Genomic DNA, 288358 nt, shown 5'->3' with positions numbered 1-288358 from the left:
TTCTGATCAAACAGATCACACCCACGTGCACATGAGACACACACCCGTATCAGATTATGTGTGTGTGTCAGTAGTAATTTGTGAAGCTTTGATGCACAGATGGTCGTGTTGTCTACACCTGCCCTCCACTGGGACCGCTGCGAGTCTGTTTGTGTGGGAGATGTGTCAGTCTACGACACTTAAAAGGGACCTGTCAGGATTCCTCCCTGAGCCATCTCCATCCTTTTTTCATGTTAGCTCTTTCATTATCTCTGCCTCGCATTCCTCTCACTTGACCTTCATCTGCTTTCCATTCTGTCTATTCTACCCTCCATGTTTTCATCGTCTTCATCCCTCTTCCATCTCTGGGTGGGTTTCCATCAGACATTAAGCGCAAAGCTTTATTGAAATTTAGAAAAAACACAATTTCTCATTTACTTTGTTTCCATTCAATCCGACTTATGTGAATAAACACAAACCGACTCACGCAACAAGTCATTCAAAACGGATGAAGCCGTTTTGGGAAATGCTGGTTGGTGATTTTCCAGAGGAGCTGTGGATCCAACAATTCCACATGACATGCTCAACCTTTGGATGAGCTGTGGGACCTCTGGTGGCGCCCACTGTGCAGCACCCAAGACCGCCACTTCCTACCAAGAAGAGCCTCGCCATCCGGTTGTTGGTCACGTGACTCATCGAATTTAAAAAGTGTTTCCACTGCAGTTTAGCCTAATTTCAATTTCAACACTCCTCGCCTCTTCCAAAACTTTTTTGAGAAATGCAAGTTTTTTTGAAATTTTCGTGTTTCCATTGGGCAAATTTATCATCACAATTTGCACAGTTTCATAGTCAGCTAGTGTTGCATCCATCTTGTCATCCTGACTGTTTGTGAACTTCCATCATGCAGCTGAACTGATGGCTGCCTCAAGTCCAGATGCCCTGACTCCCTTCAACACCTGAGTGACTGAGAAACTTCATCCACATCACTTCATTTAACTAAAAAAACCTGTTCTGTTTATAAAAGATGGATCAATACGGATTCAAATGTACCCATTTGCAGAAATGTTCTTCAGAGACTCTAACGTTTTAATAAAACATTTAGCTGTTTTGACAATGAGAGACATTAGTGAACTTGATGCTGATAAACATTTTCTTTTTTAGAAGCTACAATTATATTTTTAAATTTTACAAATGTAAATAATATAAATCAGTCATCCAGTCTTTTATCTTTTTTTTTTACATCATTCAAAGGTTTATTAGTTTTTATAATTGTAAAGTTAAATATCTTTTGATTCTTTGGTTTCCATTTTTTTTTAAACACAAAATAAAATAATAAAATAAACAGGATATAAAGGAAGGTGATAAAGTGTTTTAAAAAGGAGAAAAATCGTGTTTATTCCCATGCACGCCCAGTGTCACTATATTTTATGCACACATATTTCCAATTAAATGTGTAATAATTACTCACATGCCACAAACTATTATGAAAATATTTCAAATAATCAAAGAACTAAAAAAAAAACATGGTCAAAAACTCATTAGGCATCTCTTCTTCTAATTTATACCTTTCCAAAATTTGTAGCTTGTATTTTTATTTTAATTGAATAAATTTTTTTCTCATTTTGATCCCGTCCTCCATGTTATTCCACAACCCAACCCCACAGTCAGAAATGCACATTTGATGGAATGAGTACAAAAATGTGAAAAAAGTTCAAACCATTTAACAGACTGCTGAGCTTCTCCTTTATTTTGAAACAGCATACCATTACGGTACATTTCTTCATAATAAATATTTTTGCATGAAAACATATGTCTTTGCACACTAACAAACACATACGTGTCGTTTCAAACATGAGCCTCGCTGAGAGGAAATCAATAGGTGGTGCAATGTGTCTCTTCATGTGAGAAAATATGTTTTCCTGTTTGTGTGAGAAACAAAACAGAAACATTCCTGTTTGTCAGCCAAAGGTGTGGACGCTGAGTGAGAAAGGGAGGTAAAACTGAAAAGAGGAGTGAAAAGGAAGAAGAATGAAAACAATCTCAGGATTTTGGAATTCCTGCTTTTCATATTTGAGTCTATTATTTATGTAAATTATTATTTGCTCAAAGAAATGTTTCTCTTACTTGTAAAACTAAATGATATCAAAATGATTATAAGTTATTCCAAATAATAAATGACAGTAAATTCTTGAAATCTAATCAGAGGAATTTACAAGTTGCTTGGGTAAAAGCAACTTATATGAGATACAGTTGCAGTGCTTAACATTGAGATCAATAAATTAACTTTCAATAAACTTGTAATAAATTTTCACCATTTTATTACAGCAAAAGACGTATTGATTTTCAGATGCTGTTTTTTCTAAGTCATACTCTTAAAAAAAGTTTTCCGGTACAATATCAATAGAATAGAATAGATCAAATTTATCCCACAAAGGTGGCATTCACAGATACGTATCGTATCGCCAGACTCTTGCCATTACACACCCTTAGTTCAAACGCTGCTGGCGGGGCAGTTGCAATGCCAAAGTATTCGGACGGGCCATAAGCGCGTCCTGGAAGCCACGCCTCTGTCAGTCTGAACCAGGGCAGTTGTGGCTACATCAGTAGTTACCATCACCAAGTATGAAGGAATAATGGACACATTGTGTGTGTCCATTATTAATTTCAACCCTAACCCTAACCCTAACCCTAACCCATTGTTCATTCAATTCATTACATTATTATTATTATTGAGCAGGCAGAAGGGGAATCAAACCGTCAACTTTCTGAGCAGAGTATGAGGGCTCTGTTTTAGTGCAACGACAGTTTCTGGCAAACTGATCAGGTTGCTCCTGCTGTCTGTTGCCCAGTCAGTCTTAGCACCGTCACAAACAGATCAGTGCGACACATTTTATTTATCATACGTGAAGCAGCTGCTTTGCATCTGCATTTACACCTCTGAAACGCAGGTGCTAACTGGCACAACTTTACACAAAAACAGCCACTGTCAGTGTATTTTTGGAGAAGACGCTGATCAAACAAAAGCCAAGAAAGAGACAGCGCCTTTTTCTACACATGTACTTCAGAATGGCAGGGGCAAACAGACAGTTGCATATCCAGTGTCTAGCAGTTTCTGGAAGAGTTAAGTGTCAGCATGGAACCAATAATATTATTTAAAGCTCTTGTCTTGCATTGTTTCAAGATGGCGCATAGGTGCTCTCCGCTCCCCATTCAGTGCTTCTTTTTTTTTATACTTTTTTCATGTTTGATTTCTTCTATATTCATTTTTGTGTGCTGCTAAATCCCATCACACTCGCCAGAAGATTTTGGATATTGGCAAACGACATCAATCCGAGCAACTTGCACCACAAGCACAGCATTCCAAGCTACATAGCGACACTCTGTGACTGTTTGCCTGCTGCCTGCCCCGACCCTCGCCTGGACTTTGACCATCCTGTCTCTCCTCTGATGCTCTCATGCCTGTTATCGACCCCTGCCTGCCTGACCCTGATTTCGCTGTGTGGACTTTTAGCTGAGCTAATAAACCTGCTGCACTTGAATCCAGCCGTCTGCCTGTTCTTGTGACACTACCAGGAAAGAGGCCTGGAAGAAGACCGAAGAGGAGGCTCACTGATGGTGGTTGGTGTGATGCAGCGGATAAAGATAGATGAAGACAGATGTTGTGGTGAACCCGAAAGGGGGAGGCGGAAATACAAGGATAAAGAAAACTACAGGGTCAATAAAAATATCAAGCTTAAAGCAGCACCTAAATAAAATGGACTCGACCAATTTTACCTTCAGACAAGGAGTCAAAAACAATCAAACTCATTGCTAACCTGATCAACCCCCCTTACAATGTGCTGGTAAGCTGTGTGGAGTTCAGTGTATTGCTCAACGACACTTTGACAGACTCCTTTCTTCTCTTTTTGTCATTGCCATTTTTTTCTATTTCCTGATTTGGCTCATTTCAGATAAAACATGGTAAACTCAGACGTCTCTCTGGTGGCCTTTAGAACTTTTAATCTTATTAATTTATTTTTACACGATATAACATAACATTGTTAAATTTTACTGACAAAAGTAGGCTAGACTTTTTTGAAAACTCACAAATGCTGAAATTGTGCATCAACCTACGGTGGCAGGAACTTTTAGAGTGAAATAAAAAGTGATGAGTGCCAGAGATGCTCTTATGGAATGTGCACGAAAATACCTAAAGTTTAGCATTTGCTATGCGGGCTCAGTTTTCATGCGGTTGTTTTCTGTCAAATGGTTAAAGTGCTGTTGTAGTTACATGGTGTTGCTGGGAATAATTATAACATGCGGCACTGGCTTGTGATTGCTGCAGAATGCTTACTGCTGCATCAGTAATTAACCTTTCAACTGTGAGTCTTGTTTAAATATACAGTCCAGCACTAAAGCTGCACACTTTGCTCATAAAGCAGACTGGGTAATGGGCTTTTTGGCATGAGAGTGGTCACTAAGTAGGGTGGGTTTGAGCATCAGAGGAACAGACTGGGCAGAAGTTTATGCTATGGCAAACTCATATGAGAGGCTTTTCTTCATAATATGTGACAACATATGCCAACATAAAAAGGACAAAATAACTCTATTCCCCAAAATAGGAACGTTTTTGGTTTAGTTCAATTTTACCACCTAGAGCTAAATTTTACAACCTTAGCGAGAAATATTTATCCAAAAAAAGTTGGCCCATAGAGAGACATTCTTAAGGTCAACATGAACAGTGTTTGTCCTGCCTGTTGAGATTTAAAGATTTAGTCGAACAGCAAACTTTTTAGGCATGCCTAAAGGTAAAAATAGAGAAGTGCTGTGCAGAGAGTTTATAAAAGTTACTTTTTTTAATAACAGAAGAGGAAAATCCCAGCTGGAAATATGATTTTAGGTTCCATGTTGCTCGCTCTGCTTTTAAGTAATCAGGTTTTTCTTTTGTCAGGGTAAAATTTTGGAATTCTCTGAAAAGTTTTACTAGTAAACTTATATTTAACACAATTTTTGTCAAAAACAAACTTGAGAAATATGAGTGTTCGTGAAGGGTGCGATGCAATATGGGAGCAGAAATAAAACTGACGTTTTTGTTCTTTTCACTGCTGCTTTTCTGTGATGATGTGTGGACTTCTGTGTATTTATTAAAAAGCAGCTTCATAGATTGTCAGATGAACGAACCACACAAAAGTCATGGTTCTCTTCTTTTGGTCTTTTTTTAGGCAAAAACGTATGAAACATGCATCAATTGGGAACAGTACGACAGCATGGCAGGGAAGAAACCTTCAGTGCAGCACCTTGGAAGCCGCACAACAAAAAAGGAGGGCTGCTTCTTGAAAAAGTCCTCCTTTATAGGCTCCACCCCTTCACCAAACCAACCCAGTTACTAATCAACATATCCTAAGAAACAATCACATTCAAATGCATTTAACTTGGAAAAAAAAATGTCTCCCAATTAACATTTTCTAAACAAAAGCTAAACAGTACCTAAAAAATAAAACAATTTTACAGTTCCCTGACCCTGTAGTGTGTGTGTGTGTGTTTGCGTTAGTTTTTTCTTTACCATCTTGACTGTCCTTATCAGTGGTGTCCTGGACTCATCTGAGCGATGGATGATGGAGGAGATCCTTCCGCCGGGAGCTTTATTATAGACATAATAAAATCATTTCTTGTTGCCTGAAAGTTCCCTTTGCACTAAAACCTAGAAGCATAACTTTATTTCTTGCATTTAAGTGTATTTGTTACTTTTTGTCTAACAAGCAGACCAAATAAAGGTAGAAAGACTGTGGGTGGGCACATGTCCATGTAGAAATTGGGGATTACCTTTTGACGGCTCACTAATTCTGCAAGGACATTTTAGGTGGGAGCACAGTCAACTTGATTGCTTAGCAAGCGGGCAGTGGCGATGAAAATCCGTCAGAATCCGACATACATTTGGGTGGAGTGTTTGTACTTAATTAGCTTTAGCACCTTTTTGAAAAACAATTTCAGAACTTGTGAGTTTCTGGCTGCTGTCCTGTCCGTTCCAGTCCACAAACTAGCTCTGACTTCTCATCCACAAAGCACACAAATGGCTCATTTTTAATCACTGACTTTTGAGATGGCCTGAGACGAGTACAATGCTCTGGTAGTCCGTAGTATGTTGTGACTGTTGTATTTGTTTTCCCCTTTTAAATGCTTGTGCAGCACTTCACAGTCACATGTTTATCATGAGATTTGAATTGACTCTAGCCACTTTTCTGCCTCTTGTGGTGTGGATTGATGAGACCATGGAGTCTGTGTCAGCATATTTACCCTTCAGACAAGACCTCTTCTTCTTTGACTCCATTTTTTTTTCTTCCTCTTTGTCTTCCTGTCTTTTCCTCTTCAGTCCTCTCACTGGGGTGTTGTCCTGGGTGCTGGTAAACAGCTGTGAAGGATCAGATTCTGAAGCTAAAGTGGTTCAGAGAATCTCACTTTTTTTCTTCGGTTCATCCAATTTCCAAGCCTGTTTAATCCCTTCCGGGGTTATGGGGAAGCTGAAGCCTACCCCAACACCTGTAGGATGAAGGTGGGGTACATCCTGGATGGTTTGCTTGTCCAACAAAGGAGCTCACTGAGACATACAATCACACACACTCATAGGTACAGTTTAAAGTCATCAATTATGTGTGTGTGTGTTTTTGCTGTGGGAATAAGCTGGTTCCTGGATAAACCCAAACATGAATTGGAAGATCATGGAAGAGTGGAAACAGTGCGTGTTGGTGAAATAAACCTTATTTAAACCTCAACTACGATGGAGTCATGAATCTGCCCCCCGTCTGGCCATCAGCGGGAACTATCTCCAGAGTACTAACACTTCCTGGTTCTCCACACTGCACTTCCCATCAGCCCCTGCTGTCACTCCCAGGAGCTCCACAGCTGTTTCCATTAAGTAATCCTTCCCTGCAGTCTTTTGACAGAGGAAGTCTTGTTTGCGACTCTGGCCTACAATTCAGAGAATTCTTCCACCATCTGCCTGATCCTCGTCTCTCGAATGTCTCTGAAAAACGTCTGCAAATGAGATTTGAGGTAATAATTTTGCTAAATGGAAACACGACAATTTTGAATTCGCATTTATCAAAACTGTTTTCTTGCACTTGGAGGAGGAGGTTTTTGAGGACTCCCAAAATTCACATATTTTGCAAAGCTGCAATGGAAATACTTTTTTTCAAATTAAATGAGTCTCGTAACCACAGCTAGCCAGTTTGGAGATGGCACTGCCAATGAGCTTCTTGGTAGGAAGGGGCGGCGCCACCAGAGGTCCCACAGCGTCACACAGATCATCCAAAGTTGAGCGTGTCATGTGGAATTGTTGGATCCACAGCTCCTCTGGAAAATCACCAACCACCATTTCCCAAAACAGCTTCAACCGTAGCCCCACCTACATGTAAGGAGCTCGCCGCTCCACGGCCTGAAGAAAATGCTGATGTCTTCTTTTATAGATGATGATGAGCGCTAGTGCTGTGGCAGAAATGTCAATGGATCTGCTGTCAATCAAAGTTTTGATGACATCCGTTGCCATGTTTCTGAATGACTTATCGCGTTTGTTGTTTAGTGTTTATTCGCATGATTAGGATTTAATGGAAACAGTGTGATCGTAAAATTGTGTTTTTTCGACTTTTCTAGAATGTTGATAAAGTTTGGAAACACAGCTACTACATCTATTCTGTAGTCAAGCTTCTCTTAAAAACAAATTAACAGCAGAAATCAAATGTTTTGTCTAGATACGTAATCCAAAAGAAAACCCAAGAAATCCAGAGTTCATGTCAGAACACATCAACACAACGGTGTACAGCAGACTGGGAAGGCTGCAGATCATAAAAGACTCCAAAAAGATAAAACTAGCAATTCTTTTGAAAGTGAGGCTGACTGATGCAAATGGAAAAGCTGGAAGCAGGATACAGAGGCAGTATGAGTATGTTAGGGAATGTTAGAGTATGTTAATTCCATGCGACAATCCATGTGCGTCTTCCAGTCATAATGCAGATTTAACCTCAAAAAAAGATGTACAAACTGAGGTAGGGGGACTAAACTCTGGCAATGAAGGACAAATGCAAATGGTGAAGGTTCTTTGGTTTTATTTGGTTTTTGCTCATGTTCTGAGTTGCCGTCAGTCTCACTGCTTCCAGGTTCATCATGATCCACAGCTTTCGTCATTTTAGTTAATTGCCCTCAGCGTATTTAAGTGTCTGGTTTTCCGTTCTTCCTTGTCAGGTCATCTGCTCTGTTGGGTCACCGTTTTGTTGCTTTCAGTTTGCTTACTAAATGTTTTTTTTCTGTCACCAAGCCTGTCTCCTGCATTCTGGGTCCTCCACCACCAGCTCCTGACACAAATGTCCAAACTAAAAGGTCGTAATTTGATTTGATAAAGGAAGAATCCTTCCGTAATTCTTTTTTATTTAAACGTGGAACACAACGTGCATTGAAGCAATAATCTCCCAGCAGTAGGTGAACCTGATAACGGCTGACAGTGGAGCGGTGTTCTCGTGCAGTGTGGATGTGATTTGTCAGTAGTCTTGCAGTGCAGCTACATGCACGCAGTAACACCTGTGATGGTGAAACCTTGGCAGGGATTGCTGGGCCTGTTTGTTTAATTGCCAATTTGAGGCTTTACTCAGCCATCTCTGCTAACAGACTTTGTTGCGATGCCAAAGGTTCAGCACGTCTTAAATCACTCAGACAGTCCAACTGTGACAGTGTGTTCTGTGATGTTTAATTAGGAATAATAGTTTCTAATATTCCTCCACTCAGAACCTGTCTCCTGTTCAGTCGGGGGAGTTGGGTTTAGTGTAAGGGGGGGGGGGGGGGGGATACCGAAAGAAATAACGCACACGTAATGTCAGGTTGTTGCCTCCCTGGGGTTTTTAATTTTTAAATAAGATAAAAGAACGTTAGAGCCAAGGAATTTCTGACTAATGAATCATTTAAAGCTATCTCTGAGGGAATCACTAATTAAAACAAGGCTCTCAGTCCTAATATTTAAACTCACAAATTATGTCTAAAGAGAAAATATTTTAGGAGGACTCCTGGGGGCATTTGGATTTTAAATTTACATTTAGTTCTGGATTTAAGCCTCAGTGTCAAACCTGAGGGAGAAAAACCATTTAACAGGCCAGTCCACACCCAGCGAGCGTGGACGCTTCAATAAAATTTGGTTTTAGTTCATTTCAAACATAATAAAACAAAAGTGAAAGGCCTACAGCTACGTTCACATCAAACGTGATTCATGTTTTAATTTCAGTCACTGCACAGACGGGATCCGAGGTTCTGTGGCGGGTTTGGGGTGTCAGGTGTGGCGGTCTGGCACCATTGAGTTTTGGGTGTCGCTCGCCATGTTTCCAGAGTTCAAATATCTGATTTTTGTCAAAGAATTTGTGTCGCCTCAACCAGTCAGGGACTCAGCTGTGGCCTGTGATGTGTTGATAATGTCATCAGTTGGTGGAGTCCAAAACCAACATGGAGGAGTGACTTTAGTTTGTTTGAAAGATTTTTCAACCCTGAAGAGGTCATCCGTCAATGAAAACGCTTTGAGGTTGATAAGTCAAGTAAACCAATTCAACAAAAATCTTTGATCCACATTTACGACCAAAATCAGAGTTTACTGAGCTGCTGAGTCTGGAAACTCTCCTTGCTGTACAGGATGGTAACATGGATCAACCGGAGCTCCTCACTTTTCATCATTAGTTGAAGCAAACCAGCTTTTTTTGTTTTTTTGGCGTTGTGGCCAAACCCATTGAGAGTCATGGTTATGATAAATTCCTCAAGATCTCAGTAGTAAAGCATTTCTCAACATTTTTTTTAAATATTATCTTTCAGAAAAATTCCAATCTCTCTACTAGCTATTCATTAACAACTGAATTAATGATTGTTGAAGATTTACTTTTGTGGTTTTTCTTGGTAGTGTTATTGAGGTCATCTTGTAATTCCTTTTGAATCTGTCAGATTATTTATGGACGTTTCCTCTGTAGTTAGTGTCTCCCTGTTTATTCAGATTAACCTCTGCGTTTTAAGGTTACTGTAATCAACCCTTGTGCTATCTTAGATGACCCCCCCCTTCCATTGACGTGTTCTCCCTACCATGACAAAGGTGGATAAAGGTGGAAAGATTTCATGTAATCCATGGACACCAGTGAAGATCACAAATCATTGAAGAAAAAAGGTTCAGAGCACTGTCTAGTGCAGAGGTGGGCACTGAGGGCCGCATTCCTGCATGTTTTCCAGCATACCCTGCTCTGGCATGTTCTAATTGGCTGGACACACCTGAACCAGGTAATCAGCCATGAGTAGGGCAAGACTATCTGGAAATCATGCAGACACACCGGCCCTCGAGGCCTGGAATTGTTCACCCCTGGTCTAGTGGGTCTAGATGACCCAACTCCCAACGGTAAAGTGCCTAGGATAGCACAAGGGTTACAAGGGCAGCTGTGGTGCAGAGGTAGAGCGGTTAACCTCTGCACCTTCCTATGTGAGAAAGTGTGTAGGGGCAAGACACTGAACCCCGCATTGCCTGTGGTGGTAACAGGTTGGTGTTTGGCGGTAGTGCCATCATCGGTCCGTCAGGGGTAGGGGTGCAGGGGTAAATGGGACTGACTGTGAAGCCCTTTGGGCCTTCAAGGATGGTAGAAAGGCATATGAGTATACAGTATTTTACCCTTTTTTCACAATAGCAATAACATTATTATTGTTTCTGAAAAACACAGTACTGCAAAAAAAGGTTTAGTAAACACATCACAACTATTGAGAAAAACAGGCTGAAAATCAAATTTCATGGAAACATTTAAGGGTAGGAGTGGTAAAGATGTGTGAAATGTTACCATTTCTACTTCCATGCTGTTCCAGTTAAAACTCCTTAAGCTCTTTTTTTTATTAATAGACAAGAACAAATGTTTGCCAGTGTTGTGCAGGAGGTGGCAGCGGGCTTGTCTGTGCTTGTGGGGGGAACTAAAAACAGCATTTGTTGATAACAGCAGCAGAGCTGGATCACATTAAAATGCTCTGATTCCAGGATTCTCTTATTGGGTCACTGAGGGCTTTTGTTCAGCGAATGGGAGCGAGCGTTCACATATTTGCAAAAAAACAAACTAACCAAATAACACATGCTCACAGCAACGGTCTGCTGTCTGAAAAACAACCGTGAAATAATATCCGAGATGTTTTGTGCTGAGATGTTCGTTTAGGAAAAGTAGGTCACGCACACACACACACACACACACACACACACACACACACACACACACACACACACACACACACACACACACACACACACACACACACACACACACACACACACACACTGATTAACCTGACATGTTTTAAACAGACAATCAACTTCATTCTTCACAGTAATGTGTAAGAACTAAAACAAAAGACAGGTGCTACATGTCCAATTAAACCCCGAAAAAACAAGGTCAGGATAAGAGATTATGGGATGGGCAGGTTGAACTGCTGGTGTAGGACCTAAAATGCAGAAGACCAGGCATGGTGGCACAAACTAAAACATTTAATTAATAAAGTCAAACATGACAAAACCATGGGAGAAACAAAAAGGGCTGACAAAGCAGCGCGGATGATCTGACAAGGTCAAACTGAAAACCAGACACTTAAATGGAATGAGGGTAATTGGCAGAAATGAAAACAGCTGATAGGGGAACACAACTTAAAACATGACCAAAACCAAGAACACAACGGAAAAAGCCAAACTAAAGCAAAGAAAGCTCACAGTACCCCCTCCCCAAAAGGGCAGATCCCAGATGCCCAAACACCTAAAAAGGGGACCTGGAGAAACAAAACAAAAACAGTTGGGGCTCTTGCAGGCAGATGTATGTGAGGGGTAAATGAGAACCCCTCCGAGGAACGAGCATGAAGAGGAGCAGCACAGACGACTCTCCCCAGGGACAGGAAACATGACGGGGAGCAGCCCCGGTGACCCTTTTCCAGAACAGGAAACACAGCCAAAGGGGACCAATGGCGACCCCCTCGGGTACAGCGAACATGAAGTGTGGCCCCAGCAACCCTCCTCAGGAACAGACACGAAGAGGAGCGGCCCCAGCAAACTTAAAAGCCAATTGAAAAACCAAACTAAAGCACAGAGTCCTCACAATAATTCATTTAAATATAAATCAAGAAGGTCAGATTATTATCAGGTATATAACAATGTTTTTTAGTGCAGTGAATATTTTAAAAAGCTCTTTAATTTCTGTCAGAGTTGCTCCTCTTCACTCCTGCTAAAAAGATGAACGATGAACGCGAAAGTTCTACTTTTTTAATCACTTTTTTTTCTTTACAAAAACTAGTTACCTGTATAACAGTTTTTGCCTTATCTGAATTTAAATGGAGTGATCTTGATATTTCTAACACAAACTTGTTTTGCATGTGTGTGAAGGAAACCTCTAAGCGAAGCAGCATTCAGTGCTTGGCCGTTCTTCAGCCATCAATAACAATCTGTATCTTTGAAAAAATGTGAAATAATCAGGAAAAGATAGTTGGCCAGGAAATATTTTGCAGTCAACCCTGACTGACTCAATTACAATGGGAGAGTACGTAATAATTATGTCAAAGTTTGCTGGAGCTTTTTAAAAAACTACAGGTAATAATGCTTTCTGATGATAATAAACAAGTACTATACATGTGTTACTTGACACTTAATCTTTACTTAATAAATGATCTGCACTTGGACTGACAAATATTAATACCTTTAAAATGATGGTAAGAACCAGATTATGGAAACTATGTAAAGAAATCCTAGTAGGGGTTAGATGATATAAATTGGCTTCTTCCCAATCCGTTTAAAGGAATGAATCAAACTCTATTTGAAAATCATTACATCTACAAGACATTCAATTTAATGATTTAACGATTGACACACTGAATCCATTAAATTAATGGATTCAGTGTGTCATTTGTGTATTGTCATGTCTATTTATGATTGACAGTCAAAGTTGACATCATTTACTTTGAGTTTATTTATTTTCTCATTTCTAATCAACTGATAAATGCATGTGTAAAAACAATTTGACGTATCTATGTATTTTTTATTTTAGTGTCTTTTTCCCTTTTTTATTACTAAATTGCTCAAAAACAGACCATATTAATCAATCAAATTACATTTTTGTTGTCATATAGAAATATTTTCTGTCATGGCTGCACTGTGGTGTAGTGGTTCGCACTCCTGCCTCACAGTGAGAAGGCTGTGGTTCAAATCCTGGCTGGGTGTGGAGTTTGCATGTTCTTGTGAATGCCAGAGATTTGCATCAGTTTTGTATCTGACACAAAACCAGATCAGTTATCCCTTCATCTTCAGCGGATGAAGGGTTTCTGGAGCCAACCCAGATACTGTTGAGTAAAGGTGTGTGCGTTGGTGAATGGGACTGATGATTGTATGTCAATATGGACATACGTGGGTTTTTATTACCTGCTGTACTGTTGGATCCTAGGGAGCAGATGATCCGGAAAAATGGATTCATGTTTCATTTCTGATAAAGTCCCATTGAATGGTCTTAACTGAAACTGTGCTTGAGTGACGACGATCAGGTGTGACAGGTTGGAACACTCATAAGTGTGAACTCTTTGGAAACTCAAATAAAAAAAGGTTTTTCATTTAGTTCTTCTTTTTTAACTTTACAAGGATGTTGTTCTACCAAAGTTGAGTTTTGCCACAGATATTGTGTAGTCAGACCTCCAAAACACACAAAGTAGATGCAAAAGCAAAAAGCATTAAACTGAAAACAGGGACACCTTCAGAAAGCTGCACAGCAATAGAAAGTAGCTGCTGTTTCCAATTAATTAATGGTGTTTTTGGTGATTTTTTTCTTTTTTTTTAGTTACCGAAGCCTAATATAAGGTTCACAAACCATCTGTTTTTCATTCCTTGCCCAAAGGTCCCATCCTGGGACTGGCACAATGCCCAAACGCATCCATCCATCCATTCATCCATCCATCCATACACATCCTTATATTCCCATCTTCTCTGTGCCTGATTGCGTCCTTTTTTCATTCCCGGTCCCTTGTCTTCTTCTCTCGTCCCATCTTTCATTTCACACACCTCTCCTACATCTGCCTTTACCTCCCTTCTCTGTTTCTCTTCCATCACCCATCCATGCTCTTTCCTAACTCCCTCTCCATTTTCCCCCTAACATCTCTTCTTTTCGTCATTTTCATTCATCTTCATCTTTGTTTGCTCATCCTCTTCTTTTCCTCTAACGTTTTCCAGTCTTGTCTTCCCTTCTTTCCTCCTCAGATTTACACAATGAACCCTTTGTCTTTTTCTTCACCCTTGCTCCCTTTGTCTTTCCTTCCTCTTTTTCATGATTATGTCATTCCTTTTTTTCTTTTTTCAACTCTAAATCATTTGCTTCCCATATTCCTCGTGCAGCATTTGATACCCAACCTTTCTTCCTTCATTCCTGCTCTGGTCCTCTTCACGCTTTCCTCACCTCTCCTCCTCCTCCTCTCCCTCACTGCACTCTGAAGCCTCTCCCAACCTTTATGCATATTCATAAACCTGCAAATATTCCCATCCAACAGTGCTTAATCCCTCCCTGGATGAAGACATGTGTGTTTTTTCCCTTAACCCTTCACACACACACACACACACACACACGCACACACACACATCTCCTCTTCCTCCTCCTCCCAAACATCTAGCAGCTGGCCGACAGATGGGGCCCGCAGCCAAAAAAGCAGCAGCGGCAGCACCACAAAAATAAAAATTTACAAGACGCCAGTGGAATTTATTTAAGGGCAGAGGAGAAAAAAAATGTGTGTGTGTGTGTGTATGTTGGGGGGGGGTTATTTATTTGGGGGGGCGGATTTGGACCTCCTTGAATCTCCTGCTCTTGTGCTTCATACAGCCTCCCTCTATGCTTCACTGCTTTCTCCTTTTGGTAAAAACAGGTCGTAAGCCGTCCGTCTGTCCAGTCGGACACCGACCGTCAAATGACAGAAATGATTCTGTCATGATTCCGTCCCTCCACCCCGTGGCTGAGGCTCAGTGATGCAATCGGAGTGTAGACACACGGGCAAATGGACAGTGACGAAATCAAGTCAAACCGCTCACTTGCGTTTCCAGAATTCTGCAGAAAAAACAAGCGTCTTCAGATTACAGTCAGCTCTTTGTTGCTGCAGGTTTTGATGACCCCTAGTGAGTACATTTGGATGCTGGATCTGCTGCAAACTACGCCTGGTGCATGACCTGTTGGCCCTGCGCATGCACCTGTAGCACTCAGATGTGCAGCTCAAGCACAACAACTAAAAACAGACTTTGATCAACTCAAAGACAGTGTTTGCAAGAGAGTAGCAGCGATATTTGGTTCACAAAATGTAAATTATTTGGCATCAGGTATTAGTAAAACACATTTATCATGCAGCAAATTATCTCTTTACAATTTTTACAAGTTTTTGTTTAATTTTGTACTTTATTAGCCACTTCTACTACTGCTACTTCTGCACTTTATTTCATCTTTTAAATCCAAATCAAATGTTGGTTTTAGCTGTTTTAGCGTTCATTTTTATTTATTTTTTATATTTTTTTAACATCTTACTCATATTTTTTTTATTTTTAGTTATTTACCGAACTCACTTATGACAAAGTAAATATCTTAAAAAAGAGGAAAAATGTCTGATTATTTCGTAGTTGTTTTCATGTCTTTTGTTTTGTGAAGCTTCAGATTAAAAATTCTGGTTGAAAAATGTACTTTTTTCCCCTCTCGGCAGCTTTTGAACCTCCTATAATGGCAACTGGACGTGGACAGACGAGGATAAAAACAAGGACAAAGGGGAGGCAAAGAGCATGGCAAAAAAGAGAGAAGGCAGAAGATGGAGAGGATCAGGGGAGAGAAGGAGAGACAATTGTGTTAATCCAGCGATGGAAGAGAAAACTAAAAATATCAGAGGAGACTGGAAGGAGACCTGTCCCCAGGGGGCACTGTTTGTCCTTGCAGCAGAACTAAAACACAGTGAGGATAACAGGAAAACATCAGTGATAAGCAGTGATTTTGCTCTAACAGTGAGTTTGTTTCCTGTTGTCAGACCGTCAACACTCTGGGTGAAATGTCACGATCTAACTTTCATTTCATCTGACGTTGGCATCGATGACATCACAGGAAAGTCAAATCACATCTTTACGTCAAAACACGAGTGTTGAGAAACACTATTGTTATGCCGGACGATGAGAACTTTTCTTCGGGAGACATGTCCAATACTGAATGAACAAACATGTTTTCTTATTTTTACTGCTCTTTTTGGGTTTTACAAACCTTTCTGGCTCTAATCCAATTTCATATCTGCAAAGGAAAGGAGCCATGTGTGTAAAAAAGTTTTACAGTAGTTTATTTTACCAATGGATAAAACATAACAACAGAACTCTTTTCACTTCAAGACTATTCCGGTTTAGTCAAACTGGTTTAAAGCCACTTATTTTTGTTAACTAGTGCAACATTAACAACAACAACAAAAACCTTCATTCCAGACTAAATACTAAGGGAGCTTAAGCATTAGGTATTGTCATTTTCAGTGCACAGGTTTGAACAAAAACAAAAGTAGGGTGAATAAAACTTCTATTCCAGCATAACGGCACACATTGAACTGATTTTTGTTCCTTCCCAGGTTCAGTTAAGCCCTTAAACCAACACTGCAAACCTTATTGACCCACTCGTCTTCACTTTCACTTATGGGTGTATGCTTTTCTTTTTCAATGACATTCCAGCTCACCAGTAATAAATCCAAAGCCTGCATCCTAAATGATGATGCACCCACTACCGTGCTTCATACGTTGTCACTCTCTGTTCTGCTTCCACTTTCCTGAAGGGAATGTTTTTGAAAGCAGCAGAACTTATGACACACTGTTTTTAACAAGGCCTCTTCTACACTCTTTGAAAGACATTTTTCAAAAACAAAGTCCGAGAAACACTTTGTGGAGTTAATTTTGTTTATACTCTTTTGTTGTTGATTCGGGAAAATTAACACCAAGAAAGTTTTTCTGAGTGAGCAGAGTTTCCAACAACTGCTACCTTATGGAGCTCTAGCCCTGCACACAATGATTTTCTGGTTTAAATCGATAATTACATTTGATTAGGATTGTTGTTTACAAAATTAGCTTATACATTTTTTGTTCCTCTCTCTCTCTTCTCGAGCCGTTGAGTGTCTACATGTGTGTTCGGGTATATCTAGATGGGTGTGTACATGCATGTACCATAATTGTATTCATTTATAACTTCAGGCTTCATACATGGTTTAAATAAATAAAAGCAAAAAGAAAAGTCAGTGTGATTGGTGTTTTAAAAGTTTGGTTCTGAAAGGGTCAGATGAGAATTTTTAAAAATCCCTCTCTCTTTTCCCAGCAATCGGTGTAATTTTCCCTATGTTCATTACATGTGACCACATGACTTCAGTTAGCCAATTAGGTCTTTCCATGAATTGACAAATGTTGGAAGGTTGCAGGGAAGCGCTCAGAGTGCAGCAACCAGTCCGGTGATATACTTGGTGCCAGCTTTGTGTTCACTCACTGGTTCCGAGTACAGATAAGGAGCAACACAAAGGCCTAAACCTGCTAACCAAATCCGAGCCAAAAGGTTTACATTCTTAAGCGAAAGCCTCAGAGACCCACCTGGCCGGTTAGAAGTTCCTGAACAATTCCCCTTCCATCCACAGACGCGTTCTCCTTAAGCCAGAGCAGCGGAGGCTTTCCCGCCTCTCGGGGAGGCCCACTTTAGCTCCTGGTGCTGGACAGTGGTGTTGTGGTTAGCACTCGTGGTTCATTGTGAGAAGACCCTGGTTCAAATCCCAGCCGGGTTCTTTCTGTGTTGGGTTTGCATGTTCTCCTTGTGGAGGAGTTGCTGGAGGGGGTCTGCATCCAGTAGGCTGGCAGCAGGGCAATCGTAACAATGTCCCATCATATAGATCTCCTCCATCAACTTCTGCATGCCTCCACTTCTGCAAACATCGGGAAAATGAGAAAAGTAGTTGGATGAAGTTTACCTCGATCCATTATCGTTCATTATCTGTATCGGTCCGTTGTGGTGAAGAGAGAGCTGGGCAAAAAAGCAAAGCCCTCAATTTACCGTACTGGCATGACCATACTCACCTATGGTCATGAGCTATGAGTCATTACCGAAAGAACGAGATCCTGAAAACAAGCGGCTGAAATGAGTTTCCTCCGTAGGGTGGCTGGGCACTCCCTTAGAGATAGGGTGAGAAGATCGGTCACCCGCAGAGAGCTTGGAGTAGAACCGCTTCTCCTCCACACTGAAAGGAGTCAGCTGAGGTGGCCCAGGCATCTAGTACGGATGCCTCCTGGACGCCTCCCTTGGAAGGTGCTCTGGGCATGTCCCACTGGGCGGAGGCCCCGGGGAAGACCCAGGAGACGCTGGAGAGATTATGTCTGTCGGCTGGCCTGAGAACCCCTCGGGGTCCCCCCAGAGGAGCTGGAGGAAGTGGCTGGGGAGAGGGAAGTCTGGGCATGTCTGCTTAGACTGCTGCCCCCGCGACCCATTCCCGGATAAGCGGAGGAAGATGGATGGATGGCATTATTGTTCATCCTCTGACGTGTGGTATGGCGACTTACGCCAAACACCTCCGCTATTTCCTTGATGTTGAGGCCAAGCAAACAAATATCTTTCAATCGCATGGAGGTGATGTTGATGACTGGCCGTCCCCTTCAATGGGCGACGGTGTCCAGTTGCTGAAGGATTGAGAGCAAGTTGCCCACGACAACTTTGTCCGCATTGGTGTCTGTGACCGCAGAGTGTTCAGCCAAGCTCTCTAAGGCCGCCTTTACACTGCATGGTTCAAGTGACCCAATTCCGATCTTTTCCTCTCATGTGGCACAGATCGGATATGACCGGTGAATGTGTAAGCAGGACAAAAGCGCATGGATTCCGTTTTTCTCAGATCGGATACAGGCCTCTCTCATATGTGGAAATAAATCGGAAACAAATCGGATACATGCATTTGCGTGTGCCATGTAAGCAGACAAATCGGATATTCCCCAGTAAATGCTAGTCGTACGTCAGTGACGTCAACTCAGGACACCACCAACTCAGATCACATGACTTATTAAGGTGCTTTTGTGCTGATTTTGCTGTCAGCGTGTTACCTTTCAGCCTCAGGCTTCAGACCGTAGGTGGAAACCGCTGTTATGTCCGGTCCGGACCCCGAGGAAATCTCCCGTGTGTTTCTGACTATGGTCAGAAAAGAGAAGTCATCGCGCAGGAAAGGTTCAACACTTGGATCAAACTGTTCGGACAGCACAACGTCTGCAAACACTTCCTCATTCAAAACTCAGAGAGTGCATATAAGACGGCCGAGCAGCCCTCCTTTTTCCTCTCCCCTCAGGAGCGCCCAAGGCAACGCCTCCTTCCGTCGCCGACTTGCCTCCATGACAACCGCAATCACAAACATCCGAAAGAGGTCCGCGGAAGGCGGAAATGCTGCTACGTATTCCCCTCAGAACGTCTATGTTTGATAGTTTCAGCAATGTATAGTGTAAATGCAAAAATCAGATACGGGTCACTTTTAAAAGATGATGTAAGCGGGTCGTCAAAAAAATCGGATATAGTCAGAAAATCGGATATGAGCATTAAGACCTGCAGTGTAAAGGAGGCCTAAAAGCTGCTCAACTCTGTCACAGGCATCACACTCTGAAACTGTACGTAAGTCCAACTTGGATACTAATCCCAGCAGGAGCTGTGCACAGGTGTTTCAGCATGTTTGCCGGTAGGGCCAACAACGCACAAGAAGAGTGAGCACCGACGTCATCGCCCCGCCTCCCCCCTGGAAATGATTTATGCAACAGTTTTTGGATGTGAAATGAAAATGCAATTCCCTCTTTGCAATATCGCTTTAATTATGTCACAGAATGAGCGTTGTTGAAGAAGAAAAAGAAAACTCATTTTGGAGGATTGATGCAGTTACATCGTGAAAATGAAAAAGCATTTCTGTTAATCTATTTTAATTGTCAAATTAGATATTTTAAATTGAATTTTGGTACACATTTACTGGAGAACTTTTTTAAGTTTTCATTTTATTTCTGAGTCAACGAACGCAACTTTATGGTGAAAATGAAAAAGCATTTCTGGTATTGACTTTTATTTTGAAAAATGAGACATATGCTTCCATAGGAATCTGGATCTAAACTGTAAGACTGGGTAGCTCCAGCATTGCTCGTCATTTTTGTTGCACCGCTAGTGTTAGGTTAGTGGGGGTGAGGGGCTGTAAGCTAGCAGGAGAGCGTAAACAGAAAGCAGAAAGTTGCTACAGCGCCAGTGAATTTTTGAGGAACTCCTGCCGCTCTGCAGAAACTATGTCCTCGAAAACGACACAGGTTTTTGGATTGTGGCTAAAACTGCATAGTTATACTTAAAGACCACTGGGAACACTTTGAAAATTGATCAGAAGATGATCATAGTGGGACTTTCAAGATGACAGAAATGGAAAGTGGAGGCTCGGTCAGGCAGAAGCATGATTACACAGAAGCAGCATTTTTAGGAAGAAAGTACTTTTTGACATAAATTATTTCCTATGGGGATGCAGTGTTCTAGATTACAATACAGAAAACTGAATTCTTTTGTTTGTAGGTTGTAGGTTTGTAATTTAGATAACAAAAGGTGATAGTTCCACTGTAATAAAACTGTTCCAGTAATCATGGCTGCAGTTGAGATCTTATCCTTGGACTGATTTACCCAAACAGCTACTAAGACAAAACATCTTTGAACCAAAACAACAAACCTTTGTGTGTATAATGTGCTGTATCAGTTCCAATGTTTATTCACTCGATAAAGGCGAAAAAAGAAGTTGAACATTCATTAAATTTCATGAATTAGCTGGGATAGACTCCAGCAAACCCCTGACCCTGAAATGAAGCAAGTGGGTGTAGAAAATATGAATGGATGGATTGAATCAAGATACAAATAATGAAAGTTCCTCATTCCTTTGGATGCTGTAATGTGTTATCATTCTTATGGTGTCAATTTAGTTCCTAATGTATTGCGCATCAAAACCATAAAACTGCGAATCAAAACCCTAAATTTGCCAATCAATATGCATAAATTGAGAACCAAAACCCATAATTTGCAACCAAAAGATAGAACCCAAGGCACAATCATATTTCCCAGGTGCCCATTTGTTTTCTCACCATTCTGAAATCTTCTTTTTGAGTTCACTTTTATTTTGAAATTGTCTTTTTGAGCTGCGCTTTTATTTTTTGCGGATGCTATTCTAAAACCTGTCATGTCAGCGACACGTCACATCTTTTTTCACTACCAGTTACCGAGGGAGTTCATCTGACTGTGCTGGCGTTCTCCGGTTACATAGAGAACACGTTTGATCATTTATTAAATCTAATAAAAGATACGAAAAACTGGTTTCTGGTTCGCCATGACTGCCTCTGCAATTGGTACGATTGTGGCGCTCTGATACGGAGGACGTTGACGTAAGACGTCGGGGACGTCGCGCCTCCCGTCCCCTTGACTGACGTGTCACTGATTTGACAGGTAATAGAATCCCAACCGCAAAAAATAAAAGCACAATTTCGATATGTGAGAAAACAAATGGGCACCTGAGAAATATGACAGCGCTTTGTGTTCTATCTTTTGGTTGCAAATTATGGGTTTTGGTTCTCAATTTATGCATTTTGATTGGCGGATTTAGGGTTTTTATGCGCGGTTTTGCTGTTTTGATGCACAATAAATTAGGCACTGAATGGACACCATACGTTCTGTCCATCACTTTGCTTGAGTGAAGATCCCAGTCTTCAGTCACAAAGCAGTTCCGCCAAAAAAGTGTTAGAGTAGCTGAGCTGCAGCCCGACTCTGTGCTGCAGACTAAATGCGTCCAGTGAGATCAGGTGTGTTTATTTTGCAGACCTTTTCATCCCTTCCCCCTGCTGCCCACCTGCGCTGCACCTGACGTCAACACCCCTCACACACACACTTGTGCTCAGCATAAAAAAAAAACGTGCAAGCTAACAAGCATGCACATAAAATCATGAACAAATGCACATAAAAGCCACAAGCTACACTGTGCAGTGCACCGTCATCATCTCTGTCTCCCATTTGAATTCTTTTCAAAGCAGTTACACCTTCAAAGAGGCATTTGTGGGGACTAAAAACCAACCTTGTGGTCCACATGCACACACATCCACAGAAACACACGCACACACCATTTTTGTCCCCATCTGGTCACCATTCGGCAGGATATGGGCTCTCTCTGTTGTTGTTTGTTGGAGCGAACACACTCACAGCCTCCATCTCTGTCTTGTAAAGGTTCACTTCATTGCCAGTGATCTTCTGATGGAAGACATGTGAAATACCAGGAATATTCTGGGAATCGAAAAGCGATTATTATTATCCTGTCCGTGTTAGTTCATATCAAATACTTCAGCAGTCATTTCTAAACACAACTCATCATCTCCACAAATAACTAAAGGTAGTTTAAAACCCAACATGAACTGCAGTCAGTTAATACATGGAGGAAAATAATTTAGATTTTAAAAAGACTTGTACCTTAAGTCCAAATGAGACGTATGGGGGGTTGGCTCGCAGGGGTACTGCTGGTTTTTGAGTTGTCTAGGTCCGTAGAGGGTCGTAAAGAGGAGCAGCCACATCTTAAGACGAGCACAGGTATGTGTTGCAGTCTAGAGACTCGGCCAATGAAAGTGAAGTATTTGTAAGAATAATGGAAGTTCCACACTCTTGTGACGTACGGGTGATGTTGTTGTATGTTGCCCGTATACTCCAGTCATTAGTAAGGTACAAATACCGGCCCCTTGCTGACAATGAGCAAATGCTGCACACACGTGATATGCAAGTGTCTGTAGGAGATCTGCAGCATATCCACACAAACTGCACTCAGTGTAATTTCCTAATTTCTAACGGTCTTACCCTTATGCTGCGTTCACACCTGCCGTGTGTTGAAGAACATGGTTTCATGATCGCGCATTCAGCTGGTGGTGTTCACATTAGACATGCAGGGAGTGGCATGAGGGGGATTCCTCTACTTTTGTTTTTTCTACTAGGGCCAGGCTTTTTGTTTTCACAGCTTTGTCACTACAAATGTCCGTCTTGGTGTCATATTAATCCGGCTGGGCACAAAAGGCAATTATTAATTTCTCCTTCGTCCCTGATCAGTCGTAGTTCAGCGCTTTCGTGTCTCAGCAGCCAAGAAGTCCAACCGGTTGAACTTCTAATAACGTAATGAATGTCCGTTCTGTATCTAGAACCTGCAACCAAACTTGAAGACTTATATAGCAGCGTGTGAAGGCGAGCGTTCTGGACTTGAAAGCCCCAAATTTGGTTCTACGTGCGTTTGCATAGACTTTTTGTTGAGAGTGGGCGCTTAAGCGCGAGCTGACGCAGCCAGTGTGAACGCAGCTGTACGTGTTGATAAAGTGTTTACTTCGACCTGTCATTTTTACCTTATGGACTCACTGAGCAGCCTACGGTCTTAAAAATCTCGTGCGGGCCTCATACAGATTTGCCCATTTTTCGCTGGAGACACCCTATTTCCACCCATAAGGGCAGTTGAGACAAAGGTTTTAGTTTGTAAAGTGGTGGATTTCTTGCAGCAATAATTGAAGAAAGTTTAGAATTAGGTGTTTGGAGAAGCTTAAAGTAGCTGCTGGGTCTTTGCTTCCATCTTTCAGCAGTGCTGGGAGCCCCTGAGGAAATTTCAGCCAAAGGACATTTCTCTGAGTATGTTTATTCAAATTTATAGCTTAAGACGTCCAAGATTCAGAAACTGTGTCGACGCCCAGGAAACAGAAGTTAGTTAAACAAGAAAGAAGTTCAAGCAGGGTTTAGGCGGCCATCAATACTGCACCAAACTGTTGAGACACTCTGGCAGTGATGTCTGGCTCATCCGGCTTTTGGATCCTCAGGCCGATGACTGAATGAGAGCCAGGTGCGTCCAGTGGGGGAGGAGCCTGACAGGGTCAAGAAGCAGACCTTATAAACAGAGTCGCATGAGCTGCCTTCCATTTATGGGAGCTTTTTTGATCTGAGCTCCACGTACCTCTGTGATGCATGCATTGTAGAACCTGCAGTCATAACACTGAAAATGGGATCACAAGCTGTGACAAAACTGACTTACTGAGAAGAACTGGTGTTTTATAACAATCTTTGTCTCTAGTTGACTAAAATTAATTGTAAGTCATGGTTGTGATGCCAAAAATCCATCAATCACGTAGTCAAATTAAAAGCTGGAAAACAGAAGCTGTTTCTATTCAGACTCAGTTCTGTAAAACAACTTTTGTCCTTTTCATTTTTTTTTCTCAAAAAGGAATTAAACTCTTTGTACAGCACACCCATGGGTATTTTACCTAAAAAAATTAAAAAAAGATTCATTCAAGAGTTGCTGTGTGGGTTAATGTGTGCTTACTTTGGTGCATTGGATTTGTGTGTGTCTGTGTGTGTGTGTGTGGGGGGGGGGTGCACGTGGGTGTGCATGTGGGTGTGTGTATATGCCAGAGGCCTAAAATAAGCAAGTTTTTTTTTCTGTTCCCCAGCAGCCACCTGTGGTTTGCGCTGTTGAGTACAGGCTTGTGCTGTGTGTGTGTGTGTGAGTGTGTGTGTGCAACAGTGTGAGTTCGTACTTGTCTCACTGAGTGGTTTAGTATGTTTCGTGCCCCCTCCTTTCTTAAGATGGAGAGTGGCTGGTCTTCCAGTTGTCCAGATGTTCTTACAAACTGAGCTGTTCCACATGTTGACTCCAAACCAAACCAGTGCAAATGGAGATTTCCCAGAATACACCATGCATCTGAGCAAAACCAAAAACGTGTGAAGAAGACAGTTGTAGAAGCATGCTTTCCAACATTGCTCTGCCAGTTGTATCTTTCGAAGCAGTGATATACATAGTTAATTAACAAGTTCTTCTAACTGAGTTGAATGATGTGCAGCATGCAAAAACATGTATGTTTTAGTCCAATCCGCCACAAACATACAACACGGTTAAACAAATAAGATGTGCCGGTTCTAATGCTGACGTCAGTACTGCGGTTGAACCCAACCACTGTGGCTGCAGGTCCTTTTAATATGGACCAAGCTCCCGTCCCAACACACCCACGGCCTGTAATTTTACTGCGGGTCTCTCCGACAGACCAACTTGGCGATGAACTGAGCTGACAGGTGGATAAATGTGCACCAACGATAACATTTTAAGACTCTTTTCCATTCAGAGGTACTGTTTGGAAAAACTGAGCTTCACATAAATGACAGAATCTGTACCATCGAGGAACTGAATGTAACAGAAATGTAGTATTCAGTAAGTCCCCCACCCTCCCCCTTTAGTTAGTTTCATAGTTCATACAAAAACAGTAATATTGAATACTAAATACACCCAGCATTTTACATTATGCTGGGTGGCAGTTCACAATATCAAATGTTTTATGGTCCAAATCTGTGGATGTTGCAGTGAAAACATGACATCCTGAAAGACTGGAATTTGAAGAGTGTGCACACACAAAAACATCTGCTGGAATACCAAACCGCCTACTGCCCACAGACGGATCCTTGTGCACTCACATAGTGTGTTCCACAGAGAAAGGAAGAACAAGTCCAGCTGTAAAGGGAAATCTAAAATAAAACCTGATTTGTGAGGAATCAAAAACAACTCTGGAATATATGGAATGGATAGTTTTAATGAAGTTTTATGCAGTAGAGAACCACAAAGAGAAGGCAGAATATGAAGCCGGAACAGAAACTCACAACCAGAATGTTTTTATGTCCCTGATGATCACATACCTAAAGTTTCTAAAATTAGTTTTAAAATGTGTATGAAATTTTGGAAGAGATTTTGATTTAAACCTAAATACAAAAGTTGTTGTGTTACTGTATTTTTCATCTTGCCTAAAAAATCCTTTTTGTCCTGCAGAAATGACTGATTCACTGTCACAAATTCAACTCAAGAGAGAAACTATGGGACAAATCTGAATACAGGGACAACGGATAAAACTAATTCTGGCTGATTGGAGCTAAGAATGAAAAGTTGTATTTTCACATGTAGCCACTGAGATTGTAAGACCTCCATCAGTCCATCCGCCCATCCGTCCATCCACCTACCCATCCATCCATCCATCCATCCATCCAACCGTCCGTCCGTCCGTCCGTCCGTCCGTCAATCCATCCATCCATCCGTCCATCCATCCATCCGTCCAGCCATCCATTCGTCCATCCACCTACCCATCAATCCATCGATCGATCCATCCATCTGTCCGTCCATCCATCCATCCATCCATCCATCCATCCATCCATCCATCCATCCATCCACCTACCCATCGATCCATCGATCCATCGATCCATCCATCCGTCCGTCCATCCACCTACTCATCGATCCATCGATCCATCTATCCATCCATCATCCATCCATCCATCCATCCATCCATCCATCCATCCATCCATCCATCCATCCATCCGTCCATCCATCCATCCATTTGTCCATCCACCTACCCATCGATCCACCCATCCATCCATCCATCCGTCCGTCCATCCACCTACCCATCGATCCATACATCCATCCATCCATCCATCCGTCCATCCATCCATCCGTCCATCCACCTACCCATCGATCCATCGATCCATCCATCCATCCATCGAACCGTCCATCCATCCATCCATCCGTCCATCCATCCATCCATCCATCCATCCCTCCATCCATCCATCCGTCCATCCATCCATTCGTTCATCCGCCTACCCATCGATCCATCGATCCATCATCCATCCATCCATCCATCCATTCGTCCATCCATCCATCCGTCCATCCATCCATCCGTCCATCCATCCATTGGTCCATCCACCTACCCATCGATCCATCCATCCATCCGTCCATCCATCTATTCGTCCATCCACCTACCCATCGATCCATCGATCCATCCGTCCATCTATCCTTCCATCCATCCATCCATCCGTCCATCCACCTACCCATCCATCCATCCATCCATCGATCCATCGATCCATCCATCCATCCATCCATGCATCCATCCATCCGTCCATCCATCCATTCGTCCATCCACCTACCCATCGATCCATCCATCCATCGATCCATCCATCCATCCATCCATCCATCCATCCATCCATCCATCCATTCATCCATCCGTCCATCCACCTACCCATCCATCCATCCATCCATCCATCCATCCATCCATCTATCCGTCCATGCACCTACCCATCCATCCATCGATCCATCCATCCATCCATCCATCCATCCATCCATCCATCTATCCGTCCATCCACCTACCCATCCATCCATCCATCATCCATCCATCCATTCGTCCGTTCACCTACCCATCGATCCATCGATCCATCATCCATCCATCCATCCATCCATCCATCCGTCCAACCACCTACCCATCCATCCATCCATCCATCCATCCGTCCATCCACCTACCCATCCATCCATCCATCCATCCATCCATCCATCCATCCATCCATCCATCCATCCGTCCATCCGTCCATCCGTCCATCCACCTACCCATCCATCCATCCGTCCATCCGTCCATCCACCTACCCATCCATCCATCCATCCATCCATCCGTCCATCCACCTACCCATCCATCCATCCATCCATCCATCCATCCATCCGTCCATCCACCTACCCATCCATCCATCCATCCGTCCATCCATCCATCCATCCATCCATCCATCCATCCATCCATCCATCCATCCATCCGTCCGTCCATCCATCCATCCGTCCATCCATCCATCCATCCATCCATCCATCCATCCGTCCATCCACCTACCCATCCATCCATCCATCCATCCATCCATCCATCCATCCACCTACCCAGCCATCTATCCATCCATCCATCCGTCCATCCACCTACCCATCGATCCATCCATCGATCCATCCATCGATCCATCCATCCATCCATCCATCCATCCATCCATCCATCCGTCCATCCATCCATTCGTCCATCCACCTACCCATCGATCCATCCATCCATCCGTCCGACCATCCACCTACCCATCGATCCATCATCCATCCATCCATCCATCCATCCATCCATCCATCCATCCATCCATCCGTCCGTCCATCCACCTACCCATCGATCCATCCATCCATCGATCCATCCATCCATCCATCCATCCACCTACCCATCGATCCATCGATCCATCTATCCATCCGTCCGTCCATCCACCTACCCATCGATCCATCCATCCATCCGTCCGTCCATCCACCTACCCATCGATCCATCCATCCATCCATCCATCCATCCATCCATCCATCCATCCATCCACCTACCCATCGATCCATCAATCCATCGATCCATCCGTCCGTCCATCCATCCATCCGTCCGTCCATCCACCTACCCATCGATCCATCCATCCATCCATCCGCCCATCCGTCCATCCACCTACCCATCCATCCATCCATCCATCCATCCGTCCATCCACCTACCCATCCATCCATCCATCCATCCATCCATCCATCCGTCCATCCACCTACCCATCCATCCATCCATCCGTCCATCCATCCATCCATCCATCCATCCATCCATCCATCCGTCCGTCCATCCATCCATCCGTCCATCCATCCATCCATCCATCCATCCATCCATCCGTCCATCCACCTACCCATCCATCCATCCATCCATCCGTCCATCCACCTACCCAGCCATCTATCCATCCATCCATCCGTCCATCCACCTACCCATCGATCCATCAATCCATCCGTCCGTCCATCCACCTACCCATCGATCCATCATCCATCCATCCATCCATCCATCCACCTACCCATCCATCCATCCATCCATCCATCCATCCGTCCATCCACCTACCCATCCATCCATCCATCCATTCGTCCATCCATCCATTCGTCCATCCACCTACCCATCGATCCATCCGTCCATCCATCCATCCATCCACCTACCCATCGATCCATCGATCCATCCATCCATCTGTCCAGCCATCCACCTACCCATCCATCCATCCATCCATCCATCCATCCATCCGTCCATCCATCCATTCGTCCATCCTCCTACCCATCGATCCATGGATCCATCCATCCGTCCGTCCATCCACCTACCCATCGATCCATCGATCCATCCATCCATCCATCCATCCATCCATCCATCCATCCATCCATCCATCCATCCATCCATCCATCCATCCATCCATCCACCTACCCATCGATCCATCGATCCATCTATCCATCCGTCCGTCCATCCACCTACTCATCCATCCATCCATCCATCCATCCACCTACCCATCGATCCATCAATCCATCGATCCATCCGTCCGTCCATCCGTCCGTCCATCCGTCCGTCCATCCACCTACCCATCGATCCATCGATCAAACCATCCATCCGTCCATCCATCCATCCATCCGTCCATCCATCCATCCATTTGTCCATCCACCTACCCACCTACCCATCCATCCATCCATCCATCCATCCATCCATCCATCCATCCATCCATCCGTCCATCCACCTACCCATCCATCCATCCATCCATCCATCCATCCGTCCATCCACCTACCCATCCATCCATCCATCCATCCATCCATTCATCCATCCGTCCATCCACCTACCCATCCATCCATCCATCTATCCGTCCATCCACCTACCCATCCATCCATCGATCCATCCATCCATCCATCTATCCGTCCATCCACCTACCCATCCATCCATCCATCCATCCATTCGTCCATCCACCTACCCATCGATCCATCGATCCATCATCCATCCATCCATCCATCCATCCATCCCTCCGTCCATCCACCTACCCATCCATCCATCCATCCATCCATCCGTCCATCCATCCATCCATCCATCCATCCATCCATCCATCCATCCATCCATCCATCCATCCGTCCATCCACCTACCCATCCATCCATCCATCCATCCATCCGTCCATCCGTCCATCCACCTACCCATCCATCCATCCATCCATCCACCTACCCATCCATCCATCCATCCATCCATCCATCCATCCATCCATCCATCCGTCCATCCACCTACCCATCCATCCATCCATCCATCCATCCGTCCATCCATCCATCCATCCGTCCATCGAACCGTCCATCCATCCATCCGTCCGTCCATCCATCCATCCATCCATCCATCCATCCATCCATCCATCCATCCACCTACCCATCCATCCATCCATCCATCCGTCCATCCACCTACCCATCCATCCATCCATCCATCCATCCGTCCATCCACCTACCCATCCATCCATCCATCCATCCATCCATCCATCCACCTACCCATCCATCCATCCATCCATTCGTCCATCCATCCATCCATTCGTCCATCCACCTACCCATCGATCCATCCGTCCATCCATCCATCCATCCATCCACCCATCCATCCATTTGTCCAGCCATCCATTTGTCCATCCACCTAGGCAAGGCAAGGCAAGGCAAGTTTATTTGTATAGCACAATTCGTACACAAAGTAATTCAAGGTGCTTCACAAAACAGAAAAATGCATTAAAATCACAATACATCATAGAAATAATCAACATAAAATTTATTTTAAAAGAAAAGGAAGAAAAAAAAAAAGATTTAAAAAGAAAGGAAGGAAAGAAAGGTGCAGATAGGACCTTTCAGTCATATACACGGCTAAACAGAAATGTTTTAAGTCTAGATTTAAACATGAACACAGAAGAGGCCTGTCTTACGCCTTCAGGGAGGCTGTTCCAGATTTTAGCTGCAGAATATTGAAACGCTGATTCCCCTTGTTTAGTTCTGACTCTGGGAATCAACATGAGGCCGGTCCCTGAGGTCCTCAGAGTACGAGATGGTTCATATGGCACTAACATGTCAGAGATGTACTTTGGTGCGTGGCCATGGAGAGACTTGTACACAAGCAGAGCTGCTTTGAAGTCTATTCTTTGAGGTACAGGGAGCCAGTGCAAGGACCTGAGCACAGGACTAATGTGATCATTCTTCCTGGTTTTGGTCAGGACTCGAGCAGCAGCATTCTGGATGTACTGAAGCTGTTTTACACCTCGTTTTGAGAGGCCGGTGAGCAGGCCGTTACAGTAGTCTAACCTACTGGAGACAAATGCATGGATAAGTATCTCCAGGTCTCGCTTTGAGATTATGTTTTTGATTTTGGCAATGTTTTTCAGGTGGTAAAATACCGCTGATGTTACTGACTTGATATGGCTGTTAAAGTTCAGGTCAGAGTCCATGATTACCCCTAGATTTCTGACTTGATTTGAGGGTTTAAGAGACAGAGAATGAAGGTAGCTGCTGACAACTTCTCTTTGTTTCTGTGGGCCAAAAACAATAACTTCGGTCTTGTCTGAGTTTAGCTGGAGAAAGTTGTTCTGCATCCACGCGCTGATCTGTTGGAGGCAGTGGTTGAGAGAATCCACCGGCCCATATTCACCTGTTGTCAGTGACACATAGATCTGAGTATCATCTGCATAGTTGTGATAAGATATGTTATTACTGCGTATTAACTGCCCTAGTGGCAGCATGTAGAGGTTGAACAGAAGGGGTCCCAGGATCGATCCCTGGGGCACACCACAATTCAAGCCCATGTAGTCTGAGACACAACTCCCAATTTCAACAAAATATTTCCTGTCTTCTAGATAAGACTTGAGCCAACTTAGGGCAGATCCAGAGATGCCAACCCAGTCTTGGAGTCTGTGCAAAAGGATCCCATGATCAACAGTATCAAAGGCAGCGCTCAGGTCTAGCAGGATTAAGACAGAGACTTTTCCATCATCAGTGTTCAGGCGGATGTCGTTGGTTACCTTGATAAGAGCAGTTTCTGTGCTATGATGGGGTCTAAAACCTGACTGGAAAACATCAAACGAATTGTTTAATAAGAGAAAGTCAGTGAGCTGTTGGTAGACAACTTTTTCAAGGACTTTTCCTAAAAATGGCAGATTAGAGATAGGTCTGTAATTATTCAGTACAGTGGGATCAAGACCGCTCTTTTTCAGGAGGGGTTTAATGACTGCAGTTTTTAAGGCCTCTGGAAATATTCCAGATTGAAGAGACATGTTAACTATTTGAGTAATTGATGGCAACACGCTGTTCAAGACAGACTTTAGAAATCTAGTGGGTAACACATCAAGGCAGCATGTAGACGAGCTCAGACGGGTGATGGTCTCTTGGACAGTTTGGTCAGTGACAGGTATAAAGTGAGTCAGCTTAGAGTGAGTAGGTGGCCGTTCGATAGTTATATGTGTTGTGGAGTTGATGGCTTTTTTAATGCCCTGAACCTTGTCATTGAAAAATACAGCAAACTCATTACATTAGGTGTACAAACCAATTCTATTGGTAGCTGGGTTGGAGGGTTAGTTAATCTGTTAACTGTTGTGAACAGGATACGAGAGTTGCTGCTGCAACTTCCAATTATTTCAGAGAAGTACCTTTCCCTTGTTCTGCATAAGATCTGGTTATAAGCGTAAAACTCCGCCTTATATATTCCATAATGAACCTGGAGTTTTGACTTGCGCCACTTTCGCTCGGCTCTGCGGCACTGTTGTTTCTGTGCCCTGACTAGATCATCATTCCTCCAGGGAGCTTTCTGTCTATGTTTTCTCAATTGAACTTTCATAGGGGCAATGGCATCCAGAACATTCAAGATGCTAGAAGTAACAGAATTCAGCATTTCATCAACATTGGCACCAGAGACGTTTTCAGGGTTTATCATTTCTACAAACTGTGCCCTAGTGCTCTCATTTATTTGTCTCCTTTGGACAACTGCAGGGCCAGGCGGTGGTTTGGGAGCAACAGACAGGTCAAAGAATACACAGAAATGATCAGAGAGGGCGACATCAACCACACTGACATTGTAAATAGTAACCCCCCTTGTGATGAGCAGGTCCAGAGTGTGCCCTCTGCTGTGGGTGGGGCAACTCACATGCTGAATTAGACCAAAGGTTTCAAGGACAGCATTGAGCTCTTTTGCATTTCTGTCATTGACATTATCAACATGAACATTAAAATCACCTGTAATGACTAGACCATCAAAGTCTGTGCACACAACTGAGAGCATTTCAGTGAAATCATCAATAAAACTTTGGCTGTGCTGAGGAGGTTTGTACATGACTATGCAGAGTAAGGGAGGAGTTTGTTTTAACTCAATCTTAAAGGACACATACTCAAATGATGAAAACACACCAAATGATAGTCTGCGGGTTGCAATATTATCTCTAAACAGTGCAGAAACGCCTCCACCCTTTTAATTTTCTCCTATTTCCGATTCATGTTTGTAGTTGGGGGGAGTTGATTCGACTAGAACTATGTTTCCTGTGTTTTTGTCAAGCCATGTTTCAGTTAAAAACATAAAATCAAGATTAAAAGAAGAGATAAGATTATTGATTAAAAATGATTTGTTGCATAAAGATCTGACATTGAGTGCAGCAAGTTTGAGATTAGTTTCCTTGGGACTGGTCAAAACCTTCTTGCAAGGGATATCAACTAGATTTCTTTGATTGGACAGTCTAACTGCCCTTTTTTGCATTCTACGTGGTGCAACTACAGGTATAGCACCAGAAGGAAGCTGTTCATCACAGGGCCCCAGTTTGACATAACCTTTCCTAGGACACTGGGGACCCGTTTCATCCTAGCTCCGGGGAATAGCACGTCTAGAGGCGCGCAGGAGAGGTTGAGTTGAGGGTAGTTTGGGTGATGGACCGGGAGGAGTGGGAGCTGGACGGGATTTGGGTGAACGACGGAGGGGGCGTGTTGGAGGGGGTTTGGATGAAGGCCGTGTTGGAGGGACTTTGGGTGAAGGATGAGGAGGGGGCGCTGGAGGGGTAGGAGAGCACCTACCCATCGATCCATCGATCGATCCATCCATCTGTCCGTCCATCCACCTACCCACCCATCCATCCATCCATCCATCCATCCATCCATCCATCCATCCATCCATCCGTCCATCCATCCATTCGTCCATCCACCTACCCATCGATCCATCGATCCATCCATCCGTCCGTCCATCCACCTACCCATCGATCCATCGATCCATCCATCCATCCATCCATCCATCCATCCATCCATCCACCTACCCATCGATCCATCCATCCATCTATCCATCCGTCCGTCCATCCACCTACTCATCGATCCATCCATCCATCCATCAATCCATCGATCCATCCGTCCGTCCATCCGTCCGTCCATCCACCTACCCATCGATCCATCGATCCATCGATCCATCCGTCCATCCATCCATCCATCCGTCCATCCATCCATCCATTTGTCCATCCACCTACCCACCTACCCATCCATCCATCCATCCATCCGTCCATCCGTCCATCCACCTACCCATCCATCCATCCATCCATCCATCCATCCATCCATCCATCCATCCGTCCATCCACCTACCCATCCATCCATCCATCCATCCATCCGTCCATCCACCTACCCATCCATCCGTCCATCCATCCATCCATCCATCCATCCATCCATCCATCCATCCATCCATCCATCCGTCCATCCACCTACCCATCCATCCATCCATCCATCCGTCCATCCACTTACCCATCCATCCATCCATCCATCCATCTACTGAACCTGCTTAATCCTCTGGGATCATTAGGTTGCTGGAGCCTATCCGAGTGAATGCCGGGTGGGGCGGGGTACACCCTGGACAGATCGTTGCAGGGTAATTCTGTGCCACATGTAGGTTCTTCAGATTCGGTGTTCAACTTGGTCTTTATTCTATTCAATACCTTCCTGCAACTTTTTGTTTCTAAAAGTGAGAAGTGGCAAAATCTGCTTTGACTTGAAACCGCCATTGGATTGATGCTACACAGACGCCGTCGGACGTCCTGGGAAGATTTAGGGTTCTCATTTTTGTCTCCAACCAATCATAGTCTAGCTTTAAAGATCTTGTAACATTTCTTTTTGATTTGCAGAAACCAAGTTCTTGTGATTTGTGGAGAATCTCAAATTCATGGGTTTTGGGTGGTGTCCAGCATTCCAGATAAGGATCCCGCAGATAAGTGAGTTTTAACCATAACCCAGAAGGGGAACCCGATATCAACTCCATAATGACTGCTGGCCTTTTTTTTTTAAATCAAACACTCACCTACCGCTGACGTCTCAACCTTTCAACACAGAACCAGAGAGCATGCATTTGGTCCAGGTGTGCAGCAGCTAAGGTCTGCCTCACTGCATACAGCATTTGACCCAAGGGACCTGGGAATATTTCTGCTAAGCTCTACGGTGCTTTAAATCAGGAGTGACACAAAAGCCCCTTTAGAGTTTTCTTTTCTTACTGATACTTCAATTTTTTTGTTCCTACAAAAACTGCTGGCATTACACAAATTCATCTTAGAGGATTTTGAAAACCATGAAAAAGTAAATAGAGCAATAATTAATGATGAAATTTTACTAAACATTTTTGCTGCTTAATGTTTAATTCGGACTTCACTGTCCTCGAATGAGTGGTTTGTGGCCTTCAGGTGGAGGTGCACTGCAGACTCAGGTCCACTTGGGTTGGCTCTGCGATGTTGGTAAAGCCGCTTGTGTAGAGTTTGTTTGGTTTCTCCTATGTACTGTTCATTGCAGTGGATATAGTACACAACATTACTCTGTTTGTAGCTAGGAATTTTGTCCTTTGGATGAACCAGTTGTTGTCTGAGAGTATTAACAGGTTTGAGATGAACTGGGATGTTATGTTGTCTGAAAATCCTTTTTAGTTTTTCAGACAGGCCTGAGATATAAGGAATTAAAAAACTGTTCCTTTTAGGCTGTTGTTCCTTCTTGTCTTGTCTCTTTTTGCTTCAACATTTTTCAGGGCTCATGTACACAGTTCAGTTCTAATCTGATTTTTGATCCAATCAAAGACATTTTGCACATGGAACCACTGTCAGTGCAATTTTTCAAGCCTTCTTGTATTTTTAATGATCATAGCTAACAAAGAGGACAGGACCCAAAAGAGTGCTGTCTCCAACCATATTGACATAAAACGGACCGGCAGGAAAAGTGTAAACCAGCAACCAGTTATCCCTGTCAAGCCAGCCTGAAATTCCAATCAGGAGTTTGGGGGAACATCCCACGGACCGTTTAAGGCTAGAGTCAGTGCATCAAGAGCCACAACACGGACCAATAATTGAAACGTATTACAGATGGACCTGTGTGTCATTTTTGAAACAAGAAGAGAGCAATCTAAGCTAAAGACCTGAACTTTCACCCAAAAGTCTCCGTGGAACTGAGCAGCAGACTCGTTTGTCAAAACCTGAAGCTAACACCCCAATTTCTGAGAAAGCCTCTCTTTATGGCTCTTAACAGTTTTCACTAAGATGAACAGTATGAACAATTATTCTCAAACAACAACAACATAAAATAAAGAATTCCTCGGTAGAGATCCCATTATCACAACTTATCATTGTGCAGTCTGCAGGTTTCTGTATCCACTCCTCCTCCTCCCCTCCTGACTTACTCCTTCTTTCTCACCCTCCTTCTTCATCAGAGGTGAAAATGTACCCAGGGGAGTCGCTCTGTCTCCCTCTCTGCTGCTCCCCTCCTCTCATCTTCACACCTTCTTCATCACTTCTGCCAAGTTCCTTAAAGGTGTACTGCAGTTCACACTTGCTGCTGGAAATGATAACGAGCTTAAAAGTGAATATTATCGCCTGTGCAAATTGTTTTATTTTCAGGTACAGATACTAACAAGGTTTGAGAACATTTGTTTGCTCAGATTTCCTCAGATGGAGCAGATCCAATTCTGCATTTCATGGATTAAAGGTAATAATAATCATAAAGATTTATTTTTATCTAAAAAAATATTGAAAACTAATTTGTACAGAAGGTTTTTTTTTTTTCATTTCACCACTGTGTGCTAACATTCACTGTTTCTAACCTTCATTTAGTGCAACAATGCAACACTTGTATATATCTAGTAAGTCATGATGGGTAAACATAACACGTCTCTTAATAAACAAATGTTATGACAATGAAGGAAGTTTCACGTGACATACAGTATGTAAGTGTTTAAACTCATAAACGTTTCTATGTAAGTTATTAACTTGACTCTTTACAATACCTTGCTTTAGTGTTTCAATTTTACTTTAAAAAAAAAAGAGATTAACGTTTCAACAAACTTCTTAATTATTGCAGGAAACTGAATAATTGGGGAGTTATTTGTCCTGCGTTTTGGTACAGTGTTGAACGTGTGTGTATTGTTGCAGTCATACATATGTCACATATGTTGCACATGTAAGACATAAAGCGCCGACACCTTCTTCTTCCCTTTCTCAGTGTGTGACAGAGAGAGCTCTGTGAACACACACCTCACACACTGCAACTGCGTGGACCTAATTACCATGTTTTGTTCTCACCTGAAAAGGAAAGTGTGAGAAAAGTACATGCATCTCTTTTAAAATAGAGTTTCTATAATCTATACTTTATGATGCTATGCTACTGATTATCGACCGTTTGTGTTGCTAATACGTTCCTAGGACGATGTGACATTCTTTTGCTTGCTTTTTGTCTGATGGTGTTTCATTCATGTGTGTTCTTCTTAAAAGAAGATGCTTCCCACCTGGTTTCAGGATTCGGAAAAGATCTTTTTAAGGGGCATCCTCCTGCTCTTGTTCTTCACAAATGTGGACAATACGAGCTGCAGCTTTCAGAAAACTAAAGATTCATTGAAAAGAACCTCAAAAGTTCCCATCAAATCATTTTGCAGAACTTTAACAAACAACAATGACAACGCTGTGAGTTAAAAGGTGTTATCCAAGCAGAGGTCTTCCTCAGCAGACGCAATTTAAAAGACATACAGCCAAATTAAATTCCCAAACCCATCATCTTTTTTTTCATCTATTCTCAAAGTCTTTTAATTGCGATCATAATGATTTCAGAGAAAATCAATAAAACTGTGTTTTTTTCTGGGACATAGTTTCTGCAGGGCGGCAGGAGTTCACCAGAAAAACACCTCTGAGTTGTGGGCGGGACCGTTTGCGCCGAAGTAAGCCTCTGCTGATATCCCATCATCCCTTTGTTTATGCTCTCTGTTACAGCCCCTGACAAAAATGGTCTGATCTTACCTTGAATGGGCTCAAATGCTGAACAAGACACAGCCATCATCTTTTATAGAACAAGGTCAAATTCTGCGTGACACCGGTGGGACTTCTCATTTTTATTAGAAATATTCTGGCAATAAAAAATATTGTTTACAATAATAAGTAATGGAAGAAACAGGCTCCTCGTTGTGCTTCTGAAACTTTTATTACTTTTTATCAGCTGATGAAATTTGTCATCTGGAAGTGAATTTCAATCCTATAAGCAAGACTCGTGATTGCCAAATAATTCCAACATGCAAGTTTGTTTTCATTTAGAACATCATAGTCCAAATGAAACCTGAATGACCTGGACATCAGTCATATTCCTGGCCGGGTTTAGAGTTTCTGATGGAAGTCACAGCGCTGCATCCTTTTGGGGGCACATGGCCTCTGTCTAAATTCCCGCCCTAACCCCTAACTACTAAAAAATCAGTTAGTGCGGCATGATGTGGAGCCCTGAATTGTAAAAGCAATTCGGACACCATGCTCGCTATTTTTTTTTAATGGAATGTATGACGTCATCGATTTCACAAAGTTAAATCTAATTGATATGAGCGTTTTGTGGCGATTATTTAGGAGTCCACTGTCTTCTGAAGATAAAAGCGTTAATGGTTTATTAAAAAAAATACACTTAAACACATTCTTTTGGCAAAAATTGTTCTGACGCAATGCATTGTGGTCTATATTTACCGATTCAGTGAGCATTGATGCATGCTGGTTATTTGCAGGGACTTCTGGGAAACTTCTAGGGCACTGGATTTTGGGATTGTAGATTCGGACAGCACTACAAAATGGCGAACTCCCTACACTACTTAGTAGTAGTGTAGGGAGTGGAGAGTAGGGAGTAGGGAAGGAATTCGGACTCAACCATGGGGTTCAATCTCATCGTTGTTTTTGTCAATGATCTGCATCACTTTATGATCAACTTGATGCAAAACTCAAAAATGTTACAGTTGAGTGCTCGACTGGTGCTGTTTTTCAAAGGAATAATGAATTCAAAATTATAATTTCCATCTTAACTCGATGAACAGTGTTATTTACATTTCTTAAAGGTATGCACAGCTGTGCCACCGTGGTGATGAATGTTTTGATAAAACTGAGTAAAAGCACAGAATCCGCTAATTATAAGAAACTTGGGGTCCAAATAAAAGAAAAAAAAATTAATGGGAAGAAAACTCATGTGTCTTTTGAGAAAAAAATGGTCTGTTTTTGTGTGTGTGTGTTTGTGTGTCCGTGTGTGTGTGTGTGTTTCCATGTGCACTCCCAGGCTGCGGCAGGTTGAGGAAATCTGTATTCCATTAACTGGTTTAGCTCAAACCCAGCCCTCCTCTCACCCTGTTTTTGCTGAACTGATGCTCACAACCTGCCGCAAAGCCACATCTGGTTGTTCAAAGGCCCCAATGTGAGTGTGTGTGTGTGTGTGTGTGTGTAGGTATTTTCCCAGCAGCTGCCTGCAATCTCTGCAAAGTGCTTTACTGTGTCTCCTGTACACACCAGCTCACACAAATACACATTATTAAACCATTAGTTGGTGTGAAACAAGGTTTTTTTCTTCTGCCTTGGAGCAGTGTGTGCATTTACAGTATGTGTGTGCAGACGTGAGTGTATTATGGGCAGCAGAGAAGGAATGCACATGTGAACCTATAAAGTAAAAGGTTAATGAGAACCAGACCTTTGCTGTTCATGGTGCATTTTTGGGATAAAATGGCATGTTTTCTTTTTCTTTTTTGAAGCAGGCTTTTAAAACCCACAGAACATAACTACTTGGCTTTTTCCATTTAGCTAATTTGGTCCAAAATGTGAGCACAAGCTGCTATCGTCCCATGTGGTCAAAGGGCTTTGATTTCCCCACTGTTCCTCTGATCTCTTTATATGTCAAACCCTTCACTTTTTTTAAGTCTGTAGTGGATTTTTATGCAGCCAGTCACCTTAGGAGTTCCCGTTTTATTTGCTGAGTATGGTCAAGGTTGAGTCTCATTTGTCAATTTATCAACATAAATGACTGCAGAATTGTGATCAAATCCATAGCAGCATCTCGCTGTTATCAGACCACAGAGTCAGCAGTCTAAGCTCAGATGCCCAGAACCTCCCTGTCAAAAGAAACATCCTCCGGTTCGGCCAGAGGAACCTCAAGGTGCTCCCCGGCCAGCCGAGAGGTCCTCCACCATGCCCCGGGTCCTCCAGAGGCTTATCCTGCCGGGACATGCCTAGAAATATTACAACACAGGAAAAGCCAAAGCAAACATTGCCTGTTGACATTTGTACACCATTTCTCATAAAAAATAGGAAATTATATATATTTAGGCTACATTTGCAGTGTGTTCCACTATATGACTTCTTTTGGAGGGTTGTAATGCTCTTCCCTTATGCCTCATGCTTTCCAGAAAATGTGAGTCTACTTTTCAATCGGATCTGTTTTAACGAGCCATGAGGTAAATTGGAATTTACTAAAGCGTTTCACCAGGAGGTTTGTGCAGGTTTTTACTTGATGAATGTGTCAAATTAGATTTCCCACAGTTAGAATTAGTGGCCCAAAGGAGTTTAAAGACTAGACTCGGATGTTTTAGGCAAAATAAAGGAAACATGAAAAAATTATCTGAACATTTTCTGGTAATTTTTCAGTCATGCGACTTGACTTCAGTCAGTTGATTTGAAAAATAAAGTTATCCTCTAACTTTCTAATAACTAATGACTTCACTTGGATTATAGAGCCTTTTGACTTGAAACACTTCATTTTTTGTACTGCAAAGCTTAATGATTGTGAAGTTGGTTAATAGGCTGATCGTCTGGCAGCAGCCAGACTGGAATGAGGTGCAGAATCAGCGTACAGGGAACACCTGTGGTGAGCAGAGTGTGTTCTCTGCATGAACAGATTGACATTTTGTGTGACAGACCTCCACTGACTGTTACTCCACTTTACTTGATAGAGGGACCCTATGCCTATTGAGGGGGGGCCACAACTCTATCATTAAGAGTGCACCAACCCCTTAGGCCAGGGGTGTCCAAATCCAGGCCTCAAGGGCCGGCAACCTGCTGGTTTTCCAGAAACCCTGCCTCATCTGCTGTTGATTACCTGGATCAGGTGTGTTTAGCCAATTAGGAGCTTCGACGGCAGGTTGATTGGAAAAACATATAGGACACCGGCCCTTGAGGCCTGGAATTGGACACCCCTGCCTTAGACCTTCATCTGCAGGTTTGGAAGTGACTGCATGGACATGGTAAGTCTCAAGAGGTTCTTTCAGGGATTTCTGAGAATTTCTATATGATATACGTTGTGTCTGTTATAGAAAAGGAGGGTCCTTGACACCGTTTGAGTTTAGCTGTCTTGGTGTTTGTCAAGTCTTGAGTTCAGATTATGTTGTTTTAGCAGACAACAGAGAGAAATTCTTTGTAATGTTGGTTTCATTTGGTAGGTTTGCTCACCTGAACTTTGATCCACATCAAACCGATGAATGCTGGTCTTCAAACTAACTCTGGAGAAAATATATTCAGCATAAATAAAAACATTATTAATCCTCAACAGGAAATTAGAAGTTTGTAACTCCTTTCCTCTGGTTGTACAGAGTATCATGGTGGGTGGATGGAGCTGTGGACAGAAAGGATCTTCTGATGATTTCAAGAAGCTACTAGCTAACGATACTTTTGTATCGTAATAATGTTTGTCATGATGGTTTTCAGTTTAAAAATCATTTTTTCTTTGGATCCCGTCACCCTGTGGACTGACAGTGTTCAGTCTCTTCGGATGTGTATTCCTTTATACATTAAACTGTAAGAGGAGTTGAAGGAGCCAGAAACTGTTAGTCTTATTGGAGATGATGGATCAGCACCTTCAAGAAGTTGAGGTGTGACATGGAAGGTGGGAGAACAGGAGGTCGAGATGCAAAACTGAACCGGTTGAATAAAATGTTACATTTAGTTGGACATTCTAGACTTCCATTTGATTCGTCCATCTTCTGCTAAAAACCTGTCATCTCTTTCATCCCTGACTTTGACATTGATTGTTCTTCTGTCTTTTGGGTGTGGTATGGCACAGGTGCTCGTCGATAAACCTTAAGAGACTAACTGGTTTTCCTCTTTTAGTTTTTATTTCTCTGGAGAAGGTTGTTTCAGGTAATACTGACTCTGATTGAGCATTTGTTGGAACTGTCTGTTGCCAGGCGGTTTAGTCTACTTACTTCCTATCGCAGAGTTTAAAAAACCAAAAATAAAAAAAAGTGATGGAAGTTTTTGTTATTTTTAAATCGTAGCCTTGACAAAATGTCAAACTGTTGTTTATTAAAGACACTTCCACCTGTTGAGATAACCAGCCCTTTTTGGGACAGTGTTGCATAATGAATAATGTTGTGTCTCTGTGTGTGAGTGTTTTTGCGCAAGCTAAGTTCATGCTGACAGCAAGACAGAACAGTCTGGAACTGGATGAAATGATGTGTATTATTTCACAGGTCTCAGCATGTGTGGCCTTTTGTCTGCTCTGTCCTTGGACCCCCTTGTGGTGTTGCACTATGTCATGGTGAACATGTTGCTCTCAGTCTTCCTTTCTGTCAAAGAGCCACGAGGGGAACCAGGGTTGATTGAGACAAATCTCAAAATAACTTTTAAGAGTGTATGTTGACCCTTTGATTGACATGTAAAGCAAATATTAAGATCATTTCCAATAATATACTAAAGATGTTTTTCTAAGTTGTTGCAAAGGTTTACAAAATATAGAAACCAACTTTGACTTTCAACTCAAAAATCAATGAAAAATCATAAATGCTTCATACTTCCCTTCTACAAAATACTGGCATGTGATAGGCTACACAAATAAAGATTTGTTTAGTAGATTTATAGACCTTTATGATAGTTTGGGTAATAAAGATGGAAAAACCTGCAATGAAATTGTAACCTTACATTCATGAATAGAAGTTTAGGACAGAACAGAAGCCCCTATCCTGGCAGCACAGGAACCTCTAGAACCCTGAGCACCAGAGCGATAGAGGCTCAGATCTACCAAACCAGACAAGACCCAAGGTGTAGATCTACCACACCAGACAAGACCCAAGGTGTAGATCTACCACACCAGACAAGACCCAAGGTGTAGATCTACCACACCAGACAAGACCCAAGGTGTAGATCTACCACACCAGACAAGACCCAAGGTGCAGATCTACCACACCAGACAAGACCCAAGGTGTAGATCTACCACACCAGACAAGACCCAAGGTGTAGATCTACCACACCAGACAAGACCCAAGGTGTAGATCTACCACACCAGACAAGATCCAAGGTGTAGATCTACCACACCAGACAAGACCCAAGGTGTAGATCTACCACACCAGACAGGACCCAAGGTGTAGGCTGTGCAAAGAGGCGCCTGAAACAAACCAGCACATAACTGCAGGGTGTAAGATGCTGGCAGGTAAAGCATACATGGAGCGCCACAGGCAAGTGGCTGGAATAATATACAGGAACATGTGTGCAGAATATGAACTGGAAACCCCAAGGTCAAAATGGGAAACACCTCCGAAGGTGGTAGAGAATGAGAGAGCAAAGATCCTGTGGGACTTCCAGATCCAGACTGATAGGATGGTAATGGAGAACCAACCAGACATTGTAGTGGTGGATAAAGAACAGAGGAAAGCCGTTGTGGATGTGGCAGTGCCAAGCGATGAGAACATACGGAGGAAGGAATATGAGAAACTGGAGAAATAGCAGGGACTCAGAGAAGAGCTTTCCCTCTTTCCAAATCCCCTCCGGGGGAATGGGAGTGATTCCCTATTCTGTACTTGGCTGTGGACCTTACCTCTAGCTCGTTTCTGTACCCCATCTCTTACACTTGGTTGTGGACGATGCCTCTGGCTCATCTCACGCCCCCAGTCGTCCACAAATCCATCTGGATGAAGCTCATCTGCTGGACTATTCAAACATGTAGTTGTAGCGTTAGATAAGCTAATTCTTCTCTAAGGCTACATTTACACCGCAGGCTGAAACGACCCAATTCCGATTTTTTTTTGCCCCTATGCGACCTGTATCTGATCTTTTCATGACAGTCTGAACGACAGAGATCCGATCTTTTCAAATGCGACCCAGGCCACTTGGGTATGTGGTCCTGAATCCGATACGTATCCGATCTTTTGAAATGCGACCTCTTTCTGAACGGCCAGGCCACATGTATCTGACCCGTGCGTCATCGATACGCTACAAGCTTCATAACTCTGCATTGAAGTAGGCGGGAACGAGAACATAAACATCAACCATGGCGGAGGATGCTGCTGAGACCAGTCAGTGGAAGGGAAGCGAGGTCACCGATTGGACTAATATTTGGGGTGACAGCTCTATGCAGGCAAAACTCGAGGGCTCTTATAGCAACTGGGCGGTTTTTGAAAAAAATTCCAGCGAAAAGGCCGAGCGTGGTGTTGAACCTCCCCCGTGATGACTTTTTCCCCTTTCCGACCGTGGTCAGAAGCGCGGGGGACAGAAGGCAGATCCTCCTTCGGGGTTCACTTCCCCTTTCGGACCCTCAGATTCTCCAGAGCGGGTAAATAAAGAGTCCATAGCATTTATTCTGGGGGAAGCTTTCTTTTATTACCGTCCTCCTTCCTCTGTAACACATAACATGAATGTGCGCCCCCACTGCCCACTTCATTCCCTCCTACGCTGCACGCGCTCTCTCCTCTCTCTTACACACGCGTGCGCGGCCCCAGCACATACACATCCCCATTCCACAACAGTGGGTACAGACTGGCTCCAATGCCTTCTTAAAATGAGAAGATTGTATTTGTGCTGGCTCCTTCTTGAAAATGAATTTAGTAATGCAAAAAGAGCTCCACTTTGACAACATTGTTGTTGACATCCATTGTTAACGTTAACCACTTCCGCAAACAACGAGTGACGTCCTTCACCGTTGAGTACTATTCTGCCCATGCGGGTCAATTCTGGGTCATTTCACGGTCACACAGGAGATCACAAAAATTCGCATTTAATTGGACTTGCAAAAAAATCTGATTTTTTTTCAAAAAATCGGAATTGAGCATTAAGCCCTGCAGTGTGAACGTAGCCTAAGAGTTCTGGTATGTCACCTCAGGGGAGGATCCCTCCTTCATGTGGGCACCCCTGAGATTTCTTCTTTTTGCCCGGAATCTGGTTTTGTTGGGAGTTTTTCTTTACCGCGAAAGAGGGTCAAAGGGCAAGGATGCCCAGTTTAGTTTAGTCTGTTGTTCTTCATGATTCATGTTTATTACACAATTACCGGTATGAAGCCCATTGAGATGACTATTCTTGTAAATATTGGGCTTTAGAAATCAAATTGAATTAATTGGAATTGAATTGAACTGAAGAAAGCCTGGAAAGTGAAGGTGACAGTGGTGCCTGTGGTAATAGGAGCACTCAGGGCAGTAACCCGGGGCAGCTGGAGGAGTGGCTACAACAGATACTTGAAAAGACCTCAGACCACTCAGGCCAGAAAAGCTCAGTACTAGGAACAGCTAAGATACTGCAGGACCCTCAAGCTCCCAGGCCTCTGGTAGAGGACCCCAGCTTGGAGAAGAAACCACCTGTGGGGGTTAGGGGAGAGTTTGAAATACATATAAACTATTTCCAATTACTAAATAAAAAGTTTTTTCTGCTATCTGGTGTCTTGAAAAAAGGATGCTAAACATGACAGAAATCTCTGGTCTTAAAATGTCTCTAGTGATGTGTGGAGATGAAAATGGTGACACAGTGGTCCGAATGTTATATCCAGTGGCATATGTTAAAAATGTAAAAATAAGTCAGTGTTTAATGTTTAAAGCTGATAAGCCACAACTTACACTGGATTAGTTGGTTGTTCAGTTTCAAAGGCTGCTCTGATTAGTAATTGTACATTCGTTAAAACTGAATAGTGATCCCTGCAGATCAAAGGTTTTATGTTTCGCTCTTAAAAACATGATAGTATTGCAAGTAATAGTTTGTGAATCAAATTTTATGATATCTGTGTAATGAGGCTATATCATCCCTCAGTAAAGAATCGTTTCTTAAGGTGTACTGCAAGGTAATCTATCAAAAGTGAGACAGTATACTTGAAGTTTATTCCTATCTTTATATCGTAAACTTAAAATTTTTCAATTTAATCTGAAGAAGTGTTCAGTTAGTTTACTTCCTAAGCTTCACATCTATGTGTAGACCTTCTATGGTCTACAGTAGACCCGTTTTACTCATACTCCAGTATACTTGATAAAATAACTCAAAATGTGCCACTTTTTGCAAAGGGAGGCTGTTTTAAAGTTATCTAACCTTAATCTTGAATAGTCCAGTCATTTTGTTTCCATTGATCCAAACTCTTGGATCCAACAGAAACAAATTCTCTGTTTTATTTGGCTCGGATGGTCCTCCGCTCCTTTGACATGGATCTTTGGGTTTTCAGGTGGAGGCTTCGGTCAACATATATAAAAAAATATCATATATAATGTAAGTCATTCGCTATGTAAAAAAATAGCTTCACTGGATGGCATCACCAAGCATCAGAGCAGGCTCTGACTATTTGGGTTCCCCAGGCAGGAATATTGTTTGAACAATTTATTAGCATATTGTAAAACTAAACTTTTATGGCCTCCATGTGTGAACAAATGTACAAAATGTTCCAGATAAAATTGGCATAATGAGCTGCATGTGTAAGTGATGTGAAATTGTGATTAAGTTAGTAAAAATTGGACAAAATGTTTCTTTTTTATATTTGACTATATAACATGCACAGCTGCAGACAGAATTTACATGTTCAACGTAACGTGACTTTGTTGCTGAAAGGCTTTATTACCATATCAAGGTTTCAGAGTAAATTGTTGAGTTATATGACAATATAGTATCAACACTTACATTATTTAGCAATGTATCCTTACTGTGACTTGTGTAACTCTTAATGGAAACAGAGGAAACGCCAAAGACGGTTTGTTATTTAAAAAATGCACAGCCTCCTATTTTCTTCTCATCTCTCTTGTCTTTTTTCTGTAAAGTGTGTTGAGAGTCTATAGATTTTATGATGTCAGCAGTACAAGTGTGACAGAATGGTGGCTTTCATCCACTACAACTACAGGGAGGGACCCCAATCAGTCATCAAATCCTCAGGATCACCTTCTCCTTCAGTGCAGGGACCGGTTTGAAACCAGATCAATCAGGCCTATTTTAAGAGGGAACACAATGGGGTTGTAAACTTTAAGCTTACTTTTGTTTTCTTTATTGTAACAATTCCACCCCCGCCCAGCACAGTCTTTGCTGGAGTTATAATGCTGTTTTCATTCAAGTTAGGTCAATGTACAGACGCGTTCTGAGGTCTTGCGGTGCGACTTAGCCATTGGTTGACACCCTATCAGGGACTCATCTTTGTGAATGTGACGTTTTTAGTAACTCGATCAAAGGATAGAAAAATGTATCCAACATGGCTGCTCAATGTGGGGATTTTCGTCCCTTAACTTCTATACATTTTCTTGACCTGCTGGGACCGTGGGGTTGCCAGAGACTGTCCCGGTTATTGTTGGGGAAGGCGGGATACACCCTGGACAGGTCGCATGCCTGTTGCAGGACCCATGGAGCTGCAGCAATCCAGCTTGCTACGACGGCGGTGGCGCTCGCTAGCTCCAGCTCCATGGGCTCTGTGTCAGGCTGGCGACCTGTCCGGGGTGTGTATGCTGGCCCGCAGGCGGTTGGCTGCCTGCCAGATGGAGTGGCCTTGATTGCGCCAGCTTCTAAGGTTTATCTAGTTTTCATCAGGACAAAATAAAAAGTTTTACTTTTATTTTTCTTGGCCACAGACAGACCAAAGTAACGTTTAAAATGGCCGTCCATTAACTGCAGAGCTCCTGCACCATGCTACGAGTATCTATGAAGGCTCTGGTGAACCCAGACAAGGCGACGTGCTTGCCGGCGCCTCTGTAGAGCTCTCCAAAAAATATAAGCCAAAGCTACTTGCTTAACATTATCCATAGCAACGGATGAAGTCCAGAAAAACGTTGCCGGTTGCTTCACGGCCCGGGCGTCGAGGAATCAAGGACAGGTGTCGAGCATTAAAAGAAAGGCAGCAGAATAATAATAATAATAAATTTTATTTATAAGGCGCCTTTCTGGGCACTCAAGGTCGCCGCACAGCATGTATACAGTATAAAATACAATAAACAGTTAAAACAACAACAACAATTTAAATAAATACACAATTAAATAAAATGTAGATAAAAACATGAAAAGGTCACTGTTAAAGTGCCATTTGGAAAAGATGAGTTTTTAGCTTTGATTTGAAATGTGGGAGTGTGTCAGTGTTGCGGAGGTCGGGGGGGGTGAGTTCCAAAGCCGGGGAGCAGAGCAACTGAACGCCCGGCTCCCCATGGTGACAAGACGGGCGGAAGGGACAGAAAACTGGATAGAGGAATAGGAGCGGAGGGAGCGAGCAGGAATGGAGATACGAAGGAGCTCAGAGAGAAATGGAGGTGCAAGATTGTGAAAGGCTTACACAAAATGTAAGAAGCAAATTTGACGTGGTGTGAATGCAGCATAAAACACCCTGCATCTCACAGAGCCAGCTCGTGTTGCCTCACAGTTCTACTGTCTTTATTTTCTCATTTATAAAGCTGTCTTTCAATAATATCAGAAACAACCCCTCTGAGCAATGCTGAGAAACTGGTCATGTGTTGTCAAGATGTACTTCTCTAACAAAGAGTTAGGTGAGATATTTCTCCAATTTCCAGCATTCAAGATTAAAAACAAACTCTGGCAAATAATACAAATGTTTTTTTGTTGTTGTTTTTTTCCCCAAAAACATCTTTCTGACTTTACAACCAAGGATTACTACTTGCTCCAGGTCCAAGACAACACTTTCTTTTGAAGAAGCCTGTAGTTGAGCTTTGTCACCCTGAGCCATACCTCTAGATTCACAGTTGTGGTGTTGAGGTTAAAACTCCAGGGATCACAGACATCTTTGCTCACTGATCAGCTTTCTCGGCTGATCTCTATAATAAAGTTTATTCCGTGCAGTTTCTGATTCATTTCTTCCTTGCTGTCTTGCTGTTGTGTTGCTAGTCCAAACTAGGGTCAAAGGGGCCCCGCCCCTCAGACAGAATCATGGCAAGCACCTGGTGGCCAGACTCACACCTCAAAAACAGGAGTCTGGCTTGCAGAGCCAGCTGTGGCAGAAAAGTTTATTTGCAGAGCTGGTGGAGACAGAATACTGAGTTCAGCCATCGCCTTGGACCTCAAGAGTACAACCACTATATCACAAGGAGGCAGCTGAAGTGAAGTGGGCAAGAATGCCACCCAGATGTCTGGATCCATAAACGTACAGCATGACATCTAGGGTTTCTAGACTGTCAGCAGGTTTCTTGTCCTTTCTCCCTTCAGATATCTTCATATGTCCTCCGTCATCAAAAAAATGCCACAAGAACATGATATATACACCAAATCGGAATGGGTCTTTAAATAAATTCATGGCTGGATATTTGAAAACCGATGCAGTTCATCCCAACATCTGCAGCTGAGGGGTTTTGCTCTTTTCGTGTTGCCTCTCAGGATGGCACAGCTTCACGATGGCAGCCGGGCTAAATCAAGCAGTGACTGCTCATCGGTGTCTGTGTGTCGACTTTTTTTCAAAAGGCACCCGCAAGATAGGAGTGGTCTCCACCAAACTGCTCCCATCTCCCATCTTCCTCTCTCTTTTCCCCTCTTTCTGTTTTCTTGGTCCCTCTCTCCCCCTGTTGCCGAAGCTTACTCTCTTTCCAAGATTATGTCTTTATTTCTCCACTTTCCCCTCCTCTTTGCTCCTTATTTGCTGACTCGGCACTGCTGTCATCTCTTAAACCCCTCAACACACACACAGCCCCCTCATGCTTGCAAACACACACACACACACACACACACACACACACAGCCCCCTCAACACTGCATTTAGGCACAATAGTTATATTCAAATGTGCTCCCTCACGGCTTCTTAGAGGCGACCACGTCCAGTCAGCAGAAGCTGGAGTTGAACACGGCAACCTACATATAAGGTTAATAAATCAAGAGCGGGTAAAAATAAACAACTCTTATTTTTGTTAAAGATCATTGTTTTTAAGCCATTATTGTTTGGACTCAGTAGAGAGAGAAGGACCCGAGATAAATGTTGGCAAACAATTTTGTATTTTACTAAAAATTAGGATTAAAACATATATTTATTTAAGAATAAAGAATAGTGACCAATAGTATTTTTTCAGAAAACAAATATACACTGAGTGAATACAAGACACAAAGTTGTCTTTTTAAGGCAACACCTCGCCCTGAAAAGCAATGTAAAATTAAAAAAAACGGGAATATTTTCCCTTCAAATTATCTTACATTTTCTGTTAAAATATATCTCCCCTCTCAGATTGAAACTTTTGCCTCTCATTATTGATCATTATCCATGTTTAAATCGACAAATAATCTCTGATACCATCTGTTTGATACCGAATAGCTAAATGAAACCTGAGTGAGATGGGCACAGTGGAGTTTTCTCCACCCACTTTGTCAGGAAAAAGCTGATTGGGCAGGACAAAGTCCATCAATACTAAAAAGTAAAACAAGCAATATTTTACCATCCAATAGTTTGCACAGTTGTCACAAATAGAAAATAATCCAAAACCAGTGTCAGGTTCTGGCCCCTCCCACCTGCTGATTTACTCATTATAGCTTTCACCTGTTGGTTGCCATGAGTACTTAAGGACTGCCCCCCCCCAGCTTCTCACTGCCAATAAGTAACCCACTACTATTGAAAACTAGCTCTGCTCTGTAATCAGTTCATCGGCTGTCTAGTTCTGGTGTTTCAGCCTTGATATGTCCTTGGTTCTACGGCTCTCGTCTCATTCCTGTCTGGCTCCTCGTCTGCTCACCTCATCTGGATTCGACCTCACCTGTCTTCACGGCTCCTCGGTTTTGACCTCTCACCCTATTGGTGTCTCCCCCTCGCTGAATGCCTCCCCGGTTTTGGCCTTCCCCCGTCTTCACGCTCCCTGGCTGCACCCGTTGGATGCGTGTCGACCTGCGCCTCCTTTCCATCATGTTTCAAGTCAGACACGTCATTCACTCAGAAAACCCCTCCAGTAGACTTAGCCCACGTGAGAACTCACAACAAAGACTTTTCCCTCCTTTTCGGCAAATACATTAAAAGCCATCTCCTTCCCAGAGTGATTGCTGCTGCCACCTGTCTGGCAGGAGGGCGTACTACAACTGAGTTAATAAACTTTGTATCCTCCAGTTTCTGAGTGCCTGCTTTCTGGGTCCACCAGTCGCTCGTTAACCCTGATAACTAGGGCTGGGTTGATAGAATTCTTCAATCGATCCAAGCTTAATTAAAGTGGAGATCAATTTTTTATGCCTTTCCTGTTCTGGTGACCTAACCCAAAACAGCAACAAAAGCCAAAGTGCACTAGCTTGATGCTAATGTATAATTGAATTTCCCTTTGAACGGCTAATGCTCACGCTCAAATCAAAACGATCCAGGCTCTGGTGAATCGAATTGGATCCATTCTAGAAATTATTGGTGATGCCCAGCCCTATCCAGAACATGTTTAAAATCAGTTTAAACATGGGCCTATTTTTGCTGTACAAATCCAACCTTTTTAGGCTGCAGGTAATGAAAGTTGCAGCCTTTTTCATACCTGCCTCCGGGGGTCTGTTGAAGAACTACAACGTCTTTTTTTCTCATTTCAGATCAAGTTCAGAAGTGGAAGGTGAGTATAACACATCACACATGTACGGTACATATGCAACCTGTACCCCACCTTCACCCAATATTAGCCATGTTAGGGTTTGGGAACCCAATGACCCCAAAAGGGAAATAGCGATTTGAGACGATGGATGGATGGATGAATGGATGGATGGATGGATGGATGGATGGATGGATGGATGGATGGATGGATGCAGTGACGTGCGGTGAGGTTAATGGCTGGTGAGGCACTGACGTCATCAGTCAGATTTACAAACATATGAACCATACTGAGTAACTTATTCAGCATTTGATTGACAACAGTTAACGTGTTTTGTTTAAAATATCATTTCAATGTGTTTTTTTTTCATATGCAAACTGCAGCATAGAAAAAAGCACAAACCTTATTATCGTCTTACCTTTACTTGTAAATAAAGTCCATACGCCGCTCCTTCTGAAGAAAATGACCTGCCGCTTGCTATCACTTCTTCTAGTATTTTTTAGCGTCATAATCTCAGGGCTCACCGGCGCCCCCTAACATGAGGCACGAGAACTGCTGGCCTCACCCAGCGGCTTTTTCGCCGGCGTTTAGCGCTCAGCACAAGAAACACGTCCCTCACATACAGTTATTCATAAAAACAAACACTGTACATCATATACATCTGCTAAATTATGTAAACTCAGCTCATATAGTACAAGTGATTGAACCGACATACAGAGAGACAGCAGTACCGTCTGACTGCATGGGTATTGTGCAATCCAAGGTGAGGCTCAGCGGGCTGGTGCCTCATCGCACGTCACTTAGTATCTGAACGACAAATGCGGAAATTCAGCAATTTTGAAAAGAAAAAACACCCAAAAATGGTAAATTTAAATGGAAAATGACTGCAAAGCAAAAACTGATTAAATATAATAATTGAATTTATTTTTTCTCTTTTCTTCCCTCTTTTCTTCCCCTGACTGCACGTCACTGGATGGATGATAGATGGATAGATGGATAGATGGATGGATGGATGGATGGATGGATGGACATACATAAATATCACATAAAAAATGTTCCCTCTCTAAGTTGCAGAAAGAATTGTGTAAAGTTGCATGCTTTATATTTTTATTTTTTACAGTGCAGACCTTTGTTTTATATACAAAACTTTTTCTATGAAGGTTTGAACTTTTAGTCTTTAAACAAGAGAGAAAAGTGTAAAAGTGTTCACCTATAGTGGGCAATCTTTAGAACATAAACCCCCCAAGATAAACGAGGGAAGCCTGTACATCACAGGAACTTCTTTCCTTCTTTTTTCAAGTATTTGTTTGACACATCTGTTACATTTTTCATTTATTGTTGTTTTTCTAAATCATTCCATGTTGCACAACACTCAATGTGTTTAATTAGTCGCTAGTTTTTTTCAAAGCAGCGTTATAGTCCTGATACTTTCATTCTCATGAGCCTAATGTCATAATAAACCAGTAAGGGCTCAAAACACCTACAACGCTCCAGCGACACTGTTGAAGGAAAATCTGCTGCGCAAGATATTTTCTTGACCCTGATCTCGGGTTCTAGAGAACTCACCCTTTTTCATAGTTTTAGCTCATGTATGAAGAACATTTCTGAGGAATGTTCACCAATGTTGTCACCTGTTGCGGAATAGGCAGTTGCAGTGGATGAGTCACAGCTTTGTGGTCCTATGTTCAAATGTCTCACAATAATCTTTCTTTCTTTTATTTTTTTTTACAAAAGTGTTCAGAAAAGTCTTTGCACATGTCTTGCACCTCTCTAAACCTCTTCACTTCTTTTTGACGTGTTCCAAAACAGTTTTCTATAAATCTGGAAAAAAAATTTAAAAAAGGTTGAAGTACTCAAAGGTTAATTTTCAAACAAATATTCAATTCAGACGTAACAAAACACAGGACTGACGGTATTTAAAGAAACAAATCATGTGAAAAAGTGTCTTCCCTGAAACAGACTGGATGAATCCCGCCTTCGCCCAAAAGCCAAAGCTGATGACAGCCAGACAGCCCGGCGAGCTCATCTAACGACACGAGCGTCAGCTTTTTAAGTCCACAGCTATGTCTGTATAAATGCAATACATGATGACAAGATTCAGAGGTATTCTGTGCCTGTATGCTCTGGATCTGAGTCAGAACCAGGAACATACAGGAGGCTTGGAAATAGTTGATTCATTTAGAAATTTAATCCAACGTCAAAAAATGATGTTTTCACTTTCAGCAGTCCTACATGCGTTTGGAAGAATTCATGCAACGCATGGAGCTGCACTTACTTTATAAATAAACCCATAGCTCCTCAGCCCCAAATCCATGCTGGAGACACCTGTGTAAACCCCTGCTAACATCTGCAAGGCCCCCGCCCTCCCCCCCCCCCCCCCCCCCCCCCCCGCCGTCACCCTCCACCACCACCAAGTAAAAAAAACCAAGACCAGTTCTGTGTCTCACACACACTCTTCTGCACACACACACACATATATGACATCCACACCAAGACTCTTACAGACCAGGAATTATGAAGGAGGAAGTTAGAAAGCGTGAGATATGGCACCTGCTGAGTTTCTCCAAATGAAAATAGTCACAGCTTGTCTTAATGATTGGGACTTTCACCTGAGTGAGCAGATGGGGAAGGGGGGTGCCTCGCTGCAGTCAGATAAGTTTAGCCAAATTCAAAAGCTCAGATGCCTCTGAAGCATTTGTTGAACATAGAATCCTCTTTTTCCTGTGAAACCTTCAGATCAGGTGATCTGCAGCAAGTTTCAGGACCACAGACGAGGTTTTGCAGTTTTCTGGTCTGAAGGTTTCAGGTGTGATGAAGATGTTTGACTTTAGGGAAGAGCTTCTTCCACTACAAGGTAAGTACCCTTTAAGAAAGCCATATAACTGGACTCTACATCGTTCAGATGCACAGATGCGACGGCCGTTGTTACGTCAGCAATGAGCTGCGATTCCTTCAGATGCATGAGATGAAAACGAAGAATGACGGCCCATTTGGGAAAGCTGAAGAAGAGCCAGTGATGATAATGACATTTCTTTAGGACGAACATATCACACCTGCAATAATAAAAGAGTAATTGGACTTAGAGGTAAATATGCAAACACCAATTTTCATTTTCAGTACTTCTGGATTGGTTCTGCCTGAGTTTCACACAAACTGTTAGGAAAGTATGATCCAAAGTTTGTCTTCATTTTATGGCCCCATGACACAAACATCAACCAACTCTCACAAGCGTGACATACTGGATTAAGCACACAGTTATGTGTCAAAACACCCCAAACATTATTTCCTCCTTCCAAACATTGGTCAAAAATGGGGAGTTGCCATGTCCTTGTTTCGCATTCTGGATCCCCCCCGTCAGCATATTCTGATTTTTACTTTGAATCCATTCAGTCTTTTTACCTCCTGGCACATCGATGTTTCAAACTGAGAAACTTTGGAACTGTATTTGAAAAGTTCTTAGTGTCTACAGTCCGCTGCAGATGCTGGTCACTCAGCCCTCGTCCCGAAGCCATAGCAGCTTCATTCATGTCTGCAGCCGTGAGCAGGGGAAAACATGTAGGATTTAACTCCATTGAAATGATTTATTTGTCCTAAATACTCACACAATTTCAGTCAAAACATTTTTTTTACAAGGCAATTTTTTAAGAGTGTAAATAAAACCACTGCGCCTCCTAATTTGGTAGCTTAGCTCTAAAGGCCTGTTCACACCGGGACGAATTTCGCCGGCGATTTTCGCCGACGTTTAACGCCTCGTGACTAAACAAAGGGCACCAATGTGAGTGTGCACACCGACGCGAAAAAACGCCACGCGCCAAAGCGTCAAAAAAAAAAACGCCTCGGGTTCGTTTTTTTTTTTCGACGCGTCGCGTCGAAATCTATTCGACCAATGAGAATGGCGCTTTTGCACACGTGTCTGGAACTTCTGAAGTTACAGTAAAACACAACTTGGGGGCGCTCAAACACAAAACTGACTTGCTGAGCACACATACCAGCGAAGAAAATAGACGCCAAATAGCGTCTACACAGCCGCGAAGCAATAATGACGGACATTCTTAAATATCCCCGAACCAAGCACCAGTTGGAGCTACTGGTGCTTGAAATATTCATGTTTTCTTTGTTTGATTCTGACAAGCGCGTAAATACTTGCTCTCTTCTTCTGAGTGAAAAGCGACTTTAAGAATCGTAAAGTTGCGCAGCGCCACCTTGTGTACAGGAGTATTTCTGTTTACATTAAGCGCCATCTAATGTCAGGGAATGAAATTGCATGTTCGCTCGGCTCATCGTCAGCGAAAATCGCCTGGGTGTGAACACAAAAGACGTGGCGAAAAACGCTGGCGAATAACGCCTGGCGAATATTCGTCCCGGTGTGTACGAAGCTTGTAGTTGGCGTTATAAGCCTGCGATGATTATCAAAGGCAGCAAACACCATGTCACATCCATTGTGTGCATCTTAAGGCTCTTCTCAGTCTCTAATAACATTTTCATGGGTGACTAAAACAGCTGTTTCACTTTAACACAACTTGAAGCAACAAACACATTGGACACATGTTCAAGAATTCACTAAAAGTAGAAGTTGTTCACACTGGTTGAACATAGAGGGGCTTCTCCTTCTTTTTCTACTGTCTACCAGCACATGTCCACCACCTACAACTGGAAGAGGCCCGGTGCAAAATGTTGAAGCGGTGCAAATTTCACAAATCTTGCTCCTGGCTTTTTCTTTCACAGCTCTATTCCGATATGACAGAGAATTTTGGCCAGACTCAAACTGCAGTAATTGATTTCTCTGATCAATTTTCAAATGGTTGGTGCTTCTGTGGATTAAAAAAGACAGCATCTATCGGTCACTACCAAATCCGAGTCCCTGATTAGTCAAAGTCAAACCTGGTTTTACTTTCAACGCAGGTTCAATGGCTGCGTGTTTTTTTACGTGTAGCCCAAAAATGGTTGTCAGACCTGTAAAGCTAGGCGAGAGACAAATGAAACGCGCGTTTCCATGCATTGCAAAGACTTTTCATTGGAAGTGGCCATGTAAACCCGCATTGCTGAGGCCGGTGGGAACGCAGCTTTAAGGTCAGTGTTTCAGTCTTGAGATGTTACTGAGGTGTTCAAATTCTCAGCAACAAGTAAGGCAGGCGTCAGCAGGGAAACTGTAACTTTTCAATGTACCGCACTAGTTTGAATGATTAGGCAAACAACAGCAGGTATCATGTTTTCCTGCTTCATTTAAGCTTAATGCCCCCCCAAAAAGATTTTAATTTAAAAAAGAAGCAAAGAAAATCACTGCTTTTTGTTTTTTTACCCAGGGTACCTTTCAGTCATGTTGAAAGGAGTTGTGACACAGGTTTGTCACCATAATCTTGTGCCTTTTTTGCGATAAATAAAGCAAATGTACACAACTGATGATTAGAGAACAAGCATGTTGCTCCTCTGTAATGGACGGTCTGGCTGTTACACAGAGGGCACTCAGTGAGTTCAGCTGGAAGAGGAGGAGGAGGATATAGGAATGTTCCAGAGTGCTGATAATGGGTACAGATTACACACACACACACACACACACACACACACACAAAACAAACTTGAGCCAAAACTTGTCCTCTCCAAAAGCGCCCCCTCTTTTAGACATACTCCTATGCACAGACAAACATGCACGCACACATTCACAGGGATCCGGGTGGAATCAAAGGGTATTAGCTGTGTGGTGTTCAGTTCCCCCGGTCTTTTCCCAGCATTCTCCACAGCTGCACGATTACACAGGTGTTTGGCAAAAACACACTGTTATAGAGCGCAGAGGGGCTGCGCGCGTGCACCTCAGTGTGTCCGTGAGCACGTTTGCAGGAAAAAATGAATATGCATGTGTGGTTGTTGGCTGTTGCGTGCTTGCTTGCACAGCTTTGCTGTAGGTTTGTGCGCTGGGGTTTCTGAATACGAGCATGTTTGAATATTTTCAGGCATTGGCTCTTCAGTTCTCTGATGAATCCCCGTTTTTTGCCTTCACATTTGTGTATTTAGTATTTCCAGAAGCACAACACAGTGTTACCCGGATGATGATCTAGTAAAGCTGTTTGTTGATCACATGTGTTTTCTGAAGTGTATGTTTCTTTGTCTTTCACTGTAGTGTTAGTGAGTGGAAACCAAAGCAGCTCGGTGGAGTTTCAGTCTGGAGGCTCCATGTTTTCAACCTCTTTGCTGAAGGTAGTCCTGAACCTGAACTCATGTTGGGGCTTGCTGTCTTGCTGACCAAACACACACAAACCAGAATGCTGCGTGAGTCATTTTGGTTCACGATACCTCCCTCTTAACAAGTCAAGTCACCAACCATGAAGTCTCCTCCTCCATGTGTCCATTTCTATTTTTAGGTGGACCTGACAGTTTTTTTTAATTTTCTTTTTTAAACCTTCAGCAGTTTAGCCAAACCATTTTCATTAGATGTGAGCTGCACACATTTGTGTTGACACTCTGTACATGCTTTCTGTTTTGGGCCAGCCTTCGGGAAACAAAACGGCTTTGTGGACAAATGCCAGGAGATCATCCGACCCGCTCATCTGGCATCAACAAAAACACAGTGTTCAAAGCGAAAACCTTTTTGTTCTCCATTCCAGCGCTCAGTTTGGTCAGCCTGACCATGTCAATGTGCCTAAAGACATAAGGATGCAGTGCTAGCCTTCAATAAAGTCATCATAAAAATACCCAAAACATACAAGCAAAAACCTTACCTTTTGGGTTGAAAATACGTCCCTGTTTTACTGGAGCTCAGTTAGTTTCTTTTCCTTGTCTCTGTTTGCTTCCTTTTGGCTCTCAGACCTGAGGTCTCTCACATGTGTGTTCACATGCAGTGCACATGCAGATGCACATTAGCTGTGTTTCAAACACTTGATGAATCTGTCGTCTCGTTTCATGTGAAATTTTTAAAATGTGTGCACAGCGAATGAAAATATTCCTTAACATGTATGTAATCACTTACTAATGCAAGATGTATTCACGTTTTCTCTTCTTAGGCTATCGTCCAAAGCTTCACTCAACTTTAAGCCAGTTCTAAAAATATCTGTAGACTTTTTCTTTTGTGTGAGAGGTTTTATCTGGGATGCATTTTTCAGGACACGTCTGTTTAATTATAGTTACAACAGGCAGGACTATTGCTGATAGTATTATTACACTTTCTAAAACATGTAGGGACACATTTTTGTAGATTGGCTAACATTACCAGAAAAAAGGTACTTTTTTTAAACTAAAATACGTACCTCCTATTGCCAATATATATCTATCCATACTGATCCAGATAATTTATCAATAATTTTTTTTTTGTGTAAACGTTTCGCTCCATGAATATTTTTCCTGTCTTGTGAAATGGTTCATGGTTTTCCAACCCCGGACTCCAAAGGCAACAGACCTGCTTGTTTTCCCGAAATGCCTGTCCTTTCCTTTCATCTGATTACCTGGATCAGGTGTGTTCCACCAATAAGAAGACAGGCAGCAGGACAGCTGCCCCCTCTCTGAGCATATAGTAGGGCAGTGTATCTGTATTACAAAAGGCGTTCATTGTTATTCAGGACAGATGACTAAATCTAGACCTTTCTCTAAATGCAAAAAAAGAGCAAATGAATGCTATTTCCAAAATCAAAGACAAAACTTAAAACAGTTAAAGCTTTTTAACTTCCTGGGCATTTTAATTTGATGAAAATCTTAACCTTTCAGAACATATGAAGCAATTGGTAAAGAAATAAAGATTCAAAATTGTTTTTTATATAACAAAAAAGTAAAAAACTGGTTAAAGCCTCTTTTTTAAAAATCATTTTTAGATTAAGGAGATCTTATCTACAAGAATGCCCCAAATTGTGACTCTTCTCATGACAACACAGGTCGGTTTACAACGAGGGTTTATTGGCACTTCTGCAGTTCATCACACTTTTTGTGGGTTACAATGCGTGCCTTCACTTTCATTACGCCGTGAAAACTTTAACGAAACAATATATACATTTAAGGATACATAAAACAATATAAAATAACACAAAAACTTGTCAAGAAAAGAGACTCTTTGAGTCCAAGGAGTTGTTTCGGCAGCTCTTTCTAGCTTGAACTACTAATTGCTGCAACCTCGTGAGCAGAAGACGTGCTCCAACGTCCAACGCTAACATAAAAGACTCAAACTCTCGCAAGAATAATCACAACCTTCTGAGCATGCTTCAAAGAAAAGTCAGTGTACACTCCAAGGAAATAAAAGATTAAACCACCAGTTTCACACATTTCACAACCCATGAACTACAAAAAAGGAAATAACTTTAAGCTGCAATTACACAAATCAAGTATTGAAACTTCTGGACTCTGGGAATCACGCTTCTCTGCAGTTCATCCCAAACTGTAAGCCTCACCACTGTGAACTTTACACACGAGTGGGCTGGTCAGCACTAAAGTACCACGGATGTACTCATTGGTACATGTAAGTATATAAAGGTATTCTGCTTTTGCTTCCTTCATTTTTCTGTCATTATATCAAAACCTAGCGAAACTGGACAGTAGACTATTCTTTAAGATCGCAGGAACCTCTGCTGCTGACAGTAGCAAGCGTTCCAACAGAAGCTGGGAAAGTGGCTTTTCACCATTCTATCCGACAATGTGGAACAATCTCCCAGAGGACTTAAAGTTGAAGGAACTGGTTTCTACAGGCCAGTTTAAAACCGTTTGGGAGTGTGTTTTATAGCTGTATGAATTTTATTGTTGAGTGTCCTTCAGCTACAGACTCTAAAATCACTGCTAAGGCCCCGTTAAAAGACCAAAAGACAGCAGACCACATTAAGGTTGAGGCAGCAGCGTCAATCATAGAACTCATTCATTTTGTCCCATCATCTTCTGTCTGTGCCGTATCCCACTCTCTTCACGGCCGTGGATCCGCTCAGAGAGGAAACCTTCCACAGGAAACATTCAGGGGCCAGGGGAGGGGTCGTCCCCCCCCCCTCCCCGTGCCGCTCATCATGTGATATCTCAGAAACCAAGGTTGAGTTTTGCAGTTGGGTTTTGACCCAGAAGAGACTGGTGAGCTTGGCTTTGTGTCAGACCATAACTGTGTGTTCCTGCGCTGCTTCAAGGTTGAAGTTCAGACAAAACCAGGCTGTATTATGTCAATGTTGTGAGGCTCTTTTTGTCTGCTCACATGCTGATAACAGAGAGGAAGGCGCTCCACACTCCTGTTTTGTCACTGCTGACGAACGTCGTCCACGGAGGTCAAGAATAACTCAACTGTGAAACAGCTCTACGAATATGACACACATCCTTTGTATGTTTAAACTATACACACAAGAGGTATTAAAAAAACTTGGGGCAAACCCCCCCATTCCCTAATGAAACCGTCATTTCAATGCTCAACACTTCCAGTATGAACGACTGTTTTCTACCAACACTAAAGGGTTCCTTCCATGTCCCTGTTTGTGCTCTCAAATGAACACATCAGTGGTGGAGCAGCCAAGCACCAACCCCAACAAAGTCCACTCAGAGTGCAGCGTGTCACACAAAGACATGGCAGCATGATGGGAATCCAACCACCAACCATGAAAGGCGACTGCTCCAAGTCCAAGTTGTAGGTGTGCGGGAGAGTAGTGGCCTGACAAGACTTCTATTTCTGGCTGTTACACTAAATATTAGGGGATGGTTCAGTGCAGCACCTTTCACTAAGAAAAAAATACAATTATTGATCACTCAGTACAAATAAACGTCACGACACTGCAGCTCGTTAATGCTCAGTGAAAACTGTCATTTAAGTTGTGAAAACTTCTATTCTCCTGGATTCACTTCCCAGGGTGGGCAATGAGCTGAAAAGGATCCAGTGTGGGGCCTTAGGGCAAAAGACTCTTTGTGCTGCTGCCTTTTGCATTTTCAAAATGAAGCTGCAGTTTTTGACTCAAAATTAAAATGAAAAAGCATTACTTCACAATGCTATTTCATTTTCTTCTTCAACATCGCTTATTCTGTCACATAATTAAAATGATAAAGAAAATGGTATTTGACATTTCATTTTCCAAAAAGTTCTCTGGTAAATGTGTAGCAAAATTCATTAAGAAATATCTCATTTGACAATTAAAATGGATTAACAGAAATGCTTTTTCATTTTCAAAATGTAGCTGCATCAAATGACTCAAAATCAAAATGAAAAATCAAAACTTCAAAATGCTTTTACATTTTCTACTTAAAAACCGATTATTCTGTGTCATAATTAAAAGTAAAATGTAAAGAGGGGATTGCATTTTCATTTTCACATCCACCCTGCGAATAGTTTTGCACAGTTCAATTCCACTTAGCATTTCCAGCGGGGAGGCGGGGCGATGACCTCAGTGCCATATCTGTGTGTCCGGCTGCGAACAGACACAGACATGCTAGGAGCAGTGTAGCTTTGGGTTAGCGGCAGAGGAGAGGGCTTTGTGACGGTTGTGCACTCCTGATGATTGTACACAGCTTCTCAGGACTACGTAGCAGCATTTCCGCCTTCTGCGGTCCTCCTTTGGACGCACCGCAGTTCATCGAAATTTCCTCCGGGAGTAGCTTTGTCTTCGGACCGGCAGCCGGATCACTGAAGGCAGAAGTGCTGCTACGCAGATCTGAGAAACTCTAAACCATCATATGAATTTGGGTTTCCAGTGGTGTCCAGACAAAATAAAGGCTGATGTATGTAATCCCCACATATTTACATAAAAGATGCTGCATTGGCAGCACAGAGTTTGAAGTATCTCCACGGCCAATGTTTTAGCACCTATTAGCCTAATGCTAACCCTTCTTCGCGGTCCTTGCAGCCAAGGAAAAAGCACTGACCGGATGGATTTAAACAATTATGAGCGAGCAGGCCCTTAATAATATTCCTAACAGTAATAAAAGGACATTTAGAAGATACGTGTTGGTCCGACCAGCAAACGATTGGCATGGAGAAATCTGCTTGAGCTGTTCTTGGGGCTCCAGCTGTCATCAAACAGCAAAATCCACGCAGAAAAGCATATTTAGGAAATAGTCTCCTGCAGCTTTGCGCTGATTTTGCAATGCCGCAAAATGGATGTAAACATGTGGGAATTACATCAGCCTTTATTTTGTCTGGAGGACGGAAAATGTATACATCAAAATGTATACTATAGAGTGTGTAAAGAGTGATAAATGATGATCCTATGACGTGTACCCGTTTAAGCATTTGACCAATCGGATGGTCTTTATGTTAGAAGCCCACCAACTGTGTAGACGGGGGTCATTTGAGTCTCATGTCAACGATGTAGAAGTTTATTTAAATAAAACTGTTGGAGTAAAATTAAAATAAAGTTTTTTGTTTGTTTTTTTGCTTGGATATTTGTCATCACAATATTGATCACTTATGTCTTCATATTTATTTATTTCTGCTTTTGTTTTAGCTTCCTCTAAACCAGAAACCCCTCTAAACTAGTTGACTTTGAATTTCCCTCAAATCTGTCAAATTCTAACGAATTTTCTGCAGTTAAATACTCAAAATGAAGAAAAGACAAATGTGCACATTTACACTTCCATTAGCAGTTCTGATCTTGCAGGCCTTAAAAGTTTTTGAGTGGAGGAGGAGGAGGGAGAACAGGAAAGGGGGATTTTTATGGTGAGTCTGCACCTGTATGTTTTCCTTTTTTTAAACCAGCCTCTCTCTGCCAGGCGAATCCACACATGTACTCTGCAATTTGCAGAAATAGGCCAGTAGTTTTATACCTGCAGGCTGTGCAAGGAAGTCTCTCCGCAGAGGCGAGGTTGTAGTTCCAGAGGTGACCCATAGGGGGGTTAAGAGCGTGCGGGTCAAGAGCTGAACTTGTTTCCATCAAGTCCTAAATCTTTTCCACAGGAAAAGAAAAATGTATGCAGGCGTGGAATATAAAAACTTCTGCCGCCAATGCTGACTATAGAAATAAAATGAATATTCAAGTGCATTAGAATTAGAGCAGCAGCATAAAATGACAGCTAAACCGATTCCCTTTAGTCCTGCTTGAATTGGACCGAACACCGATCCCTCCGCTGCGCCTCTCACTTGTCTAAAAACAACATTTTCCCCCTTTTGTTGTTTTCCCCCCATAATCTCCGTCCCCGTGGGGCAGCGGACCGGAACTCGCCAGTGTTTCTCGAGGATGCGTGATAGGTATCCACACGAGCACGCTTGTCCCTGCGCGGCGGCAGCGCACGCACGTGGGCTCCGTCCTGCGTCCTAACCGGGCATCTCCTGGCGCGCGCAGCCGAGCGGAGGCTCCGTCAGCCCGGGCAGGAGCAGCCCCCACCCCCACCCCCCCATGAAAAAAGAAAACACGGAAACACAGGCGCGCTTTCAGAGCTGAATATCGCGTGCGTGTCGGCGCGCGGAGATCGGACTAGTTCGGCTGAGAGAAACGCACCAAAACACGCAAAACACTCCCGGGCTGACTGTCGCCCCCCTTTTTTTATTTCCCGAAGGTTTTCGCGTTTTCCTCCCCGCCAGGCAGCGATCCGACCGCGACCGGGACCGCCGGTGGAACACCGGGACCGCGCTCCGCCGCGAGGATGAGAGCAAACTAGAGTCAGACCGGAGACCGACGCTTTTCAGCTCCTTCCGCTGGATTTATTTCTCTGTGGAGCAAACGGAGACCGGAGCGGTGCGCAAAAAACACAAGTCTTCCACTCTCCGCACTTCTCTCCCTCCCTCTATCTCTCCATCTATCAATCTGCCCTCCTCCTCCTCCTCTATCTGTCTATCTATCCCTGCGTTTGTTTCCATGTTTGTAGGTCCGTGTGATTTTGCTAAAATGCATCATCAACAGCGGATGGCAGCTTTGGGAACAGACAAGGAACTGAGTGACTTGCTGGATTTTAGCGCGGTAAGGATATTTGGCTCCTTCATATATGTGGCCAGAATGACTTGGATCATGTCAGCACGCGCCGCGGAGGAACATAGACTCATCCTGGCGGCTTTACTGTCTACATGTTTAACCTGCTACTTGAATTCGGCCAGTAACTAATCTCTAAAAGTTGTCTTTTTGCAGTAAAATGACCAAAAAAAAAGTCTTTGCATATTGTTGGTTTTGTGTTGTTTGATTTTTGCCTGTGTGTGCAGAGAATTGTGATGCTGCATTAGTAATTTTGTTGTCTTATAGATGCCAAACAGCGATTTGAAAATGTTCCCAACATCCATGGTAGTATATTTCATTTTAAGTCCTTTTCTCTTCATGATTTTCTGCTTCTTCTTCTTCTTCTTGTTGTGTTTGTTTTCTTTTTCCCATGTCAGGGGTTTTTGGGGGGGAAACGTTTGCTTTCTTTGTGTTAGTTTGAGGGCAGCTCCGTGCGCGCTGAATGCGCCCGTCTCCAAAAATTGCGTTAAAAAGGCAGATGGGGAAAAAAAAGTCGCGGCTGCGCGCGAGCCTGACAGGCGGCAGGAAGAGCGACCCTCCCGGCTGCGCGTCCTCGCTCCGCCCGGCGCACCAAAACTATTTATTGGGATTCTCGGGTCTTTGGAGACATCATTTCGGCGGAACTTGTGTTTTGAACTTGACGGACAGGAAATACGGTCCCCGCTCTCCTCCATGTTTTTCTGTGCCCCTCTCCTCCTTTGGGAGCAACTTTTGTCAGTAGAGGAGGAGGAAGAGGAGGAGGATGGAAAAAAAGAAAACGAAAAAACACCCTAAAATGCGAAAAGGGAGAGCCTGTTATGAAACGCAGAGAAGTCAACATGCATGTGACTTCCAGGCTGGAGAGCAGGGATGCTGCTGCACAAGGTGCAAGGGCAGGGATTCTGCGCCGCACACTTGGAGGAGTAGCTGCGTGTCATCGGAGCGGCCTGCAGCTGAAATGACTGTGCGTGATCTTGAAGACTCCCCACGTACAAAATATTTTCAAATTGAAAGAGATAATGGGCTTCTGTGGGATTGTTAGTGCAGAGCTGCGGCCTGCGTGCTGCTGCACCAAGGACACTGCAGGAATGTGGCCCAGAAGTTAAACAAAGAGGGAACAATGCGCTGTTTGCATGATAGGACAGGTAAGAGCTCCTGGTTACACCCGTGAAGCTCAAATGCGCCAAATATCTACAGAAATATTTCATCCAATGGTCAGAAGTCTAAGGCAGAAATGCTCCATGATGCTCAAACACATCTGTGCTGCCCAATACTAAGGCCTACACTTGCATTTCTGTAATATGGATATGCAGTGGGCTCTTATTTAAGCTTGATTTTAAAATATAATGTAACAAGAAACACCCTTCTTCAGTTGTGTAAATCATTCTGTAAAAAAAGTTTGTAAAGTGATGTCAGCACAGCTGATGGATGCGGTGGAACGTCGTCTCCAGCATCACATAGAAAGTATTCAAACAAAGGAGGGCAGCAGTCAGAAGCAGCTGAAGCGCCTCTCTCATTAGGAAGGAACACGGGCCGGGCATTAATCTTTGTGCGCTCGCGAGCCGACACCCGCAGCTCAGAGCTGTTTGACACCGACGTCTACAGAGCTGCAGATAATCGGAGTTGGACTGATGGTCCCCGCTGCATTTCCCCCTTATTTGTTGCAGCTGTGGGAGAGGCCGAAAAACAAGCAGGAGCTGAACGCGTGAAGCAGCGACAAAGGCTCCGTTTGTTGCATTTAGCATGAGACGGTCGCTGTTAGAACATCAGGAGCAGAAAGGCTGTCAGCATCTGAACGGCTGCTCGCCATCACTGAGACTGGAACCGTCGGCCACGCTGACGAGCAGGCCTGACGTCTGTCGGGGGGGGGGGGGGGGTGCTTGTGGGGGTTAGTTCTGTCTCTGACTATGACAAGTATTGGGTTGCAGAGATTCACAGCGGCTTGTAGAAGTCTTTTTTCAGCTTTAGTCCTTGTTCTAATTTTCCTGTAAATGTGCAGAGAATTGTGAATGTTTCTTCCTGCGGAGCTTCATTCCAAAACGCCAAACATTTGGGGTCTGAAATCAATTTAAAGGTTTTTTATAAATATTTTGAATTCCAAATGGAAAACTTGCCCCCCCCCCCCCCCCCCCCCCCCCATCAGAAACAGTCTGTTAGATGAAGGATACTACTCAGGAAAATGTGGAGTTAGCCTCCTGCTGTCAGTTCATGGAGCCTCTTCTTCACTAAAAAGAGATCTAAAAAAATGGACTTTAATCCCTAAAATCGGTCTCTTCTGTCCGATTCACTGCAATCACAGGCTTCCTAATTATGTCGGAAGATTAAAATAAAATCTATGAATATCTCACATGACCCTAAATCCTCTTGTTTAAAACACACACTAAATCCATGTTGGCGTACTCTGGTTAAAAACAGAGTTTTAGCCCTAACCTGTCATTCATTCTTTGATCTCAAATGTTAGCTTCAGTTTTAGTTTGAGCTTTTTAAAGGGTGTTTGTGGCTCCTACTGTTATTTAGTGTCTCCCCTGCTCCCCTGTCTCTTGGGTTCTTGAATCAGACTCAAGGGAAGATGTTTAACAGCTATTCAGAATAAGGATGATGTCACAGAGCTGGACAGTGGGGTAGTGTTTAGAATGCCCTGGTTCAAATCCTAGTTTTTATTTATTTATTTTTTAGTATGCATGTTCTCCTTGTGCATGAGTGGATTTTCTCCAGTTTCCATCCACAGTCCAGAACACGCTTCATAGGTTTATTGGTGATTTCAAGCAGTCCCTAGGTGTGAATGTGTGTGATGTGGTCCTGCAACAGACTGGCAACCAGTCCAGGTTGTACCCCACCTTCACCCAACAACTAGGATAGGCTCCAGCAACCCAGCGACCCTGAAAGGGATTCGGCGGGTTCTGAGGACGGATGGATGGGAATGAAAGAGTGCTCAGCCTCGGAAAGGACTCCAACTTTTAAAGCTGGATGAATGGTCCTGCTAACATTGGACTCTCATCATGAAATATGTTTATATTTATTTCGTTTTTATCTGCAAAGGAAGTCGAACAAATCTTGTCAAATCGTTCAGAGGTTTAGATGATTGTCTGAACTGTCGGCCTTTATGCTGCAGGTAAGACGCCTTCACCTTTCAGCAAACCAAGACCTGACCCGCACTTGTGGGTGTGTGAAGGTGTACCAGCAGTTTATGTTGTCGTAGTTTTTTTTTTTTTATGAGGTCACTGCTTGTTTGGGGGAACACCTCCCCCTAGTGAGAAGCCGCTGTAACTGCATGGCAGTGCGGATAGTTCGCATTGAAGAGTGCACTGTGAAACAAGGCTGCACAAAGGCAGGGGCAAGCCGGGGCAATTCATTCATCAAACATCTTGACTGACTGAACCCCCCCCCCCCCCCAAACTTGATGGCCTGCAAAAATTTAAAATTAACTAAATAAATATAAAATACACCCTCCACATATAAAAAGCTAAAACAAAGAAATACACAAAAAAAATCACGACAACAACAAAAAAATGCCACAATAGGTATAAAGACAAAAAAAACCCTGTAAGGATGGACGGGCGGACAGATGTAAAGATAGATAGACGAAGCCTCAGCAGGACACAAACCGGTGTCCTGCTTGTGCTTGTCCCAAGCCCGGTAAACACAGAGGGTATTGTCAGGAAGGACATGATTTATAAGACATATTTAAATAGATCAAAGGAAAAGATTTATGGATAGAGGATGGATAGACCAAATCAAAGTGTAGAACTTTTAGTCATTTCCTGTCACAATGGACATGAGGGAACCAGAGGATTCTGGCCTGATCCTGCAGGGATCGCTAAAATTCCTCGTGGTCTCACGTTTTGTTATTTTTTTACTTTGGCGTGGAGCCTCTCATATGACCCAGTAGTCTGGATTATCTGTAATCTTGGATTCACTTTTTGGCCAATTGTTTTATGGTTGTTTTTTCTTTGGCCCTCACAAGAGCGAAGCTATCCTGAAAAGGGCTCGTCTTCAGACTCTTTCAGATGAGCCTGACCCGCCCCACGTCGTACCTCCTCTGGTTCTGTGTTCGGGCCCCAACAGGTTCTAAACAGATCAACACTTTTTTAAAATTCCTACTCTGACCTACTTTTTACATTTTAACTAAACTTGAAAACAATCTACTATGTTAGTCGATACTCCATAGAAATACAAACATAGACCTTATTTCCAAAAATGTCCACCGCTTGGAGGTCCGATTGGGCCTCAACATTGGCGGCCGACTCTGTGTCTGGAAGCAAACGCACAGTTGTTTGCAATTACAACTAAGTTCTGCTAAGAAAATATATTAGATTGTCAGAACACTTATTGGAGTGTTTCACAGGTTCCCAGTCCCAGAACTTAACCACAGAGTAAGTGCTTCATAACCACAAGTGAAAAGGCAGTTTGACTTTTGACTCATTTTCCCCTTAAAAATGCAGCAAATACTTCCACAGATTATTGCTGACATTTATGTGATTTCTGTCAAAAAATACCACTGTTGTTTGAAAATGGCCCAGTTTTTTTTTCTTTTTTTTGCATCATGAATACAAAAAACCCCAAAGTAAAATCAAAAACCGTTGCTTATCCAGATGAGATCTCCTTTACACGAACAAAACGACATTTGCTTTGTACCCAGTCCCATCCTTTTAAATCCATTTTTTTGAAGCTAAAACCCATTTTGTTGTTAGAAAAGGAAACGCACTTGTCACATAGGACCACAGTCAGCTTGGTGTTTTGGAATGAAGCTCTTGAGAGCCCAACTGCACTGATGTTTCTGCTCAGACCAGTCGTGCTGTCAGTGCTCTCAGAGGTAATGTGCGCTCTGTTTGTCTTGTAGATGTTTTCCCCTCCTGTTAGCAGTGGAAAGAACGGACCAACCTCCCTGGGGAGCGGACATTTCTCCGGCTCAAGTACGTCAGTCGTCTCCCTCCTCCGCACTCACCTCTTTTCTCTCTCTTTATTTTGAAGAAAATCCTCTCTCCCTGTGTGCTTGTACACCTGCTCGCTGCTGCTTCGTTTGCTGTTTGACTCTTCTGGTAAAAGATGTTCTGCACACGCAGATGCAGGCTCGGGTTGGTTTGTTCCTTTGGTTTGACTTGAAAAGTGGCACTGTGGTTTAAAAGCCAAATGTTGTTTGTGTTCTGGTTGGCCTTGTTAAGCTTCTTTAACCCAAAAAGCAAAGAGAAATGAAAAATGCATGCAGCCATGCAAGACTTCGGGTCTTAGGAGGTTAAAGAACCAAGCAGTCCTCTTCACCTTCAGGCAGGAGTGTGTAATATTACTTTACTTTAGATTATATAGGGGGAAAGAGTGACTTTTTTTGTGACTCATTTCAGCTTTTGGGGGAAAAAAGCCTAATTTGAGTCTCGAAATGACAGAAAATCACTGAATGTAAATGTAAAGATTTGACCTGAAAAACACGAGACACTCTGAGGTAAAAAAAGGTCTTTGTTTGTGAGTTTTGATTCTCAGCCTCTAAAGTCTATTCCTTGTGGAAACTTCCTGTTTTTCTGCTTTGCTGTTGTGAGTCTTTCCTGGATGTGTGCGAGTTTGTGCTGTACATGCAGCAGCAGCGCTGCTGATGGTCTCAAACAAACACTGGGTGGCTTTGACCCAACTTTGCAGACTTTGATTGCTCGTCTGTCTAGTGTGTTGTTTCCTAAACGGCTTCTGCATCCTATCTGTTAATTATTCCTTTTTCTGGAGCTGCAGTCTGTATTTTTTTTACATACATTCAGAAAGTCCAGACAAAGAATCCCGCCCGAACATGATTCACTCAAAGTCGATTTTTAGCTGCTGATTCATCCGTTCGGTCAACATTGAGTGTCGGTGTTGAGAGATTGAAGTTGGTTTCAGACTCTGCCAGTGCAGCGGTGAGTGAACTCAGGACAACAACAGACAGCTGCTACCTTTGTGATGGTTTCATTGTGCCAGGGAGCGCAGACACTCTCCTTGTGTGTGTTGTAACCGGAGCTTTGGTTTGGTGGCGGCGTGGCCGTGTGGAAGGAGGCCCCGCTGTGAGGTGTGGCGTGAGAAAACCTGCCAGCTTTTCTCAGCTGTCAAAAGAAAATCTTCACAGCATTCTAAAACATTCACATCTGAAGTGTTTGTTTATTTCATTCACGGGGCTTGGTATGTTCTTTTACACACGCTTCAAATATACAAAAAGACACATTAAAAAGGAAATAAAGGCAGATGTGAATAATTATTTATCCATCTACTCTCACTAGTGAAAAAAGAAGTCCAACTTTTGCTGGATCAAACATACCAAAATAATTTGATTTGAAACTTTCTTCATTGCTGCCAAGCGATATTTATTGAGATAAAATGTTTTATTAAAGCATTTTTTTGGGAAGGCTGCTTAGGTTTTAGTGTGAAGTGGTAACTGTTAACTAAATTATTTCTAAGGCACCACCTTTGTTTAATCACCATTTATGTGAAAACTCGCTTTCATAACCAAGCAGTTTGGGTTTTGAAGCAAAGTAGCCAAAAAATGAATCAATAATAAACAGAATGAGTAAAACAAATAGTATTATGATGGTCTGAATGAAATCAGATTTGGCAGTCTTATCCAGCTCCACTAATCAATAAACCTTTCTTCTGAAAAATATAGACTAGTTTCTTTATCAAACCAAACTTACAACTCATATGTAGAGATGAGTAAATGTGCCATTCTATAGCATATTAGCTCACTTTTATTCCTGGTGACCTTAAAAGTTAAAACAAAAAAGAAAGAAAAGTTAAAGTAAAACATGTTTTGGGCTTCAATACACCTGAAGGTGAGTCTGTTATATATTAAAGCTAATGCAGCCTGACTAATGTTAAAGACTCATATTATTCATATATGTTTGTTTCATACATGTTAAGGTGTTTAGGGACTTCCAAACCCAGACTGACAAAGAAGTGATGGCAACAGCATCAGAAAGAGAATAGCACCAACGGAAGACTGTGGTGGTCTCTGTAATGCAAAACTTTCATGCTTCCAGGTCTCTGGTGAAGATCTAGAGGCGATAGAAGGTGAATGCCGATGGGTGTCTAGGAGAGAGTCTTATGTGTCTGTAAGTGGATGTTTATGCTTTGCTTCTTGCGGCATGGCCTCTTGGCATCTGTCCAGTGTCTATCTAAACCCATCTGTGATGGTTTTAGATAGACACTGGAGACAAGGCAACCAGGCTGGTGGTTTGGTTGGCAGATTGGTTTTCGTCTTCGACTCATTGACTCACTGGTTGATTAGTTGGTGTTTGGGGTTAGGGTTGTTGTCTCTATATCAGGTGATTGGTGTGTCAACCATTTGTTCTTTTTGATTGGTTGGCTCCATTGATATTCATGCACCATTACTCTGCATTGAGTCTTCCCGAGTGAAGAACTGAGGAGGTCCGAACGAGTACGCAAAGAGTCACAATAGGGGGACGCAATGTTTTGCAATCAACTACACAAACCATGACAGCAAAATGACCCGATCCTGAGGAATCATAATCACATTTTAATAGAGAGAAATCAGGTTGGGAAGCGTAAAGTGGGTGCTGCAAAGTAGCATGCTAGCTTTTGTTCATGGATGTATATTTTCTATTAATGTTTGATGTTTGCTAATGTTTTAAAACATGGTTGATGTTATTCACACTTACCAGGTCTTGGTAAATACTCAATTCTGATTGGCTGCTGGGTGTGCATTAAACAGTGATGATCCACAGGATAACCGCACAGTGAAAAAAGAAGTTCCGGTCACCTAGCTTAAATGTTTTGTACCACTGCGCCGGCTTCTTTAAAACAACCTTTGCTTCATCATCTGGATAAAAACAAGCGGTAAGAGGAGAACTTTCTCTCTGAACTGATGCTTTATTTAACCCATCGGAAAGATCAGCATTTACATATCGCTTTATATCTCCGAATCTTGACTGCAGCGGCGCCGCACCATGTAACAGATAGTTCGCTTTTTGTGAGAAAAGCAATCCAAATTGGGAAAAACAGGATTTAAGGACTAAAAACTGTTTACTATTTATTTCTTTTGTAAGTGACCATGGTATGAGCGGGTGAATGGCCTTTGACGTGTGCATTATCACTTTTTAGGTCCATCTGACCTAAAAATGGGCATCGGATGGTTCAGGCTTCCACGGCGTGCGTTAAAAAGTGATAATGCATACTTCGTCTGCCATTAACCCTCACATATTTGAGAGCAACCAGCACAAAAACTAATGGAAATTTATGTTGGCCACACATGCAGCTGAAGACACGTTGGTGCACTGTCCGAGGCTAAATGTTGTTTTCGGTGGCACTTTTTTTCTTTTTCTTTTTTTTTAAAGGAAGTGTCTATTTGCACGTAAATTTCTAAATAGGTGTGGCGAGTGTTGAACTTCTCTCTTGGCCGCACGGATCCGGAGCAAGTTCTAAGGTTAGGATCACAGTTGGTTTGGGGTTAAATACACCAAATGGTTCCTGACCATGGCTGTCTCTGCAGCTCACCGCTCCCCCGGGGAATGGGCCGACTGCAGAGAACAAATAGCTAAAGGTAAACTTTACGTGCGACCAACACTTAGCCTTGGACGCACTTATAATCCTTGCAGGCAATGCAGCATTGTGCATCTTTGCTGCACCTAATATGTGTGATCAACGTGAATGGTCCATCAGTTTTTGTGCTGGTCGCACATAAATACATTCGAATGTCCTCTGCCTTAACAACAGTAGCTCAGCTAGAAAACGCAGGGCTCACTTTCTGCCCAGTGACAAAAATCGTACACTGTTAGTAGCTGTGGTCCAAAACTTTAGCCTAGACCATTCACAGGTAATATCCCTGTGTTTTGAATCTCAACAGTTTGGCAGGTGTGTTTGATGTTATGAGACATGTTCTTAAGTTTAAAAGATGTTTCTTGTATCAGATAAAGATGCCATCTGAGAGGAGGAGGCTTATTATTGTCAATTGACCATGAAATCATCTATTTACATGTAATTTGAATGCAATTGAGACGTATTTACCACGTATGTAGTGCAAAATAATAAAAGATATTAAAACTGTAGTTTCTTACTTTTTTTCATTTAAGTGGATTCGTAGGTGTTTGCTTCCCTCACGTGTGGTAGAGGGAGTTTTTTCTTTTCTTTGTACAGCACTGTGAGGTGTTTTTAATAGGAAAAAAAAGCTTTGTTACTCAACATTGTCAAGGTTATCAGGCATTCAAGCTATGGAACTTCAAAAATCCCTCCTGGACTTAGGTGACGAGCATTTTTTACAAACTCAGTTCCATAGATTCTGCCACATGGGCAAAATCAAAAATCACTGATGTCTAGAAGCAGTTAATTTGAAAGCAAACCTGTAACACTAGAAGGTGCAGTTCTAGTGCTGTGTTAAGATTATTCTGTAGAGATTTATAAATATAAAATCATGCTATGTTTTGTGAAAATGAGGGAACTAGTTAATTTTTGTGGTTGGTCCCTGCCTGTCCAGTAAAATATAGCGCCGGTTGGCCTCAAATGCATTCAGCTTGAAAGATGTGTGACCCTTGATTTGCATAGTTCTAGTGGATGCTGTAACGTAGCTGTGACTTAACAAATTGGTGAAAAGTGTTTTGCATAGTTCTTGCATCTGTGCTTGTGACTCCAGCTGTCTGATCTGTCTTTGCTGATAACGAGGAACTGAAGAACCTGCAGGATTGCTGTGCTGTGATGCATTTTCTATTGATACCATGAAGACACTCATCTTCATCTTTCAATAGCAGGAACCTCTGCCGAAACAGACTCTTGTTGCATGCGCCGCTCGTTTTTTTTTGTCGTCTCTGCCAACATGTCATGCTGCATTCTCCTCATGTCCTTGCATCAGTAACGTGTCGGCACAATCCTCAGGTTCACTGCGTGTGCATCCTTTCAAACCAGGTGCGGAGCTAATGTTTAGGAGCTCTTCGGGAAAAGATCGGAGCCCTCTCTGCGGCCCGTTCCTATTTTCTGCCTCTTAACGATGCACGGAAGCCATTTTGTTTGTTGGCAGTAGAACAGACATGTGAGGCATTGCCTCGTTGCTGCGTCGTGTGCTTGTTGGTGTTTGTTTTGCGGGGTTTTTGTGATAAATGTGTGTACAACGGTAAGATTTTGGGCTACAAAACACAGAAGAAAAATAACAGTTGTTGTGTTTCTGCGTGCAGGTTTAGAACTGTGCCCCCATTCCTGCATCGGAACACAACGTCCCCAAAAATCCCACTCTGTTCACTAAGTACACACAAGTACACACATCTAAACACCTTCATATATGACAAAGCAAACACACACATGCAACACACTCTGTGCTCACCCCCGCTGTGGCTTTCTGCAGGCCTCGGCATTTTGATGAGCCTGATGCTGTTTGTGAATGCAGCTAATTAGAACTCTATAGGCTCCATGGAGCAGCAGTTTCCACCGGCTGGGGCGAGGCCAGAGGGCGGGGCACGCCGACAACGGCGGCATGCTGGTGTTTGCTGCCACACCTCAGGTTAGAGATTCCATAAGTTTGAGAGACATATGTACATCACATGGATCCTCTTCTTACTTTCACGCTTTGTATCTCACTGGAAGCCATAACTGGAATTAAGATAGAAAAAAAGACTCAAATTAGTGACAAATGCTGCACAAAGTCTTCGTGAAGTTGATGGGAATGCTGTTGTGAGGAAGGTGCTTTTTGTGCAAACATTGTTACAACAATAATAGATTGAACAGATTCTCCTTTTTTTTCTTTTTTCAATAATTTTCCAGCCGCAATTTAGGCAAAAAACCTGCAGTTGATAGTGACTTTAAAGACTTCTTGAATTGTTTCTGTGGGTCTTGATTCGGTCAAAAATTGTTTCTTAATTCTTTTCTCCTTGACTGCCACACAAAACCCAAACAGTGTTGTGCTTTTTTACATTTTCTGTGGGTTTAAAGTGATACTTCTGCATGAATTTCATTGATCTTTGGAGGAATAGTCTTCAAAAAGCTAAAGCAATGGTGAGTAATGACCTTGATAGAGAATTCCAACCATGACTGTGGGAGACATGTTTTATGGAGCTGTTCAGCAAATAGTCAAACATTATTTGCTCTCCAGCTATGGAACAGCTTGGTGTTGGATTCTATCAACATTTTGAGTTGTTAGGTTTATTATAATGTTCATTCATCACTTTAAACATCCCCAAAGTGGTATTTTTGACCCGTTCATGCATTTCTGAGTATTCCTCTAAAATCCTTCCTGCTCTCTGAGCACCAGCCCCTCCCAATCCAGGAAAACGAGTGGGTTCTCACCTTGTGACATCAAAAAGTGAGGAACCGCCTGCCAGGCTAATAGTGGAGCTAGCGGCGATCAGTTAAATGCTTTCATTTTATATAAACAATCTGCACATCCGTCTTTGATGTTGTTGGTTTTCATTGGAGAAAAAAGCAGACACGCTGCTTGGATGATGTCATGAAATGGGCGGGGCCTCAGAGATCGAGTCGTCTTACTTCCGGTTTGGCAAAATGAGCTGTGAAAATAACTCATATTTCATAAAAAAGGCGTTCTTTAGTGTGTCAAAGGTAATATATTATCCTATACTGTATATACATGTAGTTTACTCTGAAAGCCTTAAGAAAAGCAGGATATAGGCCCTTTAATGCCGTTTAAGTTCAAAAGATTTTACTTATGGTGGATCTTCTTTATGGTATTTATTTTTAAACAGTTTACATATATTTTACATATTAAATCTAAACCTTTTATATTTGCACATTGATATTCTACTCTTTTTTCAGAAAACATCCCAATTTTGGTTATTTTTTAGGATTTTTGTTCATTTCAATTGGAACAAAATGACACAATGCAATGATTCGCTATTGCACAAGTTTTGCACGAATACCTGAAGCAACATGAGGTCAGATTCTTCTGAAGTTCATAAATCTTCAGCTAAGCTCTTCCTTTTTGTCCTTGTCCAAGATCTCTGATCGACTTTTTGAATCCTGAATCCTAAAGTGAAATAAGTTTGAAACAAAGAAGAAGGACAGCTTGAAAGAAAATTCCACCTTGCAAGGCCTTGCAGACTATGAAAAGAGATTTTGATCTATTGGCCAGATTTGGGCCCAAACGTTGTTTTGTTTTATTTGCCAGGAGGACTTTAACATATTCCAGTTCATTATAACAGACATTATAATGAATGGACAACAAAAACACAATGTTTAGTGAAAAGAAAGCATGCTGAGGTGGATTTTCTGGCACTGCTTAACATATTTTTAAATTATTATGGAGCCTTTTTTATTGTTTAACTTCATATACAGATGAAGATTGTACAATTGACCTGCAAATCTGAAAGAAATTTTTTAAAAAGTTAGGCTTGGAGAACAATTTAACAGTCTTTCTGCATAATAATCTCCTCTTATAAGGATAAAGCCAATAGACTATTTGCTTTTTTGAGCATAAAGAAGCATTTTTTTCTGTCCTTATGGCAAACTGTAATTTTTAAATGACAGTCTTTATAAGATTCTGTAAATACATTTTGGTTTTGAAATCCTCTCTTAATTCCTTAAAAGCCTCTGCTTTTCTGGCCAGAAATTCACCTCAAAACACAAAAGAGTCTAAACATAAAAGCTGCACAGTCCTGGCTGATGCGCGCAGCCCACGGTCATCACCAACCAGGAAGTGGATTAGGCGCTTTAATTATTGAGAGATTTCGCCGTGGTTGTTGTTTATTTTGGGATCATCCCTGGAAAGATAAAGCACACTTCAAACTCTGCGTGTGTTTCTAATCTCCTCCTGGATGAAGCCGTTCAGCGAGGGGCCTTTCAAAAGCACCGCCGCCATTCGGCGGTTTCACGACTTGGCTGCTCCTGTGTTTTCCTCTTGCCGGTGCCTGTTATAACCTCCCAGATTTGCCGTTTGTTTCCTTGACAGTGTTGTTTGAGAGGCGCTGATCTGTGTGTATGTGAGGATGAAACCCAGAGTGTCTAAATATGTGTGTTCACAACAGAGGGACGATCACGCAGGAAATGTGGGTGAGATTTAAAGGGTTCATTCTTTTTACAAGTGGGAGTGTGAAGACAGAAAACTGGGAATAGAGGTTGGCGGGCAGAAAGGCTGACGATGTTTGGAGGGGGGCCAGACCCTGACCGGTTCACATTCACACCCTGAAGATGGAAAGAAGCGAATAAAAACCCAGCCCGTTTGGAAACAGACCGAGGCCACCTCTTCGTTCACAAGAGCGGGTGTTTTCACGTCTGCACGGGGTCCCGACCCCCGCAGGGGAAAACTCTGCGGGTCCGTTTAAACGGAACCAAATAAAATCAATGGGGGTACACCCGAAGTTATCCAGTTTTGCACCATAAATGCAGGTCACTATGACTCCCATTTAACAAACTTTATCTTAAACCCTTCACTGGTTCTTCCTGAAATTTGACCAAAGTAAATCACAGAAAATATGCATTACACAGAAAAATATAAAAAATATCACCTGGTTTGGACCGACAACCTGTTTAAAAAGGATGTTTGGAACAACCTTCATCTTTTAAATGAAAAGAGAACAAGTTTCACTGTTCTAAATGATGGAGGGAGTGTTGTGAAGAAAAAAGAAAATGGAAGTTCCCAGAGGAAATAGGAAGGAAATACAATGTTGTCAAAACAAAAGAGAGGACACACTGGGAACAGACTATTAACAAACTCAGGGAAGGAAAGGAAATGAGTGGAAGGGTTTCTGTTTAAAAAAAGAATTTTTATTCAAAAGAAAAAGGACCACAGAAAAGGTTCCTGCATCTTTACCAAAAGATGAATGAAGAAAAGGTTGCAGAAAACAGAGATTCAAACACAAAAAAAAACTAAACCAAAAGAAATATAAAATTGGTAGGGAGGAGCTAAAGCGTCTGTTTTTTTTTTCTTTTTGTCAATAGACGTAATGTAAACTGCGTTAAAGAAAAAGCAACAATGTTTGTCTCCTGAAACTTGTAGCACATCTTTCAAATGTCTTTTTGTTCAACATTAGCCATGAAACCCACACATGAAGGACTGCTTCCAGTTTCTTTCTGAACGTGTTTTCCTCTGCCCAGTGAATGTCAAAGATAGCAGCTTTGTTCGCTGGGACGGCCATAGTCTGCTAAGGAACTAACACCAGGACAGTCTGTAGGTTGATTTCATCGGCTCAGGTTGTGTTTTCAGAAGTCGTCATGCTGGGATTGATGTCTTGCATGCCGCATAGCTTGTTACAGTTAGAAATGTTTTACACCAGGTGTTTCAAAGTTACCTGTTCATGATGGCCCCCCTCTGGTGGGGGAAGCCTGGAAACACTTGGAAAATCTCCCCAGCGATGAGGACTTGATGAAGACTAAGATAAAAACCAGACATGCTAAAGGAAGCAGTCCCTCCACTGTAAGGGGGGTCTGCCTTTAAATCTATTATTATCTATGAATTATTTAAGGACTGGTGTAGTGGTCAGCACATCAACAGGACCTGGTTCAAAACCTGAATAGGTCATATCTGTGTGGAGCTAGCATGCTTTTGTGCATTTGTGGGTTCACTCCATCTTCCAGCTGGACTTTTGCATTTTTTGAATTTTTTTGGTGTTGGTATTTTGCTGTCATCTAGGCCTGCACAATAAATAGCAAGTTTATTGTCATCGCGATATCTAGCTGTGCAATACGCATATGACAAAAGACGAAGTAAACTGTGATACATATGGTTACTTTAAATGTGCTAAAACAATCTTATGGCAGCTTGAAGTATGTAACGAATCAAATAAATCCCTTTGTGCATTTGACCAATCAGATGGACCCCTTCACATTATTGACCAATCAGATGGACCCCTTCACATTATTGACCAATCAGATGGATCCCTTTACGTCGTTGACCAATCAGATGGATCCTTTCACATTATTGACCAATCAGATGGATCCTTTCACATCGTTGACCAATCAGATGGATCCCTTTTACGGTATACATTTGCTTCCTGTGCAGACAAGGGTCATTTGAACTCTAATTTAAATTATATTGACTCTTTTTTTAATTAAAGTGTTGCAGTGAAATGGAAATTATGTTTTTGGTTGTTTTGCTATTTATTCACACGTTTAATCGTCAACATCACGCAGCGCGAGTTTTCCTCTAATCGTGCCGCCTCACTCTCAGCTGTGGCTCTATTCTGAGGATTGACAGGTCTGTTAACCTATAAGACATCAAGACAGATGGAAAGAAGAGCAAACGAGATCAAAATGGCTGCTGGAGTCCGTCAATCCCAGACTTATTTAGACCTTTTAGTTTGCTGAACAGAATGTTTGTCCTGTTGATTGTTGTTGAAGTCAGCAGAACGTGTGGTAGCTGCTGTTTTAAGACTCATATAGACTCAGGACACTTAAGCTGAGAGTCCCTGGATTTTCTTTTTTTGTTTTTTTGTCTTATTTAATATATTTTTACCAGGAAACAGAAGGAGTCTGACTGATTGTTGTCTGGATCGGTTCCTTTTTTTGTCTCATTGTTTTCAGATTTGACATTAGCTGTTAAACAGGATCATTTTCCTGGAGAGAGATTCACACTACAGTGTTTGATAGCTTAATGGATCATTTCTGACACTGTCTTTGACCATTTCTGGGATGTTAGTTGATATGTGTCTTCTATTGAAGGCTGTTCAACACATACACACACACACGCACACACACACACACACACACACACACACACAGACACAGATTTGTTTTGTTCTGCTGCGTTTTTGCTTATAACTTGCTGAGTTTTTGTGTTACAGCAAAGTTTTAGAGATGAAGGTCATTTAAATGATGCGCTCCAGCCTGCGATGTCTTTCAAATGGAGTGAAATGAGTGTGAAAGCCTTCAGAATGATCTCCTATGTGGTCACATTTAGGCAAAAACAGGTTGTACTGTTACAGGTGAGACCCACTCCAATGAAATTTGTGTTTGTGGCGTTTTTCTTTTTTAATAGTTGATATAATAGTTTAATCATTTTTGATGATAGAGGACATAAGTGAAGAAGATGAAGCCTAACATTTTATTTCTGAATATTCCTTTATTCTAATTGAGATGAGTCAGGGACAGATGAAAGAAATAGCATTTGCACAAAAAGCTTATTTGTGGTGTAGAAAACACTCTGGGTCTTTAAACTTCTGAACGTGTCCCTATGGTCTAAAGTAAGATTCGGTGTTCAGAAGCACAATTTAAGAGTAAATAAAAATCCCCGAGGCTAAATTGTTTATGTTCTATTTTTTATTTTTCTGGTTTATTGCTGGTAAAAATATCACAGCGGCTTTCTTGTGACTCTTTTAAAAGGAGTGATCCTGCTTTAGAGGCTCTATGGTGTTTTATTTCGTCTTTGTTTGCCTTCCACCTCTTCCTCTTCTCCCTTTTCTTGTCAGAACCAAAGACAAACACAGAAAGGCGTCAGTGTCGACGGCTCTGCCAGCCAGCTTCACGCATTAGAAGAGAAATTTGGGTGAGGGCACCGAAAGCCCCGATGACATGCCTGATTTTTGTTCATCTAATTGGCATGGCTTATTAAGTAATACTTCACAGCGGTGCAGAAAGGGGGGGCTGCTTTAATAATAATTCCGCTCCAGTTTGATTTGATGCACTTGTACTGAGGCAGATAACGGGCTTCAGTGCGGCGAGCGACGCCCCCACCGCAGCCCTCTTGTCTCTATTCAGTCAAATGTGCCTCCGTTACGCCCGTCACTCAAAAACGCCCCGGCTGATGGCTTTTAAAATAGAGATGGAGAACAGGAGCGTGTCTGAATACCTCACCCTCCTACCTTCTCCCTGCCTCTGAGGCTGCTGAACTGTCTGGCTTTTCCTTCAAGGCGATGCTGAGCGACACACAAAAACACCCCACCGTGCTCTTAATTGTGGTGCGGATTAGGGATTAATAGGCGTTTTTAGCTATAATGGCAAATATTATTAGCCTCATTTGTTTTTCTAATGCTAATAATGACACTGCTAATAATGGCAGTGATTTCAGGGTTAGCGCATGTGAGTGCACGGCGTGCATTTGTGTTTTTCTTCTCCTTCCTGAAAGCTCAGGAGATTGACATGCCGCGTGCTTCGACGAGCCGGCTCGCCGCCGCGTCAGAGCTCCATATGTTTTCCCTGAAGATGATGCTGTGAAGATGTGAGCCGAATGGGGCTGAGCTCTGCAGCTCAATACAAATCTTTCTCTCTCTTTTTTTTGTCTTGCTGTAAATGGACGTTTAAAGCTTCATGCTAATTTGCTTTTTTTCCTACCTGCTGCTAGATTGTGCAACGTCTCTAATTGCTTCAGCGTTTACCTTCAAAGATCTGTTTTTTTGTCAAACCCAGAGAACACTTTGACATGTTTTTAAAGATATTCTGGGATGGGTTTAGGAACCCGCTGAAACCCTTCTAGGGTCACGGGACTGCTGGAGCTTTCTAGTTTTTTTTAATCATTAATAATAATACATTTTTTGGCCCAAGGTAGAAACACATGCAACCCAGAAAACCCAAAGGGGAGTTTGGTTGCCCAGTAGCAGTTGCATATGCAGAAAATGAATAAGTTGATGGGTTTTCTTTGGGTTGACAGTAATCATGTGATCGTTTTGCAGTTTCTGAGACAGTTCCTGAACCCAAAAGTCTGAAGTCTTTCCGTTTGGCACAGAGAGATTGGTATATGTCTTTGGCCTCAAATCTTTCATTGATGATGTAGTATGGGAATGCCTGCGATTTGTTTTCATTCTTTAATTTTCTTTTCCTTTCGTTTCATCTTTATTTAAGCAGGTAAGCTACTAAGAACATGTTCCTAATTACAAAAATGGCCTGGAAAGTGCAAAAATACAAAGGTAGATGAAAGCACATCACAACATACACAACAATTTACATCAAGAAAACTGTCCAGTCAAGAATCATTCTGGAAAATATACGGAGGGTAAATGCATTTTTAGTTAAAACGTGCAGGTCCATTAATGCTTCTGCTAACGTAGCATTGATTTAGGATCCTTTGTTTCTCTGCTGTTTTCTGGAACCCTTCTTTATTTAGTGGGTTTGCCTTAAAAACGGCACCAAAACCCAAACAGATTAGGTCCTCCTGTGATTGTCAAACGGATTTCCTGTTGCTGCTGTGCTGCCGTGTTGGTTTCATGTAGAAATGGACAGTTTTCCGGATCTGGACGGATTAAAAAAGCCATAGTTGCTAGGAAAAGAAAAAAGTATTGATGAAATGTTTGTTTGGCTTCGTCACCCATTTTGAATGTAAGTAAATTGTTATGGATTTTTGCCCAAAGAGCTGGGAGAACTAAAGGCTCTCATGCTGTGTCTCATCTGTACCTCCTTGTTTAGTGCTGATTAGCAAATGGCAAAGACTATTCTTGCGTGTGCTGTGTTAGCATAGCCTTTTTTTGAGCCTGTTAGCATCAGATCAAAGCGCCGCTCTGCCTAAGTGGAGCCTTACAAAGTCAGAGTGGCTGCAGATTCTTGGTGAGCTATTAGTTACATTCACAGGTATGCGTTCCTTTCCTGCTCACATACAATCTGCTCGTTTCATCTCCTCCAATCAGTTGAACCTCGTCGCCCCCTCCCCATCCCAGTGATCACCGTTTCAGCGCTCCGTCTATACCTTCCTTTGGTGAAGCCACACGACTTTGGCACTCGTCGCTGCTGGTAAACAGCCCCTTTCCTCCCGCTCCGTGGTCGGTCTGTGACGTTGGCGAGGTGCTCTGTGTTTCGGCTGCTGGCTCCCACACCTGTTTGCTCGCACCGACTGCGATGGCAGCACAATCGCAGTCAACCCAGCCTAATTACCCAGTTCTTAAAAAATAAAGAGATAGGGAACGTCAACCAGCCTGCCTGGCAATTACAGCGGCGCTCAACACCTCTCTGCAACAAACACCACTCCAATTAGATGCAGAAAACTTCTTCTGGGAGGCGGCGGTGTGCGAGCACATGTGTGGAAGTGTGTTTATGCTCATAAGTGCAACATGCTAAATTGTTTTGGGAGTTAAATGTCGCCGTCAAAAATTGTGTGTTTTGCGGTTGGCAGTTGAGGCAGTGTGTGTGTGTGTGTGTGTGTGTGTGCAAAGGATGATGGGTTATGGGTAAACAGCGGCTGCTAAATGAGTCGACGAAGGTTTGGAAATCAAATTTGGTACAGTGGGCCTGTCCACCCACATCTACAGCCTCTTTCAAGCTTCCTTCTAAACAATGTCAACCTGTTAGTTTTTTGCCCTTTTTCTATTTATTCAATTTCTTATGTGTGTATGAAGACTCTCATTCATCCAGGTAGATTCCATCATACTAGTAGGTTTAAAGGTTGTCATCTGGACTTGGTTTCTAAAGTTGAAAACGTTTCACCTCTTATCCAAAAGGCTTCATCAATTCTGAATTGACATGTGAAACGTTTTTACAAAACCAAGTCCAGATGGCAGCCCCTAAACCTACTACTATAATCTTTTGTGTGTGTTTTTTTATCAGCCAAACTTCTTTCCAACCAGCATTTTCTCCCTCCATCATCCTTCCTCCTCTCTATCTCCATCACTTCCTTCTCATTCCTTTCTTCCTTCTTTTTGCTTTTATTCTCTTCTGTATTCTTTTATCCTCCCTCTCTTTCTGTTCTCTTTGTTTTAGTCACATCTTTTTTCATCTCTTCCGTCCACCTTGGTCCACCTGCTACTCTAATTTTTTGTCTTTCATGCTGTTTCTTGTCAAACTATTATCTCGCATTTCTCTGCTCTGCTCCATTTTTAATCAGTATTCATCTGCTGCTTCTGTCTTTTCATCTGCTATACCTACTTCAAACCTTCTTCCATCAATCGATTTTCTTGATACATTTAATCCATTCAATGTAAAAACAGGGCTTTAGAAATAAGTCAAAGTTCTAACCCCATTGGCAGATTTTCTTGAAATAAGCAAACAAATCTGCCAGCGAAGAAAGAAAAATGGTTTTACCAAGAAATCTGATTTTAAGAAAAATATGTTCTCTCAAACTAAGAATATTTTACTATTAAAATTTATCTTGAAAAGATTATTTTTCTTGCAAGACATAAAAGAGACACATTTTGCTTGAAACAATCGTCTTTTTACTGATCAGAATCAAATGCATCATGTAAACACGCCGTTCGGAATACTCGGCCCCGATCAGACTCGTCCGGATCAAAACTGCTTTCCGATGGACGTTATGACTATTATTACTCAATCGTGGTGCATAGAAACAGTTTATTCCAATCGTGGGTCACTACTGCTCTGGTTTAGGTCATGCATAGACGGTGTTGCGCGCCAGAGGAGGCTTTGGAGCGCAAACAGGACCGACCGGCGGCTCCACGTGAGCAAACCGTGTCTCTGAGCAGAGCAGCCGGACTCGTAGCTTCGTGTTTGCGGGGAGGGGAGGCTTCGGCCCGCAGTTCGTCCTGCTGCTCTGCTTTAGCGAGTTGCCGGTATTAGGAGAACCGTGTCTGCTGGGAGATTTGCATCTGCAGGCAGAGGAGCGGCTCTGGGACGGTGTGTGAGCTAACGCAGGTGGATTTTAAAGCAGAAATGCTGCACAGTCCTGAGAAACCGTGTAAACAATCACATGAATTCATGTTTCTGATCGTGTCCAGACAAGATGCTATTCCCACATATTTACGTACGTACGCTTCATGTCTTTTCTTCTCAGCCAACTTGGCCGGTTTTCTGGCTAATATATATCTTTTTACAGTGCATCAGATTTGCACTTATGCTGGTCATCACCTTTCTACTGTCAGTGTGAACTTTGTTTCCTCTGAATTGTTCCTGTTTTTAGAAAAAACACGTTGTTTTCTCAGTCTTCTTGTTCTGTTGCCTGGTACCTTTCTTTTTTTTCAAACACTATAACCTTGTCGTGATTTTTAGAGCCAAACATCCTGCCGTCATGTGATGCATTTGTTTCTGTTACCACGTGTTTGTTCCCAACCTTCAGTGTTTGCTGTGTCTTCCTGTTCCTTCTCCACATTTCCTGCTCCTCTTCCTCCTCTGTGGTGGAGTGACGGTGGGTATGGTACGTTCTCAGCTCTGTGAGTTTGTCAGTGGAGCATCTTTTGAGTTTGGATTCAAACACTTGTCTGCACCAGAGTGACACACTGTCTGAACTCAGAAGAAACTTTATGTTTGGTTGTCATAACATGGATCTCCTGTCTAAATCGTATTTCTCATTCAGAAAACGTTATTTTTGCTAAACTTTTTACTCTTCCCTTTTTCCCTAGATCTTGGTGGTTTTCAGCCCTTTTGTTTTTACCTTTTCAACCTCGAAATAAGCTGTTATTATTCACTTTGGTTTTAGAAGGCGACGTTTACGTGATGCAAAGATCAGTAACTGATGAAGAAACTTTAGTCAGAAAACAAAGAACATTCATATTAACGATATGAGAAGAACTGGAGGTTCAGAGAAGATGGGGTAACAGAAAAACGCCAAAATCATAAATAGGAGAAAAAATGAGATATCCTTAAGAGGAAAAGAAAATCTGGTATTGAAAACTTGAAAAACATCTGGTCTGTTTTTTTATAGACAAGTTTCAATTCATCTTTCCTTTGTGAACTTTCCTCCCCCCTAAAATATTTATCACCACAGAAGTGTTTGTCTCCTGTTTCTCTTCTACTTTTCTCTCTTCTGCTCCCAGTTCTTTTTCTCTCCACGATGGAGGTGGAAGTGCTCCAGTCCTCTGTCAGTCGTAGGAACCTGAATGAAAGTCATTTCGGGTGCAAATATGAAGACTTGCTTCAGACACCAAAGTGTCACATGGCAGAGATCATCGGGCCGAACCATCTGGTTTCAGAGCAAAGGGGGTGGGGATGGAAGCAGCATCATGGTTTGCCCCAGCTTTTGTTTTATTCTGGGGTTTTGGGAGTGCTGGCACTGCCAAGTCCCAGTGTGTGTGCGTGTGCACGTGTGTGTGTGTGTGTGCCAGTGTCGCTTTATTTTCCTCTCCTATCTTGTCACACACATACATGCAAACACACACACACACACACACACACACATGAAGACACAAAGACTGTAAATTGTCTGGAACACCCTTAGTGCCATCTGGTCTTGTGACGGGCCAGACACTATATGAGAGTGTGTGTGTTTGTGTGTGTGTGTGTGCGTGTGTGGGTGTTTGTGCGCGTGTGCATGTGTGTATGTTTGTGCGTGTGTGGGTGTGAATAAAGAGTGAGAAATAAAATCAGAAAGGTTCAATCTCTTTATGCTTCAAGGAGCGTGTGAGTCTTGTTAGATTTTTCAGTTCAGTTTGAAACTACTATTTATATTTATTCTTGTTTTACCTTTGTTACTTGATTTCTTTGTTTAAATGAATTTGGCTCTTTTTGTGACTTTTGATTTATTTAGACATTTGATTTAACTTAATTCTTTCAGAAACACCTTCCTGGCGAAATCCTTAAAGTCCCCCTCCGGTCGTCTTCTGATCTATTTTCAAAGCATCCCAGTGGTATTTTAATTCTGCTTATGCCAAAATCAACAAAATTGCCTCTGAGTTGTGGGCAGGACAGATGGTGAGCAACCCCACCCCCCATCCCCATCACCCATAACTGAGCGCTCTCTCTCCCACTAGCTTACACCCCCTCAAAACCCCACCCTTTAGTGGGACAACAAAAATGGCGAGCAACATCAGAGTGGTTTTTGTTTGCTCCTAATTCCCAATTTGCTTATACATTTAAAAAATACTATAAAAATGCTCAGAAATACAGTTTTGAGCATATTTGGTTGAATGCAATAAATCCTTCAACCATTGTTTTTCTGTTTCCCTTTCTTTATTCTAGTATCTTCCTCCATTTTTTGTCGCTTAACTCCTCCTACAATGTTTCTTCTATTTCAAAAGTTCAACTATTCAAATGTTCAGCTCTTTCAGCTTTTTCCAGCTGTGACTTTTGGTCCTTCAAATCCTTGAACTTTTCAAGATATTCCAGGATATCTGCCTCCATAGAAACACATGGGGAATCCTTGGTGCAGAAGCTCGCTGGTTCGATACCCGGCTCTGGAATTATTCACAAAAATAGCTTTTATTTATTGCCAATTATTACCTTTAAAGTTTCATTACTAATATAGTATATGGCATCACTGTTTGCCGTCTATCTGCATGTATATTTTCATTCATTATGTTTTATTTTTATTCAGCAATATAGCATTCAACCCTGCATTTTCTTCTGAAAAAGCAGCTCCTTCCAGTTGTCTTTCTATTCGTGTTCTTCATTGTCAGAAAAATGGCACATGGACATGTTAAAGACGGCAAAAACACCATTTTCATGATGGTGGGTCATGCTGCAGAAAAGCCAAAAGAGAAGGACTGGTGGATGGAGTCCTAAACTCCCAGCAAGTCTGACATACAGTGTTCCCCAGACTTTAAACTGAAACTGAAGCATTATTAATGTCTGGACATGATGATTGATCAGACCAAGCTCAAATAAAAGCAGAAGCTAGAAAAGCATTCTCGTGGAGGTTAGCAGAGGTCTGTGTCATCAGTCCTGTGAAGCTGCGAGTTTCTACCACGCTTTCAAGGCCTGTGCTGTGCTGACATGACGAAAGAGTCAAGAAAGAGTTTGGAAGTGTTTTTCACATCAGATGCACAGAAACAGGGACTCCATTTGAACTGAAATTGGTGAATGAGATGATGGAGGCCCAAGTTTCCCGCCTGGACATACGTCAACAAACATTTAGGTCTCATTTACTGGACCTGTGAAGGAAACAAATTACGCTGTGGCCTTTTTCTGAGTATTTCATCCCTCATGAACACACTTTCTGCATTTAAACAGAATAAACTGAGCTCCAAACCTCTAAACCTTTTTTAATTCAAAATACATTGTAACTGTGCTAATGCAGTCAGGATAAGTGCAGCTGCAGAAGTCCGAGCAACGCCTCAGCTTGTGTGCGTTGGAGGCAGTACTCCTCAACATCTGGCCCAGTGTGTGCGTGTGTGTGTGTGTTAGTGTGTGTGCGTGTGCAGAGGGATGCTACATCAGTCTCCTCTCTCACATTCCACCCTGTCAGGGTTGCACTCCTCACTTTGTTTTCCTTCTTTGCTCACTGTTTCCTCCTTCATCGGCCTATTCCAGTCTTCCATCCTGATTTTTCACGTTTGCTTTTATCTCCCCCCTCCTTCTGCTCTGCCCAAGCCTCCTCTTCACATTCCTCTGACATTTCCAAAGGAGGTATTTCTCAGTTACAGCATTTGACCACAGTTCGCGTGGAAACACTTCAGGAAAATGAGAGGCACGCTGACTTCTCCTTTGCTGCCGGAGGACAGACCTTTTAGTGCATTTGCTGCTGAATTTGCTGTTTCTAGGGAAGACATTTCAGCAAAAGAGAAGGAGGTGTTTGTGTTCCTTGATGTGATCCTGTGAAGTTGGCTAGAACCCTGCTGGAGCTATGAATGGTGTAAACAGCATCGAGTTATTTGGACCATGAAACTGCCATAACAGCCAGTCTTAATTTTAGAGAGGAAGACTTTCTTTGCTGTCAACAGATTGAGACCTCACCAGTCTGCGTCCAGAACCAAAAGTGCTCTCATGTTGAATAAAACTGAGCTCATCTTTGGTCACCATCAACTTGAAAGAACCAATTTAACAGATAAGCATGGATGTAGCAAATAAGTGTAAGCACTGATCTTTGATTTGTAGTTTTTGGAAAGAGCTTCGGTTCTTGTGTGAGTTCTGCTGTCGTCCACTCAGCTCAAATGGACCCGAACACAAAGGCTGGACACATGCAGCAGCAGTTTAGAAAAACATGGATCAGGACTGAAAATGATCAACCCATGGCTTTGCTCTGATGTCATGTTCGAAGGAGAACATCTCCCAGAAGACAAAAACCTGCAGTTGCTTAGTGTCAGCTGGCCTACGAAGGTTAAAATCTGCTTTGTTTGTTTTTTTGACAAAACGCCAGAAAGTTCCTGAAGCAGCTGCTGCATTTATTTCTGAGGCCAGAGGTGTTTTCATTAAACAGGGATTTAAACAGTGGGAGTGGCTTACCTGACTTCTGAGAACGACATTTATTTCTATTTGAGCTCATGTTTATTTTGCACCATTTACAACCTGCAGTTGTTTTGTTTTTTTCATATATCCAAATTCCTTTACTGCTCACTACATAACGCACTATATTGCGCGTTCGCCATCTTGTAGTGCTGTCCAAATTCCAAATTCTAATTCCGAAATCCAGTGCCCTACAAATTTCCCACAAGACTCTGCTAAAAACCATTAATGCATCAATGCTCACTATTTTGGCGAATATACACCGCAGTGCATTGCATTGGAACTATTTTTGCCAAAAAAAGTGTTTACATGTATTTTTTTAATAATAAATCATCAATGTTTTCATCATTAGAACACAGTAGATTCATACTACATTCATAGAACTAGTGAGTAACTTTTAAAATCCAGGGCACTAGATAGTCCTGGGCTTTACAGTGTTTTAGCATTTATGGAGGAAATTTGGTCATAGCTTTTGTTTTTTTTATTTTAATAAATAAATAAATTAAATGCTTGCAAAATGCAACCATTGGGAAACTGAACAGCTTCTAGTTTTTCCCTCCAGCACGTGTTTGAAAACGTTATTAACAAACAAGTAGAAGCTTCAGCAAAAGCAGCTAAATCCCTTACAGGAAAAAAAAAGGTTTCTTTCAGGGATCTGATTTATTAGAATCCAAATGTGCTTGATTTGTTTCTGACTCCTGAAGACTTAGCTTCAACAGAACCTGTGATTACCTGCTGTTGAAAGAAAACCCACTTTCTCTGCTCCTCACACTTGACATGTTAACCAGCATTTGCTGCTCATTTAGTCAAGTCAAACACTTTGAGTTTGATTCAAAGTTTATAATTCAAAGATTATAATAATTATTGGTTATTTGCAGGATGATCCATACTTGATTTTAGACTCAAACCTTTGGTTTTTATGGACTTGACCCGGGTCCAAAAGACAAGTCCAGCCTTCTGAACTGACTGCTCACGTCAAATCAGTCGCCCATACACCAAAATGTTCATTCGAAAGGCTTCACATTAGCGTTTTGCTTGTGCAGCCGTACGTCTTCTGTGCCAGTTTTGTGTGTGTGGTAACGTGAGGATAAAACGTCCTCACTGCGGTTTGAGCCTTTGGTTAAGAAGATGTTAAAGAGGGTATTAGGTATCTTTCCCTGTGTGTGCATGTGTTGTTTTCTCCTCCAAATTTCCTCTTTTCTCTCATTTTCCGGCCCGCTGCCTGTTGGATGGCCGTCCTTCGACAGCTTGAAGCCATTTCAAGGACCAATTATCCAATAATGCGGCTTTATGAAGTTCTTTCCCTGCTGCTGTTCTTGGACGGCAGAGGTTTTTATCAGTAAGATTTATGACTCTGGAGCTTTAAAAGAAGCTACTATTGTTTGGAAAGGTTGCAACATCCACAGAACAAACACAATCATTTGCAATAAAGCTGTCCATTAAAAAGAAAGTTACTGATTTAGTGAAAAGAAAAAAATGAGTTACTGCAAGTAATTCAGCGTTGACATATTGTTAAAAACTTTAAGAACTACCTTTCAGTGTTCTGTAAGAGTGAGAGGACTTCACTGAGGGAAATAAAGACCTCATAATGACAGAGTTTCTTACCATTACTGTGGGGAGGTGTTGTATTGGTGAAACGTATGCGAGCACTGACCAAACTTTGATTGGCTCCTTGCTGGGAGGGATGTCGACCATCCGGACAAAGGAGTTTTCTGTGACTTCCACCTTCAGAGCTGTGCGGTAGAGAAGCTTCTTGTTGGCGTAAAGCCACTGGACGGGTCGTCATGGTAACGTCTGAGGCCCTGTGTCTTTTCATCAATTGAAGGAAATTGGAGATTTTTTAGTTGAAAGTGGCTTGAAGTTTGCTGCTCGCTCTTGCTTTCCAGTTTGATGCCATTAAAATACGGTAATTGTTCATAACATAGTGTTCCCTCGCTGTCTCACGGTTCAGGTTTCATGGTCTCTCTGTTTGGTGGATTTTTTGTTTTTAGGTGCATTTTTGCATGCTATCATTTGTCATTTGAACTCTTTGGCGTCCTGATTAGCTGTAAGCCTTATCAATAAACCTCCTCTGTGCAGTCTCCTTTACAGAATGTGTTCAGTTTGCAACATTTTTACATGAATCCTCCACCACAATCAGATGTTTGTTTTTCATTCTTGAAGAACTGGACTTGTTTTTCTATGAAGGTTTGTACTCTGAGAGTTTAAACAAGAGCGAGAAATGTGAAGATATTCATGTCTTTGTGAGAAAAGTGTATAAAGTGTGTAGTGAGGCTTAAGACATTTCTGCTTCACTGAATTCACCCATCGCAGGTTATTTATAGATTTGTATTATGTTTGTAAATTATAAAAATGTGATAACATTTTAGCCCTTTGACCACTTTGCCCCCATGATGGCTAATCATGCTGTCTTAAAGGGCCTTTATGCAGCTTTTCTTAAGCCTTTCAGAGTAAACTATATCCATCTAGACCAGTGTTTTTCAACCTTTTTTGAGCCACGGCACACTTTAACCTTGACAAAAATCCAGCAGCACACCAGCATCCAAAAATAAAAAAAATTAAAAAAAGGAGAAACTCATAGTCTGTATTGATCTACAGCCCCTCTACAATCTCACATGCATTTTTGTGATATTTGTGGCAGAAAAAGCTGGAAGTTGCAGCTGTTTTTTCTAAAAGATGTAATAAAAGTTAAGTTAAAAGATTTAAAACTTTTTGATGTGTGTTCCTTGTTGTTTCAAGACGTTGAACAAGGACTCGTTGGAGCGCTGAGACGCTGTCACTTTAACCCAATGCATCATGGGAGATGTAGTGCAAACAGCCGCCGAACGCAGACAGACTCTCGTCTCTGAGCTTCATAGTTTTGTTCTCTTGTTCCACGGTCTGACACCGGATTCTGTGGAAAGCTACACCGCTAAAGACGAGCTTTAGCTGGTATTTTTGTTGGAACTGAGAGACTTTATGAGCAGAATCAGAACAAGGAAGTGAAGACTTTAACCACTTCTGATTGGTCAGACTGATGACGTGTGATTAAGCCTCCAAGAATGATTGGTGGAGACAGTTAAAGGGGCGGGACTTTTCAGAAAACGTGTGTAGATGCAGCTAAATCGCGGCACCGTCATTCTTATCAAAATGTCTTTAATAGAATCAAATAAACACAAAGAAAAAAGTTTTTTACGATCTTTCATTTTCTAACTCCTCAGTGTTTTATCAGGTCCTGTTTGGATGAACACAGAGCTGATATCCTGGAGATGGGAAATGTTTTTACATCAGTTAATGAGGGTAATTTCCCACGGCACACTAGTGTGCCGCGGGAAAAAGAAAGATATTTTATGAAATAGGACTTTTTTTTACTGCTTATTTTCCTGAGCAAGACGACTTGATCTCTGAGGCTCCGCCTTTCACTCCTTGTGGGTGCCGCCCATTTCATGATGTCATCCTAGAGTCGGCCTTGGCAGCGTGTCTGTGTTTGTCCCACGAAAACAAACATGGGAACTTATTCATATTATGTATAGAACATGAAAACGTTTATCACCGCTAGCTCCATGGAGAATGTGGATGTGTCTGTTAGCCTAGGGGCGGGGCTGGCATTGGAGCTGTTCCTCACTTTGTGATGACACAATGTGAGGACCCACTCATTTTCGTGGATTGGGAGGGGCTGGTGCTCAGAGAGCAGGTTTTTAGAGGAATACTCAGAAATGTGTGAATGGATCAAAAATACCAATTTGTGGTTATTTATTGTGAGGAATGAACATTATAATACACTTTAAAGCACAAAAAAGTAGATTTTGCATGATATAGGACTTCTCCTTTAGGGTCATTCGGTTGTTTATTTAGACCAATCTCTCTTTAAAGACCATAAACGTTCTGGTTGGTTCGGTTCGTGGTTCTGTTCAGGGCGACTCTGCTTTTACTTTTCTTTCTAAGTTCTCATTTTAAAACCATTGAAACTGAAACTCCAGTCTAAAATAGCATCTAATTGATTTAGTTGCCGCACTTCATGCATCCATCCATCATAAGCAAGTGTGAGTGTGTGAAGTGATCGTCCACATACGTTGGCTGAAATTCGGCTGATGCATATGGAAGATGTGGGTGTTTTTTCAGGCTACTTTCCCTCGTGTGTGAGAGCTGCATGTGCATGGAAGGTCTCATTTGGCAGCTTGTCTGTAGGAATGTAACCTGAGAGCCACTCACATAAAGGCATTCCCATAATGCCGCTCTCTCCTTCAGATGCCAGCCTTTTGTGTGCGCTCTGCCTTTTTTCTGCTCGGTCGTCGCAGGTGTTCACCATGAGGCAATAAAACAAGTAGTGACTGTTCTCCATCCCCAACACGGCTCACGTTAGCACGCCTGCAGAACTCACATTCATTCAGCTCACCCAATGAGTGGAGCTGCATGCGGCCTGCGCGCAGACTGTCACTCCTAATTTCAGGCCTTAGCTGAAGTGCATTATTGCAAATCTTTAAGGTTTCCATGCTCCCAGGTTCTAATGTGGAGTTTGTAAAGACCTGTTCCAGTTATCAAATGGGGATCAAACGCTGCTAACTGGTCTAACACGGTTAGCAGGATTTGATCTAACCTCGCAGATCAAACTCGGCTCCTCCTTATCAAAGACGAGACATGAGCGCGATCAGCCCGCTGGTTTATCCTTTTTCACCTTCCCATTGCTGCCTCATTTTATGGATCGTAACAAATAAACTAAAACTAAAGAGGTAGAATAAAGAGGATTTCCTCTCCCTCTGCCAGGTCTGTGAAGAAACATTGAGGCCTCGTCACACGCAGAACTTGGGTTGGTGTTGTAATATTTGATAACCTGAGAGCAGGTCTGGTGCAGAGCATTGCTTTTGCAGATGGCATGTGACAAACTCAGATGTTTTGATGATTTTTTTAAGTATAAAGACAACGATAAAAGTTTCAGATTCAATCCATCCTGCAGTTTTGAGGATTTTCTACCAGCTTTACAGTAGTGCAAAAACAAGCAGTCAGATGATTGCCTGTAGGATTTCTCCTGGTAGTCCACCCAGCAGTTATATTTATACAGCATATCAGTTGAGAACATGGCCACAATAATGAATGGATGGCTTGTTGATTACTCCATTGATGACCTGCACGATGATGTGCTCCTTAGGCATGTATGCTGACCCATTTTTCACGCAAGTATGCAGCAGTCAAACTCACTCTAAACGCTGCTTTCAATGATGCCTGCCAGATTCCTGCAGATATTTATCCTAAATATAAAGATTTGCAACCATTTTCATAAAACACAGTGTTTGTTGATTTAGGCATCTTTAAGAATTGCGATGTACCGGTACAGTTGAACAGTAATACTCTGGTCTGACACTGAAGTGCATCACACTGCAAGTCAGAATGGAGAACATTGTGCTTTGCTGTGAGTGTCGCTTCTCTCTTAGGATCAACGTAGTTGCAACAGTTGGACATATTTTAAGATTGAAGTTGCTGTTTGTACTGTTGCATTGCAGTGAATCAGAATGAGAAGTTTTTGCAACCAGCCCACTTTGGTCATTTAGGAAGCAATTTTGCACCAATGATTGATTATGTTTCAGCTTATTTTGCTTGGAGGTTCTGTGGCATTTGTTCAATAATAATTCAATTAAATTCCAGGTAGAACAAATTATTAGTTTGCATTATTTTCTGACACAAGTGCTTTTCCATTTTGAATCTGCCTCACCGTCTTCTGACAAAATCCTTTTGTTTCTGCTTCCTGTTTCTCCATTTCTTCCTCTTTCCAGCATATTTCTGTGACATGCGCTTAGAGTGAAGCCATCATTACAGGACAGCACTCCTAAAACTACATTGTCTGGAACAATAACTCGATTGGGATCAATTATATATTGACATGAAGTAAATGTCAATATAATGTCATATTAGACATTTGAAATACAGCATCCCACCTGAATCTTCTGCAGCAATGCTTGACCGTTGCTCAGTTGTGGATTGTCCTCTTAAACATGAAGCTCCTGCAGGCTCCACAACTCTACTACACTTGTCATTTTAGGCTGCAGGGTGAACTTTCTTTCCTCAAAGGCTACGGCTCAATCACCACAGTTCCTCTCATGACAAAATTCTACCATGTCCACCCAGTGCGTCTGCAGGGGCGGACATGAATGCATGTTTTGTTCGGAGCAGCCATTCTGATTTTTCTGGGCATTTCCGTGTCAGTGCTCGTGCAGACCAGATTGCCTTTCTCTTAAATAGTAATAATAGGAAATGTGAAACAGCAGGTTCTGTTCTCTGTTAGCAATAATGACCCCCATGATACGGCCTGGCAGCCATGCAGACACACACACGCACACACACACAACATGGACACATTTATCATAAACAATAGTTTTAGCCAAACTCAGGCTTTGTAGTAAAATGGTTAGGCTTATAGAGTTGTTGAATTCAAATAAAAAAACATTTCCTAAACCTTTAAAGTGAGCTTCCTGCTTCCTGAAACTGAAACAGGAGGCAGGAAAACACTTGTTTGCAGGTGGAGTGGTCCTATCTGCTGAAGTGCTGGTCTGGGGGAGGGGGGGGTGCCAGCTCTCGGTGGATGAATCTGCATGTTCACTGTTCCTTCTAAGGACTCACAACAGCAGACGAGTGTCTCGTTTGCTGCTTAATTCTTTTTTGGTCCAGATGATTGCAGTTGCCATTTCAACCTGCTTGGGCACACAGGCATGGGCTGCGCTTTAATGTGTTTAGAGGGAGCCGCAGAGCACTCCTTCCTGCGTGCCCAGACATGTATTATGTGGTTTTCAAAGGGGAAGCCTTCACTTTAGTGTGAGCGCGTGCGTTGCTGTGAGTGTCACTTCTTTCTTGAGATCAATGTAGTCGCAACAGATTTTGACTGCACACCCAACACGCACACGCATGCACAAACTCCGGAGAGGCCTGTTCTTAGTCAAGTGTCACGCTTTGCCCTTCTGACATCTGGTCCCAGAAACCTCTGGAGCCCCCTGCTGTGTCTGTTTGTGTGTTTTAATGTGTGTGTGTGTGTGTGTGTGTGCATGTCTGCATTTGATTAACTAACCTCCTCCTGCCTGTGTGACACACACTCTGCCAGTACACTTGTACTCTTTGTAACCCCCTCCGCTGAGCGTACCATGCACACTGCTCTGCTCCAACACATCCAGTGGGACTTCTTAAAAACTCTTCTGTGAGGATGCTGGAACTGTTTCCTGGTCTGAGGCATGCAGTTCTTATTGTTTTTATTCTTTCTGACAGTTTTCGCTGCATTTGACCGTTTATCTTTTTTATGAACCCGCTTCAGTGAAGATTGTGTTTGTGATGTTTTTAATGTGTTCTTCAGGCATGGAGGACACATTTAAAGAAACTTAAACTTGCATTTCTGAGTATTTGTTTATCCAAATCATTGTGAATCAGGAGCAGATGAAAAAAAAAAGGGTTTTAAAAAGCTTGTAGCTGTGACATAGCAGCTACTATGCTCCCTGCTCTGCTCCATTCTGATCATCCACCTGCAGAAAAACCGATCCATGAACGTCTCTGTTTTCCTGGTCTGAGCTGGAATCTGGATCAGAACTGGACGGATGGATAGATCTGATATTAATCCCCATTTTTGTTGCACTGGTGGTGTTAGGTTAGGTCAGCACTTTGTGTTACCTTTTGTATGAAAAGTGCTACATAAATAAACATTGATTTGATTTGATTTGAGGAGTCTTTAGACTAACACACCTGTAGGAAGTGCGTCTCCATAACTTGTATTCCCATTTTTGTTCTTTCTATGAACAGTGACATTTCTCACAAAGAGTCTGGTTTACTTTGGGACTGTTTGTCCTGATGTTTGCTGGATGTGTTGCTCTGTTCCTTTTTGTCACAGAGGAAGAAGGAAAAGCCCCTAAATTGTAGCTTTATGGTGGAATTATTCTCTCTGTGTTTTGATGATTTTGGGACATTACTTCTGAAACTCTGCTATTCTGTTTAGATGATGAAGTTAAAGTGAACTTTGTTATGAAACCAAAGTGGTCTGCCATGCTTCCAGAGGATGAATTAATTGCACACACATGTGTTTCCTCTGCTGATTTGCTGGTAACCACGCTGACCTGGTACTGGTAATGAAGGGGAACTCTTGTGGAAATTCAGAATAAAAGTTTGATGCCAGCAGCTCTCACATGTTTCCCTTCAGTCCTTAAGCAGATGCTTCAGGTGTGTTGCAGGTGAGATCAATATGTGGTTACATTTCATGCTCAATATCATTATCTATCAAAGCAGAAAGGAAAGCTGGTGGGAGCATTTACAAAGCAGACTGAGTCTTGGATGTACCCTCTTAAAGGGACAGTACAGATGTTGCCATCATTTTAGGAACAGAATCTCAGCTTCATGCAGATTCTGGAGTCTTTCTCCACACAAGACAGCGGTTTGAAATAATGACACAAAAGCTGGGTTGATGTGACAATAAACATCTTGTTAGCAAAAGTGAACAAAAGGTCACGTTTGTGTATCCAAAGAACAAACATAGAATTGTCTTGCAGGGCAGAGGTTCCGTTGCATCACCTCTGGCTTCATGGGTGAATGAATGATTCTAAGTTGTGTCTAGGTTTGAACGTGTATGTGTGGTTGATGTGTTACCCTGTGATGGACTGGATGCTTGTGTTGGGCAAAGATGGAGTTCACCCCGTCCAGGGGGAACCCCACCTTTGCCCCTCACTACAAATGAAGCAGGCCTGGTAATGGATGTGGTAGACTATTTTAGCATAATTGTTGTGACGTTCACCTGTATTAGTTTTGAAGTGAGACCTCAGTTTCGCGTTCAGATGGGGGTTTTCCTGTGGTCCCAGGGGGTCTAATGGGGTTCCCAGGAGAACCACAGACAAAAAAAGGAACACATTTGTCCTGTAGTTGGTGGTTGAGACAGGCTCGTGCTTCATATTTGGCTTTGGTTTCAGTTGCCTTTTGACCCCTCTAAGGAGAACAGAGATAGAGGCGTGAGGGGAAACAGTAGTAGCAGATGTACACTTGCTTTTTGACATTTTCTATTTTTCTGTTTGACATTTGACCTTTTTTAAAAATGTTCAATCAGCGTTAATTATCAATAAACAGGTTGGGACGTGAGATGTGACGTTTCAGAGACGTGAGACGCCTCATCAGGCATTCTTAGACAACGGTGTGTTCCACACAGAGACATTTTCCAAAAACCTGATCTGGAATTTGGTTTAAAAGGAAGCAAATGATGATGGAACAGAAAAGAGGGAGACAGATTGATGGAAGGAAGGGAGTGAAAGGGGAAGGAAGCTGACAGACAAAGAGGAAAGGGAATGAATAAAAAGTACAGAAGAGAAAGGAGAGGGACACAGGGTGTTTTTCTCTCTTTAGGTTCACAAATTAAAAAGATATAATCTTGAAATATTTAAAGGTTAGATGAATGTTGATAATGGCTCTCGACAGCCATTGAGCTGTAATTTCGCTGTAACAGAGTCGGTGAAAGATGTGGGACACATTTCTGCAGCAAACACAGGGTGGGGGTGGGCTTAAGACCAAGAGAGGATGGTTTTTATTTATTGATTTCGCTCACAGCCTGATTTAAAGCGGAGCTGTTGTTTTCCACATTAAGTCTTAATAAGGCAAACTAAAGGAGGATTAACTATTCAGCGAGAGACATCTGGGTCGGAGACCATGATAAGGAATGAGTGGGGGAAGTGGGGGTGTGAGACAGGCATTCTCTGACTTTAAACACCTGGCAGATGTCCTGTTTTACAGGTAACTTCCAACAGAAACAAGAGGGTTTTCTAATCAAAGCACTCGTTTGTTGTTGGTGCTCCGTGGCCTACTTTCAAAGACGATGCTTTCAGAAATGAAATCAGTCACCAGGCATTTCACATTTTTCATTTAAAAATGTAAAGAAACTCAGAAAACATCTGTGGTTGTGTGTGTGGTGGGTTGCAGGTCTAGTTTAGGACAGTCTGGTCTTTATTGGGGGGGTTAAAGCTCACCTGAACTTTGATGCGAGCAAACAAGTGAACTGTACTCTATCTGGGTTCTTGCAAGTGAATCTTGGTGTGGATCCGTGACAGTTTGGATGCATGCAGACAAACTAAAGTAAGTGACAGAAGTGCTGTGCAGAAAAAAAGTCCAATTCTGTTAAGTCTGAAAGTACCAATAAAGAGAAGTTTGGAAAAGCTTTTTATCTGCAGTAAGGTGAAGTTCATCAATCTTTGATATTTGATTGGTGAAATAACAATGTATATTTTTCTTGTTTCTTCTGGATCACTGTTTGTTTGGGTGTGTTTGTCTGATGTGTCCTCGTGGTCCTCTCAGTATGATATTGGGGATTTTTCTGCCTATTCCAGCACAAACGATGGGTTTATAATAGTGTCAAACGTCACTTAGACTACTGTCACCTATGCCAAAATGCCACTGCATGGCAGCCTAAATGCAAATTCGGCAGGTGCCCATGCAGCACCATTTGTCATCGGTAGGCGGCAGTCACATTTTTACATGCTGCACGGTGGCCGCAGAGGTTTAAAGAAAAAGTTCCAATTGAGTGGCGACCAGATGATTTAGGGTAGTGTCCACCCGGGCACATTTGAAGATCGCGATGTGGCAGCCCAGTGACGGGCGGGTGGCAGCAAGGCAGCAGCGTCATTATTGACTGATAGGAGAGTCCCCAAAATATTCTACGATCTGCGGGTATCAACTTCCACGGTCCAGCCTCACCCATGTCCCCGTCCTGCCGTCCCACTGGTGCCACAGTACGACTTCTAACAATTAAATTGTAGCAGCACGGGAACTCAACGAGGGCTGTTGAGATGGAGGGGGCCCTGCGATGACTGGACCACAATCTGGTGATCCCGGCCACCGTGGGTCCAAATAGAAAGACGGCATTGATGCAGAACAAAACTTATCATGGCGTTGATAGCAACACAGCGACTCTGAGCGATGCGTATTGAGGAACTGCGGTTGATGCTGAGACGAATACGAAAAATATAGAACATTGCGCTTTCTTGGGAGACACGTTGTCTAAAAATGTGTACATTTGTAAACTGACAAGATTATAATGTGTGCTCAAAATCTGCAGTCAGTGGTACTTATTATGTTCAGCCGCCGTCCGGAGACATTTACGCATCGTCCAATCAGAGTGGCTGCTGGACAGTGACACTGCTGCCACCGCCCTTTGGCCGCCCAGCTGTCGCCTGATTTTGCAAAGGTATCATCCCTGAATGATTGACTGCTGCCATCTGCTTTCATGACCACGCCAAGAATTGAATTAGTTAGTTCAAAAGGGGCCCAAGTCCAAGAGGTTTGTTTTTCCAGGAACTGATTTGAATTGCATAGCTTAAAGGGAAGCTACACCAAATGATTAATACTTTACCCAGATTTAGCACCAGTTCATAGCTTACAAATGCTATAATATGAAGCACCTCACTTTTATCATTTCAGAGGACTAGCAAACTTAAGTCTCTGGACTTGGGCCCTTCTTGAATTAAACAGGGGTGCTGCCATATTGGATAACTAGTGCTGCCATCTATGGGATTAAGCTAAACACATGCAAGAGAGGCCCAAGTCCAGGAATTTTGCACTTAATGCATTTTAAATGTCAAGCATAGTCAATACATTACAACGGACTTGGGACTTTTTTGCACATAATCAGATAGCTTTTCCCTTGAAGACCATAGAACATAGAATATCTCTATTTTGAAAAATTGTGGACTTGGGCCCCTTTTTGAACGAACCGATTCTATTTTCCAAAAAACTTGGCGGCGCCAGCTAATCTTGAAGATTCTGCTGGTGCCTCCCCATTGCGTGGTGGGGGTTGTATTTGTAACCGTAGCATTAGCTCCCCTTTGGCTTACTGGCTATCTGAAAATTATAATTTTTTCAGCTTATAACGTGTGCCCACTTAAGATCAACACGAAATTGGCAAAAAAAACTTTCGATCAGAGTATAGAACAGCAAATAGTTTGTTAAATTGTTTTTATTCTGATCAGTTGAGGGGTTTTGGAGCCAGCTGTGATGAATATAAACGTGGGTGCACACATCCAACGCCCGTCAGCTACAAGTAAACATGAAGACAGGAAATAAACATCCTGGCCACATTCTCTCCAGCAAACAATTGAGAATGACCGATCAACCAAACATGCACAGCACCATGTTGTAGACATCCACGAGTGAAAGAATGTTCTTTTTCTGTGTTTGTCTTTACTCTTTGTCTCTGACAATCACAATACATTCAAAGAAAATTGTTGATTTACTGTATACAGCACAAACTTAAGGTGCCAGAGAAACATCTTTGTCGCTGCATGAACATTTTAGAACAAAGTAGGAAGTCGCCACTCGTAAGTGATTGAAGTCAATATGTAACGCAAACTTGACTTTGGATTTTTTTTTAAAACATTTCATAAATCTTTTCATGTATTTCTTCTGTTTCCAGAGAGATCCTCCACCTCTGCGAAGCCTTTTTCCGGCGTGCATTGAAGTCAGAATTGAGTTATCTGCAGTGTGGTCTGTCCACAGCTTGTAATATGAGCCGCTCCTCTGGGAGTAAAGTTATTTGTCGAACACACACTGGCAGGTCAGGACGTGATTTCTGAGTTTTAGTACCCTTTGCAGCTGTCTGGCAGATTTTTAGTGTCCATGAACAACCTGTTCAACCTGCCGTGGTTTCCTTTTGCTTCAATGTTGCATCCAAATGATTTTTTCAGTGGGTATTTTTCTGAAAAAGAAATTAGATCAGTTAGCAGATTTTTTAAATGTCCATTTGAAATCTTAGATGCGAGCAAATATTTGATTCTTTGCCCATGAAGAAGTGTAAAAAAAAAGCAGTGTTTGGCTGTGAGGCTTCAGCTCGAGCATGTGCCATCATGTGTGTCCCTGTAGGTTTGCACCCATGCAGACATGCTAACTTGTTAGCGGCTTCTCACTCCCTTCCAGAGAAAGAGGTGCCATTCAGGTGGCATTTCATGATGCACCTTTCCCCAGCTGGCGTTCACAGTCCTGCCATGGGACAAAACAAGGAATCTTCCTGTTTCATCTTCCTGTGTTTTCACCAGAATAAGCTCATCTTTCTACACCATCAACAGCCACAGTCTGGTCATTTAAAAACACAAAGAGTGTCTTTCAGATGACATGTCTTAGTAAAACAGTTTCTTTCTTTTGGTGGTCAAAAGTGTGAAAGCAGATCAGACGCAGGGCATTTGCTTTGCTCACCGTCCCACAGCATCATGTTTTGATACACCCTTTCATTATTAAATTTTGTAGGAGTTCTGAATTAATACTTTCTCAGATTTTCACAACTGTTAGATGATTGGGAGACAACGTAGTTGTTGCTCTAAATTAGTTGCCATGGCTGCTCTTTGGGCCAGCAGATGCTTTTATTCAAGCCTCGGTGTTGCAAATATTTTTGAAACAGAAGTAAAGCCGCAGCATTGTATGATAGTTTATTACTCATCAATGGTTTTGTTCCTTAAAGGTTGTCGTTCTTTAACAGCCACTGGTGTGCTTTTGTCATCTGTGGTGGTGTGCAGACGTCACTGTCCTTCCTGCAGCTTGTTCATGGCATTACCACCACAGGGACATTTACTCATAAACCAGGGTCTGAGCAGATAATGGTTCAAAAGTTTCATTTAGATTAACGCATTTGTACAGTCCCCGTAGTGGATCACGATGATAAAACATTGCAGTCACATTGTCTCTAACAATCACAGTTTTTGCAGCACAGATTCATATCAGGTTAATGGAGTAAAGGCCATGTCACACGCCATGTCTTCTTCTGCTTGACCGGGACCGGGTCGTGGGGGGCAGCAGTCTAAGCAGAGATGCCCAGACATCCCTCCCCCTGGCCACTTCCTCCACCTCCTCTGGGGGGACCCTGAGGCGTTCCAGGCCAGCAGAGGGACTTAGTCGCTCCAGCGTGTCCTGTGTCTTCCCTGAGCCCCCCGTCCATTGAGACATGCCCTGAGAACCTTCCCAGGGAGGTGTCCAGGAAGCATCCAGACTAGATGCCCGGGCCATCTCAACTGGCTCCTCTGGATGTGGAGGAGCAGCGGTTCTGCTCCTGCTCTCTCCAGATGACTAAGCTGTTCGCCGTATCTCTGAGGGAGCGCCCAGCCCCCCTATGGAGGAAGTAAGGACGCCTGTGGTTGTGGTTGGGGCTCTCAGGCGAGCGCCCGGTGACTGTGACTTCTCCCACGGGCCCCGGTCGGGTTCAGTCCGGGATCACTCTCCAGTGGGCCCACCACCTGCAGTAAAAGGGGCAGTGGAATCTGGCTGGGGGTGGTGGTCGAAGGCGGGGGCTTAGGCGGCCCACACCTCGGTCATGGAGCTTGGCACGTTTTGCTATTCATGAAATTTTGGTCTTTCATGACACATGCGTGATAGACATCCTTCATAAGTGTTTCTTGTGTTTGTCATCTATTGATGTGCGCAGATGTCTGTTGAGGGTTTCAGTCGACGTGTCTTTACATGAATTCGATTTTGAGTCTTTTTAAAAATTTTAGCCAGTTGAGAATTACGCAGTTTATGCATATTTAGTTTAAACACAATTATTACATAAATCCAATGCAATTGTGCGTGATTTTTGCAAGACGCAAATTTGTGGTTTTCCACAACCGTTCCAGGTTTGTCTTACAGACTTTTCACGCATGTATCACCTATAACTTTTATATCATGTATACGTGCCGTTTAAATTCCGTAATTGACACATGGGTCACTAATGAATAAACAGCACAATAATTACACGCGGTTCATGTTCTACCTTCTTCCAGGGTTTTAACGTGGATCATTCGGGATCCATCCATTTTTCTGCCAGAGTTTCCTTTGGCAGCACACTCAACCAGCACTTGTGTTACACATTTAAAGCAAGTTTGGTGGCTAAATCCAGACAAGAGGAGGGTTTGGTGGAGGAAAACCTCTTGTTTACATCAAACATATTTCTCCTCATCAGGCTGAATTCTGTTCTGCTGGCAATCAGCTGCTATTCATTTTCACACAAGTAGTTGTTGGTGGCTTCTAACTTGTGTGTGCGTGTGTGTGTGTGTGTGAGACAGATTTCTTGGTAGATAGGCAAGTCTGCGTTGGTTTCAGTGGTCACCTAATATTAGCTTGTTGAACCAGATCCGATGAAATTCGGCTGAGCTCCACTTTTGTTTCTCCTGTTACCACCACCAACCCAGCGATACATCAGAAATGTGCAGAGCTCTTCCTGCACAGGTGCATGTGGCGGGTGTGTGTGTGTGTGGGTGTGTGTGTGTAGATTTATTTTAATCCTCACTGAAACACAACGTAACACATCAACCTGTTATGTCAGACTGTTACACCGACTACATATTTAACATTTTCTTTAGATCTGACAACTCATGTGTCACTAAATACTTACTATTACTAGTACTATCGTACTAATTATTGAATACACATGTTTTGTTGATTAACGTCACGATGCTTTGACAAATGTTGAGGCCTGCTCTGTACAGCAGACAGACAGCGTTTGGCTCAGAGTGGATAAAGTCGGGCATCAGATGTCCAGCTAAAATAAAAGTAGGAGTTTATAGACTGAAGAACAAGCCTGGGAGCTTGCATGGTTGCCCCCTGTTGTTGTTCAGAAGATGCCAAATGTAGAGTAGCGGTTTCCGTGGAGGTATTTACAGGTGCTCACTTTAAAAGCGCCGCGTGTTCTCCTTTTATTTTTCTTTGCAGTTTTGTCCCATCTCCCAGCGGCTGAGTTCTTATTTTGGAGTGAACCTGGCTCTTTCCTCTCGGTGTCAGCGGGAAGAGCGTGACTGGAGGACAAGAGCAGAGGAGGAACTGATAGGAGTCAAACCCCTCTGGCTTTGCGCTCAGTCATGTTAACACTTGACAACAGGACGCCATGAAAGAGCGAGGAGAGGCAGGAGATAAAAGGCAAGAAGAAAGGAGGCGAAATAGAAAGAGACTGAGGAGGAAAGGGAAAGGGAGGAGAAGAGAGGAGAGGCATAAAAGAGGTTGTTTTTAGTGTTAATGAAATCAGATAAAAGTGTGATGTAGGGTGTACTCTTTCAGATGATACATCTAACCTTTAAGTTGTTTTCAGATTGCTCGAGCTAAAAAAAAAGATTTTGAACATAATAATATTATATTTGGCATTTGGTATTCTGCCATCGCAGCTACACCCAACACGCCGTGGCATTTTCTAATCAAGGTTATTTTCCTAATAGTTCAATAGATGTTTGGCTTGTTACTAGTTTCCTGCTAAAGTCAAAGCTCATTTTGAGCGACCTATTGTGGCTGTGTACAACTGACTTTAACCCATCCAGATAGTCATCATTTTTCCTGTAATACACTCTGAAAACTGTTGGGCGGTCCATGAGAGAAGCAGAACCTGTCTATATAAAATCACCTGCCTTCAGTCTTGCAGAGCACGAACACCACAGCTCTCACCTGGGTTGCTTGGGAGAGCCTTAGAGGCTTAAGTCAGGGAACATAAATCTTCATGCTCAGTAAACTTCACAGTAGATGTGAGTGATGTAACATGATTGACTTCATTCTGCAAGCTGTGCACCGATGCATGTCTGTGGAGGACTACAGTAAACCTGCTGCACAGAGGTGTGGGTCTTCTGTTGACCTGGACTTTGTGTGTACCACTACACCTCTGGTGACGGGTTTTTGACCCACAGCAGATTGTAGGGTTTCATCGGGGAACGATTTCAGTGTTAGCTCAGGTAGCAGGATTAGTGTTGGTGGCGTTTGATGCCAAACAGGACAGAGTTCAGAAACGGAAGTCCCTGGTCTCCTTTTAGGTGGAATGGCCCTGTCATTATTGCAGAGGGAGCTGGTGTGTTTCCTGCTTTTAGAAGAATAAAGGGGCCATCAGTGTTTGTTTCTACACAACATTAGGACTTTCTTTGGGTTGCAATGTGGTTATATTATAGTGCACACAATCACATTCAGGTTAATGCTGTTTTATGAGATGCTGAAGAGCTGGTATCATCAACATTTCATTCATAGATCGTATGTTTGAGGTCTTTAATCCAAGAAACCCAAACTACTTTATCCCCTCCACACCATGTGTAGCTAATTTGCAATTTGCTATTAAATCCAGGACTAATCCAGAGCCTAAAAGGTCACTCTAATTTTCTTCTGTAGTTAAAACATTTAACTTTGTCCATTTCATAAAAATTGTTGGATGTCATCAGTTCAGTCAAAGATAGACATTTGTGGTCTTGCACACTACACGTCAAAAGTCTGGACACACTTTTACAAAATGGAGAAGCTCGACTAAGACAACGGCTACTTCAATAAGGAGAGATCTTAGGATATGTGTCACAGAAAAGTGTGCATAAAAACAGTCTGTGATTTCTTCTTTTTGGGGGGGGGGGGTCAGCCTGTGGGCCAATGTGTTTGGGATAAACTCAGACCATAGAGGTATAAACCCAGAGCCCAGACGCTGGTTAAGGTGTAGAACACTCCAAAGTGGGATGGACGAGGGCCGACGAACCCTCGAAAGATGCGCCATAACTGATTTATTAGACATATTTAACATTCAACTGAACTTTAAATAGAACTTGAAAGCTGGAATAGGAACAGAATGAATGTATAGGAATCACTAAATGCAGTTTTTCTTGTCATTTGTAGTAATTAGGAACCATGTTCAGGTACAATTCTCTTTTCAACACCACACCATTGTTTTTGGAATGACTGCCCCCCTTTCTGGGCCTCTCAGGAGATCCTTTTTCTTTTTCTCATCCAACCTCCTTAAAGTTCCTCAGCTTGAAGAATCTCTTTGTTTCCTTCTTTTTTTCTCTGTGATTAGGCTGGCTTGTTTCCCTCCTTGCATCGGCTCTAGGATGACAGGTGTTTCTGAGGTAGAGTTTTAAAAGCCAAACAAAAAAAAAAAACATCCGCTGAGACAGAGAAGTCTTAATTGAATTGTCAAACAAATCTATCCAGAGACTCAGTTTTGCAAAAACTCCTCCAAAGTAGTACTCATCTGTTTTAGGATTTAGAGCGTTCACTGGCTTACTGTCAGTCGAGCTCCCTGACATGCAGGTTTCCCTTCTAAGCCTGCTGTTTGGAAAACGCCACAGGAGGAAATGATTTTCTTTTCCATGATCACAGTCGGCATAAACAGGCATGAAAGAGAGGCAACTTTCAACCCAGAAGTACATTTAGTTTACACGTTCAGAGAAGTTCAAGGTGGAAATGTCACTTTTTTGTTACAACTGTCTTCAGATACGACCTTTTAGTTAAGTCATCGGTTCAGTTCTTCTTGACTACATTTCTTTGGTTGTTCTGTCAATTTGATGGTGACATTTTATTATATGTCTTCATGGATCTGAACGACGCCACTCCAACAGGGTTTGTTTATTTCTCCCAACCACGTGTCAGTGGTCTTGCATTAATTTTCCGTGAGTGTTTCAGAGCAGCTCCTATAACAGTTCCTACCTTCCAGTCATTTGAGGCCACTGTATGTCAGCTTTCTGGATCCACCCCGACCATCATTGCCACTATTTACAGACCACCAAAACCTAACAAGGATTTCATGTCAGACTTTTCAACTTTTCTAACATATATCTCTGCTCTTTCACCAAATGTTTTATTACTAGGAGACCTAAATATTCACCTGGATAATGTTAACAATTCACTTACTAATGATTTCCTATCCTGTTTGGACAGTTTTGGTTTTCAACAATTTGTTGATTTTCCCACTCACTCAAAAGGACACATTCTGGACTTAATCTGCTGCTCAGGTATCATACCCATGGACTGTAAATCAAACTTCATCCCGTTTTCCGACCATATGCTTGTGACATTTAATGTCAATTTGTTTTTTTCCAAACACAAGCCTCCACGCAATATTACCTTCCGTAATGCTAAGGATATCAACCTGGAGAATTTATCTGCCCTGATCAGTGAACTCCCAAATACAGACAGTTTTACAGCTCCAGATCAACTTGTTTCACACTACAACACACACCTGCACCACATCCTCAACACACTTGCTCCACTAAAATCCAGATCTGTCTCATTCACCTATACTGCACCCTGGTACACCCCCTCTCTAAGACAGTTAAAAGCAAAAGGCCGCCAACTTGAAAGACTCTACACCAAAACCGGACTAAGTATCCATAAAGACATGTACACACAGCACATTCTCCACTATAAAGAGTGCATCTCTAAAACCAAATCTGCTTACTACTCCAATCTCATCAATTCAAATAAAGAAAATTCAAAGATTCTTTTCTCCCTCATCTCTAACATCATCAAACCTCCTGACTCCCTTCCATCACATCTCTATTCAACTGATTTCTGCAACACCTTGGCTTCATTTTTCACCACAAAAATCCACCTTATCCATCAACAGCTCACCCCCTACTCTGCTCCATTTCTATCTTCCATTCCATCTTTTACGTCTGATGATTCGTTTTCTTCATTTACCCTACCCACAGTTAGTCAAATCTCTACATTAATTAAAAAATCCAAACCTTCCACATGCCAGCTTGACCCACTGCCCACCATCCTTGTTAAAGCCACAGCTCCCTCTCTTTGTCCTCTCATCACCAACATAATCCATGCTTCCCTCTCCTCTGGAATCGTTCCTCCTGCATTGAAAACTGCTGCTGTCACTCCCATACTTAAAAAACTGGGTGCAGATCCCACAGACCTCAATAATTACCGTCCCATTTCCAACCTTCCATTCATTTCAAAAATTCTTGAGAAAACAGTATCTGCTCAGCTTCAATCTCATCTGTCCTCCAATAATCTGTATGAACTTTTCCAATCTGCCTTCCGTCCCCTTCATAGTACTGAAACTGCTCTTCTAAAAATTACTAATGACCTTCTCCTCTCTGCTGACTGTGGTTTATTATCCATCCTTCTTTTACTTGATCTCAGTTCAGCTTTTGACACCATTTCTCATTCTATCCTCTTGAACAGACTCTCTTCCATTGGCATCTCTGACACCATCCTCTCCTGGTTTCATTCCTACCTGTCTGACCGTACTCAGTTTATCCAACTGAAATCTTTCACTTCTCATTCTGTCCCCATCACAACTGGTGTCCCTCAGGGTTCTGTGCTCGGTCCACTCCTCTTTATTATCTACCTTCTCCCGCTTGGTCATATTTTCCAAAAACACCACATCCATTTCCATTGCTATGCGGATGACACCCAGCTCTATCTTTCCAGCCAACCCAACTCCACACTGCCTCCATTAGCACTGGTTGACTGCATCAATGAAGTCAAATCCTGGTTCACCTCAAACTTTTTAAAACTCAATAGCAATAAAACTGAACTTCTTCTGATTGGCACCAAATCCACCCTGAGCAAGACCAACCATTTCTCTCTTTCCATTGACGGCTCCACCATCTCTCCCTCCCCTCAGGTAAAGAGTTTGGGTGTCATCCTCGACAGTAGTCTCTCTTTCACTTCTCACATAAACAGCGTCACCAGATCAGCTTACTTCCATCTACGCAACATTCAACGTCTACGTCCCTCCCTCACTACTCAGTCCACTGCTGTACTGGTACATAGTCTTGCTACTTCCCGCCTGGACTATTGTAACTCTCTTCTATTTGGTCTCCCACAAAAAACCCTCCATAAACTTCAAATGGTTCAGAATTCAGCAGCTCGTATCATCACACGCACTCCCTCCATCAACCATATCACACCTATTCTTCAACAGCTTCACTGGCTACCCATCCCATACCGCATTAAATACAAAATCTTGCTCTACACATTCAAAGCCTTTCACAACCTTTCACCTCCATATCTCTCTGACCTCCTTCGTGTCTCCATACCTGCTCGCTCCCTCCGCTCCTCTTCTTCTATCCAGTTTTCTGTCCCTTCTGCCCGTCTTGTCACCATGGGGAGCCGGGCATTCAGTTGCTCTGCTCCCCGGCTTTGGAACTCACCCCCCCCTGACCTCCGCAACACTGACACACTCCCACATTTCAAATCAAAGCTAAAAACTCATCTTTTCCAAATGGCCTATTCACTTTAACATTAACCTTTTCACGTTTTTATATTTTTTTATTTAATTTTGTATTTATTTAAATTGTTGTTGTTGTTTTAAGTGTTTATTGTATTTTATACTGTATACATGCTGTGCGGCGACCTTGAGTGCCCAGAAAGGCGCCTTATAAATAAAATGTATTATTATTATTATTATATGATGATAGCGAGTGAGATGGACGATTTCCACTGAAAGACCTGCCTGCAACAGCCTCAGAGAGCAAGTCAGCCGACAGTTTTGCATATATGTTAACTTCTTTGATGCAAAGTTCACCTTTTTGAGGTTATAGGGGGATTATAATGTTAATTCCTCATGAAAAAAACCCCACAGCTGTTTTGATCCGTTCACACATTTCTGAGTATTACTCTAAAAACCCCAAACCGATGGGTCCTCACATTGTTACATCACAAAGTGAGGAACCGCCCCTTCCAGGAAGGGTCTGCACTGCCAGCTCCGCCCCCTTTTCTCCTTTGTGCTAGCGTTGATCGGCTAAATGCTTTCCTTCAATATATACAATACGCACATGCATCTTTGCAAAAGTTTGGATGTTTGTTTTCCTGGACAAAATGGAGACACGCAGCAGCTCTCCTCTCTATGTTTATGTCATCAAATGGGCGGCACCCACAAGGACAGAAAGGCGGAGCCTCAGACATCGAGTCATCTTACTTCTGGTCAGGAAAAGAGCTCACAAAAATAGGTAATATTTCATTTTAAAAAATGATTCTGGGGTGTGCCAAAGGTAATATATGATCATATCTATGGATATAGTTTACTCAGAAAGGCCGAAGCCAGCAGGGCTTTACCATAAAGGTAAACAAACCGGATATCACATAAGCATGTTAATCAATAGTTTTGTGTTTTCTTCCACAATAGGCAGTAGCATTAAATGACCTGATCAGAAGCTGCAGTGTGATGCAGAGAGAGCTAAGGTGTAGGATCATTCTGAGAGCCAATTAAAGAACAGTTCAGAAGCTTCACCACTGCCTGACGTTTTCAGGAGCTTTGCTTCTGGATCTCAGGTTTAGTTGATGACGAATATGTGAAGGGGAAGTGGGAGTAAACAATGACAATAACTATTCCCTCTACATTCATACTTAGTGACTTTTCTGTTTGCTTTGATTTAACAACACAAGAGAAGTTTCCAAAGATAACCAGTGACAACAGCTCCGGAGGTGTGGTGTGCCACAAAATGGAAAGTTTGTTTCTGGACTTTGATAGATGGACACACATTTGTCCAACATAGTCAAGTGTTTAGGAATGATGGGCTAGTTGGATAAAGAAACATGGGCAGTTTCAGGACCACATCAGTGAAAAGAGCAAACAAAAAAAGGTTTGAAACTGTGTGGTGATGGAGATAGATGGAAACGTTTCCAGACTTTGTGCGTCTGTCTGCACATCATCCCCACGTCTTACAGTTTCATGTTCGTGGGGCATCAATTCAATCGTTAATATGTGTAACTACTGAATAAAAGGGTTTATTAAAAGCTAAAAGCTGTCTGGGTTTTGCAGTCGGCCTGCGGCTCCGTGCTTTCATCTTTATTATTCTTTATAAAAGTTGGGCATACTTTTCCAACTGCAGCTTTATGACTTTCTGACCAGTCTGCACACAGATTTTTTTCTTTCCTTTCTGGGAGTTTCCTTTTGTTCCCCTGGTTGTGATGGTGTGCAGAGATCTAAGCCGCTGTTGGCTCAGCTTCACATGGGCCTGTGCGGAAAGACGAGGGGGTTTGTCAAAGGAATCGCCGCTCCGCTTATTCTTCTACCACCACAGTGATGGAAAAAAGGGAAAACAAAACAAAAAGGAATGGCCGTATTATCAATATTAATCTCTCATTTTGGAAAGGCATCTGTGGGCTCTGAAGCTCAGCTGTCACCAAAAACACGCTACGCGGCTTATTCAAGAAAGCCTTGTTTGAACTTGCTAATGTTGTTTCTCTTTTCCTCTCTCCGTCGCTCCCTCCCTTTCTCTCTTTCTGTCTACATGAGTTATTCTCCCTCTTCATTTAGCATGCCATTAGCTCTCCAAGCTGTTGTTTGTTTTCTTGCTTTAATGTTCTTTTATGAACAAAACAGCAGGATAAAAGCAATGGACAAAAAAGGAAAAATGGTGACTGCAACATAAAGCGAGCACAGTGCTGTGGGTGTGTGCGGCGTGGCCAAATGTGGTTGCATGGCTTACAAATGTTTGTTTGTGTGTGTCTGCATGTTCTCATGCTTGTGGAAAAGGCTGGTTGCGTGTGCATGGATGAGGGCTCAGGCACTAAACTTACTTGGGTCCAGATGCTCTAATTATAGAATGGCGGTGCAGCTTGATGACGGGAAATGCTGGTCTGTGAGTTTCTGGGACTGGGTTACATGAATGAAATTTTTGTCATTCAACTCCTGATTCTCTCATCAAACCTCCTTCCTGTGTCCTTTTAAAGTAAAATAAGACAAAACCACACGTCACATAATTAAATTCACCTGCACCATGGTGAGAAAATCCTTCTTTTGCTATGGAGTTTGTTCTTGACTGATCTGTGGATAACTTAGATGAAGTCAGTTTGAATTTTTCTACGATCTTATATTTAGTGAAGACAATGTTCTTCAGAGATTCTTTGGTCGCCCTCATTTTCCCATGAACATCTTTTTATGGGTTAGTGGCTGATTCTTTTTATTAAGTTTTATTAAATTCATTTTTTTCTGCTCTTTGTTAGCATAAATTAACTCGTTTTATTTTGAAGGGAAGCCTGTTTAACCTGACTTCCTGTGTTTTTTTTTACACCAGTTGTGCTTTCACATGCTAGAAAACAAAAAGATGGTATAGATTTGAGAAGCTAGATCACAGGATTTAAAAGATCCTGAGAAAAAACTTGTTGATACACAGCAAAAATACACATTTCCCACCAGATGCATGGCAAAAAGTAGTCTTTAGTGTACAAAAAATATACTGAGTCTAGGCTTACAGTGAGGCAGTATCCTTAAATTATACTTTTTATTTACTATCCATTTATTATGAACCTAAAATTTTCAAATTTAGTCTGAAGAAGAATTCATTTAGTATACTTCCTACAGATTGGTCTATAGCAGACTAGCTGTGTAGACGTTTTTAGAAAGGCTTCTTTGAGGTGATTGGGAATGTCTTTATTTCCTACATTTTGTATGAACATAGTTGAATTTTCCATTTAAGTGATCATTACTCATCCGGGTAAGATGTGACATTTTTGATAAGAATATGCTATCTCTTTTTTTTTACATCTAGAGGTTTTTAAATGATTGCAGATGGGATTGTATGTTTTTAGGATGTTTTAAGGATCAGATGACGGTGATCATCATGCTCTGACAAATAAAGTCCTAAAAAATGGAGCTTTGGCTTCTTTTATGATTCCTTTTTTTAAGTGCTAAGAAGGATGTTCATATGAAGACGCTTTTAATTCAACCGGGGTTATATATGTTTAGAAGACAAGAAAACAATAGAAATAAGTTGACAAGAACTTACTGCTGAAATGTTCTTATTTTTATTATTATCATGTGGTTGTTCTTTTAGTCCCACCCCAGGATTAGAAAGAGGAAGGTGGAGGCTCACTGCAGACCCTGGTCTGTCCAGTCCTATTGGAAGCTGTTTCTGTAAAAGACCTTTTCCTGTTTTCCCGTGTCTGAGACCAACATAAAACGACAAACCCTGACATCTCAAGCCTGCAGATGAGCTTCAGAAAACAGATTTTCCCTCTTCTCTGTTTGTCTTTGTGTGCCAAGGAGGGAAAAAGTTTGAATATTGACTGTGTTTTTGCAGAACTGATGGGATTTCTGTGACAGGCTGCAGGTGTCCTCTTTTACCTCAGGTCTGTTGGATTTCTCCACTCAGAGTGGCTGTGTCGGGTGGAGCGTCCTCCCACTGAAACCCTTTTTCGGTTCACCGTTTGCCCTGATGGTGGTCAGTCTTGTCATTTCTGGTTTTGTTGCCATGGTAACAGGATGTCAATAGATTTGGCATCTTCCTTCTCCTTCCCAACTGTCCTCGCCATCAGAGCTCTGTATCCACGGTGACGAGAGGAGAGGACTTTTTTCTTTTCTTTACAACCACTCCATCAAAGTTCAGATGGAGGTACCATCTGGTGCGTGCCTTGCTCATAGGCTCTACAGCCTTTCACTTGAAAAAGAGGAAAAGCTAAGAGTTTTAATAAAAATAAAGAGAAAGAAGCATAGATGAGAAAAGGCAGAGAATGGGAGAACGATGGGAAAACGGATGAGAGAAAAATGCATTTGCTAAGAACATTCTAGACACTGAATGGTCACAAGACTTTGCTAAATTCAAAGTCTTTCCACACATTGGACTGGAATGATGGACTGATGCGTTTCTTCTGTCATCATGTGTCTTGTCCGCTGTGATTGGTCGTTTATACCTTACAGTCAAATCTACTGAACCTCAATCCAGATGGTATTTTCCAACATCCATAAAATCCATTTATTTCGTTTTGAAATGATTTTATAGTGGCATAGTTCGATTCGATTAGCAACAGACAGATGGATCTCAAATCGAATAGAACTCGATGCATCGATTAAGTGGATTGATCGTCACACCCCTGTGGGATTTATAAAGCATCACACAAGATCTGAAAAAAAGATGCGTGTGTGTAAAAGCCCGTACACACCGGGACGAATATTCGCCAGCGTTTTTCGCCACGTTTTTTGTGTTCACACCCAGGCGATTTTTGCTGACGATGAGCCGAGCGAACATGCAATTTCATTCCATGACATTAGATGGCGCTTAATGTAAACAGAAAGACTCCTGTACACAAGGTGGCGCTGTGATTTAACTGTGATGAACACAAGCGTAAGAAAGGATTAAGCTGGGAGAAATCAAAACGATGAGTAATCGATAAAACTTACATCACTTCCTCTGCGCGACCAAACCCCCAACAATCACAAACGTGCAAACACACACTGAGATTTAAGGAGATTTAAAAAAAGATGCAGGGATGTAATCTGATTCTTCATTTGTGCTGTCTTATTTCCGTGTGTGTGTGTGTGTGTGTGTGTGTGTGTGTGCACATGCGTGTTTTACTTAGAATAAGTAGTTCAGTGAAGTGACAAGAAACCGAAATTAATCTCAGTGACTGACCTTGTTCTTGTCTTTCATCCTTTGTCCGTTTTTGTCTTCCAGAGTTGTGTTTGTTTTTGGTTCTTTCCTAAAGATATTTGTTCAAAAAATATGAATAGTATTTGATTGTATAGTGTAAGTTAAGATTTTTTTGTTCCTATAATCCAGCTTGTTGTTTTGGAGCCTTCATGCACAGCAGTTCCCAAACAACATCCGCTTCTTTCAAAAGAAACATTTAAATAAACTCATTTAAAGTGGATAAAAACATGCAAACTTTTTTTCAAGCTTTATGGAATCATGAGACATTGCATTAACATGAACTATTTAATAAAAATATTTATCAAAATATGTTTAGCAATTGAGAGTGTAATGGTGTATTGGAGAAAGTACTGTGAGGGTGTAGTAAATTAACGAACTGCCTGTCAGATATGTCAGTTCCTGTTTGTTTTCTGTTCTAATGTTATGGATTTATCTTTATCAACTGATGAGACAGAGGACACGTTTTAGCCAATCCTGTGATACTTTATGCGGTCCAGTAAGGCCTCGCACGGTTCTGGTGAAGTGTTCTGAGCAGGCCCGTTGGTCCAGCGTTGGCCCACCACAGTAAAGCACAAGAAGAACGGGGCTCAAAGACCAAAAAGAGACAACAGAGTTTGAGGTGGAAGAGTTGATGCAACCGCGACCCAATTCTGCTCTGGTGCTTAAAAGAACCTCTGAGACGGGTCGTTTTTGGACCTCACTTTTCCCTACGTGACCCGGAAAAACACAACACGGGGACAGCAGGAGACGCTGCTTTGGCTTTAGGTATAGTTTTGCTCCTAAAGCAACATTTTTAGAATAATTGTTTTTTCTGTCTTAAAATCATGTATTCCCTCAACTCTAAGATCTTTAAATTTGTTTCCTTCTGTTGATTCTCCCTTTTTGAACTCCCTGGGAGTCGTTTGCTCTTCACTGACGGAACCACTTTCTCCGGACAGAGTTCAGTCGTAGCAAAGAATGAATGTGGCGCAGTTTCAGGTGTCGGAGAGATTCGGTGGTTTCAGTTTGATTTGAAAGAAACTGAAGAATTCAGAAGAGATTAGAGTCTCTGTGACATGCATCCAGAGGGGGCTGGGGAGGCCTGCAGTTAATTATAGTTTGGTTGGAGACCAGATGAGAACACTGATGCTATAGAGCTCACACAGGTGTGCGCACACACACATACATGCTTGATGATCTCACAGCGTGACCACTGTCCTCATTTCTGTCAATCTGAGACCCTCTGTTGCAATCATTAGCACCAGTCTGTGTGTAGAGAGGTGTGTGTGTCTAAAGACACATGCGTGTGTTTGCGTGTACTGATGCAGGTGTGTTCTTGGTTGTACAGACGCATGTGTGTATTTGCGTGTACAGATGCAGGTGTGTTCTTGCGTGTGCAGATGCAGGTGTGTGTTTGCGTGTGCAGATAGAGGTGTGTATTTGCGTGTAGAAATCCATGTGTGTTTTTGTGTGTACAGATGCCGGTGTGTGTTTGTGTGTACAGATATAGGTGTGTGTTTGCATGAACAGATATAGGTGTGTGTTTGCGTGTGCAGATGCATGTGTGTATTTGCGTGTGCAGATGGAGGTGTGTGTTTGCGTGAACAGATATAGGTGTGTATTTGCGTGTGCAGATGCAGGTGTGTGTTTGCATGAACAGATATAGGTGTGTGTTTGCGTGTGCAGATGCATGTGTGTATTTGCGTGTGCAGATGGAGGTGTGTGTTTGCGTGAACAGATATAGGTGTGTATTTGCGTGTGCAGATGCAGGTGTGTAATTGCGTGTACTGATGCAGGTGTGTGTTTGCGTGTACAGATGCATGTGTGTATTTGCGTGTACAGATGCAGGTGTGTATTTGCGTGTACAGATGGAGGTGTGTATTTGCGTGTACTGATGCAGGTGTGTGTTTGCGTGTACAGATGCATGTGTGTATTTGTGTGTAGTGATGCAGGTGTGTATTTGCGTGTACAGTTGCAGGTGTTTGTTTGCGTGTACAGATTCATGTGTGTATTTGTGTGTAGTGATGCAGGTGTGTATTTGCGTGTACAGATTCAGGTGTGTATTTGTGTGTAGTGATGCAGGTGTGTATTTGCGTGTACAGATTCAGGTGTGTATTTGTGTGTAGTGATGCAGGTGTGTATTTGCGTGTACAAATGCAGGTGTGTATTTGCGTGTACAGATTCAGGTGTGTATTTGTGTGTAGTGATGCAGGTGTGTATTTGCGTGTACAAATGCAGGTGTGTATTTGCGTGTACAAATGCAGGTGTGTATTTGTGTGTAGTGATGCATGTGTGTATTTGCGTGTACAAATGCAGGTGTGTATTTGTGTGTAGTGATGCAGGTGTGTATTTGCGTGTACAAATGCAGATGTGTCTTTAAGCTTTGATGTCATCACAGCGTTTCTTGGAAGAAAAGAAGCAGCGTCCACTTTGCTAAGGAAGAAGTACTCATAAAACACGCAAAGAACACGATCCGTGCGTAATCATTGCGCATTTTTGCGGTAAATGGCCTGCTCTCTTGTCTGAACGTGCAGACAAATGGATTTCTTTCCTTTTTCCTTCATCTGCAGGTGTTTTGGTTTCATTCATTTGAACCCCTTCCCTCCCCACAGAACCTCAGGCTTTGGGACTTCATGTAAATGTTGAAGGTTGTCACTGTTGTTGATGAGAACTGCACCATCGAACACTTAGCAACTGAAAGAAATGGAAGGTATTTTTTCAGCATTTCACACACAAATTTGTTTTTAGAGGTTAGCAGATGTGTTTTTCATCAACTGGAACCAGGCAGGTATGTAGCTTTAGTCCCATAGAAAGGCTGAGATAAGCAGCTAAAACCGTTTGGTGGTAATATTGGGTACAGTCCTGTTTTTGTCCGCAGTGATGAGACACACATACACTCAGAGGCTAAGTGTATTAATAGGAGTCTGTTTTGTGTCAGGCAGGCCTTAATAGGATCAGTGTGAGAGAGACACGGGGCTGTCTGTCAGTCTAAGTTCATTAACTGATGATAGATAACCTGCGCTGTGTGTGTGTGTGTGTGTGTGTGTGCGCATGAGCTTTTAAGTCAGCTTCCTCCTCGTGTGTAAATTCTCCCTCCCTCTCTCTTGTGAAAGTTATAGCCCTCAATTGGAGGCCTTATCAGGTGCAGGACACATGGATGCCTCCTTCTCTCTTCCGTTTCTCCTCCTCCACCTCATCTTTCAACTTCTGCAAACAAACTTGGATTTTTTTCCCTCCTTTTCCTCTCCACCCTCTCATCCAATCTCCTCCTCTTGGTACCCCTCGCGCAGAGGGGTTTTTCCTTAAATGACTTTGCTCCTCATTCTTCTCTTCCTCATCTCTCCTCTGCCTCCCAGCTTCTGGACCGGCTTTTGTTCAGACTTAAACCTTTTTCTGGGTTTACTCCCTCTTGTGTTTTCAGAAAGTAGTTCACTGCAGAGTGGAAATAATCCCTCCTGTAGTTCGTGTGCTTTTTACTGACTCTGTAGCAAACTGGTCACACCTGAGCAGGTGGAGAGACGGCTGAAGCGGCTCTTCAAGCCACACGCCAACATTTAGTTTTGATGATTGAATTTCATTCCTGAATCCAACAAACTCTAAATCCCAGAAATCAGAGTGGTTCTTTCTGAACCGCACAGACACAGAAGCAGATTTTACAAACTTTGAATGTGTCATTAATAGGGCTGCACGATATGAGGGAAAATCGCAATAAGAGTGATCAATATTGTGATGATAATATAACTTGATAAACAAATAGCAAAACAACCCAAACCTCATTTCCATTACACTACAACTGAACCTCTTCCACATAGGAGGCGAACATCTCACATAAAAGGGCTCATCTGATTGGTCAACAATGTAAAGGGGCTCATCCGATTGGTCAAATGCATAAAGGGATTTATTTGATCGGTTAAATCTGGTAAGCTGCCATAAGATTGTTTTGGCACATTTAAGGTTACCATTTATAGCAATTTTTGCATGTTTTGCGAAATGCTTATTGCACAGCTTGATATCACGATAACGATACATTTGCGTTTTATTGTGCGGACCTAGTCGTCAACATGAAAGCGATGTTCACCCAACCAGGTTTTCATGACGCTTTCATCACAGCTAATACACATTGAAAAAACACATTTTACCTGCTAAAGTTAAAGCCTCAAAGTTTGGTTTCAATGCAAAAAACATATTATTTCAGTTTGTTGTGAATGTCAGGAGTGGGCACATTTGGTCCTCTTAAAGTGAACCAGAGTTTGTTTCCCCTGATAATTCAGACCCATTTTTCCGTCTGAATCCACCCAAGCGGATCCTGGTCCAGGACCAGGTGCTGCTCTCTGACCCCTCTTTGGAGGTGGTCTCGGTTCGTTACCTGTCATTGCTGTGCCCTGTCCCCGTAATGCCTGGCCAATGACTGAAGCGATCTTTAGTCACAAGGTTTTGTTTACAAGCTTTGGTTTGAAACAGGAAATTCAGCCTGACGGCCGTCTGGATGCAGCCCAGTCAGGAGGCTCAGAACACAATCCGGACCAAATTAAGCAAACTCGGTCTGAGCCAACGGATTTTTCCAGTCTGAATATACCATTTGTTTTTAAATAAAACCGTACATATTTTCAATATTCATGAAAAGTTTGAGAGCGTTTTAAACAGTGAAGTTTATTGTGTCGATGTTCAAGTCCCGATCATTTCATTTTTCCCCAAATGCTCGGTCGTTTTACTGTCTGTTCTGTTTTTCCGTCTGATTCTCTGCCGTTTTCCTGAAACCTGCCCCAAAGGTACGTCTGTCACGGCTCTGACTGCTGGCCTGCTCCCAAACGCCTGTTTGTAACTGAAGCAGTTTCCACTGCACTCACACCGACTCATCCACTCACACAGAGATAAGCTGACGCTCCACAATGACTGTAAGCTGCTTGCTATACACACATCCACACAAAAGAGACTCCATTGAAGGGAGATTTGGATATTACAATACACGTGTCATCTGTGTGTGTGTGTGTGTGTGTGGGTGTGTGCGCGTGTGTGTTTGCAGATACAGTCCTCTCTCTCTTTGACGAGTCTGCTGACGATGACAAGTATCTTACTGACAGTTCTGCAAAGATACTAGAGATAAAGCCCACCTGCATGGCTGTAAGTTACAGCCGGTAAACAAACATTTCAACAAGTTCTGGATGGATTTGACTCCAAGCCGAAGTTTTCCAGCAGCACGGCCAGCAGGTCACCTGTCAGCAGACGGACGTGTCGGTTACTTCATGGATAATTGTCTGCAGGAGGCTCCTGAGCCACAGAGGAATGGATTTGTGCTGATTGACACGCTTTCCTTGATTAAAGTTGTAATGCTGAGATTTAGAAGAGGTTTCAGGATCAACAGGGGCTGAATTAAAACAGCTTACAGTCTTTGTTTCTAAAAAAAAAAAGAGTCAGGAATGTGACAGAAAATGACGTTGAGGTGGTTTTTGTTCCTGGGATCATGATGCTGAGCTAACTTCTGCTCTTTCACAGTTTTGGCTTTTTTATGATTCGTTTCTCTCTGTGGAAAACGGACACATTCTATTTCATTAGTTGTCTTTCGTGATTAAACATGGAATCTCCTCCTCTTCTCTCGCAGGTATGGAGGACAGGACAAACTCAGCTTCATGGGCCAGTGGAAGTCGCTCCTCCAAGGTACTACGAAGTGTTACACATTTCTATTTGCAGACAACAGGACGGCTGCAGACTCACACATTAAATAGACTCCACCGCTCTGCGCTCAGCTGAACCAACCTTTTCTAGCAGTTTACAGAGCTGGTCCAGAAATGAGAAGGGACATCAGAGCTCCACGTCTGCGAGATGGAAAAACCTTTTTGTCTTTTTAAAGCATACAGATGCTTTTCCAATATTTTACTGCTGAGGAAAAACGATTGTTTCTGTTCTTGCTGCTCTCCACTGGCTTCCAGTAAATATTAGGATCCAGTTGAAGGTTTTTAAAGCTCTGAATAGTCTGGCTTCAGCGTGTTGACCTGAGCTGCTGCAGCCGTCTTCTCCAGGATGAAGTGGTAGATGATCCACTGATGCTCCCCAAACCGGACTCACACCCAGGACAGAGCAGCTTTCTTATGGGATAGTTTCCTCCACATCCGAGCTTCTACATTTTTTCATGTGAAGCACATTTCTTTGTCTTTCAGAGGCCGTGTCCCACGGCCACTACATACATCTTTGCACATTTTCCACATATGAAGTCTCGGTTTTTGCTGATTCATGCATGATTCACGTAATACAAGCGTTTCTTGCGTTCGTCATTCGTCGATGTGCAGACGTTTGTCGTGGGTTTTGGTCGACACGTTTTTTCGTCAACTTGGTTTGAAGCTGTAAAAAAATTTTGGTCAGTTTTAGAATTACACAGTTTATGGAAAAAACTGCGTATTTCACTTAATTTAGATGCAATTATTACGTAAATCTTATGTAATTGTACGTCATCTTTGTGAGATGCAAACGCAAATTTGTGTCTTTCCACGACTGTTCCACGTATGTCTAGCAGATTTTTTTCACGCATGTACCACCAATATTTCTTTTATATCGTATATACGGCCCACATATCGCGTTAAAATGACATAATTAATTCAAAAATCACTAATGAATTTCGTATAAACAGTGCAATAATCATTCAGGGTTCATGTTCTGCGTTGATTTTCTGTGTTCTCTGTGTGGTTTATTCGTACCACTTCCATAGTTTTAACGTAGATCTTTTGTGATACATCTGTGAAAATGTCACGTAAAGACCAAAACTTTCTGTTTTTCCACATATATTCACGTCTGACCAATTTTCATCCGTCCAATATGCACAAAATGTTCGATGTGGCTGTGAGACGCGGTCTTTAGACATATTTGAGCTTAACTTTAGATCTAATTAATTTAATGAATTATGTTTTTATTTTTATGCGTTTATTGTATATATTTATTATTTGATTTTTTTTGTTTGTTTTTATGTTATTTTTTGTGTTTTTTTATGACAGGAATTGCTTTTTATCTTATTATTTCTCACTTTGGGGCAGTTGAATGTTTTCGTTCTTTTCAAAAAATGTGCTTTATAAATACAAATACCTTGTTTTCTTAGTGCAGAAATCATCTTGCAACATGTCTTTTCCTTTCATTGTTAATAACCACCAAATGATCACAGAATCTGGCATTTGAAGTGCTGCCTGTGTAGCTTTCTGTCGGCTGCACAGACACCGTGCATCCATCCCCTCATCTGTCCGCCACAAAAGAAGTCCCACATCCATCAGAGTGTGAGCGAACAGTCAGTGAAAGCAAACACTGACGCTGTCCCGTCTGCCTTTGCAGAGTTATGCTGATGGCTCGCAGTACATGGCGTCGCACGACAGCCTCTCCCCTCCGTACACCAACTCCAGGCTAACAGGTACCGTGCCGCTCCGCACATCACTGTCGCTGCTCTGTTGTGAGTGTCTGCAGAGAATTAGGGACAGACAAGTGGACACTGTAGGAGACATGTCATCTGCTATGTGATTGCCCTCTCTCTCTCTCTCGCCCGCTGCATGGACAAACGCCAAGGCAGCGTGTGCTCAGTTACCCATGATGCTCTCTGCCTCTGGCTCTCTTCGATGTGGCTCCAGTTGTGAGCAAATGGCCACTGACACAGATAATCTGCCTCTCTCTCTCTGCTTCTTTCTGACTCTCTCTCACACACACAGCATCACACAAGCATTTAATCATTGAAATGCAAACATGCAGAGGTGTACACACACACACACACACACACACACCAAGCACAGCTTAATTACCTTTGACTGAATGCATCAAATATGGAAGATGTCAGCGCTCAGCTCTGAATCTGTCTGCTTCTTTCTGCTTCTCTGGCTTTCTCAGCTCCTTTCAGTTGTTTTGTTTTTTTGTCCTGGGAAAGATTTGCTCCCAAACATTAGGAGGTTCAGAAAGTTACGCAGCAAAACACGTCTTTCTGTTGCAGAGGAGGGCTGCAATTGGGGGAAATATTGGTAAACAAAACATCTGTCTGTGATGACATTTGAACTCTGTTTTTTAAAATTACACCAGCGTTAAAACTTTTTGTTTATCATTTTTATTTACATCCATTTTCCAAACCTGCTTAACCTCTTTTGGGGTCACAGGGTTGCTGGGGCCTATCCCAGTTACTGCAGAGTGTAGTTGTGTGACCGCAGACGGACTGCCAGCCTGTCACAGGGACACACAACTACACACACTCGTATTCACGCCAAGGATTTACATTTGTATTTGAAAATCAAATTAAAGATGTGCTGATTTGTTCAGCCTTGTTGAGATGTAAATATTGCCATGAAATGGCAATATTTTTATTTACAAATATAAACCAAAGTGCATCTGATTTTTACTTGTAACATTAGCGTCACGATTTCCTGTATCAAATGAGTATCAAGTTTAGTTTCACTGATTTCTTTTTTCAAGCTCAGGCGAGTAGATAGAGACTAGATTGAGAGGAGTTGGAGAATGACTTTGTCTTCACATATTTGTTTTGTTTGTTTCAAAATTTCAACATGAGAGGATGAACATACAACTGATGAAGGGCTCTTCAAATCCTCACATTACAGGAACTTCAATTGAAATTGGTTGCAGTTTGTCACCAACAGTTGCATCTTCATAAGCAACCATCACCAGATATATGCTGTGATGCTTGTTGTGTCCAAAAACATGCTTCATAGGTTGATTGGCAACTCTAAATTGTCCATAGGTGTGAGTGTGAGAGTGAATTGATGTGTGATTGAGGATTTTCTACCCTGCGACAGACTGGCGACCAGTCCAGGGCATCCCTTGCCTTCGCCCAAGTGGCCGGGATAGGCTCCGGCAACCCCGTGACCCCGAAAGGGAATAAACGGTAAAGAAGATGAATGAATGCTTGTTGTGTGATTGTGGAGCTACAACCAGTTTTTCTGTTGTACAAATTTTACAGCAAAACGTTACAAAAAGAATGCGACCTCCTCTGCAGGCGCTGCAGCCACTGAAAACATGTTCTGCAAGCCGAAATGTTCGGACGAACTGGTTTATTTGTGAAGCTAAAGTTCTTCCTCTCTTTCTATTGTTCAGCAAATGGGTTATTATTCTTGGTCAGAACATAAAATGATGTTTTTTGGGGGAGGGGTGTGTTTAAACTTCTTGCATGATCGTCAGGTTTGCAGAGAATCGAAAAAAGCTCCAAACAAAATTTAAAATCAGTTTTGTTCTTGCAAAACAGAGATTCACTTCCATCGCCAGGTCAACTTTATGATCAGAAGTGCGAAAACCATTTTGCAAAATAGATTGATTAAATCTGTATGTTTTACAGTGCAAAAGTCTGAAATATATGGTGCATTATGGAGCTTATTATTCTTGCAGAATGCTTTTAACCTCTTCAGACCTGGCATCCACATGTATGGACGTCACCTTTTGGGTTTTATTACCACAGTGGCTAATTCTGCTTAACTGGAGCCCTGTGACTAAAGGGTTAGTTCAAATATGCAGCAAGGATTTTACTTATCTAGTAATTTATTATTTATCGCAGGAGGGCTGCATCATGACTCCCTTGTGCTATCACTTTTAACGTCCCAGGTAATCTGTTTCTCTGTTGAATTCTGTAGGAATGGAATCAGGATCAAATGCTAGATTTAGTTATTTTATTGCACTGACGTCTACGTTACGACGGAAGCTTTTTACCAGGAACTTTGAACACTTTTAAAGGAAATGCAATACAAGAAATGATTTTATACCATGGTGAATACTCAATTCTGATTGGCTGCTGGGTGTGGATTAAAAGTGATTATCCACAGTGATAATTTCCGCCTAAAAAAGTAGTTCTGGTCACATATCTTAAATGTTCTGTATCAATACGCTCGCTTCTTTAAAACAAACTTTATCTTCATCATCTGGACAAAAACAAGCGGGAAGAGGCGAACTTTCTCTCCGAACTAGGGCTGGGAATCACTGGGTACCTTATGATACGATTTGTGATACGATTTGTGATACGATTTGCGATACATTGCTCACGATAACGATACTATCACGATATAGCGATAATGTGATAATCGATATATATCGTCTCTAACAACTCACAATACATCAAACTTTAAGAAAGAACTTGAAAAACTGTTTTTTGAAAAATATTTCCCCATTTGTTTTTCTTTTTTAAACACAATATAATGAACAACTTGTGTCCTATTTGATATAATGATAACAGACTTTTGTGTAACATTGCTGAAATCAGTAATACTGTGTGACAAACAATGACAATTTTCATTTGGAAATATCTGTAAAATTCGGTTTACACAATAGTGAACATGAACAGCAGCCATTATTTAGTACCAAATTGCTGTAAACAGGATAAAAAAATGAATAAGTCAAGGTGGATAAAGGTGGAAAGATTTCATGTTATCCATGGACACCAGTGAAGATCACAAATCATTGAAGAAAAAAGGTTCAACACACTGTCTAGTGGGTCTAGATGACCCAACTTCCAATGTTAACGTGCCTAGAATAGCACAAGGGTTAAAAAAAATAGCTGTAAATCAGATATTAATTTTGTGAACTAATTCTAGTGTCTTTGTTAAAAATAAATGACACCATTTAATGCAAATGTGGTGTAAACAAAAATAAAATTCTCCCAGAAAAGTAGCTAGAAACTTTCCTTTGAGTTATTTAAGATACAAACTGCTTTCAAAATAAATGACGAGGGATAAAATCCATGAACTTAAAGTGCATCTAAAAGTAAACATCTTTGTGAACAAAACGTTTGGGGAAAAGCTGCATGTGATGTATGTTTAGATGTTCATGTTTTTCTGGAGAACCACAGGCTTTTTAGCATCAAGACGCCGCTCGTCTACCTTTTGAGGAGAAGGGTGTCACGGTTTCTGTTTTTTTGCCCTTGTGGTTTGTTTCCTTTCTGTTCTGGCATGTTTTGAGTTACTTCCTGTTTTATTTTGTAGTGTTTCCTGGTTTGTTGTAGTTTTGAGTTTTACTTTGGTCCCCATCCTTCCTGAGTGTTTCCACCTGTGTCTCGTTTGCCTGCATGTATTTAAGTCTTGTCATTCCCTTCCTCCTGTGCTGGTCCATAGTTTGTAATTGTGCTGTTCCCTGGTTTCGAGCGTTGTGTATTTTCAAGTTTCGAGTTTCTAGCCTGCTAAGCAGTGGATTTTGGTTCGTAGTCATTTGTTATTATTAAAGCCCCGTTCCCCTGCAACCTCCTGCCTCCTCTCCTCTCTGCGCCTGGGTACTTCCTCTTCCTCTCCCCGTAACAAAGGGGGGGTGTAAGGGAAGGGATGCCCCTCTTTCTGCCGTTTCCATCTCAACCATAGCTCTGGTCTGGGCGTACAGTGCAGGGATTATTGTTTCAGTATTTCTGAGAGGGAATGTCAAAGCGTGGCTCTATTGCATTCAATAAAAACCCAAACCCCTCGTTCTCCACCTCACTGCAGGGACGGAGCCCCTTGTACATGTAAACAGCAATCCAGTTTTTCATTGCCTCTGCTCTCAAAGAAGACGGCGGTAGCTTCGCCTGTGAAAAAGGTATCCGCGCTGGGCCGTGTCGGCTTCAGGCAAGAAACAGCCACGGCTTTCTCACACAACTCCGTTGATGCAGCTTCATGCTGCCGGCGCGTCTTTTAAGTTGCTGCTCTCACTAATTTCCTCGGCCATTTTTGTTTGAATGTGTATTCTTCTTTGTCCGCCGGCGACAGCCAATCTCGTAACGAGCGCCCCGTATCAACCCTCCGAATAATTGTCTCACCAAAGATGATTATTATAGAATTTTACAGGGGCTTCAAATGTAAATAAAAGGTCGATACCTGATGAAGACGCATCGAGAATCAATCACGGGACTAAATAAGGCGATGTATCACCATATCGATATTTTGGCACACCGCTACTCTGAACTGATGCTTTATTTAACACATCGTGATCATCAGCATACATATCGCTTTCCTTTGCCGCTGCAGTCGAGGTCGGCTGGCTGGCTGAGCCGGCAAAGGGGCGCGTTGCCATGGTAACATACGTAACAAATAGTGCGCTTTTTGTGAAAAAAGTTATCCAAGCCATAAAAAACGACATGAATAAAGTACTAAATATTGGATGAATATTTGTTTCTTTTTGGAAGGGACCATGGCAGAAGCGGGTTAATGGCCTTCAAAGAGTGCATTATCAGAAATTAATGCACTCGCTGAAGCTTAACGTCGGATAGTTCAGGCTTCCACAGCGTGCGGCCATTTCTGATAATACACACTTTGAAGGCCATTAACCCTTACATGAAAGCTTACCTTTGAAAGAAATGTTTCATTTTTATAAGGTTTTTCAAATTTCATAAAGAATCAAACTAAAGCTGCAGGACGCAAACTGAAATTACCCAAGAAAATATGTTGTTTTAAAACAAGGAGAATCCTGTCGTTCCTGACAAACAAATACAAAAACTCTGAAACGCTGGTCCATTGTTGGGATGATCCATTGTGAGTGTGATGCGTTGTGACAGAGTTGTGATTATGGTATGTATCTAGTGGCGAAGCAGCAACAGACAATGGAGATTCAGAAATGGAAATATCATATTCTTCATCTGGCGCAGGGGAGCCGCAATTTACTTTTATAATGATAAAGCTAAGAGAGCGAGACAGGCTGGGCTACGGAAAACACACACTGACACACAAGCAGCTTCTCCCACATTCTGACCTGATTTTTACCTGGAAAGCTCAACACCAACACTTCCAAGTGCTCTTGGAAGAATCAATATTATTGAGGTTGATGCTGGCTTCTGTCTTTTGTTCTCGTGAGTGTTTGTCTCCGGATGGGGGAGGTTTCAAAAGACAATGTTAAGAGTGAATTACCTTTCATTTGGTTGAAAGGCAGCGTCAGAGCACGAGCAAACAGGATCCTTCGTCAGACGAGGTCAGGGGGTCGACTACCTTTAATCATCTTGATATTGATTATGAAAGCTCAGGTATAGAGAATGCAGACCAGTGAAAGTGGCGACTTTAGGGTTTCAATGCTTTACACGCGTGCTGGGAAAAGGAACATAGAAGTGATGCTAATATTCAGTGTAACATAGCAATAAGGGAGACTTGTGCTCCCGATGTGACACGTATGTACACTTTAGAGTCGCCAATAAACCTATGTTATGTTATGCATGTTTTTGGACGTTGGGAGGAAGCCAGAGTCCCTGGAGAGAACCCACGCATGCATGGGGAGAACATGCAAACTCCACACAGAAAGGTCCCCCACTGATGTTCTGTTTCAGGTCCCCTGTCGGGACTAGAATGGGGGGCCTTCTTGCTTTGAGGCAAGAAGTTGTGAATCAGGACCAGAAGCAAAAATTGTGTTCAAAAAAAGCTTGTTGTTGCAAAGAAACTCCAATCAACAGGTCAGAAGCTCTCTGCTCCATCCCATAATAATGCATCCATTTACAGACAAACCCATGATCGTCTGTGTTTTCCTTGTCTGAGCTGGCATCGCAGAGGTGAATTTCTCATGAACTCTCGCCGCTCTGCAGAAGTCATGTCCTAGAAAGGATATTTGATTTAAAACAGCTAAAAACAGATTCATCATAATTATGGGAACGCTTTTACAATAGATCAAAAGATAATTAGAGTGGGCCTTTATATTCTATTCATCTACAAAAGTATTCCAAACTCGTGCTTCACGTTTACGATTTAGTGTCAGCCATTATTGGGGTCGATTTTAAAGTTTGCATCAGTTTTGTTCCTAACAAACAATACAATAATAAAATTTCATGGATGCTTTGGGATTTAATATCAAAGCCAAAGTTGTGTGAAATGTCGTCTAGCGTATAAAGGAGCCTGTTTGTTGTGTTGCTGCGAAGTGTTGCTGTTAAGGCAAAGGATTTACCCGTAGAATTTAGCACAGAAGGACCCTGCTGAACTCTGAGGTTCGTTCTGCAACAAACTTCTTTCCCTTTCACACCTTCTGCTCGCATCTTAGTGGTAAATTACTGCTGTCCGTTCAGATTTAGCCCAGGTGTGAGAGGAGTAAACCAAACAGGAAACAAGGACCGGGGAGTTCAGGGAACTGAAGCTCTGACTGTGTCTCTACCTCCACTCTCTAACCCTGTGTGTCTTTCTTATTCCCTCTCTCACACACACACACACACACACACACACACACACACACACACACACACACAGATTAGTGTGATGTTATGCTCTAGATAATCAGTGAAGGGATTAGTGTCATCTCAGCGACCACACTAGATTAATCTGCTCACACACACATTCAAAACACACATACACACACAGGGACACACATGCACACTCACACACAAGTTAGTGGATGTGTGTGAGCTCTACATTTTGTCTGCAAGTTTAAACTCATTCACAACACTTGTGCATTGGCCACTCTCTCACTTGTGTGCTTTGCATGAAAGTGTGTTTTTGTCTGCATCATTGTGTGAGTGACACAATAGTTAGATATTCATCCTAATGGTGTTCTTCAACATCTGTGTGCGCGCTCTTTTACCTCCTCAGTGATTCTTTGCTCGAGCCGACAGGTCATTGGGTCACTGAGTGTGTGTCTCTATGTGTGCTTTTGTACGTGTATGTTTAACTATTTTTGTGTGTATGCTTTCCTCTGTGTGCTTGTGTGTGCACGCAGTTTCTTGTGCGTGTATGCTGTTCTGTGTGTGTGTATGCTGTGTGTGTATGCTGTTCTGTGTGTGTGTATGCTGTGTGTGTATGCTGTTCTGTGTGTGTATGTTGTTTTGTGCGTATATGCTGTGTGTGTGTATGCTGTTCTGTGTGTGTATGTTGTTTTGTGCGTATATGCTGTGTGTGTGTATGCTTTTCTGTGTGTGTATGTTGTTCTGTGTGTGTGTATGCTGTGTGTGTGTGGGCTGTCTAGTGCTTGTGTGTCTGCGTGTGCACAGTTTTGTGGTTAAATGAAGTGAGTGTGTACGTCTGTGCGTGAACTCAGCTTGAGTGTGTTTGGACTGGCGTGTTCACCTTGATGCTGCGTTCATTTTGTGCGTCTACGTGTGTCTGTGACATCATACTCTTGTATGGATGAGTGCGTGCGATGCCACCTTTCATGTGTGCAGTCTTTGTGTCATGATAAAACGTGCACGGTCATGTGACCGGGAAAGCCCAGACTCCTTTGATGTTTCAAAAAAGAGGAGACGGCCGGGACATTAGAACTCCACCAAACTGTAGGAGACCATTTCTTCCAAACAGAGGACTTCCTGTTCCAGGAGCTAAAGGCTGCTGTTCTAAAACACTTCAGGAACTGTAAGTTAAAGGAACCGAAAAGTAGAATCGAATCTGTAGAATCAAAGTACAGACATCATTAGCTCCTCTGTTGCTCCGTTACAGTGAAATAAGAAACATCCCATCAAGCTGATGTCAAGGTCAGACGGTGGAATTTTTGACAGAAATCTCAACAACTCAAAAAAATCTGATGCGTTTATCCCGGTTTGAGTTGGAACCATGTCGTTTGGACAGGTAGCCTCAGGTGCCAGCTTTGTTTGCAGATTACAGGCCGAATTTCTCATGCCCCCATTGTAGTATGCAAGCACAGTGGAGGAGGCATAATGGTTTGGGCTACCTTTGCAGCGACCTGAACTTTGTCCGTGAACTCCTCTGTTGAGTCAGTGAAAGGTGTGTCTCTGTGACACAACTTTTCATTTTTGAAAAAGATGAAAAGTTTGCATCTCAGCCTGATACACGTGTTGCCATGGAAACTACTGTGAGCTGAAACCCTGTCTGCTGCTGCGGGACATGGGGCTGAGGGATCTCCGGGAACAGCTGTGTCTGCCCCTTCTTTGTCACCGTGGTGCCTTTGAGCAAAGCCTCTGACCTCCAGCAGCGTGGCTCAGGTGGATGTGTGGTTGTACGGGGCAGCTCTTTACGATGTTTGTTAAAAAGGAAAAGAAGGTAAACTCCCATTGTGATTACAGAAATGTAAAAAATATATATATGAAGGGTGGGAGGACGTCTTTCTAAAGCCATGACAGATTAGTATTTTAAAGAGACAAAAATCTCATGTGTTACTGCTGTTGAAAATTCCTCTGAAATCAGTTAAAGTGCATAAAAAAGGACGAGGGGGGAGAGGACGTCTGGAGATCATGACTCTCATGTGTCTGCATGCCTGCATGTGGTTGTGTAGTACACTGCGGGTCTTTTGTGAATACCTGCGTGTGGTTACTTTTCAGTGCAGGTGCTGCTGCTGGATACCCTACAACACACACACACACACAAACACACGTGCAGTTATGCGCGCCGCGTAACCGTTAGCAACCCAGTAAATGAGAGGCTGAATGGTTTCTGAGCACATTCACTAACGTCAGTCGACGTTTTGATGTGGCTTCAGTTTCAAAACTTTTTAGACGGGTTCTGCTTTCATCCAAACATGGAAGGATCAAACAAAACCCCAAAACCTATTCAAATTCTATCTAAATTACATGAAAAAAACCTGCTGAAAGTAGACTTTTATGGGACAAGTATGCGGCTGCACAGCCAAGTCACCTACAAGCTGGACTTTAAGGAACCGGATTTATTTTTAAAAACAGGCATTTTGAGATCATTCATCACCTCAGTTACAGAAAACGATGAGATGAAGACACCTTTTTACTGTCGTGTGCACCAGCAGCCAGAGAAGGACGTCAGGGGTCACCTCTTGACAGTAAACCTACCCCCCTGTGCTAATGAGAGTTTAAGTGAATTGCTGGCCTCTTTAAACGATTCTGTTTAAACTATGTGAAAGTGTAGAGCTATACACGAGAACATTTTAGTTTTAAAATGTCAATAGACCTTTAATAAATCCATGCTACTCTGTTCTGTAAAAGCACCGATATCATGCAAAAACTACTTTTTGGAGCTCTAAGGTGTATTATAATGTTAATTCCTCAAAAAAACAGACTCAAAGCAGTGTTTTTATCTATTAAGTCGTTTGAGTATTCCTCTAAAATCTGCTCTCCGAGCACAAGCGCCTCCCAATCCACAAAAATGAATGGGTCCTCACATTGTGATGTCACAAAGTGAGGACCCTCCCCTTCCAGGATGAGTCTGCGCTGCCAGCTCCGCCCCCAGGCTAACAGACACACTCGGCTAAACGCTTTCCTTTAATATGGAGGATATGCACATCCATCTTTGTAAAAGTTGGGATGTTTTTGTAGGTGAAACGCAGACACGCTGCTGAGGCCGCGACTAGGTTGACGTCATGAAATGGGTGTCACCCACAATGAGAGAAAGGCGGGGCCTCAGAGATTGAGTCGTTTGAGTGTGTTTGGACTGGCGTTTTCACCTTGATGCTGCGTTCATTTTGTGCGTCTACGTGTGTCTGTGACATCATGCTCTTGTATGGATGAGTGCGTGCGATGCCACCTTTCATGTGTGCAGTCTTTGTGTCATGATAAAACGTGCACGGTCATGTGACCGGGAAAGCCCAGACTCCTTTGATGTTTCAAAAAAGAGGAGACGGCCGGGACATTAGAACTCCACCAAACTGTAGGAGACCATTTCTTCCAAACAGAGGACTTCCTGTTCCCGCGACTAGGTTGACGTCATGAAATGGGCGTCACCCACAATGAGAGAAAGGCGGGGCCTCAGAGATTGAGTCGTTTGAGTTGTAAAAGTTGGGATGTTTTCGTAAGTGAAACGCAAACACGCTGCTGAGGCCGCGACTAGGTTGACGTCATGAAATGGGCGTCACCCACAATGAGAGAAAGGCGGAGCCTCAGAGATTGAGTCGTTTGAGTTGTAAAAGTTGGGATGTTTTCGTAAGTGAAACGCAAACACGCTGCTGAGGCCGCGACTAGGTTGACGTCATGAAATGGGCGTCACCCACAATGAGAGAAAGGCGGAGCCTCAGAGATTGAGTCGTTTGAGTCGTTTTCAAAGCCTTCCCGGTGATCTTTTATTATGATGACCAAATCAAAAAAACGCCGTTGTTTTCTAGAACATAGCTTCTGCAGGAGTTCATTAGAAAGTCACCTCTGAGCCTGTGCTCTTTCTGACATTATAGACTGGTAAAGAAACTCCTCCTCCTGAATGATCAAACGGTAATTGTTGTCTGTTCCTGCTCTAATAGCTGGACATGAACATGGAAACCAACCTTTAATGGGGATGAGCTCTGAGTCATGGCGTCACATGCTTGATAGGATTTTGCAGGATATGTATGACTTTTATTATTTTCTGTTATGACACTCATTTATCAGTTTGTTAGGTGTTTTTTTTAACTTAAACTGTCTTGTTCAAGGACTTTCTACCTGCAGTCAAACAGGTAAACACTCAGACCTCAGCAGTGCTTCCCAGTACAGCCACAGATGCACCTGTGGTCACTGAGCTATGGGGTCAAGGGTCAGTCAGGGCCCTCGCTCAAGGGCACGACTGTGAGGTATTTAGAGTGGGACATCTGTTTGTTCCTACCTGTCTCAGAACTTGAACCAGGAAGCCTTCAGCTAAAGGTCCGATTCCAAAGAGATGGAGATTGTAGATTAACTGGGGAAAAGAAAGTTCATGTTTTCCACAGCAGGAAGTGATAAACAGTTTATGAAAAACGTCAAATGTGTTTGAGAAGAAGGTCATGTGGACTTAGCACAGCACTGGGAGGAGCTTTTAGTTTGGGGCTGTTAGCAGCCGTAGGTCAGGGTGCTGTTTACTGTGACTGAATCGATGTGCAACATCAGCTTCATACTTTGATTGTCTTCAACTGGGACTCTGAGCTGACTCGCTAATGTGCCCCTGGCAAGGTGGGGTTTAAAGTGCTCAGCTTTCTTTTTCCTGTTGGCAGGGGGGGGGGCACACACATCAGCTGCTTTTTGAAATGATATTCAGTAATCCAACAGGTTTGTTTTTAGGAGGGAGAGACCATCAGCACACTGAGGGGATTGACTGAAGACAATAAAAGCAAGTGAACATAGACGTCGATTCACTGTCTCCTCTTTCGTGTAATAATCTGCAACCGAACAGTTAATTAGTTTAATACAGAGTTGCATTAAACTGTGTTTAACTAACTAACGTTAGTTAGTTACACAAAATGTGTTTTTAGAGATTTGTTCTCACTGCAGATCACTAAGTGATTATGCTTCTCCTTAAAGTGTTTCTGGGTGTGCGTGTGTGCAGGCGTGTGTGTGCGTGTCGTGGAAGTGTAGCGTCTACAGATCTGAGTACGGACCTGACGATCTCTCTCCTGCTGTTTCTGTTGAAATGCAGTGAGTCAGCCGTCTGTCTCACCTCTGTGTGACCTTATTAATGAGTGTTGAGCCATGAGGGTGGACCCCCTCTGAGGAGGTCACATCTGGACACTCTATTTGGAAATACAGATCTGTCTCTCTCTGTTGCTTTCCCTCTGTTTATCTCTCTGGCTTCATGCTTTTCTCTCCGTTAGTGTGTTTCTACGGCGGAGTTTTAGGGCCACCAAGAAAAAAAAAAAGTAGAATTACTAGATTTTACGGAGCGCCTAAAGGGACATTGAAGAAAGAAAAAAAACAATTGAAATAAAAAAAACAACAACTTACTGGTAGACCGTTTGCAAAGTAATGGAGTGAGTTCAACGCCCTGCGGTACTTAAGTTCTTGTAGAAGGAGACGGACATGTTCTTTCCTTACGTGCAGCCCATTTTCAACGCACTTTGCCTGCCTCCACCGATATCCATGGAGTTTACTGGATGATCTTATTTATTCCTGAATAAAAGTGGTAACCTGATCAAAACTGGTGTAACCCCTGCACCAGAACAAACCACATGACTTTAAAACTTGTTTAAGAGGATGTTCAGAGATGATATAATTGTGACGGTGAGCAAGCAAAGCTGCAATGTCTTTATAGACAAGTCCAAAAGCAAAGTAAATGGTGTATACCGGTACTTCTATAGTGCTTTTCTACCTACAAGGCCCAAAGCGCTTTACAGTCACACACACATTCACACACACATTCACACACTGGTGGCAGCTCTGCTGCTGATCACTGGTGCCAACCTGTGGGGTTCAGTGTCTTGCCCATGGACACTTTGACACGAGTGTACAAGGTGGGAATCGAACCTGTAATATTACGATCATGGGTTGACCGCCCTACCGCTGCACCACGACCGCCCCGTAAGTAAAACTCTATTAGCTCACGTAACGACTTTTCCAGGTAACTTGGGAAAATGCCTCCGTGGGCAAATGACCACAAATGGTCAGATACTAACTGGTTGTTATTGTGTTGTTATTGTGTGCACCTGTTACTAACAGGTGTGTACCGATTTGTTTTCTTGTTTTTTTTTCTTCAATGTTTTTTTTCCTTCAATATCCCTTTAGGGGCTCCGTAAGATTTAAAGTTGTAAATTTACGAGAAAAAATCTCATAAATTTACAACTTAAAATCTCGTAATTAAAGAAAAAAACTGTTTGTAAACTGGCCCTAAAACTCTGTCGTATGTTTCTCCTCTTCTCCTGTGGAAGTGGAACTCTCCTCTCATTGATGAAGGTCTGATGCGCTCTCCTCTGCCCTCCCTTCATTCTTTGTTTTTCTCTTCTTTTTTTTCATCCTTTTCTTTTCCCGTCACGACCTTCTCCCTTGTCCGAGCTCCTCTGTGACTGGGCTCTTTACATCTCCCTCTCTGCCCCGGGAGCTCCTCACCTCAGCTGGGTGTGGTGCCAGGGTCGCCCCCTTTTGGCACCTCCCTGTCTCTTGTCTGGCTCAGAATACTTAAACAAGGAGCGGAGGAACAAAAGGAACGAGGAAGCATGACAGCAGAGGACAGGAGGAAATGAAAGTGGAGGCGTCTTCTGCAGCCAGATCTCCTAGGTTGTGTCCGAATTCCCACCCTGACCCCTTTATAGTGCGTTCACACTATAAAGTACAATTCCAAAATCCAGAGCCCTAGAAATTTCCCAAAGTCTCTGCGAAAAGCCAGTGTGCATCGATGCTCACTAGATTGGCGAATATGCATTGCATCAGAACAATTTTTGGCAAAATCTTTTTTATTTAAATGTATTTTTTTTACGAACTATCAACTATTTTATGTGCAGAAGACATTGGACTCATACATAATTGTCCCAAAATGTTCATATTAATTAGATTTTAACTTCGTGAAATCTATGATGTCATATCCACCGTTAAAAAAAAAAGTAGTTAGCATGCTGTCGTAATTGCTTTAAAATTCAGGGCACTACTTAGTGCCACACTATATAGTTTTTTAGTACGACGTTCTAACGGGAAGTTTTTTGTATTTGAAAGGGTCGAGCATTTTTTTCCCACTGTAGGCCACTTTTCCTCTGTGTTTTATCAGACTGAACAGCATTCTCCATTAACCCACAGCGTGTCACAGTCCTGGTGACGGATGATCGAGGCTAACTTGGGTTAAGTGCTTTGCCTGAGGGCACAAAAACGTGTAGGCTGTCAAAGTCAGCAATGGAACCACCAGCTTTCCATTTGAATGAGGGGTTTCAACCACTTATCCACAGCCTTTCATGCAGATGAGTTTGAATCCCAGACCTGAGTTGAGATCCAACTGTAATCCATTTTAACTTCTTTTTTCCTGTAGCTGTAGCTGTTGTAGCATCAACACATTTCTTTTTCTTCAGATGTTCGGTAAAATATTGGGGGGAGCTTGTTTCAAATGTCATAAGACTGAAATTAATTAGTCTATAACAAACCTATTATAAGACTTTAGGCCTGCATGAGGATCACTGCCACAATATTAAACTCAACAGATTCTCACATTCAGGATTTGATCCAGTTTACATTTCAGTGCAGATCAATTAAACACTGATTGTTTTTGTATTTTTTATTTTCCAGTCCAAGCCTATCTTGTTTGGTTTACAAAATACATTTTCACATAACTTGTGATATTATTGAAACAAATGAGCTGCTTTCATTAAATAAATGATAAACTTTTACATCATGAATGATCTGAAAGTAGCTTTTTTCTGAACAAATTGCTTCATTGCTTTTGGATTACCATAACTCTTCGACTGTTTGCGCCATCAGTGTGATTCTAACGGATTCTGAAAGCAGAGAACCCCAGATTTGCACAAATATGCTACACTTTTTAAAGTCCTGCACATGTTAAGAGTTAAAACATGCTAAAGATTAAAAAAAAGATGGATTTAATGAATCAGCTATGATTTTCTATGTAGAGATTGATATCCAAATATCTTAAAGAAAAGGAGGATTCAAATTGCATTTCTGAGTATTTCTTTTTTTTTTAATCGTGCTGAATCAGGAGCAGATGAAAAAATGCCATCTTAAAAATATTGCAGTTCCTACTTAAAAACCTATAATCATCGGCTAAACTCCCTCTGCTCTGCTCCATTCTGATCATCCACCTGCAGACATTAGATCCATGAACGTCTCTGTTTTCCCTGTCTGAGCTGGGATCTGGATCTAAACTGGATAGATCTGATATTGATCACTATTTGTGTTGCATCGCTAATGTTAGGTTGGAGGTGTGAAGGGCTGTAAACAGAGGGATGTTGGGACTCAGGCTTACTCCGTGCCAGCTGTCCCATCCACAACTCAGACGCAAATTTCTGAAGAACTCTGCAGAAACTATGTCCTAGAAAACGATACAGGTTTGTAGATTTTGGTTACAAACGGCATCATTGTAATTAAAAGACGACTGGGAACGCTTTGATAATAGATCAAAAGATGATGAGATTGTATCTTTACGCTGCACCATGGTCTGAGTTCAGCTGAGGCGGATGGAAGACGGTAAAATCGGTTTGTAGCAGGACTGTGGAGTAACCAGAACTAACCCAAACCACAGAAGCTTCTTTCTTGTTTGATATCTTACAGTCACAGTCAGCTGGGATTCGGTCTGAATCTTTCATTTGGCACTAGAGCAGTGTTTCCCTCATAATGACAGTCAGGATGTGAATTGGGGACGAGTAAAACCTGCAGGCCCAGAACCAGGGCCTCCCCAACAGAGCAGTAAATGTCTCTGTTTAGAGTTTGACCAAGTTTATTAAAGGATTACTTTAGACCAGTGTCAACTATAACCTACTAATAAGAGCCCTGTTTCTTTGAATTTGAACAAATTAGTAGATGAATGAAAAAACGGAGGAGCCGGATCCCCAACCCTGTCTCACACTTGAGGTGGTTCTGATGGGACTGGATCACCATAACCAGTTGAAGATTCCTGAGTTGTACGGTGACTTTGGTCCAGTGACTCAGGGGCTTGTAGTCTACAGGATGAGCTCAGAAAGGCCTCTTCATGTAAAGTGTTGTTTAATGTTCTTCTGGGATTCTCATAGAAGCTCCAACACTAAAGGAAACAAGTGGGATCGATTCAATAAATATTTGAATGTGGTTAGAAGAAAAAGCATAAAAGCGGTGATGGGTAAAAATAGACCCTCCCTTTCAGTTTGAATGAAGAAGTGATCAAGCCCATTGAAAATGAGGAACCCCGTTTGCCTCTCTGCTCTGAATCTTTGTGCTGATGGAGCCGAACGCTCTCCGTCTCATTCTTTCAGTATTTTGAATGAATGTCATAAATTGATTAGCGCTGCATTGACTTCATTGCATTAAGACAGGCCCACATTGTGAGCGACTGCGGAGCATTTAGTGTATTATTGTTTTGAAGAGGCTGTGTGTCTCATGTAAATTGTCTGTGTAATTAGATCTGACATAGTAATAATAGGTCTCGTCAAGGCGAGAGGGCGGAGGGTGGAAATGTTAAATGTGCGCCCTGAAAGGAGCGGTCCATCAGGGAGCACTTCAGGATATCTGATCGGTCTTTTATCAGATGAGGGTTATCTTTCATGTCAAATCTTTCAAATTGTCTTTGAGATCAAATTGGTAAAGCAGCAGAGGAACAGCAGTTTAAGCCTTAAAGTGTGATGAGCCAAGGGTTTGTTGTATGTGTGTTGCTCTGTGAGTTTTGTTTCATTGATTGAGTTGAACCAAAGACAGACCACCAGCTGTAAAATTGCCCACAAAACAAAAGAAAAAAACAAAGTTTCTACACATTTTTAGATTTGGTAACAACAAAAAACTCACCTTTTTAATAAATTTCAAATGTTACTCTGATTCAGTGAATTTCACAGGGAAATGGATTCTTTCTCAAAGAAAGTTGTTTATTAACTCAATGAGTACACAACATTTTGATGAATTTTTGTGTGGACTGTGCAAACAAAAAAAACCCTCTGTAAATAAAATAAAAAAAAGATGCTGCAAATAAAAGGAACGCTACAAATAAAAAAATGCGGCTGCAAAGACAAACAAACAAAAATACGCTGCAAATGAAAAGGTCATCTAAATATTCATCCAAATAACCTCAGAATATTGTAAGCAGGATTATTAATGCCAAAGCAACAGCAACCACAGCAATAAGCCGCCAGTTGTTTCCGCTGGGATGTGTTTTGGTTCCAGGCTCTCAGTACTGCTTCTGGTGTAGACTCTGCTCTGGAGTCGGGCCGTGGCGGTGCCTGGAACTGTGTTTTGGCTAGAGAACTGGATTCTCCTCGCGTCTTCCTGCACACTGGGCTTCTCCGCGTTAGCCGAAGCTAACAATGAACCGGCATCCTCCAGTTTTATTCAAACCTGGAGCTGCACGGCCGAACCAAACAACTCATAAAAAGTACACATCGTGACATTGAACACAAACATCCTCACTTACTTTCTCGTTTGTTTTCCAACTCCTGTTCTTTTTTTCATCTTCTTTTCACAGTGATGCACGGGTAAAAACCATCCCCAAAAATTACTTATTTTTTAATTGCATCAGTCTTTCTTTCTTATGTTTAGCAGTGTTTCTTTCGTTTGCAACATCATGTCCTTTTATGTGCAGTTTCATTCAGAGAAATCCAGCTTTCAATTTGCTAGAAAGAAAATAAGAATAAAGAGAACACTTTCAATTGGCTCAAACTAAGTATGGTTGAATTTAATGAAACAACAAATAAAATTCCCAAATTTTCACAAAAAGTGTTTGACACTTTCAATCTGAATATAAGTCAGACCTTCCAAGATTTTACGGCAGTCTTTTATGATTGTCGCGGCCTAAAATGCATGACTTTGCAGCAGCTTTTGTGAAAACTTGCAACAAAAATTGCAATGTTTTTGTTTGAAAAGCATCTAAAATATTTAAACATAAAATTCACTTTTTCATATTCCAACTCTTTTTCTTGTGCACCAGGAAAATACTGCACCATTCACCATAAACAAAATTCTAAATGTTCTTTAACATAAATAGAACTGTTGAAACCCAAAATGAACTCTTGGTCTTCCCTGCTCACAATAACCCAAATATTTGTGCATTGATTTAAACATACTTTAGAGAAAAATGACATTCTGCAGGAAAAAATTATAAACTGACGATTTAAAATAAAACGAAAAGAGAGTAAGCAGAGTAAGCCTCAGATCTACATGTCCACCACAGAATCTTCCTCTTTATGCATTTCAAAAGCAGCACTGGTGAGTCGCTGGGAGAGGAAACTACGCCTTTGAGGAGCTGATCTGGTTTCTTCTGTTAGTAATGATCTACCCAGTTTGATTCTCTCAGGTGGATCTAGATGGAATTATTTCCCAGCACACCACACTCTTCCTTTTCTATGATCACTACACTAACAGTGAAATGGTTCCAGATTGTGCTTCTTTTTCCAGTCTCACTCGATTTATTTAGTTTTTTTTTTTTTTTGTTAACATGTAGTTTCTTGTTGTTGCGTTTTGCGGCTTTCCCTAATACTTGATTCATGTTTTGCTGCTGGTGAGCGTGTGACGGACACAACCCCCCCGTGCATGCACCGTGCACACAACCCCCAATATGAAGTCAAGTTGGGGTTGCTACAATTCACTTTCCCCACTATTCAGCTCAACATACAGTTTGATCTTAAATAGAGAATTGCATCACGTAAATACCCAGTATTTACTCAGTATTTACCCTTAGTAAATACCCAGTAAATACCCATGTAAGAACCCAGTGGGTATAACATGAATACCCAATAGGTATCAGGTAAGTATGAACCAAATAGTACCACTTAAATACCCAGCAAGTACAACAAAAGTACCATGTAGATGCAACTAAAATACCCTTTAAGTAGCATATTTTAGCAGAAGTCTTTGCAGAATCAATGAATTTCAACAGTTTTTTTATGATCCATAATAGCTTCTTCTTATGTAAGAAATGATGAACTTGGTTTAAATGTTGGGAGGAAGTAAAAGTAAAAGCTGTTGGAGTAACTGTGAATCAAACCCTGATGGGGCATTGCTGTATCTTCAGTTGGGCATCAAGGAGAGGACGACCGCCACCAGGTCTAGTGATCATCCAACAGACATTTGGTGCAAACACAGCAGGTGAGATCCATGCCGAACACCTTCTGGTTGTCAGGACTAATAGAAAGGAAAATGGGGGCCACCTTTAGCCCTATTAGGCCGACAGAGCTGTCAAAGTGGAACTTGCACTGGCAAGAATCCTCTGTGGATGTGAACAGTTGAATACCGAAGAAGTTAAACCCGAGATGCCAGCAAACGTGGGGTTTAGTTCTGTTTATTTGAGAAGAGAGATTTGCCTCACTTGTGGGCAGAAAGCAGCTCAGACAGGGGGGCAGAGACGGTAAGTAGAGGGCCATCAGCACCAAGCGCTCTCTGATCCGTCTGTCTGTGCAGATTCTGCTGGACAGTTACCTATCACTGTGTGGCTATTTTCTGTCTCTAACTATTTTTCTGTCCTCCCCGTCGTCTGTCATCCATCCAGATGAGTCCCCCAGAGACCACGCTCGGGTCACTCATGTTGCACCGTGTTTGTGTGTGTGTGACTGTTTTCTTCAAGTGTGAGTGTTGGAGCACAACCGTGTGTGTCCTTTATCTTTCTATCACTGCACAACTCTGCTGCTATGTGTGTTTGTACAACTCATGTGTGTGTGTGGGTGTGTGTGCGTGTGTGTGTGACAGACTGTGAAATGGTGCGTAGTAGCACCTGGGCCCTTCAGTGTTGATTGATCGGCTTGGTCATGTGGAAGAGTCCCATCTGGCCAGCCACGCTATGATGTGTTAGTGTGTTTGTGCGCATGTGTGTGTTTTTATGGCAGAGAGAGGGTGCTTGTTTGTGTGTAAGAGGTGAGAGAGAGTGATAGAGATGTGCAGCATTAAACAGTATGTTTATTGTGAAAGAGGCAGAGAGAGAATGAGCTCTTAGTTATGAGTGTGACTCCCAGAGGCCAGGGATGAACTGTATTTTATCATCTGAGAGGAGCGGCGTCCACATTCCTCGTCCTGCAGGAGAACTTCCGTCTTTCCGCTACCTAGAACTTTGCTTCCAGTGCTGAAGCTGTGCTCTATTTTCACAAGCTATTCTTAGGATTGCTGTATTTAGTGAGCCTTGAAAAGAACATTTTGGGAAAACTCTGTCTGGATTCAAATGATTAATTACGCATGATTGTCTAAAAATATGACCCCCCCTCCCCCCAACCGATGTGTTACTGTTGAGAACAAACCGACACAACCTACATCACCAAACATGTGACTGCAGGAGCTCAAGTGAATAGTTGTTAATAGGTCTGTAACGATGAATCAATTCGTTTTTCTGCCATCCAATCAGATCGATCTATTTGAGGCAAGTTGTTGTGATCCACCTTTACGAGTTTCAAAATGACCAAAATCAATTATATTGATATTGGAAAATGCCATCTGGATTGAGGTACAAATGACCAATCACAGCGGACAGCACACATGTGATGTCATCAACACGGATCCGTCCATCATTCCAGTCCAATGTGTGGACAGACTTTGAATAAAGTCATGTGACCGTCCAGAGTCTAGAATGTTCTAAGAATGTTCCCTTTGGATTCTTTGGATGTGGAAAAACAACACTGGTGAACTTTAGGAAACTAACATGTGAATGGATTTGACATTCATTCTAGTTTACTTGTTGGTTTGGACACAGATTTCATTAACTTGATGATCTGGAAGAAATCCAAGAATCTGGAAAACTGTTCAGTAGCAGGAAGTTCTGTCTGAGTCTGACTGCTGGAAGTTTGGATGAAGATGATCTGGATCCACTTTAGGGCAGAGAATCGGAGCATCATAATGAACCAAGAATGACGATGAATCAGATCGTCGAGCACAAATTAGGATTCTTAATTGAATCGTTGTTAAAATGAATCGTTATACGCCTAGATTTTCTTTGTAGTTTTACTAACACTACACTTTGTCATGTGAACTAGTGTTCAATACCCTGTTTTCCAAACTATAAGGCACACTTAGCTTCATTTTTGTTTTTTTTAATGATAGTAAACCTCATAATCCGGAGCACATTGTGGATTAATTCTGGTCGTGCATAGTGATGTTGAAGCGATTTGAGGAGGCAAAGTGTTTGGTTGGATGTTTTGTGAATACGCCAATGTGGCTATCATGTATTTGTCTCGACGTTTTTTTTATTTTTCACAAGCTTAGCTGCCGCCGTCTGATTTTAAAAGAAAATGTTGGTTGCGCATATAGACAGCGGCCGTCAATCAGGCGGGGATCAAAATCGGGCGGCCGTAGGGTGGCGGCAGCCAGATTGCCGGCCGGCAGCAGCTCTGATTGGGCGATGTGTGAATGTCTCTGGACTGCACCTGTCCATATCAAGTGGAGTGCCCGCGCTGATACTTTATGATTTCTAACAATCGGACGATGGCAGTGGGACGGCAGCATGGGATAGGGGGATGAGTTTGTGGACCTTGGAGACCCACCCATTATTATCTTGCTGCTGGCTTCCTGCCACCCGTCTGTCACTGGACTGCCACCGAGCGACCTCCAAATGTGCTTGGGCGGCCACTCACCAACGTCAAAAGAATTGTCCGGTTGCCGTAAAATGTGAAGTTCTTCTTAAAACCTGTGGAGCCGCCGCGAGGCGTGTGAAAATGCGACTGCTGCCTCTCGATTACAAATGCCGCCGTGTGACGACGTGGCAAATATGCTGAAAAACTTTAGGTTTCCACTGTGGCATTTCGGGATATGTTATCTGATGGTCGACAATGCTCATTTTTTATTTCAGATTTTAAAAAGTATAAATGGAAAGTGGTTGTAGTATTACCTTTCAAAAATGACTTTCAGGTATTTAACCCTCCACCAAGGTCACTTGAATGCAAAAACCCCAATAAGTCTGCGATTTCCTTCCACGCCTTAGAGCGATGCACGGAAACGTCTTGTGGCGATCCTCTTCAGTGGGAGAAAGATGGCGGTTGAGGAGTCGCGGTGTTCCAAAAAGCTGAAAAACAACAGAGACACAAAGAGGAAAAGCAGATGCAGAGAGACAGACGACAAGAGAGCAAGACAGAAAAAGAATGCTCCTTTCCTGAAAACAAGCCAACTGATAATTAATGCCTCTGACATCATGGTGCTCTAATTAAGCCTGGCATTCATTAAGCAGAGTGGGGGTGGGGGGCTTCGTTAGCAGCTTTTAGGAACGGGGGGGGGGTTGTAAAGTCTTCATTGTTACTCTTTTGGTACAATAAAAAACGATAAAGTTGGGAACATGCAGCCATGTTGAAAGTTTTTAATCCACAAAGTGACACAATCTGATTCACCACAAATCTGTTTGGCAAAGACAGCTTAGCTTAGTTTTAGGTGCCACAAATACAGAAAACCTACAAAGTTATAAGGTTATTCAAAAAAACAACTTTTTAGGTAATGCAGAGTAAAAACATACTTATTCTGTGTTTATCTTAAGCTAACCCAGATCGTCTGAACCTCTTTTATCAAACTGGAGTTACGTTATGGATCTAAGCTGTAGACTGGTTTTAAAATCTATCTCTCACAGGTCACTCGTGTTGATGCCAGTCTTCTTCTCTGGTTTGGACTCATGCAGTCCAGACAGAATCCCATTAAAATGTTGTCCACTCATAGAGTTAATGCATAACTTCCTTTGGGAGAGAATCTATTTACTGTTCACTGAATCCGAGTTAAGTAGTTGATGTTTGGTTTTGAAGGTATGCGCAGTCACTGTTTGTGGCTGAATGATCAAAATACTTTAAATTCAATTCTTTTTCACTTTCTTTAAAAACTCTTTTTAGGGATCTTTTCTTTAATATTTCATTTAAAAGTTCCCAAACTTGTTTTAATCTAATGACTCAAGGAGGGGCTAAACGGTCAATGTGGAGGCCAGTAAGAAGCAACTGAAAGTAAAGCTGTAACCCAAAAATCCACCAATCCATCCCATAAACATAAACCTACATTGATCCAGTACGGCTGTTGATTACTAGCAACCAGTGATTTAGCAGAATTATCAGCCGTTTCTGTTACAGAAGAACCAAAGCAGCTGCTTGCAGTAATGTGCTGCCATTGGTTTTGCTCAACGACTGAGGGACCAAGTTTTTCCAACCAAGAACAACAACGATTGATAAAACAGCTAAATTCTTACAGTTTCATCAAATGAATCATCAAACCCACAATACAAATGTGGTTGAAGCTGAGGATCCAGTTTAACACCAGGTGATCTCAAAGTAGTGTAATCGTTGAAACATCAGCACAAAAATGGAATTATCCTTTGAAATTTCACACAAACAACGCAAAATAAGGATTTGACAACAGATTAGACAGTCTGCATCAAAAGAAGGAAATAACCTTCAGTTTACCAAGAATAAAGAGAGCGTTTGACCCAAAAGGAGGAAAGAATCAAAGGAAAGAAGGGAAACGACAAGTGACTGTCGGGTTGACAAAGACAGAGGTGGCGGATGAACAAGTAAAGTTTGCTATCCCTTTTTTGATCGCAGGATTTTCTGATTGCTAATTAGGCATGGAGGGCTAGCCATCGACAGCTGCATTCATCATCATAAAACGTAATAATTAATGACATTCCAACAAAAAAAATATGCAAATGAGCTGCACTCATTAGCATTTTCATATTCAGCTCCCATAATGCTTTTGCTGACAAGGTTGTAATTAATGAAAATTCATGTCTCTTAGCTCAGGTCTAGATTGGATCGCATTCATTCGCTATCCCCCAAACGAGAAGTGGGGGGGGGGGGGGGGGGATGACGGGGATCACTGCCAAGTTTTTAGAGGGACTAACGTTGGGGGGGCAGGGGGAGGGAGGAGAGAGAGGAAAATGGAGATGGAGGAAGGCAGATGGCAGCGAGAGCGAGAGGGATGAGGAAATAAACAAAGCCCAGGATAGATGCAGAGCTGCAGCACAACATGCAGAGGCCTGCAAAGAGGAGTGCTGCAGAAACCGACGCCTCCATGTGACGCCTGACATTCACTTCTAGGGCATAAAGTCTTTATATTACACATATATATCTGTTTGAAACTACGGGAATTTTATTCATACATAAAATTTAATTCATTCCTATGTATTTATTTGTCTTTTTTTTTGCTCATTGAAGCATGAATAGAGTGGATGTGGGTATATTCTTATTTATTTATTGTCTTTTCAATGTTTTTTATTATATTTTAAATGTTGTTTTAAATATACTATTTGTTTCTCCCATCCCTAAACAAATGCGTTAATTCTAATTAAAGATATTAGCTGAATTTACTGAATTTCTTTTGAGAATTTCCTGTTTTTATTTCTGCACATCTGCGTTCAGTGGGTTCACTTTTGTCCACCTCCTCATCACAGTAGATTTGTGATCATTTTCCCCTTGTTAGCTCCCCCTGCATCTTCACAGGCTTCACACAGGTCTGGTCGGTGTGTGTGTTTGTGTCTTTGGGTTTTGGGTCTGGAACAGTGGGTGGCAGCATCTCACTGAGGCTGTGCCAGCTGGGCAGGTGTTGAACACAGAAGAAGAAGAAGAAGAAGGCAGCAGCACCACAGCCTTTGCCTCTGACTGCAGCATGCCACTCTCTGACTCTTTTTGGAGGGTTAGAAGTCACAGTTTACTTAATTGACTTGAAGACTGGGATGTGTGTGTATGTGTGTGTGTGTGTGTGTGTGTGTATGAGGGGGGGTGTACACCTGTGAAACCACACTGGAGGCTCACCAGGAGCTTATCGCTCACACTGTGGTTGTGTGCGTTGTGTGCGTGACAGTGGCAGATAGTGATGTCTGTGGCTTGTCAGCTGAAGACAGTTAATAGTAATGTGTTTTTCATCAGTGAAGCGGCAGATTGTTTCGTCTTTTGTCTGCAGTTGTAAGGTTCAACAAGATGTCAGTTTGATCTGCGGCTCTCCTCTCAGGCTCCTGTGCACATCGGAGCAGTTTTTGCAAAGTCCACATCACCTTTGAGTGCTGATGAGGAACGTTTGGCCTCTGTTGTGCCCTCTCTGCCACATTGCGAGGACTTTTTTGTTTAGCTGTGTTTTATTGCGTAGGAATCTCCTTTTGCAGAAGCTAAAGTTTGTTTGAATGCCTTCATAAGTCATCACAACACACCAACACACCAAGTCATGGGTGCTGAAGCGAAAACAAGGCTGCAGAGTTTCTAAAAGCCACTACGTACATTTTGTGCATGATCCACGTATGATACATGCGTGATTTACGCCATTCAAAAGTGTTTTTGTGTTTGTCAATGTCAGTGTCCGTCGAGGGTTTCAGCCGACGGGTCTTTACGTACATTTGATTTTGAGCTGTTCGGAATTTTGGGTTTGGTTTTTAAACTGCGATTATGCAGTTTCCATGTATTTTATGTAGTTTATACACACTTACTATGTAATTCTTACGCAATTGTGCGTGCTTTTTGTCAGATGCACACACAAATGTGTGTCTTTCCACGACCGTTCAACGTATGTCTAACAGACTTTTCATGCATGAACCGCAGACACATAACTTTTATATCAGGTATACGGCGTACATATCACGTTCAAATTACATAATTGATGCACTAATCTCTAATGAATTGCACATTAACAGCACAATAATCATGCATTGTTCATGTTCTACGTTGGTCTACGTGTTTTTTGCGTGGTTGGTTTGTGATACATCTGTGAAGATTTCACGTAAAGACCACAACTTTTCTCACTTTTTCCATGTCTATTCACGTCTGACCAGTTTATATGCGCTAAATGTACGTCGTGGCTGCGTGACACGACCTTGGGTCAGGTGGTTTCTGAGTAAAAGCTCTGCAACTGATGTCTGCACTGAAATCAGATGCATTTGCTAGGTCGATATGTGATTATTTGGAGGGGAATTTTGACCCATTCCAGCTGATTCCGCTCATTTTAAGCTAAGCAGAGCAAACAGAGACATCAGTTAAAGCTTGTTGCAGGCAGGCGTGTTTGAGCGGAGAGGCCTGCCTGGTGTGGCAGGTCTGATAAACTCGCCTTTATTGCTGTGTAAATACTGAAGGGTAACAGGAAGTGAGGGTTTTCACTTTTAAAACATATTGGAACTTCCTCTTTTTTTCTTACAAAAATACTTGTTAGTCCTTTGAGAACTGCTCAGGATTCAATTTCATTTGTTATTGTGTGTATGTGTGTATGTGTGTATGTGTGTGTGCGTGTGTGTGTTTAGATTTCAGTTAAAAAAAAAGTTATCTACTCAACTGAATGAGACGGAAATACCATAAATTAATTAATTTAAAAATAATTACTTTTTTATGAATCTAACAATAAAAAAAAAACTTGCCCCTTTCACCCTTTCGTGGGTGGTTTCTCACTCAAGCTCGGGTCCTCTACCAGAGGCCTGGGAGCTTGAGGGTTCTGCGCAGTATCTTAGCTGTTCCTTGCAATGCGCTTTTCTGGATTGAGATGTCTGAGATCTTTCCAGGTATCTGTTGTAGCCACTCCTCCAGCTTGGGGGTTACTGCCCCGAGTGCTCCAATTACCACAGGCACCACTGTCACCTTCATTTTCCAGGCTTTCTCCAGTTCTTCTCTGAGTCCCTGGTATTTCTCCAGTTTCTCATGTCCCTTCTTCCTGATGTTCCCATCTCTTGGCACTGCCACATCCACCACAACGGCTTTCCTCTGTTCTTTATCCACCACTACAATGTCTGGTTGGTTCGCCATTACCATCCTATCAGTCTGGATCTGGAAGTCCCACAGGATCTTTGCCCTCTCATTCTCTACCACCTTCGGGGGTGTTTCCCATTTTGACCTTGGGGTTTCCAGTCCATATTCTGCACACATGTTCCTGTATATTATTCCAGCCACTTGATTGTGGCGCTCCATGTATGCTTTCCCTGCCAGCATCTTACACCCTGCAGTTATGTGCTGGATTGTTTCAGGCGCCTCTTTGCACAGCCTACACCTTGGGTCTTGTCTGGTGTGGTAGATCTGAGCCTCTATTGCTCTGGTGCTCAGGGCTTGTTCCTGAGCTGCCAGGATGAGTGCCTCAGTGCTGTTCTGTAGGCCAGCCCTCTCTAGCCATTGGTAGGACTTCTTGATATCAGCCACTTCAGTTATGGTCCGGTGGTACATCCCATGCAGGGGTTTGTCCTCCCATGAGGATCTGTCCTCCAGCACTGTATCCTCTGCTCTCCATTGCCTGAGACATTCACTGAGCACACTGTCAGTTGGGGCCTTGAGCTTGATGTACTCATGCATCTTGGATGTTTCATCCTGGATAGTGGCTTCTACGCTCACTAGTCCTCGGCCTCCTTCCTTGCGGCTAGCATACAGTCTCAGGGTGCTGGATTTGGGATGGAACCCTCCATGAATGGGGAGGAGCTTTCGTGTCGTAACATCCGTGGTCTGTATCTCTTCCTTTGGCCATCTTATTATTCCTGCAGGGTATCTGATAACTGGCAGTGCGTAGCTGTTTATTGCCCGGGTCTTATTTTTGCCATTGAGCTGGCTTCTCAGGACTTGCCTTACCCGTTGGAGGTATTTAGCTGTTGCAGCTTTCCTTGTTGCCTGCTCCAGGTTGCCATTTGCCTGTGGAATTCCAAGGTACTTGTAACTGTCCTCGATGTCTGCTATTGTTCCTTCTGGTAGTGAGACCCCCCCTGTGTGGACCACCTTGCCTCTCTTTGTCACCATCCGGCTGCATTTCTCGAGCCCGAATGACATCCCAATGTCAGTACTGTAGATCCTGGTGGTGTGGATCAGGGAGTCAATGTCACGTTGGCTCTTAGCATATAGCTTGATGTCATCCATGTAGAGGAGGTGACTGATGTTGGCCCCATTTCTGAGTCGGTATCCATAGCCAGTCTTGTTGATTATTTGGCTGAGGGGGTTCAGACCTATGCAGAACAGCAGTGGGGACAGAGCATCACCTTGGTATATCCCACATTTGATGGACACTTGTGCAAGTGGCTTCCCATTGGCTTCAAGGGTGGTTTTCCACAGCTTCATTGAGTTTCCTATGAAGGCTCTTAGAGTCCTGTTGATGTTGTACAGCTCCAAGCATTCAGTGATCCATGTGTGTGGCATTGAGTCATAGGCTTTCTTGTAATCAATCCAGGCTGTGCACAGGTTGGTGTGTCGTGACTTGCAGTCTTGAGCGACTGTTCTGTCAACCAGGAGTTGGTGTTTGGCTCCTCTGGAGTCTCTACCAATGCCTTTCTGTGTGTTACTCATGAATTGATCCATGTGCCTATTTATCTTGGTTGCAATGATGCCTGACATGAGCTTCCATGTTGTGGAGAGACAGGTTATTGGCCGGTAGTTGGATGGGACTGCACCCTTTGAGGGATCCTTCTGGATCAGGATCGTTCGCCCTTCTGTTAGCCATTCGGGATGAGTCCCATCTCTTAGCAGCTGGTTCATTTGTGCTGCCAGGCGCTCGTGGAGTGCTGTGAGCTTCTTTAGCCAGTAGGCATGTATCATGTCAGGGCCCGGTGCTGTCCAGTTCTTCATACCTGAGACTCTTTCTTGGATGTCTGCCACTGTGATGGTTACTGGATTCTGTTCAGGGAGGTTGCTATGTTCTTCTCTCAGAGAGACCAGCCACTGGGCATTGCTGTTATGTGCTGTCTCTTTCTCCCATATACTTTTCCAGTACTGTTCAGTTTCTAGCCTTGGTGGGTCTGCTCGGCTGTTTTGACCCTGCCACTGAGCGTACACTTTCGCAGGTTGAGTTGCGAACAGCCTGTTTATCCGTCTGGCTTCATTGTCTCTTGTGTACCTCTTTAGGCGGCTGCTCAAGGCTAGGAGCCTTTGTTTGGCAGTTTCCAGTGCTTCAGGTATGGGCATCTGGCTGTATCTATTAGGTACTTGCTTTCTCATTGTACCTCTTTGAGCCTCTGTCAGCTTACTCACATCCTTCCGAGTTGCCTTGATTTTGGCCTCTAACCGTTGCTTCCATGGTGGGTATTGTTTTCTCCCATGGTTACTCTTATAGCCAAGCATCTCAAGGATCACTGCTGCTGAAGTGTAAACCAGTTCATTGGTTTCTGTGATGGTTGTGGTAGGAATTGCCCTCAATGCTTCATTCACAGTTTCCAGTAGACTTTCAGGCGGTACATCACTTAACCGTTGTAGCTGGTGTCGAGGTTGCCAAGTGTTCATTCTAGACATGATCCTGTCTTTCAGGTCAGTTGCTGCCTCACTCAGCGTAACTGTGGTTGTTGGGGCTGTGTACCCAATCTCAGGGTGGGAGTGTAGTATAGCCTGCTCTCTGACCTGTTGTTCTTCTGGCTCTCCCGGGGTATTGCCATTGTATTGTATCGCTTCAATCTCTAGTTGTGATAGGAGTTGCCGCTTGTGGATGTTCGAGCATTGGGCTACCAGTTGTTTGGCAGTTAGCCTTGATTGTGAGTTTCGAAGCATCCATTCATTCCACATTCTCTGCATGTAACCACGCTGGTTGGGATTACTTGAGTAGTAGCATTCTAACAGAACCTTGTTTTCGCACCTAGTCCATTTCCGTCTTGTTCCAGTAGCCCACTTTCCATCAGAGTGCTCTGGTCCCCCAGCACCTGACGCAGACCTTGTTTGGCCGGGCGACGTCTGAGCCGGCATGACATGTGGTTCATTGTCTCTCATGTTTGTGAGGTAGGCCATAGCGTAAAGGGTCTTGCCCAAGGACCCTCACTGGGTTATGTTAATTGCTCGCTATTGTTATGGTAATTGCCCCATTTCCATTGTTATGGTAATTGCCCCCATTTACCACCGCCATTATATTGTTCATTCCGCCCCTGGGAATCGAACCGAGGTTTCCTGCATGACAGTCCTGCACCTTACCAACTGAGCTACCCAGCCCAATATATATATATATACATATATATATATATATATATATACATATATATATATATATATATATATATATATATACATATATATATATATATATATATACATATATATATATATATATATATACATATATATATATATATATATACATATATATATATATATATATATATACATATATATATATATATATATATAATATATATATATATATATATATATATATATATATATATATATATATATATATATATTTTTTGATTTTAACAGAATTGATATCATTTTGTCTTAGATGAACAAAAGCATGTTTCCATAGTCATCATTAGTGGAGCTTTGACAACGTCTCTGTCAGTCATCCTCCACATGTTTGTGTGTCAGAACCTTAGTGTGCGTCTACGGGCCACAGAATCCAAACTTAAAGCTGGTTGCAGTCACATTTGATGGGAACGTTGTTCACGATGAGACAACAGAAACACTGGATGATCCCAAAAAACAGCTAAATGTCATGTCCATGATGAGGAGAAGACAGAAGGTCCAGCTGCTATGACTCATCCTTAAGACAATCGTTTGTCGTATTTGCAAGGCCAGGCAAATTTGAATGTGGATTTTGGATTGAAACTGGACTTTCCTACAGGGCCTGACTCAGTTCAGAGGTGGTCTGTGCTGCCTCTGACCTGCTGCTCAGCCGTTTAGTGGGTTATGATCTGTGTGTGGGTGTGTGACCTATTACAGTGACTTTTAGATTGACTTTCTCCCAGCCTCACTGTTTGGATCCGCTCCCTCATTGCCGGTCAGACGCTTGACAAAAGCCTAAACCAACACGAGGGATCCCATTGGACCTGGGAAGGAAGGTGGAGGCTCAGACTGAGACCGGCTGGTCTGTTGGGGTGGAGGTTTTGTACAGACAGATCAAACGCAGCCGGATATGTTAAGCCACACCCCTCTCTCAGGTAGAAGTACTGGTTGGATAAATCCTGTTTCAGCCTAGTTGAATTCTCTTTGGTTGTGGGTCTCTTGTGTGGTTTTGGAGGGTTTTTGCTCCACTCAGCTTCATTTAAGGAGGCCCCTCTGCTTCCATGAGGGGGGATAACAGGTCTTTCACTGTGTGATTTGAGGACTCTTCAGTACTGTACATATAAGTGCTGTTATTCAGAGAAAGGCTTCATCTGAGCAGATTTACCTGTTAGAATAAATTGTTGATTCTGAACTTGTGAGCAATATTCAGTTCTTGAAAGTGTCCTGTGATCTGAGTTGAATCCAGACAGTGCTCATTCAGAGGCAAGTGGAGGCCGACGTGTCGCTGCACAGAGAGCCAAAAGACAAGGATAGTGCATGTTAATCCACAGGAAGAATAAAACTACAGATTAGATGACTTTGCTCAGGTTAAAGCAGGATTATCTCAGTTAAGTGCTGTTTTATGTAAGCTTTGACCTTCTCATAATGTCTGTTCAAGTGAAATGAATAGTCAGAAATACCTCTAATATGACATGCTGAGTGATTTTTCCATTAAATCCTTACTCTTGGTGCTTAGTGTGGGGCGACATTACAGGAACGACGTGTGCGCTAACTTAGTCTGAAATAGGTCAGCGGTTTAACTGCTGCTGCTGCTTCGTCGACACACGAAGACTTCAGTTTGGACCTCGGCGCCGTTTTCTGTTCGAACAGGCAGCGTGTGTCGAGCAGAAACGCCTCCAGTTGGGTGAAAAGTGGAGTGAAAGTGTGTTGTGTGGCGAGCGGGAAACCGCACAAAGCTTACGGAGGAGTGAACTCTGCAACGGCGCTGGAATACTGATGTGCTTGTGTGTGTGTGTGTGGGGGGGGGGGGGGTGTGTGTGTGTGTGTGAAGTGTTGGCACGAGATAGCAGTTGCCCCCTGGGCTTTGCCAACGTGGCACTGCCCCCTCTGCAGCAGCATGGCACAGACTCCGTCTTTGTTGTGAAAGCTGGCTGTGGTTGTGAATGTGTGTTCTTGTGTGTTCCCAGATGGGTGTGTGTTCGTTTGCAAAGAGAGAAATCCAAGAAAAAGCAGCAGAGGAAGACAGAAGCAGTCATTTATAATCAGAGAATCTCGTTAAGAAGAAACTGCTCTGCTTGTGTTCATACTTAGTTTTGGGAATTTCATTTGTTGTTTTTTGTTTTTTTGTGTGCGTCTTTGTGTCTCCGCCTGTTAAGTAATCTTTAGCCTGACTTACATCAGATATGAGACAGAAAAGACGACAAAAATGTGCACTTTTAGCAAAAGCCTATTCCCTCCAGCGCATTAATGATGTGTCACCATGGAGTCCAACGGGCTGAAAACATACGTAAGAATGATCAAAAAGTTTGAAAAAGGTGTTGGAGTTTGTGTAGAGATGCTCTCTGTGTGGTTTTGTCTAAACTGAACGTGTCTGTGTGAACAGATGTTTCCTGTGGCAACCTTTTAGGTAACCGCCTCACCAGCTCTCTTAATCTATACGTCTGTGCGCGTTTGGAGACAGAGAGGTGCCGGATTTTTTTTTCTTCTTTTTGCTTTTGTCAGATATTTTGTCACGTTTTCTCTCAGAGCTGCAAAATATAAAATCGAGTTTCTGTTCAGTGGGTGTCTGAGGGCTTATAGGTGGAGTTCTGTCAGTGCGATTCACCTGCATGCACACAAATCACCTCAGTGACAGCAGAGCTAAAACAAACGCGCATCTCCATGGAGGAGATGGATTTTTGGGAAACCAAACCTGCATTCCTACATTTTTTATACAGCATTGGTCATTTCTACGGTATTGATCGCTAACCTATTTAATATAAAAAAAACAACAAAGGAGGACAAGTTGCCTCTATTTAATAGATTATCCTCTCTCTAATGGAATGTAATTAAATAATAGAGAAAAAGAAACATATTGTTTAGATTATTATCATTTTTGTTGTAGAACAAGGCAGCATGCAGGATAAATAAAAGACCTGAGTTGAGATGCTCTACATTCTCCTTCCTTCCTTTTTTAGGCAGGAATTGTTCTCTCTCTCTCTCTCTCTCTCTCTGCTTGGCTCAGTCTCTCCCTTCCTCTCTCCGTCTCTCTCTGTACCATATGGTGTACCATGGTACATTTAGCTTGTCAGTGATAATGGATGACCATGGAAGCCCAGTTTTGCTTTAAGCGCTAGCTTGCTGCTTGCCGTCTCAGCGTGCACGCGTGTGTGTTGGATGATCGCCGCGGATGCTCTCGGCCGTGGGATGAGGGATCATGAAGTAAAATCAGCCTCAGAGTCGACACGAGCACGCATGCGCGCACACATGCACAGCTCGACGCCGTGGGAACGTGTGAGCGCTTTCATTCCAGCGACCCCGATTTTGGCAGCACAATTTGTACGACTGTTGTTGTCAAATCCGCGGTGGTGACCTCATGAGGCAACCACGACAATGTTCGCCAATAACTGCAGGAGAATTTTAGGGATTTTCAAACCGTTTAAGTGTTCCGAACGCCGCATTTAAATGCAAAACATTTGAAGAGACTATAATCGATATGTTTAAGTGCTGAAAATCAAAGAGGGGTCTCATATAGAGATGAACCCAGCGAGACCTAACACCTGCATCAGCCACTCGTATCTGCTTTACAGAGATCCCTAATTACTCTCAGTTCTGCATTAACTTCACAGCTTTAGTTCAGTCTTGCCGCTCTCACGCTGTCACTTTCGACTGCAGGGTCGAAGCCGCTTTTAGCTCAGCGCCTCCACCTGCCTTCAAACCTGCTGCTAAGAGCCTCTGAAGCTGACGTCTGAAGCTGACGTCTGAAGCAGACGTTACCCGGCGTAACCAGTTAAGAAGAAGAGGGTTTGGAAACAGAGGGCTTGATTCCACCCTGGGATTGGTCCCTCTGACTACTCAAAGGATAGGGGGATTCCTAGAACAAATCTCTCACCTTCACAAGCACGCAGAAGCTTGAAGAGCGAAACAGGAAGTAAAGCGGACCGTGGAGTCTGGGGAAAGCGGTCCGTTTCCACTGGTGCCCATTTGAGGTCACTTTTACCCCAAACAAGTTCAAACCAGGACGGCCTAGCTGTTTGTTGAAAGATAGACCCCAGCGGTCAAATTTAAAGCACTTGTACTTTTTCATGGGGCTGCATGGTGGAGCAGTGGTTAGCGCTCTTGCCTCACAGTAAGAAGGGCTGTGGTTCAAGTCCCGGCTGGGGGGCCTGAACCAGAACACCAGTGGGGACCTTTCTGTGTGGAGTTTGCCTGTGTGGGTTTTCTCCTCCCACTGTCCAAAAACATGCTTCATGGGTTCATTGAATTAAATGAATTGAAGGTGAATTGAATACACTAAATTGTCTCTAGGTGTGACAATTGAGTGTATTCAATTCACCTTCAATTCCTTCAGTGTGAGTGTGCATGGGTGTGTGGTTGTGGCCCTGCGACAGACTGGTGACCTGTCCAGGGCGTCTCCTGCCTTCGCCCGTAAGTGGATAGGCTCCAGCAGCCCCGTGACCCCGAAAGGGAACAAACGGATTGAAAGAAGAATGAATTAATGAATGAATTCCTTTTCATCACACGTTTGGCCCACAGCAGAGATTCCAACAAGGACAAGTGTGCCGGCAGGAATCTGAATTAAAATCCAGCGTTGTCCGCTACAGATGGACAGACGTGGTTTTTATACGGCTGATACCAATTATGAGGAGTCAAGAGATGGATTATCATTCTTTTGAGCCGATATTCATTTGCAGTAGAAGTGAAAATATTGACATCAACATGAGAAATAATACAAACACTGACATTTAACTTTGTTTATTTAAAAAATGAGTAAATAAAAACAAACATGTAAACAGCTTATAGAAGTGCAGGGCTTAACAGGCTCAGCAGCATCCTTTTTTAAGTTAAATTAACAGTTCCCTGAAAGTTTTCCTAGTAAATAAAGTAAAAATGTCAACATAAATTAAATGATTTCTCTTTATGAAAAGGTCAAATAAATGCAAAAAAGGGCAGGAAATAGTTTTTATTCTTGTTTTATCTTCATTTGTCTACAACAAACAGCAGTGAGTCCATTTCTAGTTTTTGAAGGATGACATGAGTTGTGATGGTGGAGATCACGTTGTTCTCCGCTCTGCCTTTCATCCATGTCTGTAAATGATATCTATGTGAAACGGATGTTAAAGTGAGTATTAAAGGATGATGGGATCAGCTGTGATGGGTGGTTGACATACGCAGCAGAGTGACACTGAAGTCAGGGATGATGATGATGATGATGATCTCCCCTCCTCTCTTCCTCGTGCAGCTGTGTTCCCCTTCTCTCTCCAGCTGTTGCCAGCCACTTCCCTGCTCTCCCTGCCACACACACACACACACACACACACCTTTAGAGACAGTGTAATTATGGGAGGCGGGACGCTGGCTGGAGATCCATTAGAGCACATGAAAAAAAGGGACAGAGGCGCATAAATAAGGCAGAGAGAGGTGATTGATCAGTGAGGATTGCTTTCTTTCACGCTGGTGCACATGTGTGCTTATAGTTTGTGTGGTCATCCAGTGCAAAGAAAATGATGATAACAATCCAGTCCTTCATCGGATTCAAAGAAGATGCTAGCGATTGTACAGAAAGGATGGTAAAGGAGGCCCCAGAGGGCCCGGAAGGTTGCGTTGCGTGTCCCTGCTGCTCCGCTCCGACCGCGGCTCTGCTCCTGTGGCAGCAGACGCACTGCTAGGTGGAGCATTTCAGTTTTTTTGTGCACTCCCAGGAATGAGCCGTGTGAAGGCAGACGGCACTGCAGCCGCCGGTGCACACGGCAGGAGACGAGCCGTGGAAGTGTTTTAGCCACGGCGCACATTCTGCAGTGCTCGCTTCAAATCCCAGACTGATCGTCTGTGTGCTGCACGTCTGGAGTTTCCCTTGAGTGGTTCAGACGCGTGCGGCGCGGGAAGAGGCCGTGGCGTGAAGCAGATCCGCCTCGCTGTGCAGCAAAGCTCTGAAAAGGTTCCCTGCTGACCAGCTGAAGGATAAAATGGAGGTGAAGACAAAGCAGTCCTGCAGAACCCTTTCATCACACCCAAAAGTGGTTTTCTCAGAACAGTTTGGACTGTAAAAATATTAGAAAAACTGATCAATATTTGAAGCATATATGATGTACTGCATGCATTCCCTTTCTGTTTCACAGTTTTTTTTGCTATTTTGTGGATTTGTTTTGGTGCAGTTTTGCTTATTGTTTCTGACAGCACACCATCCTGATTGGCTGTAGATGACTGTCAATCAACCTCCTGTGTGCGGTGTCTGTACAGAATGCATTCATTTACCAAATACATTTTTATCATAATCCGTCCACTATTCTATAAAACTGAACTGATTTTCTGTGAAAGCTTGAACTTTGAGAGTTTGAACTAGAGAGAAAAGTGTGAAAATGCTCATATCTGTCTGATGAAATGACGTGTAGTGAGGAGTGTTGCAGCCTTAAAACGCCTATAATTCTATTTATTGGGGGTCATTTTTAGAATTTAACCCCCACAATAAACGTGTTTTTGGTTTTAATGCCAACAATGTTGATCGTCAGGTTGTTATACCATTGCTGTTCATGAAAGTAAACTCTTCCACACTTTCAGCTACTTCATCCATATTTGTTGCTAAATCACTACATTCCATAGGAAAGTTTCATTCTCTTCAGGAAATGTAGTTTTATGTTTGGTTTGCTTGATGACCTGAATGTGAATGTTCTCAGCACTAAAAACGAAACCCATCCTTCTGGTTTGTATCTTGACCTTAAGAACAAAAAACTTTTGAAAATCAGTCCAAAGAGTCCAAATAAATGAAAGTCAAAGTCTGAAGGTTTCATCCCAGGTTAGCCTGACGGACTGAAGCCGAGGAAAGGAGGGAACCAAGACGTTAACAGAGATCAGGACAAACTGGAAAAGAAGGCAGCTTATTTATTTCAGACTGAAAAGCAAACATGAAGAAAGATGAGGGAAGAATTCCTGATTGTTGTTCACAGTTTTGTCTGTTGTAGTCCTTGGCCTTTTTGAGCATTTTGTGATCCTTTATAATTTGCTGTCAGACTTTATCTTTATTTACCTTTTGTGGCAACCCTTGATATCCATTTTCTTAGTACAACTCTGTACTACACAGATTTTAAAATTATATTGTTATATCTTTTGTTTTTCTGCAAAATTCCCAAACATTGGGAGCAAACTGTTTTCATGTTTTACGACAAAAATAAAAGTATAGATAAAATATAAATATATGAAGGAAACAAATAGAACAAATTCAGGATCAAAACGACCTCAAAGGAACATCTTAGCTCGTCTCACCTCATCCCTGTCATCATCGGTTTCACATTTTGAAGAATTAGAATCTTATTCTACATGATCCACTTCATCAACATACTTCGCTCCATTCGTCACATTCATGGATTGTTTTGTGACTTCATGTTGTGCTGCCTCACGTATAGACGTGCTGTCAGAAACACGTCGGCAAGAAATGCAAAAAATACACAACTCTGTTTTCATTCAATCATAACTATGGAAAGAAAAACACAAACCGACTCAGGCGATACGTCATTCAGAAACACGACGACGGATGTGAACAATACTTTGATTGACAGCAGATCCCTTCACATTTCTGCCACGGCGCTAGCGCTCAGCATCATCCATCAAAGGAGACGTCGGCGTCTCCTTCAGGCCGTGGAGCGGCGAGCTCCTTACATGTGGGAGGGGCTACAGATGAAGCCATTTTGGGAAACTGTGGTTGGTGATTTTCCAGAGGAGCTGTTGATCCAACAATTCCACATGAGACACTCAACTTTGGATGAAACGTGTGACGCTGTGGGACGCTGTGGGACGCTGTGGGACCTCTGGTGGCGCCCGCTGTGCAGCGCCCAAGGCCGCTAGTTCCTACAAAGAAGCTCGTCGCCATCCGGTTGTTGGTCATGTGACTCATTTAGGTTTTAAAGAAGTGTTCCATTGCAGTTTTGTGTGATATTTCAATTTTACGCCTCAAAAACCACCTCCTCCCAGTTCAAAAACTCTTTTTTTAAATAAATGGGAGTTTATTCAAAATTGTTGTCGAGTTAATGTCGCAAATCCATTTCGCGACATTTTACAGTCAGTGGCACAAAAGACGTAGACCTCTGGGTCTTCTGTGACGTCTGAACAACTTCAGACATTTAAACTTAAAGGACTCTGTCATTCATGTGTCAGAACTCTAATGTTTGTTTAAAATCCTAAATTTCAAAAGCTGAACTTATTAAAATTGTAACTTCATTATGAATGAAAACTATCTCGGGGGGGGGGGGGGGGGGGGGCATTGCTTTGTCATTAAAAACAGAGTCACTGAACGCACCGATGTGTTTGGGGGCTACTGAGGGTTTGCTTCCCTCATCTGAATGTCATGAGGTTGAAGGAGGCGGGGCTAAGGGCAGGGATGCCCAGTTTAGTCTACTTTAGTGTTTTCCTATTGAATTTGATGTTTTCATGATCATTATGAGTTTATGTTTACTCTACAATCACAGGTACGAAGCTCAGTGAGACAATGGACATAAAATGGAACTGAATTGAAGAAACTCAAAGCTCTGTGGTTCTGATTTTTATTTGATTGTGGTTGTTTGGATTTAAGGTTTTCTGACCCTAAAAGTTTAAAAGCTTTTGGTTTTCAGAAAGCCTTTACTGTCCGTCACATAGAAATGGCTGTTTTTCCTCATTGGTTGTCACTCCTGCGTCTTTCTCTGCTGTCGTGCTCTGCGGTCACCGGGTAGAAAAGCTCCTGGCTGATCTGCATCTCACCGGTGACTGTAGTTTGAGTTTGATGTCGGCGCTCAGATGCTCCCCCCTCTCCTCCCTGGTTTCGTCCATCCGTCTCCTCCCCATCCCTCGCTGTGTGGTGTCAGGTGGGGTCTGCCCTGCTGTGATGGCGCCGCTCCGATCGCCGCTCCTCCGCGCTGTGTGGGAGCAGATATGTCATTATTTAGCAGCCAGGTGGCTGCGCTGAAATCACAGGGAACACATCAGCGCTGCGATGCGGCTCCCACATGCGCCGCCGCTATAGGTTACTGCTCATATTACAGCTGTCCAGGTGTTCGGGAGCTGTCGCATTTGTCTAAATACGGGGGATGAGGGTGGAGGAAGAGGATGGGGAGGTGCATCAATGATGGCAGGAGAACAGAGGAGGAAGAGGAGGGCTCCAAAGTAAGAGAAGAAAGTTTGGAGTTCAAGTTAATTTAAAAAAAAACTTCCACTAACCTAATCCACCTAACACAAGAAAATAGTAGTAGATGATTAGCAAGAAATGACTACTGTTCCTCTTTTTATAGTTTAGTTGGGAGAAAAACTATTCAGGCAAATGAAGGTTAGCAGAAGCTCCAAACTCTGGCAAATTGAAAAAGAAAAAGCACTTTAACTCATGTTTTCTTTTCCAGCCACTATGCTTAGAATTCAAACAGAATCTGAGCATTTTCAGATTTATTCTAGATTACGTAATTCACAGTTTTTCAAATAAATCCTAGAAATATCCAAACCTTAGCAGATGTGGCTCTGCACCAGACGAAATCAAAATAAATGCAAAATTTCCCGTAAAGAAAACAGAAAGAGCAAATACTGAAGGAAACCGAGTGCAAAGAAATGAAGCAGAGAGGATGAGAACAGAAACAGAAACAAGCTAAAGAGCAAAAATAACCTAACTGGGCTGGAGGAGGCGACACGGCAGAGATGATCCGACAGCCAGGACAGTGACAGGCAGAAATGCCGATGTAGTCTGAACCCTTTGACCCCTCCAGTCTGACAGCCCCTGACCCGGCGTTCACCTCTGCAGGGTTGCCCTCCTGCTCCTCCTCTCCTCGCCACGAGGAGCGTTCAGGTCTGTACTTGCAGAGAACAAGTCTGAACCTGAAGCAGCGAGCAGACTTAGACAGAGAAAGGTCGTCTGCAGACGGAGGCTGCATGCTTTCCGGTGGAGCTGGTGTCTCTGCGGTCACATGATGACAGCCATGCTGGACTTCATCGTTTGAAAACCGACTCCAATTATTTCTCACCTGCTTTAAACTGGATTGGTGTTTTTTCAGTGTCTCAGCAGCTCTGAATGCTGCCTGGCTGTGTGGATACTTTACACAGAAAATTCAGTTATTTATAGATCGGCAGTCAAACGGCTTAACTGGTTAATTATTTTAAAAAATATATACTTAATAAGAAGACAAAGACTGAGAGGCATGTCTTGCATTCTTCCTGCCGTTTGCTGCTAAAACCAAGGATTATTTTTCATTGATTGAATGCTATAAAGCCCTCAACCCATTGTTTTCCTGTTTCTCTTTCTTTATTCTAGTATCTTCCTCCAGTTTTTGCCGCTTAACTCCTCCTACAATGTTTCATCTATTTCAAACATCCAACTATTCAAATGTTCAGATCTTTCAGCTTTTTCCAGCTGTGACTTTTGCTCCTTCAAATCCTTGAACTTTTCCAGATATTCCTGGATTTCTGCCTCCATAGAAACACATGGGAATCCTTGGTGCAGAAGCTCGCTGATTCGATTTTTCATAAAAAATATCGTTTTTGTTATTGTGCTGTTTTCACTTTATTTATGGTCAACTTGGATCATTTCTTCATTTAATTCTTTCATTCTTTTGTTTTTTTTGCCAGTTATTACCTTTTAAGTTTCATTTACATTCAGCAATGCAGCATTCAATCTGCATTTTCTTCTGAGCTCCTTCTAGTTCATTTTTTTCTCCTGATTTCAAACATAACCAAAAAGTGCACATAAACGCATTTAGAGAAGGACTGATGGAGGAGATAACAACTGTATTAGGCCAACATGGCTACTGTTAGTACTTCCTACATCCTTTCGGTCTATCAGCACTCTGCAATACAGTTTTTCAAAGCAGTTTTATTTTTGGCAAATAAAGTTTCCAATGAACACAAACACACAAAAAGGATCAGAGTATTTACGCAACAACTGAGGATTTGGAGACCTTAAGGAGCCTGTTTATTCTAAAAAATGCTTGCATTTTTTTATTCAAACACACTAAAAAATGTCAGTTCATTCACTCATTCCGCACGAGAAAGAACAGATTTTTTTACAGGGATTATCGGGAATAATCCCGATGAAACTGATCCAGAGAGGTGCGACCGTGGATCAGGTTCTGCCATCTTCACGCCGAACCACTGAGATCTCATGCAGGAGGATTCCAGAAGCAAACTGTCATCCCTCAACATGAAAATCCCAACATTATCCTGAAAAATCCAATGAAATTTTCCCTGTTTAGTCAGAAGTTGTTGCCTGAAACATTCTGATCCCTTTGAGTTCTGACAGTTGTCTGCATGTAGATGCATCCATAAAAATAGAAATTCAAATGGCAGGTAAAGGTCACAGGTTCAGCTCCACCTTTTAACCGTCTTTCTAAATCCGTGTGAAAAACCTCAGAGTTTTTTCTCCCACTTTTCATCACAAATGTGGTGATTTTTGAGGGTGAATCTAGTATTTGAAAGCATCCCCCTGTTCGGATGCGCATTGTTCTCCTCCATGTTGGGCGTTCTATGTGAGACAACAACAGTCCACAGCGTGGCTCTCATTGTTCTGCACTTTAATACTTCTACATTGTGCCGCTAATTCAGAATTTCACACCGTTTCTCCCGTTGCTACGTCACTCTTTGTGTTTGTGCATCATTCCGCCTCCACCCCAAAGACAAGAGAGAAACGTGGTAAATCCACCTCTAAGAACCTTTTTAGTTCTACATTAGCAGTCGTCATCTGTCTCCAGAACAATACTCAAACCCAATTTACAGCTACAACTGGAGCCTCCTTTGTTTACACAGCAGCTAAACATTGTCCCGTCCATAATGGACTCCAAACAAAGAGTCAGGCTTTTAGTTGTAGGTAATCCTGAATGTTTTACATATTTTCCCCCTCGTTTCTGTTGTGCTTTATTGTCTCGGGAGCATAATTGGGGTGTGCTGTTTCCTTCATTTGTTTTGGGTTTTAGGAGGAACACGGGCTGAGTGCCTCATGGATGTAACTCCAGATGCTTTTTCGTCCAAGATATTTGCGGAAGTGCCGCCCGAAATCCCCGAGACAAAGACTGCAGATATGCCGGGGAAAACTCTAAACCCTGGGAAGAATCGAATCATCTGAAACTGCTGTTCAGCAGCACTTATGAAACAAAGCTGGGAGTTTAAAGCAGAAATGGGTGGATGTCTGCAAATGAAAACGGCATCAAAGCGGCGCTCCGCCACCCACTGCGTTTCAGGTGCCACGTTCCCGACTCCAGATGAGAGCAAAATAAAAACAGATTGATAAATTCATGGATGGCAAAGTTGCCAAATCGAGACAAACCCCGACCAAAGTGAACGGAGGGGGAAAAGAGGAAAAAAAAGTAGGAGGGGTGGATGGATGGATGGATGGATGGATGGATGGTGGTGGGGGGAGATTTGGGGCTCTAATGCCAGCCTTATGCGTCTTTTAGTCGTTTCTGCCGTCGGGGCTTGGCACGGGTGCAGCGCTGTCACCGAGCCAACAAAAATCTGCAGTGCCTGCCGCATTTCAGCAGCCCTGTTTTGTCTGAGCCCAACACACACACACACACACGTACGACAAAAACACACACCGACCGGCGCTCGGCGCTGCGATGTCTTCCTTCACAGAACCCGTGCTGCTTGGCGTGAAAAATTCACCCGCAAAGAGTCAAATGAAATGACAGCAAGGATGCATTTTCACTCAAACGTTGGAGCCGCGGCGTCCGTGGCGGTTTGGTCTGCGGTGGGCCCAGTTTGTCGCCTCGCCGTTGTTTGTTCTGTTTGCGGGTTGATGCCAGAATGGAGGAGGGGTGAAGGAGTGTAATGGGGGGGGCTCCTCAGCATCTCATTCACAGGATCAGATAGAAAAGCTTCACTTTAAGCCTTGTGCTACCTGGTGGGGTCCAGATGACCCCACTCCCAACGTGCCTCCGAGGCACGTTGGGAGTGGGGTCATCTGGACCCCACCAGGTAGCACAAGGGTTAACCTTCATTCACCTGCATCTTCTTGATTGCAAAACCCCCCTTTTATTTGGAGTGTTTTCAGCCCCCCCCCCATCTTTTAATTTGAGCGTCGATGCACTGGTGATAATTCCTCTGAGCGCTCCGAGGCCGTTTTAACACCGAGGCAGTTTGTGACGCTGCCCCTGTTAGCGAAAAGCTCCCATGATTCATCAGTGCCAGGAATCTCGACGTAGCGCTCAGCGGGGAGCAGCTACTATTAGTACTGCGGTGGGAGCAGCCGGTGACTGAGCGGCTTCTCTGCCTACCAGGAATATTTGGTTAGCTCAGAGCATCCAGCAGACACACACACACACACACACACACACAGGTTAGCATTAGCGGTGTTAGCGGCTTGGTTGGAGGAAAACTGCAACTTTTTCCTGAAAGCTACTTGACCTTTCTGTCAGAGTTTGAAGTGTCTTCCTGATGAGCGAGGATTTTCACCGTTTGTATGTAGGGATGAACAAAGTGTTTACTCTGCACTTTAAATTACATTATTAATATTATGTATTTGTATTTTAGTGTTTTAAAACCTCTGTGGCTGACAGTTCATCATAAAAAAAACAATAATTTCTTTAAACGGCATGATTAGATGCACAGGTGACTGGCATCACTCATATTTGTGTTTTTCTGCAGTAATAAAAACTCCCCCCATGCATGGGAAGCTGAGACACACTAACACTGCTGTAAATAAAAGAATTAAATACTTTTTAATTAAATACTGGTACTTCATCAATAACATGATCCAATCATTTTTGGTTTTGATAATAAACCAATTCCAGTCCAATTTTCTCAATGTCAGAAAAAATCAAACAGTAGTCTTTTTTTTCAAACAATATTTTTTTATTATTAATGCATTTTAGAATTTTAAACATAATAATATTCCATTGTCAGAGTGATGTCGACTAAGTAGACTGGTTAGGACGTTGTTATAAAAATAACACTTTGAAGGAAACTTGTCATTGATCACTGATCGTCCTGGACTTTCTTTCTTTATGTCATAATATAGTTTCATGCCCTCAGACGTACCTGCAGCCTCTGGGGACCAGCATGCACTGCTGCGGTGGATAGAAACCCAAAACGCTCTGCCGGTCCCACGATTCGGTTTCAACCTCCGGTTTTTGGGTTTTGTTTTAGTCAAATATATAATTTTGTGTTAAAAAACATCAAGAAAAAAATTCAGAAAAATCCTTTTCATAAAATGTGTTAATAAGAAATAATATTAAAAAAAAAAACATTTCATTTGTCTCATCCTAAGCCTGTATTAAAATAAAATGGTAAACCTTAAAATTTAACACAGCAACGTGAAAACATGCTGCTATGCTGTAGCGATGCAACAATCGGGTTCAACGGTGCAGACTGTGTCCACTCAGGCTGAACTCTCAGACAAATATAAAAAGGCTAATCTGCTGTTACTTTGATATTAATAACAAATAGATTAGTCATTTTTTGTAGCAATAATTGAAGATGTTCTTCTCCATATGAAATGAAGTATTCAGCCAGAGGAGGGTGGCTTCCTCAGCTGAGCATGGAAGGTGGCAGATGTGAGCTGCACGCCACGTCTCTCCACTTGTCCTCGTATACGTTCATCTGTTGTTTGATGCATTCGCTCGCCCCGGTGCCAGGGAATCAGCGCCTGCTGGGACGGCGGGGGGTCGCGGTGGTGGAGCGTGCGGAGTGGGAGGTTGTCTGTCAGCCGAAGGTTCATCATCGACCATCGTCTGTGAAATTCGTGTTGATCTTCGCTTAAAAATGTTAGACGGCGCGCAGGAAGTCTAGGAATAAATAAATGACTTCAAATCCGGAAGCGGAGCAAGGTTTAGACGTTAGAGTGTGTGTTTGTGTGTTCCCTTATGTGTGCGGTGTGTGTGTGTGTGTGTGGCTACCTCTCCGACTTTGTAGAAACTTTTGGACCGGTGCCCAGTGGTGTCATGGAAACGCTCGAATCGCTCAGAATGATTCATGACTGCACACTCCAACCCTCCCCCATTTCACACACATACACACACACAACACAACACAACACAACGATGAGGAGGAGGGAGTTTAACCCTCCTTTTATCCATCTTTTTCCATATCACTTTTTCACCTCTGCTATTATTTCCCTTCTCGTCAAATGGCAGCGTCAGTCAAACGCTGAGGCAGACGTCGGTGGGAAGCGTTTGCTTCTCAGTCTTAGGAAACCTTGATGTGTGGCTCAACCTCGGGGGGCGTGCCGATGCTGAGCGACCACTTCAACAAAATCATTTTCTTCATTTTTTTTTCTTCTTTTCTCTGTTTTTGCTTTTTGTTTTCTTGCTGTCACACAAATCTGCAATGAAACTGGGACGTGGTGGCCAAAAAAGGCTCGTCAATTCCTGACAAATAAACGACAGAAAACAAGCAGAAGCTCCTGAAACACCTGCACATTACCACTGACTTCTTTATCATACGGGATTTAGGTAAAGACGATAAGGTTTTAAAAGACAGCGGTGCTTCTGAGAAGCAGGTGTACAGATAGACCATAAGCCGTACACACTGACCTTGAGTTGGGGTTCTTCTGTGGAAGCAAAAAGCACAGCGTACATAAAAGGTTTGTGTTTGCCTAAATGAATGCCGTCTGATCCAGAACCCTGTTAAGAGCCAGTTGGGTCAACACTAACCGTCTAAGGACCGGCGTGTGTGGCGATCCCATCATCATGTGGGCCGGATTAATGTGAGCACAACTGATCAAAGACATGCAGTCAATGCTACATTTATTTCTCAGTCAGTTTGAAAATCTGTGATTGTGAGAAGAAATCTGCATTTATTCTAGTTTCTTCCACCATTTTTGACGCTTAACTCCTACAATTTTTCATCTATTTTAACCATTCAACTATTCAAATGTTCAGCTCTTTCAGCTTTTTCCAGCTGTGAATTTTGGTCCTTCAAATCCTTGAACTTTTCCAGATACTCCATTGAAACACATGGGGAATCCTTGGTGTAGAAGCTCGCTGGTTCGATACCCGGCTCTAGCATTTTTCACAAACATATCTTTTTTGTTATTGTGCTTTTAAACTTTATTTATGATCAACTTTGATCATTTCTTTCTTAATTAGATTTTTTTTGTGCCAATTATTATTCATTTTCATTCAGCAGGACATCATTCAACCTGCAGTTTCTTCTGGAAACGCAGCTCCTTCTAGTTAGAGTTGTTTTTAAGTGAAAGGCAACATGGGTAATCGTGTTTTAAATCTCTCTTCTTTGGCGTGTCAAACATGCATGCAGCCATGTCAGGTCTTTTCTTTCATTTTAAATGAATACGTATATTTAATGTAAATCAAATATCTAATTGTTTCTATTTTTAAATCATTTGGAAAAACAGTTTTTCACATTTAAATTCACAGTCATGAGTGGTTTACCTTTTTATGGTTATTCATGGAATCTCCAGCTGACAAAAGGCTCTATTTCTGTTAGACTGATTACATTTAAAAATGGGATCATTTTTTTGTCAAATGTCATACTTATTAAATTTTGCTATTTTTGGGTCGGATTTCCCAGAATGGGTGACAGTGAAGGTACCTGGAGAACATGAAGGTGTCCCTCATGATGAGAGCGCGGCGCTTCCTGTCGGCTCCCGGCGTGTAATGGAGCTGATTTGTGTTTGTGTCAGAGTCTGTGCCGCGGATCAGCAGGGATTTGGTGCTCCTGGCTCACCAACTTCTCAATGGCCTTTATTCAGCAGAGTGGGCTGAACAAAAACCCCTCCTCCACGTTCTGCATCTCAGCTGTCGGCACACTGACCAAGCGAGCCGCTTAGGCCCCTCCCCATCGCCAGTAAGCCTCTTCATAGTGGCGTCTGGGAGAGAAAAGTCATCGCTCTTTGAACACGTGGTGGTGGAGGTCAGCAGGAGCTCTAACCTCCGAAGTCTTCCTGTCTGAGCTGCTTTCCAGCTCTGAGGCCTTTCAGCACCAGAGGAAATCATTCTTTTCTTTTTCTGTTGTTGAAGTAGGAGGAAGTAGAATCCTGTTGCGGTTGGTTTCCGTGTGTGGTCAATTCAGGCCAATCAGCTGTTAGATTTGTAGCCGTCAGCCACAAACCCAAACAGCAGCTTCTATAGAAAAGAGAAGTAATCTTCAAGTTGCCTTGGGATCTTGTGTTTTTTATCTTGATGGATATTTTCTCCGTTTCCCGGAACGGCGAGAAGCTGCTTTTGTTAGATGGATCAAAGAAGCGCCGTTCTGTTGACAGAACGTCTTTTGGATCCTCTTGAAAGGTCTTCACCGTACAATTGTGTGAGAAAGCGTCGCCTTCAGGACTTTACGGTGATCTGTGCCGACTGAGACCGGCAGCTCTTCCTCCGGTCACTGTGTGACGTTTGGCTGCAGCACACAAACTCCAGTACACACCAGAACAAACATTAGCTTTGTTCCTAGGAGCCATTAGGTTCCTTGGATTTTAATGTTTGTCAAGCTAACACATCGGGCAGATGTTAAGTTATTTTGTCCCCTTCTTTCTTTCTCATTAGGCAAAGACTTTTTTACCCATCAAACCAGATTTTGATGTGAAAACAAATTCGGTTAAAGTGAAAACATATCTGAAAATGAGCTAAATGTGCTTCTAGATCAGAAAATGAAAATTAATTTACGATTGTCTTCCTTGTGCTTTCTGTCTGATCCAAAGGCTGAAAATAATTACAAAGAAAAAAACCAACATTTTTCTAAATATTTACTTTTTTTTATCCTTTGCTGCTTCTTTTACAAACAATTCTCCAAAAATTTTTTTTCCTATCTTCTCAAAAATATAGACTTCAATTACATGGGCATAATTGAAGAGAAATGTTATACAATTTATTTTTCAAAGGATGCATTTTCAGATATAAAGGACTTTTTTTAATAAATAACCATATTGCTTTTATCATTAATAGACTCTTGGCTCAGAAGGCTTTCTTCGCTTGGAGGCTTTGAAATGAAACGCTCGCTTCCTGCGAGTGCGGGTGTGTGTGTGTGTGCGTGCGCTCAGCGGCGTCCGCTGACAGGGTGTGTGTCCTCCTGGCTGACCCTTCCCATCGTGCTTTGCTCCCTCCCATCGCTGCTCTTTCTTGAAGAGACAAATTAAAATAGCAGGGATTTTTGTTTGTGTGTGTAAAACATGAGCTGAGCCTGCAGAGATGGTGGAGGGCAAGAGGCCACCGTGTTGGGGCAAAAACAAAAGAGCCAGGGCTGGAAGGCTGGTAAAGCCTCCATGCGCAGCGGCCGTGTCATATTTGCAGGTATTTCTGCAGCGAGGTCATCGCTGTAGCTGAGCGATGCTAAAACACATGAAAAATCAGTTTCACACATGGGGGGCTAGTGCGCTCACATTTTTACCACGGTGTCGAAAAAAAACAATAACCATGAACAGAAACATTCTGCTAAATTTGGGGTGTTTTTAAATGTTGTCAGACCAAATTATTGAATAATAAAAGAATAATTGAGGTTCTAACTGAAAGTACTAAATGTGACTAAAGGCTTTTCTTCTCACAAAGGCCAGACGGAGCCAGAAGGAAAAGCTGTATTTTCCCCAAATAAAAAATTAAACATTCACAGAATAAAACCTACCTGTTTTTGCTCAGTCTGTCCTCTTTGAATTTAGATGAGGGCTTTTTTTTTTTTACAGCTGCTGCATTAGGAGGAAATAAAAATCATGAGGATTTTTTGTTATTGCATCCTGAGATGGAAGTCTTACATTTTCTCCTTCGTGCGCCGCTGAATGTATAAAACACTCCAGGTATTTATCCGCGTAAATGGAGGGCTGCTCGACTGGGTATTTTATTTACGGCTGCTGTGCCAGAAGGCATGAAACTCGTGCCAACGCTGGCCCTCCTCCATTTTAAACTCCCGCAACCAGACAGACATCATGTGACGGGCGGATTCGATCAGCAGGCGCAAACGCCACAATATGGCCTTTTATGTTTTCTTATTTCCTTATAGCAAAAAAATCTTACCAAGCTTTGAGATTATTTATTACATATTTTCTTTCACTGGCTGCTTTTTTTTTTTGCAGCCTTTAATACAAAAGTCAGAGTAAAAATGTTTTTAAGCCTAATTTTACAGATAATTCCTGCTTCCCAATGTTAAAGTAAATCCAGTAAATTAGGTCAGAGTAAAAATGTACGATGAAAAAATCTTTTTGGTAAAAAAAAAAACAAGCTTTCTTTTACAGTTTCGTATTTTGATGCCCTTACAGGCCTGTAAGCCTGGACCCGTCACAATAAATTGAGCATTTTTCTGTGGTCAAGAGAGTTTTGACACAAAAAGACGTGTGATAAAAATAATATTCTTCCATGCATGCGTGCATGTTGTGCATAGATCTATTTTGCTCCGAAGCACATCTGCTCTGTGGTTTATTTTGGAGTGCAAGGATGGTAGCATCCATAACTGTGTCTGTAGATGGAACATATCTTCACGTGCGCGCGCGTGCATCTTCACCACTAATTTCCTGTACTTTGAGTGAGTGTGTGTGTGTGTGTGTGGTGGGGGGGGGGGGAGGGGGTCTTTGTACGTGTGCCAAACCGGTCCAGCTGGCATCAGTTGTAGCTGAAGCCGAGGCCGCTATATATCGGTTGTGTGCGCATACACACACACACACACACACACACAGTCCACCACATTTTTATTCTGTGCGCCTGTAATTATCAACCTCTTCTGCATCGACTACCATGCTGGCACGTATTCAGCGGCGGTCCGTCCAGGCCCCATTCCAGCTCTGCACCACGTCCACACTTCATTTCTTCTCCACACACTCTTGTTCTAAAAACCCCTCCGTCTCATCTGGTACGGCTGCATCTGCAGCACAATGTAATTACACACTAGCTGTAGTTTGATATTTAGATTGGCTGCAGATTTAAGGTTTCATCCAAAAAGGAAGGTCTGCGCGGTAAAAATAGTGGTGGAAGGAGGAGAGAGCCGGAGCAGGAGCTTTGTCGTCTCCACACAGCAGCCGGCGTGGCGTTGTTTGGAACTCGCCAGACATTTGTCACAGGGAGAAACACCTGGGTATGCCTGCTAGAATGCCTCACCTGCCACAGAGACCTCACCTCCTTGTCATGCGGTTATCAGTCGCTGGCTGTCATTGAAAGAGGCAAACACGCTGCTGCAAAGACGTATAAAAGCCGTACGTCAGGTGTTTGCTCGGCTCCCAGGAACACAACACTCCCAACAATCTCTGTAGGAAACACATCTTGGTCTTTCTTGATTTTATTTATTCATTTTGATTCTTTTTTATTTTATTCTTATTTTTTTAAACTTGTGCCATTTCTATGAAGGTATTCAGTGATCTTCAAACATCACGGTTTTGTACATAAACTTGGATATTCAGCATTTAAATCGTGTTGTTTTATTCACAGTTATAGACTGTTTGTTGTGTTCTGTCTTTTTCCCGCCTAACACGCTGAGCCAGAGTGCACCGGCGCTAACGCTCTCTTCTTTTCCCCCCGTTCAGGTAAAACGGAGAGGAGCTCGTATTCGTACAGCAGGGAATCCAACCCGCACTGCCACCAGGTCAGTCCAATGACACTTTTCTTGCTGTAACACAGAGCGGCAGGTGTGTGCTTTGCCTTTAGCGCTTGTTACCGGGAGAATCCTCCACCTGAAACTCCACGTTCTGTTTGCAGTAGGAGTTGGAGCAGCTAACACTCGGAATTGACCTGCTGACTGTGTCTGCCGTGAGCCGCCGGCCCTGTTTCGCTGTTTCTCTTAACTCGCTTGTATTTGACGCCACATGACAACGTTTTTACTGAGAGAAAACCAGAGAGCTAAACCTTCTCGTCATCCATCCAACATGCTAAGGAAGAGGATGGGTGCAGAGAATCCACGGACACTTTGGAGCTCAGCTCAGCTCATGTTGGAGGATGTGCACGTGCTGCAAACAGATTTAGCAGATTTCATGACTGAAACACAAGAAAACCAGTTGGCTGAAGCTCACTGGGTTGAGCAAGCAACTACTTAGGGGCGTTCAAATCCCAGGCTTGATGTTGAAGTCTGCACATGTGAATCAGTTGCGGGTCTATGCGTTGCTTTTTGCAGTTCCCTGCTTTAAATAATGTCCTCGACTTAAAGGGCCTATATCCTGCTTTGCTTAAACCTTTTAGAGTAAACTAAATCTATATCGATGATCATTTATTATCTTTGGCACACTAAAGAACCATTTTTCAATGAAATATGAGTTATTTTTGTAGTTCATTATTCAACCCGGAAGTAAGATGACTTTTACAACGAAGAATGTTTAAACTGTTCCTATAAAAGCATCACCGCTAGCTCCATGAAGAAAGTGGGTGTGTCTGTTAGCTTGGGGGCGGAGCTGGCAGCGCAGACTCTTCCTGCAAGGGGCGGTTCCTCACTTTGTGATGTCACAATGTGAGAACCTGCTCGTTTTGTGGATTGGGAGGGGCCGGTGCTGAGAGAGCAGGATTTTAGAGGAATACTCAGAAATGCATGGACAGATCAAAATACCACTCTGGGGTTTCCTTTCACGAAGAATGAACATTATGATGCACTGATAACTTTTTGTTTAAATAAACTTAAATCTGAACACTCAATTACATTTGTTTTCTCCCTCCAAAGACGTGTGTCCAGCATATTTATCATCCATGAACATGAATATTAAATCATCGCGTGAAGCAGTAGTGTTGCTCTGACTTCATTGTCATGTCAGGTGGATTTCCTGAAACACCAAAAGTTTTTCCAAAGCTCGACATGCAGACTCATGTCGCAGTTATGTCGCTTTGCTGCAGCAGAGAGAGGTCAGAGGTCAGACGTAGAGAGTTCTGTCAGCTTTTATTTTGAAGAATTCTATCATTTGGGTATTTCTTTTTCATTTTACTTGAAAAACAAGACATGAACGTTTCTTGACAAAAAGACTGATGAACAGGATTTACAATCCCGTGCTTGTTTGACGTTCTTGTGTTTGTGCACGTTTCATGGATTCTTCCATTGACTCATTATCTCAGTAAAGCATTATTTCTTTAGTAGAAACTGTTTTTATTTTCAGTCGAAGCAGCCGTGTCCATTTCAGCTCTGGGGAGGAGCTCTGCAGGTGTTTCTCGTAAGGATCACAACAAACTTTCCACTCTCGTTTTTCGCCGTTTGAACGCCACCGTCTCGTGGAAAAAATGACCCCCCTCCGGAGCAGATGTTATTATCGAGCGTCCAACATTTAGCCAAGCGTGAAAGAATGGAAATGGGTGCCGCAAAAGAAAAATATAGTAATGAATAAATAAAATGATAAAATAAGAATTTGATGGTAATATTAGTGGAAAGTGTTTATAAACTTAAACAACATAAACTGTGATGCGTATCCATATACGCATCACACACAGCAATAAGTGGTTCCGGCCGCAGCAACATTATATACAATAAGTCGACAGTAATTTCAGTTTCCTTTTTAACTGTATATTGTAGCAGACTGTTTGACATCATTGTGTGAATTATTCCAAATTTGTGGAGCTGTAGTGCAGACAGAACAGCTGGTACATTGTAACTGTCTATTCATCCCTTTTTGCATATGCTTTCCCCTGGTGTCAGAGGGTGACAAAAGTGGGATGAGGTCACACAGACGACTGTTTCATTTATCAACATCCCTGTACATTCTGCATGCATCATGATGCGTATGGAGCTCCGGCACCTGAAGGAGGCTGTGTCTGTGGAAGAGAGCATCTGTTTTGCAGTGTAGGTAGAATACGTGTTATTCCATATTACAATAGTTGAGGTGAGGCTCAAACAGGGATCTATGCAGTGTTAGCATGTGTCGAATTTTATAAAATAAAACAACACATTTGGAAAATTTCTGGACAGTTTTATCTATGTGTTTTTTTAAATTATTGAATTTATTGAGTCCACCTGTTGTAGCGATTGTCCATCTATGTTTATGTTTAATTTCCTTTAAGTGAATTTGTGTCTAGATGGGTAATTGTGATAAAAAAAAGGTTTTGCTGAGTCTGTAGCTTTTATTCATCATTTTGTTTCTGTTTGTTTTTTCTTAGAGAGGTTAGGGGAAAATCCACTCCAAAGAGCAGAGCGTTGTCTTTTTCAGAGCAGCATTCGACTCCTGGGCGTGTGGATGAAAAGAAGAGCAAAAAAGGGAAGAAAAGGACATTCCTGTTTGTCACCAAAAGCCTTGTGCTCTTTTTAATGGTTCAGACGGACCTTTCATCCTTTTGATCTTCCTCTCTGTCAGGAGGACAGTTTTCGACCGTGACAGCTGCGTGGACACGCACACATGCCCACACAGCCCCACTCCCACACAAATGCAGACCGCTCACACTGGTACAAGCGTGGCGTTTGGGAGTGCACATGCCTCGGAATTAGAAGCAACTGCAGTTGGGTTCCCTTAACCAGTTTGTCAGCAGGTTTTTCCCACACGGATCTTTGATCTTTTGGGGGTTTTTACATGTTGATGGAGGGGGGTCACCGACTAAAACACTGTTTCTTTTGTGTCATTTGCAGACTCTGTTTCAGTCATTATAAGTCATAGTTTTTGATAAAATGTTTTTTATATCAGACATTTTTTAGCAGGACTCTAATTTTGACTTTGTATATTTTTTCACTTAGCAAAAGATAAATCAAAAAGTGTGTTAATCTCCTTACAAAAGATTATTTCCCTCATCCAACACTCATTAATCTCACTTTTTCAAATGATTTACTTTCATCTGAATTAGTCTAATTATCAGAATGGAGGGATATCAAGGATTCATTCATTTGTTTGTTGTTGTTGGAGGAACAACTGAGAAAATAGACCTGCATTTTATTTTTTGAATTGTATTTTAGAAGATGGTCTTCATGATAAAATAGCACAAAGGGTAAACTTTCTGAACATTTGGCTCTGGATAAAATTTTAAGTACTTTGTGTGAATTATGATGTCAAAAGGATTGAGGTTTTTACAGGTTTTATGGATACACAGATAGATTTATTCATTGTTTTACCTTTTACAAAAATGATGTTATGTAAGCATATTTATAGTTTTTATGGATCCAGGTAAATTTAAAAATTTATATTTGATTTTAAAATGACAAACCTAGTTTTATGTCGTTGTTTTTTCCTTAGAAAAGAATTATTGTTATCTTTACCTCTAAATAATAATTGTTTTATTAAATGGTAAAACCTGTATCAAAAATGTGGTTGTGAATGGTGGTGGGAAAATGAATCATTTCATAGGAGAGCAAAGGCTGCAGGTGTGATCCACCTGTCCTATTAAAGATGAAATCTTTATTTTCAATATTTAGGAATTGTTCCTCTTATGCTGCAACACTCAGCTTACACAGTTCGTCGATCAGACCCTCTATCTATTTTATTAAACCTAGATTAGGTGGAGATTTGCTGTAGAATAAAATTTGTGATTGAGAAACGCTAAAGCTGCGGCCAGATCTACAGTCAGTTGATCAAAACGTAGCTTTTATTTCAAAATGAGTGAAGTTTTCACACAGTGATTGACAGCAGAAACACCAGGTTGGTCGTGACATGCAGCTGGTGCATCTCTGACTTCCTTCTCCTATTAAAATATGAATCCCGTCATTCCAAACGAAGTCTTCAGTTAGGTGACGGTGACATTTGTAGGGACAAACTTGGCTTTTCATGTTTGGATGCCGTGCTGCATTCATACAGGCAGCCTGAAGGCTTTAAATCTCTTGTAGCTTTTGCTCCAGAAGGTTTTCAGAATCAGATTAGAGCGGAAGCATAAACGCAGATATCACACGTGTGTGTGTGGTTAATAATAGAATAAATGAAGAGTTTATAAATACAATCAAATCAAAGGTGGGACCAGTTCTGTTTTTCCACCACTTCTCCAAACATTTTCCTGCGTATTTATTTCTTTATCTCTGCATTTTTCTGATCATAAATCTGTCTCTTTCCATCCATCCATCCATCCATCCACCTTTCTATCTCACTCATGTTTTATTTATAACCACTTCTTCGTCTCCAGCTGGAGTCTTTGTACAAGGAAATGACAAACCATAGAGGACAAAAATATGAAATAAATCAAACATTACTGCATCACTGGCCATTTTCCTACTGGGCTGCTGTCAAATTATCCTGCTACACAGTCTGAATGGCTCCTGATGGAAATTGTTGGAAATGGCAGATTAATTTACATGCTGGGCTGAAGTCCAACATCCTTGGCTGTTAGTGAAAGATTGAGAGAAAGGGAGAGCGCACGCTCACACCGTAAACAGAAAGATTTCAGCGATCCCGGTTCATTTAAGCTCCTCCCAAACCTTGGCTCGGCGTGAAAATGGAAGTTTTAAATTTACACTATTTAATTTCTCCAGAACCCTTCCGGATGTAACGGGACAGTTTCTCTGTTTCACTGTTTTCTGTGACACTAAGGACGGCAGAGGAAAACTAGATGAAGGGACAGTTTGGTGACTTTTGGTTTGCCTGCTTTCGCACACAACCCTCTCAGGAGGAAACTAAAGACTCCAACAAATCAAATGAGCTGGAAAAAGTTCCAATGGCTGCTTATGAGGGGGCATTAACGTCTGAAGCTACCGTTGACCAGGAACACTTTTTATACTTGTCAGACAAAGTAAGCAATCCAAAAAGAAAGAAGAAATCCGGTGTGAATCAGTCCAGGATCAGAGGCACCGGTGTTTAGATGTAGGATTGATAACGGTGACATTCCTCATTCCTAATAACTTGGTTCAAGAACAATGCAGATGACGATCCTCTCCTTTGTCATTTGTCTCTTTGGAAGTTTCCCAGATAATCACCTGCTCCCATACAAATCTATTCTCTTCACCTCTTTTTCTTTGGTCTTTCAACAGACTTTTTTCTCCTGGTAGTTTCAGCTTCAGTTTATACACGACTTTATCTCATTCACACACAGATACTTTGTCTTGCTGCAGCTGATCTTCATTCCTTTCCAGAACAAAGCTCCACCTCTCTTGATGTTCCTTCACCTGTTTCCTGCTCTCACTACAGATCACAGTGTCATCTGCAAACATCCTGACCCACAGATGTTCCTGTCTATCCTAATCTGTCAGTCTGTCCCTCCAAAAAACTAACAAGAAGGAGCTCAAAGCTGATCCTTGGTGCAGTCCCACCTCCACCTTCAACTTGTCAAACCTACAGACATCTGATCGAAAGGTCGCAGGTTTGTTCACTGCCTTGCCCGCTCAGGTGTTGAACTATCCTTGGGCAAGACTCTGAGCCCCACATTGCTCCTCATGGGTATAGGTTGGCAGCGGTGTTTGACACTGCAGTGTGTGTCAGTGTGTGTGTCCATTGGTGAATGGCACTGTGGCTGTAAAGCACTTTTAAAGCAAAGCAGTAAATCCTTATATATTGTAAGTGTGCGCCATTTCTGGAAGTATTTTCATCTTTCAGAGGAAAAGCCTGTGTTTGCGTTGAATAGAGTCTGTTACAAAAGATGAATTAGTGATGTGGGCTGGCTAACATGGGACCCATCAGCAATGTGCCTAATTATCCTGGGAGCAAAATGTCTTTTTTATACATTATTTGACCTTTCTGCATTGGATACTCACAAAGGGGAACTACCCACAGTCCATGTTTCAGTCATTTGGTTGTTTAAGGTCTGCTGGAGAAGAGATTCGTTTTTCCAAACAGTGAGCTGCCTCCGTTTTTAATATCCGACGTTCTGTTTCTGTTAGCTCTGGTTTATTGTTTGAAGCGTGAAAGAAGTCTTTTTTTGGGGGCATTTTCCTTCAGATATTGTAAATCGAAAGTAAAACAGTAACAGTGGAAGATTTGGGGAATAGTTTCTAGCATTGATGACATTCTGACAGTTTGTGCAGAAGTTTCAAACTAGAGCTGTTTAATAAAATAGGTTAATTAGAATTATTTTTAGGTTACTATGGTGACGGTAAACTGTGAACTCATTTAACAAAGTGTCAGATTTCTGAGATTCATGAGCTATTTATGATAAAGTGGGATTTTGATGAAATAAATAAAATGACTACTGACTTAAAAATAAGGAGGCCAATTTGTCATGATAAAAAAAAAACATATGTTTAAAGTGTCAAATTATTTTGATCCCTAAAAGTTCTTTTAAAAAAGGAAGCAGTTCTTGGCAGCAAATGATTACAAAAGCTAACCCATGAATCCTCAGTCGTTTTGAAGGTTTACTGCATTCTAAGTTCCAGCCATTTCAGCTCTGCCGTCAAACTGATGCTCTTCTGACTGTTTACAGAGTTTTAATGCGCTGAAGACATGTTGACCTCAAATTTTCTAAGTATTTGTGCATTTACACCAGCTTTATGTGTGTTATACTGGTGATACCCCAAACATCATGAAAACTTTAGTATTTTTGTCCTGAAACAGATATTTTTTACGGCTGCATGTGCAGAATTTCAGTCAAATCTGTAGCCCAAATGGAAAAAAAACAGATGTGAAAGATTTAAACCTAATCTAATTTGGATTATTTATAGCCCAACTGTGAACCGGTTTAACCAAGGCAACGCACCGAACATCTGTCTTACACATTTTAATCACCTGCCAATCATTAGGGATAGCAAAGCTATGTTATCCTGTGTGCAGCTCAACCAACACCAGCCTGTCAGTGCAGGTCACCACATAATGACAGCGGAGCAGAGCTTCAACCTTTCAGTCTAACATAAGCAACAGAAGGCAAACTTACAGTTTTAGTGAAGGTCTGTTGCATTTTCCTTTATGATTGTTTTTTGTTAGGAATGTCTGCTGTTGAAGTAAAGGTGGACAGTAAAGTTTTTTCTGTGCGACTTTCCTTGGACGTGTTTGTCACTCCTTTTGTTCACTGGTGGGATTAGCAGTGTTGCAGCCAGCGTCCGTGAAGTCAGTCCCCGTTTTTTTTAACATAGTTTGCTGGAAAGTCCACCGAAAAGAGATCTCACCCCCGAGTGGGGAGTGTGGGAGAAGTGTGAGACTGTGGGGGAAACACTGAACAGTCATGGCTTTTTCTTGAATAGTCCAGCTGATTGATTTTGAAAGGTGTGTTATATTTTGCCATCTTTTATTTCCAAAAATTTGATCAATTTTTGTTCATAGTGAAGGAGAAATTGTTCTGCTGTGACGGACTGATGAACTGCCCACGCTGAGGCCCACCTTTAAATGACAGTAGCTGCAAACACTCCGCCCCCGTGACCCCGTACAGGAAGAAGCCGCACTGTAAGAAAAAAAAACTGTTGTTTTAACAGGAAAACGCCGGCAACTGTGGTTACCAGAGAATTCCTGAAAAGTACAGCAACGCAGTAGATAACTTTACTGACACAGTATGTACATTGATTTACAGTGAATAAGATCACATTAAAAATAATGTTAAGTCTACAAAAAACTGTTCATTTTTATACAAACGATATGCAAAACTGACTATTTCCTGTATGTTTTACATGTAATAATTGCTTATTGTGCATCAATAAGACTCAATACAATCAACAGGGAAACTTTGTATTTAAAATGGAGATGTTCTGTGTATTATACACATCATCTAATCATATTACTATATTTGCTCATAAGTTCTTACTTATAAGCAAAAAGCTGTTATTATATTAAAGCCCCCTGGTCCCCCCCTTAGCATTTCAGAGCTGCATTTACTGCTGCAGCTCATGCATGCTCTGCTGTCCATCAATGCCCTTTAACCCCCTAAAGTCTGACATATGGATGGAGAGTCACTACATGAGTACTGTGAGGTACGCTCTGGCAGAGTGGTTAGACAGCTACATTTGCCTCTAAGCAGAGATCCTAAATGCCTTTTATTCATGAATGAAGCACATCCCACTCACTGCTGGAGTGTTTGCTGTGTGTGCTGTTCTGTGATCAAGTCCACGGCTCTCAGAAACCCCGAGTGTCTACAGTCACGTTTACCAAATTTGGTTGTTTCTTCCTTTTATTTTTATTTTAACTCTGTCACTGTTCATGCTGGTGTAATATACATGACTTAAGTTAGGCTGGTGACATTTACAAATGATAAAAATCCCCAACAATGATGAAAAAATGAAATCTCCTATAGTTGTGCCTCTTCATTGCGTTCCCGTGTTTATCCATCCACCATGTTTCAATCGTTTTCTCCTCTTTGCCTCCTTCAGACTTCAGGGCGGTGTGTAGGATGTGTGTTTGTGTGTGCATCCACGCAGTTCTTGTGCGTTGACTTGGCTGTGGAATGTGTGTGTGTGTGTGTTTGTTTATGTGCGCCGCTGCTTTCACAGCGTCCTCCACGTTTGTCTCTATTGGCTGTTTTCTGACCAATGGCAGACTGAAAGGAAGTGCAAGCCCCTAACAGCTGGTCCCCCAAGAAAGAACAAGGACAGTTCAAAGACTGTTGCATGAGGTAAAACAGGACTGAAGCAGCGCGGGCCAAAGTTTGGCCCAAACAGTCCACGCTGGCTGTCATGTGAAAGGAGACAAAGAGGTGTCAGGATGTGAATCTTTACCCACCAGAAAAACATCTAAACATGAGCTCTCCTTTGGATGAGCCTTTTTTTGCGTGTTTAGACAATGTGTGCTCAGAATCTTCGTGAAAACGTTTGTCTGAAACAGAAGAAGAGCGCCCAGTCACAGGTCAAAGATGCAGGCAATCAGTGGGAAGAGATGCAAACCAGAAGCGAGCCTTCTTCATCCCTTCAACCTTTCTGTGTGCGGCGAGATCCTGCCTTTGCAGATGTTCCCCAGATCCGCGCACACACAGCCGCACACACAAACGCACAACGATCCAGCTGCTCGCCGCTCTCAAGAGACTCTCAGCCGTCTTCGAGTCTCATCTGCCGGCCGCCCAGATCGACACTTCACTTTTATTTTTTACTATCGATCACACTCTCACACTCAAATGCGGCACTGATTTACGCTCTTTGTGAGGTAAGACGTGTCTGTGTCAGCTGACTGTTGCATTTGTGAGCTGTGATGCGAACAGTGTGAGTGACATGACCACCCAGTGGCGGTTTGGTTCCTTCTAATCATGCAGAAATATTTCAGTTAGAACTGTTATGCCCCTCAGAGGAGTGGGATGCAGCTCACAAATGTTGCATGAGCTGCGTTTTGTGTTGCACCGCAGCAGTTTGAATGAATGACGCTTTATTTGTTTTATAGTACTCTACAAGTTCTTTAGGAGGACCCAAGTGCTTCACAAAGATAAAATGCAACATTTGACCCCATCTGCACATTGACGTTATAGCTTCAGTTTGCTGTCTTCTAGATGTGAATTTGCTGCATTCCCACAACCTTTTCTGAATTGGCAGTGGTTTGATTTTTGGGCATGTTTCTTTCTGGAACAGTAGTCCCCAATTCCTGGGCTGCGGACCGGTACCGGTCCTTGGGACAGTAGATGCGACCAACATAAAAGACCAAGCAACATGTTTATTCAATTGATAATCTGATTCAAAAATGAAGTTTCATTTTGGAAAACTATAGGACTCTCCTCTGTATCTGGTTCATTCATGTCATGTCGTCCGGTCGCGTGTTGAAAATCCATCTGCTTCTTTCTGCACCGACCTGTAAAATGAAACTAACGAGCTTGCAAACATGTTTGGAATGTTTCTCTTGGCAGAAAGGATCCAGTTAGGAAACAGAAGAAGAGCCTTTGACTTCAAAATAAAAGAAATCTGCATTTAACAGACAAGAACCAGCAGTCTTTACTCCAAATATGGATTTAGTTTAATTCCCACACACAATAAAAATAAGGCAGAAAATTCAGCAACCGGATGTCTAATATTACAAGGGTGTTGCTTATAAAGTTGTTTAAATGGTGAATATTTAGAAAATGTCAGTAATGGTGACCGCTTTATTAAAAATGATTTCTTAGTCTCACCTAAAAAGTCGGACGATGTTAAACGGAAAATCTGTATCACATTTAAATACAGGAAATCTAGTGCAAAAATAAAGTTTAAAGCAGCTGCAGACATTTTACAGGAAATGAAAATAAACTTGACCCTCTGTCGTCATGGGAAACCGGAAGCTAAAGGAAGAATCAGACACCCGTTTATGCCTCCAAAAGGCCGGTCGGTGAAAATATTGTCTGGCATTAAACCGGTCTGTGGCCTGAAAAAGGTTGGAGACCGCTGACATGTTTAACGTTGGACCTCAGAGAGTTCCTGACTTTGATAAGTCAAGCAGGACATAGGAAGCTGAACAACAGCATGCAGCAGGATTAGTTTGCTCAGCAGTTAGGACATGTATAAGTGTGCCTGCTGTGCTGCTTAGAACGACTGACAGCACAACTTGATTATATCAAAATGGCTGTGAAGCACCAGGTTCAAAGCAGCTAGCAGTGGATGCTGTTTCATGTTCTCGGGCAGATTTGTAGCTGAAGGACCGTTTCATGAATAAAACTTCATATGAAGCTGGATTTGCCTCAAATCTGCTTCTCGTGACTGGAAGTGTTTGAACTGGTCTGGACTCTACTGGGGGGGGGATAAACAAGGTTAAATATTATTTCTTACACATGAACATGAGAGGAACTCAAAGTCCATCCCCTGACTGTCAGCTCCTTTCTTCTTCCCAAATGTTTTGGTCGGCCTTGAGAACAAGAAGGCTTTGAAAGCGACGAGATGCTACTTTTTAGATCAGCAATCCTTTTCTTATGGTGGTTCAGAGAGTACATAGCTGTGAGAGGAGACCCTGGGGTCCATGCTGGGGTGGAAGTGTTCACCCCGCTGTGAAAAAGGTCAGATGATGGGACTGACTAAAGCATGAGGCAACGCTGGTTATTTAACCGCCTTTGTCAGACACCATGAAGGCGAAGCAGCAAGAAGCAGCGAGCGGCGACTGTCTATCTCTGTCAGGGAAGTTAACCCTCTCTCTTCTCTGATGTTGTCAAACTTCAAAGAGTGTGCTGTCGCACAAACACACACAAACAGACACGCGCTGAAACTTTGGGTGAGCCACAACAGCTGGTAACAGACACAGAGCAGAGCTGAGCTGTCACGTCGTGCAGCAACACACTCCTTATATGAAGATGGGCACACAACAGAAATGCATTAACCCTTACAGTCGCACACACACGCACACACACACACGTGCAAGCCAGGCTTGATCCATGAGATGTGGAAAGTCGGCTGATATTTTTCATGTGTGGTCCCTTCATCGTGGCTCAGTTCTGCGCCATTTCCTTTGGACTCTTATCGGAAGCAGATGAAGCAACAACTTCCTGAATCCCGCCACTTTCATCTCCCTTTAAATGAGAAAGAAATGCAACCCAGACCGGATGTTGCTAAAAAATGACTTTAGCCTTCAAAAGAGAAAAAAATAGCAACAGAAAAATGTTTTATCTCACTTTAATTCTGGAATCATTCAGATGAGTTATAGCTCCGTTTAGTTGGTGTCAGCAGAATGATGTGCACTCCAGTTTCCAACTTTTGGAACTTCTAAAGCCTGACGTGACAAGCTGTGATATGACTGCTGATGTCCAGCTTTGACTTCAGTTCAACCCATAAAACATGACCCTTTGTTTTGGCTGCAGCCTTATTTTTTTATGAGTCATGCAAAATGACTGTCTTTGGTATCAGATGTAGTTCTAATTGGGTCTTAAGGTGATCTTCTGGGGGGGGGCATCAATGAGACATGTCTGATAAGCTCAGGTTGTGTTTTCACACAAACTCATGCAGCAACTGTGGAAACTATTGGAGCCCTGGTCAAAAACGGTTGTGGACTAAACAAATACCCCACGAATGCCTGGTTAGGCCTCAAATTCTGAGCAGATCGATCACTCGTCCAAAGCCATTCAAGTACCGCAACATTTCTCCTGCGCTGGCACATCCTGTCAAACCAACTGAACTTACCCCCATCAGTTAGGTGAGTTATGTTCTCCCCGTGCATGTGGGGGTTTTCTGCGGGGACTCCGGCTTCCTCCCACCGTCCAAAAACATGCTTCGTAGGTTAATTGGTCACTCCAAATTGTCCATAGGTGTGAATGTGAGTGTGCGTGGGTGTTTGGAATGTGTGACCCTGTGACAGACTGGCAACCTGTCCAGGGTGCCCCCTGCCTTCGCCCACAAGTCGCTGGGATAGGCTCCAGCAACCCGTGACCCTGAAAGGGACAAACAGAAGAAGATGAATGAATGAATGACTGATGGAGCTCTTACATGTTTACATGTTGGCTTCCTATGTAGACCAGCATTAACTCTTATTTAATTTAAACTGTTGAAGTGAAATGGAAATTATGTTTTTGGTTGTTTTGCCATTTGTAAATGTATTGCAAATAGTATCATCAGCGCAATACTGATCACTAGTATCGCATATCGTGAGTTTTTCCTCATATCCTGCAGCCATAGTAGAAAGGTTTTTTTTTAAATGTTTATTAGAAAATGCCAAAACACATAATTAACACCAGGATCCCTCACATGGACCAAATACAGGATCCCCCCCGTATTTGCAGCGGTTAGGGACCAGAGACCACCACGAATGCACCGAATCTGCAAACACGGATCGTCCTTGTGGCCTCCATCATGGCAGTGGACTCCGGGCTGGATAGACGCAGCCAGCTGCTGATGAATTTCACACGCTCCTTGAAAGCTTTGTTTCATCATAACTATGTGGCGCCTCTTCACAGACACACCGGCAGTGACCTACATCACAGTTTGAGTCTACAGAAAAGTTGGCTTCAGATTTGCAAACTCCTGCAGCTCAGACAGACCAGAGGAGCCACGGATGCAGTTTTTGAGCTTGGAAACATTTGCAGGGACCTTCATGTCAGCAGCACTATGAGCACGTCTGCATGCTGCATCAGCTGTGGCTGCAGTGCATTATGGTCTGCAGTAACTCCCTCATGTTTATTTCTCTCAAGTTATTACAACCACATTAAGATGGAAGATCTCTATGTTGAAACAGCAGTCAGTCTTTATCTTAACGGTTTGGGGGATTTTTGTATTCAGGATTAAAAATGTAAATGCTGTTTTAAGGTTCCCTCCCATCAGTGATGGATGTAGAAATGATTTTGTGATCTAAACGATCCTCTGACTGCATTTGTCGGCTTTATCCGAACTGCAGATAAAAGAGCTCTTGTCTTGAGTGTGAATATTTTCTCTGATGTTTTATTCATGTTGTTGATTCACAACAGCCTGTTGCTCCAGATCATTTGACAGGCAGCGTTGGTCTGAAATAAGCGTTTGTTCCTCCAGCTTTGGTTTTCTCTGCTCGCGTCTTTGTGATTCCCTCCAAGTCCGTATCTGCAAGGTGAAGGTATGATGGGAGCGATCGGCTGGAGATGGCACCGCGGGCGGGCACGCCGATTTTTCATCGCTCTTTCATCTGTCTTTTCATCTCGACAATTGAAATGCTGCATCATCCGTCTTGGATTTGTTCCTTTTCCCTTTTTCTTCCCTTGATCCAACTTTATTTCTTCATTTGCTTTTATTTTCTTTCATTTCCTCCTCCATCGTCTTTCTCTTTGTTCTTTTCTTTCTCTTACATCTTTGTTGCTCCTCTCTCTTTACATTCCTTCACTCGTACCTTTTGAATGCTTTTGCACTCATCCCTGTGTCCGTGCATCAGGTGTTTACCTCAGTTTACCTGCAAACTTTCTCCACTTTCTCCTTCTCCACGTTTTACCTCTCTGCTTCCCCGTCCTTTAATTGCGTTCAGGAAGCTGCCAGATTCTGTGAGGTGTAATCCGCTGTCTGAATCCTCCCAAAGTGTCCTTAAATGATCACTGTTTTTTTTTCAAGCCAGGCATTGAACATTAATTAAGGAGAAAAAGCTTTGAACTGCCTGAATAGTGAACATGTGTGAGGTGAGGTGAGGGGATAGTACTTGTGTGTTTGTTTATGGACATTATCCTTTTCCTTATTACACATTCCCATGCTCAGTTGTAATAAAATAAAGTTCCTGCTTTCCCCGCTGAAGCAAATCGCCATTGAAATGGGAAAATCAAGGATTTATCGACTTAGAGGAACTAAAGTTCCAACAGCATCTCTCCAGCTGCCTTTCCATCACACATATTGCAAAACTTTATGAAAATTACGGAAATGTAAAAAAAACAAACAAACAATTACACAGATTCCATTAAATGATAATTATGTAAAAAAACACACAAATCAACTCACGCGATAAGTCATTCAGAAACATGGCGACAGATGTGATCAGTACCTTGATTGACAGCAGATCCCTTCACATTTCTGTCACGGCGCTAGCGCTCATCATCTATCAAAGGAGACGTCTGCGTCTTCTTCAGGCCGTGGAGCGGCGAGCTCCTTACTAGTGGGAGGGGCTACAGATGAAGCCATTTTGGGAATTGGTGGTTGGTGATTTTCCAGATGATCTGTGGATCCAACAGTTCCTCATGACACGCTCAACTCTGGATGATCTGTGTGACGCTGTGGGACCTCTGGTGCAGCGACAGTTGACTAAAGGGAGCGGGGGATCGAACCGTCGACCGGCTCAACTGCCTGAGCAGATCTTGGTTCTTCTGTTATCAGACACGGTTGTGTTTTTCACATAACTGACGTGTTTCAACGGACGTATTCGTCAGAGTTTTGGTCAGATGGTTGTGTGACGTATATGGTCACCGTCAGTCACATCACTACCATCCGATGAGGACTCTGACGAAGACGGAAGACGTCCGTCCAAACATGTCAGGTATGTGAAAAACACAACCGCGTCTTATAACAGAAGAACCAAAAAGTCAGTTAATAATACAGACACTATGAACTTCACTGCCTGAGCCGCTGCCGTCCAATTTTTTACATTTTTTTATTGGTGTTGAGAACCAAATGATTACGTCTCTCCTGATAGCTGAGCGTTCAAGCTGAAACTGGACTCAAAGTGTGGAAACAACGGGAAGGAAGAGCAAATTGATCTCCTTGAACTGCATTTCAGGTTCTTTTTCTGACCCAGAGATAACTCCAAGGCGTACAGCGGGCTGTGCTTTCACCATGAAAGATAGGCTTTAGACGAGTAAAAAAGAAAACAAAATCATTACCCGAGCAGCTGATTTTGTACACAAACAAACACTTGTATTTTTTAGTTGGTAAACTTTCAGACAACAATGACATGAACAGTGAACAGGGAACCCAGCATTATAAGTCTACATATAACTTGGAAGCAGACATGTTAAAGCCTCATATTCAGTCGTAATAACTTCATTTTGATTGGACATTGTTAGGCAATTTGCAATAAAATATGTGTGTAAAAATGCATCAAAATAAGGTACACTAGCACCACTTGTGCTTTACTTTTTACAGGTACGCTACAGGAAGTTGGCCTGAACTTGATGCTCCTATAAAAGTAGGAAAAACTCTAAACGTTTAGCAGGAGGGAATTCTGCAGGCAGCTTCAGCTCGCCGTGAGGGAAGTCCTGCTTTTGTCCTAATGTCAGGGATTAATGTGACGCTTCCGCCTTCTGTGCTGAGACGGGCCTTTTCTCTGGTAAAAACAACCAGCAGCTCAGATACGCTCGCTTTAGACGCCACGGAGTGCCAGAAAAATAAAACGCTTCAAACGCTGAAATTAATCTGGCTCAGTTACAATTGATCATGTGTTGAAGAGGATTAATTACATCATTTTTATCTCCGTTTCTTTGTGTAATCATTCATGCATGGATGCTAAAGCATACATTTGTCTGTAATTCACTTTCTTCATGAAATGGAAAAAGTTTTTTTTTTAAATAAACTTTTATCCATCATTGCTCTGGTTGTTGTTTTGACTTCACACTTTCAAAGCTGTTACTAATTTTCATGGCAGCTGACTTTTTGTGGAGCTAAAAAGATCATCAAAAGTTTGATTAGTTTACATTGTATTCCTGTATAAATATAATCAAATCAACACAACCTTTTGTCATGAAGCACTTTTCTTTCCCTGAGGCAGCTAATAGCTCCGACATAAAACTTTGTCATAATACTACATATAACTATAAGGATTTGTTTTCCTCACAGCTCTTTATTTGCAGTTCTGTCAGCTGCTCATTTGGGGGCAATGTGGTCTAAAAGAGCTTAAGCAGGATTAGGAAAAAAGGCGAGGAAGAAAATCTGTTTGTCCTCTGAATTTCAATAAAAGTAGCGCTAAGATTTTTCACCTCATTTACTGAAGACTTTTTTCCTTGATTTCTGCTTGTCTGCTGGTTGCACAGTTGACTTTATTTGCTCTTTATTCTGTTGTTTGGTCCACAATCTGTTTGTGTTCACATGGAAGTGAACTGCATCCAAGTTTATGTGCAAGTACACGTTGGTCCACACCAGAGTTCAGGTGAAGCAGAATACCTGAGAAACACCTGGCAGGTTCAGAGGTCCCTCAGTTTTCCAGGAGTAGGGAAGTTTCCCTCTTTCAGGGAGGGTTAGCTGGTAAAGAAGTGCAGAAAACATTTATTTTGGAGTCTCTTCTAATCACGAAGACCACAGTTTGATATGTCAGGCCGTGCTCTCCCACTCTGATCATTTTCTTACACAGGAAATCAAACTCAATCTCTTGACTGGCAGACAACCGCTAAACGGTCTTAGAAAAATAAAATTATAATTTTCATTGAAAAGAAGTCAGATAATCTAGCCACAGGGGTTGCAAGCCAGTAACTTCTGTGCCGGTCCCAAGCCCGGATAAATAGAGAGGGTTGCGTCAGGAAGGGCATCCGGCATAAAAAATTGCCAAAATAACCATGCGAATCATCCACAACACTTTAGACATACCGGATCGGTCGAGGCCCGGGTTAACAACGACCGCCACCGATGCTGTTAACCTACAGGGTGTCGGTGGAAATTTGACTACTGTTGGTGGAAGAAAGAGGGGAGGCAGAAGGGTCCGTTGCCAGAGAGAGAAGGAAAAAGGCAGGAACATAGGTTTGAGAATAGGGACTCTTAACGTTGGTACAATGACAGGGAAAGGCAGAGAGCTGGCAGACATGATGGAGAGAAGGAAGGTAGATGTACTGTGTGTGCAGGAGACAAGGTGGAAGGGCAGCAAGGCACGTAGTATTGGAGGAGGATACAAACTGTTCTATCATGGTGTTGATAGGAAGAGAAACGGGGTAGGAGTGATTCTGAAGGGGGAGTTTGTGAACAGTGTCCTAGAGGTGAAAAGAGTCTCAGACAGGATGATGAGCCTAAAGTTAGAAATTGAAGGGGTGATGGTGAATGTAGTCAGTGGGTATGCGCCACAGGTTGGCTGTGAGTTAGAAGTGAAGGAGAGATTCTGGAGTGAGTTGGATGAGGTCATAGAGAGTATCCCCAGAGGAGAGAGAGTTGTTATTGGAGCAGACTTTAATGGGCATGTTGGTGAGGGCAACAGAGGTGATGAGGAGGTGATGGGCAGGTTTGGTGTGAAGGAAAGGAATCTGGAGGGACAGATGGTGGTGGACTTTGCGAAGAGGATGGAAATGGCTGTAGTCAACACTTACTTCCAGAAGAGAGAGGAACATAGAGTGACATACAGAAGTGGAGGTAGGAGTACTCAGGTGGACTACATCCTATGTAGACGAGGTCATTTGAGAGAGGTTAATGACTGCAAAGTGGTGGTAGGAGAGAGTGTAGCCAGACAGCACCGCATGGTGGTGTGTAAGATGACTCTGGAGGTCAGGAAGAAGAAGATAGGGAAAACAGAAAAGAAAACCAAGTGGTGGAAGCTACAGAATGAAGAAACTTGTGAGGAATTTAGGCAGAAGTTGAGGCAGGTCCTGGGTGGTCAGGATGAGCTTCCAGAGGACTGGGAAACTACAGCAGAGATTATCAGGGAAACAGGTAGGAAGGTGCTAGGTGTGTCATCTGGAAAGAGGAAAGACGGTAAAGAGACTTGGTGGTGGAATGAGGAAGTACAGGAATGCGTCCAGAGGAAGAGGTTGGCTAAAAGGAAGTGGGATGTAGAAAGGACTGAGGAAGGTAGACAGGAGTACAAGGAAGCGCAGCGTAGAGTGAAGAGAGAGGTGGCAAAGGCCAAACAGAAAGCTTACGATGAGCTATATGACAGGTTAGACACAAAGGAAGGAGAAAAGGACTTGTACAGGCTAGCCAGACAGAGAGACAGAGATGGGAAGGACGTGCAACAGATAAGGGTGATTAAGGACAGAGATGGAAAGTTGCTAACAACCCAAGAGAGTGTACAGAAAAGATGGAAGGAGTATTTTGAGGAGCTGATGAACGAGGAAAATGACAGGGAAAGAAGGGAGGAAGATGTGGTTGTTGTGGAGCAGGAAGTAGCAGAGATTGGAAAGGATGAGGTTAGGAAGGCTCTGAAAAGGATGAAGAGCGGAAAGGCCGTTGGTCCTGATGACGTACCTGTGGAGGTATGGAAGTGCCTAGGAGAGACAGCAGTGGAATTTCTAACAAGGTTGTTCAATAGGATTTTAGAGAGTGAGAAGATGCCTGAGGAATGGAGGAGAAGCGTTCTGGTCCCGATCTTTAAAAACAAGGGTGACACGCAGAACTGCAGCAACTATAGAGGAATAAAGTTGATGAGCCACACAATGAAGCTGTGGGAAAGAGTAGTGGAAGCCAGGCTTAGGAAGAAGGTGGAGATTTGTGAGCAGCAGTATGGTTTCATGCCCCGTAAGAGCACCACTGATGCCATTTTTGCTTTGAGAATGTTGATGGAAAAGTACAGAGAAGGTCAGAAGGAGCTGCATTGTGTGTTCGTAGATTTAGAGAAGGCGTATGACAGGGTGCCGAGGGAGGAGCTGTGGTACTGTATGAGGTCGTCTGGAGTGGCAGAGAAGTATGTCAGAGTAGTTCAGGACATGTATGAGAGAAGTATGACGGTGGTGAGATGTGCTGTAGGTCAGACAGAGGAGTTCAAGGTGGAGGTGGGACTACACCAAGGATCAGCTTTGAGTCCTTTTTTGTTTGCTATGCTGATGGACAGGCTGACAGACGAGGTAAGACAGGAATCTCCCTGGACAATGATGTTTGCAGATGACATTGTAATTTGCAGTGAGAGTAGAGAGCAGGTGGAGGAACAGCTAGAGAGGTGGAGGTTTGCTCTGGAAAGAAGAGGCATGAAGGTCAGTCGTAGTAAGACAGAATACATGTGTCTGAACGAGAGGGATCAAGGTAGAAGCGTTAGGTTACAGGGGGCTGAGGTGAAGAAGGCGCAGGAGTTTAAGTACTTGGGGTCAACAGTTCAGTGTGATGGGGAGTGTGGAAAAGAGGTGAAGAGGCGAGTGCAGGCAGGTTGGAGCGGGTGGAGGAAAGTGTCAGGAGTGTTGTGTGACAGAAGAGTGTCAGCAAGACTCAAAGGAAAGGTGTACAAGACAGTGGTGAGACCAGCTCTGCTCTATGGGTTAGAGACGGTAGCAGTGAGACAGAGACAAGAGGCTGAGATGGAGGTAGCGGAGATGAAGATGTTGAGGTTCTCCTTAGGAGTGACCAGGTTAGACAGGATAAGGAACGAGTACATCAGAGGGACGGCTCATGTTGCCTGTGTCAGCGACAAAGTCAGAGAAGCCAGACTGAGATGGTTTGGACATGTTCAGAGGAGGGATAGTGGATATATTGGTAGAAGGATGTTGGAGATGGAGCTGCCTGGCAGGAGGGCAAGAGGACGGCCAAAGAGGAGATATATGGATGTCTTAACAGAGGACATGAAGTTGGCTAATGTTAGGGTAGAAGATGTCCATGATAGAGTGAGGTGGAAAAGGATGATTCGCTGTGGCGACCCCTAATGGGAAAAGCCGAAAGAGAAAGAAGATTGAAAAGAAGTCAGATATGTAGGAAAAGTACCTTACTTTTTAAATCCTGAAATGAAAAACATTCCTGGCTGATATCCAAAGTAAAGTTATTCCTAAAAGTTTTCCTGAGAGGAATTTGCAACATTCACAAAAGACAAAAAGAGCTTTGACTACCCAGCTTTGAGGTAGCTGAGCCCGAACGTTTGCTGCACCTGTGACATGAGCTGCCCTGCCTGTTTTCACCCAAAACACAACCTGTAACTCTGAAAATGTGAGAACTTCCTCATACATCCAGAGCAGCTTGTTAATGAGAAGATCATGGCATCAGGAGCAGGGTGTGACAGAGGAGGACCGGGAGCTGGCAGGTACGCCGCCACGCTCACGGCGCTCCGTCTCTGTCCAGCTCGGCTGCGGTCCTCTGCTGGTTGCAGCCTCAGAGCCTGATTCCCTCAGGAGCGTATGTGTGTGTGTGTGTGTGTGTGTGTCAACCCAAGCAAAGCTGGCGTACAGGTGCGCCGCTGCCTCGCCAGCACTTCCTGGTAATTAATGACTTCTTCCTGCCTCCCTCTTTCTCTGTCTCTCGTGGTTGCAATGGTGCAAATTGATGACACGTGAGCATTTGCTTTTTCAGTCACACGAGGATGGAGGGTCGAGTGGGGAGAGAAGAGACTGAGGAGGGAGGGAGAGGAAGGGAGACAGGATCACTTAGGAAATGTTGGTTTTGTTGAACCAAGTCAGCCATCTATCATGGAAGTGACTCTATTCATGTCTCCCTCCTCTCTGCACGCCGCGTCTCTCCTCCTTCTTTCTCCTCCTCGTCTATTTTTGTAGACTCTCTCCGTCCGTCTCCTCCTTCCTTGCTTCTCCTGTTCTGCATTTTCCTCTCTTCCCGTACGTGTCTATGCATCTCTCCCTCCCTCTCCATCTCTTTCTGGTAATCTATCTTAGTTAATATCGTCTCTGCGAGCAGCTGGGTACCGGAGCCCACTCAGCTCTGCGAGGAGCGAGCCTCTGTACGTGTGCACGAGACAGAAACAGATGTGCACACACAGAAAAAAGATAATGACAGAGAGAAAACACAATAAGTAGAACAGAGGCAAAAGATGATTACGGCAAGATTGCCTGGATGGAATGATAACACAATAAGGATTTTCATAAATCCTGGTGGATCCTCTCATCCCAGGGAATTGTGGGTGAATGGAGGTTGTCAGGGAAGCGGGCTCAAACATCTACCAAACCTCTGCTGCACTGTGTGGCCACATGACCGAGGAAAACGGCTTCTATCAAGCAGTTTCACCAACGAGGTCCTTACGGTGGCCGGAAGGTGCAAGACCTGCTTCCATTTAAGATCCCAGAACAAATGACCAAACCCAGAAACACAACAACGAGAGCGGAGACACGGCTTCTCACAGAAAGGGACATAATATAAAACCAACCGTGTATGATTTTATAAAGTTGTTTATTGCTGTTTTCTTTATGTGATATTTTAAATACATGAGCATTTTTTTTAAAGTGGGTTACTTCACACTTAGACTGCTGCCCCCGCGACCTGGTCCTGGATAAGCGGAAGAAGATGGACGGCAGGTGCTACTAAAATAAAATGACAAAAATGTTGGTAATTGTTGGTAAAGGTAAGGTTTTTGCATCACTTCGCTTATTGAGGGTATTCTCTGTCCGTTCAGCAGCCGGCAGAAGATGGAGAAACAATTAAGGAAAGCGAGCAGCTGCTGACAGAAAGAGAAGACCCCTAACACCCGAAGTGACGCAAAAACACCACCTTCTAAACATTGTTGTAACTTTTACTGTCGTAATACAATTTAAAAAAATGCTTTTGGACTGTTTCATGTATTTATAATGTCCACATAAAGAAAACAGTAAGGCTCATGACCGTGCGATCCTGCTAAGGACTACAAATGTTTTCTTCTTCTGTTTTGTGTGACAGCAATTTACTCCCCAAGGTAAGAGGATACAGCGCCACTTACTGACACTTTATTAACTCCGTTAACAGATTATACCATGGTCTGAGTGAATACTCTATTCTGATTGGCTGCTGGGTGTGCATTAAAAAGTGATAACGCACAGTGATAACCGTCTGCCCCAAAAAGTAGTTGCGGTCACCTAGCTTAAATGTTTTGTATCACTGCGCCGGCTTCTCTAAAACAACATTTAGCTTCATCATGTGGACAAAAACGAGCGTAAAGAGGAGAACTTTCTCTCTGAACTGATGCTTTACTCAACCCATCATGACCTTCAGCATATATATCGCTTTATATCGCCAAATCTTGACTGCAGGGGTGGTGCGGCGTCTTGTCACGTCACCATAACAGGCGTAACCACGTAACAAATAGTCTGTTTTTTGGGAAAAAAGTGATCCAAATCGGAAAAAACAAAGAATTAAGGACTAAAAAACTGGTTACTATTTATTTCTTTTGTAAGTGACCATGGTATAAGCAGGTTAATGTCCTTGGAAGTGTGCATTATCACTTTTTAACGCATGTCGGACGGTTCAGGCTTCCACGGCGTGAGTTAAAAAGTGATAATGCACACTTCCAAGGCCATTAACGCTTACCTAAAGCAGCAGCCCGTGACGTTTCCTCAGAGTAACTTGTTGGAAGTCCACACCGCTAAAATCTGTCAATCAAGTGGGCACCACATGCTTTTATATAGGTATCTGATTTATAACTTTAATAACTTGTAATACTGAAAAAATCATAGTGGAAAATGAGGATTTTCAAGAAGATGTTAAAATAGTTATCAGATCAAGAACGGTTATTCTGACCAATAGAATGACTGAGTAACAACTGTTTACTTCTCTGTAGAGGTCTACGGGATTTTGGCGTCAAGTGGGTACGTCCTGTTTAGAACGCCAGGGGGAGGGGCCACTCAGTCCAGTCCTCATGCACAGTCAATGGACTTTCCTTATTTTGACCAAGGAAGGAGCTGTTGGAAGAAAGCAGTGTCTGCTGCTAATATCCGTATATGTCCTTGAAAAAGTTTTTTTTGTTCAGATCAGTGAAACGATTTGGAGCTTTTGGGATGAAGCTTCCCAGAAGAAGGTGCCTGAACGTACGGCTCACACGTCCATCTGTCATCCTCCCTGTTTGGTCTGGAACACGCTGGACGCTAAACATGCAGCGAAAACTGGTAGACAAACAGGTAGATGGATGGACAGGGAGTCGGGCGGCTCATGGTTTTCCCGCTTCTCCTGCTTGTCTAGTTACCGGGGCGACCAGCCAGCCTCGCTTGATGCACGGGAATTAAAAAGAAAAGGAGCCACAATGAGGGAGACCCTTTTTTGTTTTAGTGGGAACCTCCTTTTAGCCTCGGATGACACGCAGACTGCAGCCTGCGGGGACAGAGGAGGCGGACGGCTGAAACGCCGTGTGACTGCGTGCCTTTGTGTCTGACTCCCTCTGGCTCTCAGTGTGCGTGAGACTGACTTTATTTAACACAAGGGCTCTTTTGTTTTAAGCTGCAGAATGGCTCTGAGACCGAGTCTGGCCCTGTAATTGGCCTACTTAGGCCCTGTTTAGCATGAGAAAAGTCTTCTTGGCCAAGCTAACTTTTGTTTTCAGCCTCAGAGAGGACAAACTGGTTGATGAGAATTCAGATTGGGCCCCTCAAACGGACACCCTGAACACACTCCTCTGCACCGTGCGCTAATTACTAAACGAGAAGCTGCAGAAAGACATCCCTGCTTCAATAGAGAGGTGGGGGAGGCTTTTCTTTTAAGTGGGTTTGGGGGGGTGGGCAGGTTCTTTTTCACCCCTCTGCTGTACAACAAACTTTTTATGCCTCTTCTAAAGAAAATAGCCCGTCCCCTTGGTCCCGAGGTCTGCTTTTCATTCTGGATCCCTCTGCTCTCTGAATCAGCCCAGATGCCACTTGTTGCCGCTGAAATCATTGAACTTAATTAGCGGGACAATGTGTGGGAGGCGTGCGAAGTCTGAGCTCCGAGCGGAGCAGCCGAGGAGCAGGAGTCGGAGCGAGGCGTGAGGCCAGCGCCTTCCCGCCAAGCGGCGTGAGGTAAACCCGGCTTTGGCGGCGTCGTTTGGGATGTTTGAGGAAGACTTTGACGGGACAGGCGGCCCGAGGAAGGAGGTTGATTCAAGGTTGTTGCAATCGTTCAGAAATCTGTCTGACCTGAAGTGAGCTTTGTTACTATTGAAAAAACAAACTAGACTTCTTTACAAAACAGATTCGAATCTGTCCGAGCATTAGCCAGCTAACTAGTCAGTCTTTCTGTGTAAATGTTTTTCTGCCAGATGCATTTTGAGGGTTTTGTTTTACAAATCACTTCAATGGAGAGCAGGTTTAATCTGAAGCTTGAATAGCAGCAGTTGACCTTAAACTTTTGCACTGGGGCGGGTTTTCTAACTCGCCACACGGCGTTCGGCTGAAGGCGTTTCTGACTGCGGCGGGACCTCAGGGCTCGGGGGAGATTTAATCTGGATTGGGATTCAGAGGAAGCGGTGAGGCCGTGCAGGTCTCTTCATGCCCCTCTGGGCTCTGGGTGGCCGTGTCTCTGATGACGAGCTGGCTTTGGTCTGGGATGGACGCTCCTGCTGCAGCGGCAGAAGGAGATCGCTGCGTTTATTAGAGAAGCCCCCATAGTTTTGGGTGGAGGTCTGCTCCAGTGCTGTGTGTGTTCTCTCAGGTGTTCCTCCAAACAGCGTTCTGGCCTTGAATCGATGATCTGATCAGATTCCGTCACGGCTCACATTCAGTCATCAAACTTTGATTCCTCTGGACTTGGATTTTCTCAGATTAGGGGTGGGAAAGTCCTCGAGGGCCGGTGTCCTGCAGGTATTTCCCTGTTTCAACGCACCTGATTTTAATTCACAATCGTCATCACCAAGGTCTGGACAACTCTGCTGATGACACAGTCATGTTTGTCATAGTTGTGTTAAACACCAAAAACCTGCAGGGACGCTGGCCCACCGGAATTGCCCACCCCTCCTCAGAGGAATGATCAGGTTAGTCTGCTTCCAAGCCTTCCTAACCCGGCTGCGTCTCTGTTTCTCTCTTCAGTCCATACTGGGCGGTGACATGGGTTTGGGGAGCCCCGGAGCGTCGTCGCCCACCAAGCCGGCCGGTCAGTACTACCAGCACTACAGCTCCAACCCGCGGAGGAGAGCGCTGCACATGGACACGATGGGTGAGCATCAGCTTCTGAGTGAGGGACGGTCAAAGGTCAGAGGGGAGGCGGAGTCTTTGGAAAACTGATCAATAGAAGAACCAACAGGGTTTCATAAACTTAGAGGGACGTTTATTTGATCATTTCCTCTTTACAGACTTTTTTCATGGAAGTCAGGAGGGAGAAAATTCACAGCATTTTCTAAATGATTCTGAAAGTAAAAAGGAAACTAAAGATCATTATAGCACATGTACCGGTATATTCAAATTGAAGTGATGTAAACCTCCCTGGCATTAGGATTTGCTCTGATTTGTCATTTGCAGGGATCCATTTTTGTTAATGCCTGTCTGGAAAAATGATCAAGCGTTTTAGTTTGTTTATAAGTTTGTATTCCTGGTTGCTTAAAGCTGGTGGGAAAAAAGAGGCCTGTTATTCTTCCATTGATCTAAATATGGGATTCACGTTAACTGAAGACTATGCTAAACAGAATTCATGTATTTATTGAACCTCTGGGCAGAAGCTGCAGTAGAGAAGTCTGAGCGCGCTCGCACAGAGCGTGGGCGGGATTTCCTGTGGACAGTAGTTTTCTTTAATCAGAAGACAAATAACCTCATTGACCTTTTCTTGAAATGATAGACTGTAAGACAGCCCTGGATGAGGGAGATTGGCTCCTTCCTGCTTTAATCAAACCTTTTAATCAAATTAATTCAATTCAATTTTATTTGTTTAGCCCAAATTCACAACAACAGTCGTCTCGGCTTCGTATCGGTAATTGAAAAAGTTAAACATAGAATCAAAAGGATCATAAATACATAGAATTCAATAGGAAAATACTAAATTGAACTAACAGACTGACTAAACTAAACTGGACATCCCTTAAGTCTTTTCATTTGCACCATTTGGGAGTGGAATATTTCCTCTGTGCTGCTTTCACACTGCCTCACATTTAGCCATCAACACAGTTTTGTCATATTTAGTCTGCGATGCTTCCAAAGTCAAGGTCCTGTATAGCGTGTTCTAAAATATGAATAGAATTTTAAGTGAATTAATTTTTTTTGTCTAATTTCCCACCTTCAGCAAGTTTTCTGCACAGATGAACAGAAAACACAGCTGGAGGTTTTGACTGTAAATCCACTAATTAACCCTATAAAACCCACTGCAACAAAGAATTGACAAAAAAAAGTCTTTGAAGAAAAAAATGTTTCCAAAATTATTTTTTATGAGCTATAAATAGTTTCAACTCTGATTTGTTAAGTTTTTTAAATATATTTTGTATTGCTTTAATACACTTTCTTCACAAAACCTTGATTTTTGCTCCACAATTCTGTTTTTGTTTGATACATGATGGGTTTATTACCAAACAACAACAAAAAAAAGCCAAAAGTCAGAAAAATTATATTTTTAATTTGCTAAAAGGTAAAAATGAAGGAATAAAACCCTTTTCCATAGTTTCATGCTGCCTGGTGTGATGTGATTAACGGATCAACAATAAATCTATCTTAAATATAGCGTTACACACTTTTAACGTAACGATGCAGCAGCGTTGCAACAACACACTTCCTCCATGATTCCTCTCAATGGTGTAATGCTCGGTTTTAAAACAAAGAATCGCGACCTCCCTAATTTCCTGGTGGTATTATGCTCTGCTATTCTGTCAAATGACCTGAAACTGAAGCCATAAGCGTCTAATCACGAACAGCACAAACCCAGTGTGACTCTGAGATCATTAGTTCCAAGTGCAGAGCTCCAAAAATCTCTGCTCTTGTGGCTTTAGAAGTGTGAAACTTTCTTTCATGGCTGCCGCATCACAGACACCAGCAGCTCTCTTCTGCAGACAGAAAGCCTTTGCAGGGAGCAGCGTGGCGCCGTCCGACTGACTGATGGGCGCTCAGAGCCGGTGCATGTTCTCTGAAACCAGCCTGTGTAATGCTGCAGGAGTGTGTGTGTGTGTGTGCGGGCGGAAGCAGCCTTTTTAAAAGGACAAAGCTTAGCCTTGGTAGCTTTAGCCTTGAGAGCTGCACAAACACACACACAGACACACATTTGCAGCAGCTCTGTGCCAATTCCCCCCCCCCAAAAAAAGAAATTATTCCTTTTTTTTTCCTCCTCCAAACTAATGGACTCCTGCCTCCCTGATAGGAAACCCTGAAAATAATAATTCCCCTTCCTTTTATTTAAAAAAAAATCAACCTTGCCCATCTGGAATTTTTCTTCACCTTTTTGTGTTGTTTGCTGCTTTTATTGTGAAAGTATTAATGGTGGTGGGCCTTCGTCTCCATTAAACTCAGCCAGAAAGGAAATTAGAAAAAAAGGTTCTTGGCCTGGAAAAGCCTGATGTATTGTTTTATTCTTTTGTTCTCTTGCAGAGATCCACACAAAAAAAGTGCGAAAGGTCCCCCCCGGCCTGCCGTCGTCAGTAAGTGATAGCGTGCCGCCGCCGCCGTTGTGTTGTGCTGAGTGTGAAGCGCGGGCTGCTGATGTTGTTTTTGTACGTTTGGAAGCGCAGAGCGGCATGTGTGGAAGGAGCTGAAGATGTGGCCTGGACACAAACAGGGATTCATTGTTTCTGGGGGGGCAGAGTTTCAATCCTGTTACATTTAGGGAAAACAATAACGGCACATTTGGAAAAAGGAATGAAAACCTTTCATCTGTACAATACAGAGCTGCAGGTTGGATTTTTGAAAACCTGTTTTGTCTTGTTGATCACTTTTGTGTCTGAGTGGTGTTTGAGTCATCAGCAAACGTGTGATCTGAAGATGCCGGGATCCGCTGGGTTCGGCGCTCTGACACTCGTCATCACTGGAATCTGGCTAAACTCCAGTAGATGTTTAACATGAAGTCCTGTTTTCCCCCTTCAGTTTGCATCCACTTCTGCCGTTTGGTGTGAAGGTTTGCTTTTGCATTTCTCTCAGAAACTGCGAGCGGATCTTAATTGCCGTTTCACGGCTGGGTTGCGTCTGAATTGAGTCCGAGTGATTCCAGTGGAGCGTCTCGCCTCAGCACTGACCTTATTCACTGGCAGTTAGCAACGGCTGAATATACAGCACGTCGGTCGGCACTTTGGCTCGGCGGGAGGCCGCCTTTCTGTGGCCTCGGCTGGCATTGTCCCTGTTTCCTTCCCCTTTTCCTTCCCCATTCTGTGACTTAGCATGTGGGGGAAGAGGGGGGGGGGGATGATTAGAAACCAGGACAGGAAAGATGTCCAAAAAAACGGGAGAAGGAAGAGCGGCATGTGTCTGCTTGTTGATGGCTTGTTGTTTGCATCCAGAGGAAATTGGGGACATGACGTCCAACAGGGACATTGTTGTTGTTGTTTTGACACAAATTTAGCACCAAAAAAAAAAAAAGTTCTTTTTCAAATGTGTGGTTAAAAAGTGTTTTTCCTCCATGTGTTTGTGATGCTGTTGCTGCTTTTGTGCATGTTGGGCTGACAGATGAGGCCACTGCTGTTTAGGGTTTCCTGAATGAAGTTGATTCTATTTCTGCTGTGAATCTGAACACATTTGGTTAAAACACATCAGTTGCAGATTTGACAGATATTTCGTGTCAGATCTTTGGGTGACGCCATGGAGGACGGCGGAGGCGATGCCCCCCTCTGAATCTCTGATGGGACCCGCCGCTGTCACGGCTTCCCAAAGTTCACCTGTTCTCTGAGTCCATCCTGCATCAGTGGGACTTTTTCCCAAACCTGAGAGTGTTCACGCTCTGCAGCGGAGCAGATGCACTTGTGTGGCGTCATGCCACGTCACGTCACCTCCTGAGAAGCTCTGTGCGGCCAGCAATGACCCCCCCCCCCACTGCCATTCACTGCAGATCATCTGCATGGCTTTGAAACTGTTGTGTGCAGCACAACAACGCTGCGTTGTCACGGCACAGATGCGTCCTCCCTGTGAGTTTCGGGCCTCATCACAGAAATGCACCTGGAAGTTTTCAGAAACTGGTTCATCATTAGGAGGCATCGGTTACCACGGCAACATCAGCCCTGTCTTAGACACATCTCTCTTTTTCTACATGGAGACGTATTTCCGTTTTGATCTTTCTCCTCTTGGATTGTGTTTTGAAAACAGCTCCGCCCACTTTGTCGGGCCACACGTCATTCTGTTTAGGAACGGTTTTTTGGTGCAACTTTCTTTCTTCATCTCCACCAAAGTAAAAGATGTGCAGGTTTGATTTCTGGATGGATCTTTGTACCTGCTCTTTATCCTAAACCCAGCGGCTGTGGGCGTTTGTGCTGCTCGTCACTCGGTGACCTCTGCGACCTGCAGGCTGCACACTTCTGTCCACGTCACATGCACGGTGGTGGCTTGGACTCTCTCCTCTCTAGCTTTGTGCTTGCGGTTGGACGACATGAACATTTGTCCCATTAGGAGCAGAAACCAGCAGGGGAGTTCAGAGGCTTTTGACAAAAACCTTCAGCCTCAGCGTCTCTGTGGCCTTCGGTTCTGTTTTTCTTCAGTTCGGTGGATGAAGAGCACTGCAAAAAAAAAAACGCTCGCCTAAAAATAGAGAAAAAGAAAATTAGGATGTAGAAGAAAATCGCTGGAATGCAACTAGAAATTCTGAATTATTAAGAAATCTGGTCATGAGATCTCAAAATCTGGAAATAAGAATTCTTACACAAGAATTCAAAATAAGCTACAAAAGTTCTGTAGACGTGCAGCAAGTATCTTTTTCTCAATGGTTTGTAGTTTTTGAGGTTTCATGAACCTAATTATTTTGATTACAGTGACAAAAACTAGTGTAATAAATGGAAATGACAAAATGTGGATCATACAAGTTGGCCCATCTTAGTAAATCCTGAAAAAAGAATCTGGATCTACATTTTTGTTTTCAGAATACAGATAATGAATGCCGGACGAACTTTTGTGAACTTTAAAACAACGTCAATGACCGTCAAATTTGAGTTTTTTGAATCGTCAAGAGTTTGGAGCAAAACGATTTGGACTCATTTGAATAGAATTCACTCATTTTTCTGAATGAGATAAACAATTCTGGACTGTGCTGATTCAGAGAAAAGCTTGGAAAGTTGGTGTAGACAGACGCCGGTAAAACATCAGGAATGTCTAAAAGCGAGGTTTTAAATCTTGGTGGGGATCAAATTGTTTGCTGTGACAGTCTGAGCTTAGTGACGCGGTGCAGAAAAAACTGTTCACAAAAAAGAAAGCAGAGATTTTCCAGCATTTATCCTCCAAATTCTCATTTACAGCTTCAATTTTACTAGTTTAGGCTTTCTGACCATCAATGGTTGTGTCCAAATTCCCTCGCGACTCACTAAATAGCGCTTTTGCCATTTTCTAGAGCTGTCCGAATCTACAATTCCAAAATCCAGAGCACTAGAAATTTCCCAGAAGTCTCTGCGAAAAACCAGTGTGCATCGATGCTCACCAAATAGGCGAATATAGACCACAATGCATTGCGTCGGAACAATTTTTGCCAAAAAAATGTATTTAAATGTATTTTTTTAATAAATGAACGATTTTATCTTCAGAGGACAGTGGATTCATAAATGTCCCAAAACGGTCATATTCATTAGATTTTAACTTTTGTTAAATCAATTAGGTCATATCAGCCGGTAAAAAAAAAACATAGTGAGTGCGGTGTCTGAATTGATTTTAAATTCACGGCACTACATAGTCCTGCACTATATCGTTTTTAGTAGTGAGGGGTTAGGGCGGGACACAACCTATAGCCTATAGCCTATAGCCTATGTCCATGTTTTTTATGGACATAGCCTATAGGCTATGTCCATGAAAAACATGGACATAGCCTATAGCCTATGTCCATGTTTTTTATGGACAAAGCCTATGTCCACGAAAAAGCTGTGGAGAGTTTGTCTGCCTTCCGTCTTGGTTCTAGAAAAGTTCTGTGTGTTTGTGCGGACGAGACAGTCCGAACTGGATTCATCATTTAAAACAGTCGCTTCAAATGAGAAGCAAAGAAAAGGAGTCAAATGTTGATCCGTTTTTTTAAATGTATCAGCCCCAGGAGGGACATCTGAACCAACCTGACCCCACAGCTAGAAGGGACGTTGAAGGGACACTTTCTCATGACGGCGCCATCCGCTCACTCGCACGCCGCCGTCTAGCAGCTTTTAGCTCACACGCCCAATCGCATTTATCCGTCGCTTTAGAAGAATCAGAAAGTTGGTCCCGGATGCAACAACACACATCATTTTAGGCAAAAGTCTTCTCAATTTTCTGTTTTCACATCAACGCGGAGTGATGCCTATTTATCTTTTAATTAAATCATTCCTTTTTTTTCCCTCCCTGCGCCTGAAGTTTGTTATTGTTGTTTGTCAAATGCAGTTTGCTGAGCTGATGATTTACTTTGAGAAACAATTAAACGTCACTTGAGAGGAGAGCGTGGGACGTCTGTGCAATCAAAAGGAAATTAGGCATTGGTGGCTAACATTAGCAGGTTGAGAAGTGCGGCTGCTTTGTTGATTTCTTTGTTGGTGTCGGGCGGCGAGAGCGCTCCCTCAGATATCACGGTTTTGGTTAATTTGTTGTCGGGCTGAGAGAGAGCGGCTCATCCTCTGAGCTTTGCTAATGCAGGCTGAAAAAACATCCAAACACACGTGCATGCTGGGAGTTTTTTCCACTGAAAGGATTGTAATGAAATCACCACAATGGAGGCAAACACAGATCACCTGATTATTATACGTTGCAGATTTTGAGATTTGTCTTTTTTTGCTTTTTTTGACCAACATTTGAGAAATTCCTGCTGTTAGATTAATACGTTCGGTTTTTCTATGTCAAGTTTAATACATTAAATAGAGTTTGTTGTTCTACAAAAACGTTTTATTTGATTCTATTTCATGATCAGAGATTATCCACCAAAAAGGATAATTACCAATATTTTGTGTGTTTGCCTAAAAGCTTTTTTTGCTTTTATGAAAAATAAATGTACGTTTTTCGCTAAAAAGATGAGAATTTTAAGTTCAACGTTTTGTTTTTTTTAAGAAAAAGGTGAAAAATGACTCTGCAATTTTCCTCTTTTTCCACGACGAAGAGCAGAAATCATTTGAAGTGTCCAATCAGCCGCGAGCTTCAGTGACAAACATGGAGGATTTGTCAGGTTTTCTGTCTGCGTTGGCGTTCGGGTTTCAGGGATCGAGTGTCAGACCTTCGTCCAACCCTGAGACCGGTGAGTCCTCCTCTGCGGTCTGCTCCTCCTGCTCCTCCTGCTCCTCCTGCTCCTCCTCCTCCTCCTCCTCCCCGCTCCCTCATCCTCAGATGGGGTTTTGTTTAAAGTTGACAGCGTTAATTAAATTAAGCCAGGTCTTGCAGAAGGCACAGTAGGAGAGAGCCGGCGGTCCCCGGTGGCCTGCGGGTGGAGGGGGGGGTGTGGGTGGAGGGTGGTTGGTTGGGGGGGGGCTCTGTGGATCAGTTTGGTGAGCCATGCTGCCCCCTTCAGGCCGCTCCTGGCACTAGAGAAGAGCTGTCAGTTCTTGCTGTTCTCCTCTTTTGATCAGATTTGAATTGTTGATGGTGGATGAAATATTCCAGCACGGGTTTACAAACCAGTCAACCTTTATTGACATCTGCTGCTGAGACAGACCACGCTCTGCTGCTTATCGCAGAGTGTCGGTGCTGCACGCAGGGATTTCCCCCTCATTCAGCCTCAAGAGGATTAGTGAGGGCCGGCACTGATGTTCGCTGATAAGGCCCGGTTCATGCTCTGTGCCGCCGCTAATTCCAGAGGCGCTGGACGCCGCTGAGGTCAGCCCCTCCACGCCAGCCCGGCTTTGTGCTGAAGCAGGAAGGGGTCCCAGAGAAGCTCAGTGTTGTCAGAGTTGTTGCTGCGTCCTGCTGCGCTCACGTCTGCAACCAAAGCTGCTGCAGGTCATTCTGATTCTGCATTTTAACTAACAAGTCTGAAATGAATCTGTGGCATTACAGGTGCTCATGAGCCAGTTAAAAACTGACATTTGAAGGAAATCTCTCTGAATAAATGAGTTTCTTTTATTCTTATTAGGATATTCAAGCAGAGGAAAAATAAAATAAATTGTGTTTCTTCAATATAATCAAAACAAATCTGTAAATATTAAAAAGAAAGTTTAAATTAAAAAAAGAATAATATTGAATAAATTAATAAATGTTGCAAACAAAATATACAATTCTTTAAATATCAAATAAATTCGGGTTTGTCTAAGGTAAATAATTTAGTAAGAAACTGTAAAGAATTTAAATTTGGACAATACTACAGAAAATGTGAAATTAAAGTTCAATTTTATTTTATTTTATTATGTAGGCCAATATTACAACAATAGTCGTCTGAATGGGCTTCAAACCGGTAGATGTTTGTGTGTGTTTGTGTGTGTGTGCGTGTGTGTGTGTGTGGGTGTGTGTGGGTGTGTGTTTGTGTGTGTGTGCGTGTGTGTGTGTGTGGGGGTGTGGGTGTGTGTGTGTGTGGGGGTGTGGGGGTGTGCGTAGCTTGCCGCTGTGGTACCCGGCCTTGGCAGAGTCTGAAATGAGAGCGCGCTGGCAGAGATGGAAGAGTCTTCATTACATTAGAATCCACTTTTTTTGTGCAAACATGCCCAAAGTGCACAACTTTAACAACAACCCCCCCCTTTTCCTCATGCCTGTCATCGGGCCCCCGACGCAGCAGGTTAGGGACGCGGCGCTGCGGTTTCCTGATTCCAATCTGGAGTGGCGTGAAACGGCAACTCCAGTTTAGGCGTGAAGGCCGCCATTGTTCCTGGCGGTGCGGCGGATGACCTCATTTTGTAGGCGCACAAAAACCCAGCTGTGTGTTTACTCATGTCCTGGAGATGCTTCAGTGACTCACTCCTGAAATGGTTACATAAACGGAAGGCAGACACGACTGTTTTTCTCCTGCTTTCCTCACACCTCACCTGCTGAAAAAGGAGCAGCCGGTCAGACGTGTCACAAAAGTTTGTGTGTCCGTGGGGGATCGCACATTTCCCCCCGGTCCTCTCTCTTTCCGAAACGTTTGAGGCGGCAACACGGCGGCCGCCATTTTGTGTCAGATTGGAAAGTGACTAATTAAAATACCAGGCATTCGCTTGTGTCTGTGTGATTTTTGTTTACAAGCCGCCCTCCCCCACCAACACCCCCCCCTAACAAAATGTCACACAAAGACGGACACTTGCTCTGAAAAATCCACATGTATGCAAACTTTCGGGTTTCATGAATGAAGTCCGCTGTGCGCTTTAGGCCGACATGACCTCGTCCAGATCTGACGGAGATATTTCAGTAACAGAAAGAGGCTGTGTGTGCTTTTCATCCAGTTAGCTGAGTCTGCCCATTAACCCCTTCAGGTCTGGGAACCGCACATCACATTTTGTTTCAGGAATAATTTTATGAATTATTATTATTAAAGACATTTATGTCTTTCAGATGTGATTCGGATTCTTACTTTTAACCAACAAGTGATAACATTGTCTCTTTGTTTAGCTTGTGTTTGTCAACCCCAAACATAAAGGTTGAGGCCACATCCAAAGGTGTTGTATAATTGAACAGAAATTAAGTTTGTGTGTCACTGTGCATCACTTCTCTGTGCCTGTCAAGATCTTCTCAGTTTCCACTAAACTCAGCTATTGCTGGTAAAACAAACAAGCTTCAAAATAAAACCTGTGTGGAATGCAGGTTTGGTTTGGAGAATCCAGGCAACTAAGATAATTTACGATTAAATTTACGAATTTACGAGAAAAAAAGTCATGACTGTTGATCTACAAGATCAAAGTCGTAAATTTCTGGGAAAAAATCTCGTAAATCTCGTTGTTTTTGGATAGGTTTCAGAAACAAAGAAATTCTGAACCTTTTGGTGACTCAAAACCAGATTATTGTGAGCGTAGCCGTCTTTCCGGGGTTCAGTGTCGGTAAAGCGGAGTGTCATCTGTAAAACAAGGAGCTCAGAGACACGTTTGCATGTAAAAGACTGCTACTTTATTTTGCTTTCCATTTACACACCCTTGTGTTGTACATTTGTCTCATGAACCTGTCATGCGCAGAACACCAATGTGTAAACAGTTACAGTTACAAAGATGAATGAAAATAGTCTGTTTTATTAGCATTAAAACGTTGAAAATGCCAGAAAGTGCTCCTCCTCAGACGGAGGCGCCACACAGACTTAGAGATCTTAGTTTCATGGAGGAAGAAAGGATTGAAGTGGACATCTGCAGGGACACCGACGTCTTCATCAAAGGCTGCAGAGATCCTAAAAGCCACCCATCAATGAACAAAACATTAATAAAAAGTAAATCAAACAAATGAGCTACCGAACATTTGTAACGTTGTCAATAAACAGTCAGCTCACCTCTTCAATTAAGTTTAGTCGGGTCTGCTCTGCTGCTGCACCGTGTTCATTGTGCGCTCACTTTCACTTTAATCTAGTAAATTAACGATTTAAACTAACAATTTTTTTCTCGTAAATTTACAACTTTAAATCTTATAATATTACTTCTTTTTTTTGTGGTCCTAAAACTCCGTCATACACAGACAGACATAGATATCTATATCTATCTATCTATCTATCTATCTATCTATCTATCTATCTATCTATCTATCTATCTATCTATCTATCTATCTATCTATCTATATATATATACACACACCCCTCTTAGGTTATAATGGTTTATGTCAATTTGATTAACAACTTGTCTCGGGCAGATTGATCTGGTTGGACTGTAGAAATAAAAATGGATTTATTAATAAATCGTTACCCCCATACTTTTTGTTAAATAAAATATAAAACCATTCTTCACTGGTCCAGCTGTGTGTTTTTTTTATTTTTCCTGAATTTACAGTTTGATGAGGAGATGTAGAAAATAGTTTTCAGATTATGTTTTTGTTAGCTAAAATGCTAGATGCTAATCGCCTTTGTTGGGGTCTTGATCCTATATTGTATTAACGACAATATATTGTTTAACCCTTCTATCTTAGATGACCCCCCCCTTCCATTGACGTGTTCTCCCTACCATGACAAAGGTGGATAAAGGTGGAAAGATTTCATGTAATCCATGGACACCAGTGAAGATCACAAATCATTGAAGAAAAAAGGTTCAGAGCACTGTCTAGTGGGTCTAGATGACCCAGTCCCAATGTTAAAGTGCCTAGGATAGCACAAAGGTTACGGACAATGCTCAAGTGTCCTATACGGACAGGCCCATACCATCATACTACCACCAACTTTGGCATCTGTGCCGATGTTCTTTTCCAGAAACCCCATGATAGTTTGATTTCAGATGTAACAGGAAACACTCTACTCCACTGGAAGCTCTTTAAGTTCTGTTTGTCTTTCCCCCTGAACTCTCCTATCAATCGTCCAAAGGTCTCTTTCACTGTTGAACCGTCAATCCTCACCTGACGTTGTTCAATGACATTCTCATTTTTTGTCCTTTTATTTTCTAAAAATGACATTTTATTATTTTTGTTTGTTTGTTGCAGCTTTTATCTGTTTCAGCTGGTCAGTTTCTGCTCAAATATTTTTCCTCTTTCACCCGATGTGACAATGGAAAAAGTTATTCGCGTCTCCACATCCAAACGCCAACTCTAGAGTCCGCAAACTTGCAGAGCAGGAATCCTACATTACATTCAGCTTTTCACATTAAAAAGCGAGTCTAGTTTTAGAAGTAACGCCCGAGTCCTCTCCTCCCACTCTTAATAATTTATTTATATTTTAATTTTCCGCTCACCTCCTGCAGACCACATTTCCTCCAATTTGTTGCTTTTCTTGAAATGTTCCGTTTGTTAGGATGAACAGAAAATCACTGAAAAATCACCATAAGGGCTGCTTTGCATTTTTAATTAAGAAACTAACATATGAATATATTTGCATATTATTGAGTTGCAGATTAAATCACGCATACATAATCAGCATGCAGCAGTTCTCGATCGTTTACTTCTCCCTCTCTGCCTGCACTGTGCTTACTGCTATTTTGGCAAGCTTTTGTTGTGATGGATGCCAGACTCGCACACCAACACACCTTTCCCAGGCACACTTGAACAGCCCCCCCATAATCTCTGACTCTCCATCTCTGGAACTGTCAGGGTTTCAGGAAAATTAGCGTCTGACTTCCTGCGTCCGAATTGAAGCCGTGTCGGGATTTTGATCTTGATTACAGCACAAAATATATAAACAACCCCCCATTTTCCCTCAATGTCATTCCCCCTCATTTAACCTTTTTTTCCGTGTTTATACTCTAAAGACTGGAAGTGTGATGTACCTGTAAAGAGTTTATTAACTCCTTAAAACTTTGACTCATTTGGAAAAGATGACCTTTTAACCGTTCTAACTTTGATCTAATGCTTGGTAACATCGTCACTTTCTACAGATTCACCTTCTTTCCAATCGTAGGTGCCATGAATTCACTGTGGTTTTCATCAGGGTGAATGAATATGTTTTTTGTGTGTGTTTTGATTATAGTATTATTGAGTAGGTAATCAGCTGGTGGGTCACATGTTTGTGGGCGGAGACATGAATTGATTTTAAATCACCTGTGGTCTTTTCCCCCTTCCGTGTACGATGGAAGGGGGGGTGAGCTGGGTTGCCGTATTTTTTGTTGACCTCCTTGGTACTTTTTCTTGATTCTTTGCTTGTTGTATTTTTGATCACGATATCTTAAGTGGATTTATTTACCTTCTTTTTTCACTAATAAAAAGTTCAAAATATGAACTTGGTCGAGCTTCCTGGTTTTGAGCGCAGCATTCAACCCGAACCCAAGTCTTTGTTTTTTTGACGTCGCTACACCAATTGCAGTGACACTGATGTAAACCTGGTGACCCTGTGAGACTATCGTTAGTTGTGGTTCGTGCCCCTTCAACCACAGCTGTTCTCTTCAGCAGTTGTGGCGTATTAAGTGAACGGTTCTAGTTATGTCATACTGAGAGGCTGGTTTCAGTCATGCAGACTGCGCTGTGGTGGTGAGAGGCGTTTCTGGACCACAACGCCCTCCTTGGTTGATTCAGCTGCAGTTTTATGTATTTACTTCAGGAAATTTGGAAATGTTGTTGTTGACATTTTTATTTTCCAACATCTGCCTTTGAAAGGAATTGGCCCAGAATAAAGTCTCTGTGGTGATCGGGCCTTAAAGACCCACTCAGATGAAAACTGTTTTTGGTGTTTTTAAAGTGGCATTTTTCTGATGATGGAGGACATAGACAAGGAAAATGCAACTTAAATTTGCATTTCTGAGTTGTTGTTTTTTTCCTGTTGTGAATCAGGAGCAAGCGAAAAAAAGGCTGTTAGAAAAATAGCCTGTGAAAATGCGCTGGATGGACCTCAAGCTCCCTGCTCCAAGCTCTCAACGGGGAGGGGAAGGGGGAGTGGGATTGCTCCACATCAACGGTCCCACTCACAACACAGAGACAAATTTCTATGAACTCCTGCCGCTCTGCAGAAACTATGTCCTAGAAAACGACAATTTTTTAAAGAATTTTGGCTAAAAACTGCATCATTTTAATCAAAAGACCACCGGGAACGCTTTGAAAACTGATCAAAAGATGATCGGTGTGGATTTTCAAGGGCGTATTCAGACTGGATGCATTTAGTCCAATTTAAGTGAACCAGCGTTTGTTTTCCCCAATAACCCAGAACAAATTTTATGTCTGAAAACACCCAAGTGAACCCCGGTCCTGGACCAGGAACCGCTCTCGGACCCGTCTTTGGAGAGCTCTCGGTTTCTTTTCCAATGGGACTGAGCTTGGGTTCACTCTGAGATTCTTCAGTCTGAATACAATCCGTCCTCGGAGCGAAACAACTAGACCAAAACCAAACCAAAGCACAACATGTCCATCTTTCTCTTGTTGTTTTGACCCGCCCTCATAGTTCCTAGCCAGTGACTGATGAGATCTTTAGTCACATGGTTTTGTTTACAAGCTTTGGTCACAGTAACAGAGCAGGCCGCTTGATGGCAGTCTGAATACAGACCAAACTCAAAGTTGGGGACTCAATCTGGAACAAAAGATTTTCCCAGTCGGAATACAGCTCAAGCTTACCAAAACAGAAATTAGCATTAAAACAAGCCAAGGTCATAAAAATAAAGAAGTCAAATTTACTTTTGTGTTTCTTTGATCAGATGTATTCTCCTGGTAAGAGAATTTTTAAAGACAAATCTGAGGAATTACAAATTCTGTGGAGGCCTGAACCATTGACTGTATCAGATGGGAGCCAGTGGGCACCACATGCTTTTATTGAGGCATTGATTTGTCAGTTTATACCTAGAACTAGGGATAAAGAAAAAGAATTGCGTGGGGGTCCATCTCACGACCATCAGTTAGTTTATATAGTCTCCGTTGCATCTTCGGTCCATCCCCCACCCCCAACATTCCAGAGGAGTGGTTACGACAGAATTGGAAATGAATTGGATTGAAATCTTGTGTCATAAAAGATTTCTTACTTCCAAAATTAAACTTTCGTTGTCCATGGCAAAAATGGACGGCAGTGTCATCCGCTGAGTTTCCGCTTGGGCATGGCACCGATATACAATAAAATCCTATTCATTTTTATTTTGAAAACCGGATCTGTTTCCCACTTCTCCTTCTTTTTGCAGCAAAACTGATGCCTCAACAGTCTGGAATAGAACTCTTGTGTAAAGCTTGCGTTGTTTTGCAGAGGGACGAACGTCATGCTATGTACACCACGGGCAAGAACGCGCTGAACGTGGGTTTTTGAACGCGTTGGCGTTAGCATACGGTGTTCACACAGGTCTGTCGCTACCTGATATTAGCGCATAAACTCAGTCAGAAGAGGCCCGTAGAGAAAACTCTAGTGAATCTTACTCCGAGCTTTTTCTTTCACAGCTCAATTCTGATATATCAGGGGTCCCCAAATCCAGGCCCGGAGGTGTCCTACATGTTTTCAACCAACCTGCCATTGAAGCTCCTTATTGGCTAAACAAACTTGATCCAGGTAATCAGCAGCAAATAAGGCAGGATTTTTGGAAAACCAGCAGGACACCGGCCCTTGAGGCCTGGATTTGGAGACCCCTGCGATATATGATAGACAAAGAATAGTCATAGAATTCTAGCCGGGTACAAACCACAATCATTAATTTTGGTTCAACTTTCAATGCACGTTCAAAGGCCCCTTGTTTTGTACGTAGAGCCTGAAAAAGGCCTTAAAAAATGACCTTTTCCTAGTACTATTCTATTACCACTAGATCCACACAAAAACAATGCACTCACCTGGTGACCACCTGCACCCAAAAGGGAGACAGATACCCGTTTCACAGGTTCCCAATACACAACACAGCACACTCCACGTCATAGCACCACACATCACAGACAAGGGAACTGTTGGCTCGTGTGACCCAGACTGAACAACGTAGGAGCGCGCCCTTTCCCCTTCTCCCACCCTCTGGAACGCCAAAAGGCCGACAGAACGAAGTTGGGCGTAGTAATGCGAGAGTTTTGAAAGCCGAGGCCGGAAAATGCACATATATGTAGACTTTTTATTGGAGGCGATTGCTTGAACGCGCTTTGCTGAGCCCTGTGCGAACATAGCAGACACAAACATGAAGAATGTGTGTTAACACAACAGGGACGGACCGGTGCAAATCAGGCCTCAGGTTTCTTGTTATTTGACACTTGAAGGTGAAATCTACACGAACAATGTCACAGCAGAGGCAATCTCTGCCTATTGCGTTCTTTGTCTAAGTTAACCGGTGTCGTCGCGCGCGGTGGGACATGAAGGCCTGTGCTTGGAGAGGCTGCAGAGGGAGAGCTGAACGCGTTCGTCCAAACGTGAAAGTCAACAACAAAAGAGAGCCGGAAAACGGTCCATGCTGTGGAGTGACAATCAAAGTTAGAGTAGAAAGAGACACAAACAAAAACTTGAAGGATCTTGCATGAAGGACAGAATGACAGGAGGAAAGAAAGGTTTGAGGGGAAAAATGAGACATCCAGGGAGGAAGAGAGATATTGAAGCAGACAAAAGCGCAGACAGAAATAGAGGGAGAGATTGACAACTGGGCGTAGTGATTGGAAAGGAAAATCCTGTAAGCATGAAATCAGGATGAAATGTGAGATTATAATTCAACCAGGGATTAACTATCATCTAAGCACCAAAGAGGGAGGAAGAGGAGAGAGGGAGGAGAAGGGGAACGAAAGGAGAAAGAGTGACAGATGAGGTCCAAAACAGGGGGAAGTTTCAAGGAAAAGGCAATTTTGGGGAAGAATAAAAATGAATTGAACGTTAAGTAAGTGGAGGGTGAAGGATGGAAGGGGACAATGTGGAAGGGTGGAGGAGGATGAAAATGTCTATGTGGGGTGGGGGCTGCCGGTTGAACTGGAGTGTTTGGGAAAGGCAGGGACAAAGGATGTGGGAGTGGGAGGCAAAGATGAGGAGAGGAGCGATTAGAGGGGCAGGAGGAAGAGGAAGGAGAAGGAACGAGAGTGAAAGGAGGAAATGATGAGGTGGAGAACGAGGAAGAGGGGAGGTCTGCTCTGACTTTTTGACGGGTACCCCATAATGCCGTTCTGTCGGCAGGGATTTGCCGGTAGTAGCTGGTATCAGGAGGGAAATTCTGGAGTTGACAAAAATCCCTCATTGATGTCAGAACGCCTGAAGATGGGTTCCTCCTGATGACCCCCACACCCAGACTGTTCCATGGGTTAGCAGCCAGCAAAGGCAGCACAAACATAGAACTGAACGAAGGTTTGTCAGCGGGAAGCATCTTACTCGGGTGGTGATACGTTCCTTCGCTGGATAGAGACTTCTGATGACAAATTCTAGATCTTATTCTTCAGAAACTTGTCACTTGTAGCACTTTGATCCGATGCTCCTAAATGTTAAAAAAATTCATTTTCCACCACAAATCTTCCTTGAGTGGTCATCTTGAGTGTCTCGAGTCTTAAAGCCTCATAGGGAGTTGGAAAGAACTGTAAAATGAAGCACAAATGAGTGGAAAGTCGACCGATTTTACACACAAACAGCGTCCTGAAATTGCAGGCTCACTAGCACTGTGCCGTTGGCACAAAAACCCTACATTTTGAGGAAAAAATCGCCTCTCCTTGGAATCGAAGCGCTGTATAAATGAGACACTGCCTCATTTATGAATGAGACATTGGTTGTGTTCGAATTCTCTGCGAAAATCCAGTGTGCGTCGATACTCACCAGATCAGATAGTGTCGGAACAATTCTTACCAAAAAAATTATTATAACAATACATAATATTTAATATTTAAATAAACCAGTAACATTTTTATCTTTAGAACACTGGACTCATGCATAATCGTCACAAAACGCTCATATTAATTAGATTTGAACTTTGTGAAATCGATGATGTCATGTCAACCGTTTAAAAAAAAGTAGTGATCATGGTGTCTGAATTTCTTTTCAAATTCAGGGCACTACATACGTACTGTATAGTTTTTTAGTAGTTAGGGGTTGGGGGGGGGGTTTGGACACAACCTCATTTATACAACCGGAAACATGGACTTCCTGTTGGAGGCCCCTTTGAAACCAAAACTGAATTCAGTTGACCGGTTTTGGGGTACGTCTGTACAGTGTTCCCACGCTGCACGTTAGTTCAATTTGGCTTTCACTTTTTTTTAACAGTGCACTGCGTCCTGATTGGCTGTAGACATTTTGGAATTGACATTTTTTTGTCGGCTCCTGATTCACGACGATTTGAATAAAGAAATACTCAAAAGTACCATTTTAACCCTAATTGTATCTATATATGTCTTCCATCATCAGGAAAAGGCTACAAGAACAAGTTAAAAACAGCATTTTCATTGGAGTGGGTCTTAAAGCTGAAGATTGTAACTGGATGCATGATTCTGAAGGGAACCAGAAGAAGAAACGCAGGAGTGACAGCGTCCGACTCTCCTCCTTTTTGGCTTTTCTTTCTCCTCTATTTCCAAAAGATTTTGTCCCAGAATTCCACCGATTTCCTGTTTTCTTCCTTGTTAAACTGTTTCCCCCTCTTTCCTTTTTAATCCTGTAAAATCTTCCCTCTTCTTTCCTTCCTTTACATGTTCATCCCTTCATCTGATTACTCCTCCTCCTACCTTAGCTGATCTCTGTATCTGCCTCCTTTATCCTCATGTTTTTCTCCTGTCTTTACTTTTTCTGTCTTTTTGGGTTTTTTTCTCCAGACCTCCTCAAACAGTCTGTCTTTTCCTCCATGCTAGTGTTCTTCTTCTCTTCTTCTGCCCTGTAAAACCTGCATCAGTTGCATTACTCTCCTCTCAACAGGTCACTGTTTTTGGGCTCCACATTTGCCCCCCCCCCCCCCCCCCCACCACCACCACCACCACCTCGCTCCCTTCATCTTTCCCTTCATTTCCCATGCAGTCTGGTTGGGTACAATGCTGGGAGCCAGCCAGCACTGCAGACAGATGGTCCACTTATTAGATGTGCATCAGCCCCCCCTCCCCTTCCTGCAGCTCGCTTTTTAATCAAATTAAAGCTGAAAGAGGAGCGAGAGAGAGGGAGAGAGAGGCCGACTGGAAGAGGAGGAGAGAGAGAGGTTTGGGAGGTCTGTTCACTTGTTTTGGAGTCTATTATTTATCTGAATAGAATGAATGATGACAATGTTAATATGGAATTTGGACGACAGCACCACGGACTGTCCCACCGTTGTGGTGACTGCCTACAAGCCCCGCCCTCTCTCTTTCTTCCTGTTTTTGTGAAGGGCGCTCGACCAGATTACCTCAGGGAGATGAGTTTACTCACTAGGTTTGGGACTACTCAGCCGTGAAAGCCGCCGCTCAGCGCGGCCTCTGCAGGAGAGAGGAGAATTCTCCAAAATAATGTGATTCCTGCAGGAACACGAAGCCCGTCCCATGTGACGAAGCCGGAAAACGATGACTTTCTAACCCGAAAGAACTTCAAAAGTTTATTCAAGATAAATGTCAGTTGTTCTTCTGCTTGAAGTCTGAACAACCCCCATGTAAATTTCACATAAAGGCCCACAACAATCATCCTCTGATCTGTTTCAAAGCGTTCCAAGTGGTATTTTCATTATGATGATGTCATTTTTATCCAAAATCTAAAAACCTGTTTTCTTGGACATAGTTCCTGCAGAGCGGCAGCAGATCATTAGAAATTCACCTTTGAGTTGCGGGTGGGACCATTGCCTCTGTTTGGGGCGGCCGTGGTCGCGGTCTACCTCTGATCGGGAGATTGTAGGTTCGATTCCCGCCATGTGTCCAGGTGTCCTTGGGTAAGACACTGTACCCCACCTTGCCTCTAGTGGAAGATTGGCGCCAGTGTTTGGCAGCGGAGCCGCCATCAGTGTGAATGTGTGTGTGTGACTGTAAAGTGCTTTGGGCCTTCGAGGAAGCTAGGAAAGTGCTCTTTAAGTATACGCCATTTGTTTACGCTCTCCCGCTAGCTTACAGCCCCCCTCACAACCCTAAGCTAACATTAGCCGGTGCAACAAAAACAGCAGCAACATCAGATCCGTCCATCCGTCCAGTTCTGATCCAGATTCCAGCTCAGACCAGGGAAACAAAGACGTTCATGGTTCTGTTTGTCTGCAGGTGGAGGATCAGAATGAAGCAGATCAGGGAGACATTAGCCTGATGATTGTAGTTTGTATGTAACCACTACAAGCTTTTTCCAATGGCATTTTTTCTTCTGCTCCAAATTCACCACAGTTTGGATGAATAAATACTCACAAATGCAATTTTAATGTTACCGTTCTTAATACACGTCCTCCATTATGAGAAAATGGCAACAGGAATGTGCTAAAAACACCAAAAACACTATTTTTATCGGATGGGATCTTTAATAAAAGTTCCAAATGTGAACGGTGGAACAATAAGATCTCAGCTACGTTTGAAAAAGAGAAACATTTAAACTTGGAGTAAATACAAACATGATCTCTTCTGGATTTGTGAATCTGCACTTAAAGTTGGACGTCAGTCGCCGCCGTGTTTACCTTTAATTTCCACGCTGCCATCTGACAAGTTTGACTTAAAACTTGATGCCGGCGCCGCAGATCCACTCCAGAGCAGCTCCTCAAACAAAAGACTTGTTTGAACTCAATTACATTTAGATAAAAGTCCCTGCAAAACAATCACAAGCAGGTGTGAGCCTTAAAAACCATGATGACGCACACACAGAGTCCTTCAGCTGAGCAGAGTGTTTCTGGCGCCCCCTTCAGGAGGACCACAAACACACACACACACACACACACACAGAGTTTTTTTTAAACTTTCAATTCCTTTTTTTTGAGCATTCAAAAATTTAAAAGTAAAAAAGACAAATGTGTAGGACTGTGTTATCTGACACGAACATGACAGACAGGTCAGCTGCTGGCTGATGGTTGCCATAGAAACCACACTTTTGAATTTGTGTGACAAACTTGAGGTAATATTTATGATTACACTAAATCTGGGGGATTAAGGTACAAAGCAAACAAACGAAAATGAGCAGAGGACATCTTTTAAGCAAACAGATCTGTGGGAAAAAGAGTGAGAGGAAGTAAGGAAAAGAAAGAGGAGTAAAGGGGGAAAATAAAATCTTGAAGGTCTTTGAGCTGACAGTCAGACCGCCATGCCGCCTCTCCTCATCTCCATCTGGGAAGAGGAAATCACTGCTTCAGTGCAGAGAGGATCCAGTTTGCAGCATGGCGGTGCTGGAGGTCCGCTCACATCTCTGCTCATGGCCCGGGCGGCGTGCACCGCCCTCAGGGGAAACCAGCGCCGGCGGGTTTGGCCGGGGAGCTCCAGCTTCCTCCCAAGGAGGAGGAAACATCCAAGCGCCTTCCTCTCCACTCTGAGCCAGAGAGCCTTTGCTTTTCCAGCACACGGGCCTTCACTTCATGATGTCCAAACGCCTTCAGCAGCAGCAGAGAGCTCCAGACCTTCCCTCCACCAAGAACTCTGACGGATGGAAATCTGGGCCACATCAAAGGCTGTGGTTCTGAAGGTGGTGCGGTGTAAAGTCTGGGAAATGCACCCCACCACCGGCTGAATCACTGCAGAGAGGAAGACGAGGGGGGAGAGGAGGAGGAAATCATCAGGAGAGAAGAAAAACAACAAAAGGGAGAAATTAAAACCAAGAGATGACGAATGGCAAAAAAGAGAGGAAGAAGGAAGGAAAACAAGGAGAGGAGGGAAAAAGAAGATGGAAACAGACAGAAAAAGTGGATCAATGAAAGGGAAAAAGTAAAATAAAAGCAATAAACGAAAAAGAGAGAAATATAAACTTAAGGCAGAAAGAGAGGAAAGGAACAACGTATGGGAAAAATAGCGGATGACAGGAGGAAATTAAGGGAAATTGTAAGAAGATGGAAAGAAGAAAGAGAAATGGCATCACAAAGAATGAAAAGCAGGAAGGAGATAAGAGGAAAGGAAAGGGGAATAGGAAATGATGTGACTCTGAGGAGGTGTTGTGGAAGAAGCGCGCGCGCGGCCTGAAACAGTGGAAAAAGTGAATGTTCGGCAGTTCAAAGGCACGCGGCTCGCGCGAGGGGAGGAGGGAGGGGCGGGCAGGATGGTTTCCAGATTCACCGCGGAAAGTTGAAAGAGTCTCGGCGAGCGCGAGCGTCTTCGGGTGCGCGTGGGCTCCCTCTCCTTGTGTTTCCACGTGCGTGTCTTCTGGGTGGGGACACTGCTCCCGCCCGCTCGCTCTCCCTCCCTCCCTCCCTTCCTCCCCTCCGCCTGCTTTGCATATTCCGCGTGCCTCCGCTCGCCGTCAAACGGGAAAATGCAACTGAAGGAATTGTCGGCCGGGAAAAAGCGCGCGCGGCCAGGAGAACCCGAGCGGAGTGTTTGAGAGCAGCGAAGCCCAGAAAAGTTCACGCAGAAGAGGAGGAAGGAGCGAGGCGGGAGCGCGCGCAGAGGAGAAGGAGCGGAGGAGTGCAGCCGAATAACAGAGGAGAGTTTCCTCCTGCGGACGGCGGGAGCCATGTACTGCGCCTACACCATCCCCGGGATGACAGGCAGCTCGCTCATGTACTACTACAACGGCAAAGCGGTAAGACGCACCTGCGCGCGCGCGCGCCTCGGTCCACCTGCCCTTCGTCCGTCCTCCGCGAGGTCGTCAAGGCGCGCGGACAAACCAGGGGCGAGAGACCTGAGGAAAAAGCGCAGAGAGAGAGGAGGTGTGAGGGGAGAGAGGTCGGAGCGGCACTGAAATTCAGGGAATAAAAATCCAAATTTAGCGTTCGTGTTCGCGCGGGCAGAGGCTGGCCCGCGCGCGCTTGTTTACAAAAACCTCAGCTGTGTGAGAAATCCTCTATTCCATTCAGAGCAACAACGAACGTTAACAATAAGAAAGAAAAACACAACAGTTTGTCATGATGCACTGGAATCTGGAGGATTTATTTTATTTAATGACTTTTATTTTTGTTATTTTTTTAAAGTCGCACAGAAGCTTTAAGTCAATGTCGTGTTCAACTAGGCCTCAGAATGCATTTAAATGCACCATCGAACTGCTAATTATTATAGGCCCAGTCTGGACATAAACGCGATATTTTGTCTGTAAATTTCATATTCCATTGCTGCCGTCACTTTTTCTGCCTTCTTTATTTTTAAATAATTTAAGTTGATCACAAGTTGAAACAGTTTTTCTTTTGTAGACACTATATATTGATAAAATAGTAAATCAGAGTGTTTTTCAGAAAAGCTTTCAAAGGCGGTGGGGATGCTGTCTGACCTCCTGTGAACCTGTCTGTTTCACAGCAGCACCTATAAAACACCAGCAACAGGGGGCAAAATGGGGGGGGGGGGGGGAGTAGGGTGTAAGGAAAGCCAAGATGAATAAATTTAACTGCTTTGCTTGTTAAAAAAAAACTGGAATGTGTGGAAAGTGCACATGAAGCAAAGCGGCTGGGATTTCCTACAGATCCACCTGTCAGCGAAGTGTCCATCTGACTCCTTCAACTCTTCTAGCTTCCTAAGGAGCAGAAAGGCCAATTTCAATTATAAACACGTAGATTAAATTAAATACATTTTAAAACGATAGTCATATTTTATAACCCCTAAAATTACTGTATAAAATAACAGAAACATTTATTATCCTAAAGTGCACTTTTTGTTTTTTATTTCAACTGATTTAGCTTTTTAAAAAATGTAATTGCTAATCCTTTAATGAGGCCGTGGATCCTCAGACATTTTATAAATCTTTGTGTTTTACTGTTTTTATTTTTAATCGTCTGTTTTTTAAGGATCATTTTGGAGCTTTTTTTGTTTTATTAAAAACCCGGGCGAAGGCCGTCCGCCTCCCAGGCACCTGCTGGGTCTTCGGACTTGGAATTTGTCGTCCTTTTTTGCAGTTTGTTGTTCTTTTTTTGTGTGTGTTTGTCTCGTCACCGCAGCTCAGGGCCGCTTTTGTGTTGCAGAGCTGCGGCTCTTGGGTTTGGCGGTGCCAGGGGGCCCTGCATGGCGCCACCGCTTTGTTTGGCGGCTGGCTGCTGGATGGCACGTTGTGCCGACAGTCTTGATCTGGTGCCAAGCTGCTTTCCATCTTCACTTTGCCCCCCTGTCTTGGCCTGTCTGTCAGCGTCTCCGCCTGTTTACCCCCCCATGAGATCTCTGAAATAAGGTGTGGGAGCTGGGTCTCCTGGCTGCAGGCGTCTTTCAGGGCTTTCTCTGGGCTTTTCCTGCAGCAAGGTGTGTCACGAAGAGGAAAGGTGGAGGAAGAGGAGAGATGAGGAAGGCCTCAGCCGGGAGAGAGCAAACAGGCTGAATTGAGGCTTTGCTTTGGGGGGGAGGCTGTCGCGGGTGGGAGAGGAGGAGGGCGAGGACCGCGGCTCGGGCTCCGAATGGCTGCTGTCGGCTCACCAACGGGGGCTCCGGTGGCTTAATGAGGCAGCAGGAAACTCGGCTAAAAACAAAAGGCCTCATTTAAAGGCGGCCCGGCCAGCCGGCCATTGTTATGCTAACCCGGCGTTTGAATATTCAGCAAGTTTTAATTAGGAGAACGGAGAAGCAGCTCGCCAAAATCCTGCAGTCCGCTCCGTGTTCAGCTCCAGGGTGGACGCTTTTTCTGTAACAAATAACTCAAGGAGAAGATTTCCAGCTTTTTTTCTACACGTTTCCTATTGTAAAAATATTCTGTCTAAATGATATAAAATAATTATTATTTAAATCTATTTGTTAAACCAAAAAAAGGGGAAAACCAACAAATTTCAATGTATTAGTTTTACCCACAGCAAAGCTGCATTTTTTGTTGTAGGTAAAAAGATTTATTCAACAATTACAAATTAGATCAACAATAAAAACGGATAAAAAAAAGCATGATTTTTTAATAATAATTAGAATAAACAGATTTTAGGTTATTTCCTTGAATTAATCCTCAGATGAGATTTGATGTCATGGAGAACAGACTCTGATGTTGGTTTGGAAATGCTGTCGTTTCTTTGAATTTAAACAAAAAAAATCCAGAAGTTGGAAGAAGGACGAAGGCCTCTGTAGCGAGCCGAACTCGTCTTCACAACGGCAAAAACCTTCCTGTGTGTCGGTGAAAGCCCCGAAAGCGTGTGTGTGTCCGTGGAAGGAGCAAATGCAGAGTAAAAGCATCAGGAACGGCGTGTTTCTGGGCTTGTGGACATCCTGTGTGCTCAGTAGGCTGGAATTAGAGCACAGCGTGTTATGCAATTATAACTTTATAAATAGACGCATTGTGTGCGTGTTTGTGTGTGCGGGGTGGGGGTGGGGATGGGGCGCGCTGGCTCCATCTGCCCGAGTCTCTCTGCTCAGAACCGTTAAAAAAGACCATTTCTCTGCACGCGTGTCAAATGTTTTGCTCATCTAGTAGAAGAGTCCTTCTTTCTTTCTCCTGTGCTTTTTTTCAAAAGTCCTCCACCGGTGTTTTTTCACGAGTGCAGGAGCATTCCTCTGTGTGGGATGAGTGTTATTGCTGCTGATCTTTTGATTTCATTTTTTTTTTATTCTTTTGCTAAGTTTCCAGGGGGAAAAAAAACATCTGCAGTTAAAAGGTAAAAATGAACTAGAAGGAGCAGCTTTTCAAAAAGAAAACGCAGGTTGATGCTGTATTGCTGAAGGAAAATGAAACTTAAAGGGTAATAATTGGCAAAATAAAAAAAAGAAATGATAAAAGTTGACCATAAATAAAGTGAAAACAGCAGAATAACAAAAAAGATATTTCTGTGAAAAATGCCAGAGCCGGGTATCGAACCAGCGAGCTTCTGCACCAAGGATTCCCCATTTATTTCAATGGAGGCAGAAATCCTGGAATATCTGGAAAAGTTCAAGGATTTGAAGGAGCAAAAGTCACAGTTGGAAAAAGCTGAAAGAGCTGAACATTTGAATAGTTGAATGGTTGAAATAGATGAAACATTATTAGGCGGCAAAAATGGTGGAAGATACTAGAATAAAGAAAGAGAAACAGGAAAACAACGGATTGAATGATTTATAGCATTTAACCAATGAAGCGTGCACATCCCTCTGTGTGTGTGTGTGTGTGTGTGTGTGTAGGTGTGTGTGTGTGTGTTGCTCAGCGGGTCACAGTCTGACACGTCATCTGGGTTTAAATCTAATCCTGCAGCATCGGATTAACTGATACCGATGCTGCAGATACAGGCGGACGGTCCAGAGCGGCTCACACACAAACACCTACAGATGCAGCTGCTTTTCACTCCAGTTTCCCTCCAATCAACCAGCAGACATGTTGAAAGATGAAAGCAAACAGATGCAGTGATGTGTTCACTGACACCGACAGCCTTCTCTGCGTCTCTGAGCTCAAACCTCGTTTGAAACTCACGCAGCTTCTAAAACTGCAACCTGGCGTGTTTGTCACCGGTTCTTTAAATTTAACCCTGTTGACTTTTTTGTGCAGTTGGTTTGTATTTACCACTCATCAATCATCTTGATACCAAAATCAGACGCTTTTATGATCAAACACGCTGATGTTCTTCCCCTGGCTTGCACTTTTTTCCACATATTTAACTCTAATCTTTCTAATGCTCGTGCTGTGAAAAGCTCTGTTCACGGAGAGCCACTGTGATTCACAGCAAATCAAATCAAACTGTTCTGACTTTAAAAGGCCTGATATTCTGCCTGTGTCCTGTCATTGTTGTTGAAATGACAGCATTAAAGCTCAGGTGAGAAGACAAACACCTGAATCTTAGTGTCGTGTTTGGACTTTTGTGGATTAAAAACCACTGCAGTGGGTGAGAAAAGGCTTCTTGTGGATTTCAGGCTGACTCTAGAAAAGTGTGGAGTAAAACTGATCGGTGCGTCGAGAGGCCTTTCAGCGGCTCCAGAGCTCAGAACGTCTGTTCAAATCCTGAACACAAAAGAAGAAATGAACGTCCATGACGGACAGCTGTCTCCGTGTTCGTTAGCAGGCCTCACACTGAATTTATTTTTGAGTTTATTATCACATTCATTGACGTTTGAAGCTCGAATCCAACGGAAATATTCACTTTTTGTCATCATTGAGAGGTTTTTCTCAACAGCAGTTTTGCTTTGATGCTTTTATAGTTTCATCTCAACACAATTCAAATAAATGAATAAAAAATAAGAGTCTTTGGAGTTCCTGCTTCTATTTTCAAAGGTTAACCTATAGATTTATGGATAAATAAAAATAAACATCATTTGAATGATCTGACGGACATTTCTTCAAACAAACGAGTGTTCTCCATAAAACTGTCTCTGATGCTGCACCCACATTTTCTGTCTTACTTCAGAAACTTGACAAGGTTTGTGTTTTAAATCATTTTAAACCTAAAATACTTTATTTTAAGCATTTTATGAACACAAACTCCCTTTTTATCTTTTAATTTGTGAAAGATAAAAATGCGCACATCAATCTGAAGCTGGCTATAAACTGACCTGCCTTGTTGTTTGTCATTTTTAAAATGTTGTTTTTACATTTGTCTCCTTTAACACGTGCACTAAATAGAAGAAAAATGAAATGAAATGGGCCTGCGCGTTGGATGGGATTGAGGCTCCGTAGAGGAGGAAACGGTCAGGGTTTTCTCTGCACACGTCCTTGACTTTAATGTGCAAGGTCACTCCTGCCAAAATATGTGCATACATCTCCACCCCTCCCTGCAGGACACGTGCTTCTGGCCCACGTGGGAAAGCGGACCCTAGCCGAGTCGAATCTTGGAACTTGCTGCTAAATTTAAATTTCCGTCCCGGGCTGTGGAAAAAGAAGCTCTTTGCATGTGCGGTTGCTGGTTCGATTCCCGGAGTCTTCCTCTGAACGTCAGGGCGGTGGTTGTGGAGCAGATGATTGGCACCTGTGGTCTGCTCACACCTGTCCTCCCTGATGTTTGAAATAGAGCGAACACCTGAAGCCGATCAGCCAAATGTACCTTAACGCTGGATTCAGATCAAATCAGGATGGTTCCCGCTGAGGCAGCCGCCTTAACAGAAACAGGTTAGAAAGTTAGAACAAAGCAGCTTGTTGGTAATTCAAAGGAAATTGTGTTTCATGAAGCTGCGTACCTTTGTGCTCTAACCTTGTTTGGTTGGCCTCATCAGCACCTTCAGACAGATGGTGTTTACTGCACACATTACTGTGAAGATTGCTGGATTATTTTAGACAGTTTTAGTAAATTAACCTTGTGGACACAGTTTCCATCTTTGACTTTCCCTCATGCAAAAACATAAGAAGCTGTGAGCGTCTCCGTGGATAAAACAAGGCTGGCAGAATTTCAAGATAATGGAGCAAACACAAAACAAACTTGTTGACCTTGAATCCGTATCAGTGGGTTGTAGCAGAAGTCCACTAGCATCCGTTTCCCTGCAGCTGTCACTGCTTTAAAACAACTGAAGAGACGGACGGTTTATTCATTCGGACCCTTAGAGTGCTGCTGAAATATAATGTCATTACATAAGAACCAGCCCAGAATGTGAATCTGTTGATTTGCAGGGATTCTTCATGTACACTTAACTTTTTTACTGGTAGTTTAAATAAAGTTTTTTTTTTTTTCTCAGACGATTTGGTGACCAACAGGTGCTCACGTCCAGCTCACCATAATCAAATTGCTCCTATATTACAGCTCCCCAGTTTATCATTAATCTGAAAGTACCAACTTTACACCAAAGCAAATCAACAAATATTTGTTTATCAAACATTTTTTGGATGTTTTTAATTGTTCATACCAAATCTGAAGGAGGTTCTAAATTAATCAGCGGTTCTACTTTGATTAGAGCTCATTTTTAGCATCACTGTTGTTTGATTGGCGGGTGGGTTGTCCAATGGGTCCAGTCGTCGTACTCGTCTCACTTTAAGCTTCAGAATTCTCTAAGTGATGCCAGAAATTCTTTTTCCAGGGTCTCTGGATAGAACTCCCTCCAGGAAAAGTTGGAATGAGAATGAGGCGTCAACACACAGGCTTAAAAAAGTGCGATCTTATAAAAGTTCTCGCTCTTGCCTGGAAGATTCCTTTGGCAGTTCTGACATTTAGAGTATTATTATAATGCTATAAAGTATTAAAGCATTGTTTTCCTGTTTCTCTTTCTTTATTCTAGTATCTTCCTCCATTTTTTCCCGCTTAGCTCCTCCTACAATGTTTCATCTATTTTAACATCCAACTATTCAAATGTTCAGCTCTTTCAGCTTTTTCCAGCTGTGATTTTTGCTCCTTCAAATCCTTGAACTTTTCCAGATATTCCAGGATTTCTGCCTCCATAGAAACACATGGGGAATCCTTGGAGCAGAAGCTCGCTGGTTAGATACCCAGCTCTGGCATTTTTCACAAACATGTATTTTTTGTTATTGTGCTGTTTAACTTTATTTATGCTCAACATTGATCATTTCTTTATTTAATATTTATTTGTGCCAATTATTACCCTTTAAGTTTCATGTTCCTTCAGCGATGTAGCATCAATCCTCCATTTTCTTCTGGAAATGCTGCTCCTTCTCGTTAAAGTTAGTTTTAGAGAAATCTGTAGCACAGTTAAATGACTGAAGTAGGTGTTTTTATGCAGCAGTTTGTTATTGTTATATATATTTTTATCAACCGTAGCTGCTGCTGCATAGCTTTGCTTTATTGGACCGATGTAAATTGTAGAGTCAGGCAGTGGTGGTGTTTTTGTGAGGCGGGATTTATTCGGTGCTTCAGCTTTAGTCGTCCTCACTCTGCCTCAGTTTCATAAAAGCATAACAAAGGCCCAGCTGGGGTTTTATGTCCTGCGCTGCTGTAAAACACTCCCTGTGTTACATTACTTACTGCACTCTCCAGCTTTCTTCTGCTGCGCTGCGTTTGCCCATCTCCGTGGCTCGCCTGTGATCAGGAGTATTTGGTTTCTGTGCAGCGAGGCCGCTGTCGCTCAGACCTTCACTCATCTCGCTGTTAGCGCTGGCCGATTTTCAACGGCTGATTTGCCGTTGTCTGTGCGCGCTGGTGTGTGTGTGTGTGTGTGTGTGTGTGTGCTCTAAAGCCTGTTCTCTTTTGGTCTAAGCACAAGCTTCACAGCAGTAATGCAAGCTTAAGTAAGTTAACATTTTTGGCCGGAGAATAAAGCAAAGCTGTGTGTTTGTGTGCGTTTGTACACCACTGTAAAAGACACCATGCTAAAGCAGGGCTGCTGGCACACTTTTCACAATGTGGAGCCTACACACACACACACACACACACACACACACAACCCACCCAGTTTTCATTATCAAAGTGGAAAATAGGTCTGTTGTCGTTTTGTTAAGTGTGTGTATGTGTGTGTGCGTGTGCTTTAGTGGGTCAGTCATGCTGTGGGGAGCTGTGAGGGAGGCTGCATGGACTCGCTGATAAACACCAGACAGCTGTCACACTTTAAACAACAAGAGAACAAAACTCCAACACGGTGTGGCGTGCTGCAGCTGAAAGGCAGTGAGCGCTGTGTTTTAGCCCAGGATACGCGCTTGGGCTTTGGTGACAGTTTCTGCGAGGACCATTCAATGCAGCGGCGTGCACGGCCGCTTGTGCAGCTTTGAAGCTGGCAGGCCTTCCTTACACGGTGCCTTCAGGTGTTCGTTGTAGCATAAAGAATTTCACAAGTGAACATTTACTGATGGAGTTTAGAGTCCAGACACACTTTAGGTTTTTGTGTGATTCAGTTCCATGCAGCGGTGAGGATTTTACTGTCTTGAATGGGTTTGAAACCCAGATTTTCTTTGCCTCTGCTGGATCTCAGCCCCTTCAAAGCCAAACTTTCTGTCCTCTCTGATATAATTTGCAAACCTCATAAACAAGAATCAGTAATCCACTAATTGTCAGAAATGTTCAGCCACCACAAAACATGCAGATTTGTAACGTCTGCTTTGAAACGAGGCAGCTCGTATTTTTCACGTCCGCTTTCCCACAACCAGGATGTGAAGCTGAAGATCTAACATGAAGCTGGTAAAGTGTTTCGTCTTGACCTCAAAGTCGTTTTCCTCAGATGTCGGACTTTACAAAGTGCATACAAACAATGTAAAGAAGATCTGGATTAGGGCTGCACGCTGTGAGGGAAACCTGCGATGTTCGATATCAGTGATCGATATTGCGATAACGATATAACTTGCAATACATGAACAAATAGCAAAACAACCAAAAGCATTATTTCCATTTCACTGCAACAGTTTAAATTAAATAAGACTTAAATATACTCCACATGACTCTCGTCTACATAGGAGGCGGACATCTAACATGAAAGGGCTCATCTGATTGGTCAAATGCACAAATGGATTTATTGGATTTGTTAAATACTTCAAGCTGCCATAAGATTGTTTTTGCACATTTAAGGTCACCATTTATTGCGATTTCTGCCGACTTTGGCAAACTGCTGTACAGTCACGGTCCCATTCACCCACTCACTGATGGCGCCAACCTATGACCACAAAGGACAAAGTGGTGTTCGGTGTCTTGCCCAAGGACACTTCGGCACATGAGCCCGCCACATTAGAATCCGTGGCCATGTTGCCGTGTTCATAATTCCTGTTACTCCTGAAAAAAAAACCAGACTAACATTTTGACAGAGCGCCGTGTAAATCTCTCTAAATCGCTTTGACATCAGTGAGAAAAACCAGAATTTATCCAAATAAAAGGCCCCCCAGATGACAAGGCACTTGCTGGGTTGATCGTTCTGAATAAATCAGTAATGATCCATAAAAGAGAGAATGTGAAGCAAAAGTCTGCTAGGTCGATGCTAACGCATAATGGAATTTCCCATTGGACGGCTAATGCTAACGCTGGTTCGACCTAAGCATACGTTGCCTCCTCACCACACCAGCTTTAGCAGGAAGTTCTGCTGATCAGACATTGATGAGACGAGAGCCTATGGCCACACTTTATCACCGCCAGTTCATGCGGTTGCTGCAGAACTGCTGGGCTCTCACGCTGGCTTACAACAACTGGAGGATTATTAGTCGTAACCCAAAATAAACCGACTTTTCCCAACAGTTTGTCCGCCTGTTCTTCCTCATCTTATCTTCCCATCTATTGAACAAACAACCACATCCACTGCCAGAAGCACTGCATCCATAGCCATGGCGACAGATGCACCATAGCTTCCATGTGGTTTAGGTTAGCCGTATACCTGATCAAAGTCGGACAGAAAAAAAGACAACAAAGGCAAATAAAAAGCAACATAAAGAAAGAACAAACAGAAAGGAATCATGCAGCTCTGCAGTGCTGAAGCAATCAGCTCTTTGATCCGACTCCTTTTATTATTCCAGTGTGGGTCAAATAATGCAGTCCTGATTGTATTGCTGGCAAACGGCAAGCTTCCATATGTTGGCTATTAAAGGTTCTTACCGTCTCCACAGTCTGCAGTGCTGCTGAAACAAACCTCTCCTGGGATGCCTTTTAAGGCTTTAAGATGCATTTTTGGTATTATCAGGTCTATAAGCAAAGTGTGGCAGCATTTTGTGCACTAACTGGGTGTTATGTCATCCAAAGAGTTCATTTTGAAATAGGAACACAAGAGCTGCTTTTAAATGTAGGGAAATTATTCTTTTTTCACATCAAACGTGGCTAAAGCTATGACATCCATGCATCTTTATCATCATTTGAGTTTGGAGTGAAGCTTGACTTTGACTTCTCCAATGGAGAAGTGGAAGTTCTTGCTTCAGTTCTCTGATGGGAGCTTGCAGAGCAGAATGCCCCACACGTTCATCAAGGTGCACGGCAGACGTTAGAGGCACAGCTCCCGGGACAGACCTCACCGTAGAGAATGGTTTGGAATGTACCTAAAGGCTTGATTTAGTGGAAAATCTGTATTCTGGTAGGTTTCTTCACTTCTTCGGTGGAAACACTGAAAAGATTAGAACCTTAAACATGTCCGTGTGTGTTTGAGTCTTTAAACAGAGGCGTGGTGAGAGTGGCGTCTTCTCTGACCCTCTTAATCGACAAGGATGTTTAGTGGTTTTTTCTACAATCATCCCACTATCATTAAAGTGGGCCGCTGTTGAGAAGCCCCTTCAGGCCATAAACCTTTATTTTTTGTAGACTTTGTGATATCGTCTGGTTTTAAAACCTTTATAGATTCGACTGTCACTGCATGAGTTATGAGCTTTCTCTGCAGTGTTGTTGAGTCCTTGCCTGGGATGTCCTGAGTGTTGATTCACACGAGCCGCAAAATAAGGAGAGCAAACATGAAGGTGAAAGAGCAGAGACGCAGGACCAGGGTTCAGCCAGTCAGTCCACACAGGAGAGCAGGGATCTAATCCTTATTGGCATTTTTATGGATCACCAGACTGAGTGGGATCAGAGTCAGATGTTCAGAGGAGCCGTCAGCTTCGTCCAAACCGCTTTAGGTACGCCTGATGTCAGCAGGCAGACGGCATCTCTGCAGAAACACCAGCATCTTCTCCCAAAATGTGAGGTGCATTCATTTATGATGGGACAGAAGCACAGGCATTTGAAACAAAGTTCACATTAAACACTTGTTTGAAAGTGTGAAATGCAGGAACATGAGTGTTGCTTTTTACTGTCCTGTGATTCCAGCTGGTGATGGCTCCGATTTTCAGTCAGGTTCAGACAAATGAGACGTGGATGGTGACCGCGCCTCACTGGTGGAGCTTGTGTCATGATGGCAACGTGCATGGAAGGAAGGTGTGCTTTCAGCAGACAGATGAAGTAACTCAGGAGAAAGAGCCGATGGTCGAATGGCTTCACAGCTGCCGCCACTGCAGGGAGGTCAAGGGATTCTGGCAAATCTTGACAAACGCAAAATGCCGAAATGGAAAGACAGTGTTGTATGTTTGAGTGTCTGCAGCTTTGAATGAAGAATACTGAGACAGCGAGTGATATGATTTATTTATCGTTCAGTGACCAAAACGTATAAATTTAAAAAAAAAGAGTACATGAACTTCTGTGTACATGAACCGTTAGCACATTTACTTTTGGCGCTTTTCTCAGAACAGGTCAGAGTGTCGCTCACTCTGAGTGACGTACATTTAGCAGTTTTCCATCCTTTGGGCCCCAGCCCGCTCCCATCATGCATCAGTTACCGTCTCACTCTGAGATGAGACGTGCGCGCCTGCTGCCAGCCCGCATCGCCATGGTAACGGGTTTGCTGTGACCCTACTCTCTGCTCTAGACCATCCTTTGGCACCCTCTTGAATAATTAACATGCCACGGCAGCCATCTTAGCTTTTGGCTCCGTTTGGGTGCCTGCCGGCCAGCTTGTTCCCTTGACAACCGAGTCTCTGGAACCCGCAGGACTGCAGTTTTGACACTTCCAAACTTTATGGAGAGAAATCCACACACTGAGCACGGTGCCATCCATGAGCCCCTCATAAATCAGAGTTACGATGATCCCTGCTGTTTTTCCTCATGTTGTCAGAGAAACAGAAAGCCCCTGAACACATCGTAAGGATAGCTTCTAACCTAACGGTAAGACTTGAGCGAAAAGATGCATCCGGTTTTTATACACCTACATAATATCCGTTTAAAAGATCACAGAACGGTATTTGGCCTACGGAGGAGATTGTGGGTAACCGGAAGGTTCACCAAGACGATGTTCGCTAAAGGAGATGGGAACGTAGGAGGAGACGCCCGAGACGCGTTTCTTTGTGAGAGCGATAAAGTTGATGTCAAAACTAAAGTAGTGGGTCCACAGAGAACAGAGTGAGATACTGGCATCATCATTTCTAAGAGGCACTGCAAAAAATGTTTTTGTCAACATCAACTGTTCAAGATTTGTATAATGAGCTGCTTCATTAGCAGTTTCTTAAACGTTTATCAGCCAATCAGAACAATCTACCTCATGGTCGGACAAAAAAGCAGCCCGTCGGAACATCCATGTAACCCAGAAAGACTCGTGTTCACCTGAAAGACTAAATTGTCTCATTGGATATATCCTGTCTCCCATCTGTCAACATTTTGGAGCTCAGTTTGTTGTTTTGCAACGGCTCAGCATGTCGGATGTCCCGTGTGCAACTATGGTGACGCACACGTGTTCAGCTCACGGCCTTCATGACTCTCTGTTCCGTGAGTTCCATTTATTTACACTGGGATTGTTTATCCGTGAGGCTTTCTTTGGGGCTTCAGGTTCCTGGTGCAGAGGTGCCTGGTTCCCAGCCCCACCAACGGACTCGGCGCAGAACATCCGAGGTAAACGGTAAAAATGAACGCAGCAGCTGAATATAATTAAAGTTAGAAACAGCAAAGTGGAGCAGCGGACAGCATATGGTGTGAATGGAGTGTGTACCCCCCCGCTCTCATTCTTATCCTGACAGCTTGACTGCCTCAGAGAGCAGAGGTCTCATTGGCCACATGCCCTGAAATAGGCGTTTTGATTGGCTGTCGGGCCGGGTGCCACCATGCCAGCTGAGAGAGCGTGTTCGTCTGCACGCGTGTGACGGGTGTGACTGTCATGGTGGCAGCAACTATCCATGGAAACAGCTCTGTGTCTTCATCACTTGGTGTTTGCCTCCTCTTCTTTTTTTCTTGTTTTTCTTCCTTCGTCTTAACCTTCTCTGACATCGTTTGTCCAGGAAGTTGAGGTTTCATCACATTCGTCTTTGAACTGTGGAGGTTAGAGGCTCTGCATCAATTGAATCAGTGACATCCAAACGAATCACAATGCATCATTTATCTATAGAAAGAGCTGCTTTATTTTCTATGGCCGACCTTCTAGTGCGCTTAGGTCTTCGGTCTTTCTCGAAACATCAGTGTTTTCTCAAAACGGCGCATCAGGAGTTAACAAAGATTCAGTACTTCAGAAGAAAGCAAGCGTTCCAATGAGGAAACATGTGCTTTTAGTGCGTTCAGATGAAAGAAAAGACGGATGATCAATTGAACAGTGCTGGCAGAGTGGCTTGCTGCCTGAAAAGGAGCAGATGTTTCAATGGACAACATTAATGGAGAGGGAGACATGCAGTTTCTTGATGGACGTATCCTAGTGTGGTGATCTGTACTCTTTGAACTGGAAAGATGCTGTCAGTCCAGCAGAAGAAGCTGAGGTCGCTGCATCTGAAAAATGTCATGTTGATCAGTAAACCTGGCTCTGGACTTCACCAGTCGGTAGGAGCCTCTGTGATGTGGATTAGTAGGGCTGGGTGTCACTCCCACCTTCCTGACATGGTTTGGTTCATTTGGTTTAATCAGACTTGATTCAATTTCCATTTCTGTCTTTGAATAGGTTTTACTCTGATATGATTTAAGACCCGCTCCAATGAAAACTGATGTTTTGGGTGTTTTTAACATCTTCTTGTGGCATTTATCTGATGATGGAGGACACTTATACAGAAAATTAAGATTCAAATGGCATTTTTTTTGACTATTGCTTCGATTAAATCACAGTGGATCAGGAGCGATTTAAAAAAATATTGCTCGCCCTTTTTGTTGCGACACTAATGTTAGTTTGGGGTTGTGAGGGGCTGTAAGCTATTTGGAGGGACTGCAAACAAAGGGATGATGGGAATTGGGGTTTAGACTTATTCTGCGCCATAACCCCTTAACTCTGCAGAAACTATGTCCTAGAAAACTACAGTTTTTATTTTTATTTTGGTTAAAAACGGCATCATCATAAATAAAAGACCACTGGGATCGCTTTGAAAATAGATCAAAAGATGATCAGAGTGGGACTTTAAGTCGTGACTTGAACTAGAACATTGTACAAAATTTGAATACGTACATAAAATAACTCAGAAAAAAGTGTAGAAGAGGCATGAAGGAAACAATAGTAAACAATAAATGGGTTTTCCTTCAGAAAAGGGGGCACTAATGAGAAATCAGTCCTAGTCATAGACTGTCTTTTAGAACCTGAATCACCGCCCGGTTTTTGGTGAGGAAACCACTGAGCGATGGAAATGACTTTAAGGAATTACAAATGTCAGCAAGTGTGTCAGCGGGGCTGGAATCTGCTTATACTTACTGCTACTCCATCCATTTAGCATGTGAGAGTCTGTAACTACCATGGCTGGAGATCATTAGAGAGAACTTCAGTCTGAGTCTGTGCCGCTTTTCTCACATTTTATATACATCACTGACCCCTGGACCTGGATTTTACACATCACTACAGTGTAGTTCTCACTAAGACACTTTCCTAAGCCACACTGTTTAAAGGGACTGTCTCTACTGGAGGGTTTGACTCTGAAATAAGTAGCAGAAGAGGTAGAAAAGCAGTCAAGAGAAGCTCTCCCACTGTATTTCAGAGATAGGAAAGCTTATTGGAAAAGAGGTCAAACATCTTTTATTCTACTTGGAACAATAACAAAAAATCGATCAAAACCAGTTGACTTTTGTTCACTGTCCACTTCAGTAAAATGAAGCTGAATGAATGAGAATCTGCACAGAGTAGAGACATGGTTTCTGAAGTTTTACTTTAAACTCTGAATCAGTCAGGGATTTAAGGTTAGGAGGTCTTCTGCTTGGTAAAAAAACGTTCCTGCACCTTTTGCTGTTTTTTTTCATTGCATGATTTATTTATTCATTTATTTATCAACACTTCACTGTATTCTGCATCCTGATTGGTTGTTGAGACTGTCAATCAATCTCCTACGCAATAGGCTAGATACGTGCAGCTCTCCACATTTACATAAATCCTGGTTCTCATCAGATCTTTGTTTTCATTCGACAATCCTGGACTTATTTTTCCATGAATGTTGGAACTTTGAGAGTTTAAAGAAGAGAGAAATGTGTGAAAATGTCTTTCTGAGAAAAGTGAATAAAGTGTGTAGAGAGCCGTTTTACATCCTTAAGACATCCATAAGACATTGTTTACTGCAACATCTGCGATGAACGAAGAAACACTGTATGTACAAATCAACAAAGATGCTTATTTTGTGTGTAAGTGCATATTCCTGCGATTTTTGCAAAAATAATCTTCCAAAATTAATCAAAATATTTCAAATGTTGTGCTTGGAAAGACAGTAAAAGTGTGGTGTTCAGGTAACGAGGCTGGTTGTCTGCGTCTCATCTGGTGTTTGTTTCTGCGTCTACGGCAACATTCATCTCTGTCAGTCTGGGAATAGAACCAGAAGGCTTCCTGTGTTTGTGTCTCTGACAAAGTGTGTGTAAAGTTGTGTGTCTGAAACTACGTGGTTGTTAATTTATGCATTAACTGATTTTTTTTATATAACAACTTAATGAGCTGTCAGACAGCCAAATGGCTCAATACCAGGAACTTGTCATCTTTTTTGACTCCCTTCCTCCCATCTCCTGCAACCAACAGTGATGTCTTTCTTTGTGGCATCACATTGTTTACCCATCATCCTCTCTCCTGTCACAATCTCAGGAATTCTAAACGACATTCAACATTTTATTAGCAAAGACATCCAAAGTGCTCAGATGTTCAGCATCCAGCAGCTCTTTGCGGGTCTGTCGTGTTAACCAGCCGACCGCGTTCTGCTGAAGGGTTTTATTTAAATGTATTTTCGGCGTCTCTCTCGCTCTCGTTCAGCCTGTCAAGGCTCCGCGTTGGTCGAGGCGGTCCTTCCGCTAACGATCGCTGGCAGTCAGCAGCATGTGGCAGTAATTAAATCAAAGGAAACTGGTGAAAAAGGGAGGGGCGCGGGACTTTGCCAGGAAAAAAACAGAGAGATTCCTGTCGGTTGAAAGGAAAATGGGCAGCTAATAAAATGACTGCGGAAGGGGCTCTGAAAGAGCCGTCACCTGTGGAGAAATGTTTGTTGTTTTTGAACTGCTAACGTTTACGCATGTAGGTGTGTGTTTGTGCATCCGTGTTTTGTTATTTCATTTTATACCAGTATTTCTTTTTATCACGAAAAGGCATCTTTAGACTAAGATGAATTTTTAAAGGGCCTATATCCTCCAAAATCAACTTTTTGATCTTTTAAGTGTATTATAATGTTCATTTCTCACAAAAACAACCCCAAAGCGGTAAACACTCTGAGCACCAGCCCATCCCAATCCACGAATAAGAGTGGGTCCTCACATTGTGACATCACGAAGTGAGGACCTGCCCCTTCCAGGAAGAGTCTGTGCTGCTAGCACCGCCCCCAGGCTAAGAAACACAACCACTTTCTAAACGCTTTCCTTTTCAATACACAATAGGCACATCCATGTTTGTCAAAGTTTGAATGTTGTTCGTTTTTGTGGCTCTAGGATGACATCATAAAATGGGCGGCACCCTCAAGGAGCAAAAGGCGGAGCCTCAGACGTTGAGTTGTCTTACTTCCTGGTTGGAAAATGAGCTGCAAAAATAACTCCTGTTTCATAAAAAAAATCATTCTTTTGAGTGCTAAAGATCATATATGATATATAGGATATAGTTTAGTCCGAAAGCTTGAGAATAGCATAATATATACCCTTTAAGTTAGAGTAGACAATATTGCTTCAAACTTCTCTGTTTAATTTAGTTTTTGGGTGCGTTTATCAACTTCCTGTGCTTCACTTATGACTCCACAGTTTGTTTCATAAGTTGTTCTGGACAGATTTATAAAAGCGTTTTTTCATTCTCTACCTGTTTTTCTAACATTCTTTAGAATGAGATGATGTCCGTGCCAAGTGTGCAGCTGTGATTGAGTTAAACCTCCATGAGTGTTTTTGTTGCCCCGCCCTCACGACAGTGGGTGCAGCGTGCATCACACGTGCACTTGCAAAATCTACTAAACGTTTAAAAAATACATTTTTTTGAGGTAAAAGTATTTTTGGCAGCATCTTTTCACTTTTGATGTTTTAATGTATAAAGCAGTGGCTGGAAAGTTTAGTTTTTTCTACCTGCTTATTATTTTTTAGTGATTTTCTTTAAGAGCAGAAATAAGTTTTCACATCTGTCAAACAAAGCACACTTTCCAAAGAACTGTTTCTCCGGTCCAGACTGAGCCAACACTCTTTTTAGATGTGGTTGATTATTTTGGTGAGTGAACCTGTTGCAGCAGGTGCACTGTACCTTTCACCCAATCACAGCTGAGCGTGGCTCCGACCTGCAAACCTCTGAACAGAATATGGTCATTGAATTTGATGTGTGTGTGGTTATGCATGTTTCATGTGACACAGGATTCTTCAGAGTGAATCTATGTCTTGATTTCAAACTTGGCATCCTTAGATCAGAGAATGGGGACAAGTTGAACCAATGAGGGAAATCTGCATTTTCAAATGTTGACATGTGGAAGACGGCATTTTTATAATGAAGGTTAAAGGAAAGTTGTCCAGTCCTGCAGGAACACACATGCGTGTCCTCTCAGGGATTGACTTATTTCAGCTGACCTCTGGGTTGTGTGTGTGTGGGTGTGTCTGCGTGTGTTTGCGCGTGCGTGTGTGTATGCACAGTAACAGTACAAAGTGTTGGGACTCTTTGTGGTCCAATGGGCTGCAGTGCGAATCACTCTTTCCTTCCTCTGATCAGGATTTCTTCTTTCTCACACACACACACACACACACACACATATGAGTCCCAGACATTTGGCTATTTCCTGTGTTGGGGGGGGCATTCTGCAGCCGCATTATGATCGCTACGGGCCTCCATATTCCCCTGCTGCTGCAGTCCTTCCCTTTGTGAGGGAGTTTGTGTGTATTTGTGGGTGTAATGAGAAGAGGCCAGTCAGTTTCCTGGGAAAGCAGATTTCAAAGGTTGGGAGATCAGTCCCACAGGGGAGACTTTGATCATCCTGAAACTGAAAGTCCTGGTAGATTTTTGAATCCTGCTTCTGTCTTTCCCGTCTGTTGATTGTGTTAGGTGCCTTTTAGCTTGTGGAGTTGTGTACTTTTTGTGGCTTAAAAACCAGCACCTGATGGTTTGGATGCCTATGCTTGTGAAGATAAACAAATGTATGTAAAATGTCCAGATATTTGCAGTCTCACTAGAATGTTTTATGTGTTAGGACTAGGCCTGCACAATATACCGCAAATTTACCGTTATCGCAATATCCAGCTCTGCAATATGCATATCGCAAAAGACGGCGAATATCGCAATAAATCGCAAACCCAAAATGTGTTAAAACAATCTTCTAGCAGCTTGAAGCATTTAACGAATCAAATAAATCCCTTTATGCTTTGACCAATCAGATGGACGCCTTCCCATTGTTGACCAATCAGATGGAGGCCTATTATGTTAACCCTGGTCCTGAAGAGCCTCAACCCTGCCTGTTTTCCAGCTCTCCTTAACCAGCTTGCTGTTGATTGGCTGACTCAAGTGATTTCACATCCTGATTGACTGAACACACCTGATTTTGGTTATCATTATTGAGCAGTCTAGGGAGAATTGGAAAACAGACAGGGTTGAGGCTCTTGAGGACCAGGGTTAGCCACCCTGACGTTTGTCCCCCATGTCGATGAGGGTCATTTGGAGTATATTTTTTAAACTGTTGCAATGAAATGGGAATGTTGTTTTTGTTTATTTTTCTATTTGTTTATTTACCGCAAATTTATCGTTATCGCAATATTGATCACTAATATCGCATATCGCAAGTTTTCCTCATATCGTGCAGCCCTAGTTAGGACTGTAAAACACTTTGGGCCTTAAAGCAAGGTAGAAAAGAAGGATAGTATAAGTACACGCCATTTACCAACTCACACAAGTGATCATACTGTTATATACATTTTCCTATTTGGCATTGAAAACAGTCTTGATCTGTTTACAGACAAACAATCATTATCTTGTGTCTTGAATTTTTGGATGTTTAGGTGAAATGTAGACGGGATAGTCTGAACGACTGTGGCCGTGTAAACGTCCTCAATGTCAGATGGTTTGCTGTCAAATGGCCCGAATGAGCTTGAACCCAACATTTGTTTGTTCCTCACCGCCATCAGGTCAGCACAAACCAGAACTGGAAACACGCGGATTTAAATGGGAACTCTTGAATTGTTCAAATGCTTTGATTTACGCTTGTACACACACTTAGGCTGTGTCCGAATTCCTACCCTAATCCCTAACTACTACAACCCTATATAGTGCACTATATAGGGGTTAGGGCGGTAATTCGGACACAGGGTTAGCTTCTTTTGCCTACCTTTGTTGTCTGGAGTTTTAGATTTGTCTAAAGAGACATGCTCAGTTTCACTTTCACACACTCAAGGATTTGGGAGGGAATTGGAAGTATAAAGCAAAACTCAATTCAGAAAAAACGAAATCCTCCTGTCCGTCACATTTGGTTGATGTACGTGGTTAGGCCTGCTCAATGAATCCTCCTATGTAGACGAGGGTCATTGGGAGTGTAATTTCAGTCTTATTTAATTTAAACTGTTGCAGTGAAATGGAAATGATTTTTTGTTTTGCTATTTGTTCATGGATCTCAATCGCAATATTGGTCACTCATATGGCATATTGCAAGTTTTCCTCATATGGTGCAGCCCTATACGTGGTTGAAGGTACACACATACCGTAGGGTGCAGTTGTTACACAGTCAGCTCAGTCTAATAAAGGTAATAACCCTAAAACACACACATACTGACACTGTCTTCGAGCTAATTTAGTGCAATTAGTGGTCAATTAGAGTGCTGTGACTTCACTGACTGACTGACTCTTTGATGCCCTGGCTCCTGGCGAGATCAGGCACCATCTTGAATTCATTTGCAGGTCGCAGTGTAAAATGTTTTCTCCATCTGCTTTTTCCTCTCTTTTTTTTTTTGGTGCCTCTTTGCTCTTTTTGGATCCTTTTTTGTCCGTTAGCCAGTTTAGTTCCTAATTCTGAAGTAACTTTCCGTCATTTTGCTTTATTTTTTGCTCTCTTTCGTCCCTGTTACTCATTCACAAAGAGGACTTTTAATCCAGACTGGAAGTGGATTACAGCCTTTTTTTTTGTTAGCTGTAATGCTGACGGAGCTGATTCAGCTGTTGGACTCCCCCACTGAGAGTCGGATCTTGAGGTCATTGGCGTCTGCGCCGAGAAGGGTCGGTAATCGATGAAAAATGCTTTGAAATCTCAGTCGAGCTCTTGAGGAGAAGAGACGCTGCTAACTGGGTTAAGGCCGAAGGACGGCCAGTAAATAATAGATACACGGGCTGCCGCCTGAGAGGAAGCGGGGAAGCAGATACTTTCACGGGAATCAGTGGAAACTTAAAAATACCACAGAGCCGTGCACGCACGCCATTTATCCTGCTGGCTAATCGCTTTGGTGTTTTTACTCAAAGAAAGGAGGAAAGTCACAGCCTTTCGTGTCACACACCTCTCTGTCTGGCCCCCCGGTGTTTTCTGTCTGAGTGACTCGACCCCCCCCCCCCCCCCCCCCCCAGTCACAGGTGCACCGCCACTCGCACACACACACACGATGAGTCCACTTGTCTTCACATAGGGGGCTCTAATCAAGCCACAGGATGCCGGCGCTCCGCAGGGAGCACGTGAGATGGGTGTGTGTGCTGCAGAGTGAGTTGAGGAATGTGTTGGTCCGTGAAACTCGCAGTGAGTGTGGAGGCGCTGCATGTTTTCAATTACACAAAGTATTTTTGCAGATGTTTCCGTGTGTGTTTGTGTGTAGTCTCCATCATGCCTTTTCTTTTCTGTTTTTTTCTCATTCCTTCTCTCTTTTGTCTTTTGTTCTTATCTGTTTTTCTATCCTCACTCTCAGTTTGTCTCGTTCCTTTCTCCCAGTCCCTCTCCTTTTTTTTTTTTTGTCAGATGGAATCATTTACACAGCCACGCTCACCCGTGTGTGTGCAAATGTGTGTGTGGGTGTGTGTGTGTATGTGTGCATCTGGATCGCATTAGTGCAATTGCAGGTTGGTAGAATAAAGGGCCCTGCTTGGAGGTGGTGGGTGGGATTTCCTTCCGCTTTCTCACATACACACACACACACACACACACTCCTCCATGTGTTTTAGATCAGCAACATAATTAACCTTCAGAGGATTCGGGGGCCACGGCTCAGATCTTTGCTATAAAAATACATCTAAAAAACAGAGCCACCAACAACTGCAGATAAAACAAAAGTTTCCTTTCCCATGTCTGCCTCTGTGAGAGCGGCAGATGAAGGTGAGGAAAGTCCCTCCCCAGGTGGAGAGGTGGATGGGTTTGGTTTTTTACTCCTGCAGGAAGCAGTCGATGACTCCCTTTGAGAGAGTTTAGAAACGATGGATGTTTGTGAGGAGATGGAGCTTAAACCTGTCTGATGGAAATGAGGGAGAAACAGGAAGGTGAAGCAGAGAGGGCAATGAAAAAAGAGGGGGGGGCGCACAGGTGCAGCACACTGTGTGTGTGTGTGTGTGTGTGTCTTTGTGAGTGGAATATGTGTATCTGTCGGGGGGTTTCGTGACTGCTCCTTTGAATGTTCACATTCCAGCACATCTGCTTCGGATGAAGCATGTTAAACTGTGTGTGTGTGTATTTGTGTGTGTGTGTGTGTGTGTGTGTAAATGGGAGTTAAGGATGCAGAGTGAGGCAAACAAAGGGCAGGGATGTGTGTTGCGACCCTGTCAGAGTAAACGCCACAACAGCAGCGGCGCTCACAAGTCATTTATGACAACGGCGTCAGGCGACTGCGATGAAAACCCAACAGCGGATTGAAAAAAACGTCAGCCTCTAGTCCACCTTGTTGTGTCACACTCTTAAAGTCCCCCTCCCATCATCTTTTTAAATATTTTCAAAGTCTTCCCGGTGGTCTTTTAATTGGGCTAGTGCCGTTTTTAACCAACATCTGAAAACCTGTGTCGTTTCCTAGGACATAGTTTCTGCAGAGCGGCAGGAGTTCATTAGAAATTCACCTCTCAGTTGTGGGGAGAGTGAGCCCTCCCACACTTCCCATCACCCATATGTTTACACTCTCTCCCGCTAGCTAACTCACATCACTGGTGCAACACAAATGGCAGCAATATCGTAGCTATCCGGCCGTCAGGTTCTGATCCAGAGTCCAGCTCAGACCAGCAAAACAAAGACGTTCATGGATCTGTTTGTTTGCAGGTGGATGATCAGAATAGAGCAGAGCAGGGACCTTTATGGCTTGTCCAGCCATTGAATGTGTAGGAAAACCGGACGGAGTGACGCCTCGAACCTTGTGTTACAAACAGGAAGTACCCATTGGTCCCAAGGAGCCAAAAATCCCCCAGCTGTTAGACATTCTGTTGGACAGAATACCTGTTTTTTAAAACATGTTCTTGGTATTTTTTCTCAATATTTTTTTCTGTAGTGCAAGTTATTCAAGTTATAAACTGAACTGAACTGAAGGTTTGAAGCGTTTGATTGCCTACTTTCAAGTGGTAGGGGTGTTCCAACTCCTGATTGGTGAGAGTGGTTACCATAGAAACGCTGACTCAGACCGACTCGGACCAATCTGCGCTTACTGAAGATTTCTGGTTCCAACACGGCAACAGCCGTGCGCAAGAAATCTGCCTCTAAATTGATTTTATTACGTTGAAACCAGAATCAACAGTCACTCGCTCCAGGTCTCATATATAGTCAATGCGCCCAGTATATTTTTTATGTGACAAATAGGACCTTTCTCAAGCGGTATTTTCTCGTCTGCTCCTGATTCAAAATGATTTGAAGAATACTCAGAAATGCAATTTTGAGCTCAGTTGTCTTTATATTTCTCCTCCATCATGACAAAAATACCACAAGAACACGTTAAAAATCCCATTTTCCTCTGAGTGGATCTGTCTTCTCAGGGCTTTTTTAAATCTTTTAGGCATATCTGTTTTTCCTAACTTTTAGTACAATTTTTTAAAGCAAATGTTGGTGCTCCCTTAACCTCACAAATGCAGGTATTGCTGCCATATAATTCTGGTTTACGGTAATTGAAATTCACAAAGTTACACTTCAGTCTTCATAATTCCATTTGACTTATTATAGACTCCTACAGTCCTAATATATATTTTTTTTTAATCCACGACTAAGTGCTACAATTTTTTAGTTCTCTATTTAAAGAGAGTAACATTTCTGTAGGCTGCTCTTTTTGCTGTTTCTGTCTAGCCTCTGTGAGCAGCTTTTGGCATGAAGGCCGGAGAGCATCAAAAACGGGTTTCAGCGTCTGATTGGGGAATGTCTTTGAGGACACAATCAGGCCATTCTAATGCCCTTTAAATGACAGGAAACAAACTGTAATATTTAGAAGACTTCCATCAAAGTCGACCAACGTTTCCAGAGAGAGACGTGGAAGAGGAGGAGCCGTGCCTCATTTCTTCTGTTTTTTTCAGAGCAGAGGTGGAGACAGCAAAGATGAACAGATGCTCCCCACATTTGGAGACAAATACTGTGAGAAGAGGCATCAAACACAGAGACAAAGACTTAAAGCCTCCCTTGTCTTCCTGTCTTTGCATTTTTCTTTCTTTTGTTTCCGTTTACTGTCTTTTCATCTGCATCCAACTTGTAGCATTTAAGTCAGCTGTGTTTATTGCTTTTCCACGTTCTCTTTTGCACGAAACCCTGGAGGGCCCACCAGCGTTTCCACTACTGTCACTGAGTTACAAGTGAGAGACTGCAGAGAAAAGGTTCCTATGTTGTTCCGTGTGCCTGTCGTCATACAGCACTTTGTCTTTTCTGGTCGCTCTCCTAAACTCGCCGGCTCACCCTGGAGGGTATTCCAGGAAGCATGTTTAAACTACCCTGACTTTAAGCCTGAACTCTGGCTGAAATCCGCCTGAATTTGCTTACTCTGGGTATGTTGGTTCCAAAAGGCCAGATATGAGTTAGAGTAATTACGCTCAACTTGGTAACCCTGGGTTAATGCACGTGCACGGCAAGTACAGTAAGTACAGTAAGTCATTCTCAATGGATCAACTTAAATGAATTAATTCAATTGGTAACAACTCAATATTTTTCTTACAAGTCAAATTTACATATTTATCTAACTAAATGTCATATTACTCCAATTCAATTAAATGTTTTTCCATCTTCATTTGTTGTACTTCTTGAACTGTCATATGTCTAAGTTTGAGCCTGCAGATATACGGTACTCATTTTTATAACAATAAAATGATTGAAACAAAATGGATTCACAAGATGAAATGTTATGACATTTACCATTTTCTCCAACTTTAACATTACACCACAAAGCACAAGTGGTGCTAAATAAACTCATCACCCTCTCACTCATGGTGCAGAAAGAATTAAACATAAGAGGACAAATAAATAGACAAAACACAGTAAAACAACTAAACACATTTGGTCAAAAACCCACACTTAAACCCAAATCCGTCCAGACAGGCAAAGGGAATGGTATCCCACAGTTCCTTGCGGTACCGATCTAACAGCAGCACCAAATTTACACCTACTTAATTGAATTAATTTGAATGAAAGTAAAATAAATGTCTGATAACTACGTGTTATTTTTAAGCTGACTTAACAAAAAAGAATTGATTTATCTTAACTGAAGCAAATAATTAAGTTAGATCAAAGTAAAATGTTTCTCTTTCCAACATCCATATGTGGTCTTATCACCCTCTCACGGTGGAAAATGTATTATCTGAGCTTCTTCATCCACTAAATCATCTTCAAATGGACACGCCTTGCTGCTTCACCTCTCTGTAAACTAACTAACCTTCAACTAAACCTGCTCCAGACCAGGTTATGTTCAGAGCATGAGTTGCCATTGCAACTTGACATACCCTGAAACATACCTCTGTTTCTGGAACCGAAAACTGAGGTTATCAACTTCCTTAGCCTCAAACTTACCCTGGTAACTCACATAACCTGCTTTCTGGAATACCCCCCTGCTTTGGATGATTTCAAGTTGACTCAGACACATTGCATGAAAACTGCAATCATGAAAGGGCCCAGAGAAATCCAAACCTAAAAATGGTGTCTGTTTGTCGAGAAGTGTTCATAAAGTGGATCCCGTTAGACAGATATCCATGGAGGTCAATCTCACAGTGAAGAACATTTACCTCTGCAGTTGTTACAGTTTAATGTTAGCGTGCCACTGCTAACATTAAAGTGTGACGCTGCAGGCTGACTAACCCTCCAAACATCTCAACAGCATTTTCTCATCTTCGTGCCCTTCCGCAGACCACACAGAGACAAATGTGTCCCAGAATGTGAAGTGGGAAGTGTACGGAATCCAGTGAATACTGGGAGGATGCCGTCTGCTCCTTGATTTTCCACCTGGACTCTCCATGTTTGTTTATCCAGTTAGTGTCAAAGAGATCTGAGTAAACATTTCCTTTATATTCATGACTCAAACCCTGGAGGATTGCTGTCCTTGAACACCTCGAGAGAGCACTTCAGTGACAACAAAATTCTTTATGGGGGGGGGTATTAATGCAGTCGGATCCTGTGAATTAGAAAGGCTGAATCAATTTTCTGAAGTAAAAGATCCTTTCATATGCATCATTAAGCTGATGTGCTTTAAAACGATAGATATTCTTTCACAGAATTCATGTCTAATTAAGTAACTGAAAAAAGAATTGATAGGTTGATGAACAAGCAAAATAAATGGTAGATTGAGCACTAATTCAATGTGTGTTCATGTCTTAATGTATCGGTGTTCAAATGCATCCCAACATTCAAATTTTGGTTAGAAAAACAAACAGGCTGAGGAAGAAAGACAAGCCTCTTTAGTCAACTCAGCCAGGTTAAAGGTCACTTTCTAGATTAACCATGTGGGGAATAGTGCTTCCTTGGGATTTGAGTTGGAAACTCGTCACAATATTTGAAATAGTGAGTCCTGAAAGAGAAGCTGGAGGTTCTCACCCGTACCAGTATTTTCTGACGGGTTCACGATTGTTTATTTGTATAAAAAAGAAACTGGATGAAATTGTTTGTCCTGTCTGAGATTTTTGGACATGGAGAGACGACGGATGACCTTTTTAGCAGGCGTGTTTTAGCAAAGACAAAAAAGATGGGGGTCCTTTTCCAGTTTGGACTGATAGAGATCTTTTCTTAACCCATAAAAACCCAGACCCATTTTTTTCTTAAAAATAAAACGATGTGTTTTTAACCACAAACCTAGTGGACCACAAAAGCTATTTCTGATATTTTTCTGTTACACAGATTGGTTCTTATGGGTTAACTCATTTTACTCACACTGCTGCGTCACATCAAAATGAAAACCTAGCTGCTACAACAAAGAATTGGAACATGGGAGCCAATACTTCTGACATTTACAGCGTTTAATCCAAGATTTATCATTGTCTTGGAACAATTTGCTGCTATGTTTCTTAGACTTTTCCAGATTCGTGGTGACAAATCAGCAATTTAGCACTTTTTTTTAAAAATGGTTTATTTCAAGCAATCAAATAGAAATAAAACAGAAAAACAATACAATCATCAGTTATACATTCATACAATAACTAATCAAACTTAGGATAATTAGACATTAATAAATATTGCTTGAAAGGGAGTGGAAGGAATCCCACCCACTTTGCATATGTGTTGAATATAGCATTTTAAAATGACAGAGTTCTTCTGAGTACACTTGTATTTCAGGATTCCTGTCTTTCATGAAGTTAAGAATAAATCTTGCCGGAGTTGTTCTTATTGTGTTTTTGGAATTGTGCGAGTGTTGGGTTCACGTCCGTGTTCTGCAGATGGCTTCTGCATTGACATTTTTGGAGCGTGTTGTCAGCTCCATGAGGAATCATTTCTAGGTGGAATGTGGCTGCGCTGTTTCATGTCCTGTGAAGACGGTGAAACCGCCAGCGGTTGGAGATCCACTTCTCTGAATTCTGTCCGTTTTCTTCCATTGATCATCACTTTGCACTACCTTCCATGTCTTCTGGGAGGAACATATTTTCTTCGTGGACACATGAAGCTTGCATCATGCATCATCTTGCATCGTGCATCAGCGTCATGGCTTTGTCTGCGTTCAGAACTGGTGGTTGGAACCCTAGACTTGGGGCAGTTTGCTGTCCTCCTCAGGTGCAGCAGAGGGCCGCTACAGTGACCGGCTCAGTGGGGATTTCATGCTGGGGTACACAGTGAGAGGAGCAGGAGAAACCTCCCCTTGGGTCACCTGCAGACCGCTGTGTTTATCTGAGGTCTAGTTTACTGGGGATGAAGAAGGAAACTGCTTTTCTCTGTTTTCAAGGACCAGAATCTGTCAGAATAAAGTCTCCAGTGGAGGAAGAACGGCAGGAGAATCTGTGCTTCCACTTCAATTTTATTGATTTGGTTTCTTTTAGTTACTTGTAGTTCTGTGATAAGGATTTCCTCTTTAGGTCTTTTTGTTTCCTCTTTCATGAACTCACTAGGGCTTTGTACAAAAAAACGATTTAATTTTACAGAAACAAAATGCGTTAGACTCTTTTTTTGTATCATTTATTGAAGTTAGGAGAATGTGGTATTAGAGGACATTTGAGTGGAAGAAGAACGCTCTGCACTTCAAAATAAATACAGAAATGTCCAAAACAGTGAGCCTGTGTTTGTGTTTGCTGCCATTTAAAGAAATGGACATGAACATTTGAATCAGAATGGGAGCAGAACATCGGGTTTGCCATGTTTGTAGCTTCAGTCCATGATTTCAGATGTTTGTGTCTGATCCTCTGTTTTATCGCCTTATGTTCCTTCCTTGAGTTTGTCTTATTTTTTAGTTAATTCATCTTCTAAAGTTCTTCCTAAAGTTTTATGTTTTGATCAACTGTGTTTTTAAATAATTCAGAAATGAGACTTTTATTTCAGCATCAATTTTTCTACAGATTTAAAATTGTGTTTTTTCTTAACATTTATTAACATTTACAGTGGCTTTTTTATTGTTGTTACAATTTTTTACGGTTTTAATGTATCTTTTTTTTTCTCATTTTGATTGTAAAATAGAAAAAGTTTTCTTTTTTTATTAGTATGTTAAACACGAACAGAAATTTTCTAAATGTGGATTGATTGAGATTTTTGAGTTAAAATTGAGAAGGTTTTTTGTGCAGATGAGGAAAACTGTCCGTCGTTTGTGTTTGTGAGGTTTGTGCAGCAACATTAAAGCTTCGCTGAGGGTTTCTCTCAGACTGTAGGTCTTCCAGAGAACTGTGGGAATGCTGACACTTGCACGCCTGTGACGGCAGGAAGTGAGGCCGTCCCTGCATTCTTTAGACTCCAACACCCTCTGCACCTGTTCCTCTCTGTCTGCACGCGCACAAACACACACAAATCCAGGCTTTTCCTCACCAGGCTAACAACAGGTTCAGCGGGAAAATATGCGTGCAATGCATGAGACATGGGGTATTTTCAACACGGTTTGTGCGTGTGAGCAGCAGAGTGTTGTGTTTGTGTGAAGGCTTGGGGTCAGTAAATGTGGTTTTCAGTTCAGAGCACAAAGTCCTCAAAGGAAAAGTGGAGGAGAAAGTCAACGCAGGTTATAGTTCAGCCCTAATGACATCTGCAGACCCCGTTTGTGTGTGTGTGTGTGTGTGTGTGTGTGTGGGTGTGTGTGTGTGTGTGTGTGTGTGAGGGACTTGTACACTTACAGTCATGCAAGGTGCATTGTGGGAAGGTAGCAGCCCATCCCTGCTGATTAGTGCTTCCTTCCACGTTACATCTGGCTCTCTCATCAACCACCCCAGCTTCCAAATGCATGTGTAGGTGTGTGTTGTTGCAGTTGTATCCACGGTCCAGTTGGATTCCCACAGTTTCTGATCTTCCCTGATGTCAAAAGTCCTGCCTGTTTGGGCTTTTTGGGCGGTGTTGGTGCCTGTCCTTGACTTGGTTTACAAAGTAAAGACTCAACAGCCACTATCTGGCCTTTCCGCGCTCACTAGCTGTGCTTGATTGTCTGCTGGAACGTGTCTGTCTCTCAAAACATTTTTGGAAGGGTGATGCTCTTCACGAACGTTTGTGAACGTGTGATGGAGAAGCCGGAGCTGTTTCTGTCGTCCACAGCAGACGTGAGTGAAGCTCTTTGTGGTGGTGGGCAGCTTTCACCTCACCCTTGACCCGCTCCGAGCCGAGGCTGCGGCGGTCAGAATAACACAACTCTTCTGAAATCAAGCGCAGACCACTAAAACTAGAGATGTTCTGGTTGGGAAGCCTGTAAAGCTTTGAGTTTGAGCAACTTACAGAAGAACACAGTTTAAGGAAATTAGAAATGATGGGAGAAGTCCTCTCCGAGGAAGATTCATGAGCTTTTTATTTAACCGAGACCACTTTAAGCTGTTTTCTGTTTTTAATAAATCCGTGCAGTGTGGGAAGCGGGATGAGACTTTTTTCAAACCCCCCCCTCCCAGTGTCCTTTTTGGTTTATCCTTGTCTTTTTCTCCTGATGTGTTTTATCAACAGACTGTTTAAGGCACAGCTGTTTTTCATCCAGATGTGTTGACTCTGAAGGTAACAAAGCAACACGTGTCTTCAGTTCAGGATCAAGGTAGATGAGAGGAAGCTGCGTGGCATTGTCCTCGTTTAATGCAGCGTTTGTGTGGGACTCAGAAGAGGGGGGGAGTCAGAAGAGCACTCCAACAGCTCAACAGCTGTTCCGGGGTTTGCGTCATGCCGAGCGAGCTAGCGTCATGGCTGGAGGTTTGCACGCTATGCTCGCATGCAGCGGCGAGTCGCAGCTGAAAGCACGAGCAAACGTAGGAGTTCTGGTTGAGAGCTGCTTGGGAACGGCGTCGTCTCCCTGAAGGCCGCTGGTTGTGTTTGTAGGATGGTGCCCCTCAGAAAACCTGCGGTTTCACTTTCCTGCATCTCAGCGGCTTCAACAAAAGGGCAGAAGCATTCCTGCTCATCACTTTTGGTTTGATTTGGGCGAAAAGACCAGATGTGTTCATGTGGTTGTGAGGAATTACACCTATTTTTTGTCAAAAGTATCCCTGTAAAGTTATGTGAAAGCAGATTTACAGCTGTCTCCAAAAAATGTTTTTAAAATAACTTTTTTCCCATAGATGTGGAATCATTATTAACTAAAAAAGAAAAATTGAAGTCATGAAACAATGAACAATTATAGTTTCAGGGAAAAGAACCGTTTTATTAGAAACATACTGGTAACATATCTTCAGTGCACAAAAACAAGAAAAGCAGTATGTCTATTATTTCGGCATTCACATTTTTTCTTCAAACGTCCAGCTGATCATTTATCTGCTGGAAGTTTGAAGAACAGAAGAGCTGCTCTTTCTGGAGAAGGCTGCTGCAAACATCTCCAAACATGTCGAGCCTCAAAGAGTTGAGACGATGGAAAGGTGGAGACTTTTTCCCAACATTTGGCTTTTGTGTTCTGCAGGTGTACGCTCCATCTGCCAGCACAGCCGACTACAACAGGGACTCACCGGGTTATCCCTCCTCCAAACCCCCAAGCGCTGGCTTCCCAAGTTCCTTCTTCATGCCAGGTACCAACACAAACGCCCACTTAGACACCCTCCCTGTCCTTGACTTGGACAGTCCAAGAAGGAGCAGCCGGTGTAGGTACCAAAACTGTTCGGACACTAATGATGACGTCACACTACAGTAACCCCACTGGGACAAACTACGTAGTGTGAAGATCTGCTCGGGCTCTACATTTTCTCATGTTTATAGAGTTTTTTTAACAAACCACTTTGGAAAAAGATCAGTGGCTGACTTCTTAGGTTCTTCTGTTATCTGACACAGTTGTGTTTGTCCACATACCGTACATGTGTGGAGGGACGTCCTTAACCCCTAACTACTAAAAAATATATAGAGCAGCACTATGTAGTGCCGTGAATTTTAAAAGCAATTCAGACACAACGCTCATTACTTTTTTTTTTAACGGCAGTTATGACGTCATCGATTTCACGAAGTTAAAATCTAATTAATATGAGCATTTTGTGACGATTATTTATGAGTCCACTGTCTTCTGAAGATAAATCATTGATGGTTTATTAAAAAAACACATTTAAATGCATTTTTCTTTGGTAACAAAAAACGATCCGACGCAATGCATTGTGGTCTATATTCGCCAAATCAGTGAGCATCCATGCACTAGTTTTTCGCAGAGACTTCTGGAAAATTTCCAGGGCGCTGGATTTTGGAATTGTAGATTCGGACAGCATTTGTGTCTCCAAGCAGAGGAGCGGCCATGGGACGGTGTGTTAGCTTTTGAATGAACAGTCCAGATAAACTGTGTAAACAATCATGTGAATTTGGGTTACCAGTTGTGTCCAGACAAAACAAAAGGGCTGATTACAGGTCATAGAACCGTATTAGCGTGTAAACCCTTGTACCGTACCGTAATTTCTCCGGACCAATCACTATCTTACACGTCATCGAACCAACGTACAGCCAGTTGAATAGTGTGACGTCATCATTAGTCGCAATCCCCTAAACAGTTTGGTACCTACACTGGCACGCCGCTGTCCATCAAAAACAGGTTGAGAATAAGAGAATAGCAAAACTATCAACAAGTGAGCTAACACCGACCGTTGCTAACTGTCAGCCAACCAAAGCAAAACCTAACTGGCACCTCTTTTTCTGGCTGAAGATGGTCACCACAGCGGCGACCCCTGGAGCAGCAGTAGCAGCAGTATGAGCCAGCAGGGTTACCATGGCAGCATGCTAGCAGGCGGGAACTCGGCCCACAGCTCCACCCAGAGCTCGTCCTACTGCGGGATTCATCCTCACGACAGACTGGTGAGCAGAAGTACCAGCTCAGGACGAGCCTCAGAAAGTTTTCGTCATTCTGCGTCTCCTCCAGGGAGAACTTCAGATCTGTCTGCCTGAAGTTTCCTCTGTCTGCATTTGTCTTTCTGCAGAGCTACCCTTCGCATTCATCTGCAGATATCAACTCTAGCCTTCCCCCGATGTCCAGCTTCCACAGAGGAGGAGGTGGGGGGGGAGGCGCCAATCACTACAGCACTGCCTCTTGTACAGCCCCCACCAACGGCACAGACAGCGTCATGGGTAAGACACCTGTGTCTGCAACCGTCTGGTTCTTTCTCCGGTTTTGAGGTCCGACCTAGACTTAAAAGTTCTGGACTCTGGCTGTCAAGACCCACTTTTATACTCTCCCCCACTTCTGATAGAAAACAGAGTGTTTTCCTTTGACTCCAACTAAAACTGAGCTCTGCTTCAGTTGGGTTTGTTCAACATTTGAAGGATTAGACTTCAGTTTATGGCTGAGGGCCGTTTTTGCCTTTCCAAACATCACCAAACCATGTTTTTCACTCAGAAAGAGACACAAGTGTGGACCTGAAACTGTGACTCACCTGTTGGATGTGACAAAAAAACACCTCACCTCACAAATGAGACCGAGTGCGGGACGGAAACGTGACCTGTCTTACGGGAAGACCTAAACATCGACCATGACTTTTACTTCTGACTTTCAAAGCTCTGCTTTACAGTTCCAACATTAAAAGTTCAGATCTTCCTCTTTTGTCTTTAGATTATTTTTTTTTGTACATAAATAAATGTTCATCATTTGCTGTTTGTTTTTTGATTTGTTTGTCTTTAACAGATCGATTCGATTTTAAACATTTCAACTCATCAGGAGTTTTTGTCTTAAGTTTACGAGTTGGGCACTTTTCTGTCATTTCGTTTCAACTTGGCAGAAGAAGAGGCAGTTGGGGTGGGGGGTTAGTTTGATGGCAGTTATGTCTTTGACCTTTTTGAGAGTTCAGTTTTGTTTTTGCTCCCTGTTAGAAGTCCATCGATTGAAAAAGAAATCCTGACCACAGACGGCTCTAGGGGTAACCACAGTCACCTGCCTCTACCGTCTCGATCTTCTGCATTTCTATGCTCCTCTCAAACAGGAACTATATGTCGTGTTTCCTTTCACCACATCCACAAACCTTCTCTTTGGGCTTCCCTTTTTCCTGGTAGCTCCAACCTCAGCATATTTTTTCTAACATCCTCACTGTTCCTCCTGTCATTTTGTCCAAACATCTGCCTGGATCTCCAGAACATCTACTGTGATCTCTGATGGATTCATTCCTGATCCATCCTGGTCCCAAAGAGAAGCTCAGCATCTTCATCTCTGCTGCCTCCAGCTCTGCTTCCTGTCTCTAAACTAACATGGCTGCTCTCACCACACCTTTTCTTTTCATTCTTGCATTTCATTTACAGAGCAAAGCTTCACCTCTGTAGATGTTCCTCCACCTGCTCTCTACTCTCACTACACGTCACATAATAAGATGTTACTTGGCCTTTGTTTGAAGTGAAACAGGGAAAAAAATAAAAGTGGAGCCAGAACTTCAACAATGCACCAGCATGGAACTTTGCATTTTAAAGACCTCCAACAGTTCGTGGAACCACAAACAAACCAGAGAGCATGTATACACAAGAGGGAGCGGTTATAAAAGTGCCGTTGTTTGTTGTTGACTATGATTGTTTACAGCTTTGTCTCCTCCTCGCCTTCCTCTGCAGAGGAGGAGCTGTGGAGACGCTGATCCATCCCAGAAACACTTTACATCCTCCTCTGTGATTGTGATGAAGGAACAAAGATCTTAACGGATACGCTTTGCGTGAATTAACCCTCTATATGTTGAATGCAGAGCATCCTAGTGTCAGATGGAAACAGAAGTGTTCCGCCATGCTTTGAAAGAGGCATGGACATCAAAAAAACCCAGAAAGATTTCATAATGCTTTGATTTGCCATTTCAAATAAGAAGGCTCCCTTTGAAGAGAAGCAGGATAGAGAGGAAAAGCAACAAAAACACCCGCTTCATCCTCAGAGTGCTCTCCCCTCTGTGGCTGTAAGCTTTCATTTATGAAAAAGATTTTTCCTGCATGTGTTTTCAATTAGGCATCAAGCTACGATCAGGGTTTGTGTGTGGAGCAGTAATCCTGTGGATGGTTTACGGGGCCAGTGGTGTGTCATGAGTGAGACGGGGGGCTTTAGCCTCCAAACATATGCTGCCTGCTGTCTGTCGGCCTTTTTGCTACAGTTCAGCATAGCCCAGCGCTGCCAATCTCAGTAATGGATTCATTTGAGGTGGATTGTGGAGTTTGGGCTTGGGAGGGAACTTTCAGCAGAGATGAGCGGAGATCACGCCAGGAGCATTGACTGTATCGGAGAACTGGAGTGAGCAAGTGTGGCGTCATCCACAGAAAATGGCTCCAACCAAGTGATGTCAATAAGGCAATTAGGAAATAAGTAATAAGGAAATTTCCCCATCGTGGGACTAATAAAGGAATATCTATCTATCTATCTATCTATCTATCTATCTATCTATCTATCTATCTATCTATCTATCTATCTATCTATCTATCTATCTATCTATCTATCTATCTATCTATCTATCTATCTATCTATCTATCTATCTATCTATCTATCTATCTATCTATCTATCTATCTATCTATCTATCTATCTATCTATCTATCTATCTATCTATCTATCTATCTATCTATGTCAATTCTGTCGCATTTTTTCGCAATACGGATGTTCCCATATTGGAATCAGATGACATCAGTAAGCAGTGATTGGTCCAATTTCTATGGCAACCACTTCCACCAATCAGAAGTGAGCTTATTGGAAAGCAGGCTTGGGCCTGTCAACCAAACATTTGATGCGAATGCACCTTCTTTTATTGAGACATCTGATTGGTCAGTTTAAAACTTAAATAATGTCCAATAAAGCCAAAATATCATGAAATAAAAAAGGATTATTAAGAACATTTTTAGAAAAGGTATCAGAGCAAGAATGGTCCTTCTGAGTAACAGCTGTGCAGTTCTCTATAGAAGTCTGTGGGATTCTTGGAACCGGCAGGGACTTCCTGTTTGGAACGCCAGGGGGGAGGGGTCAGTCAGTCCAGCTCTCTCATACAGTCAATGGTCAGGAGAGCAGGGGGGCTTCTCCTGTGAGGTCACATCCCTCCTCTTTGAGTGTGTGAAACCCATCAAGCTAACATTCACAGTGGCGTTCTGTCAGGAAGGAGAGCTGTGAATGGAGGTACCTGTCTCTCAGTCCTGTCACCTAGTTTCCTGTGGAAACAACCAATTCATAAAGAAGTGAGTCACCCTGACTAAATCATGAGCTAAAAGGAATCACAACAACCAATAGAATTTCAAAATGTTGGACTCACTTTCTTGTTTTCCACAGTGGAGGCTGTAATTCTCTCTTTTAATGATCACCTTGTGCCACTGGAACCGATGAATAATTAAAAACGCAGCGAACAACTGTTTTTCACAAGAATACATCAGCCTTTTCCCCTGTGTGTGTGTTTGTGCGTGTGTGTGTGTGTGTCACAGCTAACCGAGCACAGAGTGGAGCAGCCAGCAGCTCCCAAACAGGAGATGCCTTAGGGAAAGCACTCGCGTCGGTAAGTTACAGCACCGACACTCCGCGTTCTGCTCAACACCTCCATCATTTGCTCCAGGTACGTCCAGCTATGGTTTCTGACTCTTCCCAAAATCTCCCCCTTCTTCCCAGATCTACTCTCCAGATCACACAAACAACAGCTTCCCCTCCAACCCCTCCACCCCGGTGGGCTCGCCGCCGTCCCTCACAGGTAAAAACAAGCAGAGCTGAGGACTGAGGACCGCAGACCTGAGTACAGAACCCAGCTCTGGGTCTGGCTCTGACTGACTCCAGACTTGACTCAAACTTTTCAAAAAGGGGCTTACTTAGAGTTTGACTTTAGAGGAGAAAAATTTGGGGGCTGAGTTGTTCATTTAAAATGGTTAATTTGAGATTTTCATGAAATCCTGTTTGATATGAACAGAGCCAAAAGCAGAACTTTATTTTAAATGTTGCAGGAATCCCATGAGTCATTGCAGATCTGCTCCAATCCTGCTGTCCCTAAATCCAGATTAGGAATATCTTAATCGTCTTTTGATTGGACTTGACATAAAGTGGTCACATTTCAAAAGTGTTCTTTTTATTTATGTCTTTTTTGCTTAGAGATCAGTTTGAACGAACCAAAGCAGTATCTGTGTCGTTGGCCATCAGAGACACACAGCATTCAGTAAAAAACGGATTAATGGAAAGATTTACTGACCTTATTTCCCATTAGTTCAATAATTAAACACAAATTCCCTTCAACACACACTTACACACACCTATAGACACCACACACGCACACAAAGGCCCCTGTCAACGCCATCGAGGCTTCAGTTCAATCACATTAGATTAAAAAGGAAAAACAGTGTCTGTGCCCTCATCTCTGAAATACAACAAGAAGCTTTCCACAGTGAGTGGATAATACCATTCTAATGAAAAAAAAAGTTATTTTCTTAATTTATCGGACATTAAATTTGATTGACATCAAGCAAATGGTGATTCTAGTCATTCCAAAGAAAGCTATAACTCTGACCAGGCGATCTTTGTTCAAACAGCTCTGAATAAAGCACGAAAAAAAAATCCTTTTCAGAAGACGAATTATTCAAAAAAGCGAAACATGGATTATTGTTTTCGCCATGTCTCCACACTCCTCCTTTGCTTTAGTCCGCCTTCCCTGCAGATGCTTTAGGGTTCAGAAACAGAAATGATTTCCCTGATAACAAATGTCCCAAACTTCTCTGTAGTTGTTGCTCCTTCATACACAGTTTGACGTGTCTGCACGCCCACTTTGACAGATCACTTTAATCACAAGCACCACTCCGACACACCGTTCACCAGCCTGCCAGCTCTGCAAACACAAGGCCTCTCCCCTCTTCCTCCTCCACGCCAACCTCTTCATATTCATTAGAGGATATTGCCTACTAAACCATAATTGGTGTTTATCTTTGTGTCAAAGTTACTCCACTTTCTACAAATTAGAAATGAAGCCTATTAGAACAAACTACATGCAAATTGATATCCAAAGCTAATTCTGTAAGGTTGTTTTACACCATTGGACTCAGAATAATTTACCCTGTCGTTTAATACATATATTTGAATTTGCACATGAATGTACCCAGGTGATTATTCATTAATTAGCATATGGAAATGAGCATGTAATGTGAATAAAAGAGAGGGGAGGAAAAGACTGCAAGACAAAATGAGAAGACAGTGTAAAATAGAAAAACATGCTAATGAGATCAGAGTTGGACTGAAAAGATGAGCAAAAAAAGGCCAAAACAGAGGGCTTTACCCGACTTAACAAGTTCTAACGTTTCCGATCGAATTCGGCGAAGCTCCGGTTGACAACAGAGGTCGTCTCAGGGGACGATAGGAAAGGCGGTTTGTTTTCCACAGCACCTTTCAATGGGCAGACCAAGCAAACCCAGTAAACAACAAGCAAACAGGCGGATTCAGTCCATCTGCGATCTAAGAAACTTTCAGGTCAGTTAAAAGTCCAGGCCTTCAACACCAAAACCACTTGGTTTTTGCACCCGGTCTAACCTTAGAAATCACTTAGACTCTTTTGAGCCTTTGACTCAGTTTTCTGAAGACAACGAATCCGACCAAAACATCTGAAAGGATTAAGAAAGAAAATGTTAAAACATGTGTTTGTTGGTGTAAAAAACTATAGAAGACTATGTTTGCTCCCAACAAGGGGACTAAGCAGCTGATGTTCTATTAAAAGTGGGTTCTGTTTTATGTTGTTCTTTAAGGAAGTGGGATCTTGACAACAAGAGTCCATCATGAAGAAAGTTACAGTTTACAGTGTGCTCACTACTCCTTCACTGTTTTTGTCTTTTCTGTCAAACGCTGACCAGCCATCTCAAAAAACCTTGAAACCGTTTTCATCTGAAATGGGACATAGTGCCATCTTGTCATAATAAATGTACGTCACATGACCTTCTCCAACCTTTAGTGTGCTGCTCCCTGCTAATATTCTCATTATTGCAGCTGGCTTTGTTGAAATTTTTTTTCTGTTTGAGAAAAAAGAACAAAGGTGATGAATTTAGTCTTTTTAGAGTTTGCCCTAAAATTATTAAAATAATTATTATAGATTAGACCCATTGTGTACATTAAAGTCCCCCTTTAACCCTTGTGCTATCTTCATCAAGGGTGGGGTCAAAATGACGTGTTCTCTCTACTATGACAAAGGTGGATAAAGGTGGAAAGATTTCATGTAATCCATGAAGATCACAAATCATTGGAGAAAAAAGGTTCAGAGCACTGTCTAGTGGGGTCATCTAGACCCCACATGACAGGTATCTGCTTCTTCAGCGTACTGTCTTGTGGGGTCCGGATTAACGTTGGGGGTTGGGTCATCTGGACCCCACAAGACAGCACCAGGGTTAAATCGATGTACTTGATATTTCATTTCATTGGAAAAGACATTTGTTTTTATCTACAAATTGACAAAATAAACCTCTAGTACAGGGGTCGGGAACCTATGGCTCGCGAGCCATATATGGCTCTTTTGATGGTCACATGTGGCTCGCAGACAAATCCTTAATTATACTTTTTTTTTTTCATTAGACCAGTCCGTCTCGGGCGCAATGCGATGCCAGAGGCGCGCAGTAGTAGCGGTGCTTGGAGAAAAAACTATCAGTTTACTGTTATCTATTATTTCACAGAGTTTGTACCACCCGGAAACCTTTGAATTGCCTCCCTGAGGAAGAGCGCGCAGTTTTGGGGACGGGATGTGTGAGGAAGAAAGCAGGGGGGGTGGGGGTGGGGGGGGACCGGCAGCAGGTGAATCGCGCAGAGATGGTAAAAACGTAAACCCGCTGCCCGTCACTCCTGCAGCGTGGGTGTGTGTTTGGTTCCATGTCTGTCTCACATCTACAGAACATTCAGACCTACGATCACGTTTAAAGTCTCAACGCCTGCATGAAGCAGAAACTCACCACGTATCAACCAGACTAGACCATCAGCAAACCACCACGAGAAATACTCATCATTTATTAGCAACAGTATAACAATGTTATTAAAAAGAATCTACAGACTTATTGGACTTTAAAAATGTTGAAATTACATCAAATGCACACATTCATTTGTATATTTAGTTTTAAACATATTGTCGCGGACTGAGTTTAACTTGGCTGTTGGGCCGCGTTAAAAGTTCTGGAGTTCATGGAACGCATCGTTCAAGCAGAGATCTGATTGGCCCTCAGTTCTGTCGCTCAGCCTGTTGTTAGGTAGTTTGGACCAATGGGGTTCAGCCATGGGCCGAATAAGGAAATGGGAGGGCTGGAGCAGGACGGGGGAATATAAAGTTGGGAGAAGTGCTCTCGTCTCGGCGGGAGAGATTCGGGAGTTGCTGAATTAATTGTACGGCGTTTGTTGTGGTCTACAGTAACCAGAATAAAGAACCTTAAAAGAGGTTAAGTCTCCGTGCCTTAGTGTGGGAAAGGGACACTACATTATTGTATGGCTCTTTCGAAATTACATTTAAAAATATGTGGCGTTTATGGCTCTCCTGGCCAAAAAGGTTCCCGACCCCTGCTCTAGTACTAAGTTCTCTATTATCTGATTCATCTTCAACAACATGACCCAACATTCAGAAACCTTTACCGGTCAGTTCGTGGTAAACATCGCTGCACCAGTAGTTAGCTTTGCTAATAGGGGAACTAATTTGCAAAATATGCAACGCATGCTGTTGTTTTATATTTATCTATTTCTACTTTGTCTAGTACAAAGCGGCAGTTGCCATGGATACGCAACACAGCCTATGTGTTTTTAATGTGTTTTCTGTCTCCTGCATTTCATTTAAACAAATTCAAATGTAAAAATGTCTGTCCTTGCTTGGATGTTTCAACTTTTCAGGGAAAAAGTCATCTCTAAACTGCTCATATTTTAAATTTCATTGAGTCCGAACTAGTGAGAATTGTTGGTTGGCTGTGTAAAGTGACCCATGAAAATAAAGAGAAGAGTCAAAAGGAGGATCTGAAATTCTGGCTTCAACACTGTTGTATTTATTCAGATGCAGACAGTTTGTGTCATAGTTTTGCACCGCCACTTTGATATTATTTCAAGACAAATATATTGTTCATTAATATATTTTCTGGTACGTTTGTATCTCCAACAAATCACCAGTTTTACTCCTTGATAGATTTGAGCTAAACGTCTTTAATTTCAAAGTTCCTGACTGAACACATTTCCATTTGTAATTATTTTTATTTACTTTTTTTTTTTTAAATAAACCATGTTTTCCAGTTTGGATCACAGGTGTCCAAACCTTTTGCAAAGAGGGCCAGATTTGGCAAAAGGAAAATTACTGAGTGTCAACCCACTTGTCCTGGAAGCCGTGGCCCTCACCCAACTTTTTTTCTCTTTTATTCACAGTAGACATGTTAGAAATGAGCTAGAAAGTGTCACAGAAGGGTCCCACGTCCGTGTTGCCACAGGTTTACAGCGGCTTACAACGTCATTTCGCCAACCACAATCAAGAAATCATACACACAGTTTTTAAGAATATACTGGGTATGTTATTGATTTTATGAAAGGAGCCTGTGGGCGAGGGGAAGTTTGAGCGTGGGCCAAGTGTGGCCCTATGGGCCTGACTTTGGACGTGCCAGGTTTAGACGTTTGCGTTGTGATCTTCATAGCTATCAAACAGTTTGTGTACACATTGTTCATGAGCAAAAAGGTTCAAAAGCTTTGTCATTTTTAAATGTAATGAATCAACCCCCTTAGTTTTGAACAAGGGTACCGTGTCAAATGTACAAGATTAGAAAAAGTGATGGTTGTAACAGCTACTCCTGCTGAAAAGTGTCTGCGTGTTCTTCCTAACTACCTCCCTGCGTACTCATTGTTTCCATGTTCTCCTCTTACGACTCCTCTATAATCTGTTGAGAAGACTTGGCGCACCAGCCTGTCATCTCTCCGAGCCTCATGTCAATGTAAATTCACACAAGTCGCTGTCTTCCCTCTGCCTACCAGCTAATGAGACCTGTCATTTGAGATGCCGCCCTTCAGAGCGGCGGCCGGCACAAAAGCAGGGACCAACAGACAAAAAGCTTGTTTACTCTGTGTAGAGCTCATGCTAATCAACCACTTGTTCCTTGTCAGAGACAAAAGCGTGATATTAGCATTTTTGTGATGAGATATGACTGGGTTTGTTTTTGCATTTCTGTTCTTCATCTCTGTTTATTATGTGCGAGTACCTCGAGTGGATGCTGTGAAAGTGTGCTTTTGTGTTAAGATGTTTTTGTCCTCCTTTGGCACCGAGCATCAAGTGGCTTCTCTCTTTAAAGTTTAAAAGCAAAGGAGATTCTGGCTTTAATCGACACACAAACATCCCCTCATTTTCTGCAGGGTCACGCGAGGCAGGGATTGTTTTCCCAGAATGCACTGTAATGATCAAAGAACAAATGCACGTAAAGGGATTTTAGTTTGTCACCTGCAAAGACGACTGTTGGGGTCAAGCCTGTGTGTCTGTGAATCTTTGGTGATCTGCCGTTAACCTCCCGTTGTTCCTCTCGTGATACGTTCTCCCCTCTTTTCCAGCTGCCAGTTCAGCCGTGTGGTCGAGGAATGGCGGGCAGGGAGCTTCATCGCCAAATTATGAGGCTCCACTGCACTCTCTGGTGAGGACATATGGTCGATAAATGCAGTCAGACGGTTTTTCTGAATGGGATAGTTCTCCTAAAACTACATTTCAGAGTCTTTTGCAATTAATTTTTTTTATAATGACCTATTTTAGCAAAACAGTAAAGTAACTTGGAAACCATAAACTCATCCGACTTTAAGTCACTAGAGTCTACTGCTCAAACTGATGAAATTGCTAACTAGTGCAAACATTTAGAAGGTCAAAATTCCACTCAAATCCCCACTTGGATCTACGGAATAGGGTGTTTGTGGCCCACCCAGCATAGTTTCTACGTCATTTTTTCATCTTTTACTGATTCACAAAAATTTGAATAAAGAAATACTCAGAAATGCAATTTTAGCAACTTTAAGCTTAATTTTCTTCATTTATGTCCTTCATCATCATTATCAGGCCACAGGAACATGTTAAAACACCAAAACCATTTTCATTAGAGTTGGTCTTCAATTAAACAAAGGAGAGGTTCACGGGATAATCTTAAATCTTTATACACCTGGATTACAAGTGCAGTTCCCTTATTTAAAGTTTAGCTTCTGTCTCTGCAGCAAAGTCGTATTGAGGACCGTTTGGAGCGTTTGGACGATGCTATCCATGTTTTGCGGAGCCACGCAGTGGGACCATCGACGGGCATGGCCGGCGGTCACGGCGACATGCACGGACTCATTGGGGCTGCTCACACGCACAACGGCGCCATGGGAGCTCTGAGCAGCGGATACGGGACGGGACTGCTATCAGCCAACAGACACTCCCTCATGGTAGGAGCTGACTTTCTCCACTGGGGCTAAAAAACACACAAGAAAGACGAGACCCCAAACACCATCCACTGTCAAAGTTTAGCTACAATCAGATGGTCTTTAGTCTGGAAAAAAAAGTTGGGTGAAACGCAACAAATACATCAAACAGGCAGCAGATTGAAATGAAATGAACTTTGAGCGGCAACAGACTAGAAGAGAGAGAAGAGCAGTGAAATCTTGACCGTAAAAATGAAGCCAAACAACAGTTCTGTTTGTGATAAATAAGAAGTTCAGCTTTTTTCCCCCCAACTTTAAATGATAAAGAACCAAACATCTGTGAGACATAAGTGGGGATGCAGACACTGCACATACTCTAAAGACATCCAGATGCCTGAAGAAGAGCCTTCCAACATCTTCTGTTTACATTTGGAAGCCTGGACTGAAATCTTTGCTTGGTGTTTCTCTCCTTGTTATGTTCAGTTTGTCAGTATTGACCCTCCAGTCTGATATCACTGCAACTTCCTGTCAGCTTTGTTATTTTGAGTCATTCTCATAAAACAGGAGTAAATAAAGGAAGACACGTTTTACATCATTTTACCCTCAGTGACACAGACACCAAAACAGAACTGAGTTCAGATGCATCCTCACTGTCTGCATCGATGTTTTATCCCTTAAAACATCAGGAAACAACACTTTACCGCTGTCAAGTGTTGCAAATGCGACAAAGGGAGGGCACTTTGACTCATTCAGAGGAATAAAAGGCACCTGCAGGAACGGTACGTTTGTTACTCCAAATGAACCGGTCATGGAGTTACATACCACCCACACAGTGGGATGGGAGCTTGGTGCATTTTCCTACCTTTCAGGCTGCACACAAGTCCAGCTCTGAGAAGGTGCCGAGACCTGAAAGGAGCGGGAAAAGAGCCCGTGTGTTTGCATCAATGATATAATTCCAGGCTCTGGCTGAGGGGAAATTCTTACTTCATATCTTCAGCTTCGTCTGGAGATCATTGGAAGAACTGCTCTGTTCTTTGTTCGTCTGCAAACACACTTTGGAACGGGGGCTTCATTAAGTGATGTGAAGGTTTAGCTCAGGAAAACATTTCAAGCTTTGCTTCATGCTAAAGATAATATTTTTGTAAATTACTTTTCTGTTTCATTTGGATGTGAGTCCAAATACCTTTTTATGTGTAAGAGAAGCTAAAGGAGAATCAAATGAGGTGAAGGATGAGTGCAGAAAAAGCCCAGGGTACTTGAAAACACACAGAAGCACAAATGGCCCCTTGTGTTGTGATTAGGACCGGTCGGTGTGTTTACACAGGCTCCGGATTATTGGCTGATAGAATAACATGCCCATTACCGTACCGACGAACCCACAGCAGCTCCATGAAAACAGTCTGACTGAGAAACATCCAGGACCAGTTTCAGAGGCTGCTGGAGACCAACCTTCAAAAACTGTTTGAGGATTTACTGAAGGTTTGATGTTATTTGAAGCTTTAGGACATACGTTTGGACCACAGCAGATCTGTGAAGGAGGATTTCTGACTGTCTGGTGCATCATAAGGATAAAGCTAAACCTGACCTGGAATGTGTTGACAGAACAAAAAGCATTTTTAGCACTGGAGACGAATGACAGTGATGAGTCCAGCTCCCAAAAGTGACCAACAGATGGACAATTTAAATAAACTCCTTTTTTTAGATTAAGATTTTGCACAAGTATTAAACTTTATTTTTTTTATCACAAGAAAATCCACTCTTTTGAGCTTTTAAGTGTATAATAATGTTCATTCCTCACTATAAATAAAACAAAAGCGGTACTTTGTTCCAATCACACATTTCTGTTTAGTCCTATAAAAATTCCTAAAAGGGGAACCGCCCCTTCCAGGAAGGGTCAGCGCTGCCAGCCCCGCCCCCAGGATGACGCACAAACACACACACACACTTTCTCAATGGAGCTGGCCGTGATCGGCTAAACGCTTTCCTTTTATATGAACAATATGCCCATCCATCTTTGCAAAAGTTGGGATGGGCGAAACACAGACACTCTGCCGAGGTCGGCTCTAGGTTGACATCATTAAAATGGGCGGCACCCACAAGGAGAGAAAGGCGGGGCCTCAGAGATCGAGTCGTCTTACTGCCGGGTAGGTAAAAATAACTCAGATTTGATAGAAAAAATGCCATCATATGTATGGATATAGTTTACTCTGATAGCCTTAAGAAACCGTAATATAGGCCCTTTAAAATGACAAATTTCACTTTTTTAAGCTTTTTTCTCAAAACTATTATTCATGTTACATATAAAGTGTTTTTTACTTTAATATATGCAATTATTACGTAAATCTTGAGCAATTGTCCTTGATTTTTGCTAAATGCATACGCTAATTTGTGTCTTTCCACGACCGTTCCACGTTTGTCAAACAGACTTTTCACGCATGAACCACTGACGTATAACTTTAATATCACGTATACGGCTCACATATTACATGTAAATGACGTAATTGACTCCCAGATCACTAATGAATTACATATAAACATCGCAATAATCACACGCGGTTCATGTTCCACCTTTGTTTACGTGTTTTTTTGTGTGGTCTATTCGTACTGTGGATCCTTTGTGATACATCTGTGAAAATTTCACGTAAACATTTCTCACTTTTTCCTCGTAGATTCACGTACGACCAATTTCCATCCGTGTAATATGAGCAAAATGTCCGTAGCGGCTGTCAGACATGTTTTTGAGCCCAAACCAATTGGTGCAGAGTAAGCCCACCCCATCAGTCACCCATCTGTTCACACTCTCTCCTTCTACTTTACAGTCCTTCACACCACAACCTAACATTACCGTGACAACAAAAAAGTTATCCAGCCGTACAGTTTTGATCCAGAGAGCAGGTCAGACGAGGAAAACTTTCTTTATAGATGTCCTCCATCATGAAAAACAGATTAAAAAAACGCCATTTTCCTGGGGGTGGGTCTTAAAAAACCACGTCATGTTTTTCCTCAGAAGCGTTCAGTCAAACTCTTTTTCACTGTCGATCTTTTCTTGATTATAAATATATTTACTTCCCTCCATTATTCTCTGTTTTTGTCTTCTGACTGAAGCCCCGCCCCCTTGCTGCCTCTTTTTTTCCGCCGCTCTTTTCTGGCTTGCAGATTTTTCCCCGCACACACACACACGCGCATTCAACCCACTTCACAACATATTCAACATATTACATATTGGCGGCCATTGCTGTTTCCATCTTCCTGTCTCAATGTGTTTATCTGCCCCCCCCCCCTTTCATGCACACATCCACACAGCTGTGTGCAGTTTGGCAGCGTTCTGCACAGACGCTTGCAGGCTGAGGTCATAACTCTGGGAAAACAGGTGGTAGACTGATGTTGGAGAGAGACATATACAGTTTACAGGCAAAAGGCATCTCACACACACACTGTGACACGCACACACACACTTCAGAGGACGTAAACACAGAGAAGCATGCATCCCCACACTCTCCTCTGCTGTTCCTCATAAACGTGTTGAAAGGACGTTCCACTGATCCGGATCTGACTTGAAACCAAGTAAAGTGAACGCCGGATCCTCCGCTCTGGCCTCTGATGATGTGTTGAACCTTTGCGAGTTGTTGCACCGACCACATGTTGGATCTGTTTAGACTTGAAGAAATGAACACCCCGCCGCCACCCCCACCCCATTAGGCAGACCTACAGTAACTGAGATGATTCATAATCTGCATCACTTCCCTGCAAAAGCCCCTAATGCCTTTAACACCATAAATACACTCCAATCATTTCTTTAAGCTGACGGAAGCCTCAGCAGTTGTTTCAGTGAAATGATGGGCAGCAGTTCTTAACAAATCCCTGCTGCCTGAAAAAAGGAGGTGCAGGCTGTGGAGGAGCATTGATGACAGCAGATGGAGGTCCGCTCTGCTCTGCCGGACGCCTCCTCTCTTCAAACTTTACGTTTTTTTGTCCTTCAGCGTGATCTTAAAATCAATTCTTCCAAAATTGTTCCACCTTTTTGTAGTCAATGAACTGGATTTTGGTTCTGTCTGTATGTTTGCAGGAGAAATACTAGAAAAATATAAAGTGAAACCACTACAACCCAAAAAATTGGTATTGCTCCAAAAAGAAACCCCAAAATATGTCCCAGCAGGAATAACCCAAGAACTGGGTTGAAGGAATAAGAGTGAAAAGAATGCTGGCTTTAATTATTATAACATCAATGTTTGTATGCAGCCTCAATGTCATAATGGAAAAAATATTATATCTAGTTCTGATGTTGCCTAATTATAAATGCAAACTGTAAAAAAGGCTTTAAAAAAGTATTTATGGTTCTTGTTTAACATTTTACTGTTTTACAGTCACAGCTTATACACTTTCACTAGAACTTAGGTTCTTTATTTAAAGAAAAGCCAGTATTTTTATTAATTGAAAATGTACATTTGTCTGTAAATTTAAAAGCTAGATATAGACAACAGAAGGTTTTATTGGGTTGACTTTATCAAAGATGTTTTAAAATGTAAAACTGGTGGGAAACATTTGCTTAAAACAGTTTTATTGTAATTAAAACAGATGCTTACTAAAAAAAAAGGAAATGTTGAAATTTATTTTGAAACGTAAAACATTTGTAGGAGAATTTGCAAAAAGATAATTTCATTCGATCCGATTTTAACGTCCAGATAACGAAGAGCTGTAGTTGGTTTATGTTGTTGAAGTCTGCAGTAGATCTCTTCATGTGTTTGTTTGGGAGCCTGCAGAGCTCCAATGAAAACTAAAAAACTCAGGGACTGTGACAGCAAAGCAACAAACAAGCTCTCCTTTCTGCTCCTCCACTTTCTGCCTTATTTCAGATTTCTCTGCAGAGATGTGTGCATGTCTCACTGCTGGAAAATGTACTTTTCCTCCCTGGAGGTGCGTGTGTGTTTCTGTGCGTGTTGATGTTGCTGCAGCCGGTGTTTTCTGTCAAATGTTCAGCTTGCAGTGAGAGTTCACAGAATGTTCCCCCACATGTCTGCATGTAAACTGCAGTCCACTTAACCGTTTGCATGTCGCAGAGGTTTTCAGACAGTCGTGTCCCGATACGCTGAAGATCCTCTCAGCAGAAGCCCAAAGGTTAGGAAGCTCGTGTTGGTTTGTGTTCCTGCATGAGGTCATTTAAGGCACAAAATGAAATGAAGTCATTTTAAAGGATTTATTCACACAATTGTTATTTTTAATATAGACATTCAATCTAAGCTTTCTTTCACATTTCATAAATAAATTATGGAAATTTATTTTTCTATTAACAGTAACATTTTAGGATCATTTTTGGTCAAATCCATACTTTAAAAAATATAAATGTCCATCTTTAGGTTTGCAAAAAGGATGTGGAGTTTTTACAATGCAGCACAAAAATGTAAACAAATATATATAAATAAATTTTAAAGCCTTTCTGACTTTATAAAACTGCCACAAAAGAATCATTTATTAATCTCTTATAACTGCTCAGTAAACCGACACATTTCCCAGCATGCTCGGCGTGTGTTCCCAGCGCTGCAGCCAGTGTTGTAGTCTTTGTGTGGTGAAATATCAAAGCCGCCTTATTATCTCCTTTCATCCCTCCTCGTGTCTGTTTGCCAGTGTCTGCTTTATTTGGTTTGTAACATTAATTGAAAATGACAATTGGAAATTGTGGAAATCAAACTAATGTGGGATGAAATATTGCAATTTACAGAGTTAGTGAACTGACAGTTTATTTTTCTGCCATCAGACATGTTGGTGGGGTGTGCATAATGATTCCACACACACACACACACATGTATGTACACACATCAGCTTCAGGTGGCAGCCCCTCAGACCTCAGTGTGCTGCTCACAGCTAATATTCTCATTATTGCAGCCGGCTTTGTTGAAATGTTCTTTCTTTTTGAGGCCGCAGCTGAGAGAAAAAGTAACAAAGGAGATGAATTTTGCCTTGAATTATTGTAGATTAGACCCATTCTGTACATTAAAGTCCCCCTCTAACCCTTGTGCTATCTTGTGGGGTCAAAATGACCCCACCCTTCCATTGAGGTGTTCTCCCTACCATGACAAAGGTGGATAAAGGTAGAAAGATTTTATGTAATCCATGGACACCAGTGAAGATCACAAATCATTGAAGAAAAAAGGTTCAGAGCACTGTCTAGTGGGTCTAAATTAACGTTGGGATGGGGTCATCTGGACCCCACTAGACAGTGCGCTGAACCTTTTTCTTCAATGATTTGTGGACCCACAAGACAGCACCAGGGTTAAATCGATGTCCTGTACTTGACTGATATTTCATTTCATTGGAAAAGACATTTGTTTGACATTTTTTGTCTTGTGGGGTCCAGATGACCCAACGTTAACGTGCCTTGGACAGCACAAGGGTTAATCAGCTTTTGATCCATTTTCAAAGTCTTCCCAGTCATCTTTTTATTATGATTTTAGCCAAACTCTAAAAACCTGTGTCAATTTTAGGAAATAATTTCATTAGACACTCAACTCTGAATTGTGGGCGGTACTTTTGGTGCAGACTAAGCCCGCCCCCTTTCCTGTCATCCATTTCTTTACGTGCTCTCCCGCTAGCTTACAGCCTCTAGCTAGCAATATCAGAGCTAACCAGCCGTACAGTCTACATCCAGATTCCAGCTCAGACGAGCTCATGGATCTATTTGTCTGACAGTGGATGCAGCAGAATGGAGCAGGGAGCTTACAGCCCGCCTGGCGTATTTTCTCCATCCCTTATTGCGTTGTTGTGGTTTTTTTAAACTCGCTGGATAAAACAGCAAAAGAAAGGGGCTGTACTCGTCTTTGCCCCCATCAGTTTCTCTCAAACGACATTAAAAGCTTTTTAGAAACGAAGAACCGAGAATGAGCTGCTGGATGACCTCCATGGTTGTTGTTGTTAGCTTTACCCAGCATGCACCCTGAGGGCCCAACTTAAGTGGAAATGCTCACCTGAATTACCAGGAAGAGCACAGATAGACTAAAAGCACAGATAGACTAAAAAGACTGATATTCACTGGTAATACCAGACTTAAACTTTTGTTGTGGTGATTCCGTTGTGATTTGCTGGCGTTGTCATGTTGACCCCGCCTTATCAAGAGTCGTCAATATCCTCCGGATAAAATGTGCTCAACGGTACTTCTGTCAGTTAAAGTCTAGGTTTGTTTTTTTATCAAATGAACTTAAATTGATGGACGGGTCGTATTTGTTCAACATTGTGGAGGATCATTCCAGCTGCATCTGTGGGAAAGTGTGTGAGTTTGGTTGTGAGTGGGTTCCTGCTGTGCAGACGGACGTTCCTCATTCCTCCCCCGAGGGAACGTTGAGGATCACACGGCCACCTCTCTATCACCTTCACTGAAGCTTTAATCCATGACATTCTGACAGGACGGAACATTAGGAATGTGCTAACTCATCAGCTGCTAAGCTTTTGCCTCAGATTCAGGTTTTTGTAACAAAGAATAAAAGCTAAATTTAAAAAATGTTGTTTTCCTTTCTGACAAATTTGTCTTAAAATATAAAATCTGGAGAAAGTTAGATAATAAAACACAAATAAATCTACTTTGATTAACCTTTTTTTTATATTCCCATTGACATTCAGATGCCTGTGAAGCATCTATCTCTCACATCCGCTATAAGTGGGAGCAGATCAGTTTATGTGTGAAATATTCCTATTTTCCTCTCCATCTGCTCTCCTCATTGAACTAAATTAAGGAAGAGAGAAGGACGGCTTGTTAAAATATAAAAGGCTGCCATTAAAAATGTAAAGCTCTCTGTCTGCCTCTGTCTCTTCTGCCATTTTACATTTGGGAATCCAGGCAGTGATGAAAGGCGGAGCGGGGAAGACGCAGACGAGCAGGTAATAAATAAGGCAGCAAACAGCTGAGTGGAGGGACGGACGAGGCCGCACAAACGCGATCGTGTGCTCGCCAGCCCGTCGACATTTTCAGGAAGTACGGGTTTGACTGTGGCGACCACTGATCCACCATGGTCAGCGGGTTTCACTGAGAACGGGAGAGATTTGATGCACAGCAGCTGTTTTCACTCTCAAACGTCAAACACTCGAGTTCTCACCCAGCAAATAAGTGTTCAAGATTTCTGCTTCACTTCTGAGCAAAACAAACTAGAAACAAATAGTTTCAGTAGAAAATGTACATTCAAGTTAAGGATAAGTATTTCCTAAAGCATCAGGGATCATTAGAATGAACTTGAAAGGTGTTCTCCATCACGCCGTCTTTACTGTTAAAGCACTTCTGTTTTCATCTTTTTTTGGTAGATTTCATTGCATCGCCTCTTTTGCAGATTTATATTTACTATATTTATATTCAGTTTGCTCGATTTTCAAGAATCCAAGTTGACACAAACACAAATGTCTTGTATTACTGTCGAACACTGAAGCAAAAAAGCATTTTAAAACTTTTATTGATTCGGACCTGCAGCTTTAAATCATGGAAAAAATGTTTCTGCAAACTTAAAGGTTTGACCCTCTTTGACCACCGTACCTTTATCTTGCATTTATTTCTGCTTGGCTGTAAAACCTTTGAACTACTGGAAAACACAAAATGTTGTAAAAGTCACAAATTCAAAAACTACTTTTGCTCTAAAAACTATAACCTCTCGGCTACGAGGAAAATGACAGTTAAAGTTGCTTATTTGAGAGGTTTGGACTGTGAACAAGATCATATCTGAGTGAGAAAAATGACGTTTATCTTTACAGAATATGGCGAATAAGCACCAAACAATCAACGGATGCAAACATCTAGTCAAAAATTCTCACATTTTGTCTTTACAATTTAGCAAGACAAAATCCAGAAATAACATTTTTTATATTTTTTATTATTATTATTTAAAAAAAGTAATAGTTAGTTTGTTTTTGTGTTTATTCATTAAGTGCCATTGAAATATTTTTTTTTGTAATTGATGTTTTTATAGTAAATTATGTTGTCAAGGTTGTTCCCATCCCAAAAACGCTGATTAGGTTACTCCACTATGTACATCAATAAACATGAACCAACGTTTTTGCCACAATTGAAGATTTTAAAATAAGTTAATTTGAAGAAATTAAATAAAACTTCCCATAAAACCAAATCAAGTTGAACAAAAAGGAATCCAGTTTGATTGTCACTTTGAAAAAGAGTTTCACTTTCTGTGACTTTCAGGAGATTTTCCGCTCCAATCCAGGCTCACAGCCGTCTCACAAAAGTGCACGTGAGCTTAAACAGTGCACGTTACCCACTCGTATCTGTCAACAGCCCTCTGACACGCTCAGATGACAGTGAAGCTCAGGAAAGAGAAGGGAAGCGGGGGACCACTCTGAGCTGCAGGATGCCCTGAGAAAGCTGCCATCACACTGAGCGACACATGCACGAAAACACACACACAAACGCACAAAGAGAGCCCGTCTCGTGCCAAAACGGTGGGTCCCTGCTGGAAACGGCTCGGAGCTTTGGGAATTAGGAATCCCACAATTAAACATATGGGCATTAAGATAATTGTCAGTTGTGCTGTCCTGCGCGTGTTCGTGTGCATGTGGGCGTGTGCGGCGAACAGATGGATGGGATTCAGCAAAGTAGGGAAACTCATCCCTGCTCCTGTAGCGTGAGATCCCGCCGAAAACGGGGAGACGCGCTGAAAACAAAGCAGGAGAGCCGGAGGAAAAAGGCCCTGCCAGGCCGGCAGCAGAGGCAGAAACCAAAAGTGACAAACTATTTACAAAGACCAGAGGTGTGAGCGAACCTTTCAAAGGTCTTAGAAAGGAAAAGGCTGCCCTCAGCAGGACACGGACAGAACTGCAACATCTGGGTAGGGAAGAAATGTGGCTGCAGAAAACGCAGGAAACGTAATTGATTCCAGAATATTTCACACAATGATTTAACACCTAAAACACTCTCCATGTTTCTGTTACAAAGTGGATGTTTTATTTGTATTGTAGCACTTAAATAACTGGAGTTTTCTGAAAACTTGCTGCCAATAATTAGAATTAAAAAAAACAGAATTTTTTTCACAAGTTGTTACTTTTCCAGGTCGGCATGAAAAAAAAAAAGTAAAATCGTAAAATTTGCCACAAAAGAGCTGCATGTTGAAGCTGTATCATGTGTGTGAAAGTGCTGGTTTAGCTCCTGGGTTCAGACTCTGTCTGCCTCCTGAATTTAGCCGGAGAGCCTGCAGACAGATCTGGATCAGCGGTTTGTTTGCCCTTCAGCCGCTCATGCGTTCTCCCCTCCCTGCTGTCTGGCTTCCAGGTGGGCTCCCACAGAGAAGATGGCGGCAGCGTGGGCAGTTTGCGTGGCGGACACTCGATGGCGGGCCAGGTGTCGGTGCCCCAGCTGCCAGTCCAGTCGGCCACTTCGCCGGACCTCAGCCAGCCGGACCCGTACCGCGGTGAGTCCCTCCGTGTCCCTGAAGCTGATGGAGGGTCTCCCCCCTCAGCATAAACAGGGTTGGGGTTTTTCTTTTTCCTGCAGTGGAGGGAGAATCCCGGCGTTCATGCAGGCGTGTTTGCTCTGACTGAGCTGCAAACAAAAGATGGAGTGGAAGCAGCATCTGCTGTTTTTCTGCCTCCCTTCTTTCTGTCTCAGCCAGTTTGTGGCGCTCACACAAACACAACATGTCTGACCACACGTGACAACAAACAGTGCAAAGTGAGCCGCTCGCATGGCCTCACCAGCAGACATATTAGAGAGAAGAAAAGTGGACGAAAGAGGGAAGAGTTTGAGGACAGCATCTAAAAAAGAGAGAATATTTCATCCAAAATGAGTGTTCCAAAGACAACTCTAGCACCGAAGAGGGAGTTGAAGACATGGACCGAATGTGCGACATGAATATGGAGGAGGAGAAGTGTATATGAGCTCAGAGTGCAGCAAATTAGCCCTGAGCTCGTTTTTAAAGGCTGAAAATGACTCTGCTGGCAGCAAAGTTCAGCCAGCGATGTCCAAAGCCAAGTGTGTAATGAGGTGAGAGGGAAAGAAACACACACTCTGGCAGAAGAAGCTGCTCTTTTCTCCTGCATCTGTTCAGAAGGCTCTCACACAAAGAGCGGAGGGTGTGTGCCGGCTGTAAATTAATACTGTTCAAATGTTCTTGGCAGCAAACTCTGACATGTCGCCGCTTTCTTCCCCTCTCCCCGAATTCCAGAACAGTCATGAACTTTGAACATTTACATCTTCCTGATGGGTCAGCGTTTACCCCAAACCTGCCTCTGTTTCTCACAGTTTCCTATCAGCAGCTCCTTGTCTCTCCGTTTTATTCATGGCGGCGCTGCAGAGTCGGTGCGCGTGGACCCGCGTCCCGCTGTTGTGGTTACACCCGTCGCTGTGCAGCAACAGGACAAGAATCCTTGAACCAGCTGTACACAAATGTCAGAAGACTCTCTCTGTTAAGCAAAAAATAACATCAAAGCAGCTATGCAGGATTTTTTTAAAAATTAAGTAATTATAGTCAAAAGTTCATATGATCAGTTTTCTTAAGCTGATGTAATAAAGTGAGGTCAATCCTGAGAAAATGAAGGAGTAAAGTTGCTTTTTTAAACATTTGACATCACAAAAAGTCAAGTAAAAAGTATGAAGTTTCATGAGCGGAGAATGAATTATTAGAATATTTGTGCAAAACACAGGATTCAGAGTCTAATGATTTAGAAACTAAACACTAAAAATAACAAATCTGTTTGTTTTTAATAATAAAATATTAATTTATGAAATTCCGTTTTTCTTTAATGACTTTTTTTGGTTTTTCCAAAGGCAATAAACAGCTTTTATAATATTTTTAATGTAAGTATTTATCATTCTACCTTTGTTTCATTGCAAACTTTTTAACAACCAAACAATTATATTTATAGGGAAATAAAAAAAGAGATAACCAAAAAAAAATGTGTCTGGATGGTGATGTTGTAAATCTAAAAACAAAAGCACCAAACAGCAGCAGGAGGTTCTCTGTAGAGAAGCAGAGATCTATTCTATGCTATTCTATTCTATTCTGTTCTGTTCTATTCACAGCATTATAAAGGGATGAGGAAACACAAGTCAGCTCTCGTGCTTTAGTGGAGGAAAATAATGAAGCTTTTTGAACTTTTCTAAATTGTGCCTGTAATTCTTTTTTTTTGGTGAGGAATTTAAAAAAAAAAGAAAAATTCTGCTGTTTCTGCGCGTTCTCAGTGGTGCGTAGGGCTCAAAATCAGAAAGCAGAGAAAGTGTGAAGCCTGGAGGACATAAAAAAGGCGCTTAAGGCGAAGGAGCCTCCTTACATTTGCTGTGGCTCTCCCCCATTGTGTGTGTGTTTGGTTAGAGTCCGGCGTCCAACCGCACAGAGTCTCTTTTCTCAGCCCCACGTCTATGTCAGCGCCGCCGTTCGTGCACAAACACTCTGCTTATTATGGAAAGAGACGCACACAAACAAAACACAGGCCGTCACTCAAAGCTGCACACAAAATGCTTCCAGTCAGGCTGCAGAAATTCAAAATGGCTGACAGTTGGCTACGTACGCACCGCGTGTGCGTGCGTGCGTGTGTGCCTTTGTGTGTGTTGGTGAGAACAGAGCGGCCGATTGTTTTGTGTTGGCTGGCTGGCAGCGTACCAGCGACGGATCCATACAGATGTCAAATAAAGACTGCTCTGTTCGGCGGCAGGGAGACAGTCAGAGGGTGGAGAGGCTTTAAACCAGCACCACCACGCGTGCAGCCATCTTGGAGCTCCGCAAAAACACGCCGAACGCTGCCAGAGCGCCGCAGTGACAACCAGAGGGGAGGACTCTGACTAATCCTGACACTGATGCATTCACGAGGGGTTCAGAAACACCCGTGTGTTTTAAACGGACATCTGAGGTTTACCACAGCCTTCTCACATCCCTTTAGCAGTGCTTCAACTCTTTAACCCTTGTGCTATCTTAGGTGACCCCACCCTTCCATTGACGTGTTCTCCCTACCATGACAAAGGTGGATAAAGGTGGAAAGATTTCATGTAATCCATGGACACCAGTGAAGATCACAAATCATTGAAGAAAAAAGGTTCAGAGCACTGTCTAGTGGGTCTGGATGACCCAACTCCCAATGTTAACGTGCCCAGGATAGCACAAGGGTTAAAGCACTCTGTCCATCTGTTGAACTACAAGTGTTCCCAATGATGATGATGATGCCGTTTTTAGCCAAAATTCAAAAGACATAGTTTCTGCAGAGCGGCAGGAGCTCGCTAGAAATTCACCTCTGAGTTATGGGCGGGACTGTAGGCGTGGAGTAAGCCTCACATCAGCCAACGCTGGCCGCTTGGTTTACACCCCCAACCGCTAGCTTACAGTCCCTCACATCCCCATCATTAGCGGTGATCAGCATCAGATCCATCCAGTCGTCCAGTTCCGATCCAGATTCCAGCTCAGACCAGGAAAACAAAGACGGTCATGGATCTGTTGGTCTGCAGGTGGAGGATCAGAAAGGAGCGGAGCTTGGAGACTTTGGGCCACCAAAGTCGAAACTACAAACTTTTTCCACCAACTTTTATTCATGTGCTCCTGATTTGAATAAAGAAATACTCAGAAAAGCAAATTAAAGCTCCGTTTTCTTTGAGTACGTTCTCCACCATCAGAAAAAAGAACAGCTTAAAAACACAGTTTTCATTGGAATGGGTCTTTGAATAAATCCTAATAAATAAACCAAAAGTAACAATCTCTGATCTTCCCTCTTCCTGAAAACTGGAGACAGCTCTAAAGATGCACTAGAAGATAATGAAAAATCTATTTTTACACTTTTCATTTGACTAACAAAATGGTTGAAAACTATAAACCGCAGTTCCCTGCAACGTTTTCTTCTGTTATGTTAAAGAAGCTAACGGAAGCTTTAAAGGACATATCTGTAGGATTTTTTGAAACTCCCCAGCATTGTTGCTTTGGTAGCATGCTAATGTGAAGCACTGATCCCAACATCTGGAGGCTGTTCTGCATTTCTTATTTGTTGCACATTTTTGATAACAATAATGACATAAATAACAGATTTTACCCAACAGTTTATCTTGCTGTCAGAGGTTTAGCTGCATTTGAAAAGCATCGATCGACATAGAGACGCACGAGTTAGCTAAATAGTCACAGCTGCTGTGGGTGCTGACGTTTTTATGGATTCTCTTGAACCAAACCGATTTTTGCTTAAACTCATTCCAACCAAAGACCGCACTATAGAGTTTTTCTTCTCAGTTCATCGTGATAGAAAATGGAGAAACTGTTCTGATAACATTCAGATCCACAGTGAGGAGCCCCAGTGACATTTTAGGCATTTAACTGTGATTTTTTTATTTTTTTATTCTGCTTTAATGTTTGCTCAGTTCCCCTTTTCCTCCAGTCTCATTTTGATCTCATTAAAGATTTCTTGCTTAAAAAATGTCAGAGTATGAGTTCCAAACAGGTTCAATGTAGTTGGCAGGATTACTAAACAATTAACTTGCCATCCACTTCTCTTTTGGCTTTAACGTGTTGATTAACTTGAGAAATGTATTTGAATAGGAAGGATGTCCAATGTGGACGTGCAACTTTTTTTCCAGGCAGGTCATGCACACTGTGTGCAGCTTTTAACCCATTTGTACCTGTTTGCTTTTTTCCTGCAGCTCTGTCCGCTGGCCTTCAGGGCCAGAGCGCCTCCTCCGTCAGCTCGGAGATCAAGTCAGAGGATGAGGGAGATGAAAACCTCCTGCAGGACCCCAAATCCATGGACTCCAAGAAGGAGGACATTGACAGCAAGGATCTTAAATCTATTGAGAGGTCAAGATCTAGGTAACGCCAGCCACCTACGAGACGTTCACTTCTTTCAAAACCCTCAGCTGGGCTGGAAGTTTCCCAAAACACCTGCAAGCTCAGTCCTGATTGGTTAACAGGAGCTTCCCCATTTGTTCAGCACATTTTGTCCTTGTAGTAAACAGGATGTGTAAAAAGAGCAATTCAGTGGTTTTACTCATACGTTTAATTCTGGACAAATGTGTTTTTACTGCACTGACCTAAATGTAATCCTAGTCAAGAAGCATCTCTGGAACTCAGAGCTGTGCGTGTTTTGGGAACCAGCCTCTGGACTTTTTGAAGAAGTGATCAAGTGTGATGAGAAGCAGCTAAATGATCTAGTCGTTTCCACGCAGAGCTCCTGTGTTCACAGACATCTCCCACTTTAAACACGGCTGCTGGAGATTTAGTTTGGGGTCCAGGCAGCCTTGTTCAAAGGAATGGAGGGATCTAGTAGACATGGAGCTCCAGGATAATTCCCTCTATCAGTCCATGGTCTTGAGCCTGGATTTAGCTGTTTCTCACACAGCAGAGTAGAGCCCACAGTCACTATTCTTAAATAAAGTGTCACGTTGCTGCTGCAGGGTTGGAGAATCGTCACCAACAGAAACAAGATGTTCTCTCAGTTCATGCTGCCCTCACCTCCAATTGGGCGCAATTTGCCCATCGAGTTAGCATCCTCTGCCTCTATTTATACGCATGTTTGACGCTTGACCAAAACGGTGCTCATAAGCTTGACGCTCCAGACGTGTGTGGGAGGAGCTTCAGCCAAAGCCTGATTGCTACATGGAGAAGTGTCTGTGTTTAGCTCATTTACATGCATGTAAGACACGGACGACGTTGAGAGATCAGGTTGATTGAAGAGCTCTACAAAGGCATCAGTAATCACGTCTGGTTTTAGACTCCATCCTCTGATCGCGTCCACCCACGATCCAGTTCCTGATTGGTTCACCCAACGCATCTTCTTTGCCAAAGTTCAGAAATGTAAACATTGTGCGTCAATCGCGCTGCTCCCAGACTACCACACCCGACGCTCAAAACGCGCCGCAGGACCTCGGATCGCGTCTGTACGTCGACTTAACGTTGAAACTGGACGCCTCTGACCCATGAATCATGATTGGTGTGAGCGCAGCTCTGAATGAGAGGCCATGTTGGATTTATAGAGCAATTTAATGTCAAATTTGTTGGATTGTCCCCCCTGTGTGCAGCAGAAGACGCTTCACTCCTCTAAGGATAAACAAACAGTTTATCGCGGTTCCTTTGCACCCAGAGGACACATGAATCTGAAACATTTGGATCCCAAACCCAGAATCTGTGCAGCATGGTGGCGGCCAAGATGATGATGATGATGATGATGATGATAATTATATTGATTCAAAGAAGGAGGACGACGACGATGATGATGATGATGATGATGACGATACAAAAGGCTTTGTGGTCCTCGTTAAAAAGCTAAATAAGTATGTCTTTGTTGTTTTCCAGGGTTTGGGAAAGTGTCATCATGAGACTAAAACAATTAAATGTTTAAGATAAAGTGAACGTCATATCAGAGGCTGAAGACCAGCAGAATTACAATCGTTGTTTTTTTTGTTTTACTTTAATTCATTTTCTTATCGTGATTTGGCTTTAAAACATCACAGCTGGGAAAGATAACAGATTATCAATAATCTTTTTATGAGCGTTATTTCAATATTACTGCATTCATTTTGAAAGAAGTTGAAGTTTGTTTGGTCCTTTAAAACTTGACATTTTTACAATTAAAGAAAAAGGACTGGAATGAAGCTTATCGAGGCTCATCCAAGAAAAAACAGGGATACAGTTCAGACACATATATAGACATAGACATAGATATAGACATAGATATAGACGTAGATATAGACGTAGATATAGACATAGATATAAACGTAGATATAGACATAGATATAGACATAGACGCAGATATAGACATAGATATAGACATAGATATAAATATAGACGTAGAAATAGACATAGATATAAACGTAGATATAGACATATATATAGACATAGACGCAGATATAGACATAGATATAGATATAGACGTAGATTTACACATAGATATAAATATAGACGTAGAAATAGACATAGACATAGATATAGACATAGACACAGATATAGACATAGATATAAACATAGACATAGATATAAATATAGACGTAGAAATAGACATAGATATAGACGTAGACATAGATATAGACATAGATATAGACATAGATATAGATATAGGACAGACCAAATGTTTGGACACACTTTCCCATTTGTTTGAATGAGAAGGTGTGTCCAAACTTTTGGTCTGTCCTGTAGATATAGATATAGAGAAAAATATAGACGTAGATATAGACATAGACGTAGATATAGATATAGACATAGATATAAATATAGACGTAGAAATAGACATAGATATAAACGTAGATATAGATATAAATATAGACGTAGAAATAGACATAGATATAGATGTAGACATAGATATAGACATAGATATAGACATAGATATAGATATAGGACAGACCAAATGTTTGGACACACTTTCCCATTTGTTTGAATGAGAAGGTGTGTCCAAAATTTTGGTCTGTCCTGTAGATATAGATATAGAGAAAAATATAGACGTAGATATAGACATGGACTTTGATATAGATATAGACATAAAGATATAGACATAGATATATCGACATGGAGTTAGATATAGACATAGATATAGACATGGACATAGAAACAGACATAGACTTAGATGTAGGTATAGACGTAGTTGTACACCGTTCATGTTTACTGATACCATATTTATTTTTTTTATTAGTATTGACTATTTATTTAAGATTTTAACAGTTACCTAATTCTTTTGACAGTAATAACAAATGTATTTTATATTAAATTAAAATTATATAATATTTTTATAATAAAATGGAATCTAGATCTTAACTAATAAAATATCTTTATCCAAACAATTCTAAAGCTTTGTTCCAAAACTAGAAGAACACTTCACAATAGTTCTTGTTCAAATATAAAAATAGCTCTCAATTAATAGCGTTCCTTAAGCACAAAACAAGATTTCCATCATTCACATGCACAATATCCACAATTTTGTAATTTTCGAAATCTAAATGCATTTGTAGATTCACCATGTGATAAATGAGAACAGTTGTTGACATGAATGCTGTTCTCTGATAACCGGCGAGTTCTCAAACGTTCTTCTGTTGATTCGCCATCTCATGTTGTGGAAACACAAAAACACAATTAGAATCTGATGACTTATTGGGACTAATGTGAAAGTGAGAAAACCAGCTGATCCCACTGCTGAAAGGGGAACGGATCTAATTAGTGTTGCTGTGTGAATAGGAGTGTCCACACACATGCACACTAACACACACAGATGTCATGTGGTTGTGTGCACTGAGGTTGTGCGACCTTAGGAGGAAGAAAAGTTCAAATCCAAAACAATTTCTTGCACACTTGCTGCAGTCAGAATCAAGCTAAACAGACTTTCTGAGCTCAGATCTCAGGTGTCTCTGTCCAAACCCTGGATTTGCACCACACAGCTAGCGTCTTCATCCTCAAGTCCTCCTCCTCCTCTTGTTCTCCTCTCTACGCCCCCCAACCCTCCATTTTTCTTCTTTTTTGACTGTGTAGCAACAACGATGACGAGGACTTGAGTCCAGAGCAGAAGATGGAGAGGGAGAGGGAGCGGAGGATGGCGAACAACGCGCGCGAGCGCCTGCGCGTCCGTGACATCAACGAGGCGTTCAAGGAGCTGGGCAGGATGGTCCAGCTGCACCTGAAGAGCGACAAACCTCAGACCAAGTTACTGATCCTGCATCAAGCCGTGGCCGTCATCCTCAGTCTGGAGCAGCAAGTTCGAGGTTTGTGAAGATAAGGCCTGCATGAGTAGAAGATGCACCCCAGAGACCGGCTGCTTCTTTCTGCGCGCGTCTGTGCTGCAGGAACGAAAACACAAACCAATCAGCTGACAGCAACACAAGTCAGTCAGAAAAACCAAAAAAAAACAGGAATATTAAAACAGCACATTTACAAGAGGAGAGCTGCAGACGCTGAGGTTTTGTGGATTCATGAGGAAGCATCAGTCCAAGGTTTTTGGCATCGAGGACCAGTTTTGGTGAGGTGTGATGTGTGAGGGCCAACCATTCAGCCTGCATTCTTTGAGTCTGTATAATATTAAATGCAAAGGAAACATTTAAAGGCAACTTTTTTTATGGAAATGGGATACTTTTCATTTCTTCACATGGAACAGAAATAGATTAAAACCCCTTTTTTTAACCAAAATTACTGTTAATTTCTGAATTTTTTGAGACGACAAAATCGTCACATGTTTATGTGTTAAAAATAAATACACAATGAGTCCAGATTTATGTAACAACAAAATACGATCAATTATTTTGCCATGAAAGATGATCTGAGCCTGGGTTGAGTTCTCAGTGTTATAATGGTTTTTCTATAGAAAAATAACTGTAATGTTGCTTTTATTGAACAACTTTGTTTCATTGAGTCTTTGCATGGATGTGGATATGTGTCTTTTACTGTCATTTTTTATTTTCCAGTCAAAAATGACTAAACATTTCAAGTTTGATACATCTATGTAGAGATCTCTTTTGTTTGTCTTCTTTTCTACTGTTTTTTTGTTTTGATTGCTTAAATCAAATCAATTTTTTGAACCCATACCCATTAAATATGCCTCCTGTAAAGGCTCCGTGTCCCACTCCCAAGTTATCCCTCCTGTAGATTTTGTCTTCTCCCTTCTCGGCATATCCCCACCTGGCTGTCTCTGGCTTGTACTGTTGCAGGAGCTCCAGTAGGGGGCAGCAGGAGCACCTGTTGATTATCTTGAAGTTTTGCTCTGCAGACTTTCAGACATGATTTCAGAAATGATTTCCCTCTTCTTCTTCCTCTCTCTTCAGAGCGAAACCTGAACCCCAAAGCGGCCTGCCTGAAGCGGCGCGAAGAAGAGAAGGTCACCGTCGCTTCAGACGGGACTCCCCTCTCATTGGCCGCCGCACACCATGCCGCCGCTGCCATGGGAGACGGACCAAATCCCCTGGGACAAATGTAAAATGCAGCAACATCTCCTCCCCCTGAATGGTCAGAAGATTTCTCTTATCCACTAATCTGCTGTTGTACCTTTAAACCAAAGATTAAGTCGTTCTAAAGAAAGGCCAGAGAGGCCACAATGAGAAAACAAACAGATTTCAACAAACAAACAAACAAAACTTCCAACATGTTCAGGCTCCGTGAAGCTTAAGCTTCGTTAAAGAAAAGGTTGAGTCGGAGCCTTTTGTCGCTTTACTTTTAACCGAGTCAAGTGATACGGTGACTGAACCACCTGACAGCTGGATCGACCTTTTTCCAGACAACGTGGATCCAAAAATGATCCCAAAAAGTCTACACGGGTCTGAAAATGCTTCAATCGAAAAAGCCTGTAATTGTAAACATACTTTTACTTTTTAGTTTGTTTGTTTATTTGTCTAATTATAAGGAAAGATGCGGCTGAAGGAGGTTTTTCGCAGCTGCATCTTCATTTTCACACTGTGATTGTTGTGCAGGGCTGAACACAGACAGCAACAATGTGAAAATGGGATGCAGGTCAAATTAGAGGAACGCTGATGGTTGCATCAGTTTGTGTCTGTCAGACCCGGCAGAGCTCCTGGTGACAGCAGAGTTTGTCTGGTCTGGGTACATTTTAACAACAGATTGGCCATAAGAGTGATTTTAACGGCTTCCCGTGTCCTTCCTGTTGTGTGTGTGTGTGTGTGTTTGCATGTGGAGTGGCTCTAATGTGCAGCTTATCTTCGTCTGTCAAAGGTCTGTGATAAGAATCTGCTGTTAAACCACAGAGTGCAGGAGATGAAGTGCGCCTGCTTCATGGGAGCATCTTCAGCTTCTCAGGCATCTTTTTACCTTCTGAAAAAAGAAAAAGTGTTAAAAAATGTTATTAGTGCATTTCTGTTTATCTTCCCTTATCTTTAGTCCTTTAAAGAAGTCCCTTAAGTTATAAAAAATGCCCCGATTTCCACCTGACTTTCAAAAGAACACATGTGCACACGCACACAGTTGCTCGTGAACCAAAGCCTACATGGAAATGACTTCATACTGACAACAGTGATAAAGCATTTTCAAAATGATGCCCCATAATCCTTAGCTCCCCCTTGAAGTCGTGGGACGGAATCGACCCTGAGTCCGTCATGCGTGCTTAGCTTCTACTTTCTTTCAGCTCCGTCCTGACAGGAGAACGAAGGGGGCAGGGGAGGGGCTTCTCTTCACCACATTTCCGCGGTGGTCCTGCGGCCTGAACTCTCATTCCGGACCCCAGACCAGCTTTGGATCGCCGTCCGGTTACGCAGCCCAGTTTGAGTTGAACTTCAGCTGTGGCACTGATGCACTATTTGATGGAAACGTCTGATAATCAGAGGAGCTTAGACTTATGTGTTCCCAATCATGATTCCTACTCCACCATGCTTAACAGTTGGTCTCTGCATTGCGGCCAAAACATCTCAAACTAAAGCATCTCAGAGAAAATGGTCTCCTTCTAACTTCCTGCAGCAGCTGAGCTGAGACAGTCCTTCCTGTCTCAGGTTGGACTCGTTGGAAAGACTGGGCTGTCTCAGACACCTTCCATTTTTAAATGTCTTGTTTGGATTTAGTTAGAAAATCAAACCAGACGAGGCGAGACCTCTTCAAGGTCGACAGTCAGACACAGAGCCGACTTTTTCAGTGTTGCTCAGTAGCTTCCTAAATCCTGAAAAGGCAGAAGTGTTTAGACTTAACAGCCTTTGGGAGCTGGTTAGGACCTGAGAGGCTCTTTAACTTCTACCCCACATTGCCCCTAGTGGTTATAGGTTGGCACCTGTGTTCAGCAGCAGAGTGTGTGAGTGTGAGTGAATGGGACTGTGACTGTAAGCCACTTCTAAGGTAGTAAAGTTCTGTATAAAAATGCCTTTTGCCATTTTTCTTTCTCAAATGAAGCAGTGACTCTGAAACGCTTCGTTTCCTTCTGAATCCTTGTTTTGATAATCATTTCTGTCCTCTGCAGGTCCAAGGTGCCAGAGTTTATCAAAATGATGAGCGACCACTTCCTCTGACGGAGTTTCTGTGACCACCTGGCAATCGATCAAACCCGCTGTTGCTTACGCCCGACCGATCCTTGTCTCTGGAGTTTCGGCCCGACCAATCCGTTAGCCGCGATTCCTCCACTCATCCGTTCTTTGATCCTGCTTTTCGTCATCTCCTCTTGGGTCTGTAGAGAAAACGAACTGCATCCGTCGCTCTGCACCTCCGGCTGAAGCGAACCCCGAGGCTTCTTTCTTCACGGAGGCTTCCAGTCGGGACGCGGCGCCGGCAGAGCGGAACATTCTGACGCAAAGTGACAGAAAACAGACAAAAAAACTCCTTGTTGTACGTGTTCAATCAGCATTCCCAGTTCTACAGAACAAAAGGCCGCGTTCCATATATATATATATCTATATATATATAGATATATATACTGTATATATCTATACATATATATAAATATATATATGTTTAGATATACATAAAAAGAAAATGACAGACTGTGAGCAGGGTTGGGGAGGGATGTTAACAGTGGAACAAAACATATCATAAAGTGTTTAAAGAGATTCTTCTTGAAGCAACACTGCGCAGCTGTGGACCGCAGCCCCTGAACGGCAATCTGACGCCACACTGTGGACGAAGCTGTGCCTGATCTCTTCTTGGATGCAAAGTCAGATTGATGCACACAGGGAGAAGAGCAACAGGAAGGCCGCACACTCAGACACTCCTTTAGACACTCTCAATTACAAACCGCTACAAAGAGGAAGAGTTTAGGGAGCAAAATCTGCCACAACCTCCACAAATGCTTGACTATCATAGACAGAGGCAGGGCTGAAGGAGAGGGAGGACCTGCTCTCTTCGTCTGACACATTCCCTTTGAAAAGGCTTTTTCATCAACAGTGTAAAAGCCGTCTGGAGATCTCATGTTTGATTTGTTTTTGCGACCTTTTGCAGACCTGTACAGACTAGTAAAAGACAGAGAAACATTTGAACATGTTTGCGTCCAGAGGGCCTCTGAATCCACTCAGAGGAAGAGCGGGCTCAGAAAGCCGACCTTAAATCAAAAACCCGTCAACCTTCGAGGGATGCTGTTGTAGAAGCTCCATCAGACTCAGCTGAAGGTGTCCCTGCAGCAGAAAAACAGATCAGCAGAGCAGAGCGTGCACCATCAGAGTCATCCTGATTTCAGAATGGCACTGTTTGAGTCCAGCACCTCTGTTGTGCAGGAGGACAGCTGCTCTGAAGGAGGTCCAGGCAAAGACTAGGGACTCTGGAAGGTCTGCTGGAAGCTGATGTTCGAGGGGCAACAGTCCCCGGGGTGAGGGGGGTGTGGAGGTATGGGGAAAGCAGGCCACGTGCTCGTCCTTCAGCTCTCTTTTTAAAAGTTTACCAAGGTTTAAGTCTGACATCAAGACTCTTCCAAACCTGGGGAGAGTTCTGTTCGGGGGAGGCCATCATCGGGCTGAACTGGCCCTGGCAAACATCTCATCAGGAGCTGAGAGAGAGAGCTTTAGCACAAAGTGTGGCAGAGGAGCGTCGTGTTTCCCTCTGCACCTTGAAGGCAGCTCCCTTGGTTCTGATGCTTCTATGGTTTGGAAGTGATTGAGGACGTTAGGGGTTCTAGTTTTTCTGGTTTTACCAAGTTCCCCACAGTTTGACTGACGGTCGGCACAGTATCAGCAGGACTTTCCTGAACCCAGTGGGATTTGAACCCTCTTCTGAGGGTTGGGTTTGTGGGTTTGGGTCTGGTGCTGCTCCCACGTTGTGACCCCATCAGATGATGGCGTTAGTGTGCAGTTTCCCATCAGCGTCATCATCATCACAGAGTCGTTTCAGCCTGGAAGCCCCTCTTATCTCAGTTTACCCCCCCATCTCTGTGCTCTACAGACATAAGCCTTATGAGCCCTGAACCAGACCCCCACTCCAGCCCTCCGCTCCGCCCACACGCCCCACAGATGCAATTTGAACATTCACACTTGTACCAAAGTGCCTTTTTAGAGTTCATATCATTGGAGTTGCCAGAGAAGGACATTAACCTGGTCTTTTAATAGGATGCAAGCTTAGGGAAACCAGTTCTTAGTCGCTAGGTTCTATGCAGTCGGGTTTTTTACCAGACCTGGGAATTTAAAAAAAGTTCAAAAGGAAAAAAAAGTATTTTTTGGATAAAAAAATAAACTGTATTTAATGTACTGTATGCTTATATGTAAGTAGACAGTGTGCTCTGGCTTGGAGCCAACAGAACAGACGCTTGATTTAGCAAGAATAGACCCCCCCCCATGGTCCTCCACAACCCTGACCAGACTTTCCCGCTCCGCTCCCCCCTCCTTTTTCCATGGTCTCTTCTTGTATTATAGCTTATCAGCTTTTTATGGATATTTGATGGGCTGGTTCGTAAGCCAATGTAGTCTTCAGTACTGTGTGTGGTCGTTCGTTGTAAAGCAGGTTTATTTTCCTCTCTCTTGCTCTCTCTTTTTTTTCACGAAGACTCTTTTCTCTTATTACTTTTTTCGTCTGTTCTGGTTTACATGTCTAATTCAGAAAAAATGAAGAAAAAAAAAGGAAGAAAGAAAACAAAAACAAAAAAACGTCAATAACTGAAAAAGAGAGAAAGAAGACACTCTACCCGACGGTCTAAATCCCAACCATTCGACAGGAAGGCACAGAAACTGGAAAAGAATTTATTTGAATAAATCAGTCTATATATAAATGTACAAAAATATATACAGTATATGACAAGGGTGCCGATTCTGTCTTTTCTATTGTTCTTATCAGTTGCAGAGAAGTGTTTTTTTTTGGGGGGGGGGACTGGTTTTGTCAAAGACTGAGCTGGCAGAAGTCAGTGCGGCCCCTCAGTGTTAGAAGTTAAAGGACTTTATTGAATTGTTGCCATGACAACACCCTGCACGGGACACAACGGGACCGGATCAGCTCCAATCGACTGCGCTCGATTCCAGGCAACAACACACAGACATTTGTAAATTGTATGCAACAAAATGGCAAACTTTACCATTATTTTGAAATTGTGTACGTAAAAGTTATATTTTTACATGTAGACTGTTTTGTGTTTTAGAAATACGTTGTACGTTGTTTTTTTTCCCTCTTTTGTTAAAAGATGAAAAAGTAAAGTTCAGTATGTGTTTAAAAAATGTCACATTGAAACTGTAGTGAGGTCAAGAATTCTGAAACGTTTTGCTTTGTTTTTCCACGTTTCTGTGTGTTTGAGCTGTTTTCTGGAGGGTTCAGTGGAGCTGTTCAATCGACGACAAACGCGTTCCTTTCCCTTCTACACGCCTCATAGCATTACCAGGTCAGTTGGATGTTTTTTGCTGTGTAAATAGTCCTCATGCATTTTCCGTGGGGTGAAGATCTGTCAGTGAGACACGGTGATGATGATGAAGAACATGTTACATTTGTTGGTGAGGCCGTATCTGTCCCGGTACAGAAGGCGCGTCCCAATCTTTGGTTTGGATCAGTGGCGCTCAGTAGTGTTAGTGCTTCTGGTTGCCGACCATCTAAAGTGTGAGTCAAGGCAAGCATCGCTTGTGCCAGATCAGCCGTGTTTTTGCGCCACCAGAGCGATTTTTATCAATTTTCACCAGAAAAAAACAACAACATTCAAGTAAGGGGTCATTGATTTTTTTGCAATATTAAAACGTTACCATTTATAAAAGTCTTTTGGATTTTTTAGTCAGAGGATGTAACAAAAGTAACTTTGGTACCCAAAGAAATGAATCTGTCCTGGCGGCCCCTGGTGGCGGAGAGTCAGCTGTGACTTCCATGCTTTTATTTCCTGTAGTGTGGGGTAAGGGTTGATGACCCTCAGCGCCTCAGTCGACACCAACGTTTTGGAAAAGATTGGAGCGTGGCTGATAACAAGGAGAAGGTCGTCTGCAAACAATCTCTTCAGCTATTTCCCCAAAAAGAGATCACATCATGTTTTGTGCAGTTTCAGTCCTTTCAGAGTGTTTGCCATTCAAAACCAGCTTTTTGTCAAAAGGAAGAGCTGCTCTGACGCGGACCTAGGTCAAACACTAGGACTGACTCTGTCAATCAAAGTGCTCAAATGTATTTTTGAAGTTTGTTTTTTTTGCAATGTTTCATTTCATGTTTTCTTTGTTGTATAATCAAGTCATCTCCCGAATAACAGTATCCTCGTTTTTATGTTACCCGCGGTGTTTCTATTAGCCAAAATGTTGATGATTTTTTCTTTTTCCTACCTGTTGTACATACACGCCTCATTTCTCTTTTTCAGTGACTGTGCCATGAGCTTTGTAATCTGTTACTCTGTACAAGTTTAACTGCAATAATGAGTTGAATTCAAAATGGCCACTCCTGTCCTCGTCTTTGACTCTTCTATCCACATTTAAATCAACAGCACAGCTTTTCTGAGATTCATGAGTAACTTCACGGGTTTAAACTCCAAACCTACCAGATGACGTCACATTCTTTGCCATAATTCTCTAGCATAGCATTTATTATCTGGAATTTTATCAACATCTTCAGAGCAGAGACTTCAAGAACTCTTGTAACATTCTTAACTAAAATAATCCAGATTTGGAAAAATCACTGCATCATTTGAGTATCTTTTATTTAGCAGTTTTGTCCTAT

At 42.6% G+C, this 288358-nt stretch overlaps 1 protein-coding gene and 2 long non-coding RNA genes across 19 annotated transcripts; 2 read left to right on the top strand and 1 right to left on the bottom strand.

The window, feature by feature from the left end:
- The first annotated feature begins 6056 nt into the window (after positions 1-6056).
- On the top strand, positions 6057-16736 carry LOC110016125 (uncharacterized). Its single transcript, XR_002291412.3, has 2 exons — positions 6057-7008; positions 15694-16736. It is a non-coding gene; the product is annotated as an uncharacterized LOC110016125 (long non-coding RNA).
- Positions 16737-63725: 46989 nt separating this feature from the next.
- tcf4 (transcription factor 4) lies at positions 63726-288079 on the top strand. 17 transcript variants are annotated; one of them, XM_078955583.1, is made up of 21 exons: positions 63726-64204; positions 64335-64426; positions 64703-64741; positions 69276-69348; positions 120938-120993; positions 122650-122725; positions 172631-172689; positions 197721-197847; positions 200193-200242; positions 250103-250208; positions 251318-251466; positions 251589-251736; positions 255023-255093; positions 255204-255282; positions 261099-261178; positions 261744-261953; positions 272179-272317; positions 276514-276667; positions 280322-280551; positions 281605-281752; positions 283734-288079. In XM_078955583.1, the coding sequence occupies exons 2-21, from the start codon at positions 64355-64357 to the stop codon at positions 283780-283782; spliced, it is 2115 nt and encodes a 704-aa protein (XP_078811709.1). In that variant the 5' UTR covers positions 63726-64204; positions 64335-64354; the 3' UTR covers positions 283783-288079. The 17 variants fall into 17 exon arrangements, with proteins under 17 accessions (XP_078811709.1, XP_078811712.1, XP_020563572.1 ...); XM_078955586.1 differs by having other exon boundaries at positions 281605-281785; XM_020707913.3 differs by having other exon boundaries at positions 276514-276679.
- On the bottom strand, positions 218090-219883 carry LOC105355332 (uncharacterized). The gene is made up of 2 exons (XR_909777.3): positions 219738-219883; positions 218090-218725 (listed from the first exon to the last, which is right to left on the bottom strand). It is a non-coding gene; the product is annotated as an uncharacterized LOC105355332 (long non-coding RNA).
- Positions 288080-288358: the final 279 nt, after the last annotated feature.

This window comes from Oryzias latipes, chromosome 12 (genome assembly GCF_053564925.1).
Source record: "Oryzias latipes strain Hd-rR chromosome 12, Olatipes_Hd-rR_3.1".
Taxonomy (NCBI): domain Eukaryota; kingdom Metazoa; phylum Chordata; class Actinopteri; order Beloniformes; family Adrianichthyidae; genus Oryzias; species Oryzias latipes.
The sequence above is the reverse complement of the archived record's forward strand: the minus strand, read 5'-3'. Positions and strand labels throughout refer to the sequence as shown.

Coding starts and splice junctions, on each gene's coding strand:
- tcf4 (XM_023960868.2), top strand. CDS start 64,325: ATGTTTGTAGGTCCGTGTGATTTTGCTAAAATGCATCATCAACAGCGG. Junction 255,283..261,098: donor CTCGCCGCCGTCCCTCACAG/GTAAAAACAAGC, acceptor CCTCTTTTCCAG/CTGCCAGTTCAGCCGTGTGG. Junction 261,954..272,178: donor CCAACAGACACTCCCTCATG/GTAGGAGCTGAC, acceptor TCTGGCTTCCAG/GTGGGCTCCCACAGAGAAGA.